The sequence below is a fragment of the Drosophila pseudoobscura genome, chromosome 3 (assembly GCF_009870125.1).
Source record: "Drosophila pseudoobscura strain MV-25-SWS-2005 chromosome 3, UCI_Dpse_MV25, whole genome shotgun sequence".
Taxonomy (NCBI): Eukaryota; Metazoa; Arthropoda; class Insecta; order Diptera; family Drosophilidae; genus Drosophila; species Drosophila pseudoobscura.
This window is the reverse complement of record NC_046680.1, coordinates 22,265,410-22,542,536: the sequence shown is the minus strand read 5'-3', so window position 1 is coordinate 22,542,536 and position 277,127 is coordinate 22,265,410. Positions and strand designations below refer to the sequence as shown.

General features: G+C 47.3%; 27 protein-coding genes, 1 long non-coding RNA gene and 6 other non-coding genes across 61 annotated transcripts in view; 18 read left to right on the top strand and 16 right to left on the bottom strand.

The window, feature by feature from the left end:
- The window catches only part of luna, a 103,433-nt gene extending 26,769 nt beyond the window's left edge, over positions 1–76,664 (bottom strand). Inside the window, exon 1 of one of the 2 annotated variants that reach the window (XM_033377824.1) lies at positions 76,035–76,664. In XM_033377824.1, the coding sequence (XP_033233715.1) occupies positions 76,035–76,136 (102 nt within the window). In that variant the 5' untranslated portion in view covers positions 76,137–76,664. The remainder of the gene's footprint in view (positions 1–76,034) is intronic. The other variant, XM_033377825.1, reaches the window with a different exon arrangement.
- LOC26534410 (uncharacterized) lies at positions 63,451–64,131 on the top strand. Its single transcript, XM_015179438.2, has 2 exons — positions 63,451–63,772; positions 63,883–64,131. Exon 1 carries the CDS (start codon positions 63,523–63,525, stop codon positions 63,640–63,642), a length of 120 nt encoding a protein of 39 aa, XP_015034924.1. The 5' UTR covers positions 63,451–63,522; the 3' UTR covers positions 63,643–63,772; positions 63,883–64,131.
- A 16,558-nt stretch (positions 76,665–93,222) lies between the features above and the next one.
- On the bottom strand, positions 93,223–95,064 carry LOC4805650 (probable cytochrome P450 12d1 proximal, mitochondrial). Its single transcript, XM_001361980.4, has 3 exons — positions 94,601–95,064; positions 94,412–94,528; positions 93,223–94,347 (listed from the first exon to the last, which is right to left on the bottom strand). Exons 1-3 carry the CDS (start codon positions 95,026–95,028, stop codon positions 93,327–93,329), a joined length of 1,566 nt encoding a protein of 521 aa, XP_001362017.3. The 5' UTR covers positions 95,029–95,064; the 3' UTR covers positions 93,223–93,326.
- Positions 95,065–104,731: 9,667 nt separating this feature from the next.
- BBS4 (Bardet-Biedl syndrome 4) lies at positions 104,732–108,753 on the top strand. The gene is made up of 10 exons (XM_001361979.4): positions 104,732–105,927; positions 106,011–106,150; positions 106,212–106,324; positions 106,401–106,691; positions 106,766–106,919; positions 106,994–107,116; positions 107,204–107,288; positions 108,059–108,145; positions 108,221–108,432; positions 108,533–108,753. Exons 1-10 carry the CDS (start codon positions 105,849–105,851, stop codon positions 108,698–108,700), a joined length of 1,452 nt encoding a protein of 483 aa, XP_001362016.1. The 5' UTR covers positions 104,732–105,848; the 3' UTR covers positions 108,701–108,753.
- Positions 108,754–108,872: 119 nt separating this feature from the next.
- LOC4805648 (sex peptide receptor) lies at positions 108,873–126,153 on the bottom strand. Of its 2 annotated transcripts, none has more exons than XM_033378792.1 (7): positions 126,010–126,153; positions 111,829–112,126; positions 110,868–111,039; positions 110,665–110,791; positions 110,217–110,438; positions 109,970–110,152; positions 108,873–109,911 (listed from the first exon to the last, which is right to left on the bottom strand). In XM_033378792.1, exons 2-7 carry the CDS (start codon positions 112,066–112,068, stop codon positions 109,590–109,592), a joined length of 1,266 nt encoding a protein of 421 aa, XP_033234683.1. In that variant the 5' UTR covers positions 112,069–112,126; positions 126,010–126,153; the 3' UTR covers positions 108,873–109,589. The 2 variants fall into 2 exon arrangements, with proteins under 2 accessions (XP_033234683.1, XP_001362015.1); XM_001361978.4 differs by having other exon boundaries at positions 110,217–110,411; positions 126,010–126,151.
- Positions 114,379–115,429, top strand: LOC4805647 (uncharacterized). Its single transcript, XM_001361977.4, has 2 exons — positions 114,379–114,750; positions 114,908–115,429. Exons 1-2 carry the CDS (start codon positions 114,739–114,741, stop codon positions 115,241–115,243), a joined length of 348 nt encoding a protein of 115 aa, XP_001362014.2. The 5' UTR covers positions 114,379–114,738; the 3' UTR covers positions 115,244–115,429.
- Positions 115,893–118,290, bottom strand: LOC4805646 (uncharacterized zinc finger protein CG2678). The gene is made up of 2 exons (XM_001361976.4): positions 117,605–118,290; positions 115,893–117,540 (listed from the first exon to the last, which is right to left on the bottom strand). The coding sequence occupies exons 1-2, from the start codon at positions 117,785–117,787 to the stop codon at positions 116,065–116,067; spliced, it is 1,659 nt and encodes a 552-aa protein (XP_001362013.2). The 5' UTR covers positions 117,788–118,290; the 3' UTR covers positions 115,893–116,064.
- Positions 122,919–123,356, top strand: LOC4805645 (uncharacterized). Its single transcript, XM_033378794.1, has 2 exons — positions 122,919–123,113; positions 123,180–123,356. The coding sequence occupies exons 1-2, from the start codon at positions 122,993–122,995 to the stop codon at positions 123,269–123,271; spliced, it is 213 nt and encodes a 70-aa protein (XP_033234685.1). The 5' UTR covers positions 122,919–122,992; the 3' UTR covers positions 123,272–123,356.
- A 14,419-nt stretch (positions 126,154–140,572) lies between the features above and the next one.
- shn (zinc finger schnurri) lies at positions 140,573–186,692 on the top strand. The gene is made up of 9 exons (XM_033378791.1): positions 140,573–142,067; positions 158,392–158,448; positions 176,704–178,238; positions 178,304–178,617; positions 178,731–179,340; positions 179,412–179,537; positions 179,606–182,781; positions 182,842–183,071; positions 183,149–186,692. The coding sequence occupies exons 1-9, from the start codon at positions 142,037–142,039 to the stop codon at positions 185,347–185,349; spliced, it is 8,280 nt and encodes a 2,759-aa protein (XP_033234682.1). The 5' UTR covers positions 140,573–142,036; the 3' UTR covers positions 185,350–186,692.
- LOC4805643 (phospholipid scramblase 3) lies at positions 186,318–188,271 on the bottom strand. 2 transcript variants are annotated; one of them, XM_001361974.3, is made up of 5 exons: positions 188,103–188,271; positions 187,538–187,708; positions 187,087–187,478; positions 186,875–187,018; positions 186,318–186,809 (listed from the first exon to the last, which is right to left on the bottom strand). In XM_001361974.3, the coding sequence occupies exons 1-5, from the start codon at positions 188,185–188,187 to the stop codon at positions 186,780–186,782; spliced, it is 822 nt and encodes a 273-aa protein (XP_001362011.2). In that variant the 5' UTR covers positions 188,188–188,271; the 3' UTR covers positions 186,318–186,779. The 2 variants fall into 2 exon arrangements, with proteins under 2 accessions (XP_001362011.2, XP_033234684.1); XM_033378793.1 differs by having other exon boundaries at positions 188,099–188,265.
- A 445-nt stretch (positions 188,272–188,716) lies between these two features.
- Syx6 (Syntaxin 6) lies at positions 188,717–191,286 on the top strand. 2 transcript variants are annotated; one of them, XM_033377553.1, is made up of 4 exons: positions 188,717–188,898; positions 189,769–189,926; positions 190,080–190,802; positions 190,872–191,286. In XM_033377553.1, the coding sequence occupies exons 3-4, from the start codon at positions 190,178–190,180 to the stop codon at positions 190,946–190,948; spliced, it is 702 nt and encodes a 233-aa protein (XP_033233444.1). In that variant the 5' UTR covers positions 188,717–188,898; positions 189,769–189,926; positions 190,080–190,177; the 3' UTR covers positions 190,949–191,286. The 2 variants fall into 2 exon arrangements, with proteins under 2 accessions (XP_033233444.1, XP_002139000.1); XM_002138964.3 differs by lacking the exon at positions 188,717–188,898 and adding an exon at positions 189,108–189,669.
- Positions 191,287–191,883: 597 nt separating this feature from the next.
- LOC4805641 (spermine oxidase) lies at positions 191,884–194,965 on the top strand. Its single transcript, XM_001361973.4, has 2 exons — positions 191,884–192,069; positions 193,102–194,965. Exon 2 carries the CDS (start codon positions 193,117–193,119, stop codon positions 194,641–194,643), a length of 1,527 nt encoding a protein of 508 aa, XP_001362010.2. The 5' UTR covers positions 191,884–192,069; positions 193,102–193,116; the 3' UTR covers positions 194,644–194,965.
- Positions 194,966–195,004: 39 nt separating this feature from the next.
- metro (membrane palmitoylated protein 7-like protein metro) lies at positions 195,005–200,681 on the bottom strand. 4 transcript variants are annotated; one of them, XM_001361972.4, is made up of 9 exons: positions 200,234–200,681; positions 198,633–198,739; positions 198,290–198,567; positions 198,097–198,228; positions 197,654–197,683; positions 197,118–197,285; positions 196,739–197,060; positions 196,282–196,578; positions 195,005–196,225 (listed from the first exon to the last, which is right to left on the bottom strand). In XM_001361972.4, the coding sequence occupies exons 2-9, from the start codon at positions 198,673–198,675 to the stop codon at positions 195,705–195,707; spliced, it is 1,791 nt and encodes a 596-aa protein (XP_001362009.3). In that variant the 5' UTR covers positions 198,676–198,739; positions 200,234–200,681; the 3' UTR covers positions 195,005–195,704. The 4 variants fall into 4 exon arrangements, with proteins under 4 accessions (XP_001362009.3, XP_015040761.2, XP_004444569.2 ...); XM_015185275.2 differs by having other exon boundaries at positions 196,282–196,458; positions 200,234–200,678; XM_004444512.3 differs by lacking the exon at positions 197,654–197,683 and having other exon boundaries at positions 200,234–200,679.
- Positions 200,682–201,091: 410 nt separating this feature from the next.
- LOC4805639 (uncharacterized zinc finger protein CG12744) lies at positions 201,092–201,976 on the bottom strand. Of its 2 annotated transcripts, none has more exons than XM_015185273.2 (3): positions 201,772–201,976; positions 201,270–201,715; positions 201,092–201,215 (listed from the first exon to the last, which is right to left on the bottom strand). In XM_015185273.2, the coding sequence occupies exons 2-3, from the start codon at positions 201,698–201,700 to the stop codon at positions 201,188–201,190; spliced, it is 459 nt and encodes a 152-aa protein (XP_015040759.2). In that variant the 5' UTR covers positions 201,701–201,715; positions 201,772–201,976; the 3' UTR covers positions 201,092–201,187. The 2 variants fall into 2 exon arrangements, with proteins under 2 accessions (XP_015040759.2, XP_015040760.2); XM_015185274.2 differs by having other exon boundaries at positions 201,270–201,719; positions 201,772–201,974.
- Positions 201,977–204,558: 2,582 nt separating this feature from the next.
- On the bottom strand, positions 204,559–217,618 carry spin (Protein spinster). Of its 3 annotated transcripts, none has more exons than XR_004468669.1 (9): positions 216,662–217,618; positions 210,900–211,257; positions 210,134–210,460; positions 209,312–209,573; positions 206,601–206,699; positions 206,340–206,534; positions 206,141–206,282; positions 205,884–206,032; positions 204,559–205,677 (listed from the first exon to the last, which is right to left on the bottom strand). XR_004468669.1 is itself a non-coding variant. In XM_033377823.1 (8 exons), the coding sequence occupies exons 1-8, from the start codon at positions 217,008–217,010 to the stop codon at positions 205,634–205,636; spliced, it is 1,776 nt and encodes a 591-aa protein (XP_033233714.1). In that variant the 5' UTR covers positions 217,011–217,617; the 3' UTR covers positions 204,559–205,633. The 3 variants fall into 3 exon arrangements, 1 of the variants encoding a protein (XP_033233714.1); XR_004468668.1 differs by lacking the exon at positions 209,312–209,573 and adding an exon at positions 209,769–210,030 and having other exon boundaries at positions 216,662–217,617; XM_033377823.1 differs by lacking the exons at positions 205,884–206,032; positions 209,312–209,573 and adding an exon at positions 209,769–210,030 and having other exon boundaries at positions 216,662–217,617.
- On the bottom strand, positions 215,681–216,419 carry LOC26533136 (uncharacterized). 2 transcript variants are annotated; one of them, XR_001452417.2, is made up of 2 exons: positions 216,126–216,419; positions 215,681–216,071 (listed from the first exon to the last, which is right to left on the bottom strand). It is a non-coding gene; the product is annotated as an uncharacterized lncRNA (long non-coding RNA). The 2 variants fall into 2 exon arrangements; XR_001452418.2 differs by having other exon boundaries at positions 215,681–216,064; positions 216,126–216,417.
- Positions 217,619–219,676: 2,058 nt separating the features above from the next.
- On the bottom strand, positions 219,677–220,969 carry LOC4805637 (uncharacterized). The gene is made up of 3 exons (XM_001361969.4): positions 220,307–220,969; positions 220,075–220,242; positions 219,677–220,018 (listed from the first exon to the last, which is right to left on the bottom strand). The coding sequence occupies exons 1-3, from the start codon at positions 220,518–220,520 to the stop codon at positions 219,765–219,767; spliced, it is 636 nt and encodes a 211-aa protein (XP_001362006.2). The 5' UTR covers positions 220,521–220,969; the 3' UTR covers positions 219,677–219,764.
- Positions 220,970–221,084: 115 nt separating this feature from the next.
- On the bottom strand, positions 221,085–223,893 carry Jhe (Juvenile hormone esterase). Of its 3 annotated transcripts, none has more exons than XM_015185270.2 (7): positions 223,789–223,893; positions 223,316–223,580; positions 223,101–223,244; positions 222,882–223,041; positions 222,065–222,807; positions 221,708–222,000; positions 221,085–221,649 (listed from the first exon to the last, which is right to left on the bottom strand). In XM_015185270.2, the coding sequence occupies exons 2-7, from the start codon at positions 223,538–223,540 to the stop codon at positions 221,445–221,447; spliced, it is 1,770 nt and encodes a 589-aa protein (XP_015040756.2). In that variant the 5' UTR covers positions 223,541–223,580; positions 223,789–223,893; the 3' UTR covers positions 221,085–221,444. The 3 variants fall into 3 exon arrangements, with proteins under 3 accessions (XP_015040756.2, XP_033233546.1, XP_002138999.2); XM_033377655.1 differs by having other exon boundaries at positions 223,316–223,591; positions 223,789–223,876; XM_002138963.3 differs by having other exon boundaries at positions 223,316–223,845.
- A 738-nt stretch (positions 223,894–224,631) lies between these two features.
- LOC4805635 (esterase-6-like) lies at positions 224,632–226,778 on the bottom strand. Its single transcript, XM_001361968.4, has 6 exons — positions 226,563–226,778; positions 226,364–226,507; positions 226,153–226,306; positions 225,912–226,097; positions 225,004–225,856; positions 224,632–224,928 (listed from the first exon to the last, which is right to left on the bottom strand). Exons 1-6 carry the CDS (start codon positions 226,758–226,760, stop codon positions 224,769–224,771), a joined length of 1,695 nt encoding a protein of 564 aa, XP_001362005.3. The 5' UTR covers positions 226,761–226,778; the 3' UTR covers positions 224,632–224,768.
- Positions 226,779–227,497: 719 nt separating this feature from the next.
- Positions 227,498–229,708, bottom strand: LOC6899081 (esterase-6-like). Its single transcript, XM_002138962.3, has 6 exons — positions 229,410–229,708; positions 229,211–229,354; positions 228,999–229,152; positions 228,758–228,943; positions 227,850–228,702; positions 227,498–227,774 (listed from the first exon to the last, which is right to left on the bottom strand). The coding sequence occupies exons 1-6, from the start codon at positions 229,605–229,607 to the stop codon at positions 227,615–227,617; spliced, it is 1,695 nt and encodes a 564-aa protein (XP_002138998.2). The 5' UTR covers positions 229,608–229,708; the 3' UTR covers positions 227,498–227,614.
- Positions 229,709–229,728: 20 nt separating this feature from the next.
- On the bottom strand, positions 229,729–236,467 carry Asph (Aspartyl beta-hydroxylase). 13 transcript variants are annotated; one of them, XM_033377641.1, is made up of 16 exons: positions 236,245–236,467; positions 235,345–235,398; positions 234,963–235,148; positions 234,758–234,907; positions 234,629–234,718; positions 234,250–234,572; positions 234,070–234,186; positions 233,860–234,013; positions 233,576–233,653; positions 232,917–233,027; positions 232,314–232,751; positions 231,876–231,988; positions 231,202–231,442; positions 231,038–231,143; positions 230,248–230,973; positions 229,729–230,191 (listed from the first exon to the last, which is right to left on the bottom strand). In XM_033377641.1, the coding sequence occupies exons 1-16, from the start codon at positions 236,294–236,296 to the stop codon at positions 230,041–230,043; spliced, it is 3,090 nt and encodes a 1,029-aa protein (XP_033233532.1). In that variant the 5' UTR covers positions 236,297–236,467; the 3' UTR covers positions 229,729–230,040. The 13 variants fall into 13 exon arrangements, with proteins under 13 accessions (XP_033233532.1, XP_033233533.1, XP_033233534.1 ...); XM_033377642.1 differs by having other exon boundaries at positions 234,250–234,569; XM_033377643.1 differs by having other exon boundaries at positions 234,629–234,703.
- Positions 236,468–236,908: 441 nt separating this feature from the next.
- Positions 236,909–239,727, top strand: Ric (Ras-related protein interacting with calmodulin). The gene is made up of 3 exons (XM_001361966.4): positions 236,909–237,293; positions 237,518–237,574; positions 237,651–239,727. Exons 1-3 carry the CDS (start codon positions 237,074–237,076, stop codon positions 238,160–238,162), a joined length of 789 nt encoding a protein of 262 aa, XP_001362003.1. The 5' UTR covers positions 236,909–237,073; the 3' UTR covers positions 238,163–239,727.
- A 901-nt stretch (positions 239,728–240,628) lies between these two features.
- Positions 240,629–244,879, bottom strand: Rho1 (ras-like GTP-binding protein Rho1). The gene is made up of 5 exons (XM_015185262.2): positions 244,687–244,879; positions 243,864–244,027; positions 242,349–242,498; positions 242,204–242,284; positions 240,629–242,145 (listed from the first exon to the last, which is right to left on the bottom strand). Exons 2-5 carry the CDS (start codon positions 244,017–244,019, stop codon positions 241,954–241,956), a joined length of 579 nt encoding a protein of 192 aa, XP_015040748.1. The 5' UTR covers positions 244,020–244,027; positions 244,687–244,879; the 3' UTR covers positions 240,629–241,953.
- Positions 244,880–247,504: 2,625 nt separating this feature from the next.
- Positions 247,505–251,095, top strand: Nop60B (dyskerin pseudouridine synthase 1 Nop60B). The gene is made up of 7 exons (XM_033377664.1): positions 247,505–247,509; positions 248,407–248,624; positions 248,693–249,061; positions 249,136–249,387; positions 249,616–249,890; positions 250,148–250,573; positions 250,642–251,095. Exons 1-7 carry the CDS (start codon positions 247,505–247,507, stop codon positions 250,864–250,866), a joined length of 1,770 nt encoding a protein of 589 aa, XP_033233555.1. The 3' UTR covers positions 250,867–251,095.
- LOC6899079 (small nucleolar RNA snoR639/H1) lies at positions 249,932–250,070 on the top strand. The gene has a single exon (XR_053524.2). It is a non-coding gene; the product is annotated as a small nucleolar RNA snoR639/H1 (small nucleolar RNA).
- Positions 251,096–251,227: 132 nt separating the features above from the next.
- On the top strand, positions 251,228–251,316 carry LOC6899077 (small nucleolar RNA Me28S-Gm1083). Its single transcript, XR_053523.2, has one exon. It is a non-coding gene; the product is annotated as a small nucleolar RNA Me28S-Gm1083 (small nucleolar RNA).
- A 169-nt stretch (positions 251,317–251,485) lies between these two features.
- LOC6899076 (small nucleolar RNA Me28S-Gm1083) lies at positions 251,486–251,576 on the top strand. Its single transcript, XR_053522.2, has one exon. It is a non-coding gene; the product is annotated as a small nucleolar RNA Me28S-Gm1083 (small nucleolar RNA).
- A 151-nt stretch (positions 251,577–251,727) lies between these two features.
- Positions 251,728–251,819, top strand: LOC6899075 (small nucleolar RNA Me28S-Gm1083). Its single transcript, XR_053521.2, has one exon. It is a non-coding gene; the product is annotated as a small nucleolar RNA Me28S-Gm1083 (small nucleolar RNA).
- A 162-nt stretch (positions 251,820–251,981) lies between these two features.
- On the top strand, positions 251,982–252,071 carry LOC6899074 (small nucleolar RNA Me28S-Gm1083). Its single transcript, XR_053520.2, has one exon. It is a non-coding gene; the product is annotated as a small nucleolar RNA Me28S-Gm1083 (small nucleolar RNA).
- A 168-nt stretch (positions 252,072–252,239) lies between these two features.
- Positions 252,240–252,326, top strand: LOC6899073 (small nucleolar RNA Me28S-Gm1083). Its single transcript, XR_053519.2, has one exon. It is a non-coding gene; the product is annotated as a small nucleolar RNA Me28S-Gm1083 (small nucleolar RNA).
- Positions 252,327–253,137: 811 nt separating this feature from the next.
- Positions 253,138–262,247, top strand: ocm (over compensating males). Of its 3 annotated transcripts, none has more exons than XM_015185259.2 (6): positions 253,138–253,320; positions 254,923–256,300; positions 256,364–257,339; positions 257,407–257,573; positions 257,644–261,758; positions 261,821–262,247. In XM_015185259.2, exons 2-6 carry the CDS (start codon positions 254,924–254,926, stop codon positions 261,972–261,974), a joined length of 6,789 nt encoding a protein of 2,262 aa, XP_015040745.1. In that variant the 5' UTR covers positions 253,138–253,320; position 254,923; the 3' UTR covers positions 261,975–262,247. The 3 variants fall into 3 exon arrangements, with proteins under 3 accessions (XP_015040745.1, XP_015040744.1, XP_001362002.3); XM_015185258.2 differs by lacking the exon at positions 253,138–253,320 and adding an exon at positions 253,970–254,438; XM_001361965.4 differs by lacking the exon at positions 253,138–253,320 and adding an exon at positions 254,547–254,727.
- Positions 262,248–262,530: 283 nt separating this feature from the next.
- Positions 262,531–264,190, top strand: cN-IIIB (cytosolic 5'-nucleotidase IIIB). The gene is made up of 2 exons (XM_001361964.5): positions 262,531–262,760; positions 262,904–264,190. Exon 2 carries the CDS (start codon positions 263,032–263,034, stop codon positions 263,986–263,988), a length of 957 nt encoding a protein of 318 aa, XP_001362001.1. The 5' UTR covers positions 262,531–262,760; positions 262,904–263,031; the 3' UTR covers positions 263,989–264,190.
- Positions 264,191–264,321: 131 nt separating this feature from the next.
- LOC4805628 (ubiquitin-protein ligase E3C) lies at positions 264,322–268,741 on the top strand. The gene is made up of 8 exons (XM_001361963.4): positions 264,322–265,010; positions 265,078–265,825; positions 265,899–266,304; positions 266,358–266,479; positions 266,556–267,305; positions 267,365–267,509; positions 267,571–268,270; positions 268,334–268,741. The coding sequence occupies exons 1-8, from the start codon at positions 264,675–264,677 to the stop codon at positions 268,499–268,501; spliced, it is 3,375 nt and encodes a 1,124-aa protein (XP_001362000.1). The 5' UTR covers positions 264,322–264,674; the 3' UTR covers positions 268,502–268,741.
- Positions 268,730–273,457, bottom strand: LOC4805627 (lipase 3). Its single transcript, XM_001361962.4, has 4 exons — positions 272,751–273,457; positions 272,519–272,677; positions 269,330–269,414; positions 268,730–269,240 (listed from the first exon to the last, which is right to left on the bottom strand). Exons 1-4 carry the CDS (start codon positions 273,414–273,416, stop codon positions 268,912–268,914), a joined length of 1,239 nt encoding a protein of 412 aa, XP_001361999.3. The 5' UTR covers positions 273,417–273,457; the 3' UTR covers positions 268,730–268,911.
- Positions 273,458–277,127: the final 3,670 nt, after the last annotated feature.

The following is a 277,127-nucleotide window of genomic DNA, read 5'->3' as shown; positions in this document are numbered from 1 at the left end:
TCTTGCAGGGAAACTAATTGGAAAAGTCGTGGAAGTGAGACGGAAGGCAAACCTTAAAGACTCTGAGTCCAGGCACTTATCCAAGACAACCCGAAGGCCGACAAGTTTACAAATCTGTTTCTGGTTAATGATTTTCGTCGCTTCGACCCCCCAGTCCCCCGTGCTGGGGCAATCACAATAATTGGCATTAATAATGCAGGCCTTAACCTGTCAGGTCAATAAATCAAAATCAAGCTGCCAACTCGAGTGAAACAAAAGACGAGCCTAGACGGCAGGCGAAGGAGGGGAAGGAGCACCCCGAAGGGGAAGCTGCCACATTCATGTTTTTTAATGAAAACGATTTGAAGTTTGTTTTCCTTTCGTTGAAGTATTTATTACTCTGCCAGACGACGACACAGAAATATATCCACGCGCCGCAACAAATATCAAAAGTGTGTATCTTGTGATGGGGGGAGGATTGTGTGGGGGGGGGGATGTCTGCCAAAAAGCTGTCAAAAGTCGCTCTGATTTGATAACAGAGAAATGGGACCAGCAACAACAACAAACGAAGCTCAAGTCCAGATGTTTTTATTCGGCATGACAACGCCGGGAGACGCCTCCAACCTTCAGCTCTTTAAGGATGACGTCAGCAAAGAGTTCCAGCAAGTTTTTCCCGCAGCTTGAACAATTAGTTTGGCCAGTGTTTGGGCAGAACTTGAAGCTTGGCGCTTGGCTTTTCCTCGGCTGCTGGTTTTACGACGCTCGCCGATAATCAGCCGGTTTTATCGCCTCGCCAAGGCGGCAGGACAGTCGGCGTGGCGTATTTATGGGCGCCAGACGAGGGCGAGAGAGGACGTAAGCAAATACTCGCCGAGCGAAGGGAAAGCGAAATTTAATATGGCGCCATCTTGGTTTCCTTGTGGCTCTAATAGGCTTTGCTCCCCCCACAGCCACCCCTTGACGCCTTAGCAAATAAAACAAAAGGACCCAACACATACTCAGGGCGCACATGTGCTTGTCTGTGTGTGTGTGTCTGTGGGTGTGTGTGTGTGTGTGTGTGGGGTCGCCTCAAGGTATGCAATGCTTTCAGCGCCTTGCGGCTTTTAAGCGGCTTTGGCAAATTGTTTTGGCCGCAGCCCCGGCCTCAGCAGAGCCTGGAATATTTTTCATATGCGGCAGCTTTTCGCGCCTGCAAATATGCAATAAAATTTTTACAAGCAGCCATGAATTTCCGCAGGTACAAAAGAGAAAGAGAGAGAGAAAGAGAGAGAGCATTTAAATTTATAGACATTTTCGGCCAAAACCCGAAACGAACATTATTTAGCATTTTAAGCGGCCATCCAATAGAAATTCCATAAAAAGGCAGAACAGAGGCAGAGGCCAGAGGCACGGTGTCCCGCGGCGGGAGAGGCACGGCCACGATAATTGAATTAAATTATGGTCGGCCCCCCCCTTCCCCACAAAGTAGCGCCGGCGGCTATTGGTTTTCGTCCAGGCAAAGGGGAGCGGGAGAGGGCAGGAGGAGGGGAAGGGGCTGGCTAATCCCTGGCTAGAGGATAAACGCTACCTCAAAATCAAACTTGAAATACTTTCCGCAAACTTTTCAACGCTCAAATTTACATAGCAGATAATAAAATGAAGCCGGAGTTTGGCCAATCCTCCCACCCATCCCCCCCCCTCACGAATCCCCAATCCCCCATTCCCCATGCTCTCTGCCCAATCATCGTCAGCATCATCAGCAGCATCCTCGGCGAGCGTCAACATTTTGAAAGCACTTAAACCGTTTGTTCGTACACGCAAAGTACGCAAAGTGTAAGCACAAAGGGATGCCCCTGCCACATGCCACTGCCTCCTGCCACTGCCTGGTGCCACTGCCTGGTGCCTGGTGCCGGGTGCCTTCGGCGACTGCATTCATGCATAGACAACATTTCATTTTTCTTCTCGACGCTCTCGATGCTGGCGGCAGTTTCCGCGTTGAAAGAAAACAGACAGAAGGGAGGGGCGTGGTGGGGCGTGGGCTGCCACCCCCAGCACACAAAATCTGTGCAGGGAAATTCACGCAGCTACTTAAAAACTATGCAGGAAAATCAGTAGCAGCAGGAGGGCGAGAGAGAGAGAGAGTGGCAGGCAGCATTGCTCCCAAAAGCCTGCGGCAGTGAAACATGGCCCGAGTCTTCCGCTTCTTTGGCTGCTCCTGATGCTGATGCTGATGCTGCTCCTTCGACTCCCAACTTCCAACTTCGACTTGGACCGCGCTGAGCCCCGCCGCCGTAATCCAATTCATGAAGTTGAACGTCTGACAGGGTCGGTGGGGATTCGGGGGGGCACGACACAAGGGTGCCAGGGTACAAGGGTGCAAGGGTACAAGGGTGTTGCTACAAAACGCAGCCAGCTGTCTGCGCAAATTTGGCGTAAATTTAATTTTCAAATAAACTGCAGTCCTCCCCCAAGGCCGCAGAAAAGGAGCAAAAAAAGAAAAGAGCCGAACCAAAGGAAATATTATGCAAAATGCGAGAGACGGCTATGGAGAGGGGGAAGGGACGTGTGGCAGTGGCAGTGGCAAGGGCGAAAAATATTCAATGCATTGCATTTACATCTTGTTATCGCTTGATTAATTGTCATTGTCAGTGTCAGGGCTGCCTGCAATGGGGGTCCCGGGCGCAACTTCAAAGGCAAAAGTTTTTCCTGATTGGCAGCCGTTGGAGATGCCGCTGCTGCTGCTGCCGCCGCTGCTGCGTCTGGCGGTTGATTAATTTCCGCCTCGCTTGCTGCTAATTGAATGCCGCTTGTTTAGTCAACTTTCCCCCCACCAGACACCAGCCACCAGCCACCAGCCAGCAGGCAGCACCCACGCTACCCCTCGGAGGAGATGCCTAAGTACATCCCATATATATTTTCAACACGCAATTATCACACCGAGGACTCCAGGACAACCATAGGCCACGCACGCGTGCACAGCAAACAAGGCAACGAGGCAAGGCGGCTAGGAGGCAGCATGGGGCACAAATTGGCAAACAATTTGCACCGGAAGAAAACAAAACGGAGAAAAGGTGAGCGGAATTCGTAACTCATTTGGCGGCAAATTAAGGGCCCCGCTCTGCTGCCAGGGGCAACCCCTAAGCAGCCCTTTAATGCGGAGGGCATAAATTTCCCCAATTTATTTCCTCGGCAACGACTACGCGCAAAGGTGGCGGTGGCAGCCACTCCTACGCGGCGGCGGCGGCGGCGGTGGCCCAAAAACTGGCCGCCCATATAAACGCAGTAAATTAGAATTAGATGCGGTGGGTAATTTCATTTTAGACACACCCCACATCGGTGCTTCTGGTGGTGCTTCTGGTGGCCACAGAACTTTTAATGACCTGAATTATGGCTAGTGGCCGACTGCCTGGCTGCCTGGCGTCTGTCTCTTTTTATGATTTCTTTCTAATATTTTAATTGTGCTGCAGATAAGATAGCCGCTAATGCATACACATTTAGATACTCGCATTCCTTCCGCCCCGTCCGTGGCTGGGTAGTCCTTCGCCCCAAAGGACAGCCATTATGCGGTGTCGTGATGTGCAGGCATGTGTCCCGGTTGGGGGCTTGTGGCACAGCTCCCACTCCCGCAGTAGGCTACTTTCAGGCAGGAAAACACAGGAAACAGTGTTGGAAAGTGCTAGGGATACTTGTATCGTTTCGGTAGCTCTATTTTTATAAGATCTCGCTTAAACAGCCTTCGATTTCTTTAGAAAAATATCGCAGGAACGTGTAGAACATCGAATAAGAAAATTCAATTTGCGACTAATAAAATGTAATTCCTTTCTCATTATCTCTCTCTCTCCCTCTCCCACACGGAGAGCGGGAAAGAATCGTGACTTGCATTTCCTTTCATTCCATTGGAATTTCAATTAAAATTCCATTCGATTGCTGTTCGAGGTCCTCCTTGCGCTGTTCCCCACTCCATTTCCAGTCCTTCTTTTTGTCACACCAAAATGAACCCCCTCTCCCTCCCCGCCGCCGGCTGTAACTTTTAATTGGCAACAAATTTCGCTGCAATTCCCAAAAACCTGGGAATCCACGGGAGAACTTTCGCTCATGTGGCAACCGGCGAGGAGTTTTGCCCGTGAAAACGAAAGTGTTGCTCTTAATTAGCTCATTAAAGTGTCCCCACGACGAAAGCTCTAGAATGCCACCTTGCGGTTGGCGGCATGAATGGGTGGGCGTGGGTGTGGGTGTGGGCGGGGCAGGGACGGGGAGAGGGGAGGGGAGGAATGTGTAATTGAAACTGCAGATTTTGGGGGCATCAAAGTTTGATTGCCATTTGAGAGGGAAAAACCTGCACTACAATTGAAAGCCGAGGCCAGATTCGAGTTATTGTTTTCTGCCAACAATGGAAGAGGCCAGAAGAGGCCAGAAGAGGAGAGAGGAAGCAAGGAAGCCAAGTGTGAGAATCCTGTCTCTGATTTCTTGGCAACAACACTTTTGCTTGGCTTCGTCGACCTGCGGGGCGGGGGAAATCGATTTCAAGGGAGGGACCTGCAGACCATAAAGAAAACGGCAAGCCGGAGACTTGGCCCAGACACAAATGGGGGCAAAAAAAAGTGTGGAAATATTTTCACAGCTTGTTATCAACACATAAATAGAAGGCAACGCCCCCTCCCCCGCCCCGCCCCACCCTCCTAGAACGCCCTCGGCAGGACAAAGTCCTGTACTCGTAGGTAACAACAATCCACTCATAAAGTTGGCCCCTCAGCCAGAGGTGTCCTGTGTCCCGTGTCCGGACAGGACGGGGCTCTTCCTGCATCGATGACATGCATATTAATGCCATCCCATCCGATCCGAATCGATCCCATCCGATCCAATGCCTTGTGATACGAGTCGAGTACACTAGTCTGCACAAATATTTTCATTAAAATTGGAAAACTTTCGTTCCGTCTGTCCGGCTGTCCGTCCGTCAGTCAGGGGAAAACTTTGCCCACGCCGAGAGGGAGAAGCGTTTTAAGTTCTTTTCGCAGAAACTTTGGGGTCAACTTTTCCTGGCAGCCAGGCAGCGGGGTCAGCGGGGCAGCGGGGGCTTGGGGCATGGGATTATCGGGCATTAATGTGCCAGGCAAATCTGATTAAGCCACGCTAATTGTTTGCACTAGCCAACTGTGACTGTGCCACAAGCCGAGTGCTGCACTGCCACTCGTAAATGACATTTCTCCGCCTATCTCCAATCTCCACTCCCTCTCTCTCCCCCTCTCTCCCCCTCTCTCTGTGTGTGTCTGTCTCCCTTGCTGTGTTCTGTGCTCCCTTTTCGCCATGATGAATGAGTTTGAGCTGAATGGCCAGGGAGATACATAGAGAGAGAGAGAGACACCCCGGGTTCGGAGCAGAAAAAGCACAATCCTGGCAAATAAAAGAGCATCCCTTATGAGGCATGCCCCACCCCATCCGCATCCCCCATGCAGCTGCTCTGCCTATGCCTCCTAATGTACATAAATTCCAACATTTGCTCATTTTAATGGGCATATTTTTGTCATTTTACAAAAGTTTTCGCAAAATGCAAAGAGGAAAATGCGACGACGGGCGGGGAGAGGGGGGAGCGGAGAGTGGAGAGCACGGAGCGGGTGTGTATGCAATGTAGTAGACTTTTCCTCCCCCTCCCTCCCCTCTGCCACCCTCTTCCTGCGTGTGTTTGGCGCACTTATAAATTTTTTAGAGCGCAGGGATTTTCCATAAGCACAAACATGCAACGGCAGGCAGCTGGCAGAGGCTGTGGCTGTGGCAGAGGCAGAGGCACCCATCCAGTCAACATTTGTATGCGCTGTGCATGTGTGAGTGGACTGGCATGGGAGTGGGTGGCAACGGGGTGGGGCGGCTGGCTGCTGGCTGCTGCTGTCGTCGTCGTCGTCGGCATGCCACAGAAAACACTGGGAGAACTCTTCAAGGCAGGCCCCAGCCACATATAGAGACAACAAGCAGCCAGCAGACAGACAGTTAGATGAGGAGCAGAACGGGCAGGGGGCACGTGGCGTGGGGCATGGGGCATGGCGCATGGGGCAGCTTTGTCTGCTGCTCCCTGTCTGGTGCTCCTCCTTTTTGGCTGGTGGATGGGCTGGGAAAAGCTGCGGCAATGCCTTTATATCAAATGCGGTTTTTATTTCACTGCAGCGAGCGTCGCTTTTAAGCCGATTCCCCCCCCCTCCCCACGCCCCATTCTCCGGCCCGCTGGCTGTTGCGGGACTTTAACAGACACTTTAAGGGCGCAACGAATGCTCTCCGTCTCGCCCTCCCTCCCCCTCCCCCTCCCGCTCTCGCTCTCCGTTTATTTGCCTTATCAGGCCAACTAGGCGTATGCGTAATGAGAGCAGTTTGTGCCTCATTTTTAATATCCTGCGTGGCGCAAACAATGCAACTCATATCTGTCTTGGTGGCAGCGCTACGCCTGCTTCTGTTGCAAATTGCAGTTATGGGTGCAATGAACGCACAATCAGGCAGACATCGTTGGAGGTGGCACTGGGCTGGTGGGCTGGTGGGCTGGTGGGGTGGTGGATCGCGGGGGAAGTTTATTTGAAAAGTTGCCACCACAGAAATGGAGTCGACGTAATCATTGTAAAGGCATTACTACAACTTTTCATTCAGTTTGTTTCACTCGCGGCTGCTGCTCGCTTTTTAATATACCAGATACATTCACTTGTATCTCTCTCTCTCTCTCTCTCTCTCTCTCTGTGGCACTTGGGGCAACGATTTCATATTAACACGGTTCTGGCTCTGTTTACGCTACAACTTTCAGAATGAGTGAAATAGTTGTGGCATTCATTCATGGCGCAATGGAAATGCAATGCAAACTATGAATCCGTGGCGAAAGTGGAAAGTGGAAAGCAGAGAGACCGAGAGAGAGCGAGCGAGAGCGAGAAGGAAGCGTGATTAATCCTGCAAGAATTGAAGCTTAAAAATGTAATTGCTTCACGTTCAGAGGCACACACATCGGCGCAGGCCCTAGTACCCATAGGTGTGCCACATGCAACCCGCAAATGAATTTAACTTTTACAACCTACAGAGGGGGGGGAACGGGCACGCCCACTCCTCGCCGCTCAACCAATTTACCGCAACGTCATCATAATCATAAAAGTTAAATGCGCATAAAAGCGTCAGAAGTGCGCTAAAAGGATATTCATGCAACAATTTCAGCTTGTTGTTGCTGCCACCACAGCTTTTCGTTGCATAATACCATCCCATAGCATACCATAGCATCCCATAGCATATATAATAAAAATAAAAATAAAGCTCGCTTCATAAAGTCTCGCTGCTTGTTTGAGGTTTAACCGCGACTCTGTCGCTCCTCTCGTCTCCTCGCGTCCTCCTCCTCCTCCTTCTTTTTTTTTTGACAAATTACATAAATTACTTACGAACGAATTGTTCTTGTACAAGCCTCAAAAAATGATCAAGTGCTGGAAAGAGTGTTGCAAATTACCTGCAAAGAGGGCGGGGGGGGAGTGTGGGCTTTGGGGTTCATTTTCAGGGCTTAAAGCGGGGCGAGACGAGTCAAGTGCTTTGTGTGTGTGGAAATACTCCCAATTGTTGGAGAGCGGTTCGAGTGGAGATATTTCCGTGTGGTTTTTCCTAGTTTTTCCTCCCAAAAACTATTCCCATGTTGCGCTGACCAGCACCGGGAGAGGGGACAGGGGGCAGGGGAAACAGCAGCCAAAGCACACAACAAGAGGCAACATTTTCGCATGAAACATTTTTGTTTATGGGCCAGGATACCCCCCCCCCCTTCGCTCCACGCCCCCTTCCACCAGGGGAAATTTATGAGCATGTGCGTTTCATTTGGTTGACAAATTCGCATTGTTTTTGGGGTTTCTGCTTCCCAGCGCAGGAAGCAACGATTTTTGTGGAATTTTTTGGCTCGGACATTTTTCCGCAGGGAGGAGATTGACGCTGGAGCACCACCCTTCCACCCCTCCACCCCCGCCATCCCTTTTTTTGGTTCTTTTGATTTTTGCTTTTCCCCCCGCACTCCCCCCGCACTGCCTTTGACATGTTTGCTGTTTGTTTCAACGCAATTCAGACAAACAATTGAAAAATGCCATCAGGCGGCAGAAAATTCCGATGCCGATGCTGCTGTTGTTGTTGTTGTTAGCCATAAAATGCGGTCAGAATTGTATGGCCAGGGCCATAATTAAAAGCCATTTACAAAGCGCTGCGTCCCGCCAGCGGCTGCCACAATAAATATGCAAAACACACACACACACACACACACGAGCACATTTCCATATAGCAGTAATAATAATTCCAATTCCAATTCCAATAAAGAAATATCGAGAGACAACGCAAAACATTCGTCAATCGATGTTTGTCGCATTGAGGGATTGAGGCATTGAGTCATTGAGTCATTGAGGCATGGAAATGGGAAATGCTTTGAAGTTCATTAAACTTTCGGTACGCACGAGACGGCCACGCATTGTTGGGGCCACGGTGGTGCCACAGCGGGCGGTGGTTGCCACTTGACTCGCTCGCACCCGGCTGCCGCACACTTGAGCATTCTAGACATGATTTCTGGCCCGCGGCAAGTTGTTGCTTAGCCCCCCTCTCCCTCTCTCTCTCTCTCTCTCTCTATCTAAGCTGACTGACAGACAAGATGCCCCCCCCTTGGACTCCCCCCCGCCGCTGGGTGTAAGCCTTGTATAGGTCCAGGCACGTACTTAGACATAAGCTGCCATATCAAGCCCCCCTTTTGAGTGGGGGGCTGGTGGGGGCGGCATTTAAATTAAACACACAGGACAGGCGCACCTTCCCTGGCACCTTCCTTTAATCCCTCCCTTCCACTCCATTCCAGCCATCCAGCGATTGCCTTTGTCTCGTACTTTTTGCCCATTTCATTTAATTTCTATATAAGTCCACTCCATTCCGCCACCGACCCGCCCCCTTGGGTATTTCATTGCGTAGGCGTTTGGAATTTTAAAATTCTTGGATATTTGTGCGGCTGTAAGGACCAGGAGGGACGTGCCTCTATTTGCGGACTCTTAAATCAGGGGATGCAAAAATAGCAATCGGCCTTAAAGCCACGCAAAAGTTGTGCAATTTAATGCCACATGCCCGTCCCCGTCCCCGCCCCGGTCCCCCCCGCCCACCGCACACAAATAAATAATACGCCAAAGAATTTCGTAACATTATTATTTATTATTTATTTACATTTCCGCTCGCATTGTAGCGCCATTATGGAAAATTGAGCTTATTAATAATGCCCGGGGTTTACAAATAGGATTACACCGGCGACCCCCCCCAGACCCCCGCATAGCGCCATCGAAAACTGTTCAATTGGCGTTAATTATGCAAAAGAGAACAACAACAACAGACGCTTAAATGCGGCACGGCAGCAGCTTAAAGGTTGCATCTGCAACACAGTGGAGAGACGGCAGCAAACATTTGAATAGATTTCGGGCTCATTGAGCAGGGAGCAGCAGCAGCACAGCAGCAGCAGGAGGGCAGGATCGAAAAGCACTTAGGATCCCCGCCAGCGAGAGCTCCAGAGCTCCTGTATCCCCCCCCCCCCCCCCCCCCCCCCCCCCCCCCGCCGACTCCATCTGCAGCTGCACATCTCACTATCATTGAGGAACCACACACAACCTTCGCAGATAGAAGAAAGTCAGCGCTGGGGCTATCGAATGGAGGGCGGAGGGGGGAGGGCCTTAGAGGCAAATGCTTTTTGCTGGCGTCAAAGCGTTTATGGCAGCCCCCCCCCGCCCCCGTCGCAGTCGCAGTCGTTGCTTTGCAACCAAAAGACAGGACTCCTCGCCACAGCCCCGGCGGATGCATTCGAGTGCAGCGATGTGTGTTCAATATAAAAAGTGCGTTCACCCTGTTGCAATATACCTCTGTGGCACTCCCTCCCTCTCCCTCTCCCCCTCTGCCTCTGCCCTTCCATTCCTTCCACTCAATATTTAGTTCGGGAATGTATTTGCTTTTGCCACTCAGCAGCAGAGCAGCAGAGCAGCGGAGCAGCAGAGCAGCAGGTGGAGTCGCCAGAAAACTGTTTGCGGTGTCTGCAAATAAATGCAAAATATAAATACGCCAGCGATGGATTTTCCAGTGGGAAAATGAAATTTAATATGAAAATAATGCGGGCATTCGAGGCCAGAGTCACTTGACATTTTAATAAACTTCTCAACGAGGCGGCAGCCGCCACAAAAGGAGGCAAGAAAGATACAAAATCTGTAGCTCAAGTCGAAGACGCGGATACTTGAGACATGGAAAAAGTTCCATAAATGAGAATTCACTTCGCATAATAATGCGAAATCGTAATTATTGTAGTCCGCATGTCTCTGTTGCAGGGGCAGGGGCAGGGGCAGGGCAGCAAACAGCCAAGGAATGCCATGCAACGATCGAGCTAAAGAGCGGATATCCTTCTTAAGCAGCAGCCAGTGGCAGCAGCAGCCAGTGGCAGACAACGGCAACGAGAGCAACAGCCGGACAAGTGGGCCGTGGATGGGTAGGACGACGACGACGACGACGACGACAATGCCACAAATGCAATTACAATGGGTCAAGCGGCATGCAGCAGCGGCAGCCTCTCATTGCGTGACGAATTCAGCCTTGGGGCATGCCACATAGCACATAGGTGGACAGTCAAATTGCCTACACAATGGGCGGCCGCCTGCAACAAAATATATATTTTCTGCAATTATTCCTGCACTCTCTGTGCCACAGTCTCCCGGTCTGCGTCTCTCTCTCTGTCTCTCTCTCTCCCCACAGTGCTGCCTCCTTCTCTGCTGGAGGTTTCACACGCAAAAGCGGAAATTTTAATTTCATTCTGTGCCTCGCGTGCTCTCGATTCGCTCGAGATCGTAATGAGCGTTGCAGCTGGAGGAGAGGGAGAGGGAGAGGAAATGGGGCACACTGATGGAATGACGGAGTCCGTCCGTCTGACTGATGTTGCCTCCGATGCTGCTGCCTCCGATGCTGCTGCTGCATTAATGCAATTAGGTGGAGTCTCAATTTCAGTCTCAGTCTCTGAATCTGACGCTCAGACATGCCATTGCTCTTGAAATGGGTTTGTGGGCCAGATGCAAGTGCAAGTGGAAGTGCCACACCACACCACACCCCCCTCCGCCCCCTGCGGCACTCCATCTCTCGGCTTAATCGAATCAGCATCACACTTGACAATGTGGCGTGAAAAATCATTGCGCCAGCATCAATTTTCATTTATGAGGGAGGCTCTTTTGCCTCCCCGTGTCCCCCCCTGCTTTCAAGGGGGGAGGCCAACACAAGACGTCTGCAAGGGAGGCGTGTCACATTATCGTGAAACATGAAAAATTCAACAACTAATTTGTGAGAGGCGCAAGGACACCAACCAAAACAACACCCACCGCACACCGCACACGGTCCAACCCCCCGCTCCTGCCACCCACTCCTGCCACCCACTCCTGCCACCCGCTAATTTTATGACAAACGACAGACACTGTGCCCCACACTCCATCATCACCTGCCACATCGTACATCAATTTGGCAGCCAGCGACAGGAACGGAGCTGAGGACATGCCCCATAATTCTCAGCCAGCTTGCAGCTCGGCATCGAGAGACTCTGCGGCAGGTCCAAGACAAATGGCCCTGCCGAAGCACCTAAAAATCACGCAGAAATTTATCGGACACCGAGAGGGAGGGAAGCTGGAAAGTTCTGGAGAAAACTATTGAAGAGATTTGATGGCACAAACAGAAGATATATGTATGTCCGTCTCTCTGTGGTATCTATGGAAAGGGGCTCTATTATATATCCATATATATATATATATATACTGACAGACACACACATGCACACACCTTTAAGCGTGAGCCAAAGTGAAATAAAAAATCATTTACATTTAAATGAAATATTTTATACATTTTTTGTTAAGTATTTTCTCATGCATAAAATTGGCATTTTTGCACTGCCGCAGCCCACTCGTCCCCCCCGCCCCCACCGTATTGAGGAGCAAACTTCACACAAAACATAACCTGAACCCCGGCGGGGCGGCATCAAAAACCAACAAAGCGGCAGGCCACCGGCAACGAGCCCCAAATGAAGCCCACAATTCGACTTTACCTTTGCCGGGCCGGGCCGAAGGAAGGGAGGGAGGGGAAAAGAGGAAATGAAAATGAAAAGTGGAAAATGGAAAATGTATTTTCAACAAATAACCCACAAATTTTACAGCTGCCGTTTTCGTGCGGCTTCGTTGCCCCAAAAAATATGTTTTATTATTTGAAAGTCAAATGGAGAAAATAGCCCCAAAAGCAGCGGCGGCAGCAGCGGCAGAGGGGGCAGAGATTGGGGAGCAGCAAGTCAAGGACGTCCTGGCACACACACACACAAACAGAGAGAAAGAGTGAGAGACAGAGGAGAGAAAAAAAAGGACAAGCCGCCATTACTGGCAGCTGAGGGGCGGAGCAGCGAGGGAGGGGTCTTATCAAAAAGCCTACGCACGACTGACTGCGGGTTGGTGGGGGTTTGGGGAGGGCTGTGGGTGTCTTTTGACTTCAGGGGTAGACAGACGTGGCATGAACCAGTCCGGACAATTCCCTTTAATGAGGCCTTGGATAATGCCCCCTCCCGCCCGCCACCCCCGTCTGCTGCTGTTGCAAGATCGTTAATTTACAAAAACATTTCTGAATAGTTAATTAAGTGCGACGTGCTCTACTTAAGTTTTAAACAAGAAAACTGTTGCTCCAACTGGAGCGGGGTGGGGGGTGTGGGGGGTGGAGGAGCGACTACCGACTGCCGTATACCCTGCAAAAGCTGTCCCAGGTGACACTGACCTATCGGCAATCAATCCAGGCCCTCGGATGGGATAACATTCATAAATAAATTAGCGTGGAGCCGCACAATCTCCAAAAGTTTCTGCCACCTGTTCGACGGGCTCCCGGTGCTCCCGGTGCTCCCGGGGCGGAGACTCGCAACAGAACTCAACAATTTCGGGCTCACTCAACGAAATTGCTTCGCTAAGCATGACGACGACAAAGGGGGAGCCAACAGGGAGGGGGGGGAGGGCTGGGATTGGGAGTAGGCGTGGCCTTAAGTACGCGCAAAGCGTCGGCTTTAAGTGCCTCGAAATTATGCAGAAATTTCAATGGTATTAGTCGTCGGAAAGTTTGATAATGGCTTCGACGGCGGCGATGAAAAGGTGTGCGCCATAATTGCTGGCCCTGTCTCGACACTTGATCCATCCCACCCATGGAGCAACGAGCATTGAGCAGATGCTGTGGCGACTCCCCCCCCCCCCCCCCCCCCGCGGCTACTGCTGCTGCTGTGAAATGTTTTAATTTGTCTATTATTTCAGCTGAAACAACATTCGCAGGATTCGCAGGACTCATCAAATTAGCAATTGTTGCATATTTCCAGCGCCTAAGCTCTTTGTAATTAGAGCCGCTTCCCGGAGTACCACCTGGGGGTGGGCAGGGGGGGCGGGGGGCAAGTGTTTGCTAGAGTTTCTTTAAGGGCTGGCTATAAATAATTTAATTGCCTTGGCCACAAAAGGCCACTGAGGAGCTGCCCCAGGACCACGACCCTCCGTGCCCCACGCGCACCAGAGGATATGTCAATAAAGAGGCAGACCCACTGCACCCCAGTCCCCGAGCAGGACCCCATCCATTGATTATTTACACAAATTATTGCGTTGCCCTGGCAAAATCATCGAAGCGTTCTCCAAGATGGCGACAAACTCAAACTCCGAATCCGAAGCCAGAGCCAAAGCCAACCCAAAATCAGGGCCAAGTCTCGTCTTCATCCCCCAAGAACTCACTCTTCGGGTTTCTATTTAATTTTGAGATTTAAATCCGGGGCCAAAGGTGCTCCAGCAGGGGCAGATCAAGGGGGCCCCCTTTGATCTGCGGCTCAGCCGCGGAGCTTTAATTAAGCCCACGACTCGTGCCTGCCACTGGCAGTGTGGCAGATGCAATCGCATCATTATTAACTGTTTGTTTAACATTAATATGACTTTCTGTGCGGCAGTGCAGGCCCATCCACAGCCCCATCCCCACCCCCACGCCGCTCATTGGTTCGATTCATTTGCTATTTACACGGCCTGCCAATCAATTTTTCAGCTCCGCTGGCTGCCCAAAGTGCGAATAAACGAGTGCCTGGCTGCAGATAAAACCAAATAAAATGCCAGCAAATTCCGGGCGTAATCAAATATCCGCAAACGGTTATGAGTGGGCGAAAAAACTCATTTCGATAAGCGGAAACCAGCAGAAACGAGCCCCAATTAAGCGCCACTGCATCCTGTAGGGGTGTCTGTTCTCTAGAGATGAGCCTTCTGCATTAGGAGGAATACATTATAGACACCCCTGATGCGGCGCCAGTACCGCGTAATTCAAGCTGCAACTCGGGCTCTGGTTCTCCCCCCCGCTCTCCGGCGGGAGAGTCATTGTCTGCTGGCTGTAATATAAACATGTGGCAAAAGAAACGTGGCACAGAGCCGACAGACAGGCCGACAGTTGCCAAATTTGCAGGTCGCTTCATCGCCCGTCAAACGCTTGTCTGTCCTTCGAGTCGGTCTGACAGCCGCCCGTCCTGTCTGTCTGCTCCTCTGTTCCTCTGTTTGTTGATGTGTGGTTGCTCTGTGTGTGTGTGTGTGTGTGTGTGTGTCCTGTCTCGTTGTGTTATGTTTGCTGACATATCGTATCATATCCATGCATCATCATACGTGTATTACACGCACGAACAGCGGCGGGTGGGGGGTAGGGGGCAGGGGAGTCTGAGCCGGGATTTGTTATGCGAATGCGGATTTTGTGACGGAATGAAAGCGAATGATTGCATTTAACAATTAACTCCCCGACCCCCGCCCTCGGCTCATTATGCGGCTCCACTTTATTTCGATTTTGAGGGCACTGCCGGGGGGCACTGGGGGGGTGGCCACTGGAATCTACATAATTGCTGTCGCCGCCGTAGACAACAAGCAATAAAAGTGAAGAAAGCAGAGAAAGGAGAGAAAGGGCAACCCCACAATAAGACCGAGAGAACAACATCAACAAAAGGGAGGTAAGACGATGAAGAAATAACAGAGAAGGCAGCGAAAAGAAAGGAAAATAAAAGAAGAGGAGAGGAAAGGAAAGGAAAGGAAAGGAAAGGAAAAGTAAGTAAATAAAAAACGCGTAAAGTGGGTCAGAAATAGCATAGCGCAGAGAACAGAGCACAGAGCGTGCAACAGTCGAACAGTGCGGCGGTGGCGGTGGCAGGATGGAGGGAGCGGCAAGCGTTGCATACTTCAGGGCTGAAGCAATAAAAGCCAACGAGCAGAGCTCCGTCCATCAGCGGGGAGGGGTGGTGGAGGGGGGGCAGAACTGGGGGAAGGGATGGATGGATACACGAATTGAGAGCGTTTTCTCTCTCCCCTTCCCTCTCTCCCTCTTTTGTTGGTGTGTTGGTTAGCCATTCAGCGGCAAACAACAATGACGACACTTTTACAGTCTCCCAGACAGCACACACACACACACACACGCATATAACAATGGCCCAGGGCCAGCCAACAAGCCAAAGTTGGCGCCAAACTGGCGTCCATCAACTCGCACGCACACTCACACACACACACTCACACACACAGTTAAACAAACAAACACAGAGGCCAGGACACACACACACACACACACACACAGAGAGAGAACACTTTAAAGAAGGCTTCAAGGAATGAAGCAATTGCCACACGAGAAGCATTCATCGTGGAACATTAATTACAGCCAGGGAGAAAGCTAAAAGCTTTTCACACTTCACCTGCAACAGGCTACGGGCAACGGGCCACAGGCAACATGTGGCTGCCACATGACTGGCACAAATCAGCAAGCCCAGAGATTTCCGTTTGCAATCAGGCAGAAGAGAACCCTTTCAGGGGGTGCGGGTGCGGGGGGGAAGCGGGGGGAACGCAAAATAACTTTTGTAATTTTCTCATTTAAATGCATTAAGCCACGCCTAAAGGCCGGCAACGACAATTTGTATGCACACAAGCACAGGACTCTCTCCACACACCCCCCCTCTCCCCCTCGTTCTGTTTACTTTCATTTTGCATAACATTAGCGACAGGGGGACAGGTGGCAGTCCCCTGGCCACCGTCTCGGGGAATTTTTCACTTTCATCAAACACGAGAGAAAACGAAACCGCATAAAAATTGATGAGTTTCGTTTATGGGTTGTGCTGGTGTGTGCTGGTATGTGTGTGTGTGTGTGTGTGACACACATGGTGTCCCCGCCATCCCCCTGTTGCATGCATTAGGCATGCTCTACTTAATCGCAGCGCTCATCAATATGTAAGAGTGCCAAGTTTTCCATGCCCCAAAGAGCACACACACACACACACACACACATACACAATGGCAACAAATCCTTGTACACAAATTAGAAAAGCAAATTGACAGCCTGGAAGGAGGAGGTAGGCAGGGGGTTGCTGGGTGGTGGCACATAAATATTTATTAAAGATGAAGATGCGGCACCCCACAATCGCATACGAAACACGAACGCGACAAGGACACAAGCAATATCCTTGCAGTGCCGCCTGCATTAATATCCTGTCCTCCCCGCCCCCTTCCCATCCCCCTTTTGTACCCGGAGTTGTTTCCAGATAAAAACGGGAAATTGCCAAAAACACACACACACACACAGGCACACACACACACAGAGGCATACAAGGTGCCGACACCATAAACTTTTCAACTTTTCCAGTGCTTGAACCCAAAAACTAAGCTCCAGCCTTCCGCCCCCCCTTCCGCCCCTCCCTCTGTTTTTTGTTAATTTTATGACGGTCCCTTTTCCAAAAAGTGACAAAACTATTAGCATATGTCGGCCCCCTCTTGGACACCCCTCTCTCTCTGTCCAACCCCTACACTTGGCCAAACACTTAAGCATTGTATAACAAGGCAGTTTACTGTAATGCCCAGGGCTCCCAGGGCTACGCAAACATTTGAATAGTTTCGAAAACTAAATAAAATAATGAATGCCGGTCATTTGATAGTCGAAATTGTCGCAAAACCTTCCTCCGAACTCCTTCAGTCGTACCCCAGGGCTCTCTGGAGGGCTGTCCAGGCACTGCGTATCCCGTTTAAAGAGCTTTTCCACCGATAATCGAGCGCCTATAACCTCTCCTAGCCCGTGGTATTTGCAGTCCTCTTCGATCTTTAAAGCCACATTCGAACACATTTAAATTTCAGCTTTCCTTCAGCAACAAAAATCAATACATCCCTTAAATCTTCGCAGCCCCAACCGCAGAGCACCGCAGGTGGATAGGTGGCTGTACGGGGGAGGCAGGGGCGGAAATTCTAGGACTGGGAGGAGCTGGGGGCACGGCGGAAACTGACGTGAACTGACATTACATGCATTAGAAGCTATTAGAACCGAGCGCGAAAGGATGCCAGCGAGCTCCTGGTGTGCGCTTAGCAGAATCAAAAGGCGCAAAAGGGTTTCCCGGGCAGGGCAGGGCGGGAGGCGAGAGGCGAAAGGCATTCGATCCCCCGCTGATGGCAGCCGTAATCATCGAGCCATAGATAGCGACAGTAGCTGGAGCACGAGTTGGAGCAGGAGCCACAGGAGCCACAGGAGCAGTCAGGCATCCCATGAAGCGGGCCGGGGAGGGGCGGGACTGGGCCGTGGCCGTGGCCGGGGCCTGGGCGAAAAAAAGTTGCCACGGTGCACACTTTGCCGTCTCATTGAACGTTGTAATGGCTTCGGTGGCAGCCACAGCCACCCAGCCACCCAGCCATATGTGTGCCACAGCACAGGAGCAGCAGCAGCAGCATAGCTATCTGCCAGCGGATGTCGGGGCATCTATGTACCGATATGCTCGAGTCGGGTGTACGTGTGTGTGTGTGTGTGGAATTTAAATAAATTAATACGCTGTATTAGACACATATTAGCAGAGGAGGAGAAAGAGGAGGAGGAGCACAGCGAAGAGGGAGGCAGCAAGAGGTTTAAGGATCCATCCCTTGACAAGCTCTTTCCGCACTAAAAATCAGGCAAAGTTAAAGGTGAAAGTGCATGTGGCATGCCACCATCATACACGGTGTGTTAGTGGCGCTTGAGTGCGCCCAGCACGTAGCACCCAAGGAGGAGGAGGCATGCCACAGCAGATGTTACGGAAATTCAATAACAAATGCATATTTAAACATCGCCGCAAAGTATGCAAACGCACACACACACACACACGCACAGCGATGGAGCGGAGGCAGTGGCAGGGGCACTGTCTGTGTGGCACCTTTTCGGTTGCAACAGAATTTTAATGGCACCGCACAAATCTTTGGGCACCCTTCCGCCATTCCACCGGCACTCCAACTTTTCGTGTGTGGGGGGAGGGGGGGCCGTGAAAATTATTTAATAGAGCAATAAATCAAAGCGGCCCTGGGCCCGGGCTCCCGTATACCTTGGAGACAAATGTCGGCGTCCCGAACTTTTAATGAAGGCCCCAACACAGGCAGAACATGGCCCAGCTCGGTAGCGGCAGCAAAATGATTTCAATAATCAACGAGCCAAAGTTTTCCCCAGGCTCGGGACCTTTTTTAAATTTCAGACAAGAGAAGACTCGAGGGAGGCAGCTCCCTGAACTCCTCCAAGGCCTCTGTGTGTCCACCATTTGCAGATAATCAGCGTTTTATGAGCTTCTTGGAGGTTTCCCTCTCCCAGACTCCCCAGACTCCCCCCCACTGCCAAATGATTTGTAATCCGAGAGCCAGGGCCAAAGCCCGGGCCACAGCCCAGGCCATAGCCCAGGACGTAGACGTAGACGTAGCATTTTATCAACGTAAGAAGTTTATTATGCAATACTTTACGATCTCCATGGAAGCAAGCGTTATTTATATGCAAGCAAGTGCAATTATGGCTCCGCTCCGCTCCCCCGTGCTGCTCCCCCCCCCTGCTCCGAGTCGCAGCTCCATGTAGATGAAATCTGCATTGAGATAAATATGCGCAAAGAGCAAACCAATCATCGATAAATTCTCTTTGACAACAAGGGGGGGAGGGGGGTATAGAGGATAAGGTCCTGGGGCCAAACCACGAAAAGAAATCAATTTCCTGTGACTCGACTCCAAACATTCGACAACTCCATTTCTTGCGATTATCCTGTATACTTTCTTTATTTCTTTTGCCCCCCCCCACACACACACACACACACACACACAGAGGAAGCTCCTCTCCTCTTTGCCTGCCTCTCATGCCACAAAAAACTTGAACCACTCAAGGCTATAGCCGACGACGGGCTAAAGGAATATGTTCCACTCTGTACAAATGTATGTGTGTGTTGGTGTGTGTGTGTGTGTGTGTGTGTGCTTTTCACTTCCTATTACCAAGGTAAACAAAAATTTTATTACCTTTTTATGGGCATGCCGGAGTCACAATGTCGCAACCAGTCGGCCGCCCCGCAATCCGTGACAGACAAAAGTTGGGGCCCACGGAGGGGGGGAGGGACAGGGCAGTGGCACGTACAGTAAACTATGCATAAACCATAAAGATTGGTAGTAAAAACGCAAGAGTGCAAAGAGTCTTCCAGCTCCACCGCTCCCCATTCGGGCCCCCGAATGCTTTCTGCTTTCTGGGCCTTGGATAAATTCCATTTGAACTGGATAAATTGAATTTGCAAATGACATCAGAGTCGCAGATAATACACTACACTACACACTTGAAGTACGTTCTCCCGCTCTCTTTCGCTTTCTCGCAGATGCAGATTAATCAGTTTAAATCCATGATGTGGCTGCTGCCTTTCATCTGTAGCCACATGATGGGGCATGTGCCAAGTGCCATGTGCCAAGCCATATAAATGGTCTGACGTCGCTCTAGCTCTCCCCCTCTCCTCTTTAATTTGAAGAATTATCAAGGCTAAATAAATTTGCACATTTTTACTTTTTTGCCGAAAAGATCCATCTATGTATCTATGTATCTACGTCTCTGCGCGTATTGTATCTGCGAAGAGTCTCAACTACTTGAGAGTTCAAAAGCCAGCCACAATTCGCACACAGATCCATCCGACGCGGGCTATATTTAGAGGCTTTATGCTTATATTGATATGTTAATGTTTGTTCAACTTTCGATGCCCTGCAGAGCGGCGGGCACATGCATTCGGTGGATCGCTTGGCGGAGTCGTGGCCCTCCTTCCCAGAGGGTATCTCCAAGTCCCTCAGTCGCCAGCTGTCCGCCCCAATAGTATCTATAGAAATGGCTATTAGCACGCTCCAAGGCCGCTGAGTACAAAGGAAAAGTGCTCTTTGTTTTGCGGCCAACACTCGGCCCTGTTTGCTCGGCGGAGAAGAAGAGCAGCGGAGCGGCTTAATTAGTCGTTTTTGGGCTCTCGTTTGAATATGCAAATGCGGCAAATAATTCTCAAATTTCTCGAATTTATTCCCCAAAATTATGTTGACTTCGCTTGACTTGTTGTTGCATTCATTTCGCTTCAGTACTCGTTTGGGTTTGCATCTCTTGCACTCGACTGAGTAGAAAAAGTTGCAATAATTTGCAAGTTTATCATCATATCTATGGGGGGGTCATGGGGCATGGGGCACGGGGCAAGGGGCATGGAGTTGGCAGTCAAATATCCCAATAATTGGACAGCATCAATAAACAATTTTTGCAGGCAGGCAGGCAGGCAGGCAGCTCTGAAAATATATATCCCATATATCCATTGCGGGGGGTGTGGGGGACACGTCTTAAATTTAGATTTATGTTGCAATTTGGCCTGCAAAAAATGGCAGGCGGCATTGGCGATGACACCGAAATTGCAGTGGAGGATACATGGCGGGACCTTGAGCCACAAATCCTGCGCTAAATGTGGCAGAAAAAAGGCGCTCTTCGTGCTCATCCACAAACTTCTTATAAATAAACAAGAGGCGGGGCAGCAGCAGGGGCAGCCGCAGAGGCAGCATGCTTAAAAGATTGAGTGGTAATGAGTGGGGGGGGGGGGGGGGGGTCGGGGCACGAGTCGGTTGCCTGGAGGCGTTCTTCACTCCAGATTGCAGCAATTAATCACAAAAAAATACTCTTCTGCAGGACGGCAGCTGAAAATGTCAGTCGGAGGGGCAGGCACACTCCTCCCTGAAGGGTGCAGATACATACATATATGTATCTGCCTATAAGTATCTGTATCTGTATCTGTATCTGTATCTGAAGAACATGTGTTTGCTGTTGGGCCAGCTTTTGGCGGAATGTAAAATTCTTTGTTTAAGTTTCATTTCAACGCGACTATTAAACATTTCCCTCACGCCTCGTATGACCGCCCCACCCCCCCGCCACCCTACTTTATCTGAGGGGGGGGTGTGTTGAGGGTGGTTCATAATTTGTGTTTATTTTTAAGACGCTGCCGCTGCTGCTTCTGCCTCTGCCGCTGCCGCTCCTAATTAAAAACAATAATTAAACAATGTTGAAATTTTGCAGATTTTGTTATTATATTCTTTTATGGCTCGCAGCAGAATGTGGGAACGTAATTTTCTCTGCTCTCTGGCTAAAGAATGATCTCCAGAGAGGGCGAGCGATGGCCACTTTTGCTTTCTGTTGGACGTTCTCGAGGCACATTCTCGAGGCATCGCGTCGCTGACTCAATTCGCGATTGCTTCATCCATTCACACACAAAGTGGCAGCGTCAGAAGCGTTTTCCACGAACTTTTCCCTGAGTCATGTGCAACGCGCATCCCCGATGGTGGGGGGGTGGTGGGGTGGTGGGGTGGGGTTTGGTTCTGTTCTCCCACATTTAGTCATCGTCTGGGTCTGTGTTTAGTGTTCTGTGGGGGGCTGCCTTGGCACTCAATTGCTGTGTGAACCCGCTTGAAACAACGGCAATTGGACAGTGGGGGAGGGGAGGAGAAGGGCAGGGGGGAGGCAATGAGTCAACCCATTCTCACGCGGCAACAACGGCAGAAGCTGAAACACATGTTTGGAGAATTATTTACTCGCACGCGTTCCCTATGCAAATTTAATTAGCGAGCAGCATTCTCGACCAACAAACAGCCTCCACACCCTACAGCTCCAAGGGGTAGATGCGCACAGAGGGCCCACAGGAGGCACAAGAATAGATGTCCACGGCAGGCTCCTCAGAGTCTCTCCCTGCGACTCAGGGGCTTCAATCGAAACGATTCATTATCGGGAGGATTCCCTTTGAGCTCCTCGAAACATCCACCTCCCCCCCGCTCCACGCCCCCCTTGGGCTGTTCATTAGCTAAGCAAACAGCAGGAGAGCAGGAGAGGAGGAGAGCAGTACAGTGTGCACTGTACAGTGAATCATCTTAGGATGACTCTTACTTTCGTTTGACGGCGGAGGCCCGATCCGAGGCAATCGATCAGCGGGCACCCCCTGCCACCCCCCCCTATCGCACCCCCCACCCCGATTATGACATGACATCATGCGATGTTTTTTCTCTTGGCTAAACAGTTAAGGCCATTGATGGAAACCAGTTTGTCTGTTTATCACAAGCATCCCATGGCATGCCCTCTACCCCCCTACCCACCCAACCACCCCCCACCCTTCCGATGTTATATAATAAAGAAGCGCAGCCCATGATATCAGCATCGAAGCCATTTCGCGGCATTAGCATATTCCAAAGGCACAGCAGAGCGGAGCAAAGAGTCGTGCCTCGCTTCGTGGCAGGTAGTCTGAAAATTGAAATTCAATTTCGTTTTCTTTTCAAATTAAAATTTTGTTTGTGTTGGAATTTGAATATCAAATTATGTCATTTGTTTGCGCAGCGTCCGACTTCGGCTTCGGCTTCGGCTTTTGTTTTCTGTTTTCTGTTTATGCACGCAAGAAACGGACGGACGGACAGACGGACGGACGGACAGCCAGTAAGAACAGGCCCCGAAAACACTGTTTATAAACAAAATCCAAAACTTGTTTCGCGCCAAAACAAAAGGCTGAAAGCCCCAACCTGGCAACCGGCCACAGGCCACTGGCCACAGGCAGACCCGCTGCTGCCTCGCTGGATGCTGCCTCGCTGGCTGCAACTTGTCTTCGATCTGGGTCTGAATGAACTGCCAGCCTCAGCGAATCAGCAGCCGAATCTGGATATCTACATTGCCCCTATACGGCGGCGGGCAGTCCTCTATAAAAATGAATTAACTTTGCAATCGCTTTACTACGAGTACGCGCGGGAGATTGTTTATATTTGGACCCGTTTGAGAGGCACCTAAAGCAACAAAGCCGCAAGACAGGAAAGAAGCCACCGGCACAGAGATCGAAGAGGCAAATACCCTTCCCAGAGGGGCCCTCTTGGCGCTGCAAACCTCTAAGCAAATGAGGAGTACCCTCAATGGTGGCACATCCAGCGGATAAATCAGTTTGCTCGGCAAAACCGGTTGCCTGCTGCGTATGCGCTCTCACATAATCGTGAGAAATTCCTCCACTCAAAGCCCCAAACCGCTAATTAAGCTGAAAGTACGAGCAGCAGCATCATCCAAAGATGATGACAAAGAGCCAGTGCCCCAGCCAGTGCCCCAGCCAGTGCCCCAGCCAGAGCCCCAGCCAGAGCCAGAGCTTGTTGGCATGACCCAAAAACTGTGTGTGTGACGAGCTTGCAACGTGGTGGCAGCAGCGGCAGTGGCGGCATTGGCGGCAGCTGAAACAAACTGGCCCGGCGTCTGGCCCGTCAATCAAAACGAATGCTGGACATGGCCATAACGACTTCACGAGAGCTGCAGCAGCAAAATGTTCTTTTTGACCAACATTTGGTGGGTCTGTGGCGGGGAGGGCGGGGATTGCGGGGAGGGGGCCTTGCGTAACCTTTTGGCCAGGCAGCCGTTTGTACGAGTGCAGTGTGCACACCGAAATGCCATTAGAATAAATTACAATCATGGCTTTAATGAATTTCTGACGCCGGAGAGCCGAGAGCTAGACACATGAGGCACATGACTCATTAGAGCATCCGTTCTACCCGCAGTCCCCTCGCCGCTCCCCTCGGGCCCCGCCGGGGTTCGTTGTCATTGGCAGGGCAGGTGTTTCGCCTGGCACTGCGGCATTACCATATTTAATAAGCCGAAAAAATTATGCGACATGAATTACAATTGGCCAAATGCAGTGCCCGGCGAGGCACTGCGACAATGAGCCGAATTCTCGACAGCCAAATGGCTGAGAGAGGCAACTATTTATGCGGCTGTTAGGGGGGGGGGGAAGAAGGCTTTCAGCCAAATGGAATGATAATGAGGTAACCAGAGAGAAGGCAGAGCACACACAGACGCCGATACAGATAGAAGATCCACTCAAGGAACTCCAAATATTGTGGGAAACTCTTTGGATGCAATGGAAAATGCCTTAGAGCAAACATCGGAAGCATAAGTGCCCTGCAAAACACTGAAACGGAGGCCTCAAGGGGCCTACACAGTTGCCCAGGGATTTAATCATTGAGTAACTGATTCCAGTGCGGATAAGGGCCTTAAGACAATTGAGTTACAGTTCCAGCCACAGAAGATCTCTCTGTATCCCCCCCGCCTGCAAAGTGCCTCGTTTTATGCGCAGATTTGCTGCTCTTTCGAGTGGCTTAGAACTCCTTGGGAGGGTGTCAAGTCTTTAGTAATGTTTTCTCAGCCTTCTTCCTCCATTCTGTGTGCGCTATTCAGCTTGCATAATAATTATAGCTGAAAGAAGGAGCAGCCCTGTGGAGCTAAGCCCACATTTCTCTCAGGGACACACACACTACCTCCCTCTCTCTCTGTGGCAACTCCCTGGTTCTGAATGTGACTGCGAGTGCAACTCCTGCACGACTGGGGCTGGGACTGGGTCTTGGCCTGGCCTAATCTTTAAGCCGATTAAAGTTTCATGCAAAAACACAATTTGCCACAATAACCTTCAGCTGGCAGCAAAACATCGGGAAGGCAGCACAGAAGAGTGCCGCACAGACACTCCCCCTCGTACGGCCCGGCATCCTATTCCCATCGGGGGCGCCTCTGCCTCTACCCCCCTCCCCCTCTCTCTCTCTGGCATGCAATTTCTCGTGTTAACGAAAGTTTTTTGTGGCCAACGAAAAATTCGCTTTTCTTTTGTTTACTTTACGAGGGGGCCCCCCTTCCACCGCCACCGCCACCCCCATCCCCCCTTCCACCATCGCCCCACCTCCATCGTACAGCGAAAAGCCTGCGACAACATGCAACACGGAAGCAGGACGACGACGCCAGGGCCTAGAGTCCATGCACCCTGCCCTGCCCCCCCTCCCTCCCACAGTGCCACGTCGCGTGTTTTTCCTGATATTGCCACTAAACGCTGAGGCATACTTTCAGGCGTCTGGCTGGCGCGCCTACATGACGTCGCACGTTTCCTGTGCCAACAAAAAGCAGCAGCAGAGGCAGCCGAGGCAGCCGTGGCAGCCGTGGCAGCAGCAACAACAGGGCCCAAAAATAATAATAATAATAGCAGTAATAATAGGAGACGGGCCAACGGCCGCAGCGCCACTAAATTCGAGAATAAAGGCAAAGGAAGCCTGCCACTGGCACGGCTCCTGCCACTGCCACTGCCCCTGCCGCTGCCTCTGCCCCTGCCTGCGCCGTGCCCCTTCAGGCAACTAGTTTATGAAAAGCACTAAACTTTGTCCGCTCTCTTTTTTGTTGCACACTCCACTTTTGCCACCCGTTTTTTTGGCGACAGGCGGTGGCGCGGGTGCCACAGGCGCAGGAGGGGGGCAGAGTGGCAGGTGTTGCAGCTTCTGGCTAACTTTTTGGCTAGCTTTTGGCGTCTGTGGATGGTATGTGCATGCGATCTTCAATCTTTAATATTTTTAGTGTTGGTAAGCGCCGCAAAAGCAGTGCTGGGTGAGCTTCAGTGTTGGTAAACACAGAAATCTTGCACCCATAGACTCCTTTCAGCCCTTTAAATCCCACCGTGCCACCGTGCCACCGTGCGGCAACGTTTTCAACACTCCGTTTAGTATGTGTAGGTGGGTGTCCCCCCTCGAACCCTTTCTCTGGCTATCTCCGGCCGCCTCCTGTCTCCTGTTTGGGTGCCCTGCACGAGAGTGTATTGTGTTTGTGCAGTCGAGCCTGACACCCCAAAACATGGCCACAAAACGCCGCCACAGCAGTCACTTAAGAGTCACGTCCTCGTCCGAGTCCTCGCCCGAGTCCTTCTGCTACTCGTGGGCCCAATCCTTTCGCCTGGCGGCAGACTCGACTCCTGCCTGATAATGATCAAGGCGACCAGCCGTTAAAGTTGTTTCCATTGTTTTTGTGCAACCTCTTTGCATGTGTGTGTGTGTACGAGTGTGTGTGTGTTGCACGTTGCTGGTGGTGGTGGTGGTGGTGGTGGTGTGCCTTGCCCCGTTTGTCTTTTGTAATTGCTCTTGAATTGATGGCGTCGGGTGTTGTCGGCCCGTCGCTCGGCTTGGGCCGGCGTCAGGTGAGCTTTGTGGCGCCATTTTTTGGCCAGCAATTTGCAAATTGTTTTGCAGACATAGGCGGCTGTGGCGGCTGTGGCGGCAGGCAGGCAGCACAAAATAGACCAAAATAAGAGGGGATTTAGTGGCCGAGAGCTTAAAGAGCTTCTATGCATGACTCCATTAAATGTGTGGCAGCGGGGAGGGGGCCGGGGAGAGCTCTCCGCTCCCTACTCCCAAGCGTCCGGGGCTCCATTTTGTGTCGCATGAAATATGTAAAATATTCCGTTGCATGGCCGCAGGCAACGGCCTGGCAACGCTTAAATGGAAATGCTTTAAATGCAGCAGGGCCCCGCCCCGCCCCTCCCCGCCACTCGCCTCCCCCTTCCCTCACCCTCGACTGTCTGGCACTAAAGTTATACAAATTAAAATTCAATTGTCTGCAGGCGGCACACAATGCAACCTCCAGTCGAGGCTTAGCTTTGCCTCCTTTTAGTCTTTGCCTGGAAACGAGGTTAGGCGGCAGGGGCGGCCAGGGGGGGCGGCAGGGGGTGTTGCAGGACTCGCTGTGGGTGTGGCATTCAACCATATGGCCGCAGGCGAGGCTCAGGCTGCAAACTAATGCACTTGCCAAGTCCCTGGGTTTTTCGCATGCAATTTGCACTCTCCGCCACGCCTGCCCCGCCCCGCACCCCTGCCGCATTCAAGCAGGTGCCTGAAACCACCCTCAGAGCGCCCCCCCTCTCCAGCACTTTCCATTTTGTGCTGCAAGACAATGAACTCTACGCCCGGCCATCATTATCACGGAGCCCCGAGTCACCCTCTCCGACTCCAGGCCGGTCCCCTGCCATCGTGCATCCCACTATCATGACGTAGTCCTGTGGTCAATGCCATCGTCATCCTGGCATTGACAAAACACAGTATCGCGTGCGGTCCCGCTCCCGCTCCCTTGGGGGCCTTCGGCCACTCTGGCATTTGATGACGTCGATGGCTGATTGGGGAGCGGCCTGTCCCTGTCCCTATCCCTGGGTCTTGGGCATGGGCATGGGTTTTTGCGCCCATGAAAGGGCTCTGACATATGGTTTGTTGTCTTGACTCGTGGCCGGGCCTCCCTGCCGGCCCCTGAGTGCACTCCCCGAGCCATGGAAGCGTACGCTGTGATGTTGCCTCCCTTTGTTGTTGATGTTTGCGTATGAAATTTGCATTTGAACTTGCCGCAAGGACTCCAGCCTCGCACCCGCTCCCTCGTCTGCCGGGTCTCCCCTTAAAGTTGCGTGAAATTGAAGCTTTTACAAACCTGCAACGAAAGAGGAAATAGAGAGAGAAAAAAGATTATTATTAATAAAATACAGAGAATACAGAAAATAGAATAGATTGCAGGACTAATTGAATGCCCCCAGGACACTTGGGGTTAGGCCACAAAAAAGGGCATGCCTCCGATTGTGCGACGATTTGATTATTGCGGCAAAAGGACACACACAGGCGGACTGGCTCGTAAACTAACAAAAATAATGGACAAAAAACAAAGTGCAGGGGCGAGAGTCCAGCGAAAGGCAAACACAAATATGTTAGGGGCAGACGGGGGCAGAGAGGGGCATGGAAATGGACATCATTGAGGACGTAATTGAGTTCGACGCGGAGGACTTTATTTGAGCGCCGCCTTCATAATTTTCGACTTTAATAAATGTTGCAGGGCGCGTGCCCCCTCCCTGGCGAGTGCCCCATCCCCGTTGGCGTTTCTCATTACTTGAGCAGCGCAGGAAATGCCTGCAGGACACAGAGCAACAGCAACAGCAACGGCAACAGCAACGGCAACGGCAGCAACATTCGTGGCCGTAATAGAGTTTTCCTTTTTTTTCGCGCTCGTTTTCCCTCGAGTTTTCTTTTAGCTCACAGCTGTGCTTTTCTTGGGCTCCCCCCTCTCCACCCCTCCCCCTCCCCCTGGCCATCCCTGTTTTTGTTGTGATAAAGTTGCGCTTTCTTTTTCCTTGAGTCGACGGGGATTCCGATTCGCTCTTTGTTGCTGCCATTTTATTGGATTTTATTTTATTTTCTGTTCTATTATTTGTATGTTTTCCTTTCCCCCTTCCCCCCCCTCACGCTCTCAGCCCCTCTCCATTTGTTGGCCACTTGTGCATTTTGTGCGGGCGGCAAGCGAACAAAATTAATTTGCAAGTTTTGCCTTTGGCGCAAAAATATTTACAATAAATTGAGTTTGCAGCCAAAGCAGGGCTCCGAAAGGAAAACTGAAAGAAAAGAAAAGAAAAGAAAAGAAAAGCGGAGCCACAAGCAGTTCTCCGGGAAAATGCTCTACAAATTGCGTATACGCCGATTGGTCGCCGCTTGTCGCCGGCAAATGGAAATGCTTATTGGATTTTTATTTCCCCCACACCTCCACCCCCCCTCCTCCTCTCTACCTCTCTCTCTCTCTATCCTTTTGCAACCAACAAATTGGCATTTTTGATTTGATTGGCCAGAACCTCCCTGCCCGCCTTGCCCGCCCTCCCTCCGCCACGCTGTTGTTCGCCGCCAAAGAAATGGAAACAAAATGCATGCAACATCATAAATTGCAACAATGCGGCAGTGTGGTGGGGTGGCAAAGCGCTAGGGGGTTGTGTATCCAACCCGCTGCCAGCCAATATCTGCATTATTGAAGTTTTTCGCGTGAAAAACAATTAACCGCAAGCAATTTCTCCTGCCGGCAACCAGCCGCACCGCTCCGCTCCCCTGAAGGCGGTGGCAGGCGGGTCCCCGGAGCCCAGACAGGGGGGCATGCCCCTGGTCCCTTCAGTGTTCGGTTTAGCCGGATTCGCCACGAATCAGAAGAGAGCTCTGATTGGATTACTGGGGTCTTCCACAGGTAGATCTATTCCCGGCAGGAGACCTTGGATCCATGCCTTACTCCTAGAGATCTAGAGATCTTTCGGCAATATACGGGCTGAAAAGGAGCCACGGATGCCGCTTGTTCCGGGTCTGGGTCTGGGTTTGGATCTGGGCTTGGGAGCCTCCTCTTCAGCTTCTTAATTTCATCCTTGATCTGTGTGCCTCGCGGCCGCTCGAGTGCTTGCAGCAGAAGAAAACGAACGCATTTGATGTTTTTAATTGAGTGTGCTTTATCCAGCCCTTGAGAGCGACACTTGCACACCCGCACAGAGGCGGGAGAGAGCGGGGGAGTGGAGCACACACTCGCACAATGACACTTTAGGTCTCTGTTGACACTTAAACACGACGCTGATGCTGTCGCTGCAGGGAGGGGCATGTGGCAGGGAACGAGGCACGAACATCATTTAGCCATTTTCCATTGCACTTAATCATGTCTAGGAGGCAAGTTCCTGTTGCTGCCGCTTCAGCTCTAATGAGTTGCACTTTGACGTGGCTTCAAGAGCTGCCGAAGTGCCGAAGGACAACACATCAAAGGGCGGTGGGGCGGGGGGCAGTGAGTCCCCAGGGAGGGGGCAGACAACAACTTTTTAATAAAATCACGTTTGGGCAGCAAAAACTAAAGCGCACAAAGTGGCACAGGGGCAGAGGGGCAGGGGGGGCAGGGTGGGTATTTATGGCCGGGGCCAAAGCCTAGAATTACCGAAGGCCAAAGGACTTGGTGTTTTATGGCCGAAACTCCAAATAGAGCCGAGCACTTACTTGTATCTATATCCAGATACTGCCCCCTGCCCCGTGCCCCGTGCCACGCAAGGGGCACACACACGGACACGCAGACACACAGACACATGCAAATAAAATAAGGACAACTATATATTCTCGGACGACGGAACGTGCCCCGGGTGCTCGGTGTAGCGTGAAAAGTGCGACGCCGTCATAATGTGCGCTCTGATGCATGCCACACACAGCACCACCACCGAAAAGGAGGCCCTGAGAAACCAGAAAAAAACGAAGCAAAATATGACTAAATTAGCCCGAGACTCGGGGAACGAGAAGGAGGCGACTCGTGACGCCCCACACCCCTCGTAATCCTCGGGCACCCCTCGGCAGGGCCTGTTTATAGTGGGGCACATATAAATTAAGTCTTGCTGCCGGCAGCTGCACATAAACATTTCCAAATACAAATCTCTAAGGTCAGCAACTGCCGAGGCCTCCCCGCCCCCCTCTCTACCACTCCCTCTCTGCCACTCTGCCTCTCCTTACATGCCCCACGCAATGTCGCATGTTTCTACTAAACCGTAAAATAAAAACGAGCGAAACTTGCAAAAAGCGGCAAGAAAATGGCCAACGAAAGGCGGGGGGCGGGGGGGGCGCAACGCGTGACCTCCCACACGTTTCAACCCCCCAAAGGACTCGTATGGAAGTAACAGGCTCTGACGGGAATATGAGTATGAAATACAGGGGAAGGGGGCCATCCGCAGAGCGCGAGCATCGACCAGAAACTACCCTGGAATCAAGGAAGAAGGAATACCAGGGAACACCCTCGCTTGGGGGGTGGAAGGTCTCTCCGGCGGCGACCCAAAAAGTAGGCAACACTTTCGTTTACTTTCACTTTATGACTCCTTCCTGATCGCTGAACCGCATCGAAAGTGCCCTTAACATCTTTTCGGAATACCCTATACAACCCTCCCTCCCCCCTCGGGCCCACACTTGCAAATGTAATGAAATAAAATAACGACAACATCAAGAAATACACGAAAAAATGGAGAAGAAAAAAATAAGATGAAGCGACAGGAGGGGGGCGGGGCACACAACCGCCTCTGGTGCCGTCTCTGGATCCCAAAAGGGTCCCCAAGCGGCGTGCCATTCGGAGGGGGCACACCGTCCCTCCCTTTCCCCCCTTAAGTGCAGCGTGGTTTTTGTTTCACTTAAAGGATCGCAGGCACGAAAAAGCCTAAATTAAAAAACGCACATCGCACTTCCCCTCCCCCTCCTCCCTCTCTCTGGCTCTCTGCAGATGGGGTCACGGGGGATATGTGAACTTTTACGATTTGTTTGCATGGCGCTTTATTTTATTATTACAATATACATACATGGCTCCCTTTTTCTTGCCTCAGTTGGTTGCTGCTTCCCGGGCCTTTACCTTGGCATACAAATTGTGCCAAAGTGGGGGTGGCACGCACCCCCCTCCCCGCAACAGAGACACACACGTGGAAAGGCAAGGCTGCGTGCCCCTTGTCTGGCAGAGGGTTGAGCCGGGACCAAGAACAAACACCACACCCGTGTCCAGGCCTCCACCCTCCACCCTCGACCGGCGCCCAACAATAAATTTTCATTTGTTTGCCGTGTGTAATTAGAAAATTAAAACCCAGTTTAAGAGCAGGCGGAGGAGCAATTGGCCAAAAGGTCGAGAGCCGGGCTGCGGCCCCCCCCGTTCCACCCTTATCTATGGCCCAAGGGGCCCCAAGGGGTTTGGCTATGATGTGGCTTCAAGCCTCGAAACATAAAAGAAATATGAGCATAAAACATTTTTGTGCAAATTTCCAGCGCTGCACTTTCTTCCGGCCACCGCCACTGCCACACATCTTTCAGCACACATTTTGTGGCTGCTCGGAGACGCGTACATTTTATGGCTTTAATGCTGTCACAGACAGGCTGCTGCCGCCTCGCTCTACAAAACAAAACAACGAAGGAAAACTCTGCTGGAGGCAAAAGTGAACAATTTTTATGCGTAAACACGTCGCTGAAATAACCGCAACGAGAATGCCAAACGCATCGCAGCACTCCACTCCACACCACTTCGGGAGAGGGGTGGGGGGGGCATGTAACGCAAAAAAAAACTCATAAAATTGCATACAAATTTCAGGAAAAATAAAAATACAAACAAACGGAAAAATACAGTCGGAAATTCAAGCACAAACCTGACAAATGCGACAACGCGTTGCATATTGAAGGGAGTCAAAGGAGGCAGCGCTGGAGAGGGCTGTGGCAGGAACAGGGGTGCGTGTGCGGGGGGGAGGGGGGTGGCTCAACATTGTTGCCAATTTGAATATGCCAAATGGCCGCAGACAAGAGCAAAACGCTCGTATAATTTTTGAGCCCCAAAGAAAGAGAGTCGCCGTCTGCCGTGGACTCGTAAAATTCCCTCTAACGAAATGGCTGCTTGTTGTGGCTTAAACTGGGACGGGATATAGCCAGCTAAGGAGCGAAGAAGCAATCCGTTAGATATCACAGCCAAAAACTCGATTTTTCTCCGAATTTATACGAGTTTTTTGTTCCAAAATGTCATCAAAAGATGGGAAGAAAACTTATTTTCCTTATTTAAGAAACTTTTCCCGACTCTTGGGATTTGTACGGATTTTCCAAGAATTTTTCTTTTATTCGTTATTGAATTTTCGCGAGTTTTTTCAGTGTTTAGGGTATCCCAAGGTCGGGTCTTCTTTGGTGCGGACTTTCGTTTAGTTTTTTTATGGGTTTTCTGGCAAAAATCAAATGGCGGCTTCGTGTATTTCCTGTAAACTAAAAGTGCGAACGCGAACAGCAGACGCACGCATAATCCACACAAGACACGCACACGAGTACACCCCAGCTCATACATATATGGACATCTTATGGACCATAAAAGGGGAGTGTGTGTGTGTGTGTGTGTGTGTGCCGACAAATGGGGCAGGCGGCGGCAGGGGCGGAATGACTGGGGCCGGTGGCAAGGTAACATTTGACACTAGTTAAAGGGGGGGAGGGTGCCCCCCGCCCCCGCCTCCGCCCCCCTTGGCTCTCTGTGCCATAAAAGCGTTTGCATTTTTGCGGTGTAACACCTTTTAGTGTGATTGTATTTGCGGCACACCCACCACCACCACCGACACCACCATATGGCCGCCTCCCCCTTTGCACTCTTGTTGCTGCCCCACAACCTGTGGGGCTGTGGGGTGTGCTCCTACTTTGCCTGCTGCTGCGGGCACTATGGGGAATACTTCTAGCTTCCCCCCCCCCCCCCCCCACGCCAAACGTAACGTAAGCATACACGGGGGGAAAAGGGCGGTTGGACAAGGCAACAAGTTCTCATTTGTGACCTCACAGAGGGGAGCTAGCACCAGGGGGGGCATGCCTCTTTAAGATATTTAAGGAGGGAAGGAGCTCTCTCTTTATTGCTACAGTATTTCTCTCAGTGCACACACACACAAATGGAGGACGCAATGCGCCATTTCAATTTCCCAAATACGAGTACACAGTGCAACGCGTGTGGCAACATGCTCTAATAAATGTTGCCTTCAAAAATGGCTCACGTGCCGTCGGGAGGGTGGTGGGGGGGGGGGGTGGGGGGCGCCACAGCATCTATTGACAACTTTTAACGCTCAACTTGGCTGCAAGTTTTCCTCCACTTTTCCACTCCAGACACTCCCCCTCTCTGCTGTTTTTGTGGCGCTTTAAATGCTCATAAAACTTTGGCAACGACTCCGTCCGGATTGGCCGAAACATGAAACTGCAATTTGTCCCGAAACGTGGCCCAATCGTTGATTTACTGCTCGCACAAATATCCCTTCATGGGAGAAGGTACTCGTATCTCGTATCTCCCATCTCGTATCTCGCATCCAATAGCCAGCCATTCATTTATCCATTCATTTATTCATTCATTTAATTCCGCCAGCGGCCTCATTAAACATTCAATAGTCGCCGAATCATAAAGAAAGGAGACCAATATTAAAACTAAATCCAATTTCAGCCCCTTGCCCACCCCCCGCCCCCCCCTAAATGAATTAACAACTAATTGCTGTCGAATCCGGGGGCAGGAGGCGGGGGACAGATTTAATTTCCCGTATCAATGCCCCATCGATTCGTAATAAAATGCATCATAAATGTGCACAAAAAATGTGTAGATTTTCCATGTAAATAATTGATTTTCCCCCGTGATAATCGTGGAAATGACAGGGCCACCTAGGGCCACGCCTACAGCGAGGGAGGGGAGGGAGGTAGGGACAGAGGCAGTGCTGGGTGTCGATGAGGTAATAATTAATGAATTTGTTTTAATTGCATCGCATCGAGCGATGGTTAACAGATCATTAGATGGAAAATATATCGAGGGAGAGGGATTATCGCATACAACGATCGATAGTGCGGGGGGGGGGGGGGGGGGGGCGAGGGCTTAAAAAAGTTACTCCTTTCATGGAAACAAGCTAAAGTCCCCTCCGCACCCCCTCAGGGGCTAGAATTATTTGCAGACTATCCCCCTCCCTCCCCCTCGATCCATCGCCCCCAGTGGGGCCACCCCTTTTGGTGGCATTTCATAAATTGCCTTTGTCATCTCGAATGGAAAGGGAAACTGAAAGTGGGGTGGAGTGGGGTCGGGTGGAGCCACGGGAGCGAAGGGTTTTAGTGGAAAATCCATTTTAATGATTTTGGACATTGCATCAGAGGCCAAAGCCATAGCGAAAGCCGGGAAACAGAGAGAGAGAGAGAGCGGGAGAGAAAGAGAGAGAAACACCGAAGCCAGACTCTGGGCCATCATTAAGCAGCTTTGTCTGGAGCGCTGATGGAGCTGCTGTCGCCGCTGTGTGCAGGACTCCCTTTGGTAATTTTAATCTCATCTGGGAGGAGCACTTGCCTGCGAGCGTTGTCATCGCCATGGCCATCAAACGAACACCGAAACCAGGAACAGGAAGGAGCAGGAAGGAACAGGAAGGAGCAGCGGCACGGGGACCCACACCAGAGGGCACCACAAGTTTGTTTGGATTCCTTACACATACAGCCTCCTGTCTATCGTTACCCCTTTGAAGTGTCCGCCTCTCACATACGCAATCCGAGACGAACGATCTTCCAACCCCATAGAAAATCACGTGCCTCCTGCCCCGTGCCCCCTGCCCTGGTGCGTCTTGTTTGACTTTCGAGAGTTTTAGTTTCGGTGTACAGGAAAACAGGACCCTTTGCTCATTCCTCAACCCCTAACCTTATCCCCGGCCAGGGCCAGGACCAAGACCAGGGCCAGGGCCAGGGCCAGGCCTTGGCCTGGTGTCAGCTTCATTCGTATCAAGTTACGGCTGTGGCCGGCTCCGCACCGAGACTTCGATGCCTGGGTACCCTTTTCGTGTTGATTTAGTGCTGACTTCTCAGCGCGCATCTCCTTGGCTCTCGAAAGACGGAGGAGCCCTGCCCCAGCCTCTCCTCCGCTGCCTGCCACAGTCTAATGCGGCAGCTTAGCAATGAGCATCAAAAAGTTGTGTTTGCCAACTTGGAAAGGTGTGTCCCACACCCCCACACGCCCCCACCCCCCACACCCCCACAAATCTCTGGCTCTGTCGGATTTGGGTAAATTAAACCAAAATGAGATTTGAAGCCAAGCCCCCTCCGCCTCAAAGATGATACATGTGTGCACTGAGAGAAAACAGAGCACGCTTCGCCTACCCTTCAGGGAAGGGAGTGCCGATTCGAATGATTCCTTGTTTATTGATGGAACTCCAGTATGTTTCAAGGTCCCCCACATCTGCCCCTTGAAATTCCGCCAGCCACACTCTTCGCCTCCAAAAGAGCGACAGATAATGAGGCACAGGGCACGCGCTTCGCGTGAAATTCTCGCGCCACCAAACCAATTTATGAACCCAAAAACAAAGGGGCACGTGAGGAATTTTTGTGGTCAAGCCTCGAATCGAGTATCAAGAGTAGAACTTGTCGCTGGCACACAGACAAGGCCTCCGCGCAACACCTCGTAAATCTCGTCGACTAATAAATTCCCATAGATTCAGTCCAATGGTCGGCGGCGGCGGCTCCGCCCTTTCATGTGCCGCAGCGGCAGAGAACGGGAAATCATGTTCAGATTGCTTACTGGAGCAGAAAGACTCGAGCTCCATGTGTGTGTGTGCGTGTGTGTGTGCAACATGAAGCGAAAACTGTGCCACACAGGCTCAATGACAGCCAAGCAGTTGCTGTTTTGCATAGCAGCGCCCAACGAAAGCGAATCTCCAGCTCCCGGAATGACGGGGAAGATGCCACATTTAATTGGCTAATTATGGGGCAGGGGCAAAACCAAGGAGAGGAGCCTCCAACAACAGTCACCACCATCATTAAATACTCGACAGTTTTTGTTTTTTGAATTCCAAGCCGGGCCTTAGCTCGCTTTTAATTGGGGTACTCCCTCTGTGTGTGTGTGTGTGTGTGTGCCCCGCACAGGTGGCATGCCACTGCTGTCGTAGCTGTGGCAGAGCTGTTGCCAGGGCCACGGCCAGTTCCATAATTAAAATGTCGGAGGGACAGACCCCGCACTTGAGGCAGAGACCAGACCAGAAGACTCATCCCATCCATCCCATCCATCAGATTGCTGCCTCTTGTCTGGCTCTCAGGGCCAGAGCTTTGTTTTCTGTCTTGTTCGGAGATTTGTTTCGTATTAGGCCTCCGCCTCCGCCCCCCCAGCACCCCCCCCCCAAAAATTCATTTAAAAATGTGAAAACAAGCAGAAGCCCCCCACCCCCCAAATGGAATGGATCGAAGGGGACTTCATTGGTATTGGGAACTCAAGTGGTTGTATCTTTTTCCTCTGACAACAAATGTTATGACATTAAGCCAATGCTTTTATGAACGAAACCCGTTCTGCATACTCGTACGGGCATCCGAAAGCATCAGCACAAACGGCTAGCAATTAGCCAAATGGACTGTGAAAATGTACTAAAGTACTTCAGTAAAAGGCCATGAATCATGGCCAGGTTTTGGGTCTGGCCATTGTTTCTCTCCTCCTGCTCCTGCCACTCGTGGCGCCTACATAAACAACGGGCCACACAAAAAATTGTGTAATATGTGGCAAGAGATATTTACGTCCAAACACAGAGGCATCCACAAACATCGCCTGCCACCGAAATATTGTATATTTGTTCGCCAATATTTTTTCTCACTGGCAGCAAAACTTTTTGCGGCAACTCAAAAAATACTCGTACTTGCAGCTTGCAGCTTGCAGCAAGCACAAAACATGAAAATTGTGTCAATGAACTGAAAAGACTGCAACGAGTTTTTCTCACAATTTGTTTTTCCCTCCAGTCGCCAGTCGGCAGTCCATTGTTGCTGCTGTTGTTGCTGTTGTTGTTGCTGTTGAGTCAAGGTCTATTAAATGCACGTTTTTGGTTTGTTTGTTGTTTGACATAAAAGCTGAGGCAGCAACAAGAGCTGCAACAAAAGCAACATGAGCAGCTGCAACAACAGCCAGTGCCAGTGCCAGTCGAGAGTCGAGAGCGGAGAGCGGAGAGTCGAGAGCCTGCACCAGCTTCCAACATTTGAAAGTTGAAGGTTAATTCTATAATAAATTTTATAAGCCAAATGGCAGGCCAGATCTGGCATGCAGTTCAGTCGTCATTCAGTCAGCAACAACTACAGCAACAACAACAACAACAACAACAGCACTGGGCATTAAGAACATGACACATACTTGGCACGTAGCTCTGGCATTCAAGCCAGCAGCTACAAGCGACCTAACGACTTGGCCCGAAAGAGCCAAGAGCCGAGCTCCATCTGGTTAAATAAAATAAAAACCGGCACGCCCACATCCACCACACACACACACAAACACACACACACACAGAACAATAAGGCATGTCGTAGCCCAATAACAAGAGAATTTTTCGTTGTATAAACTACTCGCAGAAAACAATTTATAATACGGGCTATATTTTTCCTTTTTGCATACCAAACGAGTTAGTAATTCTCATAATGAACAAACAGCTACAACAAATGTGAATAAATTGAAACGGAATACTATGCATGAATAAAAGGCAGTTAAAAGTGCCAGGGATCGACACGAAGATACCCATTACCCAGTACACATTGCCAGTCCCTGCCCAGAACACTCCGGGCTTAAATCTTTCCAATTTGGTTACGCATTTTACCCATGAATCCCCCCTAACCAATATACCCAATCAGCGCCCACTTGTGCGGGGTACGGCAGCAACAATTTGATGTATTTTTTTGTGCTATTTGAGGAATTTCGAAATGAAATCAGCATCGGAATCGTCATGCGGCATCGCCAACAACAACAACAACAACAACAACAACAGCAATAACAAGGGGCTGACCACATCGACTGTCATGCATATAAATAGATGCATTTAAAGCGGGCTTAAACGTGTGAAAAATAGTGGCAAATCGTTGGCTCTTTATTGCATTGTGTGGCGCACAGATAATGGAAACAACAATTAGGGGATGTTTGTGGGAGAGGGAGAGGGAGGGACACAGGCCCCTGCCCAAAGACATGGCCATAACTTAGCGAAGACTTCCTTTCGTTTTCTTTTCTTTTGTTTGCCGAAAAAACCGGGCTGGGAGCCCGAGCAAGACCACAGTTATTAGCACATTCAGCGAGCAAATTTATGGCCAACACAACATTTGCCCATGAGCCCCGGCCCGAGCTGTAGGCCAGGCCGAGAAGTTAATTTCTGGTCAGATAAAAGTAACACAGTCATCCACAAAAGCACGAGTCCGGGCCAGAGTCTCAGCTGAGAGCAGAGAGCTCATAAATATTGCACACAAACTGCGTAAATCTCAGTTGATCTTCTGACCAGGCTAGAACTTGGCTGCTGCCTGTTTTGGGAATTTATGAAAATTGAAAGGCTTTCATCATAAATTTTGCAGAGAAACGGCCGGCCTTTGGCAGAGTGCGTGAGCGGCACCCAAAACTCACTTAAATATTAATTGTTGATTTTATTACCCGGAGAAGCCGGGCAGCCCGGGCAGCCCGGAAAAGCAGGAAAAGCAGGCAAATGGAAGGGAGAGAGCAGGGCGCCAGCTGCTGACAAATTGTGCGAAAATGCGTGTAAATCCTTTAACAAATCTGCACGAAAAGCACTGCAGCGGTGTTTGGGGGTGCTACGGCCAAAAACAGGAAAAAATAATAAGATGGACGAACGGAGTGAGGAGGCGAGGAGGGGAGGAGTGAGGCCCAGCGGCACGTGTCGCGGCATGAGCATCGCGTGCCACATTATGCCAGTTCACGGTCACGTTGGCAAATATTTGTGGCCCATTGTTGCTGTTGCTGCAACATGTGTGTGTGTGTGGTGTGTGGTGTGTGGTGTGTGTGTGTGAGCAAGTGTTGCACAAACAATGGTCCATTGCAGTCCGTGGCTGGACCGTCGTCTCGTTTCAGCCATTTACCTGTGCAATGAGCATAAAACATCTCAGACGCGTGTCTCGGCGTGCGCAAAAACGACGTGCCACTGCCACTGCCACTGCCACTGCCCCTTCTCCGCGCCGGAATCCGCGGACTCCTCCACAATGTGGCCATGTGGCTTATATATTGTTTCTGCTTTTCTCTCTCTCTTTCTCTCTGATGACTCAATGGGCTCAGGCGAACGTCGAACGCTGGCCAAGTTAATTGGCAAAAAGACGCACAAGGCACTCGGCGAACGGGAGGAGGGGGGGGGATGTGGTGCGTATTCCTTATAATCATTCGATTCGGTAATCATTCTCTGCTCTGTGCTGGCCGGAAAGCATTTGGCAATACACGAAACGGTAAAAGAAAATTCAAATTCGTACAAAAAGAGCCAAAAATTGACTCGCCAACATCTGCTTTTGCTTGCCACAATATTAATTGATGGCCCAATGAATACCCTCGAGCTGTGGGGTTCCTATTGCTCGAGTATTCCAGTGAAAAACCTCAGCTTCGCTTTTTCCCCAAAATGCAAAGTCCGAGCCGCCAGGTGGAGCTCTCCGAGTGAACGCAAGTCCTGGGGGCCTTCTTTTGTGTATGCGTATGCATGAATTATGTATGCGAGGGGACAAAAAACTGCAACACACAGAGAGACTGTTCCACCTCCTCTCTCTCTCTCTCTCTATGTCTGTCTCTTGCCTCTCTTTGCATCGTCCCCTTCCGCCGACTGGCGTTTGGCGTTTGGCGTTTGGCGACTGGCGTGGCGACCACCGTGGCTTGATATATGATAGCCGCCGCTGGCCTTTGGCTGGGAAACTGCCTTTTCCTCGCTGCGGGCGTGTGAAAAGCCGCGACTGTGTTCGCCCGTTCGAGTCCGTTCTTTCTGCCACAGGCGGGGCACCGGGCGTGGGGTGCCGTGCCTGCCCGGGAAATGGGGTATAGAATGACCAAGGGAACTTTCTAAAAAGCCAAAGCGACTTTCTATTAGCCCAGATGTGTGCTTGCAGAGCGGGTTTTCCAGCCAATGGAATTGCATAAATTAGTTCAATTTTTGGAATGCGCTTGCATCCGCTCTGGCAAACAACGGCATCAAAAGCAAACGACAGAAATCAAAGCAAAAACTCAGCTTTTTTCGTATGCAAATAGCAAAAACAGTGCGAGCGACAGAGAAGACAAAAATGAAACTGAAATTGTGACTTCCGCTCTCAGAGCGTGCAAGCGGGCAGTGGGCAACAGCACGAAAGTCGAAGAGAGAAGGGGGGAATGCAAGAAGCATGAGCTGTGGGCAAGAGACGAGCAGAGGCTAAAGCTGAGCCGAGGCGAGAGCTGAGCAGAGGCTAGAGAAGAGCAGAGGATAGAGAAGAGCTGAAGAGCCGAGCAGAGGCTAGAAACGAGCAGAGACTAGAGCTGAGCAGAGGCTAGAGCCGAGCAGAGCCGAGAGCCGAGCAGAGGCTAGAGAAGAGTAGAAGCTAGAGCTTAGCAGAGGCTAGAGTAAGGTATATTAAATGGCAGGTAAGGCAGTCCCTCTCTCTAGCTGTTTAGTTCTTGTACGTTCTAGCAGTGACTTTCCTTGCATTGAGTATGCCTTGGGGGAGAGTCGAGACAAGAGAAAACCGTAAACTATATACATATGCAATTACCTTGTTCATTTATTTTTAGCTATAAAGGAGACAAAAATAAAATCCGACTACAACAATCATTTAGTTATCATGGAAACGCAAAAAAAAACTAGTTTGAACCGCTCAAATTGCATAAGCAACAAAAACAAGTTAGCGCGACTGCAGCGACACAGACACACACACACACACTCACGGACACAGGCGGCGACGCTAAACTAGAAACCCAAATACCGAAAAGCGAATTCGACTCGGAATCGAAATTGAGTTTTCGCAGAAGAGTAGGAGAGGGGGGAGTGTAATAGAGTTGTTGGAGTCTTTTGTCTAATGGCAGAATCTCATTAACATGCTCTGCCAGTGGTTGCTGCTGCTGCTCTGCTGCCTTTGCTGCGTCGTGCACTGCCTGCTCGCCTGTCAACAATTTTATGAATGAAACTGTGAAATGCATGAGATTTACACCCGAAACGAACTCACACACGAAAAAGCAGCACAGCCCCCACTCAGTCTCACACACCCGCAGAAGAATGCGAAGGCGCGAGCAAGCAGTAAATGGAATTTACAGCAACAAGCAATAATAACTGCATAGCAATGAGCAGTGGGAGAAAGGCGAGGGGCGAGGGACGACCGAAGAAACAAGACAACACAGGGAAAGAAAATCAGACGAGAAAGCGTGCTGTAGTCGACAATATGATACCCTGTAGAGGTGGTTCCTTCTCACTTGAAAATCAATTCACTATAATTCAGGTACTAAGTTGTACTGGTCTTGAGGCCACTCGATTGCAATTCTCGCAGTAGCATGGCATTCCATACTTCTCGAGTATCAACGATTCGCACATGCGCTCAGTGTTTGCTTTGCTCTGGCTGCAGATAATTGTTGTTGCTTTGCATTTTTTTTTTATTGCCTCTCCCTGTGTTGCTTTTGCTACTGCAGTTTGCCGGCAGCAGAGCAAAAGTTCAATGAACGCAGACAACTGAATGCCACAGTTGTGTTGTTGCGTTTCGCTGCGTCGCGTCGCGTCGCGGTCGCTGGTGCTGCCACAGAGGCTATTACTGTTGTTCTAATGAAAGTTAGATAAAATAGCAGACAAAACGTGCAAGAGCTTTGCCCCCACTCTCACTCTCACTCACACTCCGCGCTCCGCGCTCTACGCTCCGCGCTCATTGTGTTTTACATGAAGATTTATTAACTAGCACAATACTAGTACCAAATGTTAGATAAATGCACCAACAACAACAGCAACAACAGCAACGCGACCGCGGCATGCATGAACATGTTCAACAACAACAGCAACAGCACGGTCGCAGCACTTGAAATGGCTTCTGCTGCGGTTGGCGTCAACGTCGCTTCTCGCTGCTCGCAGCTGCAATTTGTTTGTGTTTTCGCTTTTTATACACTCTCCGAGCAGACGATGCGATCGACTTTCTGAGAGGCTTGCCAACGCATAAACGAGATGGATAGCAGGGCATCTTCAGAGAATACATCAAATATACCCCATAGAAACCACTGATCTTTAAAGGGTATCTTACACTTCGACTCCTCAATGAAGAGCCCCGCGTTCTTCTTGTTTTTGTGTTTTTACATTTTTATCTGGCGATTGTTTTAATGAATTTATTTGCATTTTAAATTCCGCTGTGAGATTTGCTTGTTGCATCGTGTTCGGGCTGTTTGCTGCACTTGTCTCTCCCTCCCATGCCGCATGCCCCATGCCCCATGCGTATGCGTAATTTATGCCCCACTATTCTGTTGCTGTTGCTGTTGCTGTCTCTGTCGCCCGCTGGCTTTTAATTTGCTGTATTTTTGATGCAATTACAATATATTTCACAGAATGATTGATTGATTGCCCACAGACGGTGGTATCGTTGGGGGCTAGGGGGGAGGGTCTTCTGCAGGTAGAAATAATTGCACGTGTGTGTGCGCCTCTCGAGTGCCAAATGCAAATGCAAATTCAAGTTAATTAAGTATCAAACTGGTGATTGCGCTCTTATGCATATATAAATCAGCGAGGGGGAAAGAGACACACACAGAGAAGGCTGGATAGTGGGAGAGGGGGGATAGGGGGATAGCATATGATTGCAGTTTCCATTTCATAGGGAGTTTACATATTATGGTTGTTCACTCCCGAAGAGTGGCCTAAGGGCAAAACCACAAAAGAGTCCACTCAATAAGAGAAGAAGAGTTGAAGGGTGGAAACGTCTGGCGTCTAGAGGTTAGGGTGGACCTTATCTCTGACTCGAATCCCCCTCCCTGCCCTTCCCTGCCGTGCCGTGCCCTGTCTAGCCTATTCCTGGTTGACTGCCTGTGAAATTGCGGAAATGTTCGAAATTTAATATTGTTCTGTTTAAAGATTGATTCCCATGTTAACCAGACACCCGCACAAAGGGAACCCACACACACAGACACACACACACACACTCTTATAGTATTTTGTCGCTGTGCTTTGGTGCATAACAGTGGCGGGGGGAGGGAGGGGGCTTGTGTCTGTTGCTCCTTCTTCTCAGCCTCTGCTGCTCCTCCCCCTCCTCAAGGGTTTGTGGTTCCCTTTTCTGCATTGTTTTAGCACCATTTGCGCTCCGTCTCCGTCCGTTTTTGTGCTCCGAGTTATGGAGTGCGGTTTTTGATTAAAAACATTGCCCCCTCCCACAGAGATCCAATCCGCCCCCCTCCCCATTGTTCATTGAGCGTAACGTGGAAAGCAGAGACCAGCGGAAGGGCACAATGGAAGCGTCGTCTGGCTGATCGGTTCATAAATACTCGTTCTCGCATTGTGCCTACCATCCACCTAGCACTCCCCCTCCTCCCACCTTTCCACCATTCACTCTGACCTCTACCGGAGAGAGGGGTGCTCTCCCCGGCTGCGGCTGCTGTTTCAAAGTAAATGCTGGCCGCAGTAAATTAATTGACAACTTTTATTAGGAAATAGCTGCAGTGGCAAATGGAAAATGGAAAATGCAGCCACGATGGCAGAGACAGCTGCCAAGAGCTGGTGGCAAAAGGGTGCCGCTGGCGGGCAAAGCGGCCAAACACTTAAGAAAGTTGCTCAAGAAATTAGCAAACAAAGCCGCACAGCGGCAGAAGAACTCAGCAGAAGAGAGAGCGCAGAAAGAGGGGGGAAGCGAATTCGAACTCAATTGAATGGAGAGGGAGGGGGGAGGGGGAGAGGACTGCGACTGACCATTGGAGGAGCTTCTGTTGGGGATGCGAACATCTTCTCCCGAGGGCAGCTCTTCATTCCGCTTCTCCTCACTTATCCTCACTTCAATTCAACTTTCGCTTTATTTCCACTCTTTGTTCTGTGCACTTTAAGCGCACTTATTATTTTTAATTACTAACATTTTTTGCTCTCTTCCACTCCACTCCACTCCGCTCTCGTCATAAGTTTGTGTGTGTGTGCTCCGGGGTAGATAATTATCTATGTACAAGGCCCGCCATAAAAGCAGCGAAACGATAAAATAAAGACCGTATGACTGAGCAGAATTCCCCTCCATAAAAGATAAGCCCTCCAGCACCCACATATATACATACCTCTATCTAGAGAAGGTAGTGCCTCCGATCTCTGCAGAGCTTTGCCTTTGAGCAAATCAGGACTTATATCCGCCCAATCCGCTCATCAGTTACCTACTTTCCCCACTCCCACTCTCTGCCCTCCTCCTCCCACTCGTGTGGACTCTCCTGAGCGCCAGATTAGCACATTCCCCCCCCCCCCCCCCCCCCCCCCCACTGCTTGATGCAGTTTAGAGCGTTGCCAGATCGACCAGCGGGTTTTTGCTTTTATCTTTTATTACTTACTAATTAATAGCAGACAATTTGTTAATTAGGGGCACGCCCACCGCCCCCGAGTGGCACTGAAGCGTGCCAAAGCAGCCAAAGTCTGGACGGAAAGACGTACTGCCGCATTGACGCAGTGACGCAGTGGCATCTCTAATTACCTGTAAAGAGAGCAAGAAGAAGCGTAGAAATTGATGAGAATGCGTCCTCGAGAAAGTGGCGGCAGCAAGTAATTATTTACTGTGGAGACTATCCCCATTGGGGCGGGGATAGGATAGTATTTCTCAAGACCTTTCGCTCTGGAAAGGTGAGAAAAGTGCTGCTGCATCCAAATGCAAATGGAATGTGCAATTTGAATAGAGAGAGGGTACACGGTGCAAAGTGCATGCTCTCTCTCTCTCTCTCTCTCTGTATTGATTGGTATTGAATGCTGACGATGACTCAGCACTCATTCGGGCTGATCAGCACAGACCAGACCCCTTTTGGCCCCCTCCATTCGGGCCAAGACTGTTCTGGCGGTGTCCTTAAGTGCTGGGCGAAGTGCCAGCCAAAGTGAAAAGGAACAGGGACAGGGTACAGGATACAGGGGCAGGGGCAGGGACAGAGTACAGGGGCAAATTGCATTCAGCTTGAAAATAACTTAATTTGAAATGAAACGTATTGAAAACCAAACCCAACCGAACGGAATTGGACCGAACTGCCGGCAACTGTACGTTGCCTCGTGTTGCTTGGAGTTCAGATGAGTTGCAGAGCTGAACCGCAGCTTGGGCCGGCACTGGGAGAAAGGCCTTACCCCAGATTATGACGGTCGCAAGCCGTATGCCAGCCATAGACAGCATTTCTCTCAGTGCACAGGGCTGTGGCAGTGCAAACACCAGGGCTCCCCATCTAGCTGTTGATTATGTACCCCGGAGAGCCCCAAAGTGGGTGGAGCCGAGCGCAGCCTGCCCCTGGAGGCTGGGGGCGGTGTGACATATTGATGAACTTCATCGTAGTGGTGGAGGTAGTAGTGGTGGAGGTAGTATCTGCGGTATTGCCGGCATCTTCGGCTGATGATAATGATGATGCTGCTGGCTGTGGGAGAAGGGCCTGGTGGTGGCACGGCTGATGCCAATGCCAGTGCCGATGCCGATGCTGATGCAGCAAGGCAAACAACACCCTGTGCAGCTGCCACACAGCATCCCATCCCATCCCAGCACAGCACAGCGCCAAAGCGAGTGCAGTTCAAACAAATAGCTGGAGCCCCATAGACAGGCAGAGGTCCTGGCACTGCGGGACTGCGGGGCTGTGGGGCTGTGGAAAAAACTAATAGCTTCACTCTGGCTCCTGGCATTGACAGCTAAATGTGCGCGGCAAATGCAATTTGCAGCAGCATCGGCAGCAGCAGCCATGGAAATCAAAGAAGAGGCAACGAGATGAGAGTGCAACTGCAACAGAGTCCGCAGCCAGTAGCCACTGACAAAGCGCTGCAGTTGCCAAGCAAATACCAAAAGATAAACTCTTTAACGAGGGATCTGCAGCTGTATCTTTGTATCTCGGAGGCAACACGTGGCCCGGCACCCCGCAAAATGCGGAAATATGCGATGGGAATGCAATGAAATAGAAAAATTAAGCAACTGTCGAATCCTATCACGCATAACGAGCCACGGGAGGGGAAGGCCCGAGTGTGTGTGTGGCATGTGTGGATCCTCCAGCAAGTGCTGCTCCTCTCTGGCGAAATTTAATAGCAAAAAGAGAGAGGCAGAGGGAGAGAGAGAGAGAGAGAACTGCACTCTTCTGGTTAACTGGAGCAGTAAGCAGCCAAACAGCAAAGCCATAAAAAGCAGCGGCCAACACAACTGTTGACAGGAGGACAGAGGAGGAGCGGCAACAGGGGGAAGGGGCAGGGGCAGGGGCAGGTAGTGGCAATCGGATAGCCATGGCTTTCGTTCTACCCTTTTGGCCAAGTGGATGTTATAACTTGGTAATTCGATTGGCGCAAAGTATTTCCACTCCAGACACAGAAACAGGCAAAAAGGGAAAAAGAAAAGGCAAAAGGCAGAAGACAGAAGACAGAACACAGAAGGGGAAAAACAGTGTAAAAAGCTCCACTGTCCTCTGCGGTCCCCCTCTTGCCCCTTGAACAAGCGCGCTTTACAGTACAGTTGTGCCCCGGCAACAACAGGAACAACATCATCATCATCAGGCAGGCAGGGAGGCAGTCGGGCAGGCAGACGGGCTGCTTTATCAAAGGCCAACGACAAATCGTTTGGCAGTGCTGGGTCCAGCAGTCTCCAGTTGCACTCGCCCCGGCCCCCAAGTTGTTGTTGCAACATTACAAGGCATGGCACTGCGGTTGCTGCCTCGGCTGCTGCCGCTCGGAGCAGTGGCATCATCAAGTTACGTTCCTGTCTCATTGCCGCGCTTATCGCGCCGTGTTTTGTTGTAGCGCAAATCGATTTGACGCCGGCCCCTTGACTGGCTGGAGCTCGCCATCGACATTGCAACGCATTGGGGCAATGTCTTCACTCAAGTGTCAATTTGTTGTTGCTATTCCTGTTGCTGCTGCCCCCCCTCCCCCCATCCCTCCTGCTTGTGCTGCTCGGGCTCTCACGCAGTCTTGCATATTGATGCGGCAAGCCCCACATTGCATGCCCCACTGCTCAATGTTAATAATCGCTGGCTGCAATCAACATTGCTGCTGGATCCCTGCTCTGGTTTATCCCTTGGCGGGTTCACTCGCTCCGTCCTTCATTAATTCCCACAAATTAATTGTTTCTCGTGCATTTTTTGATGCCTGCGCCGAAGGGCCATTCATTTGTGGAATACCCGGTTCCCCGTCTCCCTCCCCATCTCCCTCTCCATCTCCCTCTCCTTCTACGGCTCTGGAGTCCAAGCAATGTTCTGGTCAAATTGAAAATCGTGCCATGAAAAAGGAGCCTCGGCGAAGCCGGCAGTAAGAGGATTCTCTCATCCACTAATGACAAATAATAATTGCTTGCAATTCCTTTAATTCCACTCGAGTATAATTACTGGGGCGACTCCCGGTTCCAGCTATCCACCACCCTTCCGGGGGGATTATTAATAAATTGCTATCGCATTGGTTCGCCCAGTCATTCGATAGGAGATCGATATGGTTGCAAAGAAGAGCTATCGAAAGGCAGGCAGAAGCAACGACCAGGCAATGCCTCTAGATCGCAGACTTTATCCCATCAAATAAAGAGATAAAGATGCCCCTTATGCGACAGACGGACATGTCTCCTAGTACCTGGTGTAAGAGAGAGCCCAGAAACGGCTACAAAAGGCTACAATACCCTCCATAGGAACATAGGATCGCCGCATCCTGGCGCTCCCTCAAGGCAGTAGTTACCTTCCACCCTGCAGGACTTTCAACAGGCACTAATTGAACATGGCACAAATGGAGTGATGAGAAATGAAGCTAAAGAACTGTTTGAAAGTCGTTTTAATCAGTTTTTCCCTCATTTAATTTTTGTGGTGTTTTTTCCGAATGTTTTTTTCTGTATTTTCTGTATTTTTTTTTTGTTGTGTATCTTTTGATACAATGGAGGCGATGAATGGCTGAATGAATGCTTGTTGGCTTGAATGAATGAGCAAGCATACAAATTAAATTATGCCACGCACTCACCGCTCCCCCTCCTTCAGCACCGCTCCCCCACCCAGACACCCCCTCCGCTGCCTGCTCTCTCCGCAACACCCCAAAAAACACACAGAGAGAGAGAGCGAAAAGAAAGCCAAAGCTAATTGAATTTTTCTCACTGTCGCTTGCAATTTTCATTATTATTAAATTTTCAACTGTCTCTGTATGAGAGTGTGTGTGTGTAGGGGTGGGGGTGTGGGTGTGTGCGTGTGTGGGTGTATATTTATACTAAATGTAGTATAAAGTTTTTGCTTATTCAGGCGGAAATGAGATAATGAATGGGCCATCCAGCCAGCCAGCAGTTGAATTGAGTTCCATTTACGAGTAGTTCTGTCGCTGACCGACTGACACGGAGACGGGCGAGGGACAGGAGAGGGCACAGAGGGGGCCTCGGACGGGCGAAAAAGTGCGTTCCGTTTGCCAAAATAATGCTGCCATTGTTTCGGTTTGTTTAATGGACACAAATTGGAGGCGGCACGGCACAGTTGCTGAGCTCATGCTCATAACTTAATTAAATGAAATCTAAACAGGGGAAGCAACAGGGGAAGCAGGCAACAAAAAGTACAGTTGACAGGGCGACAAGAGGCATGGGGCATGAGGCATGAAGGAGGCAGGCTGAAAACTTGAAATAATTAAAAACCACAAGTGCTCTGGCTGAAAGGGGACCTCGCATCGGGCCGAGACAGTGCTCTGGGCGGCTCAGGGCTCCAGTCAGATGGGAAAACCACACGAACCACACGCTGCCACAGGGAAAGGAGGCAGCAGGCAGGAGACAGGAAGCAAGATAAGCAGCACATGAGAGCCCGGCAACAAGAAGAGACTGCTCAAAAGATTGAGAGGTGGGAAGTGGCATGGATTACAAAAGGGGTTAATCAACAACAGACGGTGGAAGGGGCACGGGGCAGGGGGCACGGGGCACGGTGCAGGGGGGAACGGCAGACAAGGAAAACTGTCGTGTTTATTTATGACAAGATGCTTCATCATAATCAGCGCCTGACACTTGTAGAGGCAGCATATAAAAAGAAGGGCCGTCGCATCCCGAACGTGGGCCGTGTGGCAGGGCAGGCTGCCGACTCCTGACTCCCGACTCTCGACTCCCCCCGACTGGCAACGGAGCACATTGCAGCACGTGCAACACCTTGGCGGAGAGTGAAGTGCCTTAATTGAAGTGATGCTGCGGCGACAAGCTGTGCGGCAGCCTCGGCCGAGGGAAGTAGACAATGTGGCACACATGCTGAGCGTGCCACAACCCCCTGGCCCCCCCTCCCCACCACACCGTCTAACTCCTCCAGCTGCTCATCTTAGCTCCAACCAACTTCGAATTAATTAAGAAAGTAACTGAAAGCGAAGCCCAGGCCCCAGCCCCAGCCCCAACCCAGGCCCCAGGTCCCAGCCCCCAGCCCCAAAGGGAAGCACAACATCTGCGCTTACACTGGAGATAATGTCTAGAATCTTAAGAAATGGTTGTTCAAGAATATCGCCAGAAAATCTCCAACGACTTTGAATATTTACGAGAATAATTCCCCATGCCTATGCCCTGCTGGACTCTCTCAGTGTAGCCCCACCTCCGCCTCCGCCGCCGCCCCTGCCATGGGCCTAGGAATTAAGCAAAATTCTAGCCCCATCTTTGGGAGCGAAAAACTTGTTTTCGACTCATCAGCATAACAATAAAGTTCTTTGAAATACGTTTATGGCCGGGCAGCCTCGCAGGGCAGGAGAAACCCTTTTTAAACGCCTCTTTACATAATTTCCAGCGGAGTAGCACGAGTATCGAGCAAGTGGCCAGAGTGGCCACCGAGTCAAGTGGCGAAACGTGGCAACTACTTGGGGCATAGTGCCAGGCCGGAGCTGGAGCCGGAGCCGGTCTGGGGCCGGTCTGGGGCCGGGAAAGCACTTTAAATTGAAATTCTCTCAAATTGAATTTTTATGCCCCAAAAAAGTATCGCATCTCGAGAGTACAAGCAAATAATCAATTCACGAATCAAGAAGTGGCGGGGCAGCGGGGTGGCGGGTGGCAGGGGGGGGAAAAAGACATCAAGAACAATATTGGATCATAAAGAACACAAATAAATCACATCGTTCTCTGGATATAACTGTTATGGAGCCAAACAGTCATAAAGGCAGGTCTTTTTTTTTTGGGGCAGGAGTGGGTGGCAGGCACTCTCTCTCTGGAGGGAGGGAGGGAGGGAGGAGTGTACGATTTGGTTCCCTGTTTTTTTGTTCGATTTCTCGCATCAAGTGAGAAATTTTCGCGCCTTTATGGCTGAATAAATTTTTATTCATACAACTCACACACGCACACACACACAAACGCACACACACACACACACACATGCAGGCTGTTTCAATAAATTCAAGTAAATCAAGTCCTCCGTCCTCGCATGTGAGGACTCAAAAACTCGGAGGAGAAATGCCAAAAGAAAAATCATCGTCAAAATCACTGAACATCAACAGTGGGCGGGGGCGGGGGTGGCAGGAGGCAGGGTGACAGGGGTTAGGAGGGCTGCGTGGCAGCTATGTAAATGGTGCTAATTTTTCAAAGGGACTCCCCGTAATCCTTAAAGGAACTGAATTTTTCCAACGACGAAACTAATATGCGTGAAATTAGACAGAAAGTGAGCTAGGCAGAGGGGAGGGGGAGCGGGAGCGGGCGGGGGAAGAGAGAGGGGGGGGGCAGAGAGGTAGTTCGAGACGAGAGCGAAAGCTAATTTCCAATGCAAAAACTGCCAGGGGCCATAACTTTTAGCGAACTCAAAGGATTATGCTTTAAGCCAACTCCGGGGAGGCGTACCCCCCTCCCCCTCCCCCCAATCACATGTGGCAGGAGCTTCATCAACCCTCGCAGCCCTGGAGCCCCTCTGTCATCAGGCAAACGATTCCAAAGAAAAATGAGAGCCAAAGACAAAACGTGGCGAGCAGCAAAGCAGGAAAGCAGCAAAGCAGGAAAGCGAAGAAAAAGGCCAGGATACGAGCCGCAGGAAAATGAAAAAGACCAAAAACATGCCTTTTGACAGCTGCCGAAACTTTTGCATGACATTTATCACTGTCGCATAACAAATGAGCGACAGCCGGGGGGGAGGGGAGGAGGAGGCGGCGGAGGAGGCGGCAGCAGCAACAAACATCGAAGAGTGATAAAGCCCAGCCAGCCATTGGCGGCAAAGTTGGTGTTTTTTCCTCGTTTGTGGCAAGGAGAGCGCAGAGATTAAGGAGTGGGGAAGGGGCAGGGGAAGGGGAAGGGGGCCATCCGGGCCCACCTACACAGCAAAAGTGGTAGAAAGAAGTCAAGCAGCAACCCGAGCAGAGACAAGCCCCAGTGCCCGAACATAAACTTAAAGTTATCCCCAAGGGAGAGGCGAGACGGCGACGAGGGGGAAGGGAAGGGGCATGGCACACAGAACCTCAGCCGAGACTGGGGCTTAATCTGCAACACTGGTGCTTCCCTTTCCCCTTCCTCACCCACTTCATTCCTGCCTCTTAGCCGTGACACATGAGTTGTCAATGCAATATAATAAATACGATTTTTGACTTTGTTAAAGCGCTGCCAAGGCGTGTCGTTGTCGTTGTCGTTGTCCCAGCTGTCGAGAGCGAGAAGGAGAGGACACTTCCTCTTTTCCTCCCTTCATCTGCCCCTCTCCCTTGCTCTCACGCGCATGTATGTGGGTGGGTGGGGAAAATGCGCATTAGGCCGCAGGCGGTTCTCGGGGGTTTAGGCCGCACACAATAAAGGATAATATGCATAAAATGCTCAACTTTATACGAGACTCGAGTCTACGCACCAGTTAAAATGTCATTTCGAGCTTATGCGGTGGGCGGGGAGGGGGGGAACAGAATATTGAAAGAAAAACGAAAACGATAAGCGATAGCCAGAGAGCCTCAGAGGCAGGCCTTGCATATGGTATCCATCGGAATGACGAAGCAGGAATGCCCTTACCACAAAAAAATGGGAACAAAATTAAAGCTAAATCCATTTCAAGCTAGCTTCCATTATCAAAAATCATCTTAAAAACCTATGGAATATTTTCGATTAATTCGATTATTACAAATCGATAAAAAACTATGAACGATAACTCACTCTTTGCACATGTTATCGGTAATATGGATAAAAACTCTCTATCGAAAACCTATCGAATATTTTCGATTAATTCAACGATAACTCACTCTTTGCATAAGTTATCGGTATTACGGGTTTTCCCACAGCTTAATAATAATTAATTAAATATTTTTGTATTTTGGGAGAAAGTTTCCCACGCAATTATTGTGTTGCTTTTTGCTGGGATGATTTATCGGTACTTGATCGATAATTAATTAGGTTTCGCGGCGTTCCCGTCTAACCCAAGATACCCTTCGGAGGCTCAGTCGCCTGTGGCCAGGGGCAAGGGGCAAGCAAACCAGATGAGCATGTGACAGGCAACAATGTTGCCATTATTGATGTGTCTGCTGAGAGCGGGACGGGGAGAGGCAAGGTGGCAGGAAGATACATAGCACAACCGACCATAATGCGGTTTCTGAGACATGCAATATAAAATGGATTACCCAAGAAGAAAGGATGTCAAAGAGGAGGAGCCCGAGACCGAGACCGAGCCTGGGACTGCGACTGCGACTGAGACAAAAGAGAGATACGAGACCTAAGCCAGATTGTCCGTCATTATCTGTATCTCGCAGCGAGTTCCTGCTGCAATTTCCGTTTAATTATCGACTGCTGTCAACAGTAATCAGTGGCAGGAGCCAAGAGGAGCGGAAGAGTGTCATGCAGCAAACAACAAGCGAAAGAGGGAGGGAGACAGAGATGTATAGGTATATATCCAACCCCGAAAAGCATATTCCATAAGCAAATCCATGCAGCAGTTGACCTGAGTTAACATCTACTTAAAGCAGACACTCACACAGATACGAGATGCATCCCCAGACAGGGAGGGAGAAGGAGAAGGAGAACGAGAACGAGAAGGAGAACTCTCTGTCCGCCGAGTGCCCGCTCTGTGTGTCCGTGGACGGTGCCACGCCAAACGACCCCATTAGGTGATAGACAAAATCGTAATCCCAGAGCAAATCAGTTGCTCTTTCCCCGTCTCTGGCTTTGGCTCTGGCTCTGGCTCTGGCTGTGGCTCTGACTCTGCTGCTGCTGCTGCAATTGAATGCAAAAAGCAAAAGCTGACAGCCAACCAGGGCCATAAAAAGCAGCACAGACGCTACAGGAAAGGACCGAGGAAGCAGATAGTCCGAAATAGAGTTCAGCATCGATAGAGGGGGAGGGGACCGACTCCCAAGTGGACACTGAGAGAAAAGAAGGCCTCGAAGCGAATGCGGAACATCTGTGGAAGCCCCGTAGATCCCCAAAGAGCTCTGTTCTTTTTCTCAGTGTCTGGTCAAACGGCGACTACGACTGTTGCCATATGCACACACAGATACACGTGCCTGGAAGTGCCACTTGGCAACCGAGCTCCATGGCATGCCCCAGTCGAATGTCAAATGCAAAACACGGAGTATACGGCGTATCCCCCCCGCCACTCTGGCCAGGAGCATGTCATAACCCGGTGCTAAGGCACTGACACTCGCACGAGACAGAGACAGAGACAAAGCCGCAGACAGAGTCGAAGGCAAGCCACCAAAACTGGCAGAACGTCAACAGTTCTGGGCTGCTCGGCTGCTCGGCCCTGTTCTGGTCGCGAATAGCTTTCCCATATTTATGGCGGCCCAAAGCGAGTCGGCGGCTCCGTAACGGACCATATTTGGCATCATTAAGCGGCGGCCGCTGCCGCTATCGGCAGAGGGCGTAGAATGAGCAATTTTCCCGATTGGTAATCGAGAAGAGAGTCCCGCGGCAGAGGCTGGCAGATCAATGAACTGTCGCCAGGCCTTCGCCGCGGGGCCGGGACCCAAGCCACATGCAAGTGCCTTGACTGACCTTGATAGCCCCCCAAGCCCCACCTCTCGTACAACAAGTGCTTGCTGCAGATAGAGATACGCAGATACACAGATACACAGCTACATAGGGCAGGCATGACGATGACTTGTCTTTTACACAAATTGACATTTCAAATGACAGATTCATTTGGTGTCCGCGCTCTGTGCTCTGTTCTCGATGGCATAAGGCGGAAGTGCGTGTTGTATCTCTGTATCTATGGATCCGCAGCTCTGTATCTCTGCATCTCTGTATTTTTGTATCTCTGTATCTCTGACCAGTGCCGGACGCTTCGCTTTTGCTCATCAATGCACAATTATTTATTTATACAACATGTCTAACTGCCGTCTCACTGTCTGTCGGCCCAAAGCACGCCCACACCTCGATTGGCCAGCCCCTCCGGCGCCCCTCCGGCGCCCCTCTTCTTGCCCCCGTCCGTGGCACTGCCTCAAACACTTTGCTCTGCGCTTCATTAAATTAAACTTGTATGCGAATTGTTGCCGTACTCGTAGCTGTTGCTCTTTCGGCCTTTTCACATTTCATTGCCACAGTCGTTCCCGTTTGCGGCGCTGCCCCAGTCGCTGCCCCAGCCGCTGCCTTTTGGGCTCTGCCTCTGCTGGCATTTTGGCTTTTGCCAATCAGTAATTCTACTTTGTATGCCGTTCCCCCCACTCCCCCTTTTGTTTCTGCGCTTCTTTTGGCACTCGTATTCCGAATTGGATGCCCCATGCGAGCGATTTCCGTTGCGGCAGGCGAGCAGCGTCAGTGGCACCCCCAGCCCCGGCCCCAGCCCCGGACACAGCCGTCGCCCGCCTAAAAACCGAAACCAAACCAAACATTGCGCACTGCGTTGATATCTTAAATGACACTCGCTGCCAAATAAAGATTGACGTGAAATTCATTATATCGTATACGACTACGGACGGGCCTGTGTTTGGGTCGGATATGTGTGTTTTTTCGGGTGAGTGGATATCGGAGGGATCGCAAGGGGGAGCGCAAAAGTGTCAATTGCAGGCTTAGCTGCACACACACACACACACATTTAAGATATTCCGCCAGATAGAGAGCGTTTAATTCCATCATTCGATGCACAATATTTCATAATTGAGAGTTTTGTATCGATTAATCAGTGAATCCGGGCAAAGAGAGTGGGTTTTGAATTGAAAAATCTATAAACTAGCTATCGATAACTAAGCGATAGTTAATCGATAATTATTTAAGTCGAATTTCCACCATTTTATGTGGAAAAGATGAATCCAGATGAGAAGAGTAAGTTTTTTATGCAAGAGCTATCGATCATTAATCGATAATTATTTAAGTAGACTTTTCATCATTTTTTGTAGGAAAACGATCAATTCTGGTTATTTGAAGCATAATTTGAATAAATAAATGTCATAATATCCATTTTTGGTCTTGGAAACAACCAAAAGTCACAAAACGATTTGTAATCGATTCATTATTCAAGTTGCAAATCGATTCGATGGCATTTATCGGTGAGCGGGCAGTAAATTGTTACATTTTCTGCTCTCCGCAGAGTCTGTGCCTCGTGTGGCGACAACCTGCCCAATAAGGTCATGCATCATGAATGCCGAAGCCTTGCCACACAGCACAATCGCTGGCTGCACTCGCTCCATATACGCCGAGGCACACAGAGAGGCCGTGGTGCATGGTGCTATTTTTAATTCAATTAAATGTCATTTGCGGCACTCAACTTTAAATTTTAACTGCAGCATAATTTGCCCAAGCGACAGGCAGAAAGGCAGAAAAGCAGAGAGGCTGCAACAAAAGGGAGTCGCGTCGAGCGAGTGCGTTGCATGTGCGGCACGCGTGGGCAGGATGCAGGATGCACAGACAACCGACAACCGACAACCGACAACGATGCATGTGACGCCAACGCGAGAGCTGCCAAAAGCGCAGGACAGAACAGGCCCAGGCCCAGGCCCAGCCCCAGCCCCCGAGGAGTCCGCGGCATGGGGGAATCGGAGGAACAGAGCAACAGGGATGGGGCACAGACGGAGAGAGTGAGCGGCAGTTAATCTGGCGATAATGACGACACATAAACACCAACAACAACCCAGCGACAGGGACAGCAACAGCGATAATGATGATGATGATGATGATGACGATGCTCGAAATATATAAAAAACGAAAGAGTAAACGGGGCTGTTGCGTCTCCATCTTTCGGGTGTGGGAAGTGCTCCGTTCCTCTTCAGTTCGGGCCAAATTGCATGTAATGCGCGACACATTTAGAGGCAACGGCAACATCCACCGTGGCAACGAGTGGCACATTCACCCGCATTCGCATTGCCATGGAAGCGTGCACTCTGCCGCTGCTCGGCGTTTTCCAGCAGAGCATTTTCCCAGTGCCGGCTTTCACTCAACACAAATTAAAATGTAATCAATTTCGCAGCAACGGCACCAGTAGAAATGTTGCCTCCGTTCAAGTGACATAATTCTCGCGCTGTCTCCTCCAGGGCCACCCCTGGCGCTGGAGCTGGCTCTGACGCTCGACAGTGCCCCATCTTGTGTCGCGTCGCGTCGCTGCTTTGCTGTGGATATTAAACACTTTGTCATTTATGTGTCAAAATCATGTCAGCGTGAAATGGCGACGCCCGACGCCCGACGAGAGGAAAAAAGAAGCGATCCCCGGAACAGAAGCGGCTGCAAGAGCCCCACGAAATTGTCAAGTGTGATAGAAATCAAGTGAGTGAGCCAGCAGCAGCAGCTGAGTGAGCGACTGACAAACTGACAAGCTGGAAAACTCCGAGGAGGAGGCACGCAGCAGTCAATGACGCACACGCATCGCATCGCATCGCATCGCAGCAACAGCAACAACAACAGCAACAACAACAGCAAGGCCCTCCTTTAAGTGGCATACTCGCGGGCCTAATGCGCCTCGACACATTTGGGGCGTGGCTACAACATGGCACCTGTCAGGCTGCTTGACGAAGCAACCGACAAGCGACAAAAGCGCTGCCAGAGGCAGGGACAAATCGCCATCGAAAAGAGGAGCACGAGAGAAAAAGCTTAACTGATTTTCGCTCCAGTTTCCATATGGCACAGTTGCCCCTGCCCCTGCCCCTGCCCATGCCCATGCCTCACAGCAAAGGCATTGACCAACTTACCTTAATTGAAACCAAGTTCTTATCGCTGGCCAAAGTTTCGTTTAGTTTTCGTTTGTAAACAATATCTTATCGTGGCAGCCGCCCTGTGGGCTGTGGCGGTGGCGGGTGGGGGAGGGGGAGGGGCACTCGGCTAATGTCAATTAATTAAAGGCGAAAGTGCCTGACAGCCGTATCGAAATGCATACTTTTCGATGGGACGACAGCATCAAATATTTAAGAGCACGACCTGGAGCCGGTAGGGAGGGGGTGGGGGGCGGGAGGGGCGCCTTAAACATTCATGAGGGGCGTGTGTCGCCTCATTCGAAATGCAACCAAAAATTGTTGCCGCATTCGGTAATGGGTGCGGTGCCGCACTCACAGAATATTCATTTAATCAAGTGGCGCGCCCGAAGGTCTTAGGACACCCCCAGGCTCCCTGTCACGTCAGTCCAGGGGAGGGGGCGGGTGGCATGGTTTTATGATGCAGCAGCCGTGGGACATGTCAGGGGGGAGGGCCATAAAATCGGGCTGGTGGCAAGGCTTTTAATCGGCATTCCGTTTCGGTGGCAGTGCGTTAACGTTCAACGGTGCGTATGCGCAATTTTCTGCCATTTTTATTGCTGATGAACATCATCATCAGACACCACAGACACACACACACACACACGTAGTCCAATGTCAATCATCATTTGCAACAATTTATTATTATAATAAATTTTTTTTTTTTTGGGGGGGGGGAGTTCCCGAAGCCCCACTCTCCTGTGTTTTCTTTCAAGCAGCTAACACGGAAAATGTTGAACAAATCGCATTAATTGCTGTTGCTGTTGCCGCTTCTCTTGTTGCATGAGTGAGAAACTTAAGTGGAGGCCTTAATGCGGGGCCACAACTTTTGTTCTTCAGAGCCCGCATATGTCGGAATGACAGTAAAAACAACTTAACTTGGCTTGCCAGTCCCCCCCAAAAAATAACCAGAAGGCCCAGAACCCCAAGCAGGGCGGGGGGGGAGTGGCAGAGGAGGAGCCATTGTTGAGCTGTTAATGAAAAGTCAACTTGATTTTCATGCCAGAGCAGGCCGTTCCGTTGACTTGTCCAACATGCCAGAGGGATGGGGAGGGGGGTTGTGTGGCATGAGGCATGCGGCATGCAGCAAGATGGCAAGAAAGAAAAGCACGAGCAACTGAAAAAACTTTCACTTTATCATTAAGCCTGACAGGATGGAACTTTTTCCAGAGGCTCTTCTCCTTCGTGTGTCCCCGTCTCCCTCTGTGCCTCTGTGCCCCATGTGTGTCCAGGACTACGAGTATATTGAAACATAAATAGAATTATAAATACTCTACGGGCATCCTTCGCTCCTCTGAAAATCAGTTAAAGTTATTGCATGTCGTCGCAGCTCGACATAGACAAATGTTGCTCTTGTCGTCGCAACTGAAGGAGGCATGCACCACATCCCCCACAGCCACCGCCCACAGGGGGGCCTCTCATCAACTAGCTGTCTTCATGTGCCTGTTGCCAACTTGACGAAAATTGAATTCCGAAACATGCTGGTAAAAGGAAAAATGTACAGAAAGAAACCAAAAAAAAGGAGGCAAGAACAAACAAACCAAAAACGACACAAAACTCTAGAGATGGGCGAATAGAGCGGCACTTTCAGGAGCAGCGGCGGCAGCGGCGGCAACAGGAATTCCAGGATCCAGGACAATGACAGCGCAAAGCCGGGGAATGCAACACCAACGGAAAAAAACAGCAGCGACACCAACAAAATGGCGGCTCTTAAATGTGAAAAACGCGTCGAAAACTGTTTGAACAACAAGCGTGAGCGGAGCAGCTCCTCTGCTCTGTGGAGAGGAGCTTTGAGGGGCTGAAAGAGGAGCCAGTGCACGGCTACGCGTAGCGGCAGCAACATCACAGGAGTTACAACAACAACAACAGCAGCACTCTAGCTGCTGTGACACCATGCGTTTCCCACCGATGATTTTTCAGCCATGCAACACATTCCAACGGCGAAAAATAGAGACCTTCTCGTGTTTCTCTACTTTCCAACGAATACTGTTGGAATAAAATCCTGGTGGAAGAAGCGACGTGCCAGAAGCTGCTTTGCAGCTGCCATCACTATGCGGCGGTGCGTTGGAGTTTCGCTAAGTGCCATTGCTTTGCCATCTCTGACTTTCGGGTGGGGGGAGGGGGCTCCCGCCCCATGCCGCTCCCTGTTGATGGTCCTTGTTTGCCTGTTATGTTTTTTAGCGTTACGTAAATTGCGTAAATTGTGTGCATTTTATAGCGCTACACTTCATGCTGTCACGCCTCCCCCTCCGCTCTCCCCTCTCCACAGGCTTTCACTCGTCACTCTCCCCCCTCCCCATAGACTGCACATATCAACTCTTTTCTCTTTGCTTTTTGGCAACATTTCTTGGGGATTGCTGCTGTTGGTGTTGTTCGAGCTGTCATCACGGAGAAAATGTCTTCGTTGCTTTTATTGGGTGTGAACTGTTGTTGTTGTTGCTGTTGTTGTTGTTGGTTTCTCATTGAGCAAATGTTGGTGTAAGTATCGGTGTGGCCAAGTGGCTATGGAAGCCCTTAATGGTGAGTTTTTCGTATGAAAAATGTGTTGGTGTAACAGAAGAAGTTTCCAATGATGGCTTTATAAGTGCTGGTGACACTATAGCTTATGATATGGTATATATCTAGTGTTGGTGTCTCACTGTTTTGTGTTGCTATTGTTGGTGTAGTGTTTGAAGCATTCTGGTCTTGTTGGTGTAACCAACAATGCTGCTATTGCTGTAGTAGCTTGTGTTGGTGTAGTTGGTGTAACTAATATTTCTGTTGTTGGTGTAATTACGAGTATTATCGACGTCAGTACTAGTTCCACAGCTGTACAAACGGAATTAACTATTGTTGGTGTAACTTTTTTAGCGTTCTTGTTAAAAACAACAGGGTTACTCGCATTAGCAGTGCTCTCAGAGTGGCTAAAACTCCTGACAAAGACACATTTAGTAAAGTAGCAGCTGTTTCTCCCCTGGTTGTTTATCGGTAAGTGCCTCCCCGTGAAGTAGGGTCCAACTAATCAAAGATAGCGCAAAACAGGGCCCCCTTTTCAATGGTTTTGATGTAAATTTATCGTCCCACCACGGCTAATAGGCCCGGCCCTGTCCCGTCCCGTCCACCTACCCCTAAGAGCAGAGTCTCTAATTGTTACGCCTGACAGCATCGCGTGACCAAAACCGAACGCTAAACGAAACGAGCGAGGCACAGACCCCCAAGGGGCCCCAAGGGGCAGCCAAGAAAAGAAAACGACGCGAAAACGAAAACCAAAATTAAATCGCAGGGCGCCGGCGAAATTCCACGCGACGCGATGTGACGTTCAAGTTCATTGCCATTTAGGCCAAAAACTGGCGCACGCGGAACTTGTCTTCTGACCACAAAAAAATAAACCGAAAACAAAACAGAAATAATCGAAGGCAAAAGCAGAAGCACAGGAAAAACACGGCTATTTTTGGGAGCCCACGTAGCTGTGGCACAAACGGCAATTGCTGTTGTTGAGGCAATCGAGGCATTAAATGGCACACGATCGGGGGATGGAGGATCGGGGATGGGGGATAGGGGATAGGGGATGGAGGAGGGTGGCAGAACTAGTCCGTGGCCTATGCTGGGGCACGTTCCTGTCTTGATGAATGCGAAAGGCATTTAACGCAGTTTGTTGCAATTAATTTCGTGGCGTGATTTGGGGAGTGTGAAGATTTTTGGTTGCCTGCCAAATGCTACAGAATTTTGATTTCATAAGCCGCCAGCCCAGCGAGCACTGAATCCTGCACTGACACGTGTACGACAGCAGTCAATGGGGGAAAATGCACTCGAAAGTGCATTTAACATGGCCCCCCACTCCGCCCCACTCGGCCCCACGGGAGTGCCGAGCATGGGGCATGTTGCTTTTGATTTATTTGCATGACAAACGGGTTAATTACAGCATGTTGCGGCGCCACTGCAGCGGCAGCGGCAGCTAACAAAAAACAGGATTTTTTGTTTTATAGGCACACACAATTGTTGCATGCCCCCCGCTGTCCGGTGTCCACTGTCCGATGATGCAACACCACCAACAACGCTTTGTGGGCGTTTGAGATGGCGCCAGCAGAGGCATGCGGCGTGCGGCATGAGGCATGTAAAATGGTAACGTCAATTGACAAGCTTGTCCCCGTGCCACGTTGTGGCGTCATAACGATCCCCCCCTACCGCCCACATACGTATCTTTTTTTGACCAGGAGATGCAACGTCATTTATTACACACACCACCCCCTGCCCCCCGCACCCTCCCCTCCCCTTCCCTGCTTAATCTCCCTTCCCCTCTCCATGGAGCCAAGTTCCTTTGTTATTTGATTGAGCTGGAGACCGGGGCCATAATGGAATATTTATTTATTAAATGCAAGTCTCTCTCTCTCTGTCTCTCTCTGTCTCTCTTTGTCTCTCTGTCTCTTTGTCTCTGTCTGTGTGTCGATGTCTGTCCGTTGTGTAATTTATCACTGGCCCAGAGTCCAGGTCCCTGGCCGGCAGAGGGAATTTTCCGGGGGATTTAATGCACTGACAATGCCTGAGAAATGGCAAAGGAAAGAGACAGAGAGAGAGAGAGTGGGGGGGGGGGGGGGATTGGGGATTGGAGTGTGGCAATGCATAACGCATTAACAAACGGCTTTCGGCCTTCGGCTTTGGGCTTTGGGCTGCATATTGGCTTTTGCGATTAAAGCGCTTCGATGCGAGTGGATCGGCATATCCTTCTGGCCCAGGCCCAGGCCCAGGCCCAGGCCCAGGCCCGGCTTAAACGCATGGCCGCAAATTGTTGAATATACATTTTTATGCGGCCACAGTTTTTTAGTTGCCACATGGCCGGGCCTGCCTTTTATCGGGCATTATAATAACGAGTAAATGCCACAAATTGTTTAATGCGTTCGTCTGCGCCCCCTCCCCCCGCCCGCCCTCCGCCAGAGCCATGAACGATTTATGCAAATGCAACCAATGCACTTAGCGCCGTTAAATAAACAAAAGCATTATCAGCCAGAGAAGAGCCAGGCAGCATCCACCCAGAGGCAGGAGGCAGTGGGGCAGGGGGCCAGCAGGCTGTGGGGGGCACAAACAGAACCACTGCTGAATGCTGAATGCAGAATCGCAAGACAATGCATTAAATTCCCTCCGTGCGCAAGCACACATCAAAAATTCACTATGCAACTTATCTAAACGCACTAAATTACACATTAAGCAAGTATCTTGAATCAGAGACTCGCACACGAGCACACAGACACAGGGGGGGGGGGAGGGAGGGGGGGAGAGTGCGCAAACATTGCGCAAGCAAATTGAGTTGCATGGCCATGGACTGGAGACTCGCTGGAGACCCGCTGGAGACTCGCTCGAGACTTGTCCGGGCCAGCACTCTGGAGTCCGTGGCGGGGGGTGGCGGGGGGGCTGCAAGATGCTTAATTTTCGTGTGAGCATACACTTTTTGCTTTCACTGTGCTGCTGTGCTGTGGCTCTCCGGGGCTGCCCTGCATCGATTATGTAAATGCAAAAATTTCCATTAAATGCATTGAATTCCATTACGAACGCATCATCATCATCATCAACAGAATCAGCAGTGGCAGTGGCAGTGGCATAAGGCAGTGGCAGGGGTAGGGCCAGTGGCTGTTGCCGAGTCTGGGGGCCACCATTGTCTTGCGTCTGCGAATTTATAGCTCAACAACAAGTGCCGCCGACGCAGAGGGGTGCCCAGAGGGGTCGAGGGTGCCACACAATGAAGCCATTTGCCTGTGGCATGCCTTAGCCCAAATTCGTACTGTAAAACGTTTACGGCAGCGGAGGCTTGTATTTTCATTAGCCAAACACAAATTGAAGCGACACGACACTACACAAACCGAAGACCCAAAGAAAAACACTTAACATCAACACGAAAAAGGCTAAACAAGCAGCCAAGGCTGAGTCCGAGCCGAGTCCGAGCCCAGTCCGAGATCAGAGAGCGAGAAGAATCAACAACAGAGGAACGAAAACTACTGTTTAAAGATGTGGCGGCCATTGGAGTCGGAGTCGGAGTCGCAGCAGCAGCTGCCGCCGAATGTGCAGCCAAATGCGTCTTTTGTTTGCCGGCTTTCACTCGAGGCCCAGTGTTTGGCCATGCATTTCACACCTCAAGTGGGGAAAATACCAGTTTCCAGCCATGTGCTAGGCATTGCCTATCAAATCAAACGAAAAACGAAAACTGGAAACCGAAAACCGAAAACTGGAAATCGAATTGAATCGTTGCTGAAATTATGCCTAGGAGGCTACTCCCTGAGGACGGGCAGAGGCCCAGCAAGAGCCTGATCCTGGTCATCTTTGCCATGGCCATTCTTATGAAGGCCGGCATCATTGTGGTGGAGCTGATGCTCTAAGCGGTGGGCCATTGACGGGATAATTACCTGCAATGAAAGGAACAAAAGGTTACTTCTCCGAAGAAAGAAAACACACAGAAAAGGTGAGGGAGAGCGATGCCCGAAGTCAAGTGCAGTTCTGGGCTCGAGGGTGAGTGCATCTCGGGTTTCACGGGGCTACTTGCCCCACCCCTACCACCCCCCGGCAAAAGGGTCTTTCATTATTAGCCCGCCCTTTGACTTTTCCCATTTTCCGGGCAGGCCAAACCGCGAAGGCGACGAAGGCGACGAAGGCAAACCGCAAAACATAATTTCATTCTTCCCGCTGTGCAAAACAGTGAAAATAATTTGACAACTTGCTGGAAAATATGTCACATGAAGGAGGTCCCCCCCCCCCGCACCGCCCGGTAAACAGGAGAAAAAAAAGGGTTTCGGCGTCGCCTTTCGGGAAAAATCAAAACGAAAATCCAGGAAAGTGAACTTTTATTAAAAGCTGTCAGCTCCACAAAACGCGGACACATTTCTGGGGAGGAGGGGGGGAAGGGAAACTGACATCGTGGCTTCATTAGGGATTCCTGGAATGCCTCTCACTGCCGCGAGTGGCACAAGAAGTGGCACATTGGCGTGTCCTTTGATCAAACTTTGATCCATATGCGATGCCACAGCAATGTGGCAATGTGCAGCTGTCTGGCTGCTCTTTGATGTGGCAGCAACACGTGCCCCCAGCGAGATATGGATATAGGCCTAATTGGAATCGATTTGGCTCTGGGGAGCGGGGGGGGGCACGGGGTGGGGGGCAATCCTTTCCTTTTTGGCCATTAAAAAACAATTAACAATTTCAAGCACTCAATAAAATATTTAAACTCAAAAGGAAAGTGAATCCTTTTTCCACAGAAGCGGGACAGAGACCCCCCCCCTTCCCCCCCTCCCAAGGGCAAACCCCCGAAAGGCAAACACAGTGATAAATTACAAATGGAATTGTAAAGGGGCGCAACAGCCAAAAGGAATTAACAAGAAAGAGAGGGGACACACAGAGAGAGAGAGAGAGAGGGAGAAAAGAACAATTAACGGCAACCGAAAACAGGACACGCCTCCAGACAGACACACTCCATTAGTCCATTAGTCCGTCTGTCCCTCTGTCCCTCTGTCCTTCTGTCCATTTGTCCATGTTGACTCGATGATTACTCTCGCCTTTGATTAATTTCGCCCTCATCGATACTTTTGCGTGGCTCTGGCAACCCTTTTTTCCTGTCCTAATTTCATGGCCGCCAGTGTAATGGCTGCCAGTGTGCCCCGACTGTGTCTGTGGAGGGGGGGGAGGGAGGCACCTCCACCAGTGCCCCAATCAGAGCCTTTGATTAATGAAAAGCCTCTCGTTTTCCACCTTCGGATGGGAACCACAAAGTCATTTCCGCCAGTTTTCGGCCATCATTAATAACGAAAACCAATAAAAGTGTTGGCCGAGCATTTAGGCCAAAATAAGTTGTCATCATTAGTGGCAGTTACAAGTTGGCCAAGAGCAGAGCAGAGCAGAGCAGCATACCCTATAGATATGATCCCCAAGGAACTGGAGAGGGTTCGACTGGGGAGTTTAGATCTATTCCGAGCAGTTCCTGAGATTCCAGATGGATGCCCTTTGAAGCTTCCCGGAGACAACTAGCGCCCGTTTCCGTGTTCCTTGGAGCCCATATACGATTCCGAATAAATCTTCTTGGAGCGGAACCAAACATGTCCACATTTCCTTCCAGGGTGGAGGACAGCCGTTAGAGGATGGAGGGAACAACAGGAAGCTGCCAAGTACAAGTCGTAACAAGAATTTCTTTCGCTTTGAAACAAATTGGCAACAATTGATGAATGTCTGGTAATGAGGCCCGAAACACGAACAAAAATTAAGGCTAAACGCAACTAAAACTCTGTCAAAAGGAAACGCAGGGAAAGGAATGAGAAACAGAAGCCCAAAAGCAGGCGCCAGAGGCAGGGCCTATAAATAAATAGGCACACACAGATACACACGCACACAGATACACACACACAGATACATTGACATGGTATTTACAGCACAGTGAAGCCATTCCATTCCGAAAGCAATCTGTGTAAAAGTAACGTAGTCATTAATCATTATCATATAAACATCAATTGGTGTTTAGAGTGTTGCACGGTCCGAGGGGGGGGGCACTCTCTTGCCCCATGTTATTGATTGGCCCATTCGGTTCTGTGGCTGTGGCGTCTCAAGGAGTGCAGACAGCCAACAAAAAAAAAGAAAAAAGAAAGAAAAGAGGAGAAATCGGAAAAGAAATCGAAATGAAATTTACCGTAAATAAAACCGTTTCCCAAGGAGAGGGGGGGGCGGAAGGAAGGAGGAGGAGGAGGAGTAGGAATGAAAAATTTAATTTATAACCGAATATATACGGAGTATTGGCCAGCAATGCCCTTCGACCAGGCCAATTCCTGTTCCTTTCAAATGGGGGGGGTGGAGGGAGCGGAAGAGCAGACAGAGAGCTTTCTTCAAAGGTTTCCTGTTTGGCTCGATTCAATGCATTAAGGCCAAATCATCTTAGCCGAAATCAAATCAGAGAGAGACAGAAAGAGAGAGAGGGAGAGGGGGAGAGAGAGTAAGAGTGGGACAAAACTATGTCTCGTGGAGATATAAATCAACAGAAAATAAGACAAATTCTGAGAGACTCGCTGCGATGTTCCACCTAATCAAAGACAGCCAAAGCGGCAACAGAATTACATGTAATCAATTTGTCATAAGAGCCCGCACTGGTATTAGTGTGTATCGGTGTGCAGGCAGCCAGCCAGAGGAAGGATGAATGTATCTTTGGCGACAGTTAACCTTGGGGCAGCTCTTAAATGGGGCGCAAATCTTCAACACTGACAAAGGTCCTTCACACAGGCGAGATGCCAGCCGCTTGCCACATTTATCTTCTGCCCCTGCCCCTGCCACCATGTGTGGGCATTCCCTCATTAATATTTCATATTTATTTCAAGTTATTCCTCAGAACTCTGATAAAAGCCAGAGCTGACTTATCAGAGTACAGAATTGCCTTTATTTCCATACAGAAAAGCCAAGAATATAATATTGTAATATCGGGTGTGTATTGTGTTGTTTGTGACTCGTTTTTTATCAGCAACAGCATTCCTTTGGAGAGAGAACAGCCATCAATCATTATCATTGGGAAATGGAAATGGAACTGGAAATGGAAATGGAACTGGCAATGGAAATGGAGGAGGCCCTGCCTTCCACTATCCGCGCCTTCCTGCTGAGGGCTCTATCTTTTCTCTTGGTATTTCTTTGCCCCCCCTCCCACCCTCTTCAGGGTTTTCCTGTGATTATGGCCTGCTTGATAAATTGCTTTCTGTGCGGCTTAGTCCATCGTTTAGTCCCCATATTTTATTTGGCTTATTAATTTTTCTTCCTTTTCTGTCGCAAACAGCAGCCCCCTCCAGAAATTTCCATTACTTCTCCCCTCTCCCTCGCACTTGAAGCATTTTCAATTTGTTTAATGCAATTGGGGGAAGTTTCCATCTGAAAAAGCGCGTCAATTGATGCACTTAGGCGCTAAGATCTCTCGTCGCACAAAAGGTTCACGGCCAGACGAGTGCACATTGAACGAAGGGGGGGTGGGGGGGGACAGACAGCGGGGTGTGTAAATTGATTTCATTTTTGGGCTTGCCACCACATCCCACAGATACAGAGATACAGAGAGACACCCGACATCAGCGTGAAATATAACTCAAAAAGCGACACAAATTTTGGGGAGGATTCAACGCTGGGAAAGACCGAGGCCCATCCCCAGACCGAGACCCAGCCCCAGCCCCAGCCCAACCCAAGGTCTGTGGGGGGAGCCATCAAGGGGTGCCACTGTTCCGGCACTCACTCTGAATTTTGGTTGCATTCCGATCGCCGGAGCCCTGCCGGTTCCCATGGCGGCCGCTGAGAATCCAAATCCATTCTCTTGTGATGTTATATGAGCCGAAAACTGTTTGAATGGATGATTAACATACATGAATGGGAATGGGATGTGTGCTCCTCTCGGAAGGGTACGCGTTGTTTGTTTTTCGCTTGCCCTCAAAACTTTGATACGGAGCAGATGACACACGCAGTCGGGTGTCGGTGGGGGAGGGGAGGGGAAGGGGGGCAAAGGGTGCGCTGCCCCTCTCTGATTCATCGCTCGGCCAGCCGCCTGTGGGCTTTATCTTTGCCTTGCAACAGGAAATGCTGCTGCTGCTTCTGCTGCTGCCCCCGAAACGATTTAGCATTTAGCACTCAATGCGAATGCTTCGGCACGCCCATATCATCATCATCCTACTCCTCCTCCCCCTCTGGGCCTAGCAATTGTTTCGGAAAAATATTGAGAAATAAGGGAAAACAATTCACCGCCATATGCGGCAGGGGCACGGGCAGGGGCACGGGCAGGGGCAGGGATATGTGGGTCTCTTAAGGTTCCAGTTGCGAGCCTCTTGATCCCTTTTATGGGCAATGTGTCGGCGACCGAAAATTGCTTTTGTATTTACAAACAGAACAACAAAATTTGTTCCTTATCATCGCCTGCTGTCGCCTCTCTCTTGCTGGGTGGGAGGGGCATGCCCCCGAAGATATTGGCGCCATTTGGTCTTATCACTTATCAGACATCATGCAGACGACAGCAGGCCCTGTGGGCCCTCCGTCGAAGGAGCCCAAGGTTACACACGGGTCGGGTCGGGTCGTCCCTCCCTCCCGCCCTCCCCCTCCCTCCTTTGGCTGTGAGCTTAGCTGAAAGTAATTTATGTTCGGGCCAAAGCAGGGCCTTTAATTAGCCCATTGTTGGGCATCTGACAAATTTTAGTTGCCCGCCAAGGGGCATGGGCCTCGACGGCGGACAACTGTCAACTGTTTTCATATTGAGGCGGCCTCTGCCACTGCCACAAATCACTGGCAACCACCCACCCACACGCACCCACACGCACACATGTCGCATCCCTTCTTGTTTTCCCACATTTGACATACATTTTTCGCCAGAAAACATTTTAAGGGTGGCCAGGAGGAGGAGGAGGAGGAGGAGAAGGGGGACGGGACTAGGCCAAAGGACACCAGACTGCCAGCCGACAACAATGGCGGTCGTCTAGCCTGGCTGTCATCCCACGCACCACCGGGCGGAACGGCACCCACTCCAGCCCTCCTTCTCCTGGATCTGGGCCCAAGTAGAAGGCGCGCTCATGTGTTTTCCCCCTCCCCTTCAATGGCATAGCAGTGTAACATCTCGATAATCCTTCAGGAACTCAAGTATCTGGGAGTATATGCCATTTCACCTGCTCTGCCAGAGTTTTGCTCTGGGGCTTGAAATACTAGAGAAGGATAAGGGCAGGAATCGGATTCCTTTGGGCTTGAAAAACGATCAAACTGCTATCGATCAGCATGGAAAATGCTATGCCCACTGGAGATGTATCTATCCATCCATCCATCTATCTATCTATCTATCTATCCATCTATCTTTCTGTCTATCATTCCATACCATTCCCAAGCAAGATCCTATTCCGCTGTTGCCGGCATGTATCATTCCATTCGGTGTGGCTCGCTCTCGTTCGCACCCTTCACACATGCCACCCCCACCCCCCTCGCCCTCCCCCTCCCCCCTCCACCATAGACGTGTGCAAAATTCAACAAAATAGCAAGTGCGCAAAAAAAAAAGGAATTTCAAAAATACCAAAAATATTCGAAAATAAAAATTGTTCTGGCGGCCTCCACCCCTTGAGATTTTTCGCCACTGGGGAGGGGGTGGTGGTGGTGGAGGGGGTGGGGGTGTGCCTGTCGGTGGTTGTTGCTGGGCTGGCCTTTTATTTCGCAGCATTTTCCGCAAACATTTGCTCAAGACGACGGCGATGGCTACGGCGATGGTTGTTTACCCAAAGAAATGGAAAGCAATTTGTAGCGAGTATTTCGGTACTTTGGTATTTCGGTATTTCGGTATTTACTTGGAATTTACATAAAAAATAAAACAATGAGTGTGCAATTGGCTGTGGTATAATGAAATCGTCTCGTCTCGTCTCGTCTGTGTGTGTGTATCTTTCGCTCAAATGAGTCGGCAGTGAAAGATGACGATTTGCAGGAGGCTGGGGCTGGGGCTGGGGCTGGGGCTGGGGCTGGACCCGGTGTAGCCCCGAGGCACGTGGCCAGTCGCCCTCGAGGCCATCGCATTATTAAAAAAGGATTAGTTTGTGCCGCTCGTAAAAGAAAACTGTCAGGACACATGGCCTCTGCCTGAGTATCGGCCTCTGCCGCTGGCTCTGGCTCTTGCTCTGGTCTTTTTTATGGCCAGAAAGAGCACGCTCCCTCTCTCTTTCTTTGGGAGGGGGACTTGGGGCCCGGCTTCGGAGGCAATAAAGATTAATTTCGAGGCATAAAGCGGCGGCACGAGAAGAGCAAGCAATCAGCAAAACGAAAAAAAGAAATGTTTGTCCTTTGGCGAAATCAATCAATTGCTTAGAGAGACCATTTTTTATTGGCCAGAAAAAAAAGTCTCAGTGAATGCCAGTTGCCGCTTTAATGGGTAAAAGTCGTTCGACTGTATGTGTGTGTGTGTGTGTGTGTGTGTGTGTGGAAGGAAATGAGGAATCAACCCACATGGAGAGGCGCCCCAGCCCACGCTGAGAGATTAGCAAACAGAGAGCTGGAGACACGACCCACAATCAGGGGACTGTTCTCCTTAACAAGGCAGCAGCCAAGGGGGCGGAGGGGGAGGGGGAGAAAAAACACAACTGTAATTAATACGAAACATATCCACTCATTACCAAGAGACTTTATCAACGGGCGCACATCTTTCGGAGCGAAAAAGAGCAAAAGACCAAAGCAGACGAAAGAGATACAGATACAAAGAGAGAGGGAGAGGGAGAGACAGCATCAGCATGGTAAGAGATGGAATTACAGGAGGAGGAATAGATTGTAGCTAAAATCTGGAGCCACACACACACAGACAAAGACACACAAATGATGGGGGCGGTGGGGGGGAGACAAACGTTGCCTCAGCAAAGGATAAGAGAGAGCCCCACAGAGGAGATGCCAACTTGATGTATGACTCTAATAAATACGAATTTACCAGGCTGTGGCAGGGCCGCAGGGGTAGGGGCAGGGGCAGGGCGGCTGGGGCTGGGGCTGGGGCAACCGAGGCATACATAATTGTACAACCAATTAGGAGCTGGATACAGAGAGGATATAACTCAAACTAAAAGCACAAAGAGAGCGGAAAGAGCAATCATCGGCGGATCGAGAAGTCCACATTCGAGGCCCAATCGTGGGCTGAGAGTCTCTCTTCAGAGCCGGGAAGCAGTACGGAAACTGTGGGTGGAAGTGGAGCCGATGGCCGGCAACTCAATTATCCGCAATTTAGACGAGTCCTTTTCGTCCGGGTGGTGCCCTCCCCCCCGCCACACTGCACCGAGGGAAAAACAGCAGGAAAATGTCAGCTCTTCCAGCCGAGACGCCTTCAACAGCTGTGCAGAATTTTGATTCCGGTCTGAGGTTCGTGCCCCCAATTGCGGGCTACTGGCACACCCGCTCTTGCAATAATTATTGTGCGATATGGAGCATCACAAGGGGGAGGAGAGGGCAAGGGGGAAGCTCCTCCTTTGGAAGCCATTTTTTAGCCACTCTTTGGCTTGATCTCGCCCGCTCTCTCTCGCTCTCTCTCTCTGGCGGCATCGCTGGGAGTTATGCAAGAAGTCTGCTGCCACAAGTTGCAGCAACTTTTCTGGTTAGCTCTGCGTGTGGCAGCAGGCGGCGGCAGTAAGCCAGTGGCGGTGGCACTGCAGACCGCAGCTCGAGGCGGCAGGGAGCGGAGTCTGGAGTCTGGAGTCAGTCGTATCATAAACTTGCACGTAACCAAGCGCCACTCCCCTCCCGGCCTTAGAGGGGGGGCAGTCGCATAGTTAAATATGAGCTATGTGCCGCAAATGCGAGTGTCTAGTGTGGCACCAGCACTCCCCGGCACTCCCCGGCACACACTCGTAGATAAACAGACAGTGGCGTCGCGCATTCCACATTATAAGCATAAATCCCGCAAAAACTATAAAAGGACATGGACACGGGCGCACAAGGGGCAAGGGGCAAGGACGAGGGTGCGAGGCAGGGTGCGAGGCTGTGGCTGTGGCTGTGGCTGCCACGTAGTGCGAATGTGCGAGGGGAGGGCGCGCGTATATTTGATGATTAATTGCAGCCAAGATGATAAATGATTGAGGGTAATAGAGGAGTAGCAAATGTGTGGCAGAGGCACAGTGGCACGAACGACGACACCAAGGGTGTATGTGTGTGTGTGTGTGCGTGTGTGTGTGTATCGGAGGGCATTTAAGGCCCACAGATGCTTGGCCCGCACGTTGCCCCCTGCCCCCTCTGCCGCAGAACAAACATATTTTCAGCAATTGCACGTATTTCGGATTTCTCTCACTCTCTCCCTTGCTCTCTCTTTCTCCCTCTTTTCTCTAGTTCTAGGTCTTTGTCTCTTTCGCTTTCTTCCTCTCTTTCTGGCACTTCCTTTTGCTTTTTCTTTGGCTTTTTTGCTGTGTTTGCTGGAAAAAAGAGCTCTGCCACTGCCACTGCCGCTGCCGCTGCCACTGCGACGTGTTTTAGTCAATGAAGTGGGTGTCTGTATCTGTGTGTCTGTGTGTGTGTCTGTGTATGTGTGTGGCTTATTATGTGCGTGTGTGTGCGTGTGTTGTGCATCTATCTTCATGAATTTCCCAACGGCAACAGCTCCGTTTTCTCAGCGCTTTTTTTTCTGGTTTTCTTCCGTTTTTTTTTTTTTTGTATTTTTTCTGCTCTTTTTGGTACGTGCCATTTTTGGGTTTTCTGCCACGATTTTCGTGTGTTAAATGTTAACTGCTGATTGCATATTGTCGAAGGTGGTTGCCTGAGGGCAGGGGGGGCAGTAACCAGGGGCGGGGGCGGGCTGAATGGAAATATTTAATATTAAAATGTAATTGGGAAATATGCAAAGATATTCCGTTGGACGGATAGACAGATAGACAGAGCTTTAGATTTATTTCGATTGATTTAAATTTATTTCAATTTATTTAAATTGATGGTTTAAAATTTGTGCAACCGCAGCACAGGGACCTGCCACTGCCACAGAATGTGGCTAATGCGCTGGGCGAAAATCGCATAGAATCCGCTTAGATTTTCACAAATTAAAACCAATATCCAATGGCCAATGGCCAAGAGCAAATGGCTAAAATAATACCGAAAACTCGCCAAATTCTATAAATGAAATTAATCGCAAATAGTTTTGCGGGTGGGGGAAATTGTGGGGGGGGGGGGCGTGCCCCCTCTCATCAAACGGAAAAACAAAAGGAAAATTCAATTCATTTTCGGGATTTTCGCTCGTCAAAATGAAAGGAAAATACGGTTTAGATACCAGATTGGAGTGGAAATGAAATAAATTAAGAGTAGAAATCCCCCTCATCGCCCCCGCCGCCCCCTGATGCCCAGAATGGCATTTATTTTTCTTGGTTTCCAAAAACAGCCCACCAAAAAAGAGCTAAAGATACAAATGCAGATACAAAGATACACATAATGTATGCAGCAGATACAGATACAGATACAGATACAGATACATGTGCCAGAGCCGCAGCTTGTTTGTCTTTGCCACTGAGGCAGCAGCAAAGGCAACAATTTGAGGCTCAACAGCTGTTTAAATGGAAATGAGACACAAGTGTTTCCCAGCGACGGACGGACGGAGGGACGGATGGGACCGTATTATGCCTCATAACCATGGCATAATCACTCCCCCCTCCCCCCTCTCCCCTCCAGCTAAAGCACTTCCCTCCAATAACAATTACAATAAAACAATAAGCAAACAGCAAAACGCAGCCGCCGCATCGGAAGCAGCCGGAAGTCAACGGAAATAAACAAAACATCCATCCGCAAGTTCTAATTACAAAAGGCAGGGAGAGGGAGTGGGGGAGTGGGGGGGGGAGAGAGTGTGCGTGGGAGATCGCTTGAGAAAGTTCCAGTACGAAATTCGTGGTTCTGCTCCTTTTGATGTCCTTGCCACCTGCCCGCCGCCCCTGCAACGCCGACAAAACTTTTATTAAATGCAGCAATTTAAAGTTTTTAGCCCCGAATCAAATCTAACCGCTCTGGAGGCCAGGCCGCAGCGGCAAATACCTTAAAAAATACTACAAATATTAGCCAGAGAGCAGAAACCACTTTTGATTGAAGAGAATGGTTCTAGTTTAAGGAGGAAAACCCCTCCTCTTTCATCTAGTACAAGATATGATTCTGGGCCTCTTCGCTGATATGTTTATCCATGGAAGTATCCATGAAACCCCTTAACTTTCACCCATGATCTAGGATAGGATCTGATTCCGGGCTCTGCCTCTCCAACGGCTAGCGGCCTCCTCGCTGACGCTGCCAATACTTCAGCAGCTTGCCTCAATCAAGTATTCAGGCTGGCAGGGCCGGGCAGGCCATCTCTTTGGTTTCAATTTCAAGTTTGAACAAACTTTCGCAAGTTCCGACTTTCCGACATAAGGGTATCCGAAGGAACGGCATCCCGAGCAGAAGCGGCAGCCCCAAACGTCAGCGACAACGACGACGACGACGAATACCAAATACAAAATACAAAAAGTTATGCAAAAATGTGTACTCGAGTTCAATTAAAAGTTTTTAAGTTGTGCAAATGAAACGAGTGCATCGCGACTCGCGACTCGCGACTCCCGGCTGCCGTTTCAATTCCAAATTCGACTTAAACTTCGACTTCGACTCAGACTCAGACTCGCACTTGATACGACTATCCCACACTGCTGATGGAAATTCCACAAAATTCATCCAAAAGCTAGTGCTTGCAGGATTGAAACATTTTCATGTGCCTATTTCTGTGTATTTTGATGGAATTTCTGGCTGGAAATACTTGAAATATCTGTCTGCTGGCTGTATGTGTATCTTTTGTTGTGCGTGGAAGCTAAATAAATAAACTGAGGGTGTGAAAAATTTGTTCATTCTTAATTTGCAGCGAAACCTGAAACGGTGGCCAAAGAGCGGCACAGCCTCCGACTTGTCGCAGATTTCTTTCATCCCAAATGGGAAAACAGAAACAAAAACAGAATACAAAATACAGACCCCCCCCCCCTGCCCCCCTGTCCCCCTCTGCTCCCTCAAAGTCGTAACACAATCTTCTTATGCGTCAGTTATTTTTTTGATAACACCCCAAGACGACCCCCCCGCGGGTGCCAGAGATAGGGAGAGAGAGAGGGAGAGAGAGGGAGAGAGAGGCCAGTAGAAGCCACGAAAAGCTGTCTGCAATCAGCTGGCGGCGGTCTTCGATTCGTTTTATCAGAGAAAACACTCGAAAAAACGAGCAACAAAAAATAATAAATAATAAAAAGAAATGCCACACACAAACACAGAAAAACACACATACAAAATTGGCAAAAAAAGAAGAAAAGAAAAGATTAAATGTCTGTATATAGTACAAGTATACATTTATTTAGTATATATATTATGCATGCCGCGCGATGATAACCGAACCGAGCGCTGAGTTTGCTGGGTTGCCGCTGGTTTGCCGCTGGGTTGCTGCTGGTTTGCGAATTTCTACTTATTTATGGCCCCGGCACATCTATTTATTCGGCTGGCCCCATCTTTTGTTGGGTTTTTCGCGCAAACAAAACTGAAATACATATCAGTCCGGGAGAGACCATAGAAACACACACACACACACATACATATAGCGGGCACACACACACACACACTTGGAGCACCCGAAAAGCTTATCAAGAGTTTATAATTTCTGGCGATTTAATTTTAGACCGTGCGGCAGGTAAGCTGGAATACGCAGACCTTGAAAACAAAACACTAAACACTTTCGCCTCTGGCCCCTCTGGCCCCTCTAGCCCCTCCAGCCCCCTCTAGCGATCGACAAAGATTGCGCAATGCCCCAAAAGGAAGTCGAAGAAAAGTCGCCCAAGTCGGCCAGGTCTTTCGATAAAATTGAGGAATTAAGTAGTCGAGTCTTTTGATAAATTTCCAAACACAAAGCAAACACAAAGCAAACACAAAGCTCTGCTGGAAGGTGACGTCAATCGGGGGGAAATTTGGCGGACAAATATGAAGGGAAATGGGAACAGTCTGTTCTGTGAGAGGAAAACCAAATGGAAAGCCAGAAACCCCCATAATCTTGAGCACTATTCCCTCTCTGCTATCGCCGAACTACTTTAGTTTATTGAACAACAAAAACTAGATCAATTAACATTGAAAAGCATGGAATGTTTGCGATTAGATTAGCCAAAGGGTTCAGCCCAAGATTGTGCTGAAATTCCCTTAAGAACTGAATCATCTTTAGGAAAGGTTGCAATGGTCTGGGAATGCTCCCATATCTACCATCGAATAGGCACTGATTCGGTATCGTTTTGATAAGCATAAGATAGGGATTTGGGCCACAAACCTGTTGCCATTGATCCTCAATGGAGGGCTGCGACGAGAAGTAGCCGGTGGTGCAGATGCGCTCCAGTTCGCTGAAGATATTCCCGCTCGGTAGGATATCCATCTCGAAGTCCTCTTCGGTGAATCGCAAAAACTCTAGGGACTCCGTGGTGAGGCCGTTGCAGTAGGGTTTTGATTGATTGATTGATTGAATGCGGCTCAAAGTGCTGCTCTTCGAGGTTTGCTTTATGCTATATGCTATATGCTATACGCTTTGTGCTATATGCTATAGATCTATGTACTATATGTATATGCAGATGGTTATGTGTATTATTTTTTTGATTGAATTTTGATTTCAGAGAGAATGTTGCTTCCCGGCGCTGGCGGGGGCCGCTGTGGGCTGCATTTTGACACTCGCGTCTGTGGATTATCTGTGGATATATACTATATACTGTATGGGATCCACACACACTTATCTTTCTCGCACTTTATTTTGTTAATTTTTAATTTTTTTCTCAACTAATTTCATTCGGGGTTTCTTTGATTTCGCACTTTTTCACATTAATTGATTCTTTTTTCCTATTTTTTTTTTTTAGATTTTTATGAATGCATTTCCATAATATTTTTTCTGTTGTTTGTTTGTTGGTTGGTTTTTTTTTTTTTGTTAGCTGCAAGTAAGCAAAAAAATGCATAAATAATCATTAATTATGGGTTTCTTTTGGGGGCGGTGGGGTGTAGCGGGGGGGGGGGGGGTTCTTTAACCCACATTCTTTTTGGCCTGTTTTCATCTTCTGCCGAGTCATCGCCCGTCATTCCGAATTATTAATTATGCTAGTTTTATTTATTTTTATGGTTTTTTTTTTGCGCTCTCTAGTGGGAATATTTTCAATACTTCTTTAAAAATAGATCTCGAGGTTTTTCGCCCCGTCGTACAATCTCGAATTGGTTTCAGTTTCTGGTATCTGTTTTAGCCATGCTCAACACAATTTGGAAAACACAGTTTTGGGTCAGTAACCCCGATTCGAGCACTACACCCGTGTGCATACTTCTCTGGGCGAGTGTGTGTGTGTGTGTGCTCGGGTCGGATCAATTTGATTATTATTATAGTCAACAGGGGCCCTCTCTCTCTCCCTCTCTCTCTCCCTGTCTCCCTCTCCCTGTTTCGGCCTGGCCACAACTCAGCCTTAGCCGCCGCCTGAGTTTTTCTTTCGTTTCTAAGCGCTTGGCGTCCCTCTCTCTCTCTCTCTCTCTCTCTCTGGTGTCTCTTTTGCTCTCCCCTTTCCTGCTGCAGTCGCGGTCTGTTGTCGGTTTTTACTACCTGTTTCTTGTTGTTGTTTGAGCCGGGCCGGGACGGGCTCACATCGTTTTCGTGTTAACTGAAAAAAAAGAACCACCAAAACCGAGTCCCAGTCCCAGTCCCAGTCCCAGCCCGTTGACCGTGTGCGCTTTTGACTTGAATTCTGTTTTGTTTCGGTTTTCGTTTTTCGTTTTTCGGTTTTCGTTTTTGTTTTCTTCTTTGGTTTGTTGTGTTTGTTGGTACAGTTTTGTTGTTTCTGTTGCCCGATGCATGCGGCACATGTGGCGCTGTCTCTTTCGGGGCCCAAATTAGAACTTTGCACTGCAGTTCTCTGTCTTTTGACAAAGGCTTTCAAACTTTCATTTGGTTTTGGCCTAAAAAATAATGCCCCGGCACATCTCCCCTCCCCCTCCCCCTCCCCCACACTCTCCACGCAGTCCCGCAGTCAATGGCATTTTTATGTTCCCGACTGTTTTCCCCATGAGTCCCATCGGTTCCACCACATTATGGGACTCCTCTCTGACGCTCTCCCTCCTTCTTTGTAGGAGTGTCTGCTGTCCCTATCCCTACCATTCCCGGGCTCTATTCTATGACAATAAGCATTGGCTTATTGATTTTCCAGCATCGAGCATCCACCAATCCAGACAACAGCATTTTCCCCAGCATCCCATCTCGAATCGAGAACCTTTTCACACACTTGTCCTGCGCTCTGAAACTCTTCCTGTTTTATTGTTAGACGTTCGACGTTAGATGTTACACCTCCCCCTCCCCCCCCCCCCCCCCCTCCCCTGACGGTCGTTTTCATTTTGATTATCGAACATTTTTATCGCTTTGACGTTTTTACAAGTTTGTATTATATCCACACTCTTAGAGAAGAAACACCATGGAGCAGGGAGAAGGGAAAAGGGAAAATCGAAACAAAAAGTTATGTCTCTTATGTCTGGGGTACAGTTCTGAGGTCCCTGTGTCTGTGTGTCTGTGTGTGTGTGTGTGCGTTGGCCATTGTCCAGAGCCGCTGGAACCCCTTTTTGGGAGCGGCAGAAGGGGGCAGGTGGCGGGTGGCGGGTGAGGAGTCACATTTCGCTTGAAATTTAATACGATTTTCATATTGAACTTTGGGCTTTAGGTAGATTGTTTTTTGGTCTAATTAACTGTTAACCCAGTTACAGTTCCAGTTCCCGTTCCAGCTGCAGTTTCAAGTTGCACGAGTGCCGTGGAGTTGAAACAATCAAAAAAAAACAAGCAGTGGAGCCCACACGGAAACCCACATGAAGCGGTCGCCCACTCTCACTCCTCCTCCTCCGCCTCCTCCTTTCTATTGCCTGCATTTATGATTGCAGCATCCAGTAACCGAGAGAGCAGCCTCCACAGCAACAGCAGACACACACACACACACACACACACACGTAAAGATACTTTACTCAAAGACCCTTCAATCAACAACTTAACGCGCCACGCGGCAGCCGAGAGACAGCGCTAGAGGCGCTTCTTCGCTCCCTGCCGCACGTTCTCTGTCTCTGTCTCTGTCTCTCCTCTTCCTCCACTCCTTCTGCCTACGTGCGTTTTAATTTCTTGTCCGCTGCTGCACGGCCACTTGCCTCCCCTCCCGTTCTTTCCAGACCCAAGACGAATCTTCCAGGGTAGCCACAGCCACAGCCTCGACTGCCGGCTTTCTTGTTTTGGTTTTGTTTTTCCCCATTTTAAAACGGAATTTTAAGCGTTCAAGAAAGCACATGCTTTTGGGGTCTTTTCTCCCCCTTTGCCCTGCTCTCCCGCTGGTTTCTTGAGTCAGAGACAGCAACAGGGAGAACCGAGAGAAGAGAGAAGAGCGAAGAACTGGCGACGACCTTAACGGGCATGCTGCCAGGGACGGGGCCCCGAGACGGACTCCCGAGGAGGCAGCAGCAACAACAACAACAACAACAACAACAACAACAACAATGGACACCAACGAAACGTCATCAGCAGTTCAACGGATCTTTGCCTGCATTTGTTGTCCCTCTCGCTCTCCCTCTGCCCCCTTTTTGTGTCTTACTTTGTGCTCATCTTCGTTCCATGACTTGGCATTTCCATCCATGAACTTGATGCCTCCCCCCCCTCCCGTGCCCCCCTTGTCCCCTCCCACGCAAAAACTCTTTTGTTTCCAGTGTAATATTTCCTGCCAGCCGCCCCCGAAAAACAAATCAACACTTTGTTCATTTCACACGTGAATTGCTTTCAAATAAAATCCCAAAACCGAATTGGAAAATGGAAAATGGAAAATGGTATGCTCTGCTCTCGGGGTTCTCGGGGCTCTCGTTGGTCTATTTTTATATCAAAACTTTGTTTACATTCCAATTCGAGTGGGAATTTTCCTCTAGAAATAGAGAGGGGCACACACACACACACACACACACACACACACACACACACAGGCATGCCAGGGAAATTCTCAATTAGAAAATCCTCGTTTCATTTCGATTCTGTTCCTGCGGTTGCACGCGGATTGACATTGCCCCAAAAAGGTGCCCACAAAATGCCGCAAACTGCGGCTTTTCCTGGCGGTTTTCCGCAATTAATTCGCATTAGGCTCGAAATGGGGGATTCCTGGGGATTTGTACCTGTTGGCGGCCACACCGCAAGAAGAAGCCTCAAGGAATCGCCACAAGAAAATTTCGTGCCCCGCAAGAAATACCGTTTCATGTGGTGTCGCCTCCCTATTTCAGTTGTTTGGATCATTTATTTTTAGCCGGAAAATCGCTTGCGTGTGTTTATAAACAAAACGTTATTTATGGGCTCTATTTTACTTTGTTTTATTTTCGTACAGTCAAATAAATATTAATAAAGACCCCGAAGGCGACAGAAGACACTCTCGACGGGCCGCCACATGTGGCATATCTTTAACTGGTGGAAAGGGCGGGGGGGGGAGGGGCGATGGGTTCCATAAATCAGTGGCGGACCAGACAGAATTAGCCAAAACTCTTGGAATTCTCTATTGTTGCGTGCCCCAACATTTACACCATTAAAGGGTATTAGCAACATTCCCGTTAATGCTGGAGATCTCTTGCCACACTCTCGCCGCCCCTCGACGCTGAGTAATTGGATTACAAAGTGAAGCTATTGGTAAATATTTGGTGTATACACAAGAAATAGCAACCCAAGGGGCAGGTATTCCATATCTATCCACTGTGGGGCAGGGAGGGGGTGCTGTGGCGATATTGATATTTGCAAGGGGAGACCAAGGGAAACTGGAAAAGCAGAACCGATTCGTAGGAATCGTAGAACAAGTGCAATGCCTCTGTTCTGTACAAGAATGTGTCTGTGTGTGTGTGTGTCTGTGTGTGTGTAGATGTAGTTGTGGCAGTAAATGTATGTATTTCTTTATTATTCATATTTATACGATTATTGTCGTTTTGGCGCCGACGAGTCAACCGTCAACCGCAGTGGAAATTGAAAAATACTCGATGCATGAATCAACCAACAGCCAGCACTCGATAACCCGTTCCGATCCGCTCGGATCCGCTCGGATCCCCCGTTCCCCCCGTGAACTACGTGATCTCTGGGCAGTCGGCAGTCGGCAGTCGGTTGGGGGCATGCAAAATTGCGCAAAACATTTGCTCTAAGATTGCTGTAACATTACACACGGCATAGTATCTGGCAGGGAATTACTCATAGAGGATCCCAGTGAATCATCAATGGACGTGTCGAGAGCGAGGAATGTCCCTGCTGCACCTGCCTAACGGGCTTCCGATTCGATCTATTCGTTGTCTTGCCCCTTGCTTTACCTTGCTGCCAGTTGGTGCATGTGCAACACTTGCTTCCCGTTTCGACTGCTTCACTTTGCGGCGCTCCTGCCTCACTTTTGTGGTGGTTGTTGTTGTTGTTGCTGTTGTTGTTGTGGCCTTTTTTCGCAAACACAGAAACTTGTTTGCCACACACACACACACGTACACACTCTTTCACACACACACGCGCGCGCGACTCACTAACACCAGCAACGGCGGACAGACACCTTAACGACGCGACGCGACGCGACACCGGCAGGCAGCAACAACAATAAAAGCCACAACATTGGCGGCAGATCGAGCGGCGATAACAATACAAATACAAATACAAATACAAACACAAATATTAGTATTTATGTATTTTCTCCACTCAATAATTCTCGTTGCAACTATGTTTTTTGTTGCAATTTTCACGGCTTTAATTTTGAATTTTCCAGCCCTATTTTGTTGTATTTCTCGATAATTTCCCTCTTTGTTTTTGCTGTATTTACACTGCTGTATTCTGTTGTTCTGGATGGGGTTTCGTCTCACTTGATTCGACAGTTGTTTACGGAATTCGCACTTGCGGCCATAACGGTAAGCCCTGTACTGTTTTCCTATCGGATCACACGCGATAAGGCCGGATAAACAATTGCAGTTTTGAACGCGGTTTGTTTTGATTTTGGGATATTTTTGTGTGTGTTTTGGCAAAAATAAATAACTAACCGCTAACGGGTGCGTGTTGGGGGAAACCGGCAAACGCGTCTTCGCCCGCTGTGTTCCGCTCTTGCGCGGGCTTTTTCAACGGACTTCTCTGAAATACGGAAAAGAGTTCGACAGCAACTGTTGTTTCCTTGTCCGCGGCCGAAACATGTTTTAAATCGTGCTCACGAGATTCGGGGCTGCTTTCGTTCAACTGCGCTCGCCGCCGAACGCAACGTGTTGCGGCTCGGGTTCGCTCGCCCGAGCGGTTCGATCGAACCGAAGAGAGCGCTTTAGAAGAGCGTTCGCCGTGTCTAAACTGCTCTACGGCGACTGTTCGCTGTCTGATGCTGTTCTACTGTTAGCTAACAGAGGGAAGAGAACAAAACAGAACCTCATCTCGCTCGACAGCAAGCGGCTCTAGGCAGACGAACGCAACAAAACCCGACGAAACTCTGTTAGAGTTCGATTCGGCTGCGTTTGTGTGGATCTCTTCGTTTTGTTGTCGTATAAGAACCGGAATCGCTAACAGCCCGCTGTTAAGCTGTTATACGCGTACGATATTGGGGAGGGCTGTTACCCAACAGTCGGTTAACATGGGAGGGGGGGGGGGGGGGATTCTGTGCCGCCAAAACACTTGCTAAAAGGCACACAAGGAGCAAGGGGCAAGGGGCTCAATTACTGACAATCATTTGGCGTATAATCCTCGTACTCCACGTATGACAATTATTAAGGAGAACGGCTGGCATTTGGCATAATTGCGAATAAACTAGCAAACATACCCTCCCCCCCTCCCCCCACAATGGGGCAAGCCAAAGGTGCGTTGACAATTTGACATCTTGCCCTGCGCGCCCCCCTGGTGGGGCAGCGGAAGTCACACAAATCCGTAAACGGCACAGTTTATGCCGGCCAAAGCCCTCCGCAGCGCCCAAGTAAGGAGACGGCCAAAGTGTCCATTATCGGTGCCACAGCCAGAGAGAGGGAGGGGGGAGAGGGGGGAATTGGCAGGAGCCGGAGGCAGAAACAGGGCCTAAACCCCGCATTGCAATGGTTATTAATATTGATTGGAGCATAAACTGGCGACGGGATTCGAGAGCTGGGACTCTCACACACACAGGGACACACACAGGGACACACACACACACACACACACACAGGCACACACATGTTGTCGATTAATTGCGATTATGTAAATGTTAATGTAAAGCGCGTTACAATTTATTATATTTGCATGAGGGCCTGCATGCAAAGTGCCTCTGCCCCAATACGAATCCGATGTGGCACGGCAGTCTGGCCCCAAGAAAGTACAGTGGGGCATCGGCAGGGCGGAAGGAGCACTCGAAACGGAGAATCTACAGCTACTTGTGCTTGTTCCCCAGCCCAGTCCCCCTCCCCCGTACACCCCCAACATTTCACTACATTGAAGCTTCACTGTGCGTGTGTGTGTGCCCGCTTGTTGGCCAAACTCTGTGCGTATCCGTTAGGTTGCCAAGTTTGGCTTATTGATTTAGTAGACGCTGCAAATTGCTCTTTGATAGCGTCTAATGTGACATTTGTGCATTTGTAATGGGAATTTATGTTTGCCATTGCCCGCCACACACACACACACACGCACACTGACGAAGGGGGGCACGCTGGACAGGCCACATGGCCTTAATTAAAGGTCTCGAAGTGACCCTGCCTCCGATCAAAGGTATCGTTGCAACCTCCAGCGGTGCTCAGATCTCAATCACCGACTCGAATTGTGGCAGCGATACAGTCGCCGTCTGTGGGGCACTAAGGAAACCGTAAAGTGCATAAAATCATAAAGCAAATTGCTAAACAAAAAAGAGAGAGAGAAAAGGAGACACCAGCAACCAGCAACCAGCAACCAGAAACCAGAAACAGTGTGCGCTCGCAGTCGGAATCGTCAAGCAGGAGGCAAGAGGCAAGAGGCAAGAGGCAGCATAAGCCAATGGCCAAAACGCGGCAGCACACCCCTCCCCATGGGGCCTGGGGTGGAGGGGGGGGGCCACTGGCAAAGCGAAAATATTTTGATGTATTCATGGAAGCATTTTATGCATGTTAAGTAACAGACAAATCGACGGAAACTTATGCTCTGTAGATTCTCAGGGGGGGAAGGGGGAGCACCCCCCCATTCGACTTATTAATAATTTACGTGGTAATATTTCTGTTGCCCTCCCCTTTCCCCTCTCCCCCTCTCGGTATCGAAAAAACAAAGACAGAGCGAAACGGAATAGATGAAAACACAAGACGTGTTCAAGGTGGAAAAGTGGCCAACAAAGGGGGGAGAATGAGTGAGAGCGAGATGGAAGGAGTGTGCGTGAGAGGCAGAGCGAGACAGAAAGACCCGCCCGACGCATATGAATTGGAAACTAATCGTGGAATATGGCCATGATTATTATGCACATCACACTAATCATTATCTTTGTGTGGCAGAGGCACAGTCGGAGTCGGAGACGGAGACAGAGACGGAGTCAGAGGGTGGAAAGTACGGCCATACACATGCGTGCCTCATAAAAATCTCTTGATATTCATTGCATGTCGTTGCCCCATGCCCCATGACAGAGGGGGGGGGGAACTTTTCCGGGCTTGGCTTTGAGCTTTGTCTGATTTTCCCCCCTTTCCTGCCCCTCTCCCGTTAATGGCTCAAATGGCATTCATTAACTGCTTTTCACGGCCCTCCCACCCCCTACAGCCCCCCACAGGAACAATGAAAAATGTAATTTAATTTTTGGCAAATACAAACACACTTGCCGCACTTGATACGCCACTTAGCTGCAGTTCATTGCTTCGAGTAAACACGGCGCAACCCCCTCCCCTCCCCTCCCCGCGAAAAACTTTCTGCCACCAAACTTTTGCGCTCTTTCTTCTTCTCCCCGCCGCGCCGCCTCGCGCTCTATTTGCAGGCGTCTTTGACAGCTCCAAAATGTTTTGCATGCAAATAGGCGCCACAACAGGCGAAAAACAGAGCCCTCGGAGAGCCGACGATGGAAATACCCTGCAAGATCGATCCCTGCCTTGGCAGCTATGGGATGGCTTAGCGGCTTAGCTGGGCGTCTGTTAGGGTATCCCATGAGCGAGATGGCGATAGCCGAGCAGAGAGCAAATAGAGATTCTCAGAGCGTGGAAAGACAAGCAAAAGCGAGAGGCTTTGACGTGATAAGAAAGAAGGAGAAGGAGAGGGAGAAGCAGAAGCAGAAGCAGCAGCGAAGCTAAAAATAGACTCCACGCACTCGACCGGCACCCGAAGCGACGCGACGCGACGCGACACGCATACCAAAGACGATAACGAGGGCCGATAACGAAGCACAATCTCGGCACTGACCAGCGCAAGATTCGGCCCCAGAAACGACATCGGGATTGATCCGACCGAAGACTGTCCGCCTCCCCCTCCCTCACCCACTCCCTCTGCCTATACTACTCATAAGGGCTTGGCATTTCTCATGCCCTTAGCCCGTCGAAGGAGGACCTTCTTAGGTCAAGGGTATGGCCTTTCAGATCCCCAGCGGTTAACCCCAGCCACTGCAATCCTTGACTGCCCAACAGATTACTGTGGAAACACTAGGCTTTTCTGGGCAGCAAGCCCTGGCTCGTGAATTGGGTTCGTTTATCCGATGATAGCCCGTAGATATCGTTTAGAATTAACAGACCGGATCGCTTGGGCATTCTCCATGTTCCTTCCTGTTTTTGTGGTCGGGAAAAACTCTTTATTTGTTTTTAAAGCTAAGTAGATTCCAGCCTGCAATTTTCTTTACAAAAAACCATCGGAAAAGGTGCATAATTTCACACGCTAAGTGGAGCCCAGCCTCTGCATTCCTGCATACCAGCCGATAGTGGGGCCGATTTAATTGCTTTTTTTTTGTGCCATGGAAGAGCACATTTCATTATACGGGCAACGGATTATCGATTTATATGCAGCGTTAATTTGTGCAATAACAGATTCCCCTCTCCACCCCCCCCTCCCCCTCGCCCGAGGGGGATAATATGGATTAACTTTGTCATTAATATGCCGTTGAGCAATTAACAAAATGTGGGCTTAGAAGCGAGAGAGCGCCACAGAGAGCCGTGTAAGCCGCACTTTCCACCGGGCCATTCCGCGTATATGTAGATTAATGCGGGTTTTTCATAAATAATTCGAATGCAAATTAATTAAATGCAAATATTTGCATCTTCCTGGCACTTTTGTGGCGGTTTTTGCTCCGATTTCAAGCCTTTGTAGACTCGAAAGCTATTAACAATCTGTCATCTCGTGCGTTTAATCAGTTTTCAAATAAATTCCCTGCGTTATGGCCACGCCCACGGGGCTAGCCGAAAAAATTTGATTGGATTTAATACGCAATTTGGCCCGGAGATATTCCAATGAAATGTTGATTAAAGTATCGAATACAAATATCGGAAAATCTGTCAGCTGCAGCCCCTCCTATCGGCCACTGCCCCTGCCCCTTTTTCCTTTGCCTTTCCTGCCACACAAAAATTTGCATATTTGTCTCCGGCTGCGGTTACGTTTCCCGCTTCCCGTCTCCCGTCCCCCCCTGTCCTGTCTTCCGCCTTTGGCTGTCATTTTAATAAAAATATTTGTTTAATTCCGTTGCGTGTGTAGCGGGTGGGGCAGTGGACGGGGGTGGGGGGTGGGGGGTGGGGTCATGGCTTGCTTATAAAATTAATTTTAAATTAAACAATTTTAATTACGGTTCAATAATCGGCGCAGAGCCCCGTCAATGTTTTTGCAGACCTCCAACAATGCAAATATTTACCCGTCCCCCTCCTTGAGAGCCCCGCCCCCTGCGCCCCACGGAGCCGCCTGCAACAAATTGTTGCCTGTCTCTGCTGATTCGATTAACGAAACAGCAACATTTTCGGCCCTCGACGAAACTTTTGTACACTGGAAAAATGGACATATTTTCCCTGGGGGAAAATGCCCCTCGAGGGGCAGCCTTAAGGCAGGGACTGGAGTGACACAAGCTTGGAACAATTTGCCGAATAAAAACTTATTTCAATGCTAATTGAATTAAAAATTGCGGAATGCCTGCTGTCTTCGCCTGCTGTTCGTCATTTCGGTCGAATCGAATAATAAAACTTAAGCAGAACATTAATTCGCTAATTGAAAAAACGATGCTGGGCACAAATTATGAGAACAGCCGAAAAAGTGCTCTGGAAGAGCCAGAATTCAGGCAGAGGAATGCCTAGGAATGCTTATACACAGAGCAGACCCTGTCGATCCCTCGATCCCTTTCCACCATATCTCGGAGGTATCACTCCGTCGTTGCCCTTCAGGAGATTGATTTGCGATGCTTTCAACCTTAAAGCCCGCCCACCTGTTCGACCGCATGCCACGCCCCCTTGTTTAATCCAATTTTTTATTTACAACAGGGCCAACGAATGGAGCTTAATCACTTGCAACAAGTTGAATGTAAAATTATCGCTCAGCGTTCCATGATTTTATTCAATTAACCTTTGTCCGACGCCTCTCTCTATATGGTGGGGGGGGGCATGCCCCCGAATGGCCACCGACAGTTTGATGCACTTGATTCACGCATAATTTAAAAGCCTTTTGCGGGCTGCTTAATGGTTGTTCGTTTATTGCATTTGCAACGCCCCAAACACACGCCAGGAGATACGGGGCATCAGAAACGCCCACTAGAAAAGGCGTTTAAATGTTTTATTTGGGCTTTAAATTCCAGCGACAGATTAAAGTCCCGTGCGAGGGCTGTGCTGGAAGTATGAGTGGCAGGAACCTCTGAAAGGAAACCCCTTTGCCCGAGCCTTTGCTCGATGTCCCACAGATTGAGGGCCTATCCTGCCACATATGCCTGCCCCTCGATTCTCGTCTGCAACTAGCTCTAATCATTCGATTTATTCATCCATTAGAAGCGTACGTTTTCGGGGATGTCTCTGGCTCCTTTCTGATTAATTAGCCCTGCTGAGAGGCTGCTAATGTCTGCTAATATCCAGCATAAATTAAAACAATTAGTTGTCTGTAAGCCCTCGTCGGTGTGGCTCCTGCAGACGAAAACACAGCCAACACCTGGACAGGCGCTTAAAGCCCCCCCCTGGCTGTCTGTGCCACACACTAACTCTCCGCCATTCAACTTTAGTCGCTCGAATTTGATTTGATTTTGCCATTTACCTAGACAGAGGACGCACACACACAGACACACACACACACACACACAGACACGCTGTGGCCGCATCCTCTTCTGCTGCTGTTATCACTGCTGGCACTGCTGCCTTTTGTAGTTGCCACTGCCTGTGGCACTGTGCACTTCCTGTCTGCATCGTTGTTGCCATTGCTGCCCCGAAAAGTTGCCAGGCCACGTTCTGGTTTCGGTTTTGGCCTCGGCTTCGGTTTCGGTTTCGGTTTTGGTTTGCTGGCTGCTGCGATGGGCGCCTGTTGACGTAGGTAGACCCACGCCTGTATGTGTGTGTGTGTGTGTGTGTGTGTGCATATCCTTGGCATATCCTGCCAGAGCTTTTGGCTCTGGAGTTTATGGGCCCGGGCTCAAGCGCCTTCTTCAGTTTCTCATATTATTTTATTTGTCAGCGGCATTTGCTGGTAATGATGCCCAAGAATTTTTAATAAAACACACGTGGGGGGCGGCAGAGCGAGAGAGTGCGATCTCCTGCTGATGAGGGCAATCGAGGAGGAGCCAGGCGGCAGTGCCGTGCAATGCAATGCAATGCAATGCAATGCAATAATCAGGTATTAATTATGCAAGACAATTGAGAGCAGGAGAGCAGGAGGGCAGGAGGGCAGGCAGCAGGCCAGGGCAGTGTCAAAGTTCAAAGAACTCCGCATCCATGGAACGTGGGACGTGGGACGGGGGACGGGGGACTGCCAGTAGAACTGTTTTTGTGCGGGCAAATAAATTGTTTAACCAACTTTACAGACAACATCCGCGCAGGGGGGGACACAACAATGGCAGTAACCAGTCGATGCCACAGTTGTGGCAAGTTCCTTCTGTTCGCCAGGAGGCACAGTACCAGGCTGGCAGGCTGGCAGGCAGTCAGCCGTGTGACAGGCAGTCGGTCATTATTTCGCACTTTTGTTGCCGGTGCGGAAATTTCACACAGCAGCAGCGGCGACACGTGCACCAGCCGAGCAGCTTGCACGTTGCACAAAGAGGAAGTGGAGACACACACACACACACACAGCAAATAATGCCACAACAAAAAAGAGACAAAGAGAGAGGGGTGTGGGGGGAGGGGGAGGTGGAGAGGGATAAAAAGGTAAATATCTCTAAAAGTCGAGACGAGACAAAATGGAATTTTAATGATATGAGAGAAGGAGCATCGAAAAGGCAGGTAACACTGCCTTGCCCCCTGCCCCCTGCCTCTGCCCCCCGTCTGTGGCGCCACCCCGTGCTCGTAGTACAACCGGCACTTGAACTTCGCCGCTTACTACGATTTGTGGAGCTTTTGGCGCGCTCTTTTTTTCTGGCGGCGCAGAGAGCACCAGCGCGAGAGAGAGAGAGCGTGCTTTCAGGCAAAAGCCGGCAAAAATAGACAAAAAAGAAAGGAATAAAGGAGGAAAGGAGGAGGACTAGGAGGAGGCATCTGTAAACGTGTAAATGTGAGGGAGCTGGAACTTACACGAAAAATCCCTGGCCGGAAACAGGATCGTCGAGCAGGATAAACAGAGCTTCGGTTCGGCGATAAAATTGAACTTTTCTCTAGTTTTGGGCCTGCCACATGGCGGCGTTGAAACCGTTTTACATATCACAAACACAACGGCCGGCTATCCACACGCACACACACGCACACACACACACACACACGGCAGGGAACAGTCGCCATGTGCTGCGCCCGATGCTGTGCTATAGAGTTGTGTCCGCTCGCTCTTCGCTGCCTGCGCCTCTCCTCTCCTCTCCTCTCGCTCCTACTCTTTGGTTGGTGGCCGCTGCCCGACGACGACACAGAGTGCAACACACAGCGCAATGACCCGACCGACGTACTCGAACGTTGACTCGTTTCTGTTTGGCCAATGACAGCGACAACTCTGCTCGCTGCATGCCTCCTGCTGCAGGCTCCTGGCGATGGCGATGGCGATGGCGATGAAGATGGCAAGGCCTGGCGATGACGACGATGCGACGATGACGACGATGTGCCAGGGCCAGAGCCAGAGCCAGCGCCGGAGTTCGGGGACCAGAACGACGCCAAAGCTGCTTGTTCGATTCGATGCCGTAAGCCGATGACGTTGTTCGTCGCTCGTTGCACATCGTTAGCTAAGCTCCTGCTCGCGCTCTCGCTCTCACCCTCGCCAGCCCTCTCTGTCTCTCTCTCTCTCTCTCTCTCTCTATCGCACGTGGTTGGGGTCTGCGGAAACTTCTACTCACCGCAAAATGTACGAAATGAGCAGCCAAATTGCGAGTTCCTTCCTTAATTGCGCACACAACATGCCCGCACGCCTTCGTTTCCTCTGCTCCGCCGCTTCTCTGCTCTCTCTCTCGCGTTCGGGTCCACTCTTTGCGCTCTCTTTTCCGCTTATACACCTCTTATACGCCGTTTTATAGCACGCATGCCAGTGACGTCACTCGCAAGCCCAAAGCATACTCTCTCTCTCTCTCTCTCTCTCTGTGTGCGCGCCCTCCCTCTCTCTCACAGCTTCCTCTGGCACTTTTTGCTTTTGTTGCAAAAGCCGGTAACAGTGTAAACAAAACATAAAATATATGAATGGGTGAGTGGGTCTCCTACTGCAGCCAGGACTCGTCTGTGTGTGTGTGTGTGTGTGTGTGCCTGTGTAGGGGTGTAAATTTGGCAATGCGTGTGCGCTACACTTGATGAATGAAACCGGGCCTACTGCGGGAGGAGAACACGTACCCCGACCCCTCCTCCACAGCCCCAATTCCGTGGTCAAGTCCCCCGCTGAAGAGGGGGGGCACACACATACCAATTATCAAAACAAGCAACAAGAAACGATGGCCATTTGGCCAAGAAGAACTTTTGATTGTTTCCCTGGCAATCGGAATAAATGAGGAATTTCGAGCACCACAGAGGACTTTGAGGGCGTAGAGACTATTGATAGTAAAATATAGACGATATATGTATGTATCTGATCTATTTTGCACATTGGGAGCTTGCCTCTGCCGTGCCCTTGTCCTGGCCAAATCACAGGGCTAGTGGCTGCAACCATTGACAGGACGTGTCAGAAATGCACGCAAAGAAAAAATCCAAGTTCCCGGCGGCAGTCGAAATTTAATTTGAATTCTTTTGGTCTGCAAAAAAGCACCCGAAACGAGGCACAATCGAGCAAAAAATGAACTTAAGTTTCGGCCAAGAATCCTGGCTGAAGAATTTCTGTTTGAGAATTTGTCATGTCTTGGCCTTAGTCTATAAAATATATGGCCAGCAGCCAGTAGCCAGTAGCCAGGATACAGGAGCCGGGAGTCGGGAGTCGGGGGCCAGTAGCCAGTAGCAAGGGGAGTCCCGTCGCTTTGGGTGTGTGCAAATATGCGAAAGCTAAATGTCAGCGTCAACCCTTTCTGTCCATCTCCCTGTCCCTCGTCCCTCGTCCCCCGTCGCCTGTCGCCCCCTGTTTCTGGTTGTTCCCCGCTTTTTCGGTGGAAAGGAAAGTTTTTATCTTAAGCTCCGCTGACAGGCAGCAAAGCAGAAAAGCGGCAGGCGGCAGTACAGTGGCTGGGGAGGGGGGAGTAGGGTGGCAGGGGAGGAAGTGGCAAACGTCAAGTTATAGAAATTGCTCGAGCTGGCTTCGGGGGCGGCCTGAGACTGAGACTGAGAAAGATCCTGGTGGAGGCGAAAAATTAAAGGACATGCTGAACGCATTCCTTGGGACACAGGATGACAGTGAGTGATTTGACCATACCCTCATTTGCGTGCAGCAGCAGCAGCAGCAGCGGCAGCGGGTAGGGTTCAAGACGAAGGACCAAGACCAGCCACCAATGGATTAATGTGCAAGGATGCGACTCGCCTCGCCTCGCCTCTTCTCGGCTCGGTTGTACGCACTGGGCCAGCCATTGTCACCTCGCCCCTTCTGCTTTGTGGCAATCTGATGACGAGAGCTGACTGTTGCTGCGGGTGGCAGGGGCAGGCAGTGGCAGGCAGGCAGGGGGTGGGGGTTGCCAGTTGCACTCGAGTTACAGGGCAGCGGCATGGGGCAGGCAGGGGGGATGATAACTTTTCCAAGCTATTTCTGCGCCCAAATGACAGCGAAATGTAATAATGAAAAACTTTTTCTTTGTCAACTTGATGAGTATGAAATTTTTCACAAAAAAACATGGAAAAACAAAGGGAAAAGGGGCAAGAAGAGACGGTGGGAAGGGGGGAAGGGGGTGAAGTGCGACCAGCTAGAAATATGAAACGTCGGGGGCGGGGAGGCTCTTCAGATTAGTTATGCCAAAGCAGAGGCATTTCCAGGCGAAGGCGCACGCAAATGACGGCATGCCGCATTACGCATACGCCACGTTGTGCGTGGCCACTGCTCAGATTCAATTTGAATGGGGAGCAGCAGGAGAGCGCGGGGCGGCTGCAGCCTGCAGCTGGAGATGGCTCTGTGGCAGCACGATAGACATCTGGAGCTGGACGCATCCGTTGCCCTCTCCGCATGCCCCACCAGCCCTCTTGCAACACCAATCACATGCTCTGCATTTTTACTTTGTGCCCCCACCGCAGCAGCGGCATTGCGGAATTCATAAGCTTTGTGCGTTCGCCCAGGAGTCGGGGGGGCGCGGCTCCAACCGGAAAAGAGCACACAAAAAGCAGGGAATTTCAGCCACGGCAAAGGCTCCTGCCAAAGCCTGCCATTAGCCCGCTCGCAAAAAGCGCAAAAATCTCTTAAATTATTGTTGCCCCCCGCATCCGTGCCACCGACGAGCTTTGGGCGCGCTTTCCCCGGCTTTGAGTGCCAGTTGGCATAACTCCGCCGGCCGCAGGCGGTATGTCTGCCCACCGCTCTGCTGCTTGGTGCCACTGCCACTGCCGCTGCTGCTGCTAGAAATATTTGCGCACAAGCATCCCCTCCACCTGGAACAACCCGCCGCAGACGCTCACTCGTTACCGACACCCACCCGAGGCAGGACAAAGAGTGTCCTTGGCCTGGGATAAGCAGAGAGCTGCCTGCTTGTTTTTCCACTGAGGCGCCAGAGATTATGTATGGGATCCTCCCATATAATCGCTCGGTAATCGATAGACCGCAAACCCAATCCCCAGCTAACATATTCCAACAATTAATAATCCATTTACCGTCGGCCCCGAAAGAGAGGGGCAGAGGGGGGGCGGGGGATGAGCGAGCGATTTTCAATTTTACGCCAATTTTACAAAATTAGACGCTAATTAAATTTGCATTTTCCAATTGGCCAAATTGGCCCCGACGCAGAGCAGAGTTCGTGGCCAGAGCACCTGACCAGAGCCCCGCACAGGCCGCCCCCTCGCCCTCTCGCCGCCCACCGCCAACCGCCAACCGGCAAACATTTAAATGTTGTTCGACTCTTGGCAAGCGGAACACTCGAGCATTATCTATCGATTTGGGAGCTTAGTTTATTGGAAGTACTCTAATCTTATCGAGCAGCAAAGGCGTGCCCATGAGGAGGGGGTTGCACCGGAGCATGCGATCCTCTCACTCCTGGATGTCTGTGAACCTGAAGCGAAAGTCTATGGCTGGCTCCATCACGAAGAGCGTCTTGTAGGGCCTCGAGGCATCGTGCAGGAACTCCACGTGGAAGTTGCGTATGAGCTTGGCCACGCTGGTCTCCACCTCGAGGTCCACCACGCGCTTGCCGAGGCACATGCGCGGCCCAAAGCCGAAGGGCAGGAAGGTGAAGGGGCTGGCCTGCATCTTCTGGCCGGACTGGGGATCGCGCAGCCAGCGCTCGGGCAGGAACTCGTCGGGGCGCGGGTAGTGGGCGGGGTCCTTCATGAGGGCGTTGGCGGCGAGCAGGACGGGGGTGCCCGGGGGCACCGCGTAGCCCGAGAGGGTGACGCCGGTGGGGCAGCTGCGCAGGGTGCCCAGGCCGTTGGGGTAGAAGCGGAGCGTCTCCTTGATCACGGCCCGCAGGTAGGGCATGTCCCTCATGGTCTCCTCGTTGAGCAGCGACTCCTTCGAGGGCATCACCTGGCGCACCTCCGCCCGCAGCTTGTGCTGCTTCTCCGGATGCTTGGCCAGGGTGAGCAGCACGGCGGAGAGCAGCGTGGCCGTGGCATCCACGCCCGCGAACAGGATTTCCAGGCCCATGATGAGGGCCAGCTTGGGATCGATGTCCATGAGGCGCTGCAGCATGCTGTGGCTGCTCACCTGCTCGCCGGCCCGGCGCCGCTGCTCCAGGAGCTGCTGCGACTCCGCGAGCACGCGCTGGGCCACGTCCAGGCTCTCGTTGAGGGTGCGCATCATCTTGCGGTAGGTGGGCGTGGAGACGATCTTCCAGGCCGATGGCTGGACGTCCAGCTGGAAGGTGTAGCGGAATATGTCCCTCGAGGTGCGGAAGAGGGCCAGGGCGTCGGGGTTGTCCCTGTGCTTCCGGATGATCCCCATCTGCCGATCGAACGACACCAGAGCCAGCGACTCGAAGATCAGGCGCTGCATCTCGTCGTTGAAGTTGCTGGGCACCTCCAGGGTGCTCGGATCGCGTATCTCCTTGATGCTAGCGGGAGGATCTCACATTACTCTGGGCGAAGAGACAAGCCGCTCGGGGGAGCTACCCTTACCGCTCGATGAACTCGTTGTTGATGTTGGAGAGCGGCTCGAAGTACATCCGGAGGCCCCTGGGCTGCATGAAGATCGGATTGACGGCGGAGCGCATCTTGCCCCAGTCCTCCCCCTGCCTGCAGAGAAAAAACCCTTCCGATTAGATTCCAATCGCCAAAGCGGGCACACTTGGGGCGGGGCCTACTTACCCCACCGTCAGCCCCAGGGTTCTCCCATAGACGTCTGGCCGAATGTGCTGCCGGAAGTGCACAATCGAGTCGAAGGCCTCGCGATGCGGCCACGCCCCCTCGTTGCGGAACGCAGTGGCAATATCGCCGGTGTTGAACGTCACCACCCAGTCCTTGCGTCCGAACATCCCTGGCAGGATGAAGATGTCCCCGTACCGGCGCCGCATGCCCATCGAGAACTCCACAATGGAGGCGTCGCTGAACTCCCCGCCGGGCATGAAGCTCCGCATGAACTGCAGCCTGCCGGGCCGCGGCACCTCGCTGAAGGGGCGTGCCTCCACATCCTCGACACTCCGTTGGGCCTGTGCCTGGGCCGAAGCCCCTCTCAACGATCGAATGGGGCCTGTGGCGACGGCCAGGCGTCGCGTCAGACTCTGCCAAGCATTCATTCTCGCAGCGCCACTCGACAAACAACTGAATCTCCGTGGCCTGTAGTCAGGTTTTTTATAGACCCACCTTATCATCAAAGTCGAGAACAGGGTGGAAGGGAGGAAGGGAGAGCGAGAGCGACAGAGACAGAGACTAAGCCAAAGCGAAACACGAGAGCAAAACAAACGCAAAACCTGCTACCAATCATGACTTGCATTTCGAGGGGGCCTCTTATCGAGCATTCGCCTGTTACGGACCGTGTTCCCACTCAATCACCGTGATTCGTTCAGTCGCCCAGAAATTGCCATGGCAGAGAGACATGACTTTGATAACTGGAAACTCGACCACAGAGAGGCCTTTAATACCCTTGATTGGTGGCAGAAACATTCCATCTTTTATGGTCCTTGAAAAATAGCATTAAAAATGGCATCAGTTCGATGAGAGCTCTGAATGTACACTCAGAGAAAAACGGCATAGTAAGGAGACACAAACCCATATTTGAACGAGGGGGAACTTTGCCAATCGCAGCTACGGCCGCGACTCTACATTTATACCCGATACTCCCATCAACCAGAGCGCGCACATGGACAAACGGACAAACGGACAGACAGACATGGCTATATCGACTTGGCTAATGATGCTGATGCTTTATGGGACATTGAGACTGGAAAACATTAAATATTTGGGATTATTCGGTAATTTGTCAAAACCAGAAAAGAAATATGCAGCTCGGGGGATTGTGGACCTCCTTTGTTTTCGTTTTTGGTATGGGTATTATATACAAATTAAATGCAAGAACCAGTTGGTCCCTCATAAAAGTATTATTTTGGTATCAAATCGCCAGCAGAGAGCCGACTGCGCTGCACCATGGTGAAAATACCTATATTAATGCGCTACAACGTTGCGTTAGAGAAAACATTCTCTTTTCTCACTTACCCATAATCTCTCTGTTCTTTTCTCATATTCTCGATTCTGTCGATTCTGCTGAATGGGGATTCGATGACTCCGAAGTTGCGACCAAACCGCAAACGAAACGCACGAAATAATGTCCAATAAGAACACACATTTTAGGCATTAATTTCCTAATTGGTAATGCCTCACCCTATTATGAATTTCACTTGGAACGAGAGCACTCATTCCTTTTTGCTTCTCTCCTTCACTGCACTATCTCATCATGGAGTGGGAAAGGGACAAAACTTGACGAATTTTCAAGCACGCACACACACACATAACTGGAACTCACGTGATCGAACAAAAAACATTTTAGATTTTGGCACAAGAAAAAAATAAATATGCAAAAAAAATGTGTTTTTGTGCACATACATACATACATATGTACATATATCAAACATTAGTAGTTTTGCATTTTTTTCTCCATTTTGCCAGCTTCTGCGACCTGCCGTTATTCAAACGCATTTTCGTGCATTAAATAACCCTTTTTTCTGCATTTATATTTTATTACTGCACTAAACTTCACTTCACACATCTGCGCGACAATTTTCCCGTTTGATTTTCCACCATTTTCCGCATTTTCACGGATATAAACGCGGAGTTGACTTAGAAACGCGATCTTTCTCTTCGATCTCCACTCCCCTTCCTACATTCCTGTATTTTCTCTCACTCCCACGCTCGCTTTTGGTACTTTTGCGAAAACGAAGAAGGAAACGAAAAGGCGAAATAACGAAAGAGTAACACAGATTCGATTTTCACACATGAAAAAAACAATTTATGCAAAAATAATATGTTTGCCTACAAATATGTACATATGTATGTAGCATATATGTACATTTATCAAAAATTGCGGCACTTTTCCTTCGTTGACCTGCATTTATGCCGCCATTATGCCGCTTTTGCGCCCCCGCATTTATTCAACAGTCTATCTTGCACTAAAACACCCATTTTTTTATATAATCACTTCATCACTACGCTAAACTTCACTTCACACACCTGCGCGACAATTTTCCCGATGGATTTTTCACCATTTTCCGGATTGAAACGCGGAGCTGACTTAGAAACGCGTGCTTTTGCCGGGTGAAAAAATTTGAGTGAGAGCGGTGCAAATGCGTTCTTCGATCTCCTTCTCCTCTTCCTATTTTCTCTCTCTCCCACGCTCGCTTCGGGCACTTTTGCTCGTGATGAAAGTGCACAAGGTGGTCTAACTCTAACTCTTTTTCGGGTCTCACGCTCAGCACTGTTGAGAGCGTTTGATGTTTGAGCAAAAGAAGACCCGAAAAGTGAGCGCGCTGCGAGAGCGGACTCTCGGACCACCTTGTGTAAGTTCATCATGCTCCTTGTCTTCTTCCGATGCTACTGCGAAGAGAGATCAAAAGAGCGTGGGAGTGGGAGTGAAATGGAGAGACTGATGACGTGACCCTTTGCAGTAACAGAGAAAGACAGCAAGGAGTGGAGAATAGCATTAGCAAAAGTAGCCGAGAGTGAGTGGGAGAGAGTGCAAATAGGAAGAGGAGTGGGAGTAGAAGAGCATAGAATGACCTCATTTGCACCGCTGTCACTCAAATTTTTTCACCCGGTCAAAGCGCGCGTGTTTAAGTCAGCTCCGCTCTTCAATCAGTGAAAATCCGGAAAATGTCGAAAAATCAAACGGGAAAATTGCCCAGCAGATGTGTGTAGTGAAATTTAGTGCAATAATGAAACATAAATGCAGAAAAAAGTGTTTTAATGCAGGAAAATGCGTTTGATCAAGGGCGGGGGCGCAGAAAGCGGCGAAATGGAGAACAAAATTCAGATCTAAGAAGGAAAAGTGCCGCAATGTATGATATATGTGTAAAATGTTTGATATATGTGTAGAAAAACATATTATTTTTGTATAATTCATTTTTTTTCGTGTGCCATAATCTAAAATGTTTTTTTTTTTCGTTCGATCACGTGAGTTCCAGCTATGTGTGTATGTGCGTGCTTGAAAATTCGTCAAGTTTTGTCCCTTTCCCACTCCACGATGGGATAGTGCAGTGAAGAAGAGAAACAAAAAGGAATGAGTGCTCTCGTTCCAAGTGAAGTTCATAATAGGGTGAGGTATTACCAATTGGGAAATTAATTCATAAAAGGTGTGTTCTTATTGGAAATCATTTTATGCGTTTCGTTCGCGATTTTGTCGTAACTTCGAAGTCGTCGAATCCCCTTCATCAGAATCGACAGAATCGAGAATATGAGAAAAGAACAGAAAGATTGTGGGTAAGTGAGAAACGAGAATGCAACGATGAACACTTTCTTTTGCGATTTACCATCTCGGAGCAAATCCAATAGATATACATACATATGTACACTTTTAAATTGAAGTGGAAACATTCGGGGGCTCTCATGGCTTTTTCTCCGCGTGTAATCGCATATTTTGCTTGGCGATTGAGAGCAGAAACTTCAATAGGTTCCAGTTCGAGAGATGAATAATAATGCATGCAAATACTGTTGACTCTGCAGTTTATTTATAGCTGAAGAAAACCTGTTCAATCAGCTTAGAGCACAGCTAAATCAGCAAAACTGAGGTCTAATCATCTGCGAGGTCAAAGGTTTATTTAAGTATACGAACAATGTTAAGGCAGGAGTCTCTTAGCCCTAGTTGCACTCCCAACAAATATAAGAGGCTGTAAATCGTAGCGCGCCCTGTTGGGGCTCTCCACTGTCTCGCTCTCGCTCCGTAAATCCCCTTCTGGGAGAGATTCTTGGGCTCCCTGGTGCATAATCAGTGCACTCAAGCGGGGGCACAAAAGGCGGTCCAGAGCCCAGAACCGAGAACCGAGAGCCCATAACCCAGAGCCCAGAACCCAGTTATGTTCAAGTGTCACCAGCGCTGGCCGCAACTGTCGGCAATAACAAAATGTCGGCTCAACGAGCTCCAATGACTTCTTTCTGCCTGCTGGGGAGGGCGGGTGTGGCGCCCCACTGCAGCTGACGTGGATGTGGCTACCGCTAGCTCCACTTTTGTACCTGTTCTCAACGTGTGTGTGTGTGTGTGTGCGTCGCCCCCCTCCACCGTCTCCTTTGTTCTGTGGCGAGTGTGTTCCTCTGTCTCGTAGTTGCTCATTTTTTCTCAGTGCAGCCACTGCCACACTGCCTGTACAACTGTGCAACTGCCACACAGAACATGGCCAGCTACGGCTACTGCCACTGCCAACTGCCATCTGACATATCTCTTGATTCCATTCTGCATTCATTCTCTATGGGCTGCCTCTGGCTTCTCTCCCTCTTTGGCTCTCAGATTTGGAGCGGAGCATCCTTGAAGTTGCCTTTGGCAAGTGGCACCACCAGCACCTCCTCTCACGTGTGGCTGGCTGAACGCATCAGGCGGAACGACTTGAAGTGTTTATATTCCCTGGCAGCCAACTTTATCCGCACGGGGAGAAGAGGCGCCACCAACAACAACGGGGAGAACCCATCAACGACTGGGAGAAGACGAACCACAGAGCAAAGGCAGGAGCAGGAGGGGGAGCAGGAGGGGGAAGGGGAGGCAGGGCAGGTACCACAGAACAGGAGCTGGCGTAGAGTCCCCCGACAAAGATGCGGCACACAGTTGCCTTGTTTATGATAATTACTTCACAAATCTTGCAACTTTTTAATTAACTTAATTCTCCTGAAAAATGCCACAACTTACGGCGGGGGAGGACAGCAGCACAGCAGAGCACGGCACAGCACCGACTTTTGTGCAACACAAATTTCCACAAAAATGGAAACTGCATTTTATGTGGCTGCCGCAGCAGCTCCTGCAGTTGTGGGCCATCAAATCAAGTGATTGCCACTGTCACAGAGGCATGCAGGAGGTGGGGAGGAGAGGAGGAGAGGGGAAAGGGAAGGCTCTTAAGACTCGGCAGGACATGTGGTTAACGCTGTTTTTCCATGTCCTGTCAACTGGTTGACAACTCTCCATGTTCGGATGCGGTTGAACGAACGGGCGGCAGTCGGCAGGCGGCAGGCGGCAGGCGGCGTGGAGTGGCAGACATCAAGTGCCGAGGCATCCACAGACCGACGCACATTGTCAAAATCTGTCAGTTGGGTGCCACGCCCAAGCACCAGCCCAAGAGGTGGCCACCACGCGCCTCACTGTCACACTTTCAGGTGCGGCAGAAAGGTGCAAAAGACCTAAAGACGGATGCCTGCACTGCCTGCACTGCCTGCCTCACACGGTGGCGGCCTAATGAGCTGTCAGCACCCACTGGGCGAAAGCAGCCGCAAGACTTCCTGACCAGCCGCACATCGATGCACCAGGATGCCATGGCTCCACCGAGAGAAAAGCATCCCCAGGAAGTAGTACAGTTCTGTTCTGAGATGAAACCCATCTTTGAAGGCGTTGATTTTCGCCTCAGTAGATACAAGCCCTGAGGTACACAAGCATGCTCCTCGGTTTATGCACTGATGACTAATTTTGATGTGGAATGTGAATCGGAGGTGGCTCTACGGAGTACGAGTGGGTTTGCACTGACTGCGGCTTCAAACGGGATGAACCGCTGACCAGAGGGCAGGCGAACGCGTAATTAGGAGTACTCCCAAACAGGACCTTGCCCCTTTGAAAAGGGAACAATGTTGCCCCATCGAGGCGCTAAATGCCCGACGGCTAAGACACACACACACACACACACACACCCTTCAATGGGCTGCTCGATTGACCGCGCCTAATTGGTGAATTGTGGCAAGGTTCGGCGGTGTTCGAGGACAGAAAAACGCAACACGATGGCCCGCATGGACACTCAGTGCATTTGCTGATTAAATTTCAACAATCAGACGACTCTCCAGAGCTCTTAGACCCCGCCACAACCCTACGCCACACCCCTCCCCCCCACCCCGTTAAGGCCGTGCCCCGCATGCCCTCGAAGCACTCGCAAGTCAACAATTACAATTATGCTCTGACGACCGGGCGTATGACCGGCACGCATTAATTTATAATTTGTTCAAATTATAATTGCCAGCCATAACTGTACACACACACACACACACACACTGGCGTTTTGGGGCCTTAGCATTAACACCCCGGGGACATGACTAAGCCTGACCCCAAATACACAGAGAGAGAGAGAGAGAGGGGGAGAGAGAGAGGGAGAGAGAGAGAGGGGGAGAGAGAGGGGGAGAGTGAGAGGGAGAGGCACTACACCAATTTAACCTCTTCAATTGACCAGCCGTCGTCGATGGGGGCTGGTGGCTGGGTGATCTCCATGGATTGTTTGTTTGTTGACCTTCATGACGTCACACACACACACACACACAGTCAGGGTGCAGCCAACTCTTTTCGCGGGGTTTTATGCGCCACCCGCATACCCTGCCATCGAAGGGAACCTCAGGCCCTGGGAAATCTTTAGACAAACAAGAAGTGTTTCTCCTGGCGAACCCTAAACCCTGGGAAGTAGGGGTAATTATTATTTATTAACAATTGAAGCATAATAAATGTCAATCAATGGAAGTCCATACCTAAGGGAAAGCAGTTATATATTTTCCAAAATGCTTGCTACATATTTTAGGGTACCATCGCGTCGATACCTCGTGCATCGGTGGCCCTCTAGTTGTTTTTTAATTAGCAGAAGCTGACGCATTCGATCTAAATTGAATTATTTACTCGCTTTTATGAATGAATCGCTCGAGCATGATTCACTTGGCCAGTCGGTCGAGTGTGAATACATATGTGAGCGGAATAGTATTTGTATCTATATCTGTATCTGTATCTGTATCTATATCTGTGTCTGGGGGCTGGCTTCTGCCAGTGAATTCCGGTTAAAATTAACGTACTGTCGAACCGAACTCATTAGTTTTTTGGAGCAAGCCGCCTTGCCACCGCAAGTGGCACTCAAAGAGGAGAGAGGGGGAGGGAGAGGGAGAGTTTAGAGTTCAAATGGCAACCTAGCTGAAGACTTCTCAATTGTTACCGTGGCGCCCAAGGGGCTATGACAATTTAATTAATTAACGACTCAGAATTCACTTTTCAACATGTGGCAGGGGAGACAGGAAGGAGCCTATGCGACACCACACACACACAGACAGCGCATGGGCCTGCCCCGACCCACGACCCACGAACCCCGACCCCCGACCCCTGATTATTATTCATTAACCGAAAAAGCCACAGTCTCCTCGCACTCGAGGGGTTGTTGCGTTGCTTTCCATCAATCATTGGGGGGCCCGCAGGCGCCCGAGTAACCCTTCGATGAACCCATTGAACCCCGGCCCAAGCAGCGCCGTCGATGGGGGCACTGGCGCTTCTTGGGGCAACAGCATAATTGCGTTATGTGTTTTATTAAAGTCAAATTAGCAGGGCAACAAAATGCGTCAACATCAGAGGCCCACGCACACACACACGCACACATCCGTACTCCGTTGTGCCCCTTGTTGATGCCACAAAATTCAACTGGTGAATGTTTAATGGGCATTTCGCTTTGATGTTTGCCGCCACCCGAATGCTATCACATTTCGCATTTCCCATTTCCCATTTCGCCATTTAAAGCAATTTGCATTCATGTGCTCGAAAATGCTCGGCCTGCCGCTGGCCAACGGCTCGAATGGAGTTATTACATGAAGTGGTCTGCTGCGGCATGCCTCGTTCTGTTCTCCTGTGCGCTGCTGGGGCATTCCATTGCTGTGGCAAAAATTCTATTTCATAAGCGTTGCATGCCATTCCTCAAATTTTACAGCAAATAAACATTCCGCATCGTCGCATCCCCCAACTCTCTCCCTCTCTCTCCCTCTCCCCCTCTCTGGGTGTGTGTGCGTGTGTGTATCTGTGTTTCTATTTCAATTTCAATTTCTGTTTCTATTTGTGTTTGTTTTTGTTTTTGTGCAACTGTATATGGATGTCACACTCACTCTTGGTCTTGGTTGAATGCCACAACATTTTCATTGTATTTTTTTGTTGGTTTTTGGTTTTTTATCCGCCCGACATAAATTACAGCCACAGCTCCAGCTCCAGCACACGCATATTTTCCAGCCATGCACAGGACGAGGCGGAGGATCCACAGAGGATCCACAGCCACATTCTGCCAGTGCCAGTGCCAGTGCCAGTTGCAAGAATTGACAATTTTTGTTGGCTTTTTGTTGTCCCTGACATTCCATAGTTATGCTAATGGCCCCCCGCACCTTTGGCCCTCTACCGAAAATGTGTCAAAAGATTTTCGGCAGCAGTTTGTGGCAGGAAAACCAGAGCCAAGTGCAGGGCAAACAAAACAATGCCGTGCCGAGCAGTGTCATGCCTAAGCCCTGCCAATCTCTGGCCCCATATCACCCCGACGGGGCACCCCGACGGGGCACCCCGACTCCCCATCGAAAGTGTAAACACCAATTTGCGATTAAATATTATCGCAGGCGGCATAAAGGGCCCTCCCTGCCCCCACCCGCTCGGGCATCCTCAGAGACAGAAACAAAGCACACTTATTCGGTTCACTCACGTATATCCAAATGCCTGCCGCCTCTGCTGTGCTGTTGTCTCGGCACAGATTGGCCCCTGCCTACGACTATATTTGGGTGTCTGGGCATGGACAAATAATAAACTGGGCACTCGAACAAAGCCTTGTCCTCGCTGGGATTGCATAAATTGGGGGGCGCCACAGCTGGCGGAGAGAGTGGAGCTAAAGTCAGATCTGGCCCGATCCGCGTACGCGTACGGGCCCGCGTATTTGCTACAGGCCAGGCCCATATCTTTGCTGCTTCTTTACGACTGGGCCCCGGCTCCTTCTGCTCTTGTGTGCTCTCCACTGAATTACGACCTCCCACAGAAGCAAACGTGAGCGACACTTGCAATTCACATGAATGATTCGCAGCCTGCAGGCTGATTGGGGGGGTGGCCGCTGTCTCTGCTGAATGCCGTATAAGTCGCTTTTTTACGACCTTTAGCCGCACAAATGTGCGTACACGAAACGAGCAGTCGCCGCCACCTCCATCTCCAAGCCGACCCGGCTGAAGTGTCGTTGGGTGTAAATCATATTTACAATGGTACCATAATTGAATTAGGCCTCCCCCCACTGCCACCCGCCCCCCTGGCACCCCGACAGTCGTAGACACCAAACGGAAGGACAAAACGAAATTTAATTAAGCATAAAAGAGCATTCGACCTTCTTTCTCTCTGCCTGATTTCTTGGTAAAAGTATTTCGTCTCGAATTTACACAATGCGCTGGCATACACAAATAATTCAACATGCAGCAGTTGAAAGCGGAAAACCAAGCCATTTACATAGAAATATTCCAGAATAATAAAATATGAAGACTGGTCCATAATGCTACCCATCGATTGGCGAATCGTCTCGTAAAAGGAGAGGAGGTTCTGTTCCAGGATGTTTTCGTTAATCACTACTTCCTCCTGGCCCATCATCTAATCCAGGCCCCTCAAGGGGCTGTCTATGGCCAAGTAATATAAGCTGTTAGAGTGCTCTTACGAGTATGTATTGATATTTGATTCTTACCTTTCCCAATATGATGTGGCCATGATGGACACACTCGAATTATTCCCTTTTTGTATTCATTCTCTTGTTTATTCTGCCCTTTAGAAACATAATCAAAACAAAACTCGTTTCTAGGTTTTCGCAGAAAGCGTCGGTGGAAAAAATATCATTCACAAGCCGATAATTCACTGCGCCACCTGTACGGCACATCGATGAACTAAATATTTCGAGAAGCAATTCACAGATGGCGGTACTGCAATTTTACGATATCATTCATACATTTCAGCTTTTGTCGAATGTCGAATCGATTCCTGGTGGCAAGCTTTTGTCAGAGTAACATATCGATATATAAATTTGTGCATCGATATTTTACATCCTCATCCCTAGGTTTAGCGCGAAAAATAAAATAAATAATATAAATTTTTGAACCGCTTGAAAGCAAACCATTTACATTAATCTTGAGGCCGCAAATAAAATTAGCAAAACGAAAAGTTGCAAGACTCTTTGTTCTTCATAAAACTATCTCTTAGGCCTAACTTGCTAATGGCGGCGAACAATAGCATTGATGTTCTTCCTAATTCACACTACTGCAAAAGGAAAGTGTCAGAAACTGCTTGGATTCTTCGCCCCTCTCCCACCAAATACCGACACAGGTGCACTGCACTTTAACTCTCTTCCCCTCGCTCGCTCTCATGTACCATTCAGTGGCCAATCGCTCAAACGTCCGCGCGGGAGCGGTAGAGACAAGCATTGCATTGCGACTTCCCGTTGCAGCGTGTTTTGGAAACGCTTTGAGATCAGCGCCGCGATCATGCGGCCGATGGTTATCTTGGTGATCTTGTACGATATTTAGTGCATTAATTGCTTTGGTTTTGGCCAGGTAAGCACTTGAAATGTAGCTCACGATCACATGTTTACTACGAGTACGGCCGCAAATGGAATCGAACCGAACCTAAGCGAACGCTTGCAAACATTTGCCACTTTTGTCGGTGTGAATTAAATTGAGTAATTAGGCGGTGTCATAGATAGGAGCTGCGACAACAAAGAGCGTACCGTGGAAACTTGTTGGAGATACCAAAGAAAAAAGAAAAACTGCTTGTCTACAAAGTACTCGTATCTTTGGCCTGGCAATTATTTACCTTACCTTGCCCAGTGCATTTATAGATTGTTTTTATTGCATTTCGATTAGCTTCGAATGAGTTTTGGACATTCTCGTCGCAGCTAATTAAAAATACAAGGCGTGGAATTTGCACAGGCCCCGAATTCGGACCGGCCGGACAGCTCTTGGCCAGCAGGCATTAATCCACTTAACAAGTTAATTTCTAGGCAACCCTAATGCGTCGTTTACCGTCCCCTCCCTTTCCTACCCCCAACAACTATCCACACCACACCACTATGGCCGCCATGGCAACCCAACCTTTAAAGCTGTCAGTCAAAACAAATCGAAAAGCCTTTTTTTGTGTAGAATAAAACCCAAAATGTACGAGGCCGGCGCGGAGCGGATCAATTGCAACGGCAGAATCATCGAGTTGCCCAGCCTGGAGGTGGTGCGTCCAGGTTGGTCCTGTCATTCATTCACAAACTGTGCACAAACTTTGCGGATTTACATACCTTTGCTTTTGTGTTGTGTTTGCTTTTAGCTCCCAAAATGCCAAGCGATGCCAACATTGATTGGCTGCTCCACATTTACTTTACGCGGCGCGAGTTCAGCCGCTGCCGCCGTCTCATCGGACGTGAGCTGAATCGTCACCTGAATGCCGAGTATCTGTACTTTGTCCTGGTAAGTACTAAGTTGCGGTGCTAATGCCGGGTATTCTTTTTAATTGATTGCCCTCGCCCAGGGCCTAATTGACCGCGAAGAGGGCAACCACATCGAGGCGCTGCGACACCTGCAAAGGTCCGTGGAGCTCAATCCGAAGAACATCGAGACGTACAAGGAAATCGGACGAACTCTGTAAGTCAATTGTCATTAGCCCACACCAGGCACTCATGAATCTCGTGTCCACTCATCCACGGCACCCCCGGCCCAGCTACGTGATGGGTCGCTTTAGTCAGGCGCTGGACGTGTTCCGCGAGGCCGAGCAGAGCAGTCCTCGAAAGGATCACGAGATCTATCACTATCTGGGCGAGCTGCTGTACCGGTCGGCGACCACTCAGAGCCAGCTGGAGATGGCCAAGAAGCAGCAGGACGAGGCACGCGCATATTTCGAGCTGGCCGTGCAGACGGGCAAGAAGATGGAGAGCCACGTCCGGCTGGCAGAGCTTTATCGCAAGGACAAGCAGTACCAGCAGGCCATCGATGTCCTCGAGAACTGTTTGCAGTGAGTATCCACCCGCATTGCGATGCTAATGACGTCTCTGCTGTGGACCCTTATCACCCAACAATTGATTTCAGTTTGACGCCGGAGAATGCGGAGGTGCTGATTGAAATCAGCGTTTTGTACTTGAAAATCAATGAGACCCAAAAGGCCTACGATCGCTTGGCGGAAGTCGTCATCGAACGGAAATGCTCCCCAAAGGGCCTATTGGCCTTCGGCGCCATTCTGCAGGTAGCGTGGCACAATTGCGGCACCCCAAACCCAAACCCAATCAACTGTTGTACTGGTGTTGTTCTTTTCGACAGTCCCGCAACGATGTGGATGGCGCCCTGAGCAAGTACAGCCAAATCGCAAACGCCGAGCCGGAAATCGCCGAGCTGTGGAACAACATTGGTCTGTGCTTCTTCAAGAAGCAAAAATTCATTGCGGTAGGGGCTTAATTACACTTGAATGAGCCACTCTCCCGCTGGCGCTTTGACATTCTGATGGCATTTCAATATTTAATCGTTTTCCAGGCCGTTTCATCGCTGCGAAAATCAGTTTGGCTTTCGCCGCTCAATTACAATGCTCTCTACAACTTGAGCCTCATCTACATTGCCTGTGAGTACTGACAGTCGGTGGTGGTCGTCCTGGCCTTGCATTTAGTTTGTACAATGCAAATGCGGCCAGCAATGGGTTTGCGTATGGTCAGCGGGATGGAATCCCTACATATTTACTGCATACAAATTCAAATCGATTCATCTGCTACCTCAAGTCTTTCATTTGAGTAACTTTACTGCCAAAATTCGTTACTCCGGAAAATCCGTGTGCGTATCATTGGCCATTCATTCTGATGCTGTTCTGTTTACCTCTGACCGATTTCCCTTTCCAAACGAAGATGTCTGCCATCCTAAAGACTTGGTTTGCTCACGGTTGTGTTCCCTTTGTGGCCAGCATGTACATATGTACATGTTGCCCTCCCATGTCCATGCAGAATCTGGGTTGAGCTGAGTGGAAATGCACAGCGGGGCTTATTGGAATTGGAAACCAATACCATTGTTCTACAAAAAGAACGCATGCAGTTCTTGTTATTTGTAGGATTGCATAGTCCGGGTTAGGCACGTGCCGTGGGGCATTGAGGCGCAATGAATGGACCACAGCCGGACAATGGGAACAATAAGTGTGGCAGAGGGCATAGTCCAGTGGCACACTGGCAAAAGATGCAAATAAATGCTTGGGGGAGCTGCTGTACAGCAGGCGACTCATATTTCATAAATTTGGAAAATGTGCCAACCAAAAGTCCAACTGGAAGCTGCGCTTCCCCACATTGTTCCTTGCCCTTTTTTTCTAAAGCGGGGCATCTGTTCATCTTCACCCCATCTCGGACGCAGCTGAACAATACGCCAGTGCTTTTCACACGCTGGCCGCAGCCATAAACCTGCGCAAGGACAATGCCGAGTGCTACATGCTCCTAGGCCGTAAGTAGGAGCCAGCCATGCTTACGTTCATTTCGTCCTCAAGATGATATCCGCCCTACTCCTCCCCATCCACAGTCTGTCTGCGCAAGCTGGACGACGTGGACAACGCGTTCGTGGCTCTCGAGCGGTCCAGTAGCATGGCCAGTGGCCAGCAGGGCGCCGGACGTAATCCTTTGGTGTTCCTGAACTTTGCTCTCTTCTGTTACGAGACGGGTCGCCTCGCTTTGGCCACGGAGCAGTACAATCGATTCATGAGCCAGGCCCAGGACCTGATGCTGCCCACGGAAGTAAGTCGACTCGAATACAACGCGAATAGCAAATGCCTCCAAAACGAAATGCTTTTTGGCTACTTCCTTTAAACGCTTTAACATTCTCGCTTTCTCGCAGTACAAGTTCCAGGCAACGAAACTTAAGTCTCTGCTTCGTATCTCGAATCAAGGAAATGGAATGCCGCTGGAGGCCGCTGAGTCGGATGAGGCGGCATTGGCAACGGCGCCAGAGCTGCGGCCTGATGAGCTGCCACTGGAGGTGAATGCCGTTGTAAGCCAGAACTAAAGCGAAAATCTCTTCATTGGAAGAACTCTACATGTATGCGCATAATATGATGTAAATCTGAAGTCTGAAATCTAAATAAAGAAGAAGAAGATGAAGACAATTCCACCGCTTAGAAGTCTGCTGGGTTATTCCCATCCCATAAGAATCTTTCTTGGCATCAAAGATGCTTAACTCACACCAAACATTTATTCGAACGTGAATACACTTAAATAGAACGTTTCTTTGTATTACTTGGATGATACTCGTAAAATGCATCGGTACTTAACTTTATAGAGTAAACTGCAACCGTAAGTGCAATAAATACATACATAGATCGAATAAACTGTAGAGGCTGGGTACTGCCTGATGACAGGAGGGGCAGTATAACGCGTGGGCTCTCGCGTTCTTGCCCTCCTGGCATGGCATGCGGCTTCAGCTCTGGTCACAGATATAGATACACATAGAGATGTAACATGTATAGAGGACATAGGCATATCTTAGGCATAGAGTATACGAAACACTGGAATAAACTGTAGTTTTATGTTTAATTTCTTACGTGGCAAGACCTACACATGTATGTATCTTAAGCTAACGAAACGCACATCAAGATGAAACATCAAACGGATAATTGATAAAGGATAAAATCCTTTAATCTTTAATCTTAAACCGTAATCCAATAACTTTTATCAGCAGCTAAATGGGAAGGGAAATGGCACTTGCTCAAACAGCCAAATCACATGACGAATCCATCAATTAATCAATTAACCGATCAAAATTCTCAGCTCACAGATAATAACACTTTTAGAAAGTATATATAGTTTGGAAATTCCAATGGAGGCAAGCCCATCTTTGCATCTTTGAGATGCCATATCCTGTCGGGCTTTGGCCTTCTGCTCAATCTTCTCCCCCCTTAGACGCATGTGGTGGTGACGCGGGTCAAGCGGGTCATCTCTGTGCTGCCGAAGTGCCGCTTGAAGAACAGCGAACGGAAGGTGGTGCGGAACTGCTTCGACATGAGGCCATAAAGCACGAAGCCGACAGCCGCATTGATCAGGGCGAGGAGATCCATCAGCTCCCCGAAGGGCGGATAGCAGTGGGCGAAGAAGCACTTCTCCATCATCCCGGACAGCAGTCCGAGCAATCCCTGCGGAAATTCGGTGACCAGGAACAGCACCAGCACTGCCACCAGCAGCAGAGTGGTGCGATCGTTGCGGCGATCGCATCGCGGTGGCCTAAAGAAATGTTAGCTCACGGCAGAAATAACAGAAATAACATCGATCGCGTACCCACCTTTTGGACTTGGTGTCATTGAGGCATAGCTGGGTGGCATATTTGTTGGCATGGCCGTAGTCCTTCAGCTTGAGGCGACGACGCGAGGCCTCGTACAGGACATTCATTAGGACGACACTGATGACGGTCAGGGCGATGCACGGCAACAGCTTGATGATCACGGAATGTATCCAGAAATTGAACCTGTCAGAGGAAGGAAGGCAATTAGGATGGGGATGATAATGTGCGGGTCACAGGTCACACGCACCTGTACAGAACCGAGTCGGCATCAAAGTACACATGGTAAAGGGCCTCGTGGTCCACAGTGTCCACATCGTGCGTCTCCCGCACCTGAAACACAAAGTACGTGGGCAAGCAGAGAATCGGCGAAATGATGAACGGGAAGAGTATGGCCTCCCTGGAATGTGCGAGCAGAAAATTGGCACAGCCCTCATTTGGATGTCTGTGGAAAAGAGATGGTAACATTTGGCTATAAACGAAAGACAGAAAAGAAGAACAGAAGAACAGAAACAGACATATTGCTGCCGTGTTAATCAAATTAGACAGACGTCCATCTCTACTCAGACTTTGATATCGATGTCGATGTGGGTTAGACGGTATGGATTGTTCTGCGCAAATGCCTTTATCGGAATGAATGATAGCAGCCGAACGCTACTGCAGCTCATCACAATAGCCTGGCCAGCCAGTCCACTCACCTAATCGCCACATAGCGCCACACGGCCAACATCACTGTCAGGCCAATGGAAATTGTGTGCAGGATTTGAGTGAAGTGCATGTGCACCAGCAGATACACGGCCCACGCATAGCTCAGATCCTTTTCACCTACAAAACAATGCGAAATCCAGGCATTAGCAGGAGAGGAGCTTCTCCATAAGGGGGAGAAGACGGTGACGCTTACCCGGCTCCATGTATATGTACTGGTAGGAGGTGTAGGGTATGTACTCGAGCATCACAAACATATCAGCGACGGCCAACCACTTCAGTATGTTGTTGATAGGCGCCTTGGCCATTTCCTTTCTGGTTAGCACCATTATGTTCAAGATGTTTGCTATCGTTCCGAAAATGCAAATCTGTGTGTGTTTGGGCCAACAGAAAAGGGAAAACAAAAGCAACCAAGGGATGAGTTATTCATAAAGGTGGGTGGTGGGCAATTTCTATCGGACTCTGCCACATCGCCCCATCTCCACACTGTTACTGACTCTCTGCCAGGCCAGGCCCAGGCCAGGCCCAGGCCACACTACCCATCAAAATGGAAATGCTTTATTTTTCGAGTTTCCCTTGGATTTACTGTGAAAACATCCTGTGCTTTTCATTTGATTTAAGTTAAACATTAATTTGTAATATTCCATTTGACCTTTTCCGTTTTCCCAAACCGAATGATACAAATCAAATAATTGCTCTAATTGTCGAGTTTAACCAACCGACCATTATTCGGTAATATCTGTGTTTGCTGAACATTTGAAATATTTAATTAACTTCCGACCACATCGAAACCTTATTCATATCCATGCAAAGGAAACCCCTGACAGACTGAAAGACAATGATTTGTGAATTGTGCCCAACGCATTACTCCTATTCATCCGAGCTGCACGAAAAAGTACCAACAGTTTCATGGGCTTGGCAAAAGTTCAAAGGTGTCGGAGCCCCAAAGATTCATCAGCAGGAGCTGACGGATAGACAGTCCGTGGCAGGACATTTTGCACAATTTTTCGGACAGTTTTTCATTTCTTGACTTTTCATGACGATAATCCCAACCCCAATCCCAGCCCCAAACCCTTGTCCCAACCCCAAGCCATTCGTTTCATTGTATTGTTGATCATTAGTCTTGTTGCTGTGCAGATGGGGTGGGTAATACTTACCATAAGGGATACATAGCCATGAATGCTGTTGTAGGCCCTCAGCCAGTTGTAGATTTCACCCTGGCAGTACCCCTGGCATTCGTCGTTCAGCTTTGACTGGTTCTTCCGCTGGAACTCGTACATGAGCTTCACAAAATCCTCAATCTCGCTGCTGGTTATCTTAAAGTCCTTGAGTATGGTGGCATTGAAGGGCACCGATTGCTGCAGATGCGACTGCGGCATGTTGCTGGTTAACTGCATTTTGATGTGGGCGATATTTATGCCATCCACCTATTAGAAACCCTTTGCAAAGCGAGTGCTGAAAATAACCAATTGAAATGCTTTAATAATCTTGCGAAACCAGACAAACAAAAGACTAATGTGTATAATCGACCACATTGCCAGGGCCAAACAAATTGAACTTCCAAAGCCCGTGCCAGAGGCCAAAGCAAATCCTGCATTTATTTTGCAGCATGGAGCATATCAAAATCGGTTTTTCTCACCGCTGTGTGATATAATCACCCAACCTCCCACGCGCGTCCATTCCGCCCAAGCATTGAAGGCCGCAGCGGAAAACGTGGTACCAGGAGAATGTACAAATTTTTGTCCACATTTGAGCTTACTTGACAATCGGTTTAGTAAGCTTCCTCCCGATGGTAAGCACCGTGTAATACCAATACCGTCCTGCCCGCGTTTTTCCGTGGCATTGCAAGTGTAACTAATGGAATATGCAATGCAACGGTAAGCGGTCGTGCCTGGGCGTAGCCCAGAAATTAATTGGCAGCACACAGACCCAGTTGCAACTACTTATTTGACGGTTAGCATATGACACTCGGCCAGGTGAGTGGTGCAAATCAATGTCGACATGTCCACACGTCGTCGAAGGTGTTGCATTCGGCTAATGGCCCAAAAACCAATCCGAATCTGTATCTGAATCTGAATCGAATCCTGTTCGCAGCACATATTTTGCAATCTCCAACCACTCCACCCTGCTCCACCCTCTTGTCCATGCCAGTCTGAACGACGACTACAACGACAGCATTGCCTCATCAGGTATGCATAATTCTTGAATTAGCTGTGCGGCGGCTCAGTGGATGCCGTAGAGTGGGGCCTATCAATGGACCTGGCCTGTCATTTGCTGCTTGTCAGCGTTTTGATGCTGATGGATTGGCCTTTCGATTTTGTCAACATTTTGAGCCGCGACGTACGACTACATCTGTGGCGGGTAATTATTCTTTACGATTGAACGATTGATGGAATATCAAAACGAAATGGTCATCAAAAAACGACAACGACGATCTCCAGGCAGCCGATTCAATTATGTTCAGTTTGTTGCAGGTGTCCGACCGCTCTTAAAACGACAAATTTCTGCCGACAAATCTTTATGGCCAAAGAAGACAATTCATTACTGAAGGCTTTTCAATGGTCTTTCAATGAAAAACATCCCCACATGCGTGTCTTCACTGTGCTATCATCTAATAGACTATCATTAGTTTTTCCAGCGAAAAATCCTGGCATTTTGAGGATTCCGTTCCACTAAAGAGCATCCGCTTTAACTTTACGTCTCTCTTTATGCCCTTTAAGCTTGTGTCGCCGATGGCCATTTCTGTTTTGCCAACTTGCAAAAACAATCCCTGTACAATTATCTTGTTAGCTGCTGTTACTTCCATCCTTTTTCATAAGACTGTTTTTCGTCGCAGCCGGTGGCAGGTGGCACGCATATTCACATTCACACGCACACACCCACAAGCACATGAGGGGTATTGGCAGACAAAGTGATACAAACAGAAAACTGTACTTAAGCGGCAAAGGAACTTCAGGCTGTTTCGTTTTTTGGTTTTTTTTCCGGCCACTTCCCTATGCCGTTAATTAACGCCGGGCTCTCTGGTGTTAGTGTGTGAGTGTGTGGCGGATGTTTTTATTGCAACATTTCACTAGAACGACAGGAGACAGATGCGGCTTGGAGCCACGCTGGGCCAATTGGCCTATTCTGCTCTGCCTGCTCCTACTATCCCCATGCACTTGTTGAACATTAAAAAGGCATAAGTACTCGTAATGACCAGGCGCTCAAAGGCCAGAACTTAAGCTTAAATGCAGAATATATATTGCTGTGCAATGAACGAGAACTTATTAAAAGCTTTTTAGCTATAAAGTAAATTGGCAGTTTACAATTTTCCCTCTGCTTCAATGGTCGACCATGGGCTGCAGGACCTGTGTTGTATCATGAGCACTGCAGAGGATTAAATGCAATTGGTTGGTGGACCATGTCAAGATTAAATGAACTGTGTTGTTTATTCAATGAATATATTTCAGCAGAAGTTAGCCACTGGACCAGCATGTTTTGGTATTTATGCTTTTGGCATTTAAGCGATGCAATTACTAAGAAGAACTTAGTAGCGATTATCCATTAGAAATACAGGTAATTTATGGGTATCCGTCTCCATTGACACTCGCCAGTGAGTGACTTGAGCGTGTGTTACTCCAAATAATTTTCTGAATTAGACAAAAAACCAAACTGCTTATGCTGTCAGACAGTCAAGCAGTCAGACAGTCAGACAGTCGCTCTGGCGTTCTGTCGGACACAAATGCATTCGCACAGATACTCTCACACACACAATGGTGCAGAATGGAGCTGCTGCTGCAACTTGTTTGTGCAATTTTGGATCGATGTGGGCATGATATTTTTCTCGTCAATGTTTTATTTGATTTTCATTTGTGGGCCCAAATAGTTTCTGCCTAATGAGTGCAGTTCGGTTTCGTTTTGAGTGAGTTTCTATGCGTGTACGCACATCGGAAAAATCGTATAAATACAGTCGTTCTGACTGCCATCGAAGTTAGTTGAATTTTCGGGAGAACCCCGTCGAAACAGTGCCCCCAGTGTCCAGTGTCCAGTGTAAAGTGTCCGTGCCCCGTGAGAGTCAATCATTAATCATGAATTTCACTGTAAGTACTGAAATTGAGTTTCTGTGCACATTCCTTTTGAAATGGAGAATGCGAAATATTAAAAACCCACTGCCTCACCCTTTCTTTCTATGGCTCTCGCTTGCCCATCGGTCATGACTCGTTAATGGAAAATTCTTGGAAAAACATCGCGAAACAGTTAATTTTGCTGATTGCCTGTGCTACTTGCATCCTGGCCGCACCTGCACCCGCACCCGTGGCCGAAGAGCAGCAGCAGCAAGGAGCAGAGGAGGGCTCTGTGAAGGCCAAGCGTGGCCTGTCGCTCGGTCTGGGCTACCACGCCCCATTGGTGACATCCTCGCACTACGTTGCCGCACCGACTATAGTGCACCACGCACCATTAATTTCGCATGCACCGCTCATTTCGCATGCACCACTCATCTCGCATGCACCGCTCATCGCGCATCATCCGGTGTCGTATCACCTGCCCAGCTACCATTCCATCCACTCCCTCCACTCCTACCATCACTTCTAATGAACCCCAGAGTCGTGAGTGAGCAGCAGCAGCAGCAGCAGCAGGAACAGCACCCACAAGAGCAGCACCAGAGATACTACACTTTTGCTTGGCACTAGCACGATTGGACTCCCTTCCGTGCTTTCTTTCCCTAATGACCTGCTTTTGTACATAATCGTATAAATAAATACATGTGTTGAACCAGTCCTCCTCCGTCTGCATTTAAGCGCGTACGCAACTGCTCAAAGAACGTTCCAGATTAAGCTCATGCCATGAGGAAACTTTATTTCTGAGTGGCTGCAGTCAAGTCAAGTACTCTGGTCGGTTGCTTGTGGCATGGCAGCGGAGAAGCAGGGGCTGGCAGATGCAAGCCGTGCTGTTAAATACTCATTGTTAGGGCCAACCAGCCACATTATAAACATAAGCTACAGCTAAATTATTGTGCGCACAAAATACAAATGAATGCTGCAATTTTGTTGCACAGTCGAGGAGCATTAGAGGAAAGGAGCATTGAATCGTACAACATTAATGTATAATGCTGTGGTCCATATTGCTTCAGTTGTTAGGGAACTTTTGCTTTTCATTTTGAAAATTTATGGGGAAAATCCTTTCTATTGGCAGCAGACCACCGGGCAACCAGAGCAGAAGCTTAAGAGAATCTTAAAGAAGATTAACATTCAATGCGCATTCGTTACACACATATGTTATGTATTTGTTTGCACTAATTTCATCTTAAAGCTAGATAAACTTAAATTCTTTTCATAGAAACAGAAATCCACATGTCCGAAATTTCCAAGCACAAGCTCTGCCCGGCACCGGCACCAGCACCGGGCACGCACAGTTTAGTCCGAGAAGCTGTCGCTCCAGTAGGTGGTGGTGAGGGGGGCCACCGACTTGAAGAGGTCCCTGCCTTGTGGCTGGCCCTCCGTGGACCTGCGCTTGTTGTTGTGGCTGCTGCGCTCCTCGCCATGGCGGAGGCAGCTGGTGCTCTGATGGCGTTGCAAGCGTTGCTGGGTGAGGAAGGTGCGCTGGCATCGCTTGCATTCGTAGATGAAGCCATGCTCGTCGTGTCGCACGGCCATATGGCGCTTAAGTTCGGCTCGCAGCTTGAAGACCTGCGTACAGAGCTCACAGCGGAAGTGGGCACGCTCCTGGGCGTGACGTTCCATGTGGGTCTTGTAGGCCCATTGCACTTTGAACGTCTTTTCGCAAATCTCGCAGGTGAAAACACTGCGTGGGTCGTGGGACTTGCGGTGTAGAACGTAAGACTGTTTGCGCGAGAAGGTCAGGTCGCATTGATTGCACTCAAAGGGACCGGTCATCGAGGGGGAGCCATGTGCCTTCTTCTTTGAGGCACTGACCGATTCGTCATCGTTGTCCTCGCTGCCGCGCTTAGAGGCCTTCTTGCGTCCACGACCGCGACCCATCGAACGTTTGCGTTTCTCGCTGATGTCCGACTCGGGTGAGTCGCTCTCCGCACTAGTGGAGCCTGCCACGTCCGACACCTTGAACTCCACATCGTCGTCCTCATCATCGTCGCTGGCTGAGTCGGAAACGGGGGCATCAATGACCACATACCCTCGAGGACGACGCACCTTGTTCTTGCTGCGGGACAGGCGCTTGCGTAGATCTCGTTCTGTGGTTTCCAGCTGCTTCCGCAACTGTATGGCAATGGTGAGACTGTTCAAGCACGTTGTACAAATGAACTGCGGCATGAAGTCCTTGACGGCAATGGACAAGTTGGGACAGAGGTCCACCAGCATGTCGGCGGGTGTGGCGTCGACTGTCTTTTTGAAGAGGCTGACTAAATCTTCCTTGCTGGTGCAGACGCGGCACTGATTCTCGTCAACTTCCTCCTCCTTCTTGCGCTCCCTGACGGCAGGAACAGGGTCAGTGCCATCGGCCTGCTCTTTGGGTGGCTCGTCACCGGTGATTAGTTCAGCTTCCTCTTCCGATGCCGATGCAGACTCAAAATTTTCCTCAGCAGTAACATCCGTCTCCTCAACGGCAGCGACATCTTCTTCAGCACCGACGTCAGCAGCAGCTACATCGTCTTTTTCTGCAGCATTATCTTCTTCCGCACCGATGTCAGCAGCATCGGCTTTTTCTGCGCCCCCATCGATGCCCTGCTCTGCGGGTGATGCATTAGCATTAGCATTGTCCACCTCCTCAATCAGCTTATGCACATCCACTTCGGGCATCTCATCGTCCAAAAATTCAGCTTCCCCTATTTGCACGGCCCCAGCAACGTCTGGTGTTATTATTGCAACTTCCTTCGTCTCTGCTGCATTGGCCATTGTATGAGTGGAGGCGTCACCCTAAAATGAACACTTTTTATGAAGAAAATCTGTTGTGCTTGACATTTTGGATTATAACCACTACCTCTCCTATGTACTCCATGAGCTCTTCCACTACTTCTGAGTCGTCTGTGGCTTCTATCGACTTGTCTTGCTGTTGGTCGGTATGTGGCTGCAGCTCCTGGTAAACCGGGGGGGCCACCTCTACACCGGGGCTAATCTCTTCAGTGCCATTAGCGTCAATCACAGGCGCAATGTCTGCTTCCATTACTGCGCGTGTTTTTCTTCTTTTTTTTGTGGTGCACCCCGGGTTTTTTTTCTTATTTTTTGGCGCGGCTACCGGCGGTGGTTTTCGCACGTTTTCTTGTTTTTCTTCTTGTTTCCGCACACTTCTGTCGCGACTTTATATCAATGGGCACTGGCCTTTTTCGCGGTATTCGTTTGTTAATTGTTTAATAACAATTTTAGTTTGTAGCACAATTCGCGCAGCAGCGGACTGATGTACCGTCGAACCTCATACCGTAAATATACTGACGAATTATTCAAGCTCCATCATACATATTCCTCGTTTTTGATATTCCGTCGAATATTACTAGCTGGATGGAACCCGCAGCCCTGGCCACATAATTTTAGCCGATTAATGAATCAATTTTCCACTTGACTAGCATGTATTAAATACTTGGCTTGTTTTCCTGCAATGGAGATTGCTTTTATTGTTTTTGCCTCAATTTTGGTGCAATACAGCGTCTCGGATGCCGATGAAACAACGAACTTAGCCCACTTAAGCCCCCTGTATTTAAACAGTTCAACGACTTGAGTCAAATGGCGGAAAATCTGACTGATAATAAGTTCTTCATGTAGATCCATGCCATCTTTTCTTTGAACTTCGAAAAAAAACTACGATATCTTGCACCTAAACTGCGCTAAAATGATACAATTTTCATTATTTTCGGTGGAATATTCAAATACCGCCACGGTCTACAATGGGTTAATTGTTCGGCTAACACACTAAACAGCTCAGCGCAGCGTATATTTTTTTTCGCTCGCAGCCATATTGAAAAAGTATACAGAGCAAACAGCTGTTTGGCTACCGATACTATTGATCGATACTATCGACTGGATAGTCGCTGTAACTGCGCGCCAAAGTGGATTTATTTGAAGTGAATGATTGACAAAGATATGAATTCGTTACAGTGGAATATATGTAGGAAAGCTTTTGGTGGGACTGGAATATTTATGATGAAGAGAAGAGCAATTTGATGTAATAAACATAATTCTACCGGATGCTACTTTCAAATTTCACTTTCGCTGCAAATTTCGTACGTGTGTTGGCCATAAAACAGAATAAAGAACACCTTCCCTCCCACAACCACCCCACCTTGTCATGTCTTAAAAAAATACCGTGGCCCCCTGACTTTTCAACGCGTAGATGCGCAAGAAACAAAACAAAACAAAAAATCGAAACGTGATTTGCATAATGTTTCTTGTCTTTTTTTACACATTAATTTGAGAAATGTGTTCTCGCGTACTTGGCCAATAAAAACAACAACAAGCCTGTCTTTTCCGCACGATTTCCGAAGGACAAGTGAAACGAGAAACAAGAAAAAGGTGCTTTGTGGGCACTTAGTATGGCTTTTAAGATTTCCAATTGCTAAGTCCCAAAACCAAATGGCTTATACAATAATAAAATGCAAATATTTCGATTTGAATCAATTCCCGGGACAGGCTTTTGTTTTGTGTTGTTTATCTTCAGCTAAGAAAACTCAAGATTCAATTCAGTGCCCGCCCCCCACATTTAGTAATATTGTTGTCCTTTCACCAGCAGCTAAGATGAATATTTATATCAATTTGTGATGCGGTTTCCAAGAGAAATGTTGGGCATTAATGTGTCCGATGTTCCGGATGTTCGGGCGCCTTTAACGCTAACAGGTCCTGTCACTCTCTGCACACGCGTATGTGTTTAAGTCCTCCTCCGTTATTTCCCTTTTGTGCCTGATTTACGTCAGCAATTATCGCAGTGGAATGTTCAGAGGCTTTGACTCTTGATAAAAACATCCTGGTCTGGTCTCGTCTCGACTCGGCTCCTTTAGGTTTTTGCTGTTTGTTGTTTTTGCGCTTTGATGATGCTGTTGCTGTTGCCGTGGCTGTTGCCGAGGCTGTTGCCGTGACTGTTGCCGTGACTGTTGCCGTGGCTGGCATTGTAACTTTGGTAGGGCCAGAACCAGGTGACGATGGTTGGGACTCAAAGGACCAAACCGCTTGTGACGCCAAATGGTAAAAAACACAACATCGGGGGACGATTGCGCCTTGGAATATATGTGACAAGATAAATATATCATTACGTTGGAACTGGCAATAATAAAAAAGCACGGCCATGTCAACTTACATACATACGCATCCAACTCCCAGCGAAGTCAGGACATGATAAATTACGCACGAGTGCCGCCATCGGCATAGCTATTGCCATCCCAAAGACAAACAGCCAGCATATGGCTGCCTGTTGAAGGCTTAAGTAGCACCAGAGACGCACAAAGCCCTCAGCGGGGGATGATGTTCTCAAGTGGAATTGAATATACATATTACACTCTGCCAGGTGTACATAGCACCTTTATACGTAAAAGCAGCGATCTGGAACTGTTATTGGCGGTATTGAGGTTTGAATTTCTTTGTGGCTCTCTTCCATCTGTGGTTTCTACTATGTATATGCCTTCCACATGAAGCAATAGCCTGTCTTCTTTAAATTTGACTGATTTACCTTTCCATTTTCAATTTAAAGTGTTTGACATTTCAGCTGTTTGTTTGCTCTGTGCTGCCCTTTACACTCCACCGCAAAGAGAGACCTCTGACACACTCTGGCTTTCTATTTTTAAGAGCTCAGGCTCGTAATATCCCTCCTTATGCACCAACTTAGTCAAAAGCGATTGTTTTTCAGCTAGTCCGGCTTAGAGAAAGTTTTTTTTCCACCATGAACTTCGTGATGAATTATGATCAACCTATCGGCTTCGATATTATGATATTAAATATGCAGAAGTTTTCCCCCATCCAACGATAAAGTGACTTGGCAATTGGAACTTTCCTTGCGATGGAAACTAACTTTTCCATAATGTGATTTACCACTTGACGGGCTACGTCTTATCCATCAAATCAAATCGATGAATTTCGCCGCCAATCTAATTTAAGAGCACTGCTGATTCGGCATGTGTTCTCGATGCGAGCTGGAGCGTCCTTTGGCTGAGCTCCTACTCTCTCAAACAGTGGATTAGAGCAGATTGTTCTTTTAATTACTTTTTCGCAATATACACGTGACTACTAACGGCGGTTTATGTTTTTGTCGTACATGTGCCAGCAATGCCTTGAGCTTATGAAAATTAGCCCGAATACGTCTGTAGCTCCTCTGGGTATCTTTTTTTGCACATTAAGAGTATATGGTAATGGTAATGTTTATGCTAATTAATGCGACATTAATCAAATTCTGATGCTGATGTTCTTATTTTTCCGTCTCTCCGGGCTGGCACATAATCCTTTTGCCGCACATTACGCATACGCAGCGTGGCGGCTGGGTGCATACAAACAAAGAAATGGCTAAGTAAATAAAATGCCTGAAAACGGGACTTTGGGTCGATTTCTTGTGCAATGCAAAGTTCTTTCCCACAAACAGATGTACACATGTATCGTAAGAGTGCGAAAAGCCACAGAAAGGCAAGCTAAGGCAGCAAATAATAATTTATCGTCACATAATTTAAAAAGCCCTGGGGTAACATGTTTATGCTTAGCTGCCACTCAGCTGCTGCCTCCCCAGTGTGGTGTGGCGTCTTCATGGAGAGCGTTCTGTTTCTGTTCCTGTCTCTTTTTGCTCTTTTCTCTTCGCTCTTTAAAGCCCAAAAGCCAATTTATATCCATAAATACCATAGAGTATCTACATATATCTATGACTGTAACAAATTTGCACACGGCCCAAATTAAACGAGTAGCAGCGCAGATAAAAATATACAAATACAAAAAAAGTGCAGGGCCACAATACGGGGGTTCATTATTAATATGAAATCGCTGGCCCTCTGGATCTAGCCCCAACAGACCAGGACCGGGGTCATAGATTACAATTATTGGGGGAAAATGACAGGCCCATAAAGATTGCGATAAGCAGCTTAACGCCTGCCTCATTACCCACCCACACTCGCATACACACATGATTGTTGTTTCCCCAAACAATTGCCATGTGTCTGCCTTCGCGAGTCTTCCTCAGGTACTTATAAGTGGATCAGCCTATACTTCCCTCGCCTGTCAGCTGGGAAATTTGTCAATGAGGCACATATCTGCATTATCCTTACAAGATTTAGATTGATTGAATAATTTGAAAGCCTTCTCCATCTCCCTGAGGAAAAGTAAATTTCAATCATCTTTTGTACTCAAAGCAGGCAGACGACATAGTCCCAGAAGTATCTCAAGAATTTTGCATAAATTTTTGCTCGAGTTTGGAGAAATTCTCCAGTTGACGTAATTTATGAAACGAATAGAATACCTACAAATTTTACTTTCCTTTGGCCCCTGACCGGAGCGGCAAATTAAGCCAACCGGTTTGTTTATAAATCACCAATCAAAACAAAAGCCGACAAATAAGCAAAACGATTCCTTCTCTTAACTCTTTCAAGTGGCCGATATGGCCGTGGCCGTGGCTATGGTGACGATGGGAAATGCCCAGAATGTCTGTAGAACAGGGCAGTCGTACAATGAACTGTCGCCCAACTGTCGCCGTCGAAAACAAATCGTATGCAAAACAGTTTCATATGTACGTTATGGCCACATCTTCAAGGCGCTATCGACTGGTAAATGCCTGGTAATCGGCGCTGGAAATTATCCTCGATAATACAACGTAGCAAACGGGAGCACAGCAGGAGGATAGAGTGTCAATCTGGTAAGATTTTAGGTACAATTTTCAGCTTAGAATATCATTTTTTTATTTCTTTCTTTATTTCATAAACAAATCTGGCACCTGGTCAGAACTTCTCCACATCTAAGTGGTATCTGATATTATTTATTTGTAGCTTCTTATTTCTGCCACATTTGCTGTGCATTGTTTGGCCTTCCTGCGAGAGGCTGTTAGAATTCCCCAGTTCGAATCGTTTGTTCTTTTGCGAAACTCGTTTCACATTTCTCGGATTATACGAGTGTAGGATGCCACAAAAATTAGACGGTTAGACAGAAACCGAATCCAAAACCAAAACAAGAAATTCCATTTCTAAACAGCTGCCTCTAGAACGAGCTCTCACTCTTTCTCTCTTATAACCTATGTGCCTCTACCCATAACTAGGCGGAGGGGCTTTCATTCATCCCGTTCTTGGCTGCTGCCGTCTGTTGTTGTCTCCCACTCGAAGATGGGTATAAATAGCTGCGGCGCTGCTCGTGCAGAATCAATTAGACTCCAAGCAACTTTCAAGAAAGAGCATCCAGCCCAAACAAACCAAAAACCACAAGCATGTCGAAATTTGTCATGGTTGCCCTGGCATTTGCCGCCGTCTGCCTGATCCTGGCCAGCGCCGCCCCCGCACCTGCCGCACAGCTGCTGGATGCACAGACAGCCATCCAGAAGATAATTGGTGAGTGGGCGTAAAGCATTTTATATTTGTAGAACATACACAACTGATTTCCATCCGTCTTTGCAGCTGCCTACAATCGCATTCCAGGACGCTCTGTCGTCCACCCTGCGGAGGTGGCCACCGTGATTGATCCAAACACATTTGTGGCCTACTACTGAAAGGACTCACTCTCTGTCCCATGACAACTTGTACAAAATCTATCTCCACCGCACCAATTCTTTAATAAACAAACGAACAAAATAACCGACGATTGGCTTTCTTATCTCCGGTTTATATTGGCATTTAAGTTGCATAATTAGCACCTGCTTCTCATGCAAGCGGCAATTATCGAATTTTGCTTTAAAATTTAATTGCCTGGCAATAACCAAAAAACTTGACTTCCAAGGAAATTTCGATAGCACTAGTTTTGGTTAAGCCTTGGGAAACAGGGACGCATGACTCTCTGATGGCATGATGGCATGATATTAATTAAAATTTCAATTAAAGCCCTGGTGCAGAAAGACAATGTTGCACCACAATATCCAGTACCGACGCTCAAGCACTTTAACCAGCATTGCAGTGCGTTTTATTATCATAAAAAGATGGTATGCTGAACAGACCAAATTATTAATAATTTAATAATAATTAGATTAGCTTTAATTTGTAAAACTGATAGAGCTTGCCACTAATTAATAACAACTTATTATACTCGTATTACTAATACGTAACATTCTCGGCAAGGGGAAAACTACCCAGAAGTGAAAGTTATTTAAGCTTAACTATGATATACAGTGACTGCACCATCAAATAGCCATGCGACACCAGCAGAGGACTATTACCCAACCGACCGAGGGGCGCTGCTGCATGACGTGCGCCATGCCGGAAGGATAGATGGAGGACTAATATTCGATCTAATAGGAATGTGGAAGGTTATGCGGTTGCCCTGTCGTACTCTAGAAGTATCGTTAACTGTCGAGCAGAGGGAGTTTTTGAAGAGTACTCTGTGAGACCTGGAGCAAAGGTAGCCAGAAACACATCTCAGGAGGTTGGCCCTAAATGTCAAGTTCTTTGGCTAGAAGGGAGTGGTTTACTGCGTTGAATGCTTTACTGAAGTCAGTGTAAATAACATCGGTCTGTAAGTTTCCTTGAAAGCCTTCCCTAATGAGGCTATAAAGATGCGGAAACTTGGCTATACGTAAGCACTGGACACGTTCAGGTGGCCTACCCGACCGATCCAACACACGTAGTCCTATATCGCAGGCGTCTTCAGGTACACAGAGGGGAAGGACTCGGGCTAACAACACCATGGTCGGAAGGAAGGAAGGAATGTTTCACATATTTCAATTAGACGGGGTAAAGCCTAAATAAAGAAAATATTCATATTGTTTTTGTATATTTAAACGCTTAAATTTGTCTGTGGCCATACGAGGATTTGACCATTTTTCAACGAAAACATTTCATCGAAAGTTTGTCTGTTCGTTCTATAAAGTTCTGACGTGAAATAAAACACAAACATTTTTTTTGCAAATTGTTCTACCATTTTTTTTTTACTAGATAACTTGCGTATAAAAGAGGGAAAAAGAACAGATAGTGGATCTGCAAGGCATTGGGCAAAGTTTAGCAGGGCGCTCCATCTGATGCTGGAGTGTTTATCCAGCTCTTGTCTAGAAATATCGACTATTTCAACCACGTGCGGCCTTCACTCATCTCTACGCTCCGGGCCGTAGTATGCACTTCAAAAATAACGTCGACTGCGCTCACTATATTGGCATCAATAAGTTGATAATGTGTCGTGGTTGTGTGTCAGTGCCACGGACTGGGATAGGCTAAAGCTATGCCGATATTTGATGCATCAAAAGCCACGGCCATAAAGGGATAAGAGATATAGTGGATTCGAGTTTTTATTGAAATGGAAATTGTCTCTGCACACACGGAAACAAGTCGAGTGAAATGAATTTGCCAATACCAACATGTCCACATAAAGTGTGTACAGAGCTTAGGCTTTCGTCCCATTCCCTGCTATCATCAGTCCCCCCGGACTTGGTTTTATGGCTACACTCAGGGAATGTATGTCACTGAAATATTCATGGGCCGGACAAAGTGAAGGACATTTGACATAAAAGTACACTTTAATAACGGCAGGACTCCACAGGTTATTGAAGGAAACAATGCTGAGATGGGATCAATTATGTACCTACTAGTAATCTGATTTCCCTTTTAAATGGATTTTTCATTACACCAATGGCACGGCTCTGAAATATGCGCAGGTAGTCCTGCCATGAGTCACGGGTCTAGTCCTCAAGCTTAGTCGTAAATTTTATAGCAAGAGATTCCTGGAGCCAAGTTTTATGGACAGGACAGCAGCTTTGTGTGTACAGAAATATACTGCAACCAATTTTGCACAAAATACAATACAAGACAATATTTGCGTATTTTCCTTCACCTCAGCCATAAATTTTGCAGTCGGCCTAACGTACGAGTATGTATCAGCCATTACTTGCTCTAATTGGCCAATTGTTGCAATTTCCCCTTCTGTTAGATGTTAGTTAGATGTACGACTGCGGCTGCTAATTGGTATGGGTTTCTTAGTATCTTATGACCCCGACAATGACATTTAACGAGCACTTCTTCGCCGACCAATGTTCAAGAGCATCCGCTAAAGAGTTTACGAGTATTTTAGTGTTTATTTTGATCAGGAATTCCCCAGTGGAATGCGGCGGCAAAACAAAAAAACCCAAAACCCAAAACACCAAACAACCAGCAGAAACAAAAATTTCTCGCATGCGTCGGGCGTATAAATTTGTTAACCGCTTTCAAACTACATCCATGGATCAGAATCCATCGATTTGCAATGCAAAATTCGCCTCCCCAGCACCAGCCCCAGACCCAAAACCATTATCAATAGACCGTGACTTACCTCCACCCATCATCCGAGCGACTTCATATCGCGTCCAGCATCTGCTGAGGCAGCTTTAATTATGCAAAATACTGGCGCCACCAGATCGTGCTGAAAAAAAAGCAAAACAAAATACAAATTGTGGGGAGACAGAATGATTTGAAATCTGATATCAACCCAACACCCAACAAGTCAATAAAAGCCTGTGCTATTTTGATTTAAAGCCTGTATCGACTATACAAATTCTCTAAGTTGATGTTTTTGCTGAAAGTAATGATGAATCCAAGAAGCAAGAGGAGCGACAAAACAGGTCAATGGTTGGCGAAATAATCATACATAGTCACACGAGTACATACATACATATGTATAATCAATTTTCTCATCAGCCAAATTAGTAGAGGGTACACTGGATTGATTACATTCGCGCATATGGCCAGATATCATTAACATTTGTATTTATTTTTCAAACAACTATATCAAAAATAGGCATGGCAGAGCTGTGGAAAGTCAATGAAGGATAATTACATTGCTGTGCAGAAAACAGTCAAAGAAAAGCAGAGTGCAGACCTGGGCCGTCCCTTCTTACCAAAGCTTCGGGTGCCACAAATTTTGAAAGATAATCTACCATGAACATCTACTATGAAAAAAGTCTAGTCAAATGTCAGTCAGAAAGTGGCCCAAAGGGAGTTACCTTATATGCTTTACTTTCTCCTTGGATGTCAGGCATGAAACAACAGAACGTAATTTTTTTGTATGTAAAATAAATAACATTGCAAGCTCTAATTGGTATTTATTTTTAATTTCAATGGGTTTCGCACAATTTACGTGCTTGATTCTACGTAAAATATGTACATACATTATAGCAAAGAGTATGTTGTTTCTTTTTTCAGCCGGAAAAAGCGCATCGAACTAAATTTCACCTTTAAAAATGTCATGCCATTGCAATATTAACATACATTTTATTAGCCTAACTGAAACCGGGGCAACGCAGGAGAGTAGGCTAATCATTTTTGATTAGCTATGCATCGTGTGTATTGGATGGGATCTAAACCTATAAGTGAAGAGTCTCTTTGTGGGGGTCAAGAGAGGGGCAAGTGCAAATGATGTTTTGGTTATCCATTCGCGCTGGGTGCACAATGGCCATATTGTGGCATTATTTTCGGGAAAATTGTTGGTTTTTGATGTATTTTTATGGCGGCCAGTTTGTCATAAATACTTATTTATTGATCAAAAAAAGCGGCGCCGTGCCTTAACCAAATATCAGTATATTTTATAAAAATATTTCATATTTAAATTAAATTTCGCTGGCACGTGCCCATCGGAGTAAAATATCGGACGACAACACGATGCAAAACTTGTTTTCAAAATAAAATATTATATGATGTATTTATTTTACAGAGTTTTTTAATTAGATTATATTAAAAAGACTTTTTAATGTATTTGCGTTTGCATCAAAGTGGATTCTATTTAATTTCTCTATGTTTGTATTTAAAACACGAATAATCAATTAAAGTCTTTTAATTAGACTTTTTTCTGTACGTTGATGGAATCGCTAATGGATTTATTATTTAACCCTTATTTAACCAAAACAAAATAATAATATAATAAATGCCAAAAATACCTGTGAATACCTGGCCGCACCTCACTCAGAAAAAGTTAAAACATCCATTTGTTCATTGGCGAATTACATGATAAAACAGGGGGAAACTTTCTTAAATTTGTTTCATGTTCGGATTTAACTTTCCTAATGGAAAAGTTGCTGCAAAACCGCTGCCAAAAGTCCTGTGGCAGATTGCGCTGAGTGTGGGAAAGGGATTCCTAAGTGCCAAATGAGTGTGATGTGATGCGTGTGATGCGTGTGTGTAGGGAAACTCTCCGTTAACTGCAAAGATGGCTGACAGTTTTTCCGGAATATGAATCCGAAGCTCCTGCTTCAGCTCCAGCTTCAGGCCTGCGTGTCGCATCCATCAAAATTGATGGCTCACGCAGACCGGTAGCTTGTAGCCATAAACGAAACTGATGCCAACTCGGCACTAAAGCAAATGTGCTCAGAATGTAAAAAAGAAAAATCAAATCACAAGCAAATCTACTGAAATTAAGCACAGAAGTGAACCGAAGTGAACCCGCCCGAGTTAATCTGGGCCCCGCATTGAGGGCTATGGGCTCCGTCTGCCCTCATTAACAGGCATCAATGGCCGAGACCAGGTTATTAGCATAATCCTGGAGTACTCATTGTTTGAGCCGGCCAACATCTTGAGGTATACATACATATAATCGTATCTTGAGTTCAGAGAACTGTAAGTTTAATGTTCTTTAAATGATTTTCTAGTGGCATTTGTCTGGCTTTATGGAACTGAACTGCTGAACTGCTGACTGACAGGTTTCATGCACCATAATGTATACTCGTGCTTTTTAAATTTTACAGGAGTCCCTTTGCTTTTCCCGTAGAGGGAAAACCGAGTCTTTGCCCATTAAACTGCTGCACGAATGTGAATTGTTTCCATCAAAATCCAATTTATTTGCAGCCACGATTGTTAACCAGAATAAAATACCATTGGCTTGGCCACTGTTCAGCTGTAGGTGTGTCCGGTGGACAAACGTGATATATTTCACCATAAATCAAGGGGATGGCCCCCGTCGATGGTCTGCGGTCAGGGCTTGTTTAGGCGACAACCGGGCGCCACATGTCAAAGAGCGTATTCGGTCATATGCGAGACACAGTGTTACATGAATAGACACCGATTAATCATACGGTTCTACTCTTCATCGATGTACAAGGACTTACATTATATACATATACTGGATGTTGTTCAACAGGGAGTGGCTATTTGTTCTCCGATCGGTGTAGCATATTTGATTACAATCAGCGAAATTGTGTTTCCTGAGCCAAAACCCAAACGAGATTGCTCGGCAACAAGCAAACATTGGATTTGATTGGACTTACCACAGCACCGTAGAATATCAATCAATATCAAATTTGGTTCTAGCAAACGACACAGGAAATTTTACTGTACACCTAGGGTACACCTGTAGGATTTTGCATCTTTTAAAGCTTCAAAGTATTTCGTGCAGCATCAAGATAGCAGCTGAACCCGAGACGGGGGCCAAAGTTAATCCTCCAAGTGCAGCAGAAGGCAGCCTTGGCGAACTATGCTTTGCGAGGAGAGTGCATTTCAGCGAACAGTCTCCAACTGAAATAACACCGCCATTAAGATAGCAACAAGTTAATGCCTCTTACGCGTCTTTCGAGATAGCAGCTCGCTATCTTGATTTCACGAGGCTCGTTTAAGGGAAACGGCTTCTTAATTGCTTTTACTCAGCGGGCAGTGAATATTAAATGCTTCAATGGTCTTGAAACACATTGTTATTACACAACATAGGGGTAACAAACTATACCATGCCATAGCCGAGTGCATTTTCTATGATCCAATGACCTTGATTATGCAAAGTCATGAAGGGCTTTTAGGGAAGAGCCAACGAGAGGGCCTAACAATTTGCGTGTTGGACAAGCTCAGGGCAAGGAACGGTCTGATCGGCCTTCCGTCGGTCTGGCCATGTCATGGCAAGTGCCAATTCATTTAGCTGTCATTTATTATTTATTACGTTGTAATTTATGCAAATTGTGGGTTGTCCTTCATTTAAAACAATCGCCAGGGGGAAGCACCACCACCAGTTTCACAGCACCATGTGTCCATTCGCCCTTTCTCGTAACTTGACAAAAGACTTGAAGCCAATTTAATTGTGATTTGCAAACTCACTGCTCAGGGCACGCTCCATTAGACCGACTGAAGTGCAACGGTGCAACACAATCGTTAATTGTTCTCCCTCAGAGTCTGCTCGTCCTGCAGTTGTCATTTCCTTTGTTCATTAACTGAATATTATCTACGGGAATATCCTTTAATAGGGACTTTAAAGCCATTTCCAGCGTCAATCTGTTTGCCGTAAGCACCTTCATTGAAATTTATGCAAATTAATACGAGTGAGTCCTTTGAACTGGGACACGGCGAACTCATTGAAACTCGGCAATCCGTCTCAGATGTAAACATTTCCCGCTACGCGTTGCCTAGCACCTTCACCATCATCATCGCCATCACGCTATGGTAAGCATTACGGGAGAGCATTGAAAACTTCGCGACCCTCAATATACCCTGTTGCCAACTGTTGAAAGGCTATTATGACTTAACCTATTATGATACGCAAAGAAGCTAGATTCTTCGACCAAGTAATCGCTCAGGCCTTTACTTTTCCAATATATCTTAGTTCTTAAGAACTTCTATGGGGTCTGTCCGTCAGGTCAGGGTACTTTCAGCTGCGACCCCCAAAGCTCAGTTATCCTGTTTCTTGTGCTATATTTAATTATGTCCAAGTGCATCCTTCCCCGGTGTGGATTACCATTGCGACTTTCTGCGGCTTATTGCAGACCGACCTGAGAGCTGCTCACCATAAATAGCAAAGGGAAGGGTTTTCGTTGCCACAATATGATGAGTGGCTTCCATTCAAGAATTTTTCATTTTCGTGCAACTTCTTCTAATTTCACGAATGCTATTCCTATATCTGTACAAGTGTGTGAGACAGCTCCCTAACGATATCAGCTAATTTCTGACATGGAAATGCGGTAGCCCGAAAGGGAAAAAGGAAAAGCATCGGTAGCCCTCAAGGAATAAAAGTGAGTGCAGTTTTCAAACTGTTTGCTCACTTTTTGTGGGGAATTTTGTGAGTACGAGTCTTTTTTATACCCGCTACTCAAAGAGTATAGGGGTATATCATATTTGAGGGTAAAGTGAATGCGTGTAACACCTAAAGTATATATGTATATTCTTGATATATGTATGTATATTCACAATGGACGAACATCGGTGGCATCCACAATTTTGAAGATACGAGAAATTGAAGAGTCAGAAAGAATAGCCCAGAAGGATCAAATGAAATTTCAATGGCTGCGATAGCCTTCCTACTGCAGTGCGGAGGGAAATAAGGGAGATGTAAATAAGATTTAATCTTATATATATTCTATATAAAAACCTCCCAAACAGTTCGACCGATTTTTATAAACGACTTATAGAATATATTGTATGAGTTACCTAAATCATAAGACCGCGTATATACTGACTGAGACTGAGAAACGGGTACAAAGTAGAGCCGCAACGTTCCGCCCCGTTTTAGTCTGGAAATCCGCTCTCTGGAACTGAGTTCGGAATTGCAACTAGTGGCTTGAAGTTCTGCAAAGTAATTTAAATAGAATAGTTTACAGTCAAAGCCGTAAGGCGTTGCTCGCAGAAAACTTTGCTATGAGAAGCTGCTTTCCGACAGTTTGCCCCTCAGAGGGCAGCACAAAAGCGTGCCCCTCTCTATTCATTTAGCCCCCACTTTATATGTACGAGTATGTGCATGTTTTCTCGTACAGCAGATTGGCGAGAAATATTTATAAATTTGTTTACGCTTCTTTTCAGAAATTGCTGAAATTCCTGCTCAGAATTAAGTTGTGCGCACTGAAAAGAGCAGAGCAGAGCAGAGCAGAAAAAGGCAATGGTCGGACGGGACTAATTTCCAATTGAATTGAACCAACTCATTCATTAAGGCAATATACATTTTCCCTTTGCTTTTATGAAATGCAGTCGAGTATTCCATTTTAATTACGATCACTTTGGTGCTCGTATAACTTGAAGTGCCATTAATATTTCTATGAAGTGGTATTTATTTGTTTCCATCGTTCTTTAAGCAGCCAAACAATATCTCAATACCTTATAATTTTTCCGCAATGCCCCATTTCCATCACATGTTTCCCTCAATATTATGACAGGCCGCCTGTCTGCCTGGCGGGCTGGCGTTTTGAGTGTAAAATTCACACTGTATCTGAATATTGTGTATTTTTTGTTGTTGCTTTTTGTATATTATTTTAGGAGGGACCACGTGGGCACGTGCACAAGGAAAACTTTGTCGATTTGCCTTCGGGCATGCAATAAATTCTGGAGTGTTCCCAGCACATTATGGTCTATGGTCCCGCTCTGAAGGTCACTTATTTTCGCCTAATTAATTGCTCAAGATACAATTTTTATCGGGTTTTATAATGACTTTGCCCGAAAGTTTCCATTCGGGACCACGGCGTTACCGAAGTTGACATTTGAACGTTTGGTCTTTGGTGTTTTTGGCACCTCAAACCACTCCACTCCACTCCACTCCAGCGATCGGGTCTCTGAAACTGCCATTGTGAGGAGAACTTACATAGTTCCGTTCCTCTTTCAACCACACAGTGATTAATGGTGATTAATCCGACAGCTTCGAAAGTGTGGCTATGTTGTTTTCAGAATAAATTGAAATTCTGTTTGGCATTTAATTGGCTGGCAGCAACTGGCGCTGACATTAAATAAACAGCCCTCCGGGGCCACAAAATTAGAGGAACAGTTGGGGCACCACAAAAAAGGTAGCAGTCAATGTCACATGGCATGGGTCGCCAAAGCTGTAATTCGGGTGAAATGATCTCGGTAAAAGCTCTTGAAAATCCAATGAATGGAGCCCCCCCTAAGGCCAGAGCTTACACTCCCATGGGAGCAGAGCTTGGGGAAAACTCACGGTGGAAAATGCAATCCAACAGAATAAATGAATCGAGCGGAGCTGTTACCTAGACGTACTCTAGGCTTTACTTGCACACAAAATGATAATGATAAAATGGTAATTGAATTTGCCTTCTATTTCCCCCTTTGTGCCACTGGACTCCATCTGTTTTATGAGATTTACGATGACCGTAAGCCTTGGGAAGAACTCTTGTGAGTCCCGGCGGAGTGCACTCCATTATGTGATTACCTTTTCGTCCGAGTCCGAGCCCATCAAATGGTTTATTTAATAATGAGGCGATAACAGAATGCTTTAATCAGGAAAAATAACTTTGTTTACACAAGGTTTCATTTGTTGGTAACACAGCAAAGACACCCAAGTTAAGGTCAAATGTAACTGGAGGTGAAACTATTTTCACAACATTGTTCCCTTGAAAACTTTGTTGTTTGCCTTTCATGTTCATGCTTTAACAACAACAAGATGTATATCTCGGCAGCCGGCCACATGTAAATAAGGAATTGCTCTTGAGTTTGCTTTAATTAAAAAGGACGTAGGTCAGACGAAAACATAGTATTTTTGGGGCGACTTGGAGCTGTCAGCACTTTAGAAGGCTATAAAGACCGTAAAAAATACCAGCAAATAGTCCTGGACCTGCTGCTGGTCCTGGCAGCAGCTGTTGCACGCTGATGATGAACGCAAACATAAACCCGATAGCGCCGTTGTATTTTGGGGCTGTTCCTGTTTTTTCTGTGCCACGCTCGCTCAGAGAACAGATTTTTTGTCTGGGAAAGCCACCCACTTGCGTCCAGTTTCGTTGAAATAAAAAAGGGGACACAGACACTGCCCTTAAAATCTTGGCCTCGGGGGAAGGGCCAGACCATGAGCTGCATGGCTACAAATTCCGCACGTTTGATGGGCTGGACCCATCAATAGACCAGATCAAGGGCCTTTCCATAATTGAAATAGGCTTCAAAGAGCCTTCTGCCATGTCGGGGAGCTCCAGGAACAGCAGTCGCTGATGGAAGGGAAATTCAATTGTGACATATTATCGTCCACAAATCCCAATAAGCATTTGCCGTCGTTTACTTTCCGCGCTTTTGCCGCTTTCAATGCGCGCAAATTTTTCGCTTACTCTTGCAATTTATCTTCATTGTAAAGCCAGGACCCAGGACCCAGGATCCAGGATCCCTCTTTCAATCCGAACAGACCCGATGCGGTGCGATGCCAGCCGGACAAGCTGCCGTGTGGCACGTGCGCGTAGCACACAGACATAAATCAAGTTGATGCTACAAAATGGAGCCAAGGAGCAGCACCCCGCCCCAGCACATCTCCGGCCTGACGAACGTTCGAGCTTCGTTAGCCGCCAGACAAACGACTTGATGGTCAACAACAGAGTAAATGCTGTCTGTAAATACCATGGAAGCAGATTGCCGGAGGGCCAATGGAACTTCAAGCTTATTTGTGCTATCGACAGACACTGACAGCCGATCCAATTGTTGCTGTGTGTTGACTCACTTGTTGAAATCTTGCACTGACAGTATCTGTTCTTAATGGTCTTTCAATATAAGCAAGGGGCCCCAGAGTCGCTCTCAGTGATGCTATCCGATTGAACTAGCACGCTGACTAGTAGCTGTTTTTGTGCTTACAAAATTGTATGTACATACATGTCTTATTTTGGAAGCCAGGCCCCCCATCCCCTGTCGTTCCTTGGATTCCTTTTAGTTTGTATCCTTTCAGGCTGGAATTTCAACAACCCGGTCACGTCGTAACATGCAACATGCTCATAACAATAAAACAGCACTTCTTCGTCAGCGCAAATGAAGTGAGGGATACTCCGTGCACACCAGTACACCAGGATACCAGCAGCCACCATTGGATTTATGAAACGGAGCAAGTGAACCTCTTTCCCCGACAAAGCCCCCGACGATGACAGGCATTCAGTTTGACATGGGTTTGAAAGGAACTTTTAACGCTCACACTGCGTATACGTAATAACAGCAATAGCAGCAATAGACGAGACGAAAACCTCATTGCGCCTCAATGCTGGAGGAAAATAGGAGGGGATTCCATGACTGGTACATTGTGGAGTGGCGACAAATGCTGCCAAAGCCAATTCATAAAAACTGCCTTGGAGTGTAGGGGACATGAGGGCACAATCTAGGCCACTGGAGAGGAAGGTTTTTACCATTCTTGCATCTGCTGAGTAATGGACTCGTTTGACCACGCTTAAGGCCCCGTTTTCTCACTCCCTCTCAGCGATGACCGTTAACTGATGACCGTTGGAACGCGACATCAAATACAATTATCAATGCCCACTGGCCCCATTAGACAATTTATATTCAAACGTCAGACGGCTAGACATTCGATGCTAATGAATGCCAGCACGCACCAATAAAACACCAAAATTGAGAAGAAGAAAAACAACCAAAAAAAAGGTACAGCCCCTGGCGCAAAAAACTGCCAAGGAATGTGGACAGCGCCGGTAAAAAAACAAATTCAATTCAAAGGGAAACACCAGAAAAGAACAATAAATAAAATGGCAGACTGGAATTAAGTGCAAAAATACGAGCACTTACAAACACAATCGTTTGATGGGCAATATTATAATTGGGGATGCAAGATCCCGCCAGATCCCACCAGCTCAATAGTTTTATGGACATTATTGGCCCTAAATTATGTACGATATACATACTTATGGACATCCAGCGCTTCCCTGGGTATCATGCTGTCGAACGGGGGTGCCGAATGCTTTAATACTCGTATTTGATTTTTTTCTTCGGCTTTTCCAGGTAAATTGACGGGGCCCCCACAACAACCACTTTAACAGGCATTGACTCCTCTCAAGCAAGGCCAATTCCTTTGGCATTTCCATAAATTCACATTCAACCTTCGTCTGAAAGCGATGGAGAAGGTGAGCTGGAAACAGAATGGGAAACCGGACCACAGGCCAGACATGGCCATGGCCAATAAAACAGATCCGAGAGCCGTTCCGAAGCGTTTGGACCAAACAGCACCACTACGCCAACGCCAACGCCAACGCCAAAGCCAAAACCATGAAAAGTTCATTTTCAACAAAAGTATTCATACATTTGTGCTGGGGCTGGGGCTGGGGCTGGGGGGCTGGAAGACTGTGCGACTGTGCGATTGGGAGGTGAGTGCCTGGAGAAGTGTTTATTGTTTGTTATTTGCATTAACGACTTGTTGAAAGGCACGCTTCCATGGTTGGTGATTGGGGTTTGCCGGGCGTTGGGACTGCGAGCCAGTGTGCGTGGCGTGTGCACCTGTGTGTGTGTGTGTGTGTCTGTGTGTCTGTACGCTTCCTCAAAAAGACAGAAAAGGGTCCATCCTCATGCTGAATGAAAGCGCTTCAGTTCGGTAGAATAAAGTAATTAAAATCGCATTCGAACAACCCAAAACGATAAAGGATTAAGGTATAGGTACATATGTACCTTAACATACACCGAGAGAAAAAAGTGGAGAGAGTGGATAATACCTCCCAGTATTTTCGTTTGCAAATCTAAAGGTCTGAAAAGCGTCTGATTGTTACTCCGCACCCTTTTAAAAATTTCCCAATTAGGGAAAATACTTTTAGCCTGACGTAATGTGAAACCCAAGGACAAAGGTGAGAGTTTTCCTTATTATATTATATCCTTATATTATAGTTATCCTCATAATAATGCTGTTCACGATGACGAAGACAATGATCTGGGTCATGAAAAGGCCGGCTCCTTTGCAGGGCTCACGTTTCGCGTTTCAAGTGGCATCCACTTTCCAACCCATCAATCCCATTGGGAATCCAAAAGTGAATGGAACCATTTGTCATTCATCCGCTCGTCATCCTGGGAAATGTATACAACAAAAGCGAAGTGAAATGCTTTATTTATTGAACGAAATATTCTGTGCTCTTTGATCGGGAAAGTCCTTGGGTGCTCACCCATAGCTGGTGCAGAACAATTAGCTCGACTAATGGCTGAATATTGGCAAGTGGAGGGACATTCCGGAAAAGGAGCACAGCTGGAAGTCCCCCTAATGAGACAAATCCGTTCCTATGGCCAGTGGCCCCCGAATCAAACCATTTAATATTCGTCGAGGGAGTCAACATGGGACTCACTCACTAATTAACTGCCATTAATACTGATGCCTGATGCCTGATGCCCCATGCCTCATGCCCATGCCCCGATGGCCTGATGTCTGACGCCTGAGGCAAAACTTTAAGACCCATAAATAAGGATTTATTCCTCGTATATTGGCATTATTATTATTCTTTTCGCTTAGACTCTGGCCTGGCCAAGAATATTGCTGGCAATTCGAGATAATGAACTGGGAAGATGCTCATAGGCAGCCCCATTCCACTACAATTCCCTAGGCTAGCCATCATTGTTCTTTATTAAAATGACCCATGCCGTGCCATTGAAGCTGTCATATTAAAAAGCGTCCAGCTGCGATCCCAACTATCCCGCGAGGAGTGGAAATGATGGAAGGTGACGCCATGGCGTCAACTTTCATTCCACTTGGAATAGAATTTTGGATTGCTTTGAAATTCAGAAAATTCCACACGGAATACCATGCCACACGTATCCCGTCTGCATCGCTGGTTAGAGCTAGTGGTGGCTGTGGTGTGAGGTTTCCCTTTCCTAGATGCTTCGTCAGCTTCCGCAGAAATTCACAGAAGCTCGGCTCTTGGCAACGTATGTCTATTGTGTTTTCGCATGATTAAATGGGGTCAAACATTTCTATGGGCAGCTTCTTGGCCAGTAGTCCTTTAAATATGCAAATGTCCGGTTACTTTCAGGACATTGAACCACATGGTCAGACCTAGCCAGTGCGAAGGATATGAAGGAAAGTTGCCCAAAATCCAGCTCCAAAAATTCACCTTTCTGCAATCCAGGACATTGGCAAATATTAGCTTCCTTGCTATTTTATTCTCTGTATGCCATCGCCTGTAGAAGGCCAACTGATACTCCCACATTTTCTACTAGATGTATTTACACATGTATTCGTTGGAACTTCCAGCAATTTTTTTTTTCAATTTAATTTCCGTTTATTTCCATCAATTAAACACACACATTAAGTGGAATTCTCGGTTCTCTTTTAGTTACTTTCCCAACTGAAAAACGAGGGCGAACTTTGTGAGTTGCTGCGGACACCACAACTCTACATTTATAACCGATACTAAGTCAGAATGGCTCTCCTCCGGCAGAGCCGGAGATACGACAAAGAGTGCGTGCGAGAGAGACAGAAAATCAGTCTGAGCGTGACGTCGGGCGCTGTGTAGCCACTGCAAATTGATTTGTTCCTTTTGGCTATAAAAATTATCTGATCTGATCGTTTTTAGTTTCCTTGTATCCTCAATATTGTGGCTGCAACAGATTTTCGTCCTTTGTGGGGGCGGAAGAGGGTGGGCCAAATTTGGAGATCTACGTTTTATAGCGAGATCTAACAGGAGTGCGGATATCAAATTTGGTTACTCTAGCCTTAATAGTCTCTGAGATTTGTGAATATCCGCAGATTTTCGTCCTTTACGGGGGCGGAAGGGGGTGTGGCGAAATTTTGAAACAAATTCGTCTCGGTCCGATATCTTAGTAGTGTGGACACCAAATTTGGTTGCTCTAGCTTTTATAGTCGCTGAGATCTAGGCGCCAATGTTTTACTCTAAGCAAGCCGGCTATGCTGTGTGTGTTAGAGAGAGACAGGGCGAGAAAAAATGAAATTGTTTTCTTGATGCTGGCTATAATAAAATTACGATCCAATTCAGATTCTGCAGTCTAAAAGATATGGTCATTCTCTACAATTCTGCGTTGTTGGTTTTCTCGTATCTTTACAATTTTGGATGCCACAGATTTTCGTCCTTTGTGGGGGCATATCACAGAAGTCTGGATCCAAAACATCGTTGCTCTAGCTCTTATAGACAGACGGATGGACGGACGGACGGACGGATGTACGGACGGACAGACGGACAGACAGACATGGCTCAATCGACTCGGCTATTGATGCTGATCAAGAATATATATACTTTATGGGGTCGGAAACGATTCCTTCTGGACGTTACACACATCCACTTTTACCACAAATCTAATATACCCCAATACTCATTTTGAGTATCGGGTATACAAAATTAAATATTTGTGTAATATTTCCCAGAACTATCTACAAAAAATGTTATGGTTGATTGCCACAAAAAATTGTACGTTTTTTTTGCTTTGTGTCTTCCAATTAAAAGTAAAAACTCTTCAATCTCTTGTTTTTTTTTGTTTTTCTTTGTTTTTGCAATGAAGTATAGCCTGGATGCCCCTTAGACAAATTCTGATGATGTTAAAGATGGCTAGGGGAGTCCTGATAATTTGCATAAGTAAGAGTATGTTCAACAGAGGATCCAAAGTACAAAGATACATGGCTACAAGTGAGATGGCAGAGCAGCCATAGAACAACGGTTGAGAGTTGTTGTGTTCCACATTCTGACCGTAATACCAATTCGATTAAGGTGAAATTTAACGCCACTAGTTCACTAGTTTCGATTGTTGAAAGAGTTTAGGACTACATATGTACCTTTAAATATATGCTTGTATTATGTTCCGCTTAAAAGATTATCCAGATGAACAGAAACCCTTAGAGGAATTGTACTTTTTGTTGCTGTTGAAAAACACTTGTTAAAATAACTCTGTTCTGCTGCTTTTAGTTTTTTGTTTTGTTTAGTTGAAATGTTTCGAAATTGTTGCGTGAAATTAACCGTCACTTTCGGTGCGCGATGCGATCCTCTCGCGTGCTCTGTTTTCGCCCGACTGCAACGGATTGGACGCGCCGGGGAGCGTTGGCGCCAAATTAGTTTTTCGCACTCGAATTTCCCGGCAAAATGGCGCAGGCGCGTGGCACGGCGTAAACAAACGTCAGCTGTTTGCACGAACAACATTCGGGGGGCAGATTCATTGATGATTTGCAGAATATTGCGGGACAATTACTGGGGCGGGCGTGTGGGACATGGGATGGAAGGTCGAGTGGGCTGCAGCTCTAATCAGTTTCGATGATGTGTGCACTTTCTTCCCATGAAATATATCAATAAAATTATAGAAGTCCTTTGAGCAGACATAATCTCCTGTCACGCGGCATTGAGTTGTTTTTTTTTTTGGTGTCAACGGGGCGGATACGTGCCGGTTAACGTTAACGTGCTCAAGGCCACGCCTTTCACATGTCACGGCGCCGGTTGAGAATACTCACAGCTGCCAGAGCCAATGGTTCATTAAACCCCCGGCCACAGCCACCCCCGCAGATGTTTTCCTATTTTTCCTTTACATTAATTTCCATTGACACCACATTGTTGTGTCCCTTTGACACGAACAGCATTCGACTGGGGCAGGTTGTGTCAAAGCTCTTATTGGCCATCCGTTCCATAACATTATTGAATTTGAATTTGAATTCAAGATGTTTGTGGGTGGGCTTTGAATACACAATAATATCTCCAAGTTTGAAAAAGTGAAGCAGAAAAGGAAGGAGGGTGAAGCAAAGGCCAGAGTCCTCGCTTAGTGCGAGTGCGACAGCTAGTAGTCTTCTTTTACATTTTTTGGATATGTCCAAGGGCTGAATCAGAGGACCAGTGCATCCTCACTGGACAGATTCATGGAAATTCGTCACCGCCAATTGGCACACCATCGAACACAAGAATCAGTCGCTGGGCCAGTTGACTATGCTGTGCTTCAATTTTAAAACAAAACGTAAACAAAACCAAAATCGAATCTAATATTTCAATTTATTTGAACCTCGCGCCTAATGCGATGTTTCCAGAGAAGTCAGAAAATTCTTATCGAATGTCACTCGACAAAGGCTCGCCACCATGTAACTATATTTTGGTTATCGATTTGTCACTCGACAAAAGCTGAAATGTATTATTTTACTCTTAAGAGCCGCTCTCTTTGCATGGCCTCTCCCTTAAACTTGAAACTGAAAGCAGTGTAAATTGCAAGCAGTGCCTAGTGCATTAGTGTGTGTGTCCGCTCAATTCTGCGCTGATATGGCTCATTCTGTGTTAGCAGCGTTGGGGGCCACTGTTGGGGCCTGTGATTTCGGCGGGGCTCTGTTTTTCCGCGAACGCTGACGTCGACGCACGCATCTCGTCAGGCGCGCTTCTCGCAAAAACGGTAAATGCGCAAAAAACAGCAACTAATATTGGAATAACAGCGAAAGAAGTATATATATTCAAGCAGTTTATTTATATAATCCGCACAGCCATATAGAGCATATTAAAAAGTGAGATACTCACGCACACGCATACCATCAGATGATAAGAAATATCTTCATAGTGCAAATGGTGTAAAAGAAAGAGAAAGAGATAGAAAGTAAGAAGAAGAACTGTCGGAAGAATTTACGCGCCCGTTTTTGAAACGCGAATTAGTTTTAATTGATTGCTGATTGCAACGTCGTGCTATCGAGTTCAGGCTGCGTATACGCCCGGTGGGGCCAAAGCTTCGATCGCTAGTCAGCGTCGGTAACGTAACGTGCCGTAACGGTCAACGATTAACGATAAACGTTATAGAGCGTACGATTAACACGGAACGGTGACGTAGTCCTGCGTGCGGAAAACGAAACGAAACGAAACGCTAATAAATGGATTAAAAGAGCGGCCTACGACAATCGGAGCAAAAACGACAGCAACAATCAAAACAACAAAAACAAAGCCAGCAACAAGATCTACAAAACGAGGGAATCAAAGCAGCAACAAAATAAACCGAGCAAAAGGCATATCAAATAGAGAAACCAATAAAATAAACATTTTCAAGTATTTACAACTATCAAAAGTAGAGCCCACAAGAAGATATCGAAAAAGAGTTAAATTAATATATACAACACACCCACAAACACATACACATACACATATGGATCTATACACCAGAGTAAACATATTTATAACAATAGCAACAGAAACAGCAACAAAAAGAGAAGGGGAACACCCAGAGCAACAGAAGCAACAGCAACCGGAATTGGGAAACCCCCTAATGCCAAACCAAGGACTGTGAGCGAAAGGAACAGGACACGGGGGGGCAGAAGGGCAGCGATGAGAGAGCGAGCTACGTCATCCGACTAAAGGCATATCAGAACATTAGCAGGACACGACGACATCGACATCGACAGCGACAGCGACAGCGACAGCGAGGGATATGGACACGGGCATGGCCCCTACTCCCATTTGTCTAGCGGGCAAATAAAAGCGAGGCAGGAACCAGGCCACACACACACTTGCACACTTGCACACTTGCACACTTACAGCCGACGACAACAGCAAGGACATTAAGAGAGGTAGCCATTGTTGTGGTGTGTGCTTCAAGGACATTCACATGCACAGAGGCAAACCAACCCACTCGACGGGTCCCATTAAATAAACATCAATCAGGCGTAAGGAAATACTCCTAGCTGTCCAACAGTTGTCCCATGTGATAGCGACAAGGAAGGGCGCAACAAGGACCCACACCCAAACCCCCACCCACGCACATCTTCGGGAGCAGGAAATATGGCGCGACGCAGGGGCAGCGGCCGAGGCAGTAAGTATCTTTTCTTGTTATTCATTAAGCACACGAAACTTTTGCCCCGAAAAACAGCGCATCTTTGGAAATCTGGCAGGAATTTGATACATTCGTTCAAGGACGAGAAAACTTGAACAGCTTTGCTGCTTTCCTGGCAAAAGTTTCCCCCCAAAGAGTCCTCAAGCTCTCGAAGCGAAGCACTCGACAGGGACTTTCAATTACGGCAGAGTCAAGGATCTCTTTTTAGAAACTGTAGCCGCCATATGGCGGGACATCAATCTATGTATGTATGTACCGTGCCCCAAGAACCCAAGAACCCGAGAACCCGAGAACCCTACCGCCCCGACCCCCTTCGCCTGCCTTAAACGGTGGCAGAAGGAGAAGTCCCGCAAGTGATGCGAAATAAAATATGCAAAAGTGAAAAAGTGCGCCACGCCCCCGCTTCAACCCTTCTGCCAGCGAGCGAATTGTATCTATAAGATACATGTTTTTTGCATTATTATTTGTGCCACGACTACTTGAACAGGCCGCCGCGCACTTGCTCAACAAGCGACAGAGAAGGCACGAGAGCGAGAGCGAGAGGGAGACCGACAGCGAGAGCGAGAGAGAAGAAGAGCTTGCATAAAACATGAAACAAACGGCCACGATGGGGGCCGCTCCATCGTCAGTCACACTACACCCACCTACAGCCACCACCCACCACCCACGGGCCACAGTACCAGGCCCCACCACTGGGTGCGCCCCCCTCCGCCCCCTCTTTTATCATTTTAGTTGCGTGGCGTGGCGTGCGCGCTGCAAAATGTTGGGGATTCCCTTACGTAATCCCCAAGCGCACACAAAAGGCAAACAAACAAACACACGGAGAGGGCGGTAGAGACTGGGCGAGAGGGCTGCAGCTCGATTCAAAGAGAAGCAGCAAACAAAACAAAAATGGTTAAAAGAAAGAGGAGGGAGCGAAAATGCGACACAAACAAGGCAGCAAGTCATCGACGCTGACGGTGACGCTGACGGCGACGCCGACGCTGACGCTGACGTAGTCGTCGTCGGGGAGAGCCGCCCCCTTGTAATGGCCTCAAAATCAAGCTCACACCAAGCGGCATGAACTCTCTGCTGCGCGTGTGTGTGCTTGTGAACACAGATACAAACTTGTAGTCAACAGGCAGACAGGCAGCGCCAAAGCCACAGCCACAGATACAGATACAGATACAGATACTTGGAATTCAGGCACGGCACACAGCCACAGCCACAGCCACAGTCACAGATACTTTGCGTCACATTGCCTGTTAGACAACTTGCCTCGTCTGTTACTATCGCTGCTGCCATTGCCCCTGCCTCTGCTCGTGCCTCATGCCACAGTTTGAACTTATTAAAAAGACAGCCACCGCGTTCAGATACTCGTACTGTGTTGCACCTCTTCTACCCACACGCTTCTAGCTCTTTCCTCTGGCCCCAAAACACGCTCCCTGCTGCAGATACTTTTGCCAAATGAGATACAAGTACGCCTTGCCTTTGATATATGCCAAGTATTTCAGTTCGTTGGCAGCCACAGTGGAGACTGGCCCATGGGGAAAGCCTGCCCGATGGTTTCCGCGCATTTTCCATCATTTTCCTTGCCCCCCTAGCCAGGAGCCACCGTAGCGCTGACTGGCAAGCGCAACATGTTCGAAGCACTCCCGTCGCACTTGGCTACGCCTCGACTTGCCATCGAAACTGGGCGGCAGGACGGTTGGGGTGTGGAGCATAGCCTTTGGAGCTGTTGTGGCAGGGTCGCCCAGCTGGGGATTGGGAGGGATTTGGGTGGTGCGGGAGGCAGGCAGCACTTAAGCCGAGTTCGCCTTTGTCTTTGTCTTTGCCTTGCCTCTGACTTTGGTTCATCCCCCTTCCGTCTGTGGCCCCCTTTCTATCTGCGTTGTGTGTCACCAGCTACGTCAGAATTAAAATAGACTTTTCCTGGGTTCCGTTCCGTTGGGTTATATTTGGTTTGGCTCGAGGTTTTTCCTTTGGCCTGGCTCTTTTCCTCTTGGCCATTGTGCAGATAATTTATGGGAATGCCAAGAGTCGGAGGGGGTCGTTGGGGGTCGGGGGGGCGAGCACTCCTTTGCTCTCCTTTGATACACTTTTATTTCTGTGTATTTTCATTTCATCTCTGCATTTGTTTTCTGTTCTTTTCTGCTTTTCTGCTTCCCTGCTTTCCCTTTGGCGACTTTTGCGCTCGTCCGCATTCCATTTCCATTTCCATTTCGAATGGAAAAAGGCTTTTAGTTTGTTATAGTTTTTCCTTGAAAGTGGGGTTGCCTTTCATTACGGTCGTTTTGGGGCGGAAGGGTTGAAGGTGGAGAGCCCTTAAGTGCCACAAAAGTAGCTCCTTTCCACACACATACACACACACACACACACACTCGTATGTAGGTCTAGGTGTGGCCGCAATGTCCTGTTCCAGAAACCATTTCCATTTGCTGATTGCTCTGATTTCGTTTTGTATTTTCATAAAACTCCGCCTTTGACTGGGAATTAACTTTATTTTCAGTTGGGATTCTCTCAAATTAAATCTTTCTTGACTACAAAACGGATTAAAAAACACACAAAAGTGTACGAAAATAAACAAAACATACATCTGTTTAAATTACAAATTGTTTTGAAATTTGTTCTATTGTAAAATGTACGAATTCCAAGTCCAAGCCATGTTTAATCCCCCCTCCCGCATTTAACATCCTTTTTGAGGGAGAGTTTTCCTAATTACCAATAAAGTGCCTCCACTTCTTTTCGCTTAAAAGCCAGCTTTGGGCCCGAACTTCAGGTGGCATAAAGCTGGGGTTTCCCTTTCCCCCGGGCCGTATCATAGCCATAAATAAAACACTCAACCCTCCACCCTCTGGCTCTGCTCTCTCGCTGCTCGATTCGGCTTGCAGGCAGCAGCCACGCCCAGGAAATCCCCCCTCCCCCACTAGCCGCTTGGGCCTCTAAAAAGGTCAGGACAGAGTGTCCAAAAGTGCCAAGGAGCAACAAAAACAAGAAAGGCACCATGGAGAGTGGCACAGGGGGCAGCAACAGAAACGGCAAAGGAAACTGGAAAGGAAGGAAAATAAATAAATAAACGTGAAACGAAATCCAGGCCCCAGAAAATTCTACGAGAGTAAGCCAAAATAAAACCCCATACCATACCTGTAGACTCCCCACCCCCACCCCCACCCCCGCCCCCGCCCACTGTAGAACCTGCCACAAGAGGCAAGAGGCACGGCCAGAGAGGCGAAAATACGTATACAAAGCAATAACAAACAACAAAAAAGAAAGAAAAAGAACGAAAACAAGAAATTAAGGGAAAAGTTAAGAGCAGAGCGGAAAATGGGGAAAAACAAGGCAACGTGCAAAAAGTACACGTGTATCTGTGTATCTGTGTGTGAGTGTTGCCAAACCTCTTCATCAGACACACACAGATACAACGAGTGTGGCATGTGTGTGTGTGTGTGTGCAGAGGGAGAGTCTATGAAAGCGCAGGGCTTCCCCAAATGATAAAGTTTTATTTGCTTTTGCGGGCGCACACACATTGGATTTTTGTGGGGCAGCAGCAGCAGAAGCAGCAGACTGTGGCAGGGGCAGAGGCAGAGCCAGAGCCAGAGCCAGAGCCAGAGCCAGTGCCAGCACTCAACCATAATAAAACGAACATTGAACGAACAGGGGAAAGGAGGGTCATGCGAATTGTGGGGTTCATAATGATGATCCAGATGATGATGATGATGATGATGATGATGACGTTGTCGCCGTCGCCGCTCCTCCATCGTCAAGCAGTTACCACAGAAAAGCGAGCATTAAACCAAGTCAACCGACCCATCCTCAAGAAATGCGCCACAGGAGACTGGACTATAGGATATCCTGTAAATAAGGGACGCTCAAGGATGAGGCTAGTGTGAAATTGTGATCACAGCTTCCCGAAGGATATCTGGGTTCCTTGGGTGAGAAGGTCTCTTTCTGGAGGATAGATCAGGCTTCATTAGTTCACAGTATCGAGATCAAGATCACCAATCAAAAAATAACAAAGACTACCGACTTTTCCTGATAGATTTCAAGCTTTAAAAAATTATATTTTTATGTTTTATTTTTCTTAAAAGGTTGTCCTTCTTTTCTTCACATAACTTGAGTGTCTTTCAACTGGTGGTAATAAACTATTCTATTCTGAAAAGCTGATAAATGCAGCTATAAATCGTACCTCAACATTTTGTAGCTTCTGCTCACCGTCGGAGAAATATTAAGCTTTCAAATGAAACATTTTTATTTAAAACTTCGGAAAAAAACGTTTCTAATCCGCTAGTTTCATCACAAGGATAGAATTGAATGAAGCTCCTGTGGCAACATGAAATTCAAATGGAACGTGATTATAACAGAATTATGTACGTCTCGATGCTGCACAAGGTTCCTAGCTCAACCCACTCTCCCTTTTGGGCTTTTGTGAGCTGTAAATAAAATTGCATTAAACTGTGTTCAATTTCAGCAAACACAATAATACAAGGGCCCCTCCTCATCAGGGGGCTGCATCTGCTGAAGCGAGGTGCGGGATTGAGGGATATTCCAGTGGAGGATTGCGAGGTATCGGATGTCCCTCAACCCTGTGGCAGACGAGTTTCACACAAACGAGTAGGCAAGAGCCAGCGTGCCACAGAGACAGGGAGAATGTGCAAAGGGGCGGTGGGCTAGTGAGTGGGGGAGTGGGGGAGTGGCAGTGTGGGAGTGTGCGAAAGAGAGGGGCTGTGAGGCGGAGAGTGCCACGGATACGGATGCAAGGAAACGTGCGCTTGGCCCCCTGTTTGGCCCGACCTTCCCTGTCGTGGCGCGGCATGGGGACGGGGTGGAGGGGCCTTGTTGGCTATGGCCAATGTTGCCTCCTGTTGTTGCCGGGGCAGAAAGCTGCTCAACAGCGCCAACAAAGGAGGCAGAGGCAGAGGCAGAGGCAACGACGAGTGAGTGACGGCAACGACCGTGAAAGGCCATTTGCCTTCTTCCTTTGTGTGTGTGTCTGTGTGTGTGAGAGTATCTATGTTTGTGTGTGTGTGTGTGTGTGTGTGTGTGTGTGCAAGGATAACCCAATACAATTTCTGTTTTTGTTGCCTAAGGACGTGCAGGAATTCGCTCGTGTATCTCTCTCTCTCTCTCGATTTCCGGAGAATGGGCCTACGATTGGGGATTGGGGGCTGTTAACCCCACTACGGGAAAAGTGGCATATCCTTTGGGTGGCATATAGCTTTGGCCAGGACCTGTGACTGATGTTGGAACAGCTGCTAGCAAAATATTTCGCTGGTAATTTGAAATATATATATAAATCCACTCTCTCCGTTGCATTTTCTCGTCTATGCATTCGGGGGAAATTCCCCGCGTTAGTTGAGGGCGGTGGGGGGGACTAGAAAAACACCCCTATCCATCCCCAAAATGATGGAGCTAAGCAAAAGCTGTTGATTTATTTATGAATTGCCAGCAGGCCAGCTTATTTTCCAGGTACTTTTTGGAATATCATTAATTTTTAAGCATTTTCAGCGCACGGCTCGCGGCTTGCCGGTTTTCCTCATGAGTCAGTGCTCGTCCTTAATTTCGCAGGCAGTCAGTCTCCCCAATCGATCGTCAAAAGATTGCCCTGCAGATATTTCATACACCAATCGTTCAGTCCCTAATTGGGTTTCACTTTCCAATTAAAATACAAGTACAACTACATATGTACATATGTATATATGTATGTACATACTAGTACAGACTGGTGTTCGTTGTGTTTGTGAGTACGCATTGGATCGAACGAACTGCTTGTGTGTTTGGACAGCCACTGATAACCTCTGCTTCCCCGGAGCCCCTCCGCGCAGCATAGGTCAATGCTGAATGCGGTCAGTGCGTTCCCGCCTCACCGGACAGGCAATCTGCCGGGCAAATCATCGGAGCTGTTGAATATACACAACAATTTGGTGTTCAATAAACTGAAAGCTCTGAAGCCCTAGTACGCATGGGGTTTCACAGGAAATACGCTCAAAATCGGACTTCTTTGTTCCTGGAAATTCTGTTTTACCACAAAATGCATGGAAATTGAATGGTTCTCTATGAAAAATATGTTCCGATATTCCGATAAGGAATAAAGCTATGCAATTGCTAGTTTCGATCGAAAACTTCAATTTAAAAGGTATTCTATGGGATTCAACAGTTCCCATAATCTGAAATGAATTGAAATGCGTATCAGCTGGACAAACAAACATCACTTCTATAGATTCTTATCACCCAAAACCCCACGGACCGCCGTGGTCCCCCTTGCCAGACAAAGAAAATTCTTTGGCAAAAAAATGAACGGACATGCAGCAGAGCAACAGAGCAGCAGCAGCGGCGTCACACAGTCGCCTCAAGTGGTGACAGAAATGAAAAGAAAAAAAAAAGAAATAAAATAACAAAAAAATAAAAATTGTTTATGGTATTCATTTCGGTTTTATTTTCTTCTAATTTCTGTTTGTCTACGCAAAGAACACAAACACAGACGAAGAGAGCGAGAGCGAGATATCACAGAAACGTGTTGAATATAGGCTTACAAAAGCAAACACATCAGAGAAGCAGAGCGTGAGAGCATGAGAGAGGCAGAGCAAAGGCAATGGCAATGGCAAAAGCAAAAACAAAAGCATCAGCGCGGCTGAAATATGCAAAGTCAGAATCAGAGTCTGAGTAACAGAAGAGCAACAATATGGCAACAACAGAAAGGCAAATAGAGTGGGGAGGAAAGAAAAACACAGCGCAGGCATCACATCACGTCATACCGGTTTCTCTTTTAATTTCAGCTTCGTCAGCGCTTTTGGGTCTTTTGGCTGCTGCTGTTGTTGTTACAGAGGTATACCCTCGCAGAGGGTACTACGACTTCGATCAGATGTTTTGCAATGGTTAGGTAGAAGCGTCTTCTTCTTCTTGTAACGAGAAAATACACACGGATCTGTGCTCTGTGAAGTGTGCAACGGTCTGAAAGGGTATTAAGTGTCCATTGTTCATATGTAGTTAAGCAGAACAAAAATATACTAAATCGATCGATGACAGGGTAACCAAATCTTCGAAAGCAGTCTTTTGGTATTGGTGTGCTGCTTCCCGTCCCCAGAAGATCCCCGAGAAAAAACGAAACAGAATTATGGGGGGAAGCTCCGCAATCCAAAGTCCCAAAGGCCGAGACAACGAGAGACAAACACGCGCGCACCTTGGCTCGGCTCGGCTCAACTCCATGCGATTCAATTCGAGCTCTGCTTTGGCACTGCTTTTGCACTGCTTTGGGTAGGGGGCAGCCAAGAGCCGCCAACTTTTTGCCTTACAATGCACTAATAAAACCACACTTCTTGCACCCAAATGGCAGACTGTGTGTTAACCTGTTTCGCCCTCATTCGATTGGGTGTGCGGTGTCTGTCGGTTTTGCCTGTGTGTGTGTGTGTGTGTGTCTGTGTGTGTTTGGATTGGGCTCAAAGCTTTATTAAATCCGAGAGGAAGCTTCGCAGAACGAACCTCAAGATACCCTTGCACAAACAATTTTAGATCAAATTATGCAAATTTTGCTGGAACATATTCAGAAACAAGTTCTAACCGAATTCTTAGTATTCCCCTGATAGACCAATAGTTCTCTGCCATGGGTGGGTGCTGCTGCGGCTAAGATCTTTCGGCCGCTCCCACAACTGACCAGAATATTAGCTGATAACCGATTGAGTGAGGGGCCCAGTGGCTCCACAGCTCTGCTGTGGTGGTTCTTGGGCTTCCCGATGAATCACCTGAGCGCTTTTGAGTGGTTCTATCGCCCGTATTCCTGCTCGCTCTACAGTCTCCCTATCTCTCTTTTACCCACTGTGCTGTTTTCAAACGAGTTTTATATCATCTTATGGTGGGGCTCTATCTTACTCACCGCTCTCACACATAGACACATACACACTTGGAAGTCTTGAAATTATCGCACAAAATTTCCTGGAATTTCATTGCCTTCCGCCTCCGCACCTGTATGTGTGTGTCCCTTGTGTGATCAATCGTAATAATCAATAAATGATCAGCCCCTACAATATATACATACATACATATATCAATTTAATTTCTAGCCTGGCCAAAAAATCATTTAATGCACATTTCTTGTCGTTTTGCCTACCAAAATCAATCCGTTCAGCAAACGTTACGCTCCAATTGAAATTCAAATTCAAATTCGAATTCAAATTGATTTTGCATTTTCCCATCAATGTGACAGGGGAGCTTGAATTTGTGTGGCGGGAGTGCTCGAATTTTCCACGTGAATTTGTGGCACGGGGACTCGAATCTTCCCAATGAATGTGCGGCAGGGGAGATGCTAAGACAACGGAACTCTTATGTACCTCACATGCACCATATGCATGGGTTCGGATTCGGATGGGTGGGTGAACAAGTGCTGGCAGGGATACACGTGATACGGTCTGTCTGTCTTCCATCTTCCAACCCTTACGTTAAAAATTAAATATAAATTTCTGCACAAACGTCGAAAGGAAATTCGCAGAATACCGAAAAGTGATTTCCGATAAAAAGTTAAGTGCCCTCAAAAGAAAAAAACCTCGGAAGACAAACAAAACCAAAGCCCCACAAAAAGGGCCCAAGCAGGTTCAAACACTCCAAGACGATGGTCTTCCTCCTCAGTCCATGCGTATCATAAATATGAAAATGATGCAGCATCGGAGTTGGGGTGGGGAGGCACGGCACAAACAAGGTGACTGCGTCAGGTAGTTCCCTTTTTGGAAGAAGTCGACGCCTAGGGGCCAAAACCACGACAACGACCACCATTCAACGCCCGAAAGCGCAAGACAATAAACAAGCCAAGATCAAAAGGGACTGGCCTGAAGATGGGATGGGGATAGGTAGACAGAGTGTAGGGAGCATGCTCTTGTGGAGACAAGTTAGCCTCTGGCGGAGGGGATGCCGCTGATGATGCACTGCTTGCTATTATAATGCTGCAGCGCTCGTTCTTCACCTTCTGTAGCACTCCTTCTTACTGCTTAGTTCTGATGCAGTTCCACTTTCATTCATGTGTTAATCCACTTTAATCGTGTTCGTTGATATTACTTTTATATCTACCACTGCTTCTTTATTTCTCTTTTTTGCAGCAGATTCTTTTTCTTATACTTCTGCACTGCTTGTTCTTTGTATTACGCTTTACCACTGCTTAATCTTATTCCAATTATGCGGTTTGACTGCTTATCTTCAGCTGGCTGTATACAGCTAAACCGTCTTAAAGACCAATAAGCATGGAAAACGGTCTCATTCTTTATGCATCCATCCCCAACCTCTGCCGACACCCCCCGCCACCACTGCCACGACAGTCGTCTGGCGACGGGCGACGTTGTCGTCTTGCTGTCTGGTCGATGGCGGTACTTTCAAAGTGAAACGCACCGGAGGTGCAATTGGAAATGCAATTTAATCATGGATAGAGGGAAATTGAATATGATTCGGATACATAGTATATTCTACTCGAAATGTATTCAACTCCTACCTATGAAGTGTTATACCGATACGTACTTTTCCCTTGAAAAGAAAAAGTGGAAAACTTCCCTTTGTGCATGCAAAATACTTAACTTTTTAAGAGCTTTTCAGCTAACTGAATTCTGTTCTACGCTACTCGGTAGTACGAGTAGATGTTGATTCCCCGGAATAGACGACAATGAACAAGTTCCTGTGAAATCAGGAGATGTGTGGGGGGGAGGGTGATTCGTAGTGGGAGTGGTAGGGCGAGAAATGCTGAGCTAACTCTTGCCACAAAATTATAGACACAGAAGCCGTAAAGTTGTCTCTCGTTCGCTTTGCCACTCTCCCATCTCTTCTCTCTGCTGCTTGCTGTGGGCCATTTATTGGAGGAAGTCACGTTACAAATGTGGCACGTACAGCGTACAGCATACAGCGTACAGCACGTTGTGCACGTTGGTGAGGCGCCAGAGTTTCAGAATTCTGTTTATAGACCGCTCTCCACGCACAGTCTCTCCCACTGACAGACAGTCGCACTCACAGACAGACAGACAGTCTGACGAACAGACGGTTCTATCTCGCCCCGTTTTTGCGACAAGCTCTTGCTGTAGATACAATCAGAGCGAGACAGAGAGAGTGAAAGAGACAGAGGGAGAACGAGCAGAAGCACAGTCTCGAACAAAGTTTCAAAGTGGAAGAATATAACCAAAAAGAAAGGCAAAGGCAAAGGCAGCGGCAGCGGCAAGTGCTATACGTACTTGTATCTCTCGGATACAAATACAGATACAAGACGGTGAGCAAGAAGTTGATTGAGGATTCACACAGATACTGAGGCACACACACACGGAGGCAGATAGACAGACACGGGACAGACAGCATTCGTTTTTGCGCCTTTTTCTTGTTGTGCCCCTCGGTGGAACATGAAAGTTGGCAGCTGTTGCCGTTGCCGTTGCCAGGATGCTTCGGTGTTCGAACTTTGCAACAGCAACAGATACTCGTACTTTCATGTTTCGCTGGGAGCCTGTATCTTCATATAAGATACACACACACGCATATATGTACATATTAAATTTGGAATGGCTGCAAATACACCCACACAGACACAGTGCTGCCACGACTATGACGTAGCCAACATATTTTACCTTCGGCTCGTACTGTGCGTTGTTCTCGTAATTTATGTTCACGCAGATCGAAAAATAAATCTTTACATATTGTTCTTCCTCTTGTTTTTGTTTGTGCTCCACCGAAAGCGAAGGACACGATAAATTTCTGCACAGCCAGGGATGGCATTCGAGATGAACATCCCTCGATAAGGTCTGGGGATTACGGTTGAGAGCTCTCCTAGAGGACCGCTGCCCCAACCATATAATACACTCGGACATACCTTTATTCTATTAAGCCTCCGTTTCCATTCCATCTGTGACGTTTTTTTCCACCCAAATATTCCCCTTTGAACTTGAACTGAACTGCTTTCCATCACTGCCCGTGAGCTGCTTCTGATTATCATTATCTGCTGGAAATGGGAATGCGAGTGCGAAGTGTGTACGATAATAACGGCAAAAGCACCCGTGAAATCTTATCGCTACAGAGTGATTGCCGTGCTGATGGTGGGGGCTAAAACAAAAGCCGAGCAATTAAGGTGACACCAACAACAGCAACAACAAGCAAAGCAGTAAACATTGAAGCAGAGCAGCAAGCAGAGAAAGAGCGCCGGCTAATGATAATCGGTAAACGAAACGAAAACGAAACGACTTAAAACAACAAATCAATTGAAAAAATAAAAGAGCAATCAAGAGTGAAAGAGAGAAGAGAGCGAGCGATTATGTGTGTGTGTGCGCTGCAAGAGAGCAACAAGCAGGCGAAAGTTAACAGAAAGCAGTGACAGCGCTGTTAACAGGGAATTCCGTCTCTTATGTTAAATTGAAACGATTGAAAGCAGTGCAGGTGTATGTATAGTATGTATGTGTCTATGGCTGTGTGAGCGAAAGAGAAAAAGACAGAGAGGGATAGGGAGCAGCATTATGATATGGTGGGGGTACAATTCAAAGGAAATTGAGCATAAAAAGTGAAAAGTGAATAACTTTTGATAATTGCCATGTCAGCGCACTATGGTCCGAACGACCACTTTTGTTGGCCAAAACCTAATTTTTCAAAGTCAAAACTGAAACCTGGTTTTGATCGCTCTACATTAGAAAAAGATCGACCATTAAATCTGCGTACCAGAAATTTCCATAGATGGCGCCACATTCGCAAAATCAGCTGTGCAACCCAACTGTTTTTATAGTAAAGCACGTGAAGGGAAAAAGTGGCAAATTAATAACCACTTTAGATATCTCAAAAATTGAAAAACGCCAAGACGTGATTAAATTTTTTTGATGAATCTTAATCTGTCGGGTTCTTACTACGTGTTTTGAGTTTTTAACTGTCTCTAGTAGTTCTGATGTCTTCGTAATTGAAGGTTAAAGTGAGGCCTTCAACATGTGCCAACTTGTAATGAAAACTAATTTTTGAAAAGGTGTACAAAGTGAGTCCTACCTAGTCCCACCCTGAAACCTTTTCTGTGTCGTAGATTAATAAATTCTTTTTGAAATGTATATAGTTAGAAATGCCACTTTTTACCACAATTCTTGGAATTTGCATTAATAGAGCATAACCTCAAATTCGAAAATGCAGATTTGTTTGCCGAATGGAATTCAGAGAAGGGTAAAATTATCAATTATTTGAAAACGGATCTTAAGGCGACATATCATATAATATTAATAAAGCTTTTGAAGATACCAGCAAGAAAATTTGTTACCGTTTGGCAACATACCGGAACAAATGCCGGTAAAATTCAAAGATGTTTGAACGAAAATATGTGGATTGGCCACAAGCCTTTGTTATAATACATTTATCTTTATGTCCAAATATGCTAACTAAGTTCGTAAGGCTGTACAGGACCCAGTCGGAAAGCCGGCACATATCTCACTTAACGAGGCGTTAACCTTGCTTCTAGACAAGGATTTCGGCAATAATTTACGGAAACCTTTAAACGATTTTATTTTTATTAAAATCAAAATTTTTTTTAGTCGTGCAACGCCGTTTTCTTAAATAAAATATGCTTAATACTTTTTTTCACTATAACTAAAAATTTAAATATGCATTATTAAAAAAAGGGGCGGTGCCACACCCATTTTTTTTCTTAAATCCATTTCTTATTGATTATATGTATCCAATACAAAAAACTAAATGAAAAAATCTTGTTCCGTTCGGGAGTTATTAATTTTGGCCAACAAAAGTGGTCGTTCGGACCATAGTGCAGCGTTTTGGCATTTCATTTTCTGCTCTTTCAACTGAACGCACACACTAGCACATATGCATGATTGTGTACGTGTGTCAGATTAGCGGTAGATTCTCTGACAGCTGTTAAACGCAACTGTGGGGCGCCACCACTTAAGATCTCGTCCGGGTTTTCCTCGATTGCCGGCTTTTCCCCAAGCTGCTTTTTAATTTAAATTCGTCAGAAATAAACCATTAAAGGGTTTAAAACTAGTATCACTTATTAAACTGATATCTAGATATCAAATTTGTGCATCTCTAAGCTCATACCATAAGCATTTAGTAGTTCTGTTTATTCCCGCAGAGATAGGGGCGTTGAATGGCAGATAGCAAAACCATTGTTGCGCCGCCTACCCTCCCCAGAGTCGCCTCCTAGGAATTACAGCACTTCTGCTCTAGTTTTCCTTCCCCCATCCCCTGAGAGCAGTCAGAGCTGTTCAAATGTCAGGCTTCCCCACGGGTTTGTGGCCCACACGCACAGAGGGGGCCGAATTCCTCGCATACTCGTACTTCTACTCCAGCAAGTATTTCCATGTGGGTCGCACAGCCCGACGCTTACAGCTGGCCAAAAACCAGCGTCAGAGCCAGAGACGGAGCCTGTATGCAAATCCATATCCACACACAGACACACGTATTTTTATATGTACTTCTCTCTTTTTGAATATAATTTGTTATATACTTTTTTGTGTCTCAATAAAATGTGCAAGCAGCTGCAAAAATTTGGCAGCAACAAAAAATGCGCAGAATGCATATTTCGCTTTTTTAGCGATTTTTTTGTATAGATCTTTGTTTGCTATAAAACAAAGAACAAACAATTTATTGTTAATGCTATTTTTGGGTGCAATTGCAGAGCGAAACAATTTGCCAAAACTTGGGCGAAAATAAATCACTAAACCACATCGCCATTACGCAATCAACAGGCCGCCGTATACGTCACCAACAAAAACAAAAAAAAAAGAGAAGTGAATTGCTAATGAAATCGAAAACGAAAACGAGAAAACGAGAAACCGAGAGGCCAAAGTACATCCAAATGGGTAGATATAGGGGTTCGAATAGATGGATTATAGATTAACGGTTTTGCGTAGTTTTGAAATATTTTTAGACCAATAAACTTATCTTCTAATCAGGGGGATACGTATACGTATCCTGCTTCACAAAATTTATTGACTCCCCATGATAATAACCTTCTATCCTCCAATCAGATCCTCCTTTGACATTGACATTTTACTCCTCATCTTTGTTCCATCTGTCATTGTCATTTTCTATGCCTACTGTACCCTAGTTATCTGCGTATAGTCCCCATTTTACGATCCACTCTGAGGTTATCGTATGGCCGGGTGGATTAACGCCTAATAAATCGCAAATCTGCAATAAAACCCAAAAGTAAAATCATCTGGAAACACTTTGCCCTATTGCCCATTTTGTTTACATCGAAAAAATCTCGAAAAATAATAAGCGCGCAATTGCTGAATCATTTTATTGGCTCCGCTCCTCCTACCTGTCCCTCTCTAGAAATTACTCATACGCCCCAGTGCCCGGGTAGATCGCTGTGATGGCATCAGCAGCGGCAGCAGCAGCAACGGCAGCAGCTCCGAGCTGAACTCATGCCGAGAGCGTATTCGTAATGAGCCGCAAATGTTAATTGTTCTATAAACATTCGAGCCAGCAATTAGTAAGGCAGCAACAACAGCAACAGCAGCGGCTTCCCCGCACAGAAAGAGAGGGCAGATAAACTGGTTGCAGCGAGGCATTCTCCCAACCAGTTTTGCTAATGCCAAAACCCCAAAGAAAGAGGCTGAAAAGACGGGATGGCCGGATGGTCGGATGATGACGACGACCGCGACGACATTGCCAATTTCAATCTGGTTGGGGCTTGGATGTGCATGTTTCCGCTTTGGGGAAGAGCAGCAGACAGAGCTGGTCGCCAACGAGTCGCGGCCATAAACAAGTGCGGCAGGTGGTAAGAAAAAACAAAAACCAGAGCCAGAGCCAGAGCCAGAGCCAAGCAGAAGGTGAAGGAGTCACAGAGAGGTGGAGCGGCGTGTCTCCCCAGTGCCCCGATGCGTGCGCAATCGAGGTGTTCTCATCTTCTCGGCTGCCTACCTGGGGCAACTTCTTTTCTGCACTTGGCATCAAGCTACGGCAGCGGTTTCTTCTGTTGGCTGTTGGCTGTTGCCTGTTGCCTGGCGCGTCGAGTGCAGTGCAGAGCAGTGTTGGCCAGCTGCCTCCATCGGTTGCTGTTTGCCTGGTTGCTGCTTTAATTTGCATGCAGGTTTTTTCCTCTCTCACTCGCTCTAATCTAACTCTCGTTCTCTCTGGCGTTCTGCTCGAACTCTGCACCTTTCATTGCATACTTGGAGGCGTCTCCGATTCAACGAGGCGTCTCTAGGGGTAGTGGAGGCGGTGGAGTAGGGTGTAGGGGGAGTGTAGGGGCCACGGCTTATCGATGATTCGTTCAAAGTGCAGCCACTCGCAGCGATTAAGCCCGAGTGCTTTACAACTTCTCGGTGACCGACCAGAGTCAAGCGGACGGCCAGACAGCGCCTCGAATTGACTATTCAGTGTTTCCACCATGGCAAATACTGATAAGAATCCCCCGGCCCCATTGAGCGCCTCTTAATCGCATTTGGTTTATAGTCGATACGATCCCCTACCCAGAAGAGGGTCCCCCCATTCCGGGGGACGACATGCAACGGACAGGAGGTGTAGCAGCGGAGGTCACAGTTGTAGATCGGTTAGGGTATTCCCACTGCGCCACTGCCTCTCCATATGTTTATTATTTATTTCTCCTCGTTATTATTGCCACACACTCTGCAGCGGCCAGTGGCTTATCATCAATCCCGAAAAGTGCGTCATTCGAGTGCCTGTGTGGTCACCCAACAGATACCCGTCGTACTGGCTTATAACACGAGTGTTTTCCAACAAGTACTCGGTATTTGTAGTGCCTTCCAAAAGGGAACTTCGCCACAGTTTCCCAAGAAAGATCTTTGAAGGCTATTTTTAGTCACTCATCAAATGCGTTTTTCACGTTTATTCTGCGCGAAAAATCCTCTCATAAATACTTCGAGATACAGACACACAGACACACGCCTACACACGCACCGCCCAAAGATACAGCTATTTTAAATTTAGCAAAGAACGCAACAAAATTGGCTTGTAAACATTCTTGTGGAAATGAATTTTCCCCATGGTTTGATGGCCTCTGTCTGACGCTGTTTTGGCTTTTCCATGGCCCATGAAAATTGGCAACATTCGGCTGCCCCTCCGTGCCCCTCCCATCCATCCGTTTGCTCGCCATTAGAATTCTCTATTTTCTATGTGGGAGGTGGGAGGTGTGTCGGTGAGTCGGTGTGTGCTGTGTATTTTCCCCCATTTTCTTTTGCTTTCGCTCGGCCATCGGTTCTGGCGTCATCAAATGAAATGTCAGTGTCAGAGCGTGGGTGCGGCAGAGGTTTGATCTTGAAGCAAATTGCATTACTCGTAATTTCCCATCATCCCCGCAAAAACATCTTAATCTTAATTTTCACCAAAGAATCGAAATTAATTGAAACAAATCGTTGCTTGCTTTCAGAATCCACAGTAAACTCACGAAAGAGTGCCCTGGAAACGGCGCGTGAAAAGCTGAAAGGTAAGTGATCAAAATTTGTATTCCAGAAAATGTATCGATTATCGATCGGAGTATTTCAAATATTAAAGAATTCAGTAAGCCATCATCCGGTTATCGATAAATTATCATAATAACTATTCGTCTATGACTAAACTACTCAACCAAAGATTCGATTAAAAAATCGATAAGTATCGGCAACCTACAAAATTAGCAATTATCGGTTTTCGGTAGGTGAAATCGAACGATGATTACAAATCACTGAGAAACATGAAGATTAAGTATACCCCCAGAAATTCCAGTCGGTAATCTTTCTTATAAACAAGGAGCTTTGAGACATAAGTGTATGCATATATCACTGATAATTCAATCAATACCTGCAAACCTATATCAGTCGTGACTCACAGTAAAACTGGCAATCAGTGCACCGCTATCACGGCCACAAAACAGAAGAAAAAGTTAAATTTATAAACCGAATTTGAAATATTTGACAGTCGCGTCGCATTGCAATGACCTTCGGGAGGGTGCAGAAAAAATAAAAGTGAAATGCGAATGGGAATGGGGGACTCTATGGGTGGCTCCAATGCACAAAGCACCGCGCAAACAGTCACCCACAGCAGAGTGTGGACATGTGTGAGTGGCTGGCAATATTGATAAAGTGCGTGCTCTGTACATACAAAGCGAATCAAATAGAACCGCTGAGAGCTTCATTTGATAAGGCCGAATGGCGTGATTCATGGCAAAAGAACACTCCACACCGATGCACACACGCACATAAACATTCCTATAAATAATCAAGTAATACGAGTATATAAAGCACATTATATACCAAATATAAGCTCCGTATCTATCGTTGTTGTATTTGTATCTGTGCGAAAGCGTATCGGAAAAGATTACGAGCTTCTGGGCATACTTATAGGTACTTTTGCCAGTCAACCGCATTTCACTTTCATTCCGAAAAGCCGATACGATACGTGACGTACACATAGGTACATACCCATATGATAAATCCTCTGTTTTACATATCTATTTTAGGGTTCATTTGCGGCACTAATTATAAGGGGTATCTGTTGAGCATTTGCCAGCTCGAAGATACAATTATGCTGTTAGGGATTTTCGCCAGAAATGAAATCGGTTCTACCTGTTTCCTTTTTTTTTTGACAAAGCCACTTTTAATTGCCGACAGCCTGAGGATCTGCCTGTTTGACTGCCTGCATCTTGAGGGGTTGGCTGCCTAGCGCCAGGCTCAAGGGCTGCCTCAAGTCAAGTGGCAGCGTAAGCCCAGGATAATCCTCGAAATTCCTTTGCATTGATGATTTTATGGGTTTTACCCGGGAAAAGCTGTCGTCGGTCATTCTATGTACGTGTAATGATGCCACTCCGTCTGCTTGATGTTTTCTTTCTTTTTTGGTTTTTGGTTTTTGTGGGCCTAAACAGGTAACAGGAACAGTCGCGCAAATCCATTGACGCATGTGATTAAGCTGTCTCGTTGCTGTCTGGGCCGGAACGGAACGGAACGGGCAGCTCTGAACCGATTCAATTAGCTGACATCTGAGGCTACAAACAGCTGCTCTGGCTAGAGGGCTAGCTGGCTGGCTGGCTGGCTGGCTGGCTGGCGTATGCAAATATGCGGCCATCATGGCCAACAAAAGAACAGCCAGAGCGCGGCACTTGCAGATAGATGCAGATGCAGATACAGCCACAGACGCAGATACACAATCAGAGAATCCGGAGAGTCGAAGAGGCAGCTGAACATTCCACGGGCATATTTTCGTTGGCGTCGCCTCCGCTCCTCTCCGCTCCTCTCCGCCCTCCACTCTCCTCTGATCTGATCTGTGCTCTGCTCTGCTCTGCTGTGCTGTGCTTAATTTAAAGCGATTTCATAGACGCCACAAGTACACTCGTACGTCGTGGCGGCAAAGAATGTGTATAAAAGTATCTGCGTGTCTGTTCGCTGTATCTCCGCATCTGTAGCCTCTTGCTTTTGCTCGGGCTGTTGCTGTTGCTGTATCTGTATCCCGTGTGTCTGTGTGCACAAGTCGCCAAACTGGCGATTCCCAATCAGCCACAGCAGCGGCCAAAGGCGGACAGAATCGGCATCGGCATCGGCATCGACATCGACATCGTCAGTTTTATTTACACACAAAACACAGCCCAGAGAATGACAATCGATCGTTGGAATGACTAAACGAATGGCAAATACTCTGAGGGTGTCTGTATGATGTGGAAAACAATGAATATTGGATACCACTTTGGGCAGACGTTGGACTAAAATATGCATACCTTCTGCTAGATACAGATTCAAGAGATATACCCTTTAAGAACGTTCTAGATTCATTGGTAAATAAAAAAGATACTTTGATACAAGTGCAGAAGGGGAAGCATCAGGATAAAGACAGCAGTGTGTCATAAACATATACAATAAAGCCTAGACACATTCGATATGCCACAGAATATGCAAAACATTCTGCTGCAAATGATATCCGTATATATGTATGTATGCATATATATTAGCCCGGTTTTGACGGCTATGGCTATGGGCTCGAAGCATTCGTCATCGCCACAGCTTCTTTGTGGTTGTAGTTGAACTGTTCAAATATACGAAAATAACACCGAAACCAAACACGGGACTGTTGTTGTTTCAGTTCTTGTTGTAGTTTGCTTGCCCCCTGCCGCACTATACTATACCTTTTGTTGACTGCCCGCCACACACAACACACTTCGCCCTGCCCCAGAGCCAGCGTTGCGTGTCAACAAATGAGCAATCAACGATATTATAATAGCCAAGTTAAGTTAAGCGGCCTGAAGCACTCGACACCCAGCACGCTCGGGGGCCCGGACCCTCTGCGGTCAATATTCGACATTCGACATTCGGCACTCGGCACTCGGTATTCCTAGTGCTTGAAGCGTGTAGGTCGTCGGTTGACTAACGTCTAGGCGTCTAACGTTTATTTATTCAACGCTGACGCATGCAGCAGCTAAATTGTGCTGCCCCCACCACTGCCACCGCCACCACCACCAGGCTGTCTGACTAAGAAATTCTAGAAAGCAGCGATAACCCGCGCGTACTATTTAAATGAAAGGCCAACTAACTGATAACTGGGATTGCACTGTCCGGGGGGGGAAGCGCTCCCAGAAAATTCTGCTTAATATTAGACCAGATTTCTAATAGAAGCAATTGAAAGATGGAATCCATGGCGGATTGTGGCACACCTCAATAAGTACCTCATACTTATCGATCAGTAAGCATCACTACCATCGGAGTCTCCAAGCCACATTGAAATCCGCTTAATGCTTGAACGAAGTACCTGCCATTTAACCACAAATGGTTGGGTGCCCCAGCCATACGCCCATCTCTAACCAGTTCAATAATTAAGTGGACCCCAAGCGATGTTACCTACTATGTATTGTAGTACATAATTAGGTGAAACGGACATTCGATCAGAGCTATGCTTACTATCGCATTAGATGCAGAAAGAGCAAACCATTCCTAAGGCTATTCTAGAAAGGCAAGGCAGGGATTTGGAGTTTTGAAGATGTTTTAGACGTTGTTAAGTTAACCCAAAACAATCCGTTTCAGGAATACTCTCAGACTATGATGCTCTCCTCTGCCACTATGTCCGTCGCATGTGTACGCTCCTCTCTTGTGCCTCTTTCATGCTCTTTTTTTTGTTGGCTGCGCATTCAATTAGCTTTGATTGTCGCTTTGCCTTTGTCTCCCGCCCGTTGACGACGATGCGCTCCTCAATTAAAGAAGTTCGCCCGATTGATTACACGCTTAATATCGATGACGAAGACGGAGATGGAGATGGGAGACGACGCCACCTAGCCCCCAGGCACCACCCTTCCTCCAGTCTGACCGTCTCTCTGTCTGTCTGTCTGTCCTATTCTGCTTGCTAAAGCAGTTCAAGTGAATGGTCAAACCTGTTTCGGGGCTGCCACAGCAGCAGCGTGGCATCGTGGGCAGTTGGGGGCATGTGCACGAGCGGTAATAATAACAAAGTTGGAGCCGCCGAATGCAACAAAAACAAGCGGGGTAGGCTAGCTCCGAGAGTCGAAGTTTTTGATACCCTCACAAATCGATCGTTACTTGGACAGATGTATTATTAAGTGAAAAGATTAAAACACATCTTTAATGCTGAGGAATTATTTGCCTAATGAATTCTCTACACGAATGATTATTTTTTTGGCAAACACCTGGTCAAAATCATAGTGACCTCTGCAAGGGCAAGGGTATAAACGACGACGTCGCCAACATTGCTGAACGGGCCAGACATGATCACGTCGCCGTCGCTTTGTCGATTGTTGTTGGCTCTCTCCCTCTCCCTCTCTATGTCTCTCTCCCTCTCTGATTGTTTGTGTTGTCTGCGCTGGAGTTGGAGCCACTGTCGATGTCGGTGTTGCCGTTGCAGTGCAGTCGTCGTCTCTTCGCTGCTGCCATTGTCGCCACTTTGGCGGCACTGGCGATCGTAGCTTCTGGTTGCAATGTTTCCCCGACGCGCCGTCTCCCCTTCAATCCACCAAAAGCGACGACGACTGTTTTATGTAGCGCTTAATGGTTTCATTTGGCTCCCCTCTCTCAACCGGTGCATGTCTGTGTGTGTGTGTGTTTGTATTGATTACCCAATGCGTGAATGAGTAAGAACTCTTTGGGGGCGACGTACGCTGCTGCTGCTGCTGCAGTCGCTGCTGCCTGCAGTTTGGGGCCAGCCACTTGTGCCTATTTATGTTTGCGAGAGCGAGAGCGAGACCAAGAGAGGGCGAACCGAGAGAGAGACACAGTTAATTGTTGCTGTGCAGCCGCCCAATTGCCGATCATTGGACGATAGGACACGGAACGCAAGAGGGGCACGGGTATGGGCATGAGCCCCAGCATGTGCATGTGTGTGAGTTTTATTTTTAAATCAATCGATGCGATAGACGTTTTATTGCTGTAATCAATCGTCGCGTGTAGTCGGGGCAGAGCAGCGTCGCCTGTTCGCTTAATCGTACACACAACTGCTATTACACAGATAGCGTGCATAAGCATGCGGTACACTCCTCGACACATGAATAGGGCATACATACATACACATTTATCTGCTATGATCCAAGACACGTCTACTAAACACCACTACTGTTTAAACCCTAGTCCTTTGGATTCTGAATATGATATGTGGCTTATTTGCTTTAAGTGACGTATTCCAATGTGGCTGGCGGATTGTATGTATACGTAGTCCTGCAGATGTGGTAGATACATATGTACATACAGTGGTGCTCATACACTTAAGCCACAAGAACTACACCAAGAATTTAAGCGAATATCAAGAAAAGTTTTTATTTTACAGCTCCCATTTTTTGTCTCAAATTAGTTCTATATGTCAGTGTTTTAATACAACAACAACCAAGTTATGAAAATATATAGTCAGCGAAATAATTAAAAAATCTGAAATTATCTCCAAAATATCCTGCTCATATACTTAAGCCACCTCAAAAAAAATGGTTAAGAAAGTTAAAATTTGCTCAGTATTCCTAGTATTTTTAATAAAACTACTTTAATATTTTGTAGGATGACCTTTCTGCTTAAGAAAAGTGGAGCAACGCCTTGGTATTGAGTCTACAGGACGTGCCCACTGTTGAGGGGTGATTTTCCTTCATTCTTCCTGTAAAATTCGGCACAAATCCTTTTAATTGCTGTTTTTTTTTGGGCAATGACTTGATTTAGAATTCCCCACAAGTTCTCTATAGGGTTCTGGTCGGAACTCTCCGGAGACCATTACAAAACATTGATTCCCTCTTGGTTAAGCCACCACTTGACTATCCTGCAGCAATGTATCGGGTCGTTGTCCTGTTAAAATATACAGGCAAGTGGCAAATTATCGGCATGTTCTCCAGATAATGTGTTACTCAGAATGTCCCTCTACATTTCGGCGTTCAAAATACCTTGAATCTTCACCAGGAGACCTAAACACGATGCGGTGAAACAGCCCCAGACCATGATCGAAGCGCCACAATGTTTAATGGTCTTCTTTGTGTATTCTGGAGGTAATTATTTGTTGGGTGGACGTCGTACATATAGTTTACCATCACTTCTAAAGACATTAAACTTGGATTTTTCGATCCAAACAATCATATTTCAAAAATTAGGACCTTGGTGGGTATGCACTGTGGCGAATTGAAGGCGCTTTTTAACATTCATGATGGACAGCATCGTGTTTAGGTCTCCTGGTGAAGATTCAAGGTATTATGAACGCCGAAATGTAGAGGGACATTCTGAGTAACACATTATCTGGAGAACATGCCGATAATTTGCCACTTGCCTGTATATTTTAACAGGACAACGACCCGATACATTGCTGCAGGATAGTCAAGTGGTGGCTTAACCAAGAGGGAATCAATGTTTTGTAATGGTCTCCGGAGAGTTCCGACCAGAACCCTATAGAGAACTTGTGGGGAATTCTAAATCAAGTCATTGCCCAAAAAAAAACAGCAATTAAAAGGATTTGTGCCGAATTTTACAGGAAGAATGAAGGAAAATCACCCCTCAACAGTGGGCACGTCCTGTAGACTCAATACCAAGGCGTTGCTCCACTTTTCTTAAGCAGAAAGGTCATCCTACAAAATATTAAAGTAGTTTTATTAAAAATACTAGGAATACTGAGCAAATTTTAACTTTCTTAACCATTTTTTTTGAGGTGGCTTAAGTATATGAGCAGGATATTTTGGAGATAATTTCAGATTTTTTAATTATTTCGCTGACTATATATTTTCATAACTTGGTTGTTGTTGTATTAAAACACTGACATATAGAACTAATTTGAGACAAAAAATGGGAGCTGTAAAATAAAAACTTTTCTTGATATTCGCTTAAATTCTTGGTGTAGTTCTTGTGGCTTAAGTGTATGAGCACCACTGTACGTGTCATCCAATAGACGAGTGCGTACCACTCTTGCCCGCTTGGTTGTGTTTATTGATTAGATTGTTTACCTTTTCTGTGATATCATCAGCGGCGACAAAGTGTTGAGCGTTATCGTACGTCAACTGTCTAAATATATGAACAGCCTCAACGACGGCCAGAGACGGCGCACAGGCACACATGCACAGAGCCAAATGGGAAAATTGAAACTATTTCTATGCATGTGTATGTGTGGGTGGGGGATAGTTCTTATCGATTCGCTTCCGTTTGATTTGGCACAGAAATACGTACGCGTCGACGTTTCAGGCCCCTCGGAATCGGGGTTGTCAAGCTCGTGCATGTAGAATCCCCTTCTTGCTGTTTCCGATAGCCCCTTATCGAAGATCGAGTTTTAATGAGCGTGAGTCGCGGAAACTGATTTATTGGGCGCTGTTGGCGTTTTACAGCCCCAACAAATTAATATCGTATTCTCAGCGATAGTCTGATACCGTCTATCAGAGGATGTCATTAATTTGCAATTAATCTGCAACAATTGATTAGTGTTTCTTCCATTCTCTCTTCATTCACTTACACCTGGATAGAAACCGCCAAGGGAAATCAAAAACAGAAAACGACATGTTTGGGTCTCGAAGTAAAAATACCCTTGCAGATCGATTGACCACATACCGACGATTCCGAATTGCAACATAAGGAAGGAGTGTATAGAAACCAGCAACAAATGCGTATTTTGTTAAGATAGATATATGTATGTACATATGGGCCTGGAAATAGATAGATTTGCAAACTGCTTTAAAAAACTATAATTTCCCCCGTTTAAAAGGGTAAACCATAAGAGGAAACTTCGTTTGAAGATCGAATATTAAGATTCCCTCTCATATTTGGCATGGTGATACTCCTAAATCCTGTCGATTCCTGCAAAGACGCAACGGTGAAACTGGCGACCAATGAATATGGCTAACTTTGCCACTTCTGCTGAAACCTATCACATCCTCTTCCTGCCGGGCTACAAAATGGAACGGCAATGTCAGCCACACTACACTCGCACGTAATAAGAAAGCAACAGCAAAAATCAGTCAACGCCGCAAAGGCGCAAAAATTACAACTAAGCCGCCAAAAATAATATTCCGACATAAGCGAGCTAAAACAATACGAGGCCCCAACGAAAATGGCGCATATAAAATGGAAGAAATAAAAATAAACCCGACGAAACAGAACAAACCAACAGACCCAATTGATCTAATAAGCCAAGAACGCGGCGCTCACTTATTTGTGAATAACATCAGCAGCGAATTCTTTTATTTCGCGCTTGTTCATGCCACCGCGGCAAAAGGCACCGCAGCAACAACAATAGCACATTTCGCGGGCGGGCTTCCCTCGCGGCAGAAAATACGGAGAAAACGATTTCGCTCAATGCCCGCGACCGTGTCTGAGGCGGCAACGTCAGCGTCAGCGTCAGCGTCGGAGGCAGGGCTTGTTTGAGTTTCGTGGAACAAGAACGAAACGAAACAGTGAGCGCCATATGTCTGCCGTTTGGACCAGTGGTGGGGGGCTCTTTCGTGCAGCCAGACAGAGATGGGGAGAATTATAAGAACAGGAACGCACACACATAGACACTCTCACACAGTGACAGCGTCGACGCGCAACAGCCGACGACTTGGCGACGCCAAGGCACTTGCTGTCGTTGTTGTTGCTGTCGTTATTGTTAATCATATGAACAGGGCCGGTTCAGGGGGGCGCGGTTAACTAAGAGCAGTTTCAGCTGATTGGATGATGCAATGTAAGCGGACTCAAGTCAAAATAGTAATACAAATATAGTTGAATACGAGTGGAACACAATTCTGTTAAAAACGTACCTTAATTAGGTCTCACAACATCCATGTAGTAATACTTCACGGAATCTGTATTGATCTGGCTGTTAAAGACTGTTAAAGACAAATGCATGTGCCAGACTACACACACTTCGGCGCCCAAGGGTTACGTTACTCTGCCCGCCCGGTCCGACGCCGACGCTGACGCTCTTGGTCTGCCATTCCACGATCATACTTTGCGCTGTTAGGTTGGCTTCGCTGCTTCGTGTGTTCGTGCTCGTGACGATGAAACGGAATAAATAACGCAAAGCAAAACCGCTACGCTAGCCTCTCGAAGCGAACCGAACATAAACAAAAGGCAAAGAAACCACAAAAGAACGGAATACGCGAATAGTCAGTGAGTCTGTAGTGTGTGCGTGTGTATGTGTGTGGGCGAAGTGCGAGTGCAGCCGTCGCCACAACAAGTTTTGTATTAATCAAATTAGATCATAGGCAAAAGAAGACCTGAAGCACAGTGAGCATGTAAAGGTTACGGCAGAAGCGAATGCCATAATATGCTAATTGAGTACGGTGCGAATCGAAGTGGCCAAAATCCAAAAATCAAAGTGCAAAAATCGCCGTCGAGAGCAAAGTTTCTGCGCGCCAAGCAGCGTGGGGCGGATATTATTCGGTCCTGAAAGAGTGTGAGTGAGTGGAAAAGAAGTAGAGTGGTGTGGAGTGGAGTGTGGAAGGAATTCCAAGAAAAACTGTGAAAATTCAAAATAAACAAAGTCAGAAACGGTCAGGTCAAGAAGCATCAGACATCAGAAGAGGGGAATACAATAGAGAGAGCGGCGGAGCAGGAGAGCAAGCAACACCAACAACAACAAAACCATCCCATACACACACTTTGGGCAACCCCGCGGCCGGGCCGCTGTGTGTGTCAGATTTGTGTGGATGTGTACGTGTCAGTTGGAACCAATGTGTGCGGGTGAGTGTGAACAGCGCAGGCATAGAGATAATCTCGGCATAAGTGAGTGCATGTGTGTGCGCGAGTGAGCAAGCCTGTGAAATGCTGGGCTGTAGGCAGCGGCCGCGGCAGAGGCAGCAATAAGAGGGCAGCGCATTGGACTTGAACTACTTTGAGGCGTTTTACCTGCACTAAAAAGGAACGTAACGTAAATTAAGCCGGCGCCAGGATACCTGCCGCAGCCAGCAGCAGCGGCAACGCCAGCGGAGGCGGCGGCGGCATCAGCGTTCGTGCAGAGCGAGACAAAAGGCTTGCAACGTCATTCCCATTGCAACAACAACAAGAGTGAGAGCAAGAACAAACAATGGGCGGAGGAAGGTGGAAATCCACTTAGGAGGTACACAAAAGCCGCCACACCAGTGGGGGTTCTCCTTGTATGTGTGTGTGTGCGTCTCTATATGGAATTCGAGTATCTGTATCTCATCCCCTGGCAGTTTATGGCCACTCTTAAGTGTGGTACGAACAATTAAACATGCAACAGTTATCATACGTTCCGCTTTGGTCCGTGTGTTTCGTGTTTCTCTCTCCGTTTTTGTGCGTGCGCGTGTGTGTGTGTGTGTTGAGGAATGCCCTCCATGGGAAATGACGACACATGTTTATCGGCTGCTGACGCTTAGAGGCAACCCCCGAAGAGAATGCCCTGACCTTGACAACAGAAAGACCAGACCAACAGATACAGATACAAATACTCGTTTTGCTTGCGGAAGGCGTGGGCGTAGCTTGAAATGTCTGATGGCCTTTTCAATTGACATTTTCTCGCCCCAAGCGACTGCTTTTCATTTCCAATCGAATCTCCATGAAATCCCAATCAAATCAGTTTCTTCTTCACCTTCTACTCCCCTGCTGCTGCTGCTGCTGCTGTCGGCTCTGCTTCCTCTTCTTCACACCTGCTCGTGGGGGCAGACGACCGCAGGGGACCGGGACCTACGTAAACTCTTTGAATATATCAAACTTTCAAGATACCCTCTCTTTACCGAGGTTGTTATGATTTCCCATAGATGTTTGCGCTGTCTGCTGGAATACCATACACATACACCATACATATATGTAGCTAATCAATACAATATCATAATCTACCTACCATTTAAACCGTCAATCTGCAAGGGTATCAAATGGTTCGGCACAACGTTGCCTAATCTTCTCCTCTTGTATTTATTTATGAATTTGGTGTGTCTTTTTTCTGTTTTTGTCTTTAATTTTTGCTAATATGCAAAAATTCCCAAATGCCGCCAACGTATTTCCGTCCTTTAGCTGCCAGAAAAATGCCAAGACAAGCGGAAAAAAAGAAGAACAGCTAAATCTGTGAAAAATTTATTATAAAATGTCTTTGGATTTTTGTGCATTTTTGTTTTGCGCTTGAACGCACGATTTGGTGGCAGAGACTCTTCTCCGTTCTCTACGTTCGTTGTCTAATTGTTTGTTTTGACAGAAACGAAATATTTCTAAAACATTTAATTGGACCCCGAGAGAAAGGTAGAGGCCCCCATAACGTGACATTAAAAGAAAACTTTCATTAAATTTTTTTTAAATTAATTTTAACGCGGCCATAAAAATGCGGAATCGAAAGAATTTTTTTATAAATGGAAATTATAATGATGATGATCATTAGGGGCGGGACTGATCCATTGCATAAGACCAATTCGATTCGATGTGAGATTCCCATAAATGATATGCAAATAGATGAGATGATTTCCAACACAAAATGTGCTAACGCAAAAGGCCAATAACTGAAACTAAAAATATATAAATAAACGAGTATATACAAAATAACCCATGCCAGGCCTTACGTCCGTCCATATGTGCACACTACATGCTATACATACATACATACATACATATGTACATACATAGATATACGGATGGGATGTGTGGATGTATAGAGCTGTCTACTTGTCTGCTGTCTAAAATAAAACACTTGAATGTCGTCTTACGTAGTTGGAGCATTTAAAAATACATTTCTAGCGCAGCGCCAAAACAAAATAAAAAATACAAGAATCAAATTCTGGCAAAAGTCAAAGACAGAAAGAAAAAAATCATCGAATGATTTTTCGTGCGATTTCCTCGGATTTTCTGGTTTTGTGTGTAAACAAAAATGAAAATTGTGGGACTGGCAATTATTTAACACTTTTCGGCCACGAATTATTCGTCGTATTGTGTATGTATGTATATATGTATATGTAGGTACATTTTTATTCGATTTATTCGATTATCTAAAGAAATCAGTGAACGAGGACTTAGTATTTTCTTTGAAATTTCTTCAATTCTGACGAATTTTATGACTCTTGCAAGATCTTTCCAACCAATAAAAGCTATAATTCCCTTTCGTGCAGATTCTTTACTATTTCCAATACGGATCGCCCTTTCTCTAGCTATATCAACATATTTATTTAATCCCCCATTTCAACACTTAATTGCTGGCATAAATTTCCGAAAACTGCAGGCCCCGAAATCCAATCTATTAATCTATTTGGAGGAAAGCTCCTTTAAGTACGATGTATATAATTTATAACATTCGACTCGATTCGGCTCTGCTGTGCTGTGCCAAAAAGCATTATTTGTTTATACCGATCCGAACTATGCATATGTAAAGTAAACCCAAGGAACCTTGGCACTCTCAAAGAATATGTATACACGATTTTCCCTGAAAGAAAATTTTACAAATCTCTTTAGCTGACGTCAAGCATATTTGGGAATTTCCGTGCCAAAAGAGACGTACATATGTACATATGTATGTATACTTTCCCTAGAATGTTGTTTTGCTGGCTAAATGATCCAAGATTCAGCTTACTCATCCGTTGGATGATGATGAACACCTTGGATCTCCTGCAAAGATGATAATAGAATGAATGGGGAAAACAAACAGTATAAATCATTAGCTATAAAGATGGGAATGGGTACAAGTGAACTCATACCCTAACAATATTTGTCACATGACATGACGGCTGCCTGGCTGCTCCACCATATATGGCAGGTGTTTGTATAGCACTACCATCTATCTTATCTGTTTATCAGTAGCTAAAGCCGCACCTTGACCTTTTACTCTTGACAAAGAAGCAAGAGAGAGAATCGGTATGTCCCGATGATAAGCCCCAAACAGCCAAATCTATTTCAAGACCATAACGAAAGATGGCCTCTGCTCCGCGATTAGCCAAAAACTCGAACGTCAGACGAATTTGTGGAAATCATTATCGCAATTCCCCTTCCATTTATCATTCTATTTATTGGGAATTTCGTGTTTTGGGTTTATTTTTCTAAGCAATGTTTATAGAATAGAATGATATTTCATACGAATAAACAAATGCGAAAATACATATGTACATATGTATGGTGAGATTTCTTTGTCTGGACTTATCATTCACACATACTGTATAGAGTGCAAACGGGTATAGAGTGGTGGAGAATCGTTTGGATCGCGGAAAGTTTAGATGGAAAGCTTACAGGGTATAGAGTGAGTTCTTTGGTTCCTGGAAAATTAAACAAAAAAGAAATAAACTTAAAAAGTATTAAGATCTTAGCTTATATTGTTGTGTATCTTCTAATCAGCGCAATCGATGTTGAGGCAACACATCATCAGGGTATCCCACGGTCGACACTTTCTATCTTTCTCTCTCATTGTAAGCGATATGCACGACTCACGCAACTCACGAGAGCTCGCGCGCGTTCTTTAATCGCCTTAATTTGATTTCCTACAACACTTCACAACCGAAACGGCTGAGTGGGTATGGTACGTCATAGCCCCCCACACTGCCGCCACAACAGCAAGAAACAGAGCGAGGGAGACGAAGTAAACCGCTTATCAAGCGCTCTAGAAAGCTCCTCTTTTCTGCTTCAATATAAAAAGTTTTGTGGCTTTGCTGCCTGCCTGCTTTTGTGTTGAGTATTATTGCCGTTGCGTTCAAGAAGAAGAAGACAAAGACGTAGACGAAGACAAGAGCGAGGACGAGGAGGAAAGAAAACAAGTAGCTGCAAGCGCACACAAGAACCGTGGGGGGACCCTAACCGACACACACACGTGCATACATACACCGACCCGACACACAGAAGACAGGGACAGAAACATTTGGTGGCTCAACAAGCTAAACTCGTTTTCAGCCACAACATCGCATCGGGGCAAATTATTAAAATTTTTAACTTGATTCATGCTCATGCCACTCGCACACTCGCAACACGCTCGCACAAGCACACTCATACACACAAAGAAATGTAAACATGTATTCAGCAACAAACGACGATATGGCGGGTTTCCTCGTTTCTTATGAATTGACTCAATATAATATACAAGAGCAAGCCCATGAGTAGGAGAGGAGTCGGTGGGGGGGTGGAGGAGAGGGGCAGACAGCACAGCAGCGACCGAACCGAACTCAACCGAACCGAACCGAACCAACAGTGTTGTCAAGTTGTTTGGCTTAGTCATGTTGTTCGTATGTGAGTGAGTGAGTGAGTGTGTGTGAGAGAACGAACAGGCTGGGCCACATGGCAAATCGTGCTCCACTCGTGGAGGTTTGTTGGAGCAGAGGAATGGGGAAGGGGAGCAGCGTATCATTCGTATTTCTTGCTCGTGTGTATAGACAGCTGCGGCAACTCTAGCTCTCTCTTTCCCCCTCTCACTCTCTCTTGATCAGTGCCTTGCTTTGTTGTATGTGTAGCAATTATTATTTTATTATCACTTTTTTTCTCTTCTTTTCGTTGCTACGTTTTGTGCTGTTGCTTCTACGTTTTAAATGCTTTTGTTGTTATCGTATCGTCGCTGTCGCTGCTGCCGTTGCCTGGTGCTCCCCAGACCTTCCTTAGTCAGCAAAAATTCGCATATTCATTGGAATGGTTTTGGGGAGGGTTGGGGTGCGGAGGTGAGGTTGGGTATGTCGCTGGGGATGTGTACTGGTATGTGTGCGCGTGTTTATAAAGCTCTCGTCTCGTTTGAGTGTGTGCGAGTTGTACGTAATCAACAATAGCGGCAACGGCTGACTGGCGGCTGGCGGCTGGCGACAGTCATATACCCCACTTCACGTCACCTGTTGGAGGGGGGCCTACGTTTTTGCCTGATTTGATCATTTCTCGGCGCAGGCAGAGACAGAGCAGCAGCAGCAACAGCAGCAGTAGCAGCAGCTAAATCAGAAGCAGCGACGACCCTGTGCTTACTTTTGATTGACAATTGCACTGTGTGTGTGCGTGTGCGTGAGAGTGTGAGTGAGTGCGAAAGAGTGTTTACTGAAGAGATGGGAGAGCAGAGCAGAGAGATCGTGGTGGATCGTTCAATCGGGTACTGGGAGGAGGGAAGAGCAGGCATTGCCGCAATTATTTGATTATTGTACGTTTTTTCTCTGTTGCCTCTGCTTCTGCTTACGTCGTCGCCGTCGCCAGCAGTGGTTGTGCTTTTTGTTTTTGCACTACTCGGCGGCTGGGTCGCTGTCGCTTCTTCGTTTTCCTTTTGCACACTCTCTGAATGAATTTTGCCGCTTGCCTCGTCTAGTCGTAGTCGCCTTAAATGTTTCAGGCGATTCGGTCGTTGTCGTTGTCGCGTGTCGCCCGCTATTGTTGGACAGTTTTTTGTAGCTTTACGTTTCATTTGTTGCGTTTTACAAACGATATTCAATGCAAATATGTATGAGTGTATGTGCGTGTAACAGCATGCGTAGCCACAATTAGACGGGTATGTGTTGTCTCGCCGCGTCTCACTTTACCGTTTGGTCTTCCCATTTGTGTCTATGTGTGCTTTGGTATTTTTGTGGTTTTTTTTTATTGGGAGTTTTTCTTTTCGCTGGAATTTCGTATCATTTCCGCGAATTTGACGTACTTTTACGCGCTATCAGCACTGTAAAACGTTAACATTGCTCGTTGGAGTGGGCCTATAAATTATAAACAATTGCCAAGTGGCGCGGTCTTAAATTTTTTTGTTTAGCAGTTTCACAGCTGCAGTCCGTGCAATACGTACACCTACGCCCCATTTAGCCAGTGCATATTCTCGTGATGACGTCGTATCAGGGCTAGTCATGCACCGCAATCGCGTTGACACGGTCAAAGCGACTGACGGAGAGACAGAGACGACAGTCGGACGGACTCTGTGGCGCCGTTGGCCGCACCTTGGACTTTATTCGTGTATGCCGTGCGAAGAGTGTGTGTGTGAGTGGGTGCATGTGTGTCCATCCCACCCATCAGTTTGTCAGTCAGTCAATCAGTCAATCGAGAAGCGCTCTGATGACGTCGCAGACTCGGGCTGGGTGGCCGGAGAGCAGCGTGTGCTTGCACTGCTTGCCACTGCACTCATTTCATGCCTGATAAAATGCCTGATATTTTCATGTTTTGCACTTTGGCTCTGCCCGGCTGTATGAAACTACATGCAAATGCAAACAAAGTACACATACATACATATACTGGTGTATTTATATATTTATGTATGCATATAAAACTGAATAACCCGAGCAACACTTCACGCCTTCAACAGACACACAGGCACACACGTATATAAAATAAACTATCAACAACAATGCCAGCAAATGTTAAACAAAAATTCGTGATAACAAAATGCCATTTAAATATTAGTTTTCATTTATTTTCTGCCGCTGTAGCACATGGATTAGGACTGTGCGACTGAAGTAAATACAAAGTAATATGGGAGATGAGAATTAGATAGATTCTATTCTATCTTATTCTATGCGACGCCATGAAGCCAAGCGACCCTCCCACAGGGTATGCCCGGCGTATGAACTTTCTGCCCCATAATTACTGGGGTTTCTGCAGCTGATTACAGCTTATCGCCTTCTGGTCGGGTGGCTAAGGCCTCCTATCGTAGCGCGTAGGCTTTGTCCCCTCCTCTTGTTTATGCTTTTATGGAACCCCAAATCTGAGCTTTGTCTACAGTACAGTGGGTACACCAATGGTACACTTAATGGGGATTTTACTACGATACGTACAACATATATATATATATCCCGTGTTGCCGAAAAACTACTTTCTTTTTAAAGAACTCCCCGAACTGGGTATACGCACATATACTTGATCTTTGTACGTTTCGTATTTCCATTTACAGCTGAAAATACCATGTAATCGTTTAACTAGCTCGTTGTCGTTGATACAGTTCTATATACAGTATACTAAGCATTTTAATTGTGTCGCATTTGGCGCCTTGTAATTGACCTACTGAGGAGGCAGCCTACACGAGATGGGATGCCTATAAATATTCCTTTATGTAGTGCCATTACATGTTATTATGCAATCGGGCAATCAAGATTTCAAGATTGGAGAGCCTTAATCCCCGTCGAATAGCACTTTAAATGGCTCAATTGTCCGGCGGATAGTTGACGTCAAAGCGTCTGTCTGGGCCACAAATCACTCAAATTGCGGTGGGGTGGGGATCACTTATCGTTGGGTCGGTTTCGATTCTCTGAGTCAGAGTCACACACGATAGTTATAGTACCTACCCCGCACCCCCCCTGATAACCTGATAACCGATAATGAAACTAATAGGTACACACACAACCATTTTATGAGTGTATGTATGTATATATGTACGATCGTATCTGTATTTAGAAGAGCTTGGGCATTATCAATGGAATTTTTTAGGCGATTCTTTAGCCGAAAGCCTTATAAACGCTGATAACAAATTGAGTAAACACGCGAGCGAGCTGCCATTAGACGAGAAGGCGAGTGTTGGTGGGGGGGGGGGGATCGGTTACAATACGTACACGCCATAATGCCGTATAATGTGTGTTATAATAATAGCGTTGAATGCTAAAGCTAGTCGCCATCGCCACTCGCAGTCGAGAGTCAATTAACGCCGCCAGCCGAGTCCCCGAGTGGCGTCCGCCTCCCCCTCATACAGGTCCCTTTTATAGAACGGGTGCGCTTCGATACAGGGCTTCCTTTGTTCCTTTCCCCTTGATTGAGTATCCCTTTTTGAAATGTATATAATTTCTAATTAGCGTAGAGCTTTTCGTACAAGTGTTTACTTTCGAAACCTACTGTACTGTGCTATAAGAGGGCACATGTACAGTGGAGCTCACTGATAACACGGTTGCCCCTCCCCCTCCCCACAACAACGACAGCAGCAGCAACAAAGAGTCATTACATTTTCACTTGTCATTTCTTTTGGATTTTCGTACCGTTTTTCGTGTCGTTTCGTTTCGTTTCGGTCGCCTGTCGTCTGGCTCGTGTCTACTTGTGTGTGTGTGTGTGTGTGTGTGTGTGTGTGTGTGTGTGTGTGTGTGGTTGTGTGTGTGCAACAGGTGGGGCCTTAACAGAGTCGCTTTTTGATGTGGCGGGAGGGGGTTTTCTGATTTGGATTGTGGTAGAAAGTTGATGAAAAGTAAAACAAAAATTGATTTTTGGAAATTATATGCCATTGCGAATCGATAGTGAATGTGTGCGACAGCGGGGGATGGCAGAAAAGTACCCCCGGTGGGGGGCTAATCGATTCCAGTTTCCACATTTCCAGTGTCGCGACCGCGTTTGATCTCCTGCTCTGATATTAATTTGTTTTGCCAAAAATTAGCATTAGTATATGAATTAAATTATGATTTTACTAACTCAAATTTCACTCTTCTCTCTCTCTCTCTCTGTTCTCTTTTTAGATGAGCCCGCTGCCAATTCCTCGCAGGCTAACAATAAATTTGATGATACTATGGAAAATGCAAGCACCACAACGGCGGGCAAGCACTACAACAAGACGGCGGGCAAACAGTACAAGACGAACAGTAAGGTGAACAACAATACGCGACGTGCCACAGCAGCGGCAGCGGCAGCAGCAGCAGCAGCAACAGCGGCGGCAGCAACAACAGCCACACCAGCAACAAAGAAGCAAACATATCGGGAATCTGCCACAACAGCAGCCACACAGAAGACAGCAACAGCCAACAATAAAGCTGGCAGAGCAGCAGCAGCAGCGGCAGCAGCCACAGCCACAGCCACAGCAACAGTTGCCGATGTTGCAGGCAGCAAACCCAGTACAAGCAGCACTCGAGATAAGCTGAGCGACGACCACAGCATTAATAGTGGCAATAACAGCAGCAGCAACAACAACAACAACCACCACCACCACAGTGATAATAGTATTAATGAGAATAATTACGAGTTTAAGAATAGGGATAAAGATGAAGCTAAAACAAATGTAAGTGATAGCAAAATGACGCTACAGCAAATGTCTACTGCAGTCGGCGGCCCCAATGAGGAGTCGCCGCGAGCAGCCGCCACAAGCAGCAGCAACAGCAACAGCAACAGCATTACCCCCGCCAGCAGTATGGCTGCTGCTGCTGCCGGCATTGCGGATTGCTCAAATATCTCTCGCTATTTGCACAAGAAGTTCAAGCGCTTGGCAAGCACCACAGAAGTGGAGGGTGTTGGCGGTGGCAACGGCAGCCTCTCTGCAGCCGGGGATGCCGGTCGCACCACATCGCTATCCTCAAATAGCTCACTTTCACCGCCGCCGCCGCCAGTGGGCCCGGTGGTGGTGCCAGTAGTGGAAAATGGTCATCATTTGACCCAGCCAGAGCAACAGCAGCAGCAGCAGCGGACGACGACGACGACGAATGAATTCAGTGCCAATTTTGTAAATAGCAATCATGTCATTGCCATTAGCCATGAGGAGGGCAGCAACAGCAACAACATTCACAACAGCCACAGTGAGAGGGGGAGTGGGAGCGGCAGCGGGAGCGGGAAGCTGGCCAACAATGTGAGCCAGCCCAGAACCCAAACACCGTTGAGCAACAGCCACAGCCACAGTCACAGCAGCAACTATGCGGCCAATGCCACACTGACGCCTGCAACATTTGCCCAGCATCAGCAACAGACGCAGCCAACAGCAGCAGCAGTGGGCGCGGGCGCGGGCGTGGGCGTGGCAGTAGAGAAATCTGGCAGATATGTGTGCCCATACTGCAATTTGATTTGTGCCAAGCCATCGGTGCTGGAGAAGCACATAAGAGCGCACACCAACGAGCGTCCGTATCCGTGCGACACCTGCGGCATTGCCTTTAAGACGAAGAGCAACCTGTACAAGCACTGCCGCTCCCGGTCGCATGCGGCACGAGTGCGCGGCCTGGAGGTGCCCGCGGATGCCGACGACGGGCTTTCCGACCAGGATGCAGACCTGAGCAACAGTAGCTCCGAACTGGTAAGCACTTCCATCGAATAGTCATCGAGGATTTCCACTTAATCTCGTTCTCTCTGTTTCTGCAGCCCAGTCGCTCGGGGTCGCCGTACGACGAGCCCATGGCCTCGCCCACGCCATCGCCCTCCACTTTGTCGGCATCGAAGAGCGCCTACATCCAGCACCAGCCACCGCTGCCGCATCACATGCAACAACTGCCACTGGGCTCGCCGGCAGCGGGGACCCTGCCGCCTGCCACCGCGGACACCCTGCACTCGGCCACGGCCCAGCACCGCCAGTCACTCGACTACAAGACCCCCATCAGCATAGGAGTAGCAAGTGGAGGAACAGTGGAACAGCAGCACGCTCCCGCTATGCAGCAGCCAAAGGAGACAACTGCGGGGTATGTACGGCCGGACTTGGGAGTCGTCTGCAGTCAGTTGTACGGGCTTATAGTTATTCCTATAGCCGTGTGTATTGCTTGATATTAAAGGGTCTAATTATATCTACTTACAGACCAGCTCCAGGCCTACCCAACGTGCAGCACCAGAAATTGATGGCCGTGCAGCAGCAGCTCCTGCAGCCAATGCCCGTGGCCGCGGGCCAGCACCGCCAGTCGATCGACTACAAGCCGTACAAACCGAAGTTCCACAATGCAGCTCTATATGTGCCGCCCGGTGGCAGCAAGGAGTTGCAAATGCAACAGCAGCAGCAGCAACAGCAGCAACAGCAGCAGCAGCAACAGCCAGCGCTGGCCCATCCCACACTGTCGCCCAGCACACAGATGAAGCTGAACAATCACATCACCTCGCACAAGATGCAGCTGCAGTTGCAGCAGCAGCTACACGCCCAGCAGTCGCTGATGCTGGCCGCCAATCCCGGGGCCTTGCCACCGGGAGCAGGCTTCTACTATCTGGGGCAGCCATCGTATTACAATCAGGATGCGGCAGCGGCAGCGGCCATGCATCAGCAGGCAATGGTGCTTCAGCAACTTCAAATACAACAACATATTCATCTGCAGCAGCAGCAGCAACAGCAGCAGCAGCAACACTCTTCGCTGGTGAAGGCTCCTCCGCCACAGATGCAACAACAGCAGCAACACCCACTGAATATTCCTCCCCAACAGGTAAGCGCGATGGGGGAACATTCAGTCACATGAGAACCTATAACTCAAACTCTCTCCCTCTCGATTTTCAGTTGGTGCGAGCCAACAGCCAGGCATCGATTGTGGTGCCAGCATCAGCAGGAGCGACAGCAACAGCCCCCACCACGCCAGCCACCAACCTGAGCAGCTTTGCCAGTGCCAGTGGCAGCATGCAAGTGGTAAGTACTTTGCATTGTGGGTCCACGGGAAATGTGCGGCTAATCCAGTGGGAAATTCTATTTTGCAGAATGTGGAAAAGGTGCAGGAGCACATTTCGAAGCTGATATCGCAGAACGAGGCGATTGTGGAGAACAAGGAGATTCTACTGCAGAAGAAGTACCCGAAGCAGCTAAATCGCTCGCGCAGCTTCAACAATGCCAATGCGAATGCCAATGCCAATACCAATGCCAGTGTCAATGCCAGCAATGCGGCTGTCAGCAGTAATAATCCTCAGATGATGGGAATTGGTGCCAGCGAACGAGAAACGAAAGTGAATCTGGCCCAGGCCATCGTCCACAAACAGCAGCAGCAGCAGCAACAACAGCAGCAGCAACAGCAGCAACAGATACACCAGCAGCACTATCAAATGTATCTGCAACAACAGGTGCAGCAGCAGCAACAGCAACAGCTGCAACCCCTGCCACAACTGGAACCGCCAAATGGTGTTGTTAAACGGAATAGCTACAGCTACAAGCCAGCCCCGGCCATGCCTACAGCCGCCAAGCAGCAGCAGCAACAACAACACCAAGAACACCAGCAACTCCAACAACAGCAATTGCCACCGCCCCCCTCGCCACTGCCCATGCAGACGCCACAGTATCGCCAGGATCCGGCCACGCCAGTGCCCAAAATGGAGCAGACAGCGGTCGCAGTCAGTGCCATGCCATTGAATCTTTCTGCCAAGCCAAAGCAACAACAGCCGACACCCGAGGCCACTCCCATGCCCGCCTCTACGCCCTCGACGAGTACGGGTGCAACAGCAGCTGCAGCAACAGCAGGAGTGCCTCCAGCAAAGACTGCCACAGCCAGTGCCCCCCAAACGCCAAACAATTCAATCATAAAGAATCTGCTCCTGAATGCCCGAGGACTGGCCGTGCCCATTGGCGAGGGCGACGACGCCTTCTACTCGTGCCCCATCTGCGCCAGCGAGTTCCGCAGCGCGGACGAGCTGAAGCTGCACAACAGCACCTACTGCCAGGACGCCAGCTCCAGTGCACCGATGAGTCCGGCCTCGTCCCCCAGCTCCAAGTACTTTCGTTCCAATTCGATCTCGATGAGCCTTCCGGAGCTCAAGTGCCACATGGCCAACTCGAAGAACCCGCTGTCGCTGGCCAAGCTCGCGTGGTCGCAGCTGAAGACGAAGCGGAGCAGTCTGGTGCTGAGTCGCCTCAGTGCCGCCCAATCTCCCGCCCGGACATCGACAGTTACGGCTCCAACGGCATCGGTATCGGCTCCCGTGCAGGTTCAGGTTCCGGTTCCCGTTCAGGCTTCCGTTTCCGTCCCCGTGGAGGCGATGCGTTTTGTGGATGCGCCACTGCCATCGCCCGGTCCGTTGCTTGGAAAGACCCCGCTGGTGGATTTCGCACAGCAGAATGCACCGCGCAAGACCCACGATTCGGTGGTGATCACCAAAATGCACGAGGACCGTCATTTCTCAATGGACATGGACGCTGCTGCTACAGCTGCTACAGCTGCTGCTCCGCAGCCTGCGAAGCGTGCGAAGACCGCAAGCGACACGCAAACGTTCAACTTTTTTGGCAACCACAACATGACCATGGCCCAGGAGCTGCAGCAGAAGTCCAGCAAGGAGGAGCGCCTGCGCAGGCTTACCTCCTCCGGCGGCAGCATGATACCCATTTCGGAATGCCCCGAGCTGGAGAACAGTCCCAGGATGATACGCACTCCGCTACTGTCCGGAGGGAGCTTCCAGGATGTCTCGCCCAAGAATCAAGAGTCGTCTGCCAGCAAGGAGCGCAAGCTGCTGGCGGCTGGCCTTGGTGCTGGCCACCCCATGCTCGGTGTCAGCAGTGCACAGGGGGCACAGCATTTCCAGTTTCCGCCCATCAATTCGATAACTGACTTCAATCCACTCACCTTGCCGATGAGGGGCGGCGTCGGTGTTGGGGATAAAACAGCACCCGTCACGCCCATTCCGTATGTGCCGGGGATTCCGGGTCCCGGCAGCCTGACGCCACAGATGTCCCTGCTGCCGCCTCCACCGCAGCAGCTGCAGCTGCCCGCCAGTCGCGGCCGCAGTCCCAATCGAAAGCAGCCGAGTCCGCTGCTGCTGCTGGGAGGAGCAGCTGGACCGGGAGCAGGAGAGTCACTCAAGTCGCTGTCGCCCTTCGGTGGCGTTCAGAATCTCCCGAGCGAGTTCAGCCGGCAGCCGCCGACGCCCGCCCAGAGGAACGCCCTGCAGTGGAACAGCAGCAAGGAGACGACGTCCAAGAAGGCGCCCTTCAACTTTCTGCGGATGGCGGACAATGTGAAGGCATCGGAACCGGAGGTGCGGCACTTCAACCTGGACAATGTGATTGCTGCCAAGCAGCCGCCACAAGAGGCTGCACCACTGGCGCCGCTGCCCGTGGATACGCCCAATGGGACGCCCGTGTCTGGAGAGGAGACGCTGTCGACCGCCAAATCAAAGTTTCTGCGGCCCACGAGCCTGCCCCTGAAGCCGGGCACCTTTACACCGAAGCGCCATCATGGAATCACACCGACAGCCAACACCCTGCCGCTGATCTCGCCGGAAACGCCGCGTCCGTCCAAGTCGTGTGTGCAGCTGTACCTCAACGGCCATGCCTACACCTATCTGGGGCTGAAGTGCAGCACCAAGATGTTCTACTGCACCGTGAACTGCCCGCAGCCGTCGTATGTGGCGGGCATGCACAAGCTGTCGATGTACAGCGTATGGCAGGTGTGCGAGGAGAACCAGCCGCATCCGCTCGGGTTCAAGCTCAAGCAGGTGATGGCCCTGTACGACTCGCGCCAGAAGATGCTCGGCAACGGGAGCTGCACCTCGATGGCGGGCTCAGGCACAGGCACGGGGAAGCTCAACTACAAATTGGTCAACTCGCAGCAGACCATCTGCTCCATTTCGACAATGTCCAGCAGTGCACTGCATCAGAATCCGCTCGCTCCACTGCCGGTGGTGTCCGTGGGAGCGCTCAGCGAGGCGAATGTGGCGGCCAAGGCCTGTGAGGAGGCGGCCGAGGACAAGAAGATGGAGGTGAGTCCCTCGGGACAGCCCCTGGTGGGCGGTTACGAGTCGCACGAGGACTACACCTACATCCGGGGGCGCGGACGCGGTCGATACGTGTGCTCCGAGTGCGGCATCCGTTGCAAGAAGCCGTCGATGCTGAAGAAGCACATACGCACCCACACGGACGTTCGTCCGTTCACCTGCAGCCACTGCAACTTTAGGTAAGGCTTTCTATTTGTCCCAATCCGCCAGAGAAAGTAAATACGGAATCTTCCAAGCAGCTTCAAGACCAAGGGGAATCTCACCAAGCACATGCAGTCGAAGACGCACTTCAAGAAGTGCATCGAGCTGGGCATCAATCCCGGACCCATGCCAGCCGATGGCGAGTTCCTCGACGTGGACATGGACTTTGATCAGCAGTCGTCGACCTCGGCGGGCGGACGCACCTCCTCGATGGCCGATGGCGAATCAGATTCGGATGATTTCAGCGACATTGAATCCGAAAGCAGCGGTAAGTGCACGACAGAATAGTTTTCTTTGCTGGAATATCTCGCTAATCGCTGATCCTCTCTCCTGACCCTTTGGCAGACACAGACGAATCCAAGTCGCGGCTGAAGGAACACGAGGCCGCTCGCTGCCTGCTGTCGCTGTCGATGACACCGCCCATACCGCAAAGCGTTTCGCCATATCCCCCCCAGATCCAGGAGACACCGGCACCGGCCGGCAGTCCGGCCAACAGCATCGGCTCGTCGGGATCATCGCAGCCCAAGCCCCGCGGTGTGGTGTGCTCCTTTACATCGCCAAAGCCGCCGTTCGACTACCAGAAGCAAGAGCAGTACTACTCGAATCCCGAGGAGTCCAAGCCAAAGCGGGGCGCGGCCAGTGAGGAGAGTGCGCCCATGGATCTCACCAAGCCACGGTGCTCCAGCACATCCGCCGGCTCCGTCTCCCCCTCCCCATCCCTAGCACTAGCCCTTGCACAGGAGCTGCCCAAATCGCAGGCACAGCAGATGCACGACGTGATCTTCGGGAGCTCCGGCAGCAATGGCAGTGGCTTCATGAAGACCCTCATCTCGGTCTCGGACAAGGTGCGCATCTCCGCCGAGATGAAGGAGGAGGAGGAGCAGGCCAAGCACGAGGCGGCGGAGGGCGAAGATGTGCTCATGCAGACGTACCGCAAGGAGCACGCCCTGCAGCATGCCAAGATGAAGCAGAGCCAGTTCAGTCGCAGCTATCTAAGCACGCTCTTCTCCAGCACCAGCTCCACCGCCACGACCCCAGTCATGTCCAGCAGCACCAGCGGCATCACCAGCACCAGCAGCGGCAGTAGCAGCCTTCTGTCCGTGAGCAGGCCCATCATGACCATCAATGAGGTGCCCAGCATCGAGGTGCATGAGGTGAAGACCCCGGAGGCGGTCGAGGTTTCGCTGCCATCGACATCCAATGCCACGGCCACGGCCACGATCATCCCTGCTGCGAAGGGAACGGTCAACGATGAGAGCGAGGAGAGTGAGGCACAGTTGGATCAGGAAAAGGCAAGCGAGCCGCCGCACAATGCGAATCTCCCTGCTGCAGTGCAGCAGCCGGATGCCACAGACTTTAGCGGTGTCCTGGGTATATCCGCACCTGCCTCGGCAGCAGTATCTATACCTGCCACATCCACTCCAGCTCCAGTTCCAGCTCCAGCTCCACCGTCAACTCCAACTCCAGTTGCAGCTGCAGTTTCATCCACAGCATCCTCGCAGCAGCAGCAGCAGCAGCAGCCCACACGGACTGTCATCGTGGGCGAAGATGGCTTCAAAAGTGCTACGGCCAGCAGCAAGAACAACAATAACAACAACAATACCAATAACAACAATAACAACAACGAACTGCAGCCTGGAGCTGTGCCAACATATCCAAGGGGCGTGCCACCGCCACCACCCACTGCCGGAGATGCAAGACCCACCTGCTTGATCTGCTCGAAGACGTTCCAGCGCCAGCACCAGCTGACGCTGCACATGAACATCCACTACATGGAGCGCAAGTTCAAGTGCGAGCCCTGCGGCATCTCCTTCCGTACCCAGGGCCATCTGCAGAAGCACGAACGCTCCGAGGCGCACAAGAACAAGGTGATGATGACGTCGACGTTTGGGGTGCCGACCACCTCCAATCCGCGACCCTTCGAGTGCACCGACTGCAAGATCGCGTTCCGCATCCACGGTCATCTGGCCAAGCATCTGCGCTCGAAGACGCACGTCCAGAAGCTGGAGTGCCTGCAGAAGCTGCCGTTCGGCACCTACGCGGAGATCGAACGGGCCGGCATCAGTCTCACTGAGATCGACACCAGCGACTGCGAGAACTCGCTCATCTCCCTGAAGCTGCTCGCCCACAAGCTTCTGGAAAAGGACCCCAACAAGCTGAGCGGCTACACCACGCCCTCGGGCATGATGCAGCTGTCCCAGGATACGCCCACCTCGCAGGACAGCGCCTCTGAGGATGGGTTTAGTGGCTTAGAGGCCATCGCCACGGCCATTGCCTCGCTGGACAACGACAGTGCTGGCAACACGCCGAAGCGTGCGAGCTCCATGTCCGAAGATGAGACCGTGGCCAATGGGCTCAGCCACAACTTAAAGCGTCGTCTGCCCGGCAGCTTCAGCAGCACGGGCGGCGAGGAGAGCGACAACCCACCGGAGGGCAGCACCACCACCGCCAACGAGAAGCGTCCCCGACCTTCTCAGGATGCTGCTCTGGCCCTACCCGTTGCCGTTAGCGTACCCGTGGTCGCCTCGGCAGCGGCCAGCAACTGACAGTACATGTACATGCTGCAGCCCACCTGAGTGTGGCCCACGACAGCAGCGACGCCCAAACTGGTGTCTATAGAGCAGTATCCATACTTCCAGGGATACCACTTGCCGACCATCGCCACCGCCAGCACCGCCATCCGTTCACAGTTCCCCTGCGATTTGGGATGCGACAATGGGGTTGGGGGCAGCCATGACCAAACCTCCAACGAGCGCATATCAAATGTCTAAGCATATCGCATTTGGGCACACAAAACTTACTCTAGCACTAGCTTCTAAGAGACCTACCCCTTCCCACTCGCGCAGACGAGCCCAAACTGATTTCTGCAAATCACTGCAACCTGCAATCAATCCTCTGGGCAGCCCCGAAACTGATCGATTTGCCTCTTAAGTATCTAGTTTAAGGAATCGTCATCAACTCTGATCTAAAAAATATATGTATGAGAATATATGTATATGTAGCTATAGGGTTTTGGAAAAGCTGTTCATCTCCCATAAAGTATATATATGTGTATGTGTACGTATATGTATGCAACCCAGGTACCATGTACGCTAGCCCTAGTTTTAAGCTATCCCGCATGTGTATGTATATCCTACGAAGCACACACGGAAAAGGAAAATTCAATCTACGAGTAGTATATGTATACAGATAAAGATATATCCATAGATTCATAGATCCCTGAAGTGCTGTGAGCCGTCTATCTACAAAAATATAACACGAATAAGCCGAGGAGAACGAGAGATGTATATATATAATTTATAAGGCCTAGCCAGCCCAAGCCCCTGCACTCCCCACCCACCAAAACCTTAAGAACCATGTTTTCCAAAAAAAAAAAACAAAACACGCAGTTCTTCCTTATTTGAAATTGTTAATCATACACCAACGAGACGAGAGAAATATGTAGAGAATATGTATATCCTTAGTTTTGTTTCTAATTTTGTAAAACAACGAGACCACGAGACTCTTTCAATTGTTTGTTTTTAATTACTTTTATTGGTGTATCGAAGAGTAGAGGAATAGTAGAGAGAGAGAATGAAACGGAGGGTGGAGAATAAGATGAATAACTAACTGTAAATAATCATTATGTTGTCATATATGCTATAAGTTGTAGGTTAGTCGAAACACAAACTACACAAAAATTGATAGAGATAAATGAAAATTATTGTACAAAAAATTGCTATCCAGCGCCAGAGCTATAGCAACGTATATATACATATATACATAGATATATCTATTGTGTGTGCATGCATGTGGTTAAAAGAAACAAGAAAATGAAGTGATCTATTACATTATTGTAAAATATATCAAAAAAACTGAACGAAAAAAAATACAAAACAAAACAAAACTTGAAAACTTATACAAAAAAAATGACAAAAAATAAAGAAATCAATGTGAAAATATATGAAATGTAAAATTATTTTGTCATTGGACCGCTTTAGAAGCGCGTTTGGAAGTACATGTATTCCTGGAAAGGAAAACAAAAGAGAATTACAGTTTCCTTTGAGAGATACGTGGTATGATTAATCGTACCAGCAGAAATGCTGAGGCCAAGATCAGGGCACGCTCCTTAGCCGTCAGTTTGGCATCGCTAAAGTAGATATTTGTGGTGTACTGGGACTTGCTGGCCATCCACTTATGATCGATGGACGCCCTCAGGTTACCTCCCGAATGGACCTTTACATGGGGATCAGGGTTAATAATTAGATAAGTATGGAGTTGAAGTATGGTGGTTAGAAATCTACCTTGAAGTAGCACTCCTTGGGCAGGCAGAAGCAACAGAAACCGGAATTCGCCGGACCCTCCACACAGAAGACGGGCTGGCCCGTATTGCCGTCCTCAATGAAGAACTCGGGCTGCATGAATGTGGGCGACTGCACCACCCGGCCCAGGACATTGCCTGGCGGTATCCAGATCTCGAGACTCTTTGCCTGGCAGCACATCGAACCGAGGGCGAATTTCTTACGGAAAACCAGCGCCTCCTGGTGTGTCTTGTCGAGCAAGTGCATCTGGAATGGTCGCCCAGCGCCCCAAAGGAGCCGATTTTTCTCCGTGGAACTCTCGCTGGCGGCAAAGACGGCATCGCCCAGCGGCGAGCGGACCACATACCGGTTCTCCGAAGAAACGGCTGTCAGGGCTGCAAAGAAGAGTTCTTCAAAGGATCTCTGCCACGGTCTATAGTTTTACTCTACATACACTCATTCAACTCGAATGTCTGTTCAATGTGAACCGAGGGCAAGTCCGCTAGGCAGTCGTAGCCGGAGAGGGGTATAAATGTTCGACTGCCAGTCACTGTGGGCAGGGGTATCCTGGGAGCCTCTGATCCCGGTCGCGGCTGTGAGGTTATGCTAATATGGGAATCATACACTGCAAATAAACAAAAGGATTTATTATTAGATCTTCGAATGGGTGTATGTGTAGGCATGTTTGACGATCACTTGGTCGATATCTCAGTTTGATTAGGAACAAAGGCACTTCAGGCGTAACCGGGACGCCATTGGCCATAATCATACCACAACAAAACTTTTGCTGATAAGATATAGCTAATTTTATGTCGCATATTTCTTTGAACAGTAACACTACCACAACACAACACGCACACACAGACCATATGAACGCCGTAACAATTAATCCAAATGCAGCGGCTGGCGAACACAGGCGCAAAACCACTTATCAGTTCAGTTAGTAAAAATTGTACCAATGTCCATGGTGATTCATGTATTTGTTGATATTTCTTGGTTACATTTCATCATTTACCTACCTCTGGGTTCTGTGGCATTTGGCTGCTGTGCCACGCGTATTTCGCTGTCGTATTGCAGTGTTCGAACCGCATCGTTTTGGAGCATTTTAAATGCAGTGTTCAAATTACAACACAAGCGGCAACGGCTAAAATGGGCAACGATTATAATGTACAGTGTGACCTATTCAATTTGTATATCTCACCTATCGATATATGGAACCGATATTATTTATAAAAAATTACAATATCGTCTACATCGATAGACCATCACCTGGTGGACGAATAAATGCAAATGATGTAAATTTGAATAAAAACATCGATGTCGATGTGCATCGATGTTGTCAAAATCAAACATCGATGTTGGATTGATACATCGGATTTATTCTTTGATGCATCGATGATTTTTTACATCACAGACAATTTTTGCGCCCGCCCTTTTAGCCAATAAATGCAATTATTTCGAATAGGCCAATCAAGTAGGAAATAGATTCACCAATCGTATAAAATTATGATGGCATGGCTAAATGTTCTATATAGCTAGTAATATTCGACGGAATATCAAAAACGGGAAATATGTAAAATATAACTTGAATTCGTCAGTATACAGACAGTATATTTTGGTATATTACTGAGGGTCAGACCGTATATCTTATCGATAAATCCGCGGTCACACTGTTGGTGGACGAATAAATAATAAATAATAATTAATCTATTATTAAGCTAAAAGTTTAGCGAAATTTGCTGCAGAATTTTGAATTTAAAGTGTCACAGTGTTTGCTAGAAGCGCTTTGCTCAATGACGTCGAAACGTGCAGCAGGTGAGCAAAATCTTTGTTTTGGTCAGTGTCATAGCCAGTGGTGGCACTTTAGCTGATTCTTTTTGTTGTAAAGCAAAAAAGTGTTGTCAGAAGGGGGCACTTTCTGCTGGAAAACTATATGTTCGGTTAGAAGGTTCGAGGGTGGGTGGCGTCCAGTGCGCAGCCGCTGGAGTGGCATAAACAAATGCCTTCACCTTCGCCTTTACTCTCGCCGACCTGCAGCTGCCGTCGTTCCGAATCGCAAAATAGCGCCAGTGTACTCTTGGCCAGTGTACTCTCTGCCTGGCCGAAACAAAACTCTGACGCGGCGCAAACAAGAAAAAGAGCAGATAAGCAGCTCGGCAAAGTGCAATAATCAATAAACGTGCTATTCAAACATCACTTCGCACAATACGCTTTTATGGCTTGATTAGATCCAAGTTGATTGTGAAATTCCTGCTAAAAAAAAAAAGAGAAACTCCCATGTTTTTTTGATGTAACGGTCGGTTCGTCCAGGCACCCTTAGAAACGAATATTCGTATATTTTCCAACTTGAAGTTTCCCCAATTTCGGGGGTGGTTTTCCTCCTGTGTGTCAGTGTGTGCGCGCGTCCGTGGAGCAGCGCAAAAGAGGAAGAAAAATCCATGAATATAAAAGTCAAGTGCGCTAACCGTTACACCCGTACTCGTACGTGAAAAATAACCGTTGTTAGCCTTGCCGCAACAGTAAATTTCCATTTGGCCAAGGAACGAGCAAAATGTCTCTGGAGGATCCGTTTTTCGTAGTCAAGGAGTAGGTGGTTTATTGCAATGCAATTTCTTCGTCATTACGTTCCATCAGCCCCATCTTACCACATCTCCTTCTTACTCTCTCTTCCTTCTCTCTCTGCAGCGAGGTATTTAAAGCTCTGAACAAAACACGAGGCCTTTACCTGCGTTGGCGCGAGCTGGGGGAGGACGGTGGAGCAGAGGTTGAATGGACCACCACTGAGCTGCGTAACTCGTTGCGGAGCATCGAATGGGATCTCGAGGACCTCGAGGACACTATCAATATCCTTTTCCTAAACTGCATTACTAATGTATTGCGCGACGTCACGCCGCATTGGCGAAAAATCAATTCGCTTTGCCTAACCTTTCCCTTTTAGCTGAGAAATTTTTTGCATTTTTTACGGTTTTTCTTAACCCTGGGAAACCGACTAGCACGCATTGTCGAGAAGAATCCGACCAAGTTTCGGATCGACAACCGCGAACTCTCCAGCCGGCGCCACTTCATCGACAACACCCGCGATGAGGTCAAGCAGATGAAGGATAAGATGAGCCTGAACCGGAACAGGGACAGAGACATAACCGCACACCAGCCACTCCTCGACAACGATCGCAACAACCCCAATCAGAATCAACCAAATCATCACACCATCTCCAATTCCAACACCAACTCAAACGAGTACCACCTCCATCCGCACAACGATCGCACTTACCTGGTGGAGTGCCCCAGCACCTTGAACGGCAACTCACTGATCAACAGCGGCAGTCAGGCGGTGGCCAATACCATAGCGGGCACGATGTCAGCAGCGGCAGCGGCTGCTTCCCGCCACAGCGGGACCAGGTACTCGAAGCTGGAGAATGCCCTTGACAGTCCCAGTCACTACGGGCAACCGCATCAAGCCAGCAGTCTGGACAGCCCCGGCCACAGGTATGTGGGCGAGACGGTGTCCATACAGCAGCGCATGATCCAGGGTCAGGACGAGCAGCTCGACATGATCAGTGATTCTATAGGCACCCTGAAGACTGTATCGCGGCAGATCGGCGTCGAGTTGGATGAACAGGCTGTGATGCTGGATGATTTTGGGAACGAGTTCGACACAACAGAGTCAAAGCTGGACACGACCATGAAGAAGGTTGCCAAAGTGTTGCACATGAATAATGGTGAGTGGAATGCAATACAATAGAATACCCAATGATTAAGTTATGTAATGATTAAATTCCTTCTTGCAGATAAACGTCAGTGGGCTGCTATTCTCATCCTAACGGGGCTGTTATTGTTTGTGATAATTCTATTTATTATTTTGTAATTGCGTTTTGTTTGGATTGTTTCCAGATCAGTTATTTTTAATTTTATTTAGTGTAAATTAGTTGTATTAGTTAATGCTTTGGATTCCCCTTTGTTTGGATATTCGAAAGTAAATCATATATTTTATATTCAAACAAACTATCAGCAGAATCCAAGTAAACTCCCTTGCTGTATATACACGTACATATACTTAACTTTTAAATCCACTAACGTGCATATAGTATACGGAATACATATGCATTTCCAAAGTTAAAGACAAAGACCGAACGAATGATCATGTAATAAAAACTAACTATATATACATACATACATGCATATATAAACCAAATAATCAAGATTTTCCTGTCTGTAATTTCCCGATTTGGCCAAAGGAACATGTACATACATCGAAAAATATATCTTATATACACACACACACACACACACACACACACACACACATAAACACATAAACACGAACGCATATATCAAGTGAGTTATTTAATGAAGAGTTTTAGCCAATTCCACTAAGTAATTTAACTAAACTTGTATGCAGTTGAGTAAATATATATACATATATATATATGTGAATCATTCAAAACCAAACCCAAAACACTTTCTAATGGCGCCAAGTGCACAACCCAATTGCATCCATGCTGGTCTGGTCAAGGGGTCATGTCATCCATCATACCACATTTTCCTTCTTTCCTAATCTCCCACCCAACGAAGAGAACTCACAACACCACCCTCCCTCATTCCATCGGGCAGTCAGCTGTACCGGCACAGCTTTCACTCAAAGCTCTTCGCAAGCTTACAGTCTGCGCAGAGCGCCCAGAGACGTGGGCAACAATTTGACGGGGAAACCAATACGACAGCGGCCCCCACTCAGAGCACCCCAGCGCCACTGGGCAGCATAGCATAATCATGGCCAAAGAAGCACGTTTCCATATGCTCATTGCTTTTCGGCATTCAGTTTTGTTTGTGTACCCGTCGCGGCAGTCGCAGCAGCCGCCTCAGTCAGAATTTTTCTCGATTTCCAGTTCTCGGCATAGGACCTGGACCCACAAAATCCTCCAGAGTGCAGTCAAAATGTTTGATTGTGAATATATTCGGCAGTTTTGAAATACAAGTCACGAGTTTTCGGTGAGTGCTCTCGATGGGAGCGTGATTTGATTGGATAGACACCCAAATACTTAGTCAAATATTTGCGCACACATGTTTTGTGGGGTGTCAAGTGGTGGCTTTTTGGGGTATTTTGGTTTGTTGCTGCCGCCTGCCGAAGAAAACCTTGAACATTTTTGCCAAATATAAAATCAATGCTTCGCTCTCTCTCACACTCTCTGTTCGCGACCAGGAAGTTGCGGCGCTCCCTCTTTCACTGAGCATTCATTTTAGATCCAGAGGAATGCCGCCTCGACAAAACCCGCTGGTCCGGTTGGGCCACTGGTTCCTCTAGGCTCCTATGCTATGCTCACTGGTCACGGCGCCCCGGCCCGCCCCACCCCCCACACTCACAGTGTGGCGACTATTAATAAATTCATACAGCCAAAGACCAAACATTCGTACGTATGTACACGACTATCCCCATCCCCTCACCTCCTACTTTTGGCTGAAATGGCTTTTTTGTTTGTTGCTGGGGAGCTTTTTCGAGACTCTTATCAAAGGCTGAAATGCCGTTACGTTTGCCGTGCGGGCGCACTACAAATTCATAATCGAAACAGAAAGGAAGAGTATATACCCTATCAAAGGGTACTCAAGGTACTATCAAGGTACCAGAAAAGGCCAGTTCTGCATACTTACATATATGTACTGAATCCCATGAACTGTCATGTCTATAAGATTTCCCTGTACGGTGTGTAAGGGTATTGTCAGCTTCGGTCCCTCAGAGCTAGTCTTTTTTTGATTGTATGATTGTATACATATGTTGAATTGATAAAGCTCTCAAGTGCCTGGAATTGCACTGCAACAGCTATTCAAATGAAAACAATTTCCGAAGAAAATCAACTAACGGTGTCTCGGTTGCTGTTGGAATTGACACCCCACCCATGCCTCACCTCCCACTCAGATATGTGCATAACGTGTGCATTTGCACATTTTCCATCAATTGGCTGGAGTATTCTTCTGTATGTACATATGTACCTCCCCCTTGATTTGCTTTTGTACATTCATTCCCAGATTTAGTTGCCCAGAATGAGCCAGACGCAGCGGAATCTCGATCGCAAGATCGTTGTGATTGGAGCCGGAGCATCGGGGATCGCGTGTGCCACCAAGCTGCTGGAGTACGGTTTCCAGAACGTGCTCGTTGTGGAGGCCGAGGAGCGTGTGGGAGGACGCATACACACCATCCCCTTTGGGGACAATGTGATCGATCTGGGCGCCCAGTGGTGTCACGGTGAGAGGGATAACATTGTGTACGAGTTGACCAGGAGACAAGAGGAGGAACTGCTGGAGTCCACCGGCCCTGTCTACGAGAACTATCAGTGTGTGCGCTCCAATCGGGAGGTGGTACCAGAGAACGTGGCCAGCCGGCTCAAGGCGATCGTGGGGGATTCACTGGTCTCGCGGCAGCTGGAGCTGCGCCACTGCAGCGGATCCCTCGGCAGCTACCTGACCAACAAGTTCTATGAGACCCTGCGCCGGCCGGAGAACGCCGACATCGATGCGGTGGTGGCTAGAGAGTTCTTTGACAACTATCAGAAGTTCGAGAACTCCGTGGAGGCCTCCGACACGCTTGACCAGGTGTCGGGACGTGGATATCTGGACTACTGGGAGTGTGAGGGCGACATCCTCCTCAACTGGAAGGATAAGGGCTACGTGGAGCTGCTGAAACTACTGATGCGCGCCCGCGAGGTCAAGTCCGAGTTGGGGGTCCTGGAACAGCGCCTGCTCCTGGGTACCCGCGCATTGAAGATCAACTGGAACCGCAACGATGGACGCGTGGAGTTGGAGCTGAGCAACGGAGAGAACTGTATCGCCGATCATGTGGTGGTCACCGTCTCCCTGGGCGTGCTCAAGGAGCAGCACTGGCGTCTGTTCGAGCCGAAGCTCCCTGTGGAAAAGCAGCGCGCTATCGAAGGACTGGCCTTTGGCACCGTCAACAAGATCTTTGTGGAATTTCCGGTGGCCTTTTGGCCTGACGACTGGACAGGCTTCACGCTGCTCTGGCGGGACGAGGACTTGGACGACATTCGGGGGACTTCACGGGCATGGCTGGAGGACGTCTTTGGCTTCTATCGAGTGAGCTATCAGCCCCGCATCCTGGCCGGCTGGATAACAAATGTCAACGGCAGGCACATGGAGACCTTGCCTGAGGATGAGATTCTGGCTGGTTGCATGTATCTCTTCCGCCGCTTCCTGCACTGGAACATCCCCGACCCAAGCAGCTTCCGCACCTCTGCCTGGCACACAAACGAGAACTTCCGTGGCTCGTACTCGTACCGTTCCATGGAAACGGAGAACCTGGGCACAGGAGCCCGCGAGCTCGCCCACCCACTCACTGTGGTATCCACCACCCCGGAGCGAGAGCGCGAGCCGTCGGACGAGCTGCAACAGAGTCGTTGCGACAAGCCCATTGTCCAGTTTGCGGGCGAGGCTTCCAGCGAGCACTACTACTCCACGGTGCATGGTGCGGTCGAGGCCGGGTGGCGTGAGGCCAAGCGGTTGGCAGACTTTTACGGACAGAGTGCGTCTTGGTCCGGGACCAAGTCGCAGCTCTAGCTATACAGAGAGAGGTAGAGAGAAAGAGAGAGGGCGAACTGCGATACCTGACAATGATTTCAGTGCAATGAAAGATGGGAGTTAGTCTTTGTCTTCGTATTACAATCTGCAATTAGCAATCAATCAAGAAAACTGATAAAACATCCTGCATAGACTTTGATATGGATAAGATATACAATGTACCACATAGGCTATACTTAGACGAAAGATTATACATACATCGTAGGTACTATATACATTAATATGTGAGTGTAGTGTCGATATGTATTATGTATACAAAATGTGCTGCCCAATAAAGCTGTGTTTAAGTCTTCTTTTATTTGATCCAAATTGAAATGTTCCCCCTTGGGAATAATGAAACTTCCTTTTAAAATAGGTTTTTATTAATTTCTCACTTGTTTTTAACAATGAATCGCCGCACAATATCTCCTCGTTAGATGAAATCAGTTTAGAAATGAGAGAAATGTCACATATAGAACGTAGATCCATACTGTATCCAATATGCCCCGGATAGTGAGAGTGTATATACAATTGAGATACAATACAGTTAGCGTTAGAGGTAAAGTTACAGCTATAGGGGTATGTGTCGTAGGGATTAACTCTTTTGATTTTAACAACGTGTAATAAATACATTAATTTTTTAAGTTATTCGATTTGAACACAAATAATCAATTTTGTACAACAATTTCACATAATTTAATTGTAATTGTAATGGTAAGTGTACATAATTGTTAATCCGTTCTATAGATGCTGGTTTCTAAGTTCTTTCAATTGTTTATTGTTTTCATTTCATTGTTTTTACTGTTACGCAAAAAGGTACTTGTCGTGAAAGGACTAAAGCTGGACGGGAGTGTACCAGCCCAGCAGCAGGACCGCCTACGGGTGTCATAGTGTCTCTCTATTGTTCCTATTCGTTCCTCAACTACTCAACTACATTTCTTCTATCTTAGCACGTCGCTAAATTCGTATGGCAAAAATACTTTGGTGTTTGGTGTTTGGTTTAACAAATTGCATGAAATGCACCTATAGATGGGCATCTACGGGTTGGTTTTCTTGGCTTTCTACTGCACCCAGATCGAGGGTGCCCAGAGCGGCTCATTCTCCAGCCGCTGTACGTTGTGGACCAGCTGTTCGAAGGCGTTGATCAGTTCGCCGTTGACGATCTCCACGTCAAAGAAGTGGCCGTAAAGGAAGTCGATGCGTTCGGCCGACTTTACCATATCGTCGAACTCCTCGTCCGTGAAGCTCCTGGCGTTCGCCTCATCGAACGTGGACTTGGCCCGCGCCTCGGTGCGCGTAGATTTGAGCTCATCAAGCTCTGGCGGCTTAATGTGTATGAGGAACGGTTTCAGCTGGGCCGTGCGCAGCGTCTTGATAGCCTGGTAGTGGGGACTCAGCACACAGACGCAGCCAGCATTCACGATCGATTTAACGCTCTCCGCCGAGGTGCCGTACAGATGCCCCTTGTATTCGCCGTGTTCCACAAACTTGCCGGCCTCAATATCCGCATCCATTTTTTCGCGCGCGACAAAGATGTACTCACGTCCAGCCACCTCGCCCGTGCGCATGGGTCGCGTGGTGTCTGTAAGAAAGAAACTCTTTGTAAAAATATCGATATGGGGACACAAATCGACTTACATGGTACTGGGCTACGGAACTTCTCGGGATCACGGGCAATCAGTCGGCGGCGCAGCTCATTCCGACCCACACCAGGGGCACCGATGAGCACCACTGGTCTGAAGATGCCGGGCCGGGGATAGAGCTTGGCCACCTCCTCGTAGGTTGCGATCTGTTCGCGATCAAAGTCGTCGTTCTCTGTCAAGTCGTACATGATCTTTTTAGTCTTGGGCTGGCGGCACGACGAGCTGCTGCTGCTCGTGTGCAGTCGGGGGGAGCCGGGTGGGGTGGTGTTGCAGAGTGATGCGCATGAACCGGCTGATTGATGGTTGATGTTAGGAGAGGCGGCCAATTGTTAGTCAGATTGCGGATGATCGGATTAAGAGGCGACATGAAAGTATATCAATTTCAGTCTGGGCTTGGGCATGGGGCGAGTCAGGGACATATTCATGAACCAGCTGGTATGATGGATGCTTACGCTTGGAGTCCAAATCATTGCCATCCCGCTGCGTACGCTCGTGGATGATGCGACGCTCCTGCAGTGCGCGACTCGGGATGAGGCCAGCGCGGGCAGAGCGCTCGTGCTCCCTGCGTGCCTGCCACCAGTAGGCATCATCCTGGGCCACAATGTGGAGGACATCGCCGCGCTGGAAGGCCAGGCCCGCCTCCTTGCACGGTATGTACGGATCCACATCGGGATTGTAGTCGAAATGGGCCCTCACCCGCACCTTGGACTCGCGCTGGGCGCCTTTGGCGTCAGCGGGCACCAGCTTAAAGGTGATGGTGCCCTCCGAGTTTTGCTAGCAAACAGAGAGAATGTAGTGGGAGTCAGGTCGATGGGATCGCTGGGCACTAACCAGTATGGTGAGCACATCGCCAGGTGTCTTGCCCTCCACATTAATGCTGTTGACCTCGATGACCTCGTCGCCGACGTGTATCAGACCAGAGCGATCGGCAGCGCCGCCGTGCATGATTCGAGCTATGATTATTTTGCCGGTCTCCTCGTCCGTCTTAATGGTGGCCCCCTAAAAGTAGGCAAACGCATTTCAATATTCCGCCAATCAAAAGTCAGCTCATGTGCGTGTGTGTGTGCGTGTGTGTGAGTGAGAGAGAGAGAGAGACAGTGCTGTTTCCGATGTGTGTATTATGTGTATGTGGGAGTGTTCGTGTGCTGTGGCTGATGGACGTGCGACAACAACCAAATGGGGCGGCACACAACCAACAACAAGAGTACATCGGTGTGTATGCATGTGTGTGTTTTGTACAGTTTGCTATGTCGTTGTGGGAATACACATATCGTATCCATCTTTTAGTGGTGCTGGAACGGGATTTCTTTTGTTGTAGTTTATGGTGGAACTTTTTACAGCTATGGACATTCGTTTACTTTACTTACAACAATTGGCTCCGCACTCTGTGCTCCTGTCTGTGTTTTTTTATTTAATTTTTGTTTAGCAAATGTTTTTTAGTTGTTTGTTTTTAAATGAGATATCGATTCGATCGTATTCGATTTTGGTCGAAAGCAAAATTTACAAAATTAATTAGCTTGGAGAAGAATTGAAATAGATGCGGCGGATGGGACGGATACGATGATACGACGAATGCATGAATGGAGGCGCATAGAGGGGGAGCAGTTGGCTGAATAGTCGACAGAGGCAGGGGTGGAGGGATGGTAGGGAATGAGAGACAATACAGAGCACTGTCACGATCACAATGAGCGACAGGACCTGGAAGAATGATCAATCGGTGGACAGTGTAGCCGAAAGTAGATGCAGATTGGGATGGAGCGACGGAATGAGAGAGAGAGAGAGCGCTAGAGATGTAGGCAGAGGCACTTACCAGGGGCTCGTTGCTCTTCACCAACTGCACGATCTTAATGGTCTCCTCGTCCTCGTCCATCTCGAAGGGCGCCTCGGGCAGATGCGGATAAAAGTCCTTTTGGGCGATGGCATCGTGCGCAAACAGTAAATGCTAGAGCGAGTGGAAGGGTCAGCAATGCATATCCTGATCTCTCCGTTTGGAAGACACTCACCTGCACATGGGCATCCTGCAGCAGGTGGAAGGCCTCCTTGCAGTCCTCGCTCAGATGGCAGCGCTGCGATAGTTGCTCCAGCACCTCGTACAGCACCTGGGCAGAGGTGGAGAGCACTGGGGCCAGGCGTTCATCCCGGCCCACTTTGGCCACCTTTGTGTGCACATTGACCAGAGCATTCAGCTCCTTGGATTCGAGCAGGGCTTTCAGAAAATCAATCTCCTGGTCATTGGAGAGGTTCTCTGACTCCTTGAGCGTGGTAAACAATTTAGACAAAGCTGAAAGCGCACAAAGGAGAACGTTTGAGTCAGCCTTCGGCTGAAATCCTTGGCACGCCACTCACCTGGATCCCAATTGATGTCCGATGCCATAACTGCAGCTAGCATGCTACTCAACGGCCTACGAAGCACTACCACTATCCTTGGCTATCCTTTCGGCGCTGCGCTGTTACTGTAATTGAGTTAACAAAATCAATAGCTGGCTTTAACAGAACGCAGGAAACTTTGAAAATTTGCGCATAAACATGTCTACAGGGTGGGGGTGGGAGAAGGCTGTATGATTATTCCAGCCCCAAGGATAGCACCGCCCCCACAACGACTTCTTTTACGTCATTCGTCCGCCGCAGGGAACGCCGCCAGACACTGGATAATGTTGCCAGCCGAATGAGCTGCTATACTTATTCGTTGCCATAACAACAATTTGCGCTCCATTGAACTTGGTTGGTGGCAAGGATGGTGGGGCGATGGCGACCAACTGACGACACTCTGTCTAAGCGGAGCTCTCTCTCTTTCTCTCTCTATTGGCTGCCCCCAAACTGTAAAATGCAATTAGCTGGTATTAAGCAGGGCAAAGTAGGTTGCCCCCTCTTGGCTTTTGCCCAGGAGATTGATGCAAGCGGAAAATTTATGGTCACTTTCATCTGCGGGTAGGAAGAGAGGCCCAGTGGCCCAGAATGTTGGCGCCTATTTCCGTTCCAACTGCATTCCATTAAGTGTTCAATGACTGCGCTTCCTGTTGCTGGAGCTGGAGGTGTCTTGGCGAAGTGCCAGGTCCGTGGGCAGAGTTCACTAACACGTTGCCCATGTAATGGGGTCGCCTGGCCACGTAGCTTTTCCGTGGCATGCCAGCCGGTCATTAGTGCCACGTTTACAGTTATTCTCACACGAAAGAGGCAGTGGAGGAGGGGGAGCATATTAGTGCCACGCCAGAAAAAGCGTCTCAAGTTGATGGCCCGACATTCGCATGATCCGCATGTCCTTCAACTTGCAGAAGGGTCCCCTTTTCCCCAGGCAATTGCCGCTAATGAGCGAGATCTTACACTCAAACTCTGGGCTTTTGGGTTGCTTGGAGGCCGATGCTTGGCCACCAGATGACCTTGAACTACATATCGTGCGTATCCATGCAACGACGAAATGTATCCATGTGAGCGCGTGGGCCAGTTCGTATTGCAGCAGCAGATTTCAAGGATACAGACTGCATTTCCCTTTGTGCATCGAGGCGTTGCAATGTGGGGGTGTACTGTTGCAGTTACTGCCAAGGAAGTTCGGCCGAGCCATGCTGCAATTACACTAATTACAGGCAAGCCTGGCGGAATCATGCCAAGTGGTCTGGAAGACATACCCTCAAAAGGCTAAAGTGCACTCCAGCAATAGCAGTCATTCTGAGCGTAAGATAAGGCAGGTACACTCACCCCTGGACGCTCCACCACCCCTGCCGTTGATTGAAAACTTGAAGTAATTGCAAATACACTCGAACAAAATATTTTTAAAGGCTGGGAAGCCGACAGACAGTCTGGTCACACTGAACGTGGCGGGAAAAAAAACGGGAGAGCGAGAGAGCAAACGAGAGAGAGTTCCGACTCTCTCGGAAGCGTGAGAGTATTTACAGTTGGAAACAAACTCCCTAGGACTCCTGAAGATTAACTAAATCTCTGCCCCTTCTCACCTGACGATTGCGTCCACTGGAGAGGCAGTTGGGGGCTTTGTTATCGTTGATGCTGATGGATGTCACTTGGCACTGTTTTTCCGTCGCGGCGTTGTTTTATTTTTAAACAGATTTCCACTTCACTCGCAGGCACACACATACACCGACAACATGTGAGGCACGACGATTCACTGGGACGGGACTGTTCAATGTCTGTCTGTGATTAGCTATTTTTAGGCAGCTCCACTTCGCTATGGCCAATTGCTGGGAATATGTAGTTTCAACGATAACCTTTATTTTTTGCTGGTTGCAAAGTGAACAGACGACAGGGCCCGGGGGCCAGCAGGTCAACGCAGCGAGGCCAAAACGAAGACTACGAGGAACGGAACGCCAACGAGAAAATTTTAAGAAAGAGCTGCAGCAAGCGATGACAAAAATCGACGGAGATGGCCGCTCTGTGGGCTCACCACCAGCGGTGGAGACATCGGCCGGGACATCGGCTGGGGGTTAAAAATGCGCATGTCAGCGAAAAGTGAAATGAGAACATAACATATGCCGATACAGGGTGTCTGGGGTAAATTTTATTTGAAAAGGAACAAACGTTTACCTCGGGAGAGCTGCTCTTGTGCAACTTCTTATCTAACTTCGTATCAACAACGATGCTCAACAGGAGCATGTGCCATGGGACTGCTGATAATTTTCGAAATTAACGAATTTAATTCAGATGTTTGCTATATACATACAATATACATAGTTCATATGTATGTACATACATATATTGTTTTTATTATTATACTGTTCGTACAACATTTCTTTATATTTTATAAGAAATGCAGGCACGCTTTATGCGCCCTATTGCATCTATCGTCAATAAAGTAATTTAGCATTCAGTGCCGATATGGCCTGTTTATAAGCAATAACAGAGGTTTTAAATTCAAATAATATTCCATAATAACAATCTTGAGAAGTAGGTTCCTACACGTAATAGTCGGTGCGCAGAGTCCTAGATACGAAACGTCGTGTTAGTGGGCGAAGAAAGATCCATCACTGAACTTACCCGTTCATATAAGCGGAGTACGGTGGATAATTTAGATTTTGGGGATTCTGTAAGACATGATCTGAATCATTTGGTTTCTTGATCTCCCACTCGGAATGCTTTAGCTTCAAGTGGAGGTTGAGGTAGTCCCTTAAGACGAAGTATTTGGCGCAACGATCGCACTCGAAAAACTCGCCCGTACGCGACTCCGTGCTAACAAGGGCCTCGTGGTATTCCTTGTAGTGTTTCCTTAGCTCCTGCAGCGAGTGCAGCGCGCGCCCACACAGGTCACAGGTGTGGGTCTTGGGGATCGGCTTTGGGCTGACCGAAGGAAAGTGGGACAGGTGATGCTCCTGGAGCGCATCTATGCCGACAAAACATTTCTCGCACAGCAGGCATCCCAAGTGGAGGCCAGTCAAGTCCGCCTCCGTCTGTGATGATGCTTTGTCCATTTTCTGCAGCTGAAACTGACTTTTTGACCATAAGCTTCTTGAAATAAACCAAGGTCCACATGTCCACTTACTTGCTGACACAAAATTCCTCTAGACGCTTCGCGAAATGTACAGTTGTTTGTTTGTTGAGGTTGCGTTTTCCGCGCTTCTTTCCGTTTTGCTTTGCTTATTCCACGCTTTATCGCGTCGTCTAACGGCGCTGAGCTCCTGCGTTTTCAACTTCCCCCTTCTGCCACCGACGAGCGAATGAACAAAACAAAACTGCGCAAGCGATCAGAGACAGAGGAAAAGGAAGACAGAGAGAGAGCGAAATATGAACGCGATGGCAATACACAAAACCATGTCTACATATGTACATATGTACATACATATGGATGTGTGCATTTCAAGTGCGCGCAGTTCTTACGAGAGAAAGAGGAATGGGGAAAATAATAAAACGGGCTTGCTGCTCCTTGCTTCTTGTTTGGTGTGATAAATCTACAAACAAAAATCCGCATGAATATGTATATGTATGTACATACATATGTATGTACATATATAATTATGTATGTAATTACAATTTTCCACTCATACATACATATGTACATACATATGTAATTAACATAATATTTATGATTTTTTGGGTTAGATCTGGCCTATTCCAAGGAGCAATGCGGGGGTGTGGAAATGACCCCCCTGGTACCAAAAACAGTATTCCAAGTACATACATATTATATGTATGTACATATGTATGTATATATATTCTTGATCAGCATCAGTAGCCGAGTCGATATGTATGTTTGTCTGTCCGTCCGGCCGCCCGTTAGGCGTCCGTTGTCGTCTAGTTTTGGAAGACTATAAGAGCAATAGAGCAACCAAACTTTGAAGGAGAGCAAGCACGTTCGTGTCTGGATGGATAAAAAGAGAGTCGTCGTACCGCAGGATATATTTATGTATATATGTACATATGTAAGTCGTGTAACGGCTCTTTGAAAGCTCTTTATAAATAGATTACAATAGATTAAATGCCGCTTGGAAATCAACCTTTTTGCACCTTTTGGTATGTCTATGTCTCTGGGCTCCGTTTTACCCCTCCATCTCACGAATGGATTCGAATGCGTGTTTCACTTGCACTTGGAATATGTATTCAATATTAATGGTGCTCTCGTTTTATTATTAATTATTTCGATTCATTAATAGCTGGGAATATCGTAGAAGTGCTCGAAAGGATGATCAAACGTTGCACGTCTTCAAACCTCGAAGACTAATCTGAAACTGATGGCCCGTCAGCCGCTGGGCCGAGGATGGGCCGAAGCATTTCATGCATTAATCCTTTTGTTGGCGACAGGCCTACATATGCATGTGTTTCAGCAGCACTCCCATTGGCCATATCGAAATTGATGCATTAATGGAAGCCCAAGCGTATAATTGACTTAATTTTAATTCTATCGGGGGTTCTAAATAGGGTGGATGCTGTATGATGTATGATACGACAGCATGTACTCAAGAAGTTGGGTGCGCTGGACAGCGGATGGGTGCAACTCCTGCAGATATCCTTTTATTAGAGCATCGACTCATTGGTGGATGCTGAAGCGTGTAATAGGCTTATAAGCTGCATGCTGCTGCTTCCGTGCGATAACGCAACAATTTCTGCGAGGAAGTGAGGATGGGTACGGCGGCAACTTCGTACCCAAGAAGTTTGGTTCCTACTCATTTAGACGAATGGCACATTAATTGATATAAATAGTGTGCAGTCGTGATACGTAGTGCAAAAGGATTTTCGTCCCCTCCAGTAAATACATTTTTGGATAAAGATTTGTGGATTTGTGGCTCGCAACTACTACGTACTTGCAGGTTCTCTCGTACTCACACACGAAAACGTATTCTATTTTTAGATTTGGGCGATCTCTAATTTGTGCCAGCGGGGTGCCTTCAAAGAACCTTGCTGCATATAACAATTGAAATTTATGGGCGTTACTCATCTTACTATGGTCCTTGTCTTGGGCTTGTAACATATGCCGTCTGGTGCCTGATACTCAAAAGTTAGAATCTTTAATGGTTTAAAGTGGAGAAGAATGTTTTGGTCGCTTGGTTTCCGATGGTCAAGATTGTTTGTGCTCGAGAATTCTTTTCCCATCCAATCATCCACTGCCGCCAGATTCTCGCATTTAAGTGTCACTCACTTCTCTTATAAGCTATAAATTGACGAAATTGTATGGGAAGGATTTCAGTTCTTTATTGAATTGGGTATCGTATAAACATTCCGGAATGCCGAGAGTTACGAGTGCAAGCGACGCAAACAAGTACATATGTACGCTGATGTCACCAGTACAGTTTATAACAATTAAAAGTAGTGCTATATTTATGAAAGCTCTCATCCCTTGTATATATTGCAGGAGTTGCTTCGTTTATATTTCTTCATATATTCTTCGCTGATCCATTGGTTAAATTAACTAAAAAAAAAAAATTAAAAAAAATCAATTCGGTGCTATAGAAAAGACTACAAATACATACGGAGACGAGCATCCATCGTGAAGAAGTGGATAAGTTTTGTTGGGATCCATGGGAATAAAGTAACCATTCCCAAATGGAAGGCCCATGGCAGCCCATTTGGCGGGCGGACAATAGTCGGCGGCTGCCTTCGCTGCTAACTCTTCCGGAGATTCGCTGTCGACACCTGGCTCTGCTTTCATCAGCTCCGCATTGAACTGATCACTGATTCGCATATAAGTATTTCTTATCAATGAATATAAAATACATATATGTATATATTTTAAATGTAACATATACATATGGTCCGATGCAGACTAGTCCGCTTATCAGCGGGGCTGGGTTGTCAATGTCAAACGAAATAAGTACATTGGGTATTATTTTTTTGAAAATTCTTTATTGCCCCAGTAGTCCTCAATTGTCAAATCATATTTGTCACATATTTGTTTGCCCTATCTTTGGGTTATTCCTAAGACGAATATCGATTTTGATTATTTGCAGTCTTTTTGTCGCTTTCTATTTCAGTTTGAAGTGGCTAACATTGGACTAAGAGTTAACATCAAAAACATATATGATCCCCGAAGATTAATTCTGTAGCTAAAAGGATTTCTTCCATTTGTTTAAATAGTTAGCTTGTAATATTCAGTAATAGTTGAGGGTGCAGATATTTCATTCAATTTGTTACACAAATCTATCTAGAGTTAAGATTACGATTAAGGTTATAGTTAAAATAAAATTACAGAATTACGATTAGATTGATTATCTATAGAGACTATGCACTTATACAATGGCCCAATTCGTATCAATATTTACAAATCAAATGTATTCATATATTATACTCTAAATGTGTAGCTTATTATATATAAATATCGCAACAATCGACACTCCATGCGTTCCATACGTTGCCTGAGATAATCCGTGCGGTTCGGTGCTTCTGCCACTTAATAGGATAGGGTTCTTGAACTATTTACAACAGTTTCGGTCTTGATTGGAGAGGAGACAGTGGCCGCCTAATGGAGAACATCCTCGAAATCGCATGAAGTGTTTGCTTGTTTTATTTTGTATTTTTTTTCCATTTTAATTTTTCTTTAGACTAAAATACCAGAACTAGGTCTATCTACGACTACGTAAATTATCGTTTACAGGTAAAATGAACCAATTAAAAAGTATATGACTCGCGAGTTTAGGAGTGGATGATTGAGAGTGTATGTATGTATATATCTACATAACTGAACTGTTTAGGTATGTATGGATGTCGTGGCTATCTGTCCTTTCCCTTCTGATAGAATATTGAGCATGTATCCTACGTAGGTCTACACATTATCCAAATTCCAAATGAAACCAATCCGTGGTGTGCGTGTGTGTGTAGAGATTAAATTAAAGATGATTTTCAGTCAGTATGAGTTCACCCAAAATGCCATCAGTGCTCTGAGTGCGCAGCATAACTTCCAGTATAGGCTGGTATTAGGCAATCTGGTTGCCCCGCTGCTGGTGCTGATCCTGAGCATCTGTAAAATCGAGAAAGAAAGACAATTCATTAGATATATCCCATTAAGCGAAGGAACACATATGAAAAGCTATGTCTGAGGACTGTGGACAATTTGGATGTTAGGGCAGGCCTTGCGGTCAAGTCGGATTAGTAGAACGCAACGCTGAACGATGAAAGGCACGCAGAACAGAACGTATAACGAAACGAGAATTTAGAGGAACCCACCTTATGGGATCTGAGGCCAAAATAGTTTTATTTCGAGAGCGCCTTGCACTATCACGCGCGTTCCCGCAGGGCAATGTCAGTGTACAGGACGAGACAGTCCGAATTGACAGACTCGACGTCTTTCGCTGCCACTGCTAGTCCCTTATCGCCTGCCGAAACCAACAGAATCAAACAAAAGAACCGAAATTGACAGAAGATTGCCCGCGAGATAGATAGAGCACATGTGCTAGAACATCGGACTCATGGGTGATCCTTACCAGCTACACTTTGCGCGGCCTTGTATTTGTCCTTGAGTATGAAGCAGGCGGTGAACAGGAAAAAGATGCCGCCCAGCACCTCCACGAAGCTGGTGGAGAACAGCGCGTACTGAAGTCCCTCAAACTGCTCGAGTTCCGTAAACTGCGGAAATAGCAAAAGTTAAGATAGTCCAGTATAGAAAGAACTTTCAAAACCCACTTGTTCTGCCATCTTGTCAGCTGACTTTGTTAGATTCGTTTGTAACGAATGGATAGCCTCCGAGGCCACTTTCGTGGCCACTTCCGTGGCATTGACGAGTTGCGCCTCCAGCACCTGGGACATGCTTTGCAGTTCATTTGTCAAGCCCGAAGCGTCGGGATGCTTGCGCAGATGCTTCATGATGACCTCCGACATCTGAAAAGGGTATAAGGAATGGGTATAAGGAATGGGTTTCCACAGCTAAGAGATCCTAAAACTTACCGCTCCCACAAGATAGGGACTGCCGGCATCGCCCAGGGCGTGGGAGATGAGTATTTGGAAGGCCTCCGCTGTGGAACGACGCGTAGGCACCACTACATACTGCATCACGAGGGAAAATATATACATATATTAGTTTAATTTTGATTGATCAATGTTTAATTTAAGCCAACAGCGGTTTTACCAAAAACAACATCAAAACAAAACAAAGCAATATAATTTTTAAGCCAAGACCACAACCAAAAATTGTTAATCAAATCGATTAGGGTGCGTAGGTGTGCGTTAGTTCTAGAGTACGTGTATGTGCGTGCAAGAAGCAGCCACAATCAAACAAGCTGCGATGCTGCCAAAAGCTCGCCACAGATGGAGCCACTTGGGAATGCGGGGGACAAGGAACGGGCTCCCACCCCAATTCGCGTGCAGGTTCGTGTCAACAATGGCGGCATTTGGGAACACTGGGCGAGCGTGCGCCTGGGAACAGTTCTGGCGCTGCTAGCGGTACTTTCGACATGTAGAATTTACCGCTACGGCTCTCTATATAATGCCGATGGGCATTGAAGGATATACGGACATCGACTACTGGGTGGAAAGTCCTTGAATTGTTTGATTGTGGCATTGTTTTGTTGATCTACCAATTTTGATTGATTAACTTTCGAGTTTCTTTCAAGCAAAATTAAGTTTTTACTGTTATAATTACAATAGTGTGTGTGTGTGTGTGTTGGGAGGTCTGCGCGTGTGTGTTTTTTAGATGTGTGCTAAAGCGGAAGCAGAAATTATGCAAAGCAAAACTAAGATTTCGGCAGACATTCTCGAAAGATCTAACTTTGGTGTAGGTCATTCCATTACCATTCCAGTGAAAACCCTAGATAAACCCGATTTCTAATCAAAGCTCCTTATCTGAACCAATTAAAATAGCGCCACCCTCGGGTGGGACCACTACCATTGGGTCTGTTTTGGGTTAGATAATCATTTTCGATTGCTTATTTTTGTCACGGAACGGAATCATTTTGCAATGCCAAAAAGGCAACAAAAAAGCGAGAAGCACACACTCAAATCAAGTGTGTGGTAAAAAAGAGACTCGGAACCAAATAAAATAAAATAGTATAATGCATTGAGAGGGGTGTACGTATAGTACACATACATATGTTTAGTGTGGTCTGACGTACTGCCAAATTTAGAACAGGCCACATAACATACATACCACTTGAAAGTATTACGTCTGCGAGTACTCAAGTGGCTTTGGACACAGTACGAATATATACTTATATACAACGAGTAATATCCACTATCTTGGCGCATAGCTTGCGTACATCAGCTGTTTAAACAGCTCTCCCTGACCATTCACAAGACAGACGAAGCTCCCAAGCAGGAATCTTATAGATGCCTATGGCTCTTAGCTAAGTTTAAGTGGTGGAAATTGTATGACTCGAGTTTTGAAGTAGAGCACAGATAAGAAGTTTAATCTTACAAGATATGGATTATATCATTATCTGAAATGGAAATACCCTTTCGGGTCGAATTGGGTCAAGTATCAAACATAAGATCATACATAAATGGAATACGTTCTTGAATTAGGTATACCATATATGTATGTAAGTAGTTCACTTAGTCATAAATCTACTGTCGAATCGATCATGAATTCTGCTTATCAGCTTTCGTTAAAGGTTCTTTATCGAATCGTACCAAAATCAAAGTAATCAAGAACCAACCAATATCTGATTGACAGAGTATCTACTAGTACGTATCTATATGTGTGACTAAAGTGCGACTATCTCTCGCTTATCAGTTGGCAGCCAGCAAACGTGACTCGCCTTTGCAGATAACCCCAAAAACTGCCAGACAGAAGCGTACAATATAAATACGAAAATTTCGACATTTTATCTTCATGGGGGTATGGGGGTTATGGGGGTATGCCGGGTATGACGCGTTGGCTTGCACTTGTGGGATGTGTGCCATGTGGGACTGTAATAAGGTTGCCATCCCATTACCCATTGGGGGGTTGAGTGTGATGAAATTTATTCCAAGTTGCAAGTGTCTGGGGGTGGCAGGCACACACTCTTTCACCCCCAGACAACCATCAGCTGGCGTAGAGGGGTGGAAAATGCCAAGGAGCAGAATATAAAAGAATAAAGATGAGCTTTACGTTTATTACATAGAAAGAAGAAGAAAAGTAATAAGAAGAAATGTCAACTCTCTCTCTCTGGGGGGTACAAGGGAAAAAAGGGACATTGCATTTATCAGCTTTAAGATAGTTGCAAAAAAGCCACATCTTTAAGGGAAATATAAGTTTAAGGTAAGAGATCTTTGAATAAGATATCCAGACTAGAATATCATAATAAATGTAAGGTTTTTGAAATATGCACCATTTAAGGGGTTATTAAGTCAGTACCACTCCCTAGAGTTAAGACTCCTTTTAGGCTCTCTCTGACAGGGACAACGACCACCACCGGTAAGACAGGATGCGGAGGAGAAGAACACAAAAATGTATATTGGTTAGAGTGTGAGTGTAAGCATGCTGTGCGTGTGTGTGTGTGTGTGTGGGTGGGTGATAGTGTTCTCATTATAACAGTAAAAAGTTAATATTAAGATTACGTGTCGTACGTGTTGTAATTACAGTTACGATACTGATATTTAAACAAAAAGTGAGTGCAAAATTACAAAAGCAAGACTGGAGAAATTTTTGGAGAGGTAGGTGTCTCTCCCTCTCGGCTTACCAGCAAGATGTCCGCCACAACCGCCCAATTCAAATTTAAAGCTAACTGTCCGAAAAATATTAGCAAATAGGTGCCCAGCTCGTGCGAAGACACCATCAGGCAGGCGCCGAACAGAAGCGGGGCGCTGAGCAGCAGGCCAAAGGCGCAGATCACCGGATCCGCCGATTGGTATCGCTTCACCAGATACTGTGACAAGAACGAGCCCAGCGGCACGCCCAACAGGCCCGCCAACATTGTGATCACTCCGAAATTGAATGCAACGCTGGGATTGGGGGGGAAAATTTTGGAATTGGAGGGATAAAACAGGTTAGTATTTGAAAGAAAGCTTAGGCGGATAGTATAGACTGTTCTGCGAGCTTGGGGCCTTGGGGACGGGCGCATTAGTAATCGGCTTTCGTTGTTGTGGCTGCTTTTGTTGCTGTTGCTTCTGTTAAGAAACGCTTTTCGGCCAGCTTACCAGCAGAATGTCGGCCACAATGGACCAGCACAGGTTGAGGGCCACCTGGGCCAGAAACACGAAGAAGAAGCACAGCGATCCGCTCGTCCGCGACACCACCAGAGCAGCAAACACCATGGGCGCGGATACCAGTAGTCCTCCGGCACAGATGTACGGGTCACAGTTCTCCATGCGACTGCGCAGTCGCTGGGCGAGCACGGAGCCCATCGGGACTCCGATTAGGCCCGCCACCATCGCCACTATTCCGAACTTGTACGAGATGCTTCGATGATAGAACCAGAGGTAAAGGTATAAGGCGCCGAGCTCGATTTCGAAATTTTGGGGACATTGGGGGCAGGGAAGCAGGGGGAGGATTGTACACTTACTCGTCCTGAACGATGTTCTCGTTGCCCGGCTGCATCTTCATGCCTAGGTAGATGAAGGAGGGTCCCCACCAGGACAGGGCTCCGGCCACAAAGGCCACGCACGTGAATCCGGCCGTGGAGAGCATGAACGAGCGGTTCTTGAGCAGCTCCTTGATGTCCTTTTTGTAGGAGGTGGCCTCCATGCTGTGGGAGCCCTCGCTTTGGCCGCGCTCCGGATCCTTGATCAGCATAATCAGCAGGACTGCAGCCACGCCCAGGATGGGGGTCACGCGCAGCGCCCAGCGCCAGTTGTTGGCCAGGTGAGCCGTCTTCGAGCCGACAATATATCTGGAGGGTAGAAGAGAGCATATTAGAGTTGATTGCGATTAGTTGACTCTTGGTCCGCCATTGCATTGGCTGCCAATTGGCGCGGCGCATAAATTTCAATCAACGCAACAGGCCCCCCTCCCAATTGACCCCACTTTAATTGAATTAAGGCCAAGCCATCTCTTCGTTCCAAAAGTAAATCAATTTCAATTCCAGTTTCCAGTTCCACTTTTAATTGAAGGTGATCCGGGTGAAGTCACGTGACTTTTCTCACGCTACGCTGATTAGAGCATCCCCTTGAGTCGAGCCCCAAGACAAACTTTGCACCCGATCTGCTGTTGTCAGCAGCTGATAACGGATTCTCGATGAGTGACAAAGTCGAAGACGCAACACCCAGACGATCCACTGATAAGACTTTCCAGCTACCGTTACTGCCGCTTCTGTGGGTCATAGAACTTACCCCATACCGGAGCCGACGGGAATGGCAAAGTAGAACATCGCCAGCATCTTGGAGCGCATGTGGTCCACGAAGAGGTCCGATATTATCGTTGGTGCTATCGTGCTGTACGAGGCCTCGCCGATTCCTACCAGAGCCCGGAACGTGATGAACCAGCCGAAGCTCTGCATGTACGAGCCCAACAGCGTGGTGGTGCACCATAGGGCCACGCCCACGGACATGATCCACGGCCGGGAGTACCGATCCCCCAGATAGCCAAAGACGGGCGCACAGACCATGTACGAGATGACAAAGACCGTCTGCAGGAGTCCCGCACTATCGTTGCCAATTTGAAAGTCGTTTTGCACATCCTTCAGAACCCCTGCAAGGAATTAAAAGAATTTTAATATTGATACAAATTTGGAGCGCGTGGTGTATACATAAATATTATATGTATGATATTTTATGGTGTGTACTAACTATTTCAAACACCAGTAGACGCTAATCGTCCAAGTAAATAAATTTTTAATATGAGTATGCTATATTCGAGTGCTTTACGTAAGCCCCATGGGATTCGATGGGAGTGGTGAGAGGTGCCGGTGGTGCCTTCCTCAATTAGCACGCCACAGTCACACAGTCTACAGTCACTCCTCTTCACCGTGACTCGTTAAAATGTTAAAACAACCCAACTGAAAGCAGCAGAAAGTGGCAAAATCAATCACTATGAGTGGCTTAAAATGGGTATACCAAGACTTGTTAGTAAATAATGCAAATCGCTCGTTCAATTTGGAATATCGCACTGCCATCAGATGCATCTTGAAAAGGGCTTCCCCGCTTTCGAAATAAATACATACATAAGTACACATATACGAGAGTATCACAATCCGTGTCAAGACGAGCCCAAAGATGAATTTTAATATTATGAATCACCTTCGCCTACAAATAGCCGTTTATTTCCGTTTCATGCAAAGACAACCGGGCGGCACGTTTCGTCGCATCGTTTAAAGATTCATTATCAAACGGATGTGCAAGCCGCATTAATGGCCAAAACGACCTCCGCCAATAACTGTTTGAGCATCTAACGCTATTTCCTACATTCTACTTGCAGCTCAAGCATGGCTTTTAAGCCCCCCGTCAGCGTACGGGGCCAATGTACGCGGCCAAATGGTCTACAAAAAAAGTGCTCGAGCACCCAAAAATAAAGTGACAATCGAGAGAGCAAAGACAGAATAGAGAGAGAGAGAGATCAAAAGCCGGTAATTGCACCGCACAGAGACAACACAACCAACAGCGGGAGACGAGCAAAAGCTCAACAAGTTGTGGGCCGAGCGAACCCCCAACGAACTCTAGCCGAGCGGAGCCGAATGCTTAGGCGAACGTGGCACGAAGAGAAACGTGAATCAGCGTTTGCTTTTTAATTATTTTATTTTCTGGGTCTCTTTTTGCTCGTTTCGCTTTGAGAAATTTATCGTACGATGTTTTTCAACCAATCAGAGCTTTTGTTTGCCCAGTGACGTAATGGTTGGAGGACGCCACGCGATAAACAGTGTGTGCTTGTGTGTGTGTGCAATGCATTGCGATATGCGATGGGTGTGGAATGGCAGAGGGGGTTGTGGGGACAGACAGAAAGCGCGATAGAAAAAGAGGAGTGTGTGGTGTGGTAAAGTGGGGTCTTTCCCTCCCATACACGAGGTGTAATCGGGTTCCCGCATAAGGAATGCCGAGTGTTTATGGCATTCTTTGCCAGCTGGGGCCGTCAGACGGGGCGCTGCCTTGGGGGCACTGCAGCAGCAGTAAACTCAGAAGCCAAGTCTCCTCTGCTTACGTCTGTATGTGTTTTTTGTATTTGCCGGTTCTGGCCATTTAAGAACCAGTTTGACTCTCTCAACCTCTCGGCCTCTCCGGCACTCTTGTTTGCTCTCAGTTATTTAGCACAAGACAGTACGTCGCATAACAAAAAGCCAATGGCTCTCTTTGATAGCCAAATCGGTTTGATTAATTGATACAGTATCATATTCTTACACTGCCGAAACGTACTGTAGACAGGGGACCTGGCCAAAAGGGGGGAGGTCGGTTATTGTTGCACCTACTACGTCTAGTCAGTAAATGTTATCCGAGAGAGAGAGAGAGAGGTGAAGGGGTGGAAGCCACCTCATTACCATGAATGAAAAAGCTGTTCGACTGAAAGTGATTGTCCCGCTCGTCGCGTCGCTCGTCCTCTTCTCTGCGCTCTCTGTGTGTGTCTGGTGACGTTGGCCTTGAATATCACGCGATATCTGCCGCGTAAGCTTTAAAATCGGACAATGTTTAACCAATCGGGATATTTAAAAGACACTTGGGTTGAAATTTGGAGTGCTCTTGCACCTGAAAGGCGGAGCAGCGCGACAGAGACTTTCGCTGCAGAGAAAAACTTTCATTTTTGGGGCAGGTGGAAATAAACACAAATGGAAATCAATTGTGAAAGCTTACAAACAAAACTTAGAAAACTTCCCTACATTTCCCTGTTTACCGCATTCACATAGACATTCCCTTCCCTACCCCAACAGGCGACTGACCGATTAACTAGATTGTATTATGGTTATTCGTATTGTGGCTGCGGCTCTCTGGTTAATTCAATTTCGAGGCAAATGTCCATTTTGCAAGTCGCCGACTGCCACCGCCCTGACTCTGCAGTTCGTTGAACCGAAAAAGGCCACAATAGAATCAGTGACGCTGCAAAATAGTGCAAAATCCAACAACTACAAAAACTGCAACAAACTTTGCATAATGCAAGACCCAAAGCACAAAAGTATTATGGAACGGGTGTGTCTTAATACGAATTGGGAAAGGTTCTGTACAGCCAATGGTATTTACCTAGCCAAATCCATGCATATGCATTCCGCTGTCTAATATTTCTGTTAATATTCATATATGCACATACATACGTACATCCAAGGGTATACGTCACTTCGGTGTGTCAAGGTTTCATCTGAATTTGTTTATTTCTTTCTCCAACCATGAAGGCAACAAAATGGAAAGTTTTTCGGTGTGTACCTTAAACACTTTGTTGAGAAAACATTTCAAGTGGACATAAAAACAAACTCAGCGACTTTGAACGAAATGCAAAATAAGCGCATAATAAAATCGAAATAAGAGAAAAAACAAACACCTCGGTTTGGTTGCAAAAGATACTCTTTATCACACTGCAGATCCTATAAGCCAACCAACTGTTTGCAATCAATTGGACAGCGACAATTGTTCTATTTGGCGCCTTGGAAGGTGGCCAAGAAAATTACGTAGGAGGCATGGCACAACAGATCTATGTAGAGATACATATGTGTCGTTCATTCAGACCACATATCTGGCGACCAAAATAACCGATTCCTGTACCATCAAAGATCTTTGATCCAAAGTTCACTTCGGTGTCAACAGGAACCACCATTTAAAGGAACCTAAAAGGCTTTTGCCAAAAGTTAGCGAATACCTCGACCGAAAAGAGTAGAGATAATATCAGGCCATAGCAAAGTCGGGGGTCGTTCGCAAAGGCCAAGACGTACTTAAAATATTAATTAGATGCATCACGTTGAACTTGACAGACATCATATGTATATATACATGTACATATATAAAAATATGCATATAGCCAACAGTAAATGTATTTCTGCTTATTTATCAATGTGGAAAATGTTGAAATTCACACAAAAGGCCATCCAAAAAGTAAATAAATAACCCACGAAACTGCCAATCTAATCAATGCGAAATTGTTTAAACAAATTCCCGACACGTGTCCCATGGCCGCTGGCCCCACTGATACTGATAAGACACGACTGGAGAGAAGAGATGTGATAGCCGCAGTGTTGTACGTAGCTGCAAAACGGCTATAGTCTTGGGCGTGCACACAACTGTTTATTTTAGTTTTTGTTCTAAATATACAAAATTATTCCTAATTAATTAGAGGCACAAGCAAAATATGAAAAATTCAGGAAAGCAGACTCTAAGGCCAACGCTTTTATACCCTTGCCAATTGGAGAAAGGGGTGGGAAGCTTTTGGAAATCTGGAAAATACTGGTAGTTACAGGCACCTGATCAAAGCTATAATACCCTGCTTTCAAGGGTATGCAAATATGAATTTGCGTGGAAGTCAGCAAATAAGATAGTGGGCGCTCGTGCGGCAGAGAAGGGGGAGTGGAGTCAATGAATGAGTGAGGCCCCCCAAAATGAGTGCGAGTGAGTGCAAATGATGGATGATGGACTCATTGGAAGCTTTAAATGTAAATGTTATCGCCCTTTCGCTAAAGAATTCGGTGCAAATCCGCTTCCTGTCTGACGGGACCGACTTTGCTTGATTAAAAGTCATACGATACACCATATATCCGAGTATGTACATACATATACATATATTAAGCATTTGGGCCACCCATTACCCATTAAAAGCTTACTACAAAGGGGTTAAAATATCAACACATGAGTTTAAAATCAATTTGTGATCGATTCTATATCAATCAACCAATTGTCTTTACATTTAATCTCCCTGGAAGTGCAAATTGTGAAAAATAATTTATCTGTTGACCTTGGTGTGCGTTTGGCTTGGCTAAGAGTTTTCGCTGATATCGCAACTGGCAAAGTTCAGGTTCACAGACCAGAGACCTTTCCAAGATCGTTAATGTGAAATGCAAACTATGGGTATTTGTGTGCGGAAATTCACCAGTTACAGAGCTATACGACTTGTGTAACCAGCCACCCGTCCCATTTCTAGGGGCCGCCCCCGACGACGGCACGTCATACACGTAACCTGTTGCACCTGGCAGTCGGCGTCGAGAGAGCTCTATAAATAATAAAGTTACTGTTTTATTTCCTTCCCTTGTTTTCTTGATAACTACAAATCCCCATTGCACTTGATTCTCAATCCAACTGGGGAGATATTCCACTGAAATGACACAAGGATCCAAGACGAAAGCTGACCCGCATTGAGTTGCAAAGAAACAATGTAGACGATTACTTCAGAATTGTAGATATTCGAAACGGAGGCATTGCTATTGTTTCTTTTGAAAGTTCAGAGGCCCGCATTGTAACACAAAGATTCTATTCGAATCATGTCAATTACTAGGAATTTAGACAATTTGACACTTGGCTGGTATCATTATTTCTCGTCTTGCACGCCGAAGGAAGCACTCAATCCCACAAATTATTGTTTTAGTATCAAATTGAAGCTGAAAACTTAGAAAGACCCGCATTAGAGCACAAACAATTAACACGAATCTAAACGATTACCCAGAAATTAGATGATATTTGAGAAGAGGGGAGTTTACTTCCATAACATACGATTTCTGTAAATTGTCACGCGGGCGGGAACCACTTGGGGCTCAGCCTTTGGTGCCCCCACCCCATGGTCAGGTGCTGATATCACACCCCCGATTTGATTGATTTCCCGTGGAAATGTACCCAAAAAGAGGAAGCAAATAGCTTTATTATTAGCAAGCGATAAAAAAAACAGTATCCAAATGAGTGTGCTCATATGGTTGTACGTATTTTCGAATCGGATGATTCAAAAATAAATGTAAACGCTGATTAGTCATCCCCAAAGGCGTTTATCACATACACAACTCGTACGATTCTGTTGGCAATTCTCATCAGACCCGACCCTGCACTTCACAATAATATTCATATAAGAACGGCTGTTCAACAATACTTTTTCCTTATCTATTAAGTAAATAACAACAACTGACGTCACAATCACTACCCCTCCCTTTTTGGGAGTAACGGCTTTTCTGAGAATGCTGTCAAGAAGAAAGAGCGAAAGAACTTACCCGCAATCGTGAAGCGGTCCATATAGTTGATGAGATTGACAAAGCAGAGCACGGAAACGGTAAACCATTGCGACCGGCCGACCGCGGAGAGGCGCGTGGGCACGGTCGGTAAACCAAGGCCGGCACCGAGGTTGGCTGCAGTTCCAGTGGGACGTAGCTGACGCTCCTCTTCCATGCTGTCGGAATCCGAGGGCATCAACTGTTGTGACGAGTAAGTCGGAGGTATGTTGGCGACATTTTCATTACTGCCGCCACTACTGCTACTGCTCTGGGTCATCGCCGGATTGTCCATGGCGGCCGCGGCGGTGGGGAGCGGTTGGTAGGACTGCTTCTGGTGTTTTTGCGACATTCACGTGCCTCTTGTTGCACACTCTTCCAACAGCGCTTTCGGGCGATTCCCAGCGACAAAAACAGATTCAGGAGACCACGAATGAGCCAGCAAGGCAACGCGGCAAAATATATATACACGCACACACACAAACAACACGCGATGAAAGCGGCCGAGAGCAAAGAGTGAATGCAAAAAATGTGTGTTGGTGGCAAGATTTCTTTGGCAGCTTTTCGATGCTTCGATCTCGCTCTCTCTCTCTCTCTCTATATCACTCGCGCCTGGTATATTTTATTTCAATTAGGGCGTTTAATCAATTGGCTTGGCCAGCACTTGCCACTTATTTGCTAACTTGTCTAATCGAATGCGGTGTTCTTGCCCGATTATGTGCTAAAAGCATTTGCAGTGCTTCACTTCTATATTTATCACTTTTTTTTCATCCGCGACGTGAGCACGATGAAACTTTAAGCAAGAAATTGGATTGCGAAACAAATATGTAGCTACTCTGGCGGATAACAACAGACCGAGCACTTGATGAAATTTAAGCAAGAAATTGGAAAAACTCTGACGATAACAACAAGAAAAACAACAAATTCATAGCCAGAGTGACCGCGGATTTATCGATAAGATATACGGTCTGACCCTCAGAAATATACCGAAACATACCGTCTTACTCGAAAAATATACCGTAAATATACTGACGAAGTCAAGTTGTGTTATACATATTCCTCGTTTTTCATATTCCGTGCAATATAACTGACTAAATAGAACATTTAGCCGTGCCCACATAGTTTTAACAGATTAATGAATCAATTTTCTACAAGATTGGTTAGTTTTTAGTCCTTGCTTTTATTGTATTTTGACTAAAACAAGGTTTAAACAAAAGAGTTCAACAAAAAAACGATCGCCATATTGCGTGTATGCCGTGGTATAGCCCTTTGTACACCCTATTTCGTTAATTTTATATGAAGATCAAACGCAATTTATTAAGACCTTTTCTCAAATTGATATGTTTTTGACTTATTCATGTGTATAAATTTATGTAGATCCTGAGCCTTGGAAGACAAACGTATTCACAATTCTATAACATCCATAGCCCCCAGGGTATGTGTGCATGGAATTAGCAACATGTTTGTGTATGGAATGAGACTCATTGTTGCTAAAGCGAACTGTGGCGAACTGCGGCGAATTAAAATTCGATTCAAAAAAACGACCTATTCCTCATATTCTTTGTTCCGTTGAATAATACTATCTATATGGAACATTTAGCCATGCCCACTCAATTTTGTACGATTGATGAATCAATTCTATACATGATTGGCCTATTGGAAATACTTGCTTTTATTGGATATCTATATAACATTGAAAATTAAATTAATAGATGACAAAAATACCATTTAGCACTAAAAAACACCACATGGGAGCGCGGCAAAAACCAGTTTCTACAGTATGACCCTCAGAACAGCACCGAAATATACGGTCTCATTTTCAAAATATACCGAGTGGTGCGCGCCAAATCTAACTTTTTTGAATGTGAGCAACAAGGACTTAAATGTTGTCAACCGGGCCTTTATCTATGGCCACATAATTTGATAGGATTAATAAATCAATTTTCTACTTAACTGGCCAGTTTTTAGTCCTTTCTTTTATTGTATTTTAACTAAACAAGGTTTAAGAAAAATAGTTCAACAAAAAAACAGTTGCAATGTCGCTGGAATTTGAAGACATAACGCTTGTATAGGCCTTTGTACACCCTTTTTCCTCAATTCTATAACATCCATTTCCCCCAGGGTATGTTAGCAACATGTTTGTGTATGGAATGAGACTCATTGTTGCAAAAGCGAACTGCGGCGAATTCAAATTCGATTCAAAAAACGACCAATTCCTCATATTCTTTGTTCCGTTGAATAATACTATCTATATGAAACATTTAGCCATGCCCACTCAATTTTATACGATTGATGAATCAATTCTATACATGATTGGCCTATTCCAAATACTTGCATTTATTGGATTTCTATATAACATTGAAAATTAAATTAATAATTGACAAAAATACCATTTAGCACTAAAAAACACCACATGGGAGCGCGGCAAAAACCAGTTTTTACAGTATGACCCTCAGAACAGCACTGAAATATACGGTCTCATTTTCAAAATATACCGAGTGGTGCGCGCCAAATCTAACTTTTTTGAATGTGAGCGACAAGGATTTAAATGTTGTCAACCGGGCTTTTATCTATGCCCACATAATTTGATAGGATTAAGAAATTATATTTTACATATTCCTCGTTTTTTATCTTCCGTCGAATATTACTAGTTAGATAGATCTCTCAGCCATGCCCACATAATTTTACCATAAATATAGCGACGGCTAATTTTAACGACCCCATTTTACTGGGTTGTTTATAAAATAAGGTTTTTCTTACATGGTAACTACATAATTACTACATATTTTGTACATATGAACTACATATTTATGCAAGAACGTAAGAACGTTAGTCATTATTGTCTTTCAATAGGTATGAGTATGGACATCTTTATACCCTATTTCCTTTAATTAGTATCAAAATTCTGTTGGTAATTCATAGAAGCACATAGCACACCTCGCTGATTTAACACACCCTGCAAACAGATTTTCTGCCTTGATTTGTCAGTGTGACCACACAAGTAATGACTACATTCGGTTGAATTCAAAATCAAATTTAATTATCCAGCGGCTAAGAAATGTTTTATTTAAAGGTAGAAATGTTAATGATGTGTTGAGCAAATTGATTAGGTATCAATATCCATTTCATCTACACGACTACGCACGCGATTCTTCCGCTTGTGCTTTTTAGTCGGCGGCGGTAGGAAACTCTCCAAAAACTCGATCGTATTATGAATGGTCTCCGAGCTAACGTTTCCAATATAGTTCTTATCAAAGTACACAACGGGAGACTCCGTGGCTAGGAGCTTCTCGCAGTTGCATTGCTGGAGTTTTCCGTTCAGTGTCTCAACATCATCGGTACTGGTCCTGTTGGAGTTGTCTGCAAGAATGATGTCGCAGATGAGGGGCTTTCCTAACATTCTTACTTAAGCTCACCAAAAATGGGCCGGAAGCACTCCTTCACTTGGATCCACTTGTTGCAGAACTGCCTTATGGCACTATCGTTATTGTGGAACAAATTGCGAGCTGCGTTGTCGACCTTGTACTTCATGAATCCCGGCACATACGGCCACTTTCCTTTGGCGGCATAGAAACAGATTATGTCTGTAATATTAATATAAAATAGATATCTAATGTATCTGCAAAATTTATGTTTTCCTTCACTTACAGGGCACATGAAAAAGGTGCAGAAAATTGCGCTGATGCTCAAGGCTAGATATCAGGTGAATCCCACTAGAACGACGGTTAGCCGGGACCTTGTGGCCGGCAAAGGGTATCTCCTCCACGCGGACACTCTCCAGGTATGCCTCTCCCATTGTGAGGAGCCACCCGAGCAAAAACAGGGGCACAATCCGAATCACAATCTTCCGTGCTAGTTCCATGGATGAAGCTCTCGCGCTGCACTTCCAAATGCAACTGAAACGATTCGGCAGTGTCCTGCAGGAGCTGTCATAAGCTCTACTGATTTGGGTTGGCTTTATTGATTTTAATTGGCACACAACTGGCCACAAGGGTCTCGCCACCTGACTGTATCTGCGGTTTGCATGCGCCAACTCAATTTGACGGGCTAATGACACTCCCACCAGGCCCACCCCCGCAACGGTAATCCATCAGATACAAAAGTTCATTGAGCTTTCGCTTCTCAATGAGGACAACTGCAATTAAATGTGATGCAAACCATTATTAGAAATGGCAATAAGTACTATTTCAATTCCCCCAGGAAATGACAATAAATTATATTTGTTCCCTTACGAAATGCCATATATTATACAATATTCAACAACAAACTCAGGCTGTGAATATTTAAATGGGTTTTGAAATCTGTATTCCCATTTCCCCATTGACGGTACTTAATTTCCCATTCCTGCTAAACCGGCTTAAACTATCCGCCACCTTTCTTCCGCCCCGTCCAGCAATTAAAGAATGTTGAATTGCAAACATGGCTATTACAGGTAGAATATTGTATATTGTATTTGAAAATCTAGTTGCTGCCTTCAAACAGAAGCTTCATGGCTAATGAGGCCATGAAATTCAATTTCCACTTTTCAGACTTGTATAATGCTAAACAAAGAGTTTCCAGGTGATGGGGCATATATTAGCAATACATATATAAGAATAAGTTTTCTTTTAGGTATCGACGAAAGAAAGCCAGAAACTTTAGAATCCTCTACATCAACGATTAAATCTTAGGTGTTTTCTAACATTACGTATGTATGTATGTACTCTCTGGTTTCATCTTAGGTCGTAATACATCTTTGAGGTGTGGGGGAACTATGCGTATACATAATATTCATTCACTGACTGCTTTAGTATTCATTTAAGGAGGTTTCGTTCAGTATACTCGCCCAAAGCTTGACTCGTGGCCCCTGGAATTCGCTAGACACGTGCACCTCAAACCCCTTGTAGGGGGCCGGCGCATTGACAAATTCATGGTAATCACACATCCCATTGGGGCGTGACTGAAGCAGCGACTCAGTACAAGGTTTCACTGACTCCATATTCCTAGGTTTGCTATGGGAGAGAACTATTTAATATCTGACCAACGCTTGGCTCCGATCCAAGCACTCACCCGAATTCGGCAAAGTGCACAAAGTAATCCACAAAGGAGTGAATCACCTTGGCCTCAGTGGAGTTCCGCTCAAAGTCGGGAAAGATCAGCGGAGTGCGAAACAAGTAGAGCAGATCATCGCAATGAACCACGCCGTACTTGCCGCTGACATTCGCCGAGGTGTAGGCGGAGGCATAGCTCAGGAGACCTCTGTAGTTGAAGCTGTACAGATAGAGCGGAGGCGGGCGCTGCTGGCGCACATCCTCCCTGATGGCATTGTACAAAGGATGCTTAAAGCCCCTGTCAGTGATGAGCTGAGAAGTGCATCAGGATATTTAGATGCATATGATTGATAGGTCCATCAGATCAGTCACTTACATCCATGAACCCCTGGACAGTCTTTTCGTTCACCTCGTGCTGATCCTGAAAGTACTCCTTCAGGATAAGGGTCATGCTGCTGGCCAGCCGCTCCTCGCTGAAGCTGGTCGGGAACTCCATCAGCTCCTGCAGCAGCTCGTCAAATCTCAAATTGAAGCTCTGGCGCAGCGTCTCATTGCCCATGATATTCACCACGCGGACCGCTCCCTCGTCCGGAACTGTTCCCACCAGCCAGGGAATGGGCATTCGACTGCCCTGTGCCACAAGCCGGCTGGGGTGTTCGCTGAGAAACGCCTTCGCGCCAACACCTTGCTCCACCACGGGACGGAAGTTTGTCATGTGATCCACGTCCCAGAACTTGAGACCATCGCCGGCGTCCAGCAGTCTCGTCGCCTCCACATGGCGAAGGGATCGTGCCAGCTTCGCCGTGCTCAGGTTTTGGGCCTGTTTGATTCCGCAGAGCTCGGCCACAAGACGGGCCTGCTCCAAGGGCTGCTCCGTGATTGCAAAGGGCACGTTGGCTGTGCCGCTCATGCTGATTGCGCCGTGGAAAAGACCTTTCGACCTGGGACTGAGAAGGTGCAGGTGCGTGGCCACTCCCCCAGCACTTTGGCCAAAGATGGTCACTCGCTTGGGATCGCCACCGAAGGCTTCTATGTTGCGTTGCACCCAGCGCAGGGCGATGTTCTGGTCCTTGAGGCCAAAGTTTCCAGAGATGGCTGCATCCTGGGTGGATAGAAAACCTGCCACAACAAGGGACAAGGAAATGGGATGAACTTTTGATAAACTACAACTGTCTACAGAGACTGGTGCTTACCGAAAGGCCCCAGGCGATAGGCCATGGTTATCAGGATAACCTCACCCGAGTCCATGAAGTATTCTGGTCCCGTGACTTCAGGTCCAGCGGAGCCACTGAAGAATCCACCACCATGGATGTAGACCATTACAGGGACCAGGGCCTGTCCAGAACGTGGAAGCTGCAGAAATCACTCAGATAAAGACTAAAGGCAGATAAAACAAGTTAGAATAGCACCACCTCTGGCCTGTAGACATTCAGATAGAGGCAATCCTCTTGGCCAAAGACGATGGGAGTAGGCAGCAGATAGTTCTTCTGGATACAGTCCGGCTTGGGCTTGGTGGCATCGTAGAGGCCAAGCAGCTTGGGCATAACCTTGGGGTTCTAGATGGAAAAATACCGCCCTGACATTACATGGAACTCCTTTCCCTTTCGGATTTTCGCGCAGAACTCACGCTGAATCGCAGCTCTCCCACGGGTGGCAGGGCATATGGAATGCCCATGAAGGCCTCGAACCGCTCCGACTGATAGCCCTTTCGGTGCGTGCCCTTCACGCAGCCCACACTCGGCGGACAGACGGTCAGCTGGTCCAGAGCCAGAGTCGGGCACGAGAAGAGCTCTAGCACGAGCATGAGCACGAGCGGCACCAGCATCATCCGTAACTGTATCGCCTGAATCATCGTCTGGCTACAAAGAAACCGAAATCGAAGCCGAGCCAAGCTAATGGCCATCTTTATGGATCATTAATTATGCATATCGAGTGGTTGGTTATTTATGAACGGTTTTTTGATGCTTCCAAAACCTTGCTATTGCCCCTCAAGATGATGTCAACGTTAAATCGGTTCGGATGTGACACTCTCTACGGTTCCCAGGGGCTGCCGTTGCATAAATTGCATAAGACTCCTTGCAGCTCGGAAGGAAAACTCACTCGGAATATAGAAAATCTGGAGAACGTTACACGACGGCGAACCAAATTGATCTGAGGGGTTTCGTTGGTGGAGCTTACAGTTTGGTCTGTAGTCGTTGCTTCGAAGAAAACTCTGCTCTGCGCTAGCCGAGCCGTACGTTGTTGTTGCTATTGCTCTTGTCTAGTATCTCGACTGAGTGACTGAACTCGAAATGGAAAATTAATTCAACAACCAACAGCACTACCCGTACAATGGGTAAAACTCACACAAGGCGTATGCTTGATCAGAGCGGATATCAATTGATCTGGAACTGCATTTCTGATGCAGTCGCAGTCGCAATCGCGATCGCTTTGAGGTAATACACGGGGCAGATCCAGCAGTACCAGATCACAAACGGGAGAGGATAGTGGAAATACTTACTCTGAACTGCAAAACGGCTCCGCTCCGACTACGATCGATTGCCAGATCACTTTTCCTTTTATCCTGGAACCGTCTCCATTTTGCTGCCCTGAGTTTGGAGACTCTCCACTCATCTGTTGAAAGGGAGAATTGCCATTTCCCCTGTCTTTCCATATATGTATGTACATATGTATATCAGTATTGGGCCTTGATTGTCGGGTATCTTATCTCATCACTCTTCCCATCGGGCCCATCGCGTCTTTTATTCGCACTTAATCTCGATTCTTGCATTGTCTGCAATATGCAAAACTGACCTTCGGAATCACAGCCGCGAACGCAGCAGCAACATGCCGATCGCTAAAGGGAGGGAGAGATATATATAGAGAGAGAGAGAGAGAGAGTGAGAAACAGCCCCAAGTACAAGTAGAGCCCCACACACAGTTACAATTGACATTGAGTACACGTATTGTGGAACGAAAGTGTCTTTTAGAGGAGACTTTAATATTACAATGTTCGTTCCAGTGCCAGATATTGTGTAGTATTCATATTTGTAGCTTTATATTATGTTAACCTTGAAGAAAGCGGTGCGCGAACTGGATTCTCAGAAAAACAACCTTTTCCATATTGGATAGGCTGACAGTTGGACGTCCTTCAGTATGTCTTCCTTGTAGTTGCCAATGGTGCCACCAAAATGGACATAGCTGCACATCTCATGGTCCGTGAAATCTGAAGCTTTGCAGGATGTACCACTGTGGAAGATCCTAAGTCAGGGCAGAGCATACATATCAGAAATACATATAGATATTCCCTCATATAAAGTTGGAATAAAACCTCACCCGGTTTTGGCAAAGTCCACCATCATGGAGGTCATTCGTTTAATGACCTCAGCATCCTCCGAATCCTTGGGATAGTCCTCGACAATAGCTGAAATTCGTATGGCGTGCAGGGCATCGTCCATGTGGGCTGCACCCACCCCATACTCTACCGATGCACCACTAAACAGGGCCGAGAGGGTGCGCAGACCACGGTACTCGAAAATGTATAAGGAAAGCGGATTCTCCTGAAGATTGGCGTAGCTCGCATACGTGGATGCCGACTCGTAGAGCGGATAGTAAAACCCAAAGTCGCCCGAGATCTCGGCCAGCGGCACGAGTGTATCGTTGCTAATGGTCTCTCCCTCGAATCCATAGGCGTCTAAGATTTCCCGCACGACCTGAGGCGATGTGCCGTCAGGCAAATGCAAAATTTGTGAAAAATGTTCCAAGAAGCGCTCGTTGAGCTCCGTCCGCAGGTTTTGATTGTCGAAGACGTGCAGAAGGGCAAGAGAACCCTCTCCAGACCTCGCAGTAACGCCCAGCAGCCAGGGGACCTGATTGATGCGTCCCTCAAGGTGCGCCTGCACCGGATCCTCGGTAAAGAAGGCTTCCGGACATCCCACTGGCTCGACGACTGGTGGATTGCAGATTAAGGGAAGGCTATCCCAGACTTTTAGGGAATCTACCGTGGTGTGCAGTTTAATAGGATCCAGCTCACGCAGAGCTTGGGCCAGGTCCTCGGAGCTCAGGCTCTCTGCCCCCTCGATGCCCGCCACAGCAGCCAGCTTTCGCGCCTGGGTCAGGGGATCCTTGTTGATTTTCAAATATGGTGATAGAACTGTGCTATCCAAAGACATGGCCCGTTGAAAGAGTCCTTGAAAGAAGAAAAGAGTTAATCGAGTGTCAAATGATTGTACAGTAAAGCCCACCCTTTGAGCTGGGGCTGAGCATGTGATATTGGGCCGACATCCCTCCCGCACTGTGGCCAAAGATCGTCACCAGCTGGGGATCACCTTCAAAGTCGGCGATGTGCTGCTGCACCCACTTCAAGGCCAGGCGCTGATCCTTTAAAGCGAAATTTCCCGGCATATTTGTATCGCCAGTGCTTAGGAATCCTTCAAGAGATCCTCTCTTCAAGAAACTGTTGACAATTACTTCCTCAGAGCTTACCTAATGGGCCCAAGCGATAGGATACGCTGACCATGATCACCTGTTCCGTGTCCATCAAATATTCGGGACCACTGGCAGCCGGATGGGCAGAGCCGCTAAAGAAACCTCCAGCATGAAAATAAACCATGACGGGCAAGAGATTTCCATTGCGTTTCTGTGGAAGAAAGAGAAATTAGACCATCCCAGCGTCCGTTGCACACTCAAGCTCAACCTTTGGCCTGTAGACATTCAGGTAGAGGCAATCTTCCACGCCAGATACTGTCCATGAGGTGCCAAAGTAGTTTCTCTGCAGGCAACTGTCCTTGGCTGTTCCTGCATCAAAGATGCCCTCCCAGGCAATGGCAGGAACTGGGTTCTAGATTGGTATACATTATTATGTTAAAATTATAAAAGGACTGTCCTGAACTTACCCTGAGTCGGAGGGAACCCACAGGAGGCTGGGCGAATGGTATTCCCATGAAGGCCTCGAACTCCTCGCCCTGATATCCTGGCATATGTGTGCCCCTGAGGCAGCCCAGATCCTTCAGACACACATCTAAAGGATCGCCGACAGCCGCACTCCAACAGAGAGTTAGAGTCAGAAGAACTCCAGACCAGAGCAGACGCATTTCGCTTTGATTTATGGGCAGCCAAACACGTCTCCCTTTTATAGAAAACTACGACTTCCCATTGACATTAGAGTGCACAAATTTGTATAATCATGTCCCGCAATTGTATATTGCACTTGCTCAACCTCCCCGAAATATAATTCCAGTTATTTTCAAATCCTAAGATACGATATTTTGTTTTTGATTTGAAAGTATGAAAGTCAAACCGTGGCTGCCCACCAAAGCAGTTAGTATAAAAATTACATATCAAGAGTGCATTTTCCTATTGCCTAAACACGCATTCAACTGAGCTCAGCAATTAAGAGATAAAATTACTCGATAATAATGACCATATAACTAGTGAATGAGCAATAAAAAATAGGAGGCGGTAATTGTCGTTTTGGAAAACCCACTATAACCTTTTATAGACCTATTTACACACATTTGCGCGACTCGACACACGCAAGCTAATGCTGCAAAAGAGGATTGCCCAACAGTTTCAAAAACAACATACATTGCATGTGCATGACGCGCCAAATTGATGCAAGACTCAAGACCGTGCCTCAGTCCCGAAAATCCAAAAACAATACTTGCACAACCGATGTCAGGGAGACACACGTGCGAAAAGGAGAGAAGACCGTACCCTTGCTTTGCGAGCTCCTCTCCATCGGGAAAGTTGGCCTATTATGTGCACTGTGACCTTCAGCTCCATTTACAGTAACCACTGATATTGAGTTACACTTAATTTCTTCTTCTCACTTCTCTTCACTTCTCTTTAATTACAAAATTCTCGTTCCAGTTCCAGATATTCAGAGACATTCGTATTTATAGTATAACAAAATCACTAGAATACAGTCGGATCTCGAAATGGATTCTCAGAAAAACAACCTTTTCCATATTGGATAGGCTGGCAGCTGGACGTCCTTCAGTATGTCTTCCTTGTAGTTGCCAATGGTGCCACCAAAATGGACATAGCTGCACATCTCATGATCCGTGAAATCCGAAGCTTTGCAGGATGTGCCACTGTGGAAGATCCTAAGTCAGGGCACAGCATACTTATCAGAAATACATATAGATATTCTTTCATAGAAAGATGGAACAAAACCTCACCCGGTTTTGGCAAAGTCCACCATCAATGATGTCATTAGTTTAATGACCTCAGCATCCTCCGAATCCTTGGGATAGTCCTCGACAATGGCTGAAATTCGTATGGCGTGCAGGGCATCGTCCATGTGGGCTGCACCCACCCCATACTCCACCGATGAACCACTAAACAGGGGCGAGAGGGTGCGCAGACCACGGTACTCGAAAACATATAAGGAAAGCGGATTCTCCTGGAGATTGGCGTAGCTCGCATACGTGGAGGCCGACTCGTAGAGCGGATAGTAAAACCCAAAGTCGCCCGAGATCTCGGCCAGCGGCACGAGTGTATCGTTGCTAATGGTCTCTCCCTCGAATCCATAGGCGTCTAAGATTTCCCGCACGACCTGAGGCGATGTGCCGTCAGGCAAATGCAAAATTTGTGAAAAATGTTCCAAGAAGCGCTCGTTGAGCTCCGTCCGCAGGTTTTGATTGTCGAAGACGTGCAGAAGGGCAAGAGAACCCTCTCCGGACCTCGAATTGATGCCCAGCAGCCAGGGTACCTGATTGATGCGTCCCTCAAGGTGAGCCTGCACCGGATCCTCGGTGAAAAAGGCTTCCGGACATCCAACCGGCTCGACGACTGGTGTATTGCTGATGAAGGGAAAGTTTTCCCAGACTTTTAGGGAATCTACCGCGGTGAGCAGTTTAATTGGATCCAGCTCTCGCAGAGCTTGGGCCAGGTCCTTGGTGCTCAAGCTGTCCACATTTTCGATGCCTGTCACAACAGCAATTTGCATCGCCTGGGCCAGAGGATCCCTGTTTATCTTCAATAATGGTGATAGAACTGTGCCATCCAAGGACATGGCCCGTTGAAAGAGTCCTAGAGAGAAGAAAAGAGTTAAGCGAGAGTCAAATGATGGTACAGTGAAGCCCACCCTTTGAGCTGGGGCTGAGCATGTGATATTGGGCCGACATCCCTCCCGCACTGTGGCCAAAGATCGTCACCAGCTGGGGATCACCTTCAAAGTCGGCGATGTGCTGCTGCACCCACTTCAAGGCCAGGCGCTGATCCTTTAAAGCGAAATTTCCCGGCATATTTGTATCGCCAGTGCTTAGGAATCCTTCAAGAGATCCTCTCTTCAAGAAAATGTTGACAATTCCTTCCTCAGAGCTCACCTAATGGGCCCAAGCGATAAGGTACGCTGACCATGATCACCTGCTCCGTATCCATCAAATATTCGGGACCACTGGCAGCCGGATGGGCAGAACCGCTGAGGAAAGCCCCAGAATGGATATAGACCATGACGGGCAAGGGATTTCTATCGCGTCTCTATGAAAGGAATGAAATTTAGTTCAAATCTGCCTTTCCGTTGCACATCAACCGTAACTTTTGGCCTGTAGACATTCAGATAGAGGCAATCTTCTACGCCCGAAACTGGCCATTTCTCGACAAAGTAGTTCCTCTGCAGGCAACTGTCCTTGGCTGTTCCTGCATCAAAGATGCCCTCCCAGGCAATGGCAGGAACTGGGTTCTAGGTTGGTATACATTATTATGTTAAAATTATAAAAGAACTGTCCTGAACTTACCCTGAGTCGGAGGGAATCCACAGGAGGCTGGGCGAATGGTATTCCCATGAAGGCCTCGAACTCCTCGCCCTGATATCCTGGCATATGTGTGCCCCTGAGGCAGCCCAGATCCTTCAGACACACATCTAAAGAATCGCCGGTAACCGAAAGCCAGCAGAAAGCTAGAGTCAGTAGAGCTCCAGACCAGAGCAGGCGCATTTTGGTTTCATGTACGGGCAGCTAGTGCGGCTCCCTTTTATAGAAAAACTTAATCGAACACACTAGGGTACAATAATCTCAATCTCATGTCGCCAAGCTTCCCAAAAAATAATTCCTGCTATTTTCAAATCTTAAAAAACATTGTATTGATTCTGTATTTAAAGTACAAAAGGCAAACAGTCGCTGCCCACCAAAGCAGATCGTATGTAAAATACATACATATGTATCAAGAGTGCATTTTCCTATGGCCTAAACACGCATTCAACTGAGCTTAACAATTAAGAGGTACAATTACTTTAGTACTTGAGTGTAATGACTCTATAACTAGTGAATGAATTCAACTAACAATGAACAAAAGGGGCGGAAATTGTCTATACGGGAAGCCTAGGAACCGTAACCATTTGTAAATCTAATAAGACGCTCGATATTGATCTCAGATAGCTGTCAGACTGCGACGCTGTGAGGCAGTTAGATCTGGATGCCACATGTCCAGGATGAGGACCAGCCGAGGGCGAGTGCCATTGTGCCAGACCTCGTGCTCGAAGCTGTCATCAAAGATGATTAGTTCGCCTTCGCGCCAGGTTCTAAAAGGTAAAATCAAATGAGATTTTGATGGTGAAAAACTTCCATTTCCACTAACCTTTCCTGCTCTGCCACTCGAAGTGAGGTTCGCTCTGGCTCTGGAGCCACCAGCGTGAGATGCGCTCTCAAGCGGCAATTGGTGGGACCACAATGCGGCCACACATGCGTCTCTGCATGCATCACACTGAACTTCACCTGTCCCCGTCGACAGCCGCTGGATTCGGGGAACTCTTTCAGCAGACTACAGGTGATGGGAGCCCGTTGGCAGTTCTTCCTAATAAGCTGCCCCTTCGCGAAGAGCTCGAACTGCTGCCAGATGCCCATGTGGCGCAGATTCTCCGTTTCATCTTCGAAGTAGCCGCGATGGCTGAGGAGGGCCAAGGCCTCCTCACGGATGGATATCCAGTTGTGCTGTAGTTTCTTTAACTGCGAGTTGTAGCCCGTCTCCGAGGGTTGCCAAAAGGGTTGAGCTCTCAGCTTGGGCTCATTGTACAGCGATCTCTGATAGACGCTGACGAAGAATCCCCTAGCCACGCCCTGTCTGTGCACTTCCACAGCCTCTGGCTGTCTGGACAAACGTTGGAGCGTTTCTCCCAGGGCGAGGTAGAAGTAAGCCTCCTGTGTGCCATCTGCCTTTGACTCTATGGCATTCTGCAAGTAGGACAGCGCCTGAACGTAGTCTCCATGGAGCTGCTTGAGGGCGAGGCCGAAGTGGAGCTGTGCCACTGGATCTGCTGGCCAGAGCTTCAAGGTTTCAGCTGCCACAAACTTCACCTGGCGCATGCTGCAAGCAATCTTGTGAGATTAGAGCCGCAATAGGATTTGGGCTTGAACCTTAGCTCACCTACTTATTGGCCGTTAGGTGGGTGAAAGAGAGTTGATTGCGCAGTCGCGGATCAGCAGGCAAACGCTCGATGAGCAGCTCGTGAATGGCCACTGTTTGGTGATGATAACCTGGAGCAGAGACATCATGAAAAGATTTCCCAAGAAGAACAGCATCTCCAAAACTCACCCATGAATCGCAAATGCTCGATGCAGCGTTCTCCAGCAGAAAGAAACTCTCCATCGCTGGCCACCAGCTCGCCAAAGGCCAGATATCGTTTGTAGGAATCAATGGCCTCCAACAGTCGCTGGTTGCTGCGCTCCCTCTCTGCCAGGCGCTCCAAAAAGTGGGCACGGGCCAGATGGGCCAAGGGCTCGTCGGCATAGTATTGGATGAGCGTGTTAAACGAGCGCAGGGCTTGGGCATAGTTCTTTGGGCGGGGATTAGTTCGCGGTTCGTCAGCCAAAACGCACACAAAGACGGGTTAGATAGGGTTCACAGAACATGCAATTAGTACAAAAATAATGAAGCTCATTAGAAGAGGAAACACAATTTTCAGAGGACTTCAGGGGAACATCCCATCGAGGAGGACCCCTCCAGTGGGTGTGTCTGGCTGGAGGAGGCCGCCTTTGGTTGCGCCCAATTGAAAAGCTTTGACAAGAGGGTTTCCAAAAAGCCAAATCTTACGTTTTGGATCTTATAAAGCTAAACAGTTAATAGATCTAGTGACTAGCAATGCAAACATGAAACTAAAGCTATGAAATGAGTTTGGTTTTGTGTGATTTAATGATTGTTGAGCTAGAGATATATCGAGAGATTCCTTGGTTATTCCTTGGCACGAAGTCTTTAAATCTGTGACCTACCTCCCGGATCATTTCGGCATTGGCCTGACGCAGCTCCTGTTGAAACGAATCATCTGCGGCCGGAACCGGAACCGAAGCCGGAGCATCTGTGGTAGGATCCTTGGGTTTGATTTCTGGTTGGGTTAAAGATTGATTGCATTTGATGTTTATACAGTGCAATGAAAAGTTCTTTGAACGGTTAGGGCCTAGACAGAGCTCCACCTTATACATATGAAGTGTTAGTGAGGCGTTTCTATTGATAGTAGGAGTAGGAGAAGTTCTTCACTTACGATCGGTTATGGATCAGATGGTGTGTCTTAAAGTAGAGTGTAGCTTATGGCCATGACTGAGATTATTTTAGAGTCTTAAACAATACGAGAGTATGTCGGATAAGTCAATGCAGTGGAGGACATCGAGAGACGGAGGCGATACTGTGTGAATTGTACATTTAGTAATTACGTGTCCAGGTTGGATCGTCGGAGTCCGGATCGCTTTCGTACTCCTTAACCGGCAGACGGCCGTACTTGGCCTCCAGTCTGCTCATTAGATCGGCATCATCCACGTCGGATATCTCGTCCTCTTCCTCATCGGATATCTCGTCCTCCTCGTCTGTCTCTCCATCGTGTTCGTAATCCTCAATAGCCCCGTCCTCGTATTCCACATAAAGATCACTGAAGCCCGAAGGCTTTATTGGTTCGTTTGTCTCCTCTGGCTCCTTGTCCTTCCTTTCATCTGATGGTTCTGGCGATGACTTGTACATAGAGCTCATCTGCTCAAAGGTCTCGGGCACATAGCTGGCCGACAATGCCACATCACCATCACCGGCATCCTCTTCTTCGATGTCGCTGATCTCCACTTCGATTTCTTCCTCGATTTCGATTTCCTCCTCGGAATATTCTTGTTTTTGTGATGGAATGTGATATTATACAAATTAATATTAATGGTTACATTTTGGATCCTAACTAAAGACTTCAAGATCACTTCTAGCTGCAGCTAGAAATGATTTCGAAGCATCTTCGATAATCCGAAGTTCTGAATTGAGATATAAATGAGCTCTCCAACCATCGTCCAGCAGCGGAATCTCCTCCAGGTCGTCTGGTATCTGATCCTCGTCCGTGGCAATCGTCAGGCGGCGCCTCATGATCGCCTCCGGTGGGGGCGGCTCGTCTTCGGCTACACATTCATCACGGGATATATTTTTGGTCAACATAATGCGGATTAAACTATTACTAGACGGGCAACAACAAAGCCATACAGCAATTTCCATACATACATACATACATTGGTGGAAATAGTTAAACAAAGCTGTAACTACAATAAATTTACAAAATTACAAAATTAAAAAAAAATCATAATCATAAATAATAAAGAAAGTGCAAAAGGTTAGCTCTGGCACCGATTTCTCAACTATTTTGTTTAAAATAGAAGAAATTTGTATATTTTGAAAACCGAAAAGAGAGAAACCGAGAGCCGAGACTTTGTTTTAGTTCTGTTAATACGTCACAAATCGAATTGGAGACATTGAGAGTGTTGTTGCCAATGGCTTTTGGTGGATTAGAAAGGAAAGCGTCGCTTTGGTTACAAACTGTCCGAACATACAGTCCTCAAGCAGACAGCCAGATTGAGAGATGCAGTAACATTGATTTTGGCGTGCTTTGGCAGAGATCACAGATCATAGAGCAGAGAGCAATGGAGGAGTAGGTCAAGCATTGAAGACTCACTTGTATTCGGACTTTTCCTGATCAATACAAGACGTGAAACTAAGGCAAGTGCAACGCCAACGCCAAATTTAACGGCAACTGTAAAATGATTCAGGTTTTAGTATCAGAGAACAAACAAGATTTGTTTTGCACTTTCTTGTACAATATTTTTTCTGTGGTTTGTGTGTGCGTGTTTGTAATAAGGTGGAGCAAGAGATGGTCTGTCAGTTCTTAACGTTCTAGGGCCTTAGGGACATCCGTTCACTGTTCCACTGGGTATCGCCTCAGAAAGGGACTCAACTTACGCGATGCTAACCAGGAAGAGCCCTCTTTCGGTTCTTCCTCATCATCGTCTTGTTTCTGCTCCTCGCTTTCGTCAAGATCGGGTCTTCTCACTCGCCGCACCAGATCTTCGGGTTCCTCATCGAGGGACTCAAAGTCGTCATCATCGTATTTGTCCTGCAGATCGTGTATCGAATATTAAACTTATTTTCCAAGAAATTGCTTTCTTTCACCTCATCATATTTATCAACTTTGACATATTTAGTTGTGGCAGGGACCCTTTGTGCTTTCGATTGAACAGGCTCTTCGATCTCCTCCTCGTCAGCCTCATCGTTGTCCTCCTCATCTTCCTGCAAGATGGTTGACAGATAGTTATCTAACTGTTCAATATTTAAACAAAACTTAGACTTTACCTCATCCAATTTGGCTGTAGAAGAAGCTGGCTCCTGCGATTCTGCCACTTCATCTTTGGCATCGTCCTCGGGTTCGTCTTCTTCGGGTTCCTCTACATCGTACTCAGTGGTGGCTTCTGCGGTGGCCTCTGTGGTAGCTTCAACAGTGGCCTCTTCAACATTGTCTTCGTCTTCAGCGTCATCTTCTGGATCTTCGGCGGTGATGTTTTCGCCAGCATTGTTATCCTCCTCGTCGTCGTCTTCTTCCTGCTCCACCTCTTTTTCATCTTCTTCTTGCTCTTGCTCTGTGTCTTCTTCTTCTATTTCCTCCGAAATAGGTTCTTCTAACAGAGAAACAGCTTTAAAAATATATTTATGCATTATGTAATGCTTGGCCTACCTTCTTCTTCGTGATCGTCATGATCATGATCATCATCCTCTTCTTCCTCTTCTATTTCCTCCGAAAGGGGTTCTTCTAAAAGAGGAAAAGCTTTGAAAAGAGAGTTATGCATTAGTGTGTTCGGCCTACCTTCTTCATCGTGATCGTCATGATCATCATGCTCATCCAAAGCCTCTCCAGAAGGTTTGTGTACGTCATGGGCATCATGCTCCCCTCGATGCTCGTCGACCAAACCATTAAAATAGTTTGAGAAGCGCGACTCAGATAACGGAGTGTCCACTAAAATATATTATCGTTAACCAAACAAGTATCATTTAGTGGTTTCTGGACTTACTATCTTCAAGGCCACGATTCTCCAAGATGATTAGGCCTACGAGGCCCAAGAGAACTGCCATCAGAGAGAAGAATATGATCTTGGCACACCAATTGCCACCGGTGTCGTGCTCGTGATGCACGTGCAAGTGTACATCGTCATTTCCCATCTTCGTAATGTGGACGCCATGGGAAGACTCGTCGTCATCTGTGAGTTCGTGTGTGCGATTGCATGGTAGTGAATAATAAACACATGTGATTACAAATTGTTTAATTAAATGCACCTTCAGACAGCGTGGGGATAGACAAGCGGTTGATTTAGTAACAGAAAACCATTTGGGGGGTTGGAGAGGGTAGGACGACGGATGTGGATATGGGATATGGGACGGAGGGGCTTTGGCTACCTTGGAAGCTGGACTGACGCAGAACAGTCACATCGCCGTCAGATTTGCGATCATCTAAACACAAAAAGTTAGTTACAATGAATGCCAAAGCCATTTAGAATGTACTACCCCGAAAACAGCTTCCCTCCTGGATTACTGTACCCGCAGAATTTCCCCCATTTGTGTGACACCGGTATTACAATGCGATAAGAGAGGGATTTGTTTATGCCTAAATATGTGCAATAATAAACAAAGAACCCGCCAGTCATGCTCTTGGGCAGATGGCCAAATAAAATTAAATTGCTTTACATATAATTTCGGTGTTTTTGTTGCACTGCCCGTCCAAAAAGAGAATCTTCTGTGGGTGTAATGGCCACAGACGAAACGGGAAGTGTCGTTCCGTGTCTTTGTGCAGCGCATTAACATCGTTGGAATCATGAATTATGGTCGAGGTGATTTCTTAGCCTCCCCCAGTTGTTAGTCTTTATAGATAAGCCGTGAGATAAGACCCGGGATAGCTCGGACAGAGTGAAAGATACAAGATAAAAGACAGAGCAGTCTCCCCAAATAATTTCAAATTAAAATCTAAGCTAACCAACCCGAAATGTTCAATGCCCTTTTCCTTTCTACGAGTCATAAAAACCACACATAGACCCCCGCATATGTCCAATACATATACATACATATTTTTCTATAGTGGATCGGCACACGCATAGCGACAGAAACAGGCGAGATGTATAATTTTATATAATAGGGCAAAGTTATTTTTAAAGGCACTCGACAATATTATTTTGCTAATAAAAGAAATGAACTGCTTGCTACGCTCTTAGCGGCGGCCGCAGGGAATTTTACACAATCTAACGGTCACTGCATTTCACCGTTCATCACTGATGACAGGGAAAGGGGTGATGGAGAACTTACCGCGTTTTCTGCGCTTATCCTTGCGCTTTCGCGGCTGCACATCCCCCGACATTTTCCTGGCCTGACACTAAATTTATGCCAATATGATGGGGGGAAATGTATGTTGTTTTGTGTCCAGATGTGTATAGGTGTCGTCGGCGGCCACAAAGACCGGGCTGGCAGCGTTCCCGAACACGATCGCTGTACGTAACGAAATGCGAGCAGCTCGTCGTCGTTGGAAATTATTTATAAAATGTGCGCCGTTGCGTTTCGACGTTGCCAGACGTCCTGTGGACGGGAAAATATATATTGCAATAGTGAATTGCAATGTAAATTATGCTTGATTGTTAAACAGTACATTTGAGCCAACTTATTGTTTTGGTCCTTCAAGTCCCGAGCACAGTCGAACTGGGTGGCAGCTCTGTGTTCGAGGCGGTAAACAATTATTCAAACACGGCCAGGCTACCGGCTTAAGAAACCCCAGTAGCAAACACCAAGCAAGTGTAATATTCATTGATTTGCCCATAAATATCATTATTATTCCACTGTGTTCAACAAATAAAGATATGTGACTGCATACACAACTAACCGCAGTTGCTCACCGGTTTAAACAGAGGGGGGTTGAATGGGTTAGCTCGAATTTTTCATCGGCAATTTGGGTATATTTCGGTATATTTCTTAGGACTGACGGTATATTTTATGGATAAATCACACTGAACCCGAGCCCCAAAAAAAAAACAAGAAAATAAATACAGAAATTGGTTTTAGTGAGTTCTAACTGGGTTGTGGCGGGTCGCGTTGTTGAAAAACGTATAAGATCAAGGGCCCCCAGGGGTAGGGAGTAAAAGTAATGGCCGGCGACATGTCCATTGGCTGTTCAGCTTTGAAAAGGTCGAGCAAACTAAAGTCCTGCACCAGTGGGGGCGACACGGACTCCATGCACATAGCAGCCAACGATCGCATGGACAATGGCAGCGTAAAACAAGCCCCAGCACCGCCCCAGAACATGCGAGGTGGCCTCCGGGTGTACAAGATAGTCATCCTTGGGGATGGCGGTGTCGGAAAGTCGGGTAAGTTGGCTACCAGGCTCTGCAAAGTTATCACTGCGCATTTTGATTGTGGTTGCGAAAAATCAATAAATTATCTCAATTTCTTTTACGCTTTGTTTTGTCCGTCCCCCATCACTGCCCACCCTCCACACGCCACACGCACCATCGCCCCGACCACCCCCAATCCGTCTGCCTCGGCGCTTTCGTTCGGGCGTTCGGCTGAACCCTGCGCACTCGAACATCAGCTGTTACCCTGCAGTTCGTGAGCCACAGCTTCTTGGACTACCACGACCCGACCATTGGTGAGTGTGCTGCAGCATCCCGATAGATTTGAACTCGTTTGACTAATCCTTAAATGCTGCCGACTCGTTGCCGCAGAGGACTCGTACCAGCAACAGGCGGTCATCGACAACGAGGCCGCCCTGCTCGATATACTCGATACTGCCGGCCAGGTCGAGTTCACGGCCATGCGGGACCAATACATGCGCTGTGGGGAAGGTTTCATCATCTGCTACTCAGTCACCGACCGCCACAGCTTCCAGGAGGCATCGGAGTACCGAAAACTGATTACCCGGGTGCGTTTGTCCGAAGAGATACCGCTGGTGCTGATTGCCAACAAGGTGGATCTGGAATCTCAGCGTCGCGTCACCACCGAGGAGGGCAAAAATCTGGCGAATCAGTTTGGCTGTCCGTTCTTTGAGACGTCCGCGGCACTACGCCACTACATCGACGAGGCGTTCTACACGCTCGTCCGAGAGATCCGTCGCAAGGAGCAGCAGAAGGGCACCGACAGCAGCTCGGAGAAAATCCACACGCGCCACCGCAGCCGCTGGTGGCGCATACGCTCCATATTCGCCTTGGTATTCCGTCGTCGACGCAACTTGAACTAGACTGGGGGATAAAGCTGGGTAGGAGCTTTAGCTGGAGGTGGAGCCAAAAGAGTGCGCGCGCGTTAACAATTTCTTTAAATCAGTGCAATATTAACCAATGCGAGTAACATTTTCTTTCTATGTGTCGCTATATACACGGATTGTATATAGCACAACCAATCCGCAGATCCTATATATATCTACGATTATTTGTAATTGATCGAAGTTTCCAAAGGCAGAGGCAAAACCACAAGAATTTACCAATCGAGAGATAGAAGAAACTACATAATTATTGTTATGGCCACCGTGGAGAAGAAGAGGGTCGGTCGGTCAGTCGTTTATTTATTATTTGTTACAAACTATTTAACGTATTTGTTGTTGGCCAGACAAGCAAAGATAGGCGCAGCGAGCGGAGGTAGACGATAGAATATATCAATATGTTTAAGCACCGATCCAAAATGATACATATTAACAATGCACGTACATATGTTTTATGTAGTCAAAATAAAACAAATAACGTTGATTCCTAAGGCGAGGTGAGGTAGAATAGAAGCAGGCGTGACAGATTGGCTGGCAATTGGCAAAAGCAGCAAAAAGTAGACATGCATTTAAATTCAAGCTGAAGCAATGAGCTTCAATCTGAGGCTGAGATCGGCCGAAGCAGAGCAACGCGAAACCAAAATCAATAATCTTATAACAAATCGTGACACACCTGAGAGATCTGAATCCTAGCAAAGGACACACAAAGCACAACACAAGTGAGTGTGAATGCCAAGCGTTACTGTCAGGGAAGTGAATGGATATTGGCAGAGAAAGTATTGATGGTGGATTTTTGAACTTATGTAATGCATGTATTACCCCAGCAGGACACGCGACACACACAAGCACACATTTAACTAATCGAATAAATGTTGAATTTAATGTATACTAATTCATATATACAGATATATATATATATATATATATAAATCGATCGATCTACGATATAAGAATGTAAAACGCGGGAACATTTCAGAATGTGTGTTTGACCTGGAGCTTTGTTCAAATCCAAATCCAATCCAAATTGATAATGATATATATATATATATATATATATATATATACATATATGATATACACCTAAATATACAGAGAGATAATGTATGTATGTAATTTAAGCCCAAGACAGCCGATTGCATTTGTTGTTTAAGTTTGAGAAATGTTTATTGCTTATATGTTTATTGTTAAGGACACGTGTTTACTTCTAAGTTTATTTATTATTAGTTTAACACATTTGTTAATTACTTTTTACACACAAAACAACTCCACCACGCAACACATCACGTTCTCTAAGCGTTCACCATGAGTTCCTCTCATACATGTTAATATTATTAACTATCATCACTACTACAGAAAACACTACACTACACAAACAACAGTTTTAAACGGCTTTAATTACTCCAACATTTGTTATGAAACCCACTTAAGCAGTTGAACGTTGGAACTACTCCATAACTACATATATATTGTTATTACAAATCCCCTCATGAAACGATTCGATGACTAATTTGTGTAAACCCGCCAACAAAAAAAAAAAAAAAACAAAACACAACAATAGCCAACTTCACAAGCGATAAGCGCGTCATGGAATGCGGGTTAATCTAAAGAAAAAGCCAGCCTTGAACGCTTTCCCTCAACATCCTAGAAACTATACCTACACACGAGTGTGTATGTTCTGTCGTAGCTCTGGTCGTTTCGAAAACGGCCGACATGTTCCAGGTGCCCAAACAAATGAGAAACCAGAACCCCATTTTTATTCATAATGTTATATACATTTAAAATGTAAACAAAAATGGAATACTAATGCACAATTGAAAAACAAAATATGAACAAAAAGAAATAAAGATTTTTGGAACCCCCCGTTAAAAGTACGACTTTCACTAGAATTTCACGAAATCTACATTCCCAACCAAAAGAGTTTTGGACAACTCGAACATTCTCATTTAATCCATAATTGCAAGTTTAGCTGGAGGCCGTCTATACGTACCACCTGAGCGATCTTCAATAAAACTCAAAATATGTTTGATTTTTGTATCGTTTTTCATTTTTTATTTATTTTTTATATATGTAATATATGTATGTATATTAGTAAAATATTTTTACCTTTAATTATTCATTTCCATTTTGTTTTCTTCAAATTTTTTTTGATGATTTTCATTATTTTTCTAATTTGTTGTAAGGAATATTATGCAAAATGCACAATAGACTCTCGAAAAATTCTTTATTATTTAAATAATCCTCATTTTCTCTTTCCTCTGACACGTTTCACATAATTTTTTTTCATATTTTTGCTCTTTAAATTAACAACAAAAGACACCAAACGTCGGATTCGATTTTCGTAATCTCTGGTCAATTTGAAAAAAATGTATAAATAATATGCTTGTTTGGTTTTAGTTTTCATTTCGTTTTAAATGTTCATATATGGAATTTATATAAATCTAATTTTGGTAATCTGGTAAATGTGTTTTTTTTATTGTATAGGAAGCAAAACTTTGAATGCACAAATTTACAAATTTACTTTCGACTCTGGTTTTCGATCTTAGTTTTTTTTTGTTTCTTTGTATTTATTTTTGTTTTCTTTATTTATAAATTTAGTAAATTGTGTAATAGTAACTGTAGAAAATAGTAGCGTAGTTACACTTATATAGAAAATATTCAGATTTATTCCTTTGCGGTTGCTTTTTTCTGTTGTTGCTGTAGAAAACGGCACTTTTCCCTTGAGTGTTCTTTTGTTTAAACATTTTCTGTGTGAGAAATTACACGATTGACGGTACAAAATACAAAAAGAGACATACACACATATATGCACTGTATATTTAGATGTATGTATATATATTAATATATATATATATATATATATGTGGTACTGGCATTTTATAAAATTATAAAATCCTCCTCATACATTTAGTTTGGTAGCTTGTTGCATCGTTTTTTTTGTTTATATTTTTTTCAATTTGTTTTAATGCAAAATACAAATATTAAAAACTTTTCGCTCTGATTCCATATTCCTGGGACTCAACCCACTCCCGAAAACTGAATGCATCTCATTTGTGGCTTACGTTTTAGTCAAATAATAAACATTAATCGTTTGTGTTGAAAGTATCTTGTATCTTTTCTGTGTGTGTTTGCTTGTAGTGTAGTTACGCTTTCATCGTTTATTGGCGGTTTCTGTGTCACTTGATAAAGTAGTTTTTGTGAAAAGGGAACATAATAGATCATATTATCGCGTCTGACTGGACATTTCCAACTGATTCAACTTGCCACACCCTCGCACAAGCAGGCGGGTCTGCACTCAAGGCAACAAGGTCACAAAAAGCATCAAAGAACAGCGCAGGATAGGGGGTGAACAGAAACGGATGCAACTTGAATATGTATACATATATCGATATATATTTCTGGATTGTAGCCGCTCGACTGGATTGGTCGGTCTGCTGCCCTTGGGATATACAATTAATAATGCCATCGTTATTACTGTGGTTTTACTTCGGTTTATAACTACACTAAACTGTATATAAAATCAAATCCGCATGGGACACACTCTGCCCCGGGTTCACTACGATTTGCTGCGTTAGTTTCTGGCGTTCTCCTGATGATCCATCCTCCAGCCGATGTTGTTTTTGTTGTTGTTGTTTGTTGCTGTCGTTTTTTCTCTTTTTTTAAAAGGTGTGTGTTGTGTGTGTGGGTGTGGTGAGAGAGGGTGTGGTGTTTATGTGTGTTGTTGTTGCTGTTTTTGTTGTATTATGGTTAAAGATTTTCATTTGTTAGTTGCTCTTTTAGAGCAAAAGGCATCTGGTCTTCTTCCTCTTTTTAACCTGCAACGCAGCCCTGGTTGCCGTCTCAAACACCTCCCGGACACCCTCCTTGGACTTGGCCGAGCATTCCAAATAGGCAAAGGCATTTATCTTCTCGGCCATGGCGCGTCCCTCTTGCGGCTTAACAGGCTCCTGCTTCATTTTTGCGAGATCCTTCAGGAGGTAAACAAATTTAATTAGATAACCCTCTAAAGGAATGAGAGAGACTTACCCGAATTGTGTTGGGATCATTTCGCAAATCTTTCTTATTTCCTACCAAAATGATTGGAACATTTGGACAAAAGTGTTTGACCTGCGAGAATGGCATTTCAAAGATTAGTTGTTGGTCACGGTTTAAGGCTACGTCAATCCCTCACCTCTGGGGTCCACTTTTCAGGAATATTTTCTAGTGAATCGGGGGAATCCACTGAGAAACACATCAGTATTACATCTGTGTCCGGATAACTCAGCGGTCGTAGTCTGTCGTAGTCCTCCTGCCCGGCCGTATCCCATAAGGCCAGCTCCACCTGAAATAATGGCAACAATGTCATTACTAGGTGATACAGAGGACGATCGCAGATAAATAGATACATATGTCGGTGTAGATGGGTGCTCATCAGACGGTTTTACAGACAGAGGGACGTATGGGGAGAATATGGAAGAGCAGAGGAAACAACTTCAAGTTGGAGATAGCGACTGAGCGAGGGAGAGCAGGGCTAAGGAACTTGGCGGCGGAAATACCGAACGTATTAATCACATCAAAGTAGAATGACGCGAGCGTCAGCATATGTACATATGTGCGAATGTGTGTGCGGAATGGGTATGTAAACGTTACCCAAACACAAGTCTTCCATGCTTCCAACACCCCAGAAACCAGCTATACATATGTACATATACTGCGCAGCACAAACACTCTCCGTTTTTATTCCGAATACCGAATGAAAATATTAGAAATGGAATACAGCGAAAACTCAAAATCATGACTTAATGGCTCCCCAGAAAAAATCGCAAAAAGATTCATTACAAATGCGAGTGAGCGAGAGAGAGCGGGAGCGCTGGCTCCATAACACACAGGTAGGGAGAATGTGCTCAGCAAGAGAACGAGATAAAGAGAGGCTAGGGTATGGTAGGCTGCGGTAGGCAACAGAGGAGGGGGCTATCGGGTCGGCGCAACGCACAAAACTGTATGTGCGCAAACGGACTTGTATAAGTCAAATACAAAATAAAGAAAACGAGCAACAAGAAACGGAAGGAAGGGAGCTGCATGATTGTTTATTGTGTGTGTTGGTGCTGCCAACTGCTCTTTGTTTGCGTGTGTGATTCTCTCTTAGTCTGGCTATGTGTGAATGATTGGCTTAGTGGGGAAATATATTTGAGTCAAAACTAAACTGTATTTCAGAATCCTAGCAACCATCTCAGAATATTTCACAGTTTTGAGAAATAATCAAACATTCGCAAAAGTATATCTCAGTTATCAGCAGAGCCGGAAGAAACTTATATTTTCGTTGACTGTGATCGCCAAAATAAAAGTATATCCCCAACACTCGTGAGTATACCTGTGTGCGGGAGTGTCTGTGTGCCTGTTCCGTCGGTCGTCGCTCAGTATTGACTCACGGCGGTTTTTTTTTAAAGACCCGCAAAAGGAAACGTATTTGGGAAGTGGGGCGGGAGTTGTGGGTGGTGGAGAAATACGAATAATAAAGAAAATACACAATGCACACATACACACAGATGCAGAAGCACAGATGTGTGAGTACAATGGAGAATAAGGAGGATACGCGCACTTGAATTTGCTGAATGCACAAATCTCACGTAAAACGAGATCAGATGATTGGCACTGCCAAAGGGAAGGGGGGCAGGGTGTGGTATAGCATGGCTTGTAGAAAACTTACCTGTTTACCATCAACTTCGATATCGGCCACATAGTTCTCAAACACAGTGGGTACATACACCTCGGGGAATTGATCTTTGCTAAAGACAATCAGAAGGCAAGTTTTACCGCAGGCACCGTCGCCGACAATTACCAATTTCTTGCGAATCGTCGTCATTGGAAGTTCTGCAATGGCAAAAGGAAGAGAGTGTGGATGCAATACTAGGCAGCACGTTCTTCTGTTCGTCGAAATCCGAGTTCTGTTTGATTTGATTTATTCGCGAAAACTGCGCGAGCTGTTCAAAATTATCAAAATGAAAAAGACACACACAGAGGCGCACAGACGACACGGCACTCACACCAGCAGCACTCCAACACACCGCAACAGTACACACACGTTCGCTCGCTCTCTTTCGCCCTGTCTCTCTCACACACACACTTAGTCATGCTCTTGACTGAACGGAACAACGATCTAATAGTCAAAAGTGGGGGTTCTTTTCTTTTCGACCAATGTCCGCGTTGAAAATTTTGATTCAGTTCATAATTGTTTGGCTTTAATCGAATTCCATACTCCTGATGCATATTACTTTCGCGTTTTGTCCAAAGTGGTCGCGTCATAGGGCTTGGGCCCGCCCGTGCCCGTCAGCCCCGTTCCCTTCTCCAATCCAATGAAAGAAACTCCTCGTCCCGTGCCCGCTGCTTTTGCTTTTATTCCAAAAACATCTCATCATCCACTCGCATTGCTGTTGTCTGTGTGTGTCTCTGCCTTTGCGCTAGCTGCTTCTGTGTGCGTGTGTGTGCCTCTGTGGAATTTTTTCACTGCTCTTTCAACTTTTCTCACTTACAATTTATGATGATTTTTACAACACTCAGTACGAATTCGACACTTAATTTGCTTAAAAAATGGCACAAACTGGTTGATTCTTATGCGTCTATCCCTTATAATTTCGTATTAAAGGTAATACAATTATAAAAATTCGAATTGAACTCGACGATTTTTTTCTCATGCAAAATGACGATGAACAATGTTCATTCGTTTCATTTCTTGGTAGCGCGATGAACCCCGATGACCAACCAACGCCTTCAACCGCAGAGTCGCACCTATGCGATAGTATCGCCAATGATGTACGCCAGGTGGCTCTGTGACAATTGCATCCCTTTTATGAACAATGTTCATTCGTTTCATTTCTTGGTAGCGCGATGAACCCCGATGACCAACCAACGCCTTCAACCACAGAGTCGCACCTTTGCGATAGTATCGCCAATGATGTACGCCAGGTGGCTCTGTGACAATTGCATCCCTTTCTTACATTTTTGAATATTTATATCGATATGCTTCTGGTATTTTTAATACTTTTCGGTATCTTTTTAGGTGAAAATTTAACCGACTGTATATCGGTATATAATGGTCAATTTCATTTTAAACGGTATACAGAAATCCAATAAAAGCAAATATTAAAAATAGGCCAGTTAAATAGAAAATTTATTCATCAACTGGATAAAATTATGTGGGCATAACTTAATTATCTATATAGCTGGGAATATTCGACGGAAGATAAAAAACGATGAATATGTATAACACAACTTGACTTCGTCAGTATATTTACGGTATATTTTAAAATGAGGCGGTATATTTCGCTGCTGTTCTGAGGGTCATACTGTAGAAATACTGGTTTTCGCCGCGCTCCCATGGTATTTTTGTCAATTTTGTCAATCTATTAATTTAATTTTCAATGTTATATAGAAATCCAACAAAAGCAAGTATTTCGAATAGGCCAATCATGAATAGAATTGATTCATCAATCGTACAAAATTGAGTGGGCATGGCTAAATGTTCCATATAGATAGTATTATTCAACGGAACAAAGAATATGAGGAATTGGTCGGTTTTTGAATCGAATTTGAATTCGCCGAAGTTCGCTTTAGCAACAATGAGTCCCATTCCATACACAAACATGCTGCTAACATACCCTGGGGGAAATGGATGTTATAGAATTGAGGAAAAAGGGTGTACAAAGGCCTATACAAGCGTTATGTCTTCAAATTCCAGCGACATTGCAACTGTTTTTTTGTTGAACTATTTTGCTTAAACCTTGTTCAGTTAAAATACAATAAAAGAAAGGACTAAAAACTGGCCAGTTAAGTAGAAAATTGATTTATTAATCCTATCAAATTATGTGGCCGTAGATAAAGGCCCGGTTGACAACATTTAAGTCCTTGTTGCTCACATTCAAAAAAGTTAGATTTGGCGCGCACCACTCGGTATATTTTGAAAATGAGACCGTATATTTCGGTGCTGTTCTGAGGGTCATACTGTAAAAACTGGTTTTTGCCGCGCTCCCATGTGGTGTATTTTAGTGCTAAATGGTTTTTTTGTCAATTATTAATTTAATTTTCAATGTTATATAGAAATCCAATAAATGCAAGTATTTGGAATCGGCCAATCATGTATAGAATTGATTCATCAAACGTATAAAATTGAGTGGGCATAGATAAAGGCCCGGTTGACAACATTTAAATCCTTGTCGCTCACATTAAAAAAATTTCGATTTGGCGCGCACCACTCGGTATATTTTTCAAATGAGACCGTATATTTTGGTGCTGTTCTGAGGGTCATACTGTAGAAATACTGGTTTTCGCCGCGCTCCCATGGTATTTTTGTAAATTTCATCAATCTATTAATTTAATTTTCAATTTTATATAAAAATCCAATAAATGCAAGTATTTCGAATAGGCCAATCATGTATAGAATTGATTCATCAATCGTACCAAATTGAGTGGGCATGGCTAAATGATCCATATAAATAGTATTATTCAACGGAACAAAGAATATGAGGAATTGGTCGTCGAATTTGAATTCGCCGCAGTTCGCCGCAGTTCGCTTTAGCAACAATGAGTCTCGTTCCATACACAATGTTGCACATTCCATACACACTGTTGCGGCAACATTTCCTTGAAACCCGTATTATAGTCAAAATAAAATACATTAAGGTAATTAAAAGAAGCAATCTTGTAGAAAATGCATTTATCTATAAGATAAAGCTAAGTGGGCATCTATAGCTTGAAATATAGGCAATACCCGATTCGCCGCAGTTTCGCTTTTGCAACAATGAGTCTCATTCCATACACAAACATGTTGCTAACATACCCTGGGGGTAATGGATGTTATAGAATTGTGAAAATGTTTGTCATCCAAGACTCCGTAGGTACCAGGATCGACATAAATATATACAAGATACTAATAATGTACTTGAATATGTCTAAAGAATATCAATTTGAGAAAAGGTCTTTATAAATCCCGTTTCATCTTCATAGAAAATTAACAAAATAGGGTATACAAAGGCCTACACGCAACATGTATTTAAATACCAGCAACATTGCGACTGTTTTTTTGTTGAACTATTTTGTTTAAACCTTGTTCAGTTAAAATACAATAAAAGAAAGGACTAAAAACTGGCCAGTTAAGTAGAAAATTGATTTATTAATCCTATCAAATTATGTGGGCATAGATAAGGCCCGGTTGACAACATTTAAATCCTTGTCGCTCACATTCAAAAAAGTTAGATTTGGCGCGCAACACTCGGTATATTTTGAAAATGAGACCGTATATTTCGGTGCTGTTCTGAGGGTCATACTGTTGAAACTGGGTTTCGCCGCGCTCCCATGTGGTGTTTTTTAGTGCTAAATGGTATTTTTGTCATCTATTAATTTCATTTTCAATGTTTTATAGAAATCCAATAAATGCAAGTATTTCAAATAGGCCAATCATGTATAGAATTGATTCATCAATCGTACAAAATTGAGTGGGCATGGCTAAATGTTCTATATAGATAGTATTATTCAACGGAACAAAGAATATGAGGAATTGGTGGTCGAATTTGAATTCGCCGCGGTTCGCCGCAGTTCGCTTTAGCAACAATGAGTCTCGTTCCATACACAATGTTGCACATTCCATACACACTGTTGCGGCAACATTTCCTTGAAAACCGTATTTTAGTCAAAATAAAATACATTAAGGTAATTAAAAGAAGCAATCTTGTAGAAAATGCATTTATCTATGGGATAAAGCTAAGTGGGCATCTATAGCTTGAAATATAGGCAATACCCGATTCGCCGCAGTTTCGCTTTTGCAACAATGAGTCTCATTCCATTCACAAACATGTTGCTAACATACCCTGGGGGAAATGGATGTTATAGAATTGTGAATACGTTTGTCTTCCAAGGCTCAGTAGGTACCAGGATCGACATAAATATATACAAGATACTAATAATGTACTTGAATATGTCTAAAGAATATCAATTTGAGAAAATGTCTTTATAAATCACGTTTCATCTTTATATAAAGTTAGCGAAATAGGGTGTACAAAGGCCTACACGCAACATGTCATTAAATACCAGCAACATTGCGACTGTTTTTTTGTTGAACTATTTTGTTCAAACCTTGTTTTAGTAATAATAAAATAAAAGCAAGGACTAAAAACTAACCAACTATATAGAAAATTGACTCATTAATCGGTTAAAATTATGTGGGCATGGCTAAATGTTCTATATAGCTAGAAATATTCGACGGAATATGAAAAACGAGGAATATGTATAACACAACTTGACTTTGTCAGTATATGTACGGTATATTTCGAAAATGAGACCGTATATCGCGGTATATGTTGGAAGGTCACGGCCACACTCATCGGCAACACGTGTTTTTTGGATCGTCCATTTTCTTCGACCAGGCACCGCGTGCACAAGCGTTTTAAAATTTTTATAAATAAAATGGCTGATGGTGGTGAGTAGCAAAGTGATGACTAAACCTGGTGCTAGGATTACAAGAAGCATCGGTGCGAATCGTTGCAGATGTACGCAAAGAGAAGCGAAAGAAGAAGGTCAAGGAGGAGCCAGTGGATGCCGATGATATTGGCACGCTGCAAAAGCAGGGTAATTTTCAAATAAAACCCTCGTCGAAGATAGCCGAGCTGGACACATCGCAATGGCCGTTGCTTTTGAAGAACTTCGACAAGCTAAATATTCGATCCAATCACTATACGCCCCTGGCACATGGGTCCTCGCCCCTCAACCGCGACATCAAAGAGTACATGAAGACGGGCTTCATCAACCTGGATAAGCCGTCCAATCCCAGCTCCCACGAGGTGGTGGCCTGGATTAAGAAGATTCTCAAGGTAGAGAAGACTGGACATTCGGGAACCTTGGATCCGAAGGTTACAGGTAAGCGATACGCATGTGCCGCCTCAACATAACCTCCAAATACCAACGCACGTGTGTTGTGCTCTGCTCGGCAGGTTGCTTGATTGTCTGCATCGACCGCGCCACGCGTCTAGTGAAGTCTCAACAGAGTGCCGGTAAGGAGTATGTGGCTATTTTTAAGCTCCATGGTGCTGTTGAATCGGTGGCCAAAGTGCGTCAGGGCTTGGAGAAGCTGCGCGGTGCTCTCTTCCAGCGTCCCCCGCTTATCTCGGCCGTCAAGCGACAGCTCCGAGTGCGTACAGTGTACGACAGCAAGCTGTTGGACTACGATGAGAGTCGCAATATGGGTAAGTTTTCGTTTTATTTGTATTCAATTTTATTCGATTCGAAGCTTGTGCGTCGCTGCTTGAATGAATCTGTATGGCAGGGACGTGCAGGATGCTTCGGCTAGTACAGTAAAATCTCAGTATTTGCCCATACATGCAAATGCACAGTTATTAGTTAAAACATCTCTGTATCTTCTCTCCCCTCCCAATGCCCCAACACCACAATATCTGCCCCCTACTCACGTTTAGGTGTTTTTTGGGTTAGTTGCGAGGCCGGCTCCTACATCCGTACCATGTGCGTCCATCTGGGTCTAGTCCTGGGCGTCGGTGGTCAAATGTTGGAACTGCGTCGTGTGCGTTCGGGCATTCAATCGGAGGGCGACGGCATGGTAACCATGCATGACGTCCTCGATGCCATGTGGCTGTACGAGAACCACAAGGACGAGTCGATGCTGCGTCGTGTGATAAAACCGTTGGAGGGTCTGCTGGTCAACCACAAGCGCATCATAATGAAGGACAGTTCGGTAAGTGTTCAACAGTGTTTCTACACTTTCGATTCCCCATGACCCCATGATATTAAGCCGGCAGACGCCCATATACCCCATAAGCGTCTGTGACTTTGATTGGGAACAGTAAAGGTGCTGATGTGTGTATGTTGGGCAGCGCTCTTTCCTGCGCACTCGACAAAGAAATTTCAGACTACACTTCCAAGCCCGACCGAATTCGTAATCATCTTCGACACAACTTGCAAATCTGTATGCTGATGCTGCTCTTCTCTTAGGTGAATGCTGTGTGCTATGGCGCCAAAATCATGTTGCCTGGAGTCCTGCGCTATGAGGATGGCATTGAGATAGATCAGGAGATTGTCATATGCACAACCAAGGGGGAGGCCATTTGCCTGGCCATTGCTCTGATGACCACGGCCACAATGTCGTCGTGTGATCATGGCGTTGTGGCAAAGATAAAGCGTGTGATAATGGAGCGCGACATATATCCGCGTAAGTGGGGATTGGGTCCCAAGGCTTCCGCTAAGAAGGCACTCATCGCTGCCGGAAAATTGGACAAGTTTGGCAGGCCCAATGAGAACACGCCTAAAGAATGGCTCACCGGCTTTGTCGACTACAATGCCAAGAAGCCAGCGGCGGCAGTGGCCCCACAGACACCCGTCAAAGAAACCCACTCCAATGGCTCGGACGAACCGTCCAAGGTGGGGATTATACATTATACAACCTTCTATGTTATACTTTTTTCACTTATCAAATACATACTTTTCAGCGCAAACTGAGCACCTCCAGTACCGAGGAGGCGGCACAGGGAGCGGGAGCTGAAGATTCTTCTGCCAAAACTGACAAAAAGAAGAAGAAGAAGAAGCACAAGGGCGAAGAAGAGGCCCCCGCGGCGGAGGAGGAGGCAACGGCTGATGTGGAGCCAGTAGAGAAGGAGAAGAAAAAGAAGAAGAAGAAGGATAAGGATAGGGAAAGAGAAGAAGCTCAGGAATAGGATATGTATGTTCCTATAGGATTAGGTTTTCTAAGAGAGCTCTACGATTTTTTGTAGAGATCTAATTATTATTTTCAACACATTTTCTTAGTGGTTAAGCTTAAAGAGGAGTCTAAAAACAAGTGTTTTTATGTTTAGAAATGCAAACAAATTTCAGATGCATTTAGGTGACATTCGCAATGCAATAAATTTTATATATTTTATTGTTCATATAACAGCTGAATCTAAATATTGTCTGTATTATATTCCCAGTAGTTCAGTTCTGTTTAGCTTTTCAGTGAACAGCCAGACATAAAACCCAACTAAAGGTAAGTTCAATTTGAAATTGATTAAAAGTTCTGTCAAATTCTGCTTTTGCTGCTGCCTTATGATGAGCATTAAACTTTCGCCCCTATCTGAAAAATGAAACTTCTCCTGTTGAATGCGAGATTGGTCTTACTGAATGAATAAGCAAATAAGCAATTTTGAGAGTTCCATATCCGACACTAATATATTCCCGATGGATATAATTTTGCAACTATTTTTAGCTTGGAGAAACCATTGGCCCGACGTAAAACTAAATATCAGCTAAATTATAAGGTGAGTGTCGTTAGTGCCTCTGGACTGCTTATCTGGTAATTATTCTTGTGATGAGCATTAAACTTTCGCCCCTATCTGAAAAATGAAACTTCTCCTGTTGAATGCGAGATTGGTCTTACTGAAAAAAATATTTCCATCAATTTGAACTTCTATTAGCAAATAAACAAAACTAACTAACGTTTCTTTATATCTCTTGCAGTCGCTGGAAAGTCGTTAATGGATCTGGATTCTGTCGCCCACAAGATAAGGTGAGAGAAATAATCTGTTGTATTCTACGCAATGTATTTCCTATGATGAGCATTAAACTTTCGCCCCTATCTGAAAAATGAAACTTCTCCTGTTGAATGCGAGATTGGTCTTACTGAAATTTACCATCGCTATAGAATAGACAAAATATTACAGGATTCTATAATAAAAATATTTCTTGTATTATTCTTCCAGATGTCTCCCAATATTTGCTACTCACTCTGAATGACTACACAAGATAAGCCCATCTTTAAGGTGAATATACAGAATTTTACAAGTCCACTACTTTCCCCTCTCTGATGAGCTATAAACTTTCGCCCCTATCTGAAAAATGAAACTTCTCCTGTTGAATGCGAGATTGGTCTTACTGAAATTTATCATCGCAATAGAATAGACAACATATTGTAGGATTCTATACTGAACGTATTTTTTTTGTTTGTTTGTTCTTCCAGATGTGTCCCAATCTTTGCTACTCACATTTGATGATTATACAAAATCGGCCAACTCAAAGGTGAATATACAGAATTTACAGGTCCACTACTTTCCCCTCTCTGATGAGCTATAAACTTTCGCCCCTATCTGAAAAATGAAACTTCTCCTGTTGAATGCGAGATTGGTCTTACTGAATTCAATTTGTTATAACTAATTATTCATTTATATTTTCTGCAATCGACTAAAGTTTTCGTTCCTTATCTCTTGCAGCTCAAGTACGGATTGTCCACATTGTTCAAGGTAAATATTTCTATACATTTAAAACTGATTCTGTTTTAAAATGATGTTAAAAAAAAAACTGAATAATGTGGCATGATTTTCACATAACCGCAACACAAAATCCAATAGGTCCTACTGAATATAAAAACTATGCTAAAAGCTTTTAAAGATTATCCTGAGAAAGAACTAACCGACACGTTTTCTATTCATTTACAGTGGCCTGCCTCAACACGTAGAAACGTAATCGCAAAAGGTTTGTTTCATTTGTAAAGCACTTGTTATAGCTGATAATTATTTGACGACTTATCTTTCATTGACTGTATATAAATAAAAAATTAAATGAATAAAAACTCAAAATAAATGAACCCACAGAATAAAATTCCACTTGCGCATTTAACCCCAACAACGCAGAAGATTCTCTCTGAGCATTTTTTGCGGGAATCAGGTGACGTACAGAGTTGCCATGAAAAAGCGCAACAACATTTTTTATTGTTGACAAGGCTTAAATTGAATGACTTTGTTTGCCGTCAAAAGACCACCAAATCTAGTTACTGTCCCTTTATATCTATCTGGTGTGCAGGTTTATTTTCGAATTGTGTTTCCACATTTCCTCTAGAATGAAAATATCAGGTATAAAAGACTAAACTCTAATATGCAACCCTGCGTTTCATTCCACATGTGGCAAACCTTGGTCCCCTTCGCGGGCAGTTATCGGTCTCCATATTGGAATTATCGAGCCGTCATTGTGTGCGCATCTGTGTCTCACGCATTGTGTATGTATTCGCTGGCTTTTTTCAACGTGAGCAACGAGAGCTGGCTGTTGATTAATTGTGAAAAGAGCTTGTAAAATAGTAAAAACTACACGGATTTGTGATTGTTTCGGAACTTGCACGGTGCGGATAGCCACTGCTTGTACAGGTAAATAATCTGAAAGCAATAAGTTGTGCAAAAGGACATTTTTATCATTCGAGATTTTTCTACATGGCCGCGCAAAAGGGGTGCTTTTGCGTGACGCATGTGATCGGTTGTGTATGTATCTGCTGACGACCAGAGACGCCATGTTGAATTTTGTTTTGTATTTGATCGCTTCTGTACCGAATTATATTGTCGCAAGGAAATTAACCTGCAATGACCAGATACATCAATGTTTTTTTAAGTTTTAAGATGTTTTAACGTCGATTGACTGACACGAAGTGAGGGAATTTTTTGAGGTTATTTTCTGAAATTGAGTGACGACTTCGTAAACTAAAACATGAATAAAATGCAGTTGCACATGGTTGCATTTTGATGTGGTAATATAAAATTGGATTCAATAAATATAGCTTTGATCGCGATTTCAAGGTTCAGGGAGTTACGCCACCTAGATACGGCACTTTCCACGTTTAAACGCCGATTTTCAGTGTTGAAAAAGTAAGGTCTATCTTCGTCTCCCGCTCCTTTTGCATTTATTTATGGTTTACATAATTCATCGGTAATCTATGCACTCGTTTACAACCGAACGTAAGCATACAGTACATGTTTATTTACATATATGTATCTAGGTCCAGTCCCTCGCCGCCCACACTTGGTTCAGCCAGTGTGCCATTGCCATGTATTCCAGAGGAACGCCTGGAACCGAAATTGCCCAATATTCACGCACGCAAAGAACACACACACACACTTGCACATCTGACGGTGGCAGCGTCACTCACTCGGTTGGAATCAATGCTGTTTTGTGATCGCGAATTCGCACGCGCTGCCTGCATTATAAATCGTTTAAAAAAATTGTTTGCATGCACTGATAAAAGCTATTTTGTGTGCACATGCGCAATGCCTTTGGGCAGTGCAATTGTTTATTGTGGCTGGCGACAGTGCTGAAAAGAAATCAAAGTGTAAAATGTTTTGTTGATGGCTGCTGGTGCATATGGTTCTGGCTCTTGTCGCCTGCCCTGCCTGCTTGTGTGTGAGCGTTTGTGTGCACTGCTGCGACTGGGAAAAAAGGCGCAAAACCAAATCGCAACAATATCGTTCCTGTGATATTTTAAGTGTCGAAAAAAGTGCGTGGTAATTTATTTGATTTAATATGATGCATGCTACATGTCGATGATTGCCGGGGAATACGGTTTATTCCAGGTGTATATGTATGTATGTGTCCCCGGCGGACGGTGCTGCCAACCCACTGCAAGATTCATGCTGCAAACTCGGCAGCACGCTGCTTGTTATTCTGCACGTGGCTACGAGACTTTCCTTGGCTTAAAGTTGTTTAATTATATGTGTAATGCACCAGCCTGCTTTGGCCTAAACGCAATTAAAGCATCGAAAGATGTGGCCACGCCACGCCACCGGGTAAATGTAAATGTTGCGCTGTCAACTCATTTTAAAATGACAGGTCCTGCGAAACGTGATCGTGCATTGTATCAAAAAAGTGCTGCCCATTAATATACAGTCGATCGTTTCCTGGGGCGGGTACAATAGATTTAGTGAAAATAAATTATTTTCGTAGGGCTAATGGACACTTTTTTGCTTGTAAATATTTTACAGCATGACTAGCAGCGAACTGCCGCCTATCATATTACAAGGCAAACAATTGATCAAATATCGCCACCTAAAACGAAAATATCCAGTGTCCAGGGAATTCCTAAATCGCAATTGGTGGAACGTGAAGCGCTTTATCATCTATGCCCTGACGCCACGCTGTGTCCTGCGGAACTACGCCTGGCGCAGGCGACGCAACAACCGTGTCGTTATCCGGAAACGCGTTCGCATCTGTCTCTTCGATCCGCGCCTCAAGCGGATGATCAAGAGGCGTAAGAAGAACATCAGAAAATGGTCATTTAGCATCGTAAACCATCACAAGAAAATGGGCCACATCGAGGAGCACGAGGAGACGGAGCTATACAACGTGTCCGAGCCGCTGCCACCCGAGGAGTTGTCCAAGAAAATGAAGCAACAACTGGAGCTGCTCAAGACTGGCAAACGGACTCTCTGCCTGATAGAAGACTCACACAAAAATGTCGAAATGCTCGATGCCAAAGAGATCAGTCAGAATGCTGCCAAAATAGGATCGCATGCCGAAAGGATCGGCCAGGACAATGGTCAGAGCGAATGCGTTAAGCCAATGGATATCGCCCCCTCAAAGGAGACGGACGAGAAGACACCCACAAAGTCACCCGAATCAATGTTTTCCGGCCAGGAAGATGCTCCTACGCCAGCCACTCCCAGCAAAGAGAATACCAGCCAGACCAGTGCTTGCTCTAGTGCCGAAAAAGCTGACAAATCGGAGAAATCAGAGAAATCCGGTGGCAGCAAGTTTTTGGACATGCTGATCAATAAAGCGCGCGTCAAGACCTTCGCCCGGGAATCGAATTTACCTATTGAAAACTGTCCAGCGTCCATTCCTGCGTTTACAGCCGAAGAGGATGGCAGCGGCGACTTTGTCGGCTTCGATGAGAGCGTCCATCAGCCGGGAATGCTGCTCACTCCCATAGTGCCACAGAGCTGCAAGACGTTGGAGGGGAATTCGGCGTTCGTCAGCGAATCTCTCGATGCGTACATGCGCGAGCATCACATCAACGATGACAAGGAGAAACTCCTGGAGCCCATGGGTCACGACGGGCAGGTAACCTCACACAGTTTGCCGCCACCCATGGATATGCCAGCTGTTCCCGAGGCCCTGCAGCGGCTCCGCACGGTGGCCGAGCGTCGTTCGTACCTGCAGCGCTCCAAGAACCAAAAGATGGCCATCATTAACAACGAGGCCAACATTTACAGGGAGCTGCAGCGCAAGCAGCGCCAGCGGAAGGTCAAGATTGCGGCGATGCAGCACCTGCAGGCCTCCACCACTCAGATGCCTTTCACCCGCCAGGGCTGGCAGGCGGCCAGCTATGTGGCCACTGAAACGTCAAAGTATTATTATCAGGTGAGTTTTGAATGCCTTCCAGCTGTCCATTGACTGAAAAAACTCTATTTCCGATGCCGACAGGTGATCCAGGTGGACGGTAAGAGGGTTCGCCTGCCAGGTGCCCAAGGCAACAATCTACAGCGGGAGAAGCGTCCTTACAAGAGCAAACTGACGCCCCAGGAGGCGGCCACAGTCTATTGCAACGACCTGTGCTTGGACGCAGCGATTCAACCCAAGCTGAATATTCTACCCACTACAGCGACGAATGCCATGCATCACAAGCGGCTCAATCAGTATCCAGTATCTGCCATCTTTCCACCCTGTCCGCTGTCGATGAAGCCGCTACAGAAGCCATTGGATGACGACACGGCAGCCCTTTTGCTGGCCGGCGGCAGCATGGCTGTGGTCAGCATGCCCACCGTCCAGCTGGAAGTAATGCCACAGCTGGGGCGGCCACTGGACGAGATTGCCAGGCGGTATCTGCAGCATATTCTGCCCCATCATGACATAACCAGAGAGTGGGCCGAGTTTAGTGTGTCGACGCTGCAGCAGCAGCCGCCTGTTTGCATGAAGGAGGCCGAGGAGCAGGCTTCCCAGACGGCAGCCGGTAGACGGAAGAGCTTCACCTTCGTTATTCCCTATACAAACGATCGAAATCACATCCTAGTGCGTCGCGTCGTAGATCGGTCTGAACAGATGGATCCCAGCTTCTACCAGGAGCCACACAAGCTGCAAAAGTTCGGTTTCCGTAAGGCTCTACCCCAGGAGCCCGACGCCGATATGCTAGACTGTGCAAACATGATCAATGACATGATCAACACGGTAGCCATCAGCTGCAGCGAGAATAGCTTCATCACCGAGGATACTCTGACAATGGACGATCCCGCAGCGATAAGCAGCCCACCGAAGCCTGCCGTCGACCTGAGTCTCGTCAAGGAGGAAGATGACAAGTCCGTGGGGAATTGGAAGCGTCGTCCCACCAAGCAGAAGCGACTGGCCAATGAGTTGCGTCGTCTCAATGCCACCATCATAGATGCGGCCGCCAGGAATGCTGATGGTATGTGCTTTTTAAACCAATTCGAGGTCATAGTCAGGAATCCTTTAATCCTGCATTATTTTTGCAGCCAAAAAGCCTTGCATCAAGGAACACTGCCAGCTGGGCTGCCTTTGTGCCAGTCTGAGCGGATCCGAGCTGCCGATGCGGGACCATTGCGGACGCGCCGACTGCGTAATCGAGTGTCATTGCCTGGGCGGCGAACAGTCCCGAGTGATGCGAGTGAAAACGGCCGATGTAAGATCTCATTGGAACCCCGCTCTTTTCGGGTCAGACTTATTCGTTTTGTGTGTTTTTGCTTATTTAGGGGCGAAGCATCTCCAACGAGGATGCGTTCAATTTGCGACGCAAGGCCACTGCTCGACTGGCCAAAATGGAGAAGGATTTCACGTCGACACTGGTGCTCACGGATAACGAGACGCTGCTGATAAACGAGTCGCAGGGCGATAAGAAGCGACGCTGCACCAAGGCCCCCAAACGCTACGAAGACTTTGACGACTCGAACATGTTTGACGACGACGACGAAATAGTCTCGCCCTCCCGGATCACATCGAAGAGGAATGCTGTCACTGCGGCTGCCACGGCGGCAGCTGCTGCGGCGGCGGCTTCGGCGGCAGCTGCTGCTAGCGCTAAGAATGCCGCTGCCGCTCTCACCAAGAGCTGCACCGTGAAGGACACGGATCTGGCCAAGCTGAAGCATTGCCTTGTTTCGATCCGTCGCCTGCGTGATATGGGCAACCTAGCACCCTTCTGCATGACTCATCAGCTTTACAAGTGCTTCTGTGGCGGCGAGGCCACCGAGGGAAAGCCCGTGATCATCGAGAAGGAGCAGTGGAACGCGACCGTATCCCATTACAACCCAGAGCTGGCCACCCGAGCGCACTATAGCTTTGAGCGACAACCGGAGGAGCAACAGCCTAAGAAGAGGGGAAGGAAAAAGCAAAACCCACCCGAGCTGGAGGTGGCTGAAAAGGAGGAGGCCACGGTACTGCCGGTGCCGCCTTTGCCGAAACTAGAAGGGATGCTGGTTACAAAGCCTAAAGTTGTTTTGCCCAAGTCCCCAAAGAATGTGCGTAAAGACGAGTGTACGCCGAAGGTAGCAGTATCTTCCGCATCTTCGACACCTTCCGCATCTCCCGCACCTTCCGCATCTTCTGCACCCTCCTCAAAACAACATCCTCGCATATCGTCTCCGCATGAACGCAGCGTTGAGCTGGACAACATTTACACCTACTACATTTCGCGTCCCTATCTCTGCCGTCGTGCCGTAGCCGTGCCCAGGCGTTCCTATACACGGCGGAATCGCTGTCGCATGGATATCACCCGCGATTACGTAACTGAGACGGAGACGACCGAGAAGCAGGAGCTGCTCAGGCGTCGCATTGATGGCGCCGTTTTCTTCTATCGCAAGGAGTTGGAAAAGCAGAGACGTCGACAGTTAATCCAGCAGGCTGAGAGCCAGGGCCGGGTCGAGGCCCCGGTCATCGTCGTGCGGGACGACTCGGATGAGAGCGAGCAGACAGGAAGCCGAAAGCGGAGTGTACCGTCGTCAGGCCGTCAGAATGCGCCACCTATGCCTCCCAGCAAACGCACCAAACTGCAATCAGACAGGGCTCCGATGGAGAGTGGCAAGCTTCATTTGGATATACAGGTGCCACGCATTTCGGCCTGCTACTCGCTGAATTCCGCCTCTGTGGACGTGCTGGGGGCTGGCATGAATACAGCGGCCGCTGCTGCCGTGGCTGCTAGTGGCATAGGGCCCACCCCGGCCGATGCGGACTCGCCCAACTTCCGCTCCTTCTACAACGAGGTGGTGAAGAACATGAACTCGCTGGTCAGCAAGAAGATGCAGGACATTGATTTGGCCCTGCAGCGCGAGAGCAAAATCATACCAGCACCCAACGAGGAGATTCTGTGCATCATCAAGTGGACCAACTTCCTGGCCGCTTACGAATGTAACTATGTGTACATTTGGATTGTACAAATGAAGACGTACACCTTCCTGGCGGCCACAACTACCAACCTGATGCCTGCAGTGTGCGGCGCCATCGCCATTGGGGACACCAGATTCGCTTCCGCCAACCCCGATACCCCCATGATGGCGCGCATGCTGATGGATAGCAAGCGAAACGAGTACACCAGCCGACTGGCCGTGGTGATGCAGGGCAGGCAGAGCTATTGGCTGGTCAAGGGCTTTTTACGCCACATGCAGGGCAGCGCTTGCACTAAGCCGACGCCTCAGACGCATCCACTGCTCACCAAGAAGATAAACGTCCTCTGCTCGCTGCTGGTGAAGCAGCGCATTCGTGAACACCAGAAGAAGCCTGCTGCCCCTGATGCTCCGGCCATTACGATTGTGCCAGAGGAACAGACTCCATCTACATCTACACCTACATCTGCATCTCCATCTACATCTGCATCTGCATCTGCATCTGCATCTGTATCTGTGGCTGCTTCAGAAGCTGATCTAAGACCAGCAGCCTCCTCCAATCAGGCCCTCACAAAGGCAAACGCTTCCAACATCCGCACGAATATCGAGTTCCGCAAGGTCACCCGCAACGATGTGGATGAACTGGATATACCCGAAAGTTACCAGGGTGACCATCGTTGGGTGGTGCTGGATCTTGTCGATGACTTCTCGCACATCTTTGTGCCCGCCTTCGGGGAGATGATATCGCTGGACAGGATACACAAGGTGATGCGGGTGGCCCGTGATAAGAATAAACTGGTGAAGCTTCAGTTCTTCCACCAGGCCCCATACGATGCATTCGTAACGGCCGCCTCTCGAAAGAAGATCTACTTCGGGCCGCTGCGGCTAGATATGTCGCCACCCGTTCTGGTGCTGCTGCAGAGCGTCGATGGCAAGATGATGCTGCGAGAGGTCTACCAGAGAGAGCATTCCATTCCCGTTCAGCCCCACCACCGGAGCATGGCCTTTTGGGTGCTCAAAGTTCAGGGACAGCTGCACTTTGAGATCGATATGGAGGATCAGAAGACTCTTACTGATTCCAATGCCCCGCAGATCCCTCTGCCATCCGCTGGGAACCTAGTTCCGGTTCCGTTTCCTGGCAATCCCAGCGAACAGTTGGTGCCCGCCAACGATTTGCCGGTTGTCATCATCGACAGCGACGACGAAGATGAAGAAGTGTCGGAGAAACATTTAAAAAAAAAGGACCAGTGTGCGAACGAGAAGCCAATGGAGTCGGTGACAGATCTTGAGCCGGTGGTGGAACCTCTCCCACTGTCCAATCCGGAGAGAGTGCAGGCGCTACCGCGCATGAACTTTACCATTCAAACAATTCCCAGCAGTGGGGCCCTGCATATCACCCCAGACACCGCCACTCCAGATGCTGCCCCAGAATCCTCCCTTCCAGACAGTACCGCGACCAACTGGCAGCTGACTGGCTCCTTTGCACCCTTCATAGCCAATGTGCCGGCGATTGGGGTTCAGGCGCCCACAACCCAGTTCCTCACACCCCAGGTCCAACTCACCCAAACAGTAGCCGGCGCCGCCCCCGAGCCAAGTCCATCCAATGTTACTTCCTTGGACCCGCCGGCTCCTAAGATGGGCCGCTTCAGTTTTGGCGCCAGGATCAACGAATCGCTGCAAGAGCTACTGAGCAGCGGCACCCCGACAGCCACAGCCACAGCAACAGCCACAGCCCTGCCTGCCAGCATAACCGTCACCAAAATGGATGGCAATGAATCCAAAGCAACTTCCAAATCACTAGGCAAGGGCTGTGAAGCCATCAAGATTGGCACCAAGCGTAGTGTCTCTGGGGGGACTAGACATTTGCCAAGACTATTACCTAAACCGACTCCCGCGTCTACAGAGAAGCCACGCGCAGCCACACCTGCAGCGTGTACATCCAAGGCTGGGCCCACCATTATCCAGCAGTCGGCAACTACCTTCTCCATAGGTAATCATCAGCCGATACGACCACGTCCTACACCGCCAGTAGGACCCGCCACCGCAAGGGCGGGCACCTGTGTGAAGCTGTACCCCTCCAGGGTAGGACCGTCCACCGCCAACAAAGGAGCACGAGCGGTAAAAGACCCACCGCCGGAAACGGCTCCGATTGCTGCGGCTGCTGGGGAGGTGGAACCGGCAAAGAAGACAAACCCACCGTACGTCCGTGCCACTCCTGGTCGGATGGTCACCCGCGTCTCTTTGCCTGGCCAACCGTCTGCTGCCGCGGAGCAGGCCCGCTCGCGGCCATCCCTGCCAGCCAAAATACCGACGACGCAAAGTGCGACTCAAACGGAAGGGGTGGCGACAAAGTGTACATATGGCTATATGGTGTCTAATGGACTGCCAAGCTATCGCACCAAGCTGTCGGGCGACGATTTCTTTCTAAAGATGCCACATGTGGGAATTCTGCGCTTCGCGAATCGCGTGACTGCTGGCGCCTACCTCAATCGGTGAGTAGCACAGGAAAGTCCACGTAAATCACACAATTTCAATATTCGATTCCCTCTTGAAGCGAACTCATGCGGAAGACGGAATGCAGGTCCATGCTGCCAGCCGACTGGAAGTTCCGGCCAGACCCACAGTCGATTGTGAGGCAACAGACGACAACCGCGAAAGGGCCAGCAAAGGATCAAGAGCCACCGGCCGCCATTGAAATCGAAGATTGATCCCAAAAATAGGAAAAGAAAAAACCACTGCTGTCGTCTCATTACATGAACAAAAACACTTTTTGTTTAGTTTTAAGAAGTATGGATATGCTATATACTGCACATACTTTACCAATCACGCTCATCATCGTATCGTATGTCTGTCTGATACATATGAAATATGTAAACTATCTAGTTTGTAACTTAAGTTGATCATGATCCAATGTTTTTTATCTCTAAGCTATTTTTTTATTTACATAAGTTTAAGTTTATAAAAATGTGGATTTAAATTCATTTCGTTCGACCGCTGGCCAGCTGTTTCTTTGTTCCAGTTCCACTTGGCTTCAGCTATCTGAAAGTTGGTTGCAGAACTATTTATATATATTAGATTGTGTGCTTTCTTTCTTTGGAAAGCAAATGTTTCCAACTAAACTATTTCACACGGTTCGTTGTTTTTTCAAAACAAATTGATTTATTTTCAGGCGCTTCACAGCTGTTGCTTGGATTTCGATAAGTTAGTTTCAGTTCCACAGCGTTCCAGAAATTGCTGCAATCAACAGCTGTTCGTAGTTTTTATTGCAAAAACCGCGCGACGCGAGTACAAGTTAAATAAGCTGATTGTTTACACAGCGTTGTTCCGCATTGTTTTTGCTCATATGATATATAAATAAAAAGCTTGTCATATTAAAGCTTCGATAGTCAGCTGATAAGCGCCCACGCATTCATTCGTACTGGTATAGGGGGGAAATTGAAGGCGGCAAAGCAAAGCAATTGAATTGTCAAATTTAAAAAAAAACCACAACCAAGGTCAGCCACACATAATATAGAACGACCAACGCGCAACCACATTCACATAATCGTATTTGCTGACATACATAAGTGCTGGGGAAGCAAAAAAATCGGGATATAGGCGACGGCACTAATTCGCTTAACCACTATAACATTTGCAGATACTGCTGAATCGAAAGCTCCCTTCCCCACCGAATTTCCATCGGTGCAGTCAGCGACAATTTTTCCATATCAACGTTCGCACTGTTAAAACGCAGACGTCTTTCTGTTTGTGTCCGAGAAAACTAACATGGGCTGTGAGGAGAAGCAAGAAACCACCAAGCCAAGCCTGCGCATCCAGGACATTCCGGTGCTGATGCAGGACCACTGTCGCATGCTAGATCCCTCCAAGGTGGAGCGCATCATCAATGAGTTCGTACAGGGCGGCCCGGAGCGCATGCAACTTGTGTCGGACTTTGACTATACAATCACCAAACAGCGGACTGAGGACGGCAGTGTGGTGCCCTCCAGTTTTGGGATCTTCAACGCCTGCCAGTCGCTGCCGGATAGCTTCAAAACGGAGTCGGACAAACTATACCATAAGTACAGGCCAATTGAGATCGATCCGCACATGCCCATCCCCGAGAAGGTTCAGTACATGGTCGAATGGTGGACCAAGTCTGGTGCACTGGCCACCGGCTTCCCCTTCGATCAATCAGAAATAGATCAGATTGCCAGCAAGTATAAAAACGCGCTACGTGACCGTACTCATGAGTTTTTTGCCGATCTACAGCGCTTGGGCATTCCTACATTGGTTTTCTCCGCCGGACTGGGCAACTCTGTGGTCTCCTTGTTGCGCCAGGCAAATGTGATGCATCCCAATGTAAAGGTGGTGTCGAATTTCCTGCAATTTCGCAATGGACTTCTGGACGGCTTCCAGCAGCCCATGATACACACCTTCAACAAGAACGAAACTGTCCTGGACGGCAGTGAGTATTACAACCTGGTCCACACACGCGACCACATCATCGTGATGGGGGATTCCCTAGGAGACGCTGACATGGCCTCCGGCGTTCCGGCCTCTTCGCATATCATAAAAATTGGTTTCCTTTTCGAACATGTGGAGGCCAATATGGATAAGTACATGAAGACATTTGATATCGTCTTGGTGGATGATCAAACAATGGATGTGCCCCGGGCCTTGCTCGCTCTCATCGAAAAGCAGCACCAGCTAAAGCAGCAGGCCACAACGCAGAGCACCCTTTGAAACCTCGGAAAAAAATACGTAGTCCGTTTGTATCGTACTCAAAAAACGTTCCTGCTTTCTCATTAGCAGGAATAAGTGTTAAATTGTATTAGCAAACACAAACACACAGCAGAAGCTACTAATTAAGTGGTTTAGATTTAACCATGTCATCCATTCTAACAGAAATTCATACCATATTAAATGACAACGTTGTGCTACAAAATTATTTATTCAATTTTATTTAGTATATATTTAAAAAAAAAACAATGAATTATTTCAGGTCTGTTAACACAGCATCGTTAACAGTCGCCATTAACAGACGCTTAGAGATGGTCCACTGCCAGTTTGGTTTAACTTAGAGGTGGACAGCTGACGACAAGATAGCTAGAATGATATCGAAATCTATGCCAGAAAAATACATACGAAAACTTGCAATTAGATATTTTATTTTATGCATTTAAATTTGATAGGTAGCTCAGTTGTTCAAGTGAAGATTATAGAGCAAGGCCCTCTGCCACAGTGCCTTTTTTGCAAACTGTTTCGTGTTGCGTCTCCTTTTGAAAGTGTGAATAATGACCTAGGAAGGTGGTGCGAGGTAGTAAAGAGAACGAGATCAGCTGCTGGCAACCACAATAACAACAACAACAGGAACGTAATAGAAACAAGACGGAACAACTTCAATATTAAACCAAGACAAGTGCAGCGTCATGTTTGGATTCGATGGCGAGTACCGTCGTCGTCCGGTGCAAAGTCTTGGTGGCGCTTCGCATACACACGACCGGGAGACTGTGATTCGAAAAGCAGCCGAGGAGCGACAGAAACGCAATGAGCTGCGCCAGAAGGCCAACGGCGCCGTGGTGCTGCAGTCCTATGCCCGTTCTTTCATTCATCGCCAGCGTCTCAAAAGGGCGGAGCGTGAGGCCTTTGACGTATACCTCCAGGTTCATCGCCACCGCCTGACGGAGGATGAGAGTCTTAATTTTCTGTTGCGCCGCCTGAACTTCTTCTACAGCAGTCGCGAAGCCAAGGACGGCGAACGTTTGGTATGATATCGTAAAACTTTCAATTACATATTCCACTCGCTAGCCGGGTTATGCTTTGCTTTTCCAGATTGAAGTCTGTCAACAAATCCTGCGTAGCCCTGGCCGCCTATTGCAGCATTCAGCCTCGGATCCGATATGGCTGTTTCGTGTATGCAAGCTCCTAGACGCTTGCCTGCTCCAGCTGACACTCTCCCAGGTTCCCCAGGCCATTCCCCTGCGAATGCTGGAAACCTTCACAACCGTCACCTCCGTGGAACGCTATGTGAACGATGAGATATTGCTGTTCAAATATTTGGAGCGTGTGTTTGGGTTCCTAATCGCACGCAACTACTTCCTTCGCTTGCGCAGGCTGCTGGATGAAAAATGCCCGCCTCTGGATGGGGAAACGCTGCATGCCCCCAGTCCGCAGGCCGATGCCCTACTCCATTTGCTGCTGCGTCCGTTGGCAGTGGCCAAACGAGCCTGTAATGGGGGCCAAGTATTGCCAGTGTCATTGCTCGTGTGCCAGAATTTCATAAAGGATATCCTGGCCACGCCCCACACGGATGCCATACGTTCTTTCGTACTCCCCTGCCTGGCAGAATGTCCAGAGTTCCCCTTCGATCTGCTGATGCGCTCGCTCATCGATCTCCTGGAAACAGCAGCGGTGACTGCGACATCGGAGTCAGATAGTGCCTCCAGTCGGCGCAGCTTCTTGTTCCATGGAGCAGACACGGGCAGCGGCGGCGCTAAGCAAACCGTGGCCCAACCAATGGATGCCTTGTTTACCTCATTCTTACTTAGCTCTCTCTTGGTGCTCGACCGCAGGCAGCTGGGTAGGTCGCTACAAAAATATTGTATTTGAGTACCCGGATCAAATATCCATCATAAATTGTCTTGTGTCTGCAGCCACATTGCAGCAGAGTTCACTGCTCACTGTCTACGTGCGAATCATAGCCGAAATGATGCCCAACATTCTGCTCCTTCCCAAGTCCACTCTACGAACGCATGCCAATGCCCCGCATCGGCATGTGGACAGCGACAATGAATCGGATGAGGAGGAAGAGGAGGACCAGCCAGTCGCTCACACACTGGACTACGATATGGAGCAGACATGCCGCACGAGCGCGGAGCTAAGTAGCAAGGAGCGTGACTGTCTGCTGGAGTCTATAGCCACACTGAACGAAACGGAGCGCGTGGATTTTATTGTCCAGCAGCTTGATCCTCATATCGAGCACAGCCAACTGATCTACGCCCTCTGCGAGATCTGCCACAACCTAATGATCTACAACAAACACGCAGTCTTCGAATATAAGTGAGAATATGGTCAATAGTGGCATTCAGTTAAGTAAACTTTCGCACTTGCAGGCTGCTCTACACTCTGGCCTTCACTCCGAAGTTTATACGTGCCGTATGGTTCAAGCTGGCCGCCGAATCCACACAGCTGGGCTTCTCAGCACCGCTTACCCTCATTTCCAAGGGGGTTGTGCGTAAGTGTTCTTTAAAATGAAAGACTAAGCTTCTTTGGTTCCATTACAAATTGCCATTTCTTTCGCATTTCCACAGCGAAGCAGCAAGGAGTGGATCGCACCATTCCACTGTTGGCCACGTTTTGTATGCTCTTTGGACGTCTGCTGCCCACTCTGCACGATGTAGAGTTTGTGGAGAACAAGCTGATGCCGACGACGCACGTTCGACTGATGCCATTCTCTATTGCGGAGATTGTGCAAATGTCTAAGACGCTCAAGGACATTAGTCTGGGCCTCGTGGAGCTGGCCTTTCCAGAAACGCGCAGCAATTTGGCCAACTATCGCAGCGTGTTGGGCCACACAGAGGCCGATGACAAAAAGCTGCGTCATCAGAAGCAGATCTGGGCCAATCTGCTCAATGTTGTGGTCTTTGTGCTCAACCAGATACACACGCGTGACCTACGCATGGGCTTCTGTCCGGAGTCGCACTGGACTGTCAGCCGATTGGACCTGCCGCTCGACAGGCCAACCGATCTCCCCCTGACTCATAGCAGCCGTTTGCGCGGCATTCGTCCCTTTCAACCGATCCGGGACTTTACACGCGAAGACTTCGAGAACGGTCCGCCCATGTCCACCAAGCAGATACGCTCAATAACCATTCTGCGCGAGATACCATTTGTGGTGGCCTTCAGCAAGCGTGTAAGCATTCTTCAAGGTCTGGTGGCAGCCAACAAGATGCGAGTACAGGGCCATTTGCAAGCCTTCCTCCAGGGTCCCTCCATTATGATCACTGTCCGGCGGACGCATCTATATGAAGATGCCTACGACAAGCTGCGCCCGGAGAATGGTATGCTCTCCCCTCCTATTCCATAATGTTTGATATTAATAAAATGATCTTTCTTACAGAGCCGGATCTACGTCCGAAATTCCGCATACAGTTTGTCTCTTCGCTGGGTCTGGATGAGGCGGGCATTGATGGCGGCGGAGTTTTTCGCGAATTCCTATCAGAGCTTATCAAATCTGCATTCGATCCCAATCGGGGTTTTTTCATGTGAGGACATTACTTATACCCAAGGGGGAAATCCCTTTATTCATTATATTGGCATTACCAGGGTAACCACGGACAACAAGCTTTATCCGAATCCGAATGTGGCGGATCTTTTTGGCGACTTTGAGAAGCATTACTATTTCATTGGTCGCATTCTGGGCAAGGCGATATACGAGAATCTGCTCGTGGAGCTGCCGCTGGCTGAGTTCTTCCTGACAAAACTGGCTGGCAAATACTCGGATGTGGACATACATCAGTTGGCCTCGCTGGATCCGGAACTATATCGCAATCTGTTGTACTTAAAAGACTATACGGGGGATGTCAGTGAATTGAATTTGGATTTCACCGTGGCCAGCAGCTCTCTGGGACAGACACAGATTGTCGAGCTGAAGCCGCAGGGCCAGAGCACTCCGGTGACCAACTCGAATCGCATTGAGTATATCCAGCTGATAGCCGACTATAAGCTCAATGTCCAGATACGTCGCCACTGCAATGCCTTCCGCAAGGGTCTGTCCAATGTCCTGCCCATCGAATGGCTGTACATGTTCAGCAACAAGGAGCTGCAAATACTCATCTCTGGTGCTGAGATTCCGATCGATCTGGAGGATCTCAAGAAGCACTGCAAGTACGGCGGCGAATACACGCCGGAGCATCCCTCGATTGTGGCCTTTTGGGAGGCATTAGAGGGCTTCGATGACCTGCAGCGCAGGCAGCTGCTAAAGTTCGTTACCAGCTGTTCTAGGCCACCGTTGTTGGGTTTTAAGGTTTGACCACTAGATGGAATTTCATTTGAACCTGTTTTATCTTATATTAAATATCGTTTGCAGGACCTGGATCCTCCATTCTTCATACAAAATGCTGGAGATATGGAGCGCTTGCCTACGGCCAGCACCTGTACCAATCTGCTGAAGTTGCCGCCATTTAATACTGTGGAACAAATGCGCGAAAAGCTGCTCTATGCCATACAGTCCGGTGTGGGATTCGAGCTCAGCTAATCTGCCTCCCACCTATACACCCACAGTACCACTCTCCCTTGAACAGGGTACACATATCCCCATACCCGGAAAACACGACTCCAATCCAAGGGACCCACCAGGCACACTGGTACATAGGCAGGCGATGTAAGCAGACAGTGCATCTATTCCAGTTCTTCATAGTAAATATATATGTATATGTATAATTACTTACCTAAATACGATGTGTAAAGAATGAAGCTTTTGAGGTCTGTTTAGCAAGGTTTTTCTTTTGATTATTTTTAGTTTAGATTTTGTTTTCCCCATAACAAGCTATGAGTGTAACAAACTATAATGAATATTTCCACGACTAAGACGATTAAACCTATTGATAAAATAGATTAAAAGTATCATTGCTGTCCCTCTACCACTGTAATTCATCATCATCACCATCATCTACCCTGGAGTGCTACTGCTGCTGCTGTTGCATCCAGTTGCCAGGCCTGTTGAATGATGCGCTCATAAACCAATTGCGAGGCAGTGACGGCAAACAGAAAGTCAATGTGATTGTAGCCTGGAACCTGATACAGCCGCGTACGGCTCTGGCGCAGCTCGTTAACCAGTCGCTGTACATCCGCCTGACTGGACAAGGCATCGCGAGTACCATGAAAGATCTGCAGCTGGAGGCGAACATTCCTCAACCGATATGAGGGGGGCGTGGGCTGGCCATATCGCAGGCTGTTCAGCCTCGGCGAACGATAGTCGTATTGCTGGAATTTGCCTGCGGATGAAACGGAGAGAGACATCAGCAGGATGGAGAAGGATTACCTTCCCCACTCGCATCAGGCATATGTCATCTCTCCGACTTACCGCTATTGATGAGCTGCCCGAAGTGCTGCAACTGGCCACGCGAGATGCCCGCCGGAATCGTCTCCAGGATGCGTGGCAAGAGGCTCTGTGGAAGGCAAAAGCCAAAGCAGAGGCAAGCATGAAGCCATATTGTTAGGCTTAAACTTCCAAAACGTTTAAATTGTATGATATGAAGCCGGATATACGACCTCTCGACCATTCATGTGTGTGTCGGCCGGCGTATCGGTGTGTGTTCAGGCTGCTATTTCCGTTTCATTGCGACACAAAGCATACGGAAGTCCACACAAGCACACACACATACACACACACATACACACAAACACACATGAGCAAACACTGAAGCGAGGTCACAGGCCAAAGGCTAGGAGGTCCGTTCGCTTTGATGGCTGCTCTGACCGTTGCTTGGAATTTTTATTATTTGTTTAGAAATTAGCTGCTTATTTGTTGATCAGCTTTTGATTAAGGAAAATGCAAAGGAATTTTCCATTTAAAATTGAAACTCATTAAGATTGATTTGGGGTGGTTAAATTAAACTAAGAGCAAGAGTCGGAAGATTAAAAAGCTTCCATTAATATTGTTATTAAGAGAGTCGGACATAGTTTCTCATTCTGCTTATCTTTCGTAAATTTTTTCTTAAATTACACTTGCAGAATTCCACAATTGATTAATTGATTTTTATTCTACGAATTTATTTGACAAGACATCTCCGCCTAGTTTTTCTATTCCCCAAAAACACTGAATAAACATCTTGCCAATTTTTTCTTTGATACTATTAAACTCTATCGAAAAAGTTTAATTTAAAACGAAAAAATCGCTGCTTGATTGAATACGAATGGGATATTCATTTGGAATATCCGCAAAAACTTGGTCACTTTTTGTGGATGTCGACTGCATGTTTGTGGCATTCTTTTTCCATGCCGCAACGACTCTTGAATGGAGTTTTTAACTGTAGTATTTTATGTAAATCCAGCGACTTTAAATTTCCATGACAAGCCATTGAAACGTTGCATGCGTCGTGGGGCGTCGTGTGGCGTAGTGTCGCGTCCTGTCGTCGCGCGTCTCCTTGCCCGTTGAGTGTCGCTCTGCGTCCTGCGGCGACATATTTTTTGTTTTTGTTTTTTTGTTGCTATTTTGATGTTTATTTGATTTTCCGCCTGGCCGTTGCATTTCCACACGACAGTTGTTGTTATTTTTGTTGCAACCAGCTTGCAACTTGTGGCAAATACAAGCAATTTTTGTGCCGCCAGCTTGTTTGTGTTTCCAGAGTTTTTCTTTGCCCACTCCCCATGATTATTCGCTTGCGTTTTTCTGTACATTCTTTATTCCCTCTCGAATCTTACTCGACGCATTGCAGCATTGCTGTTGGCCAAGTCTGTTGAACTCCATGCGGGCCCCGGCTTGAGGGGCAGCCCGCTCCTACTAAATATGCACAAATATTTATTCGGACGTCTATCTGTATGGTGTGGCATGTTCGACAGTTGTCGCAAGTATCGCCATCGCCATCGCCTCGCTCCATTTGCTCAACTCTGAGCGTCTTTGCTCCCTATTTGCTTAGCCATATATTCTCCTTTTATTTTTATTTTTTTACTGGTTGCAGTGACTAGTTTGTTGACTTTTTTATGGAAGCCATGACGATCCGACAGATATGGCACGCGGTTGCACTTAGTGATTCCTGTGTCAAGTGGCAGTAGCTGCCAAATTGCTGTTGACTTGCCTCCGTTTGGCGCTCCGAAGTTTCGGCGTTGAAGTTTCAAATTGACAAACTTATTCATGTATAGGGAAACTGGTTTTCATTTGGTTCTTTCCTGGGAGGAAGAGTCATCAATTGAAGGGATTCGCTTGGAATTGGTATTGAAATAAAATACAATATTCTGAAATTCCTGCGATAAAACTTTCTTTGATTTGAAGCTATTAAGACTCTCAGAAATCGGACAAATCGTATTTATTTTTAATAAATTGATTGCGTTTCCATTGTTGCATATTTCATGAACGATAAATTTTTTATGTTGTACTTTTTGAGGGCAGTGTTTTGTTTAAGTTATACTGTGTTTTATTCATCGTTTTAAATGCTTGTTTATGGCTGCATATGGAAAGAGTCTTTAGAGTTATATTCCCCAACAGTTTCCAACCATTTTTTCACTGTCTCTTGGCAACTATAAAAAGTGAACATCCGGCTTCGGCAGCATTGGCGTGGCCCAAAAACCAATTGGCCCAAGCCCTTACCCTAATAACTAACAAGCGGCACTTGGCGTCCGTCCGGAGCATGCCACATACACCAGGCACACTCCAACAGACTCACTCCAGTCGGATAGGTAAGCCTTTTAAGCACGCGCCCCCGTAACATGGCGAACACACAGATAAGCCATAAAGTTTTTTCTTTCGTTGCACGGGCGCGATTTATTCGCCATATTTCACAGCAAAACAAAATTCAAATGTACCGAGTGTACCATTCGCATGCCAGAGGGAAACAAAAAGTGTTTAAGGCAGCGTGCCGTATACGTAATGTATGTTAGCCGCGCCAGCGGAGCAGGCGGTGAGGAACTGTGCGTGTGTGTGTATTCCTGGAAAGGGTTATAGTTCGGTTGGGCAGTGGAAAAGTTTAGCGTACCTTTTGGCTGCACATTATAGGAGATATACAAAAGGTTGAAGTGCCGTCGAGTCTATATGCAGATGCTCTGAATGGTTAATGATGTGATTATTTAATAAAGCTATATATATATGTATATATATATACAGATATATATGGATTAAATCTGTTCATCCAATTGAATGTCTGACGGACCTTCTCACAGTTCACGATTGTTTGGATATTTACAGTCCAAAGGTTATAAACTTTAAGCCCATACCGATATACCCATCTGCACTCTTCCTATCCACAATAGTTCTGACCTAACTTCCAACCAGGAAGCTGAGACCCGGTAGGAGCAGCTCGTTTACGCATTTAAATTCAAATAACTTTTATTACCAAAACTAAGGCTTCTCCCCCAACTTGCAACCTTCCACTTCCGCTCTTTTTCTCTTTCTCTCTGTCTGTATGTGTGTATTTGCCTGTGTGTGTCTGTGTGGCAGCATGGGGTTTTGGTTCAGTCCCACTCCTGAGTGCAATAAAAACTTTTGCATACAACAAAAAAAAAGTTTTGGGGCCGCTTTGTTGGCTAAATTATGGCCCGCATATATAATCGTACTCACACGATCCACTGGATAGTCGCTGAAGCCCACATAGAGGGAGGTGAAGAGCGTGCAGAGGGTGTAGGTGGGCAGGGTGGCGCTGCAGAAGAACTGCCCCCCCACCTGGGTCAGCGCCGTGGCGGGCAGCAGCTCGTTGAGGCCCAGCTTGTTGAGTAGCATCTGTAAGGGGGGAGGGGTTAGGATTCTAGGATCACATTCTGGTGATGTGTCCGCTCATCAAGTATATACGTACGGTGACCCCAGCACTGTCGCTGGCCAGCAAACGCAGCGGCGGACTACTCAGGTGCTTGAGAAAGGCCACGGGAGCCATTAGGGCCGCATTGGCAAACTTCGAATTGTACTCGGGACGCTGCGACAGGAGCACCAGCAGCACAGTGGTTCCCTGCGAGTGACCCACATAGTGTACCTGCCGGTGGCCTGTCATTACCAGTACACGGTCCACGATGGCGGGCAGGTCGTAGAGGCCAATCTCGTGCCAGCTGAACTGCCAGAACCGCGCCTGACTCGTCTGCAGAGTGCGGTGCCGACGGGAGTGCGTTGTGCCCCGGGCATTTGGCAGCCAGACGTCAAAGCATCGCCTGTGCAACTCCACTGCCAGAGCCTGGCCCCGTCCCGCAGTCACGAAGTCTGCGGCCGAGCCGAGGAGTCCGTGCATCAGCACAAAGGGCCGCAGCCTGGTCCTGGTCTCACGGGGGCAGCTCTGGTTGCGCGGCGCGGGAATGCGATGAAGACTCAAGAGATACCCGTCGGCGGTCTCCACGCGATGCACTTGACACTCGAGGCGATGTAGCTGCGCCATCTGGCAGACGGAGTCGATCAGGCCCTGCCCGAGACTGACACTCCGCAGAAAGCTGCTGCTGATCAGCAGAAAGACTACGCAAAGTTTCATGTCGAGCATGGTTATAGCCAAGTGACGTTCGAGCGGCTACTGTGGCAGTCAGTGCATTTGTTGACTGGTTTTGTGTGCGTCTCTCTGGCAAACGCCGCGTATACGCAATGCAAATACTGAATGAGTGACTGAGAATGGCGGTGGAGAGAGGGGGTTTGCTTTAAATAAATACATTTACATCTTTTGTTTACCCGTTGACAAGCCATTGATGGGATCATACGGGGCGTGAGTCGGGGCAGAGGACGATGGCCTAGAAAAGATGAGCAGAACTCTCCCGCATTTCAAGCTATTAATTCGGATTTAAATATTCCAGTCATTCATCAGCTGCACCATTTAAAGGATTTTGTAATCTTCCCAATTAATGTGTTATTGTATTGGATGGTAATCAAGCCCCTAAGAGAGCCCCCAAGTCCTCCCATTCATTCTGGATGCACTAATTAGCAGAATTAATTTACAGTCCAATTTCGGGCTGATTTGCCTTGCTGCAGTGAAACGCACTGAAGTGCACCAGGCCGCAGTTGGACCATGCCCACTCGTATACATAGGTATGCGTATAATGAACGCCTGTCTGACTGACTGACTGACTGAGTGATTGAATGACTGTGGACAGCAGCAGCAGCAGAACAGCAGATGTTGGGGCTGCCTATGTGATTTACCATTTGAATTGTCTGAACGTGTTGAAAATGCAATCGTGCTAATTAAAATGACCGCGGGGCGAGAGCGTGTGAAATTATTACACATCCATAGATGTGACGTACACCCCAATGATAGAGGTCGAAATCGGTTGAGTGGATGCCGGCCCGGCTGGATGGCAGACAATAATTGAGTGTGGTTCCCCCAGTCAGAGGTGGCAGGTCAAAATTAAAAGCCGTTTAACGAGTGAGATTATGTATCTTCTGTAATCGTACATATATGCTATGTCCCCCATAAATATTACCTTTATTTAGCTGCTCTTCTGACTCCTGGAGAGGATAGATACATACGTTGAACCAATTCTTAATTTATAGAACCAACACTCTCACAACTCAAACTCAAAGTCCAAAAACCACTTAAATTCTCTCTCCTGCAGCCAGTGCTCTAATACTCAATCTCAACTTGACCTGAAACCAAAGAAACTTTTCAGAAGATTGCTGAAATGGATGCGCAACCCATCACATATTAACCATTTCCAACAGCGATTGGTGTACTCGCTTTCAGGAGACTTATGAAAATTCATTTTTGCCGAAATAAAAGAGGACAATTTTATGTAAATGGTGAAATCGGGAAACCAAAAAAGAAAACTCTGAGCGGGAGCACTAAGGGCGAGGCGAAGACAACATTGCAAAGGCAGCTTCAAGTTAAGTAAATTTGATTCAAGGACACTTGACTTGGCGAGGAATCCTTTTGGCTACTTACCCAACAACCCCCATACCCCACACCACTTATCCTCCATTCCCCCTCTTCTAGGTCCATCTGAAAAACGATTTTAATACTTTCCTCGCACAAAAGCTACTTCAAGTTTGCCTTTGCTAGAAGCTTAATTCGTTTTTTGTCAACAGCAAAGAAAACAACCAGCAAAAATAAGAATAAAAGTTTTATTTTTAAATTGAGTTAAGTTAATTTTTTTTCTGCCTTTGTTTTGGACAAGTTTTTTGTCTGGGGGGACTCGAACGTGGACTGAACGGAAGTTTGCGCTTTGGTTTGCCTAATAAATGTGCGTGCAAACAAAAGGGATAGATAGTCGTAGAGAGGGAGAGTGAGAGTGCGAGTGTGTTTCAGAGACAGTTGTTGCGACAGCCAAAAGGATAAAGGATAATGACAGCCATTAGTATTAAGTGCGCGTTGGCTACTTTGGAAGCTACTCCTTCGCCTCCGCGTCCTCCCATTTCATGTGGGTGACAGGCCAGGGCAGGGCGTTTTTCCTGTTTTCTTCTCTCCTTCTGGCCGCTCATTAAAGTTGTTAAGTACTTGACGTAAATGTGGCTCTAGCACGAAGCGAGATGTAGCCAAGGAACTCCAAGGAGCCAACTCCAGAGGGATTGAGGCAGCACTATTAAACTTAATTTAAATGCGCCTCAAGCTCCTCCACTGAATTCGTAAACAGAACTACAGAACTTTCTCCTGCCTTAACTATCCAGCTTTAGTATATTGCATTAATATTCCAGTTATGTCCACAAACAAGTCAATGAACTGAAACAACAGATTGCAACACAATATTTAACCGATCATTCACCTGTTTCGGTGCACAGAACAAAAGCCACTGGCAGCATCTAGTCAAAATTTCCCTGGCACAGACAGATTTTCGACCACAGCTCGAGCTCCCATTTCATTTCATTCTGTAACACAAAGGCATCAGCGAACAATTCACTCAAAAAAAAGTGACATAAGCCATGAGTACTAGTGTGAGTGGATGGGGCTGGTCTGGTTGGGAATGAATGTCTGTCATTTTCTCTCTTATATCTTTTAGTTTTTACCGGCTTTTGTGTACTCTTAAAAATGATAGATGGAATTCTTTATTTAAACCATATATTAGGCTATAAGTGCTGTTCTTTCCGACTCTTTCTTGGCACGATCTTAAAAATCTTGAATCATATAAAGCATATGCAATATTAATGCACTGTAGAGTATTTTGTGATCAACTTGTTTCATTTAATTCTCAGTGATTCTCGTTTGTTGCATGTTTTTGGTTTTTCTGGGATCCTTTATGACGTGCAACAAGCACGCCACATTTGCGCTCAATGGGCATGAGATAATGTCATCATCAACGTCGTCGTCGTCTTCATCATTCATCTTCCGTCTGACGCGACGGTTCTGGTCAGGTGAAATCCCTTGATGAGGGGAGGGGGCCAGACCCCAACGGGGGAGACCATAGTTCACGTCTGTTGTCCCTTCACTGGCATTTTGTTTTCAAGAAATTGCATTCGTTTAATGGGAATTGCATTTTTAATTAATTCTGCTTCTTCGCCCCCATAATGGATGTGGTACACAAGGGCAGACCATGGCAGGTGGGAAAAATTAAAGATGAAAAATAATAAGTGTACGAAAATGAGAGATGAGAAAGGTAAAAAATTGTATGATAATTGATTGATTGATAAAGATATGTCCTAGTTATTAAATCATTAATCGTTTACACGGAGAGTAATCATCAATGATATCATTGGCGTGGGAAAAAACTCCAATTTGCTTGATAATAAATATATTTTATATTTCGAGTTTGGAGAATGTAGCTCCATAAAAATAGCAAAGATATTACAGCAATAATTATTCCAATGTTTAAAAGACATTTTGATTGATTAGAAAATCTGTTAGCTGTTGAAATATCAATTTACATATTCTATGGCAGCCAGGCAGAGCGTTTCGCAGAAAGACCACTTTTTTCTCTCCATCTTTTTGCTGAATGCAATTAAATGTAGGTATATTCCCGCAATATTTTCCTCGTCCGCGGCGGCATAGGGATATATCAATCGAGATATATGTACGAGTATGACACAGTTCGATGGCCATTCCGAGCTTCCCTTCCCTTCCATCGAGTATGGTATTGGTTTTTTATTTTTATTGTATTTGCTTCACATTATTTCCATATTCATTTGATTTTTTATTTATGCGAAGCTGATGAGTCTTTCCACTTTTTCACTTTTTTTAACGATTGACGTAGCCACATTTTATTTTTTGCTTTTGTTTTTTATATTTGCATAAACTGTATAAAAGATTTTCGCTTTGATTTGATTTCACATCGTTGAA

Coding starts and splice junctions, on each gene's coding strand:
- LOC26534410 (XM_015179438.2), top strand. CDS start 63,523: ATGCCTAGGAGGCTACTCCCTGAGGACGGGCAGAGGCCCAGCAAGAGC.
- LOC4805650 (XM_001361980.4), bottom strand. CDS start 95,028: ATGAATGCTTGGCAGAGTCTGACGCGACGCCTGGCCGTCGCCACAGGC. Junction 94,529..94,600: donor ACCCTGGGGCTGACGGTGGG/GTAAGTAGGCCC, acceptor TTTTCTCTGCAG/GCAGGGGGAGGACTGGGGCA. Junction 94,348..94,411: donor AACAACGAGTTCATCGAGCG/GTAAGGGTAGCT, acceptor TCCTCCCGCTAG/CATCAAGGAGATACGCGATC.
- BBS4 (XM_001361979.4), top strand. CDS start 105,849: ATGTACGAGGCCGGCGCGGAGCGGATCAATTGCAACGGCAGAATCATC. Junction 106,325..106,400: donor AAGGAAATCGGACGAACTCT/GTAAGTCAATTG, acceptor CCCCCGGCCCAG/CTACGTGATGGGTCGCTTTA. Junction 106,692..106,765: donor GTCCTCGAGAACTGTTTGCA/GTGAGTATCCAC, acceptor AATTGATTTCAG/TTTGACGCCGGAGAATGCGG.
- LOC4805648 (XM_033378792.1), bottom strand. CDS start 112,068: ATGCAGTTAACCAGCAACATGCCGCAGTCGCATCTGCAGCAATCGGTG. Junction 110,439..110,664: donor TGGCGCTATGTGGCGATTAG/GTGAGTGGACTG, acceptor TTTCGTTTATAG/CCAAATGTTACCATCTCTTT. Junction 110,153..110,216: donor GCCGACTCGGTTCTGTACAG/GTGCGTGTGACC, acceptor TTCCTCTGACAG/GTTCAATTTCTGGATACATT.
- LOC4805646 (XM_001361976.4), bottom strand. CDS start 117,787: ATGGAAGCAGACATTGCGCCTGTGATTGACGCTAATGGCACTGAAGAG. Junction 117,541..117,604: donor TCATGGAGTACATAGGAGAG/GTAGTGGTTATA, acceptor TGTTCATTTTAG/GGTGACGCCTCCACTCATAC.
- LOC4805645 (XM_033378794.1), top strand. CDS start 122,993: ATGTCGAAATTTGTCATGGTTGCCCTGGCATTTGCCGCCGTCTGCCTG. Junction 123,114..123,179: donor AGCCATCCAGAAGATAATTG/GTGAGTGGGCGT, acceptor CCGTCTTTGCAG/CTGCCTACAATCGCATTCCA.
- shn (XM_033378791.1), top strand. CDS start 142,037: ATGGCGCGACGCAGGGGCAGCGGCCGAGGCA. Junction 179,538..179,605: donor CCAGTGGCAGCATGCAAGTG/GTAAGTACTTTG, acceptor TCTATTTTGCAG/AATGTGGAAAAGGTGCAGGA. Junction 182,782..182,841: donor TGCAGCCACTGCAACTTTAG/GTAAGGCTTTCT, acceptor TCTTCCAAGCAG/CTTCAAGACCAAGGGGAATC.
- LOC4805643 (XM_001361974.3), bottom strand. CDS start 188,187: ATGCTCCAAAACGATGCGGTTCGAACACTGCAATACGACAGCGAAATA. Junction 187,709..188,102: donor AAATGCCACAGAACCCAGAG/GTAGGTAAATGA, acceptor GTTTATTTGCAG/TGTATGATTCCCATATTAGC. Junction 187,019..187,086: donor CCAAGGAGTGCTACTTCAAG/GTAGATTTCTAA, acceptor CCCCATGTAAAG/GTCCATTCGGGAGGTAACCT.
- Syx6 (XM_002138964.3), top strand. CDS start 189,635: ATGTCTCTGGAGGATCCGTTTTTCGTAGTCAAGGA. Junction 189,670..189,768: donor CCGTTTTTCGTAGTCAAGGA/GTAGGTGGTTTA, acceptor CTCTCTCTGCAG/CGAGGTATTTAAAGCTCTGA. Junction 190,803..190,871: donor AGTGTTGCACATGAATAATG/GTGAGTGGAATG, acceptor TCCTTCTTGCAG/ATAAACGTCAGTGGGCTGCT.
- LOC4805641 (XM_001361973.4), top strand. CDS start 193,117: ATGAGCCAGACGCAGCGGAATCTCGATCGCAAGATCGTTGTGATTGGA.
- metro (XM_001361972.4), bottom strand. CDS start 198,675: ATGCTAGCTGCAGTTATGGCATCGGACATCAATTGGGATCCAG. Junction 198,568..198,632: donor GGACATCAATTGGGATCCAG/GTGAGTGGCGTG, acceptor GTGCGCTTTCAG/CTTTGTCTAAATTGTTTACC. Junction 197,286..197,653: donor AGAGTGCGGAGCCAATTGTT/GTAAGTAAAGTA, acceptor GCCTACTTTTAG/GGGGCCACCATTAAGACGGA.
- LOC4805639 (XM_015185273.2), bottom strand. CDS start 201,700: ATGGACAAAGCATCATCACAGACGGAGGCGGACTTGACTGGCCTCCAC. Junction 201,216..201,269: donor TACTCCGCTTATATGAACGG/GTAAGTTCAGTG, acceptor TTTCGTATCTAG/GACTCTGCGCACCGACTATT.
- spin (XM_033377823.1), bottom strand. CDS start 217,010: ATGTCGCAAAAACACCAGAAGCAGTCCTACCAACCGCTCCCCACCGCC. Junction 210,031..210,133: donor GAGAACATCGTTCAGGACGA/GTAAGTGTACAA, acceptor CTATCATCGAAG/CATCTCGTACAAGTTCGGAA. Junction 206,535..206,600: donor GTCCCTATCTTGTGGGAGCG/GTAAGTTTTAGG, acceptor TACCCTTTTCAG/ATGTCGGAGGTCATCATGAA.
- LOC4805637 (XM_001361969.4), bottom strand. CDS start 220,520: ATGGAACTAGCACGGAAGATTGTGATTCGGATTGTGCCCCTGTTTTTG. Junction 220,243..220,306: donor GCACCTTTTTCATGTGCCCT/GTAAGTGAAGGA, acceptor TTAATATTACAG/ACATAATCTGTTTCTATGCC. Junction 220,019..220,074: donor GTGCTTCCGGCCCATTTTTG/GTGAGCTTAAGT, acceptor TCATTCTTGCAG/ACAACTCCAACAGGACCAGT.
- Jhe (XM_033377655.1), bottom strand. CDS start 223,591: ATGGCCATTAGCTTGGCTCGGCTTCGATTTCGGTTTCTTTGTAGCCAG. Junction 223,042..223,100: donor TGAATGTCTACAGGCCAGAG/GTGGTGCTATTC, acceptor TGATTTCTGCAG/CTTCCACGTTCTGGACAGGC. Junction 222,001..222,064: donor CTGTCCAGGGGTTCATGGAT/GTAAGTGACTGA, acceptor TGCACTTCTCAG/CTCATCACTGACAGGGGCTT.
- LOC4805635 (XM_001361968.4), bottom strand. CDS start 226,760: ATGCGTCTGCTCTGGTCTGGAGTTCTTCTGACTCTAACTCTCTGTTGG. Junction 226,508..226,562: donor TGGGTTCCCTCCGACTCAGG/GTAAGTTCAGGA, acceptor ATACCAATCTAG/AACCCAGTTCCTGCCATTGC. Junction 225,857..225,911: donor GCTCAGCCCCAGCTCAAAGG/GTGGGCTTTACT, acceptor TCTTCTTTCAAG/GACTCTTTCAACGGGCCATG.
- LOC6899081 (XM_002138962.3), bottom strand. CDS start 229,607: ATGCGCCTGCTCTGGTCTGGAGCTCTACTGACTCTAGCTTTCTGCTGG. Junction 229,355..229,409: donor TGGATTCCCTCCGACTCAGG/GTAAGTTCAGGA, acceptor ATACCAACCTAG/AACCCAGTTCCTGCCATTGC. Junction 228,703..228,757: donor GCTCAGCCCCAGCTCAAAGG/GTGGGCTTCACT, acceptor TCTTCTCTCTAG/GACTCTTTCAACGGGCCATG.
- Asph (XM_033377641.1), bottom strand. CDS start 236,296: ATGTCGGGGGATGTGCAGCCGCGAAAGCGCAAGGATAAGCGCAGAAAA. Junction 234,719..234,757: donor TGACGATCACGATGAAGAAG/GTAGGCCGAACA, acceptor CTCTTTTCAAAG/CTTTTCCTCTTTTAGAAGAA. Junction 232,752..232,916: donor GATTCCGCTGCTGGACGATG/GTTGGAGAGCTC, acceptor CACAAAAACAAG/AATATTCCGAGGAGGAAATC.
- Ric (XM_001361966.4), top strand. CDS start 237,074: ATGGCCGGCGACATGTCCATTGGCTGTTCAGCTTTGAAAAGGTCGAGC. Junction 237,294..237,517: donor TGGCGGTGTCGGAAAGTCGG/GTAAGTTGGCTA, acceptor CTCGAACATCAG/CTGTTACCCTGCAGTTCGTG. Junction 237,575..237,650: donor CTACCACGACCCGACCATTG/GTGAGTGTGCTG, acceptor TCGTTGCCGCAG/AGGACTCGTACCAGCAACAG.
- Rho1 (XM_015185262.2), bottom strand. CDS start 244,019: ATGACGACGATTCGCAAGAAATTGGTAATTGTCGGCGACGGTGCCTGC. Junction 242,499..243,863: donor TCGAAGTTGATGGTAAACAG/GTAAGTTTTCTA, acceptor CCATTATTTCAG/GTGGAGCTGGCCTTATGGGA. Junction 242,146..242,203: donor ATGATCCCAACACAATTCGG/GTAAGTCTCTCT, acceptor TACCTCCTGAAG/GATCTCGCAAAAATGAAGCA.
- Nop60B (XM_033377664.1), top strand. Junction 249,891..250,147: donor TCATAATGAAGGACAGTTCG/GTAAGTGTTCAA, acceptor CTCTTCTCTTAG/GTGAATGCTGTGTGCTATGG. Junction 250,574..250,641: donor GCTCGGACGAACCGTCCAAG/GTGGGGATTATA, acceptor CATACTTTTCAG/CGCAAACTGAGCACCTCCAG.
- ocm (XM_001361965.4), top strand. CDS start 254,705: ATGTGGCCACGCCACGCCACCGG. Junction 254,728..254,922: donor TGGCCACGCCACGCCACCGG/GTAAATGTAAAT, acceptor AATATTTTACAG/CATGACTAGCAGCGAACTGC. Junction 257,574..257,643: donor TGCGAGTGAAAACGGCCGAT/GTAAGATCTCAT, acceptor TTGCTTATTTAG/GGGCGAAGCATCTCCAACGA.
- cN-IIIB (XM_001361964.5), top strand. CDS start 263,032: ATGGGCTGTGAGGAGAAGCAAGAAACCACCAAGCCAAGCCTGCGCATC.
- LOC4805628 (XM_001361963.4), top strand. CDS start 264,675: ATGTTTGGATTCGATGGCGAGTACCGTCGTCGTCCGGTGCAAAGTCTT. Junction 265,011..265,077: donor CCAAGGACGGCGAACGTTTG/GTATGATATCGT, acceptor TTGCTTTTCCAG/ATTGAAGTCTGTCAACAAAT. Junction 267,510..267,570: donor CCCAATCGGGGTTTTTTCAT/GTGAGGACATTA, acceptor TGGCATTACCAG/GGTAACCACGGACAACAAGC.
- LOC4805627 (XM_001361962.4), bottom strand. CDS start 273,416: ATGCTCGACATGAAACTTTGCGTAGTCTTTCTGCTGATCAGCAGCAGC. Junction 272,678..272,750: donor GCGACAGTGCTGGGGTCACC/GTACGTATATAC, acceptor CCCCCCTTACAG/ATGCTACTCAACAAGCTGGG. Junction 269,241..269,329: donor CGGGCAGCTCATCAATAGCG/GTAAGTCGGAGA, acceptor TTTCATCCGCAG/GCAAATTCCAGCAATACGAC.